General features: G+C 39.6%; 14 protein-coding genes, 2 long non-coding RNA genes and 1 pseudogene across 28 annotated transcripts; 8 read left to right on the top strand and 9 right to left on the bottom strand.

Annotated features, from left to right (window-relative positions):
* Nucleotides 1-26,708: 26,708 nt before the first annotated feature.
* On the bottom strand, nucleotides 26,709-33,012 carry LOC125488579. 2 transcript variants are annotated; one of them, XM_048623567.1, is made up of 3 exons: nucleotides 32,280-33,012; nucleotides 31,374-31,577; nucleotides 26,709-30,735 (listed from the first exon to the last, which is right to left on the bottom strand). In XM_048623567.1, exon 3 carries the CDS (start codon nucleotides 30,556-30,558, stop codon nucleotides 27,178-27,180), a length of 3,381 nt encoding a protein of 1,126 aa, XP_048479524.1. In that variant the 5' UTR covers nucleotides 30,559-30,735; nucleotides 31,374-31,577; nucleotides 32,280-33,012; the 3' UTR covers nucleotides 26,709-27,177. The 2 variants fall into 2 exon arrangements, with proteins under 2 accessions (XP_048479524.1, XP_048479525.1); XM_048623568.1 differs by lacking the exon at nucleotides 32,280-33,012 and having other exon boundaries at nucleotides 31,374-32,240.
* Nucleotides 33,013-44,527: 11,515 nt separating this feature from the next.
* LOC105394063 (gamma-aminobutyric acid receptor subunit delta) lies at nucleotides 44,528-74,960 on the top strand. 4 transcript variants are annotated; one of them, XM_038117909.2, is made up of 10 exons: nucleotides 44,528-45,343; nucleotides 62,942-63,009; nucleotides 66,240-66,307; nucleotides 67,676-67,896; nucleotides 68,306-68,388; nucleotides 69,013-69,138; nucleotides 70,402-70,600; nucleotides 71,013-71,223; nucleotides 72,257-72,367; nucleotides 72,887-74,960. In XM_038117909.2, the coding sequence occupies exons 1-10, from the start codon at nucleotides 45,225-45,227 to the stop codon at nucleotides 73,097-73,099; spliced, it is 1,419 nt and encodes a 472-aa protein (XP_037973837.2). In that variant the 5' UTR covers nucleotides 44,528-45,224; the 3' UTR covers nucleotides 73,100-74,960. The 4 variants fall into 4 exon arrangements, with proteins under 4 accessions (XP_037973837.2, XP_011564204.3, XP_048479325.1 ...); XM_011565902.3 differs by having other exon boundaries at nucleotides 69,013-69,165; nucleotides 71,013-71,208; XM_038117908.2 differs by having other exon boundaries at nucleotides 44,531-45,343; nucleotides 69,013-69,165.
* Nucleotides 74,949-77,588, bottom strand: LOC105394062 (mitochondrial inner membrane protease ATP23 homolog). The gene is made up of 5 exons (XM_048623370.1): nucleotides 77,141-77,588; nucleotides 76,828-76,873; nucleotides 76,627-76,708; nucleotides 75,892-76,116; nucleotides 74,949-75,477 (listed from the first exon to the last, which is right to left on the bottom strand). The coding sequence occupies exons 1-5, from the start codon at nucleotides 77,373-77,375 to the stop codon at nucleotides 75,283-75,285; spliced, it is 783 nt and encodes a 260-aa protein (XP_048479327.1). The 5' UTR covers nucleotides 77,376-77,588; the 3' UTR covers nucleotides 74,949-75,282.
* Nucleotides 77,589-77,929: 341 nt separating this feature from the next.
* LOC105394061 (putative protein N-methyltransferase FAM86B1) lies at nucleotides 77,930-79,358 on the bottom strand. Its single transcript, XM_011565900.3, has 5 exons — nucleotides 79,211-79,358; nucleotides 78,817-79,131; nucleotides 78,462-78,720; nucleotides 78,155-78,370; nucleotides 77,930-78,046 (listed from the first exon to the last, which is right to left on the bottom strand). Exons 1-5 carry the CDS (start codon nucleotides 79,286-79,288, stop codon nucleotides 77,946-77,948), a joined length of 969 nt encoding a protein of 322 aa, XP_011564202.3. The 5' UTR covers nucleotides 79,289-79,358; the 3' UTR covers nucleotides 77,930-77,945.
* A 186-nt stretch (nucleotides 79,359-79,544) lies between these two features.
* On the top strand, nucleotides 79,545-96,002 carry LOC105394067 (S1 RNA-binding domain-containing protein 1). The gene is made up of 13 exons (XM_048623371.1): nucleotides 79,545-79,997; nucleotides 88,114-88,267; nucleotides 88,700-88,926; nucleotides 89,178-89,270; nucleotides 91,998-92,153; nucleotides 92,507-92,741; nucleotides 92,965-93,083; nucleotides 93,295-93,442; nucleotides 93,538-93,621; nucleotides 93,972-94,114; nucleotides 94,431-94,643; nucleotides 94,985-95,241; nucleotides 95,662-96,002. The coding sequence occupies exons 1-13, from the start codon at nucleotides 79,630-79,632 to the stop codon at nucleotides 95,847-95,849; spliced, it is 2,385 nt and encodes a 794-aa protein (XP_048479328.1). The 5' UTR covers nucleotides 79,545-79,629; the 3' UTR covers nucleotides 95,850-96,002.
* Nucleotides 90,032-91,254, top strand: LOC119692072. The gene is made up of 3 exons (XR_007266686.1): nucleotides 90,032-90,082; nucleotides 90,218-90,365; nucleotides 90,501-91,254. It is a non-coding gene; the product is annotated as an uncharacterized LOC119692072 (long non-coding RNA).
* A 76-nt stretch (nucleotides 96,003-96,078) lies between the features above and the next one.
* Nucleotides 96,079-113,637, bottom strand: LOC105394060 (cilia- and flagella-associated protein 65). Its single transcript, XM_048623688.1, has 26 exons — nucleotides 113,416-113,637; nucleotides 113,018-113,240; nucleotides 112,743-112,897; nucleotides 112,412-112,531; nucleotides 111,970-112,246; nucleotides 111,811-111,892; nucleotides 111,516-111,687; nucleotides 111,090-111,196; nucleotides 110,878-111,010; nucleotides 110,432-110,595; nucleotides 109,970-110,137; nucleotides 109,506-109,572; nucleotides 109,235-109,405; nucleotides 108,827-109,015; nucleotides 108,526-108,602; nucleotides 108,158-108,428; nucleotides 107,831-108,070; nucleotides 107,234-107,401; nucleotides 103,939-104,082; nucleotides 103,280-103,395; nucleotides 100,602-100,721; nucleotides 97,232-97,364; nucleotides 96,933-97,070; nucleotides 96,617-96,741; nucleotides 96,309-96,431; nucleotides 96,079-96,234 (listed from the first exon to the last, which is right to left on the bottom strand). The coding sequence occupies exons 1-26, from the start codon at nucleotides 113,545-113,547 to the stop codon at nucleotides 96,132-96,134; spliced, it is 3,918 nt and encodes a 1,305-aa protein (XP_048479645.1). The 5' UTR covers nucleotides 113,548-113,637; the 3' UTR covers nucleotides 96,079-96,131.
* An 847-nt stretch (nucleotides 113,638-114,484) lies between these two features.
* Nucleotides 114,485-130,261, top strand: LOC105394065 (activated Cdc42 kinase Ack). Its single transcript, XM_048623781.1, has 10 exons — nucleotides 114,485-114,852; nucleotides 114,934-115,178; nucleotides 115,458-115,875; nucleotides 116,306-116,507; nucleotides 117,437-117,632; nucleotides 119,641-119,766; nucleotides 121,363-121,451; nucleotides 122,841-123,044; nucleotides 124,280-124,405; nucleotides 127,363-130,261. The coding sequence occupies exons 1-10, from the start codon at nucleotides 114,766-114,768 to the stop codon at nucleotides 128,610-128,612; spliced, it is 2,943 nt and encodes a 980-aa protein (XP_048479738.1). The 5' UTR covers nucleotides 114,485-114,765; the 3' UTR covers nucleotides 128,613-130,261.
* Nucleotides 130,262-132,704: 2,443 nt separating this feature from the next.
* LOC105394059 (receptor-type tyrosine-protein phosphatase N2) lies at nucleotides 132,705-153,580 on the top strand. 5 transcript variants are annotated; one of them, XM_048623544.1, is made up of 23 exons: nucleotides 132,705-133,019; nucleotides 134,672-134,761; nucleotides 139,074-139,127; nucleotides 139,297-139,360; nucleotides 140,431-140,565; nucleotides 141,607-141,715; nucleotides 141,924-142,053; nucleotides 142,303-142,809; nucleotides 142,882-143,022; nucleotides 143,232-143,450; nucleotides 144,139-144,241; nucleotides 144,635-144,724; nucleotides 145,025-145,104; nucleotides 145,388-145,461; nucleotides 145,826-146,044; nucleotides 146,408-146,556; nucleotides 146,889-146,943; nucleotides 147,113-147,334; nucleotides 147,762-147,959; nucleotides 149,305-149,471; nucleotides 150,369-150,422; nucleotides 151,155-151,332; nucleotides 151,695-153,580. In XM_048623544.1, exons 2-23 carry the CDS (start codon nucleotides 134,677-134,679, stop codon nucleotides 151,809-151,811), a joined length of 3,150 nt encoding a protein of 1,049 aa, XP_048479501.1. In that variant the 5' UTR covers nucleotides 132,705-133,019; nucleotides 134,672-134,676; the 3' UTR covers nucleotides 151,812-153,580. The 5 variants fall into 5 exon arrangements, with proteins under 5 accessions (XP_048479501.1, XP_048479504.1, XP_048479505.1 ...); XM_048623547.1 differs by having other exon boundaries at nucleotides 132,706-133,019; nucleotides 143,301-143,450; XM_048623545.1 differs by lacking the exon at nucleotides 132,705-133,019 and adding an exon at nucleotides 133,092-133,198.
* Nucleotides 153,581-154,761: 1,181 nt separating this feature from the next.
* LOC119693717 (glyoxalase domain-containing protein 4) lies at nucleotides 154,762-158,899 on the top strand. The gene is made up of 5 exons (XM_038117995.2): nucleotides 154,762-155,011; nucleotides 155,384-155,433; nucleotides 155,748-156,013; nucleotides 157,477-157,632; nucleotides 157,803-158,899. Exons 1-5 carry the CDS (start codon nucleotides 154,922-154,924, stop codon nucleotides 158,096-158,098), a joined length of 858 nt encoding a protein of 285 aa, XP_037973923.2. The 5' UTR covers nucleotides 154,762-154,921; the 3' UTR covers nucleotides 158,099-158,899.
* Nucleotides 158,900-179,975: 21,076 nt separating this feature from the next.
* LOC105397485 lies at nucleotides 179,976-211,392 on the top strand. 5 transcript variants are annotated; one of them, XM_048623522.1, is made up of 14 exons: nucleotides 185,820-186,193; nucleotides 186,809-186,867; nucleotides 189,225-189,374; nucleotides 196,273-196,369; nucleotides 198,641-198,712; nucleotides 199,195-199,304; nucleotides 200,509-200,727; nucleotides 203,669-203,854; nucleotides 204,923-205,098; nucleotides 205,550-205,753; nucleotides 206,109-206,333; nucleotides 206,685-206,888; nucleotides 208,147-209,271; nucleotides 210,125-211,392. In XM_048623522.1, exons 2-14 carry the CDS (start codon nucleotides 186,820-186,822, stop codon nucleotides 210,183-210,185), a joined length of 2,877 nt encoding a protein of 958 aa, XP_048479479.1. In that variant the 5' UTR covers nucleotides 185,820-186,193; nucleotides 186,809-186,819; the 3' UTR covers nucleotides 210,186-211,392. The 5 variants fall into 5 exon arrangements, with proteins under 5 accessions (XP_048479483.1, XP_048479479.1, XP_048479480.1 ...); XM_048623523.1 differs by having other exon boundaries at nucleotides 186,806-186,867; XM_048623524.1 differs by having other exon boundaries at nucleotides 185,821-186,193; nucleotides 198,641-198,697.
* On the bottom strand, nucleotides 182,805-185,202 carry LOC125489120 (annotated as a pseudogene).
* Nucleotides 211,393-212,205: 813 nt separating the features above from the next.
* On the bottom strand, nucleotides 212,206-214,085 carry LOC125489095. Its single transcript, XR_007266743.1, has 2 exons — nucleotides 213,980-214,085; nucleotides 212,206-212,594 (listed from the first exon to the last, which is right to left on the bottom strand). It is a non-coding gene; the product is annotated as an uncharacterized LOC125489095 (long non-coding RNA).
* Nucleotides 214,086-218,236: 4,151 nt separating this feature from the next.
* On the top strand, nucleotides 218,237-232,409 carry LOC105380460. The gene is made up of 27 exons (XM_048623642.1): nucleotides 218,237-218,438; nucleotides 218,703-218,761; nucleotides 219,001-219,134; nucleotides 219,548-219,677; nucleotides 220,017-220,121; nucleotides 220,606-220,699; nucleotides 221,114-221,230; nucleotides 221,373-221,599; nucleotides 221,888-222,005; nucleotides 222,261-222,512; nucleotides 222,676-222,788; nucleotides 223,071-223,280; nucleotides 223,794-223,905; nucleotides 224,165-224,279; nucleotides 224,608-224,747; nucleotides 225,262-225,390; nucleotides 225,597-225,677; nucleotides 225,773-225,904; nucleotides 226,202-226,278; nucleotides 226,477-226,626; nucleotides 226,967-227,125; nucleotides 228,164-228,264; nucleotides 228,929-229,115; nucleotides 229,775-229,966; nucleotides 231,154-231,259; nucleotides 231,646-231,781; nucleotides 232,165-232,409. Exons 1-27 carry the CDS (start codon nucleotides 218,412-218,414, stop codon nucleotides 232,311-232,313), a joined length of 3,552 nt encoding a protein of 1,183 aa, XP_048479599.1. The 5' UTR covers nucleotides 218,237-218,411; the 3' UTR covers nucleotides 232,314-232,409.
* A 5,395-nt stretch (nucleotides 232,410-237,804) lies between these two features.
* Nucleotides 237,805-238,911, bottom strand: LOC105380434. Its single transcript, XM_011550001.3, has one exon. It carries the CDS (start codon nucleotides 238,764-238,766, stop codon nucleotides 237,858-237,860), a length of 909 nt encoding a protein of 302 aa, XP_011548303.3. The 5' UTR covers nucleotides 238,767-238,911; the 3' UTR covers nucleotides 237,805-237,857.
* A 256-nt stretch (nucleotides 238,912-239,167) lies between these two features.
* On the bottom strand, nucleotides 239,168-246,276 carry LOC105380459. The gene is made up of 3 exons (XM_048623779.1): nucleotides 245,580-246,276; nucleotides 243,307-243,508; nucleotides 239,168-241,902 (listed from the first exon to the last, which is right to left on the bottom strand). Exons 1-3 carry the CDS (start codon nucleotides 246,269-246,271, stop codon nucleotides 239,350-239,352), a joined length of 3,447 nt encoding a protein of 1,148 aa, XP_048479736.1. The 5' UTR covers nucleotides 246,272-246,276; the 3' UTR covers nucleotides 239,168-239,349.
* Nucleotides 246,277-247,725: 1,449 nt separating this feature from the next.
* LOC125489116 (RNA-binding protein 14-like) lies at nucleotides 247,726-248,436 on the bottom strand. Its single transcript, XM_048623778.1, has one exon. The coding sequence runs from the start codon at nucleotides 248,434-248,436 to the stop codon at nucleotides 247,726-247,728; it is 711 nt and encodes a 236-aa protein (XP_048479735.1).
* Nucleotides 248,437-255,690: the final 7,254 nt, after the last annotated feature.

Raw genomic sequence — 255,690 nt, 5'->3', positions numbered from 1 at the left:
ATATTATTAATTCAGTGTTAAACAGAAATTCACAATTCGAGTTTCACTATGACGCTTGCAAGCCTCTTGTAAACTGAAAGTTTCATATATAAATTCGGGGGTTATTTTCCTTCCCTTTTCTGTATGATTTTTGCAATACCTGTATAATAAAGTAATGTATTTATACCTAAAATCATGTAGACTGAGTGTTTTATGAGTTATTTTTCTTATTTATTTTTGGCCAACTTATTGTGTAACCTTTAATAAAACTACTATTATAGATATTCTGAAGCAACCAAATTTCATTATTTCTAAACTGGAATACAATTTAATTCATCTAAGCGATGATCGCATGGATTTTTAACAATATTTTAGTACTACGTTGATTGCTTCACAATCACTCACTATATTGTTAAGGTTGTTCAATTATCGCTATAATTATAATTCAATCAGTTTCAAAAACATAATTAAGGAAAATTGGGAATAATTATATCCCAGATATAATTATCATAACAAATTGTTTATACCTACCTAGTTGTGCTCATAAAGTTAACGATTTAATAAAACAGAATCGATGTATAATATAAAATATTAATATGCAATCATTCCAGTGTCGTCCTTAGTACATAATTAAATAATTACCAATATTCATTTATACCGTGTTAGTTTTACCCCTTAAATTCATATTTTGTAAATACCTACATACGTTTCACATATTTTTCCTACAGCGGATAGAAATATATTCGCTTTAGGAAAATAATATACTTACTAAATAAAAGTGGAATTTGAATATTTTTTTGCTAGTAATCCAATTTAAACTACTCATAAACTTTTAATACAGGTAAAACTTTATACATTATGTAACAAGATGTATCTTGTAATAAACATAATTAAGAATACATTTTTCATTATTTTTACTATCCCCCTCGAGATAATTTCTTTATCAGCAAAATGAACTCGAATCTAAAAACCACTAAAAACTTTAAAAAGTAATTTTTCATCAAAGAAAAAAAACTTGCTCCGAAAGAGTATCCCGCCAAAATGTTAATCTGACTCAAAGGAGTTCCCGTCACTCGCCTGCCAGTATTGAATGTTCTGAGCGTTACTTGTTGCGCAGCGCGCGCGATCGATACCGGGCCGCCCCACGCACCGCCGGATCCTTGCACCGCCACGGGAAAAAAGTTAACGAGCATAGACTAAAAAAAGGCGGGAACGTATTTTGACGTTTCAGATTTGCAGCAAGGATTTTCGATGTCTTTCTTTCTTACTCTCAGATATTTGTATACACGTGTGTTTTCGTAATAATAGTGAATAGGCGTTTTATAATAAACATAGGTAACTATATTTTAAAATTTTGATGTTAGATATAAAAAAAGTTTGGTTCAGTAGGTAATAAATGAAAAACATATTTTTACTGAACTGCCTGCTATCAGCAAAGATAAAATACTTAAGTTTTTTTTAATCCTTATAAACGTCGCTCCCGATCTCAACGATATCTATTTGCCCATTTGCCTAAAGTTGAAAAGAAACCTTAAATTTCATAATAATATAATTTTCTTAATAAATAAACCGTGTGCTAAAATTTAATAAGGCCACAACACAATAGAATTGGTCGAAGAAAGTGCTACATTGCATGACTTATATTGGTCTTACAGACGCTTCTATTGGCTGAGCTTCACTTTATACTCGAATCTCCGATATTAAATTATGTTTCAGCACATCTTCGTTATACCGAACTTCAGAAATACAATTGTCAGAAATGTTCTGACGGGCTCTCGACTGCTCTACAAACTTAAGCCTATCAGTCAAATTGAGCGTGACAGTTTACAAACCACAATTTAATTACGAATCATCCATTTGGTGTGAAATAATGACTCGTTTACACGGCTCCATTAATGAATAATGGGCTAGTAATGCATCACAGGTTCTTATTCATCAGCATGTGTAATGAATATGCGGTCTAAAATAGCTATTATTCCTATGACAATGACGGCTAACTCCTGTCACAGTTAATTGAGAATGAACATGTTTTGTACGTCATGAAACCCCAACAACGGACATGTTTATTAATTTATGAGTATACCTAATACCTATATTGGTGTGGGTAATAGAAAAATAGATAAGTAATTTTTTTACTTATTTACTACGTATAAATATTGTATAACAATATATTTTTGTAAAAAGAAAATTTCATTTTAGTAAAAAACATGCAGTAAATTTAATGCTAACAAGAAGGTTGCCTCCATTTACGTGTAAAACCTTATCTCTGTATAATGTTTGGTGAGAGGAGGCGCTGGCGGTGAATTAATGCCTGCATAAATCACGCCAAGTTTTACTCAAGGGCTTTCTACTCTTAGAACAAAATTGATAAACCTTTGATTGAGGATCGAGGACGTTCTTGACTGTATCATTCTGAGAAAATTGCGCTTTTTTTCAATATGTTTTAGGATTATAGGTGTAGGTAGTATAATGCCTTTTAGGTGTTAAGGATATCTGCTTACAGCTTTATTTTATACAGCCACAGCATCGAGATACCTACATATGTAATAGAGCCAATGCTTTGACGTAATCATGGTAGGTACGTAATATTATCTGCAACCCTGATGGCAGACTTGATCGTGAGTGGGATCCCTACATACAGAGTCATCCCTCATTTTCATATCAGTGCACTTTTACCATTGAGGTCTTATTTGGAGTTTGTTCAGTTATAAGATTTGTGACTTTATTCATTGGTACAATGATTGTCATACCTTGAACTTAAAACGGTTTGACGGTTAACAAAATGCGAATAGTTTATTGATTTGTTTTTGTATGTGACACTCCATCATGTTAGTATATTTTTAATCTAAGTACCTAGTGATAAACTTTAGCATACTCGCAGCTATGCAGGTGAGCCACGATGTTTGGTTTAAATTACCCGCTCTGCTGGGAACATGCTAATTGTTGGTTAACAATGTTGCCTAGGTATTGCCACAAATAATAATTGTTATCTCCAACTAATGACAAAAATAGGGGTCTTATTCGTTAGAGCTTTCAAAAGCCAAGAAGTTTAACGATTGAATTTATTTGTTATCATAAAAGATGGAAACTTACTATTCTATGAATATCATCATAGCAATCTAGAAAAAAACATCTCTTTTTTAATAGACAGTGCTTACAAAAATCACATTTTAAAACCAAAATTTAGTAATTGGATGCATTTTACTCACTACAATTATTTTTTATACTTACGGAAATTTTGATTTGTGGGGATATCCTTACTAATATTATAAATGCGAAAGTAACTGTGTCTGTCTGTCTGTCTGTCTGTCTGTCTGTTACTCTTTCACGCCAAAACTACTGAACGGATTTGAATGAAATTTGGTATACATACGGTCTAGACCCTGGGAAAGAACATAGGATACTTTTTATCCCGGAATTCCAACGGAAAAACTTTTTAAGGCGAAGCGAAGCGCGCGGGAACAGCTAGTAGTAAATAAGTGAGTATTAGGTTCAATATTTTTACGAATGTGTTAGCCAGAAGAGGAAAAAACTGTCAGCCATTAGCAAACGGAATGACAAATGACTGTACTAAAAACACAATGTATTAGGTAAGTACTTTGTATTTTCATCTCATTTGATTGATCATCTTCAGATTACTGAAACATACCTTCTTACATGAATATAATAGTATAAGTATTACCTTAAGTATATTGAGTTCTACTCCTAGATGGAACCTATTCTATTTATTCTATTCTCTCTGGGGGTGTAAGTACCTGCACCTGACTCTCTTGAATGGAACCTTGCTCTTGAATGGCATATATCCCCAAGGTCTGCAAACTGCCTTCCAAAGCTTTGACCATTTCCCACCACGCTGGTCCACTGCGGGTTGGTGGGTTCACATCTAGATGTGCTAAATCTAAATATGCAGGTTTCCTCACGATGTTTTCCTTCACCGTAAGAGCTATGGTATACATTGTACTTAAATTTAAAAAACTCATTGGTACATGTCAGCGCTGGGATTCGAACCCGCATCTCTGGCGTGAGAAGCGGGCGCTTACCCGACTGATCTACCACCGCTCATGGATGGAACCATCTTCTACTAAGCGTGTCAGTGAAGAGCACTAAAACAGTACTAGAGTCCGCGCCACCACTGAAGTCTTACTGCGAAAGCGGGAACTAGACTACTTACTCATGCGATAGGACACTAATGTGAAACTTAGCCCTGTGTCTGTCGGACTTCAGTGGTGGCATGGATTCTAGGTTTGTCACCGTGGTGAAATAAAAAGCATTTTGGTGTCAATCGCTGAACGTTGAGAGTGCACCACCGTATTGTATAGAATTATGTATACATAATTTATTGTATATATATATTTCCTGTAACATTTAGGTACACTGAGAGAAATGGAACGAAATTTCCCCCTGTAAAATAACAAAGTTTATCCGATCTACAACAATTTGCGCTTTTTATTATAAAAAGCACCGGAATCACAACCTCTCTAATGAGAATCTGATACTACACCTTGTTCCCTTTGTGCATTTCATTTCCTACTATAAATAATATAGCAGGTAGGTACGTATATTCCTAGCGACTGAAATATCAAGTCTTTAATAACCGACCTTTATAGTGCGCTAGGAAACATAAAAGTGTTGATTAAAAAGCATAAAAATCTTGACCGGCTTTTAGCTCTGAAAGGTGATTGTTGCTCTCAGAGCTGCTATTGTTTTACAAAAAAAAACTATAAAACGTTATGCAAACTACGCTATTGTTTTGAGAGCTTTATAAAGCATATAACTTTATTTATTCTTCAGTAAGAGGATAAACGATCAATAAAATTGCAAATATTGAAGTTTTCAGTTTGATGTACAAACTATTTTAAATTCCATATACCTACACCAGCCAATAGCCTCCAGCCTCCCTATCTAATTATATGATAGAGAGATAATAAATAAAATATGATAATAAATTTGGTAAACTCAGTATGCCAATAGAATTTTCTAGAGCGGGCCATTTCGTTACGATCACCTTCAAGTATTGTATAAATCACAATGAGATTCATTTCCCCCACCCCCTCGTGGTATCAAGTTGGGGGGATAGTGTAGGCTGACTTGTAGGTGGGTCTCTGAGAGGTGATATGAAATTTTCAGGGAAATAAGTTCTATTGGCGTCACTCATGCGTGGGTCGGAATTTATCCGTAGTTGGAGTATATTGTATATTTTTGTGTTATTTTATTTCAATTTAGTGATGACTTCATAAGTCATCCAGCATGAAAATACAGGTGACCTATATCTGATGCAAAAGTAATTTACATGTACGTTCATTCATTATTCGGAAATATGGTCATCAACATTTAATAGGTAGAATATAAAAAAGTCACAATTAATAAATACTTAATCATGGTATACACACTGCCACTGCGATGTTTAGGTGTTTTTTTATGATTTTGACTATTCATTTGATTCTAAACTATCACTGGCGAAGGGTCAAGGTCTTGGGCAGAGACGCCACCCACAACTTCTGATGTTTGAAATAATAATATAATAGGTATTTTGATAAATTACGGAAATAATGTAGATATATAATATCGTATTCTTCTTATGAGCAATAAATATAAATTTATTAAATTATAATATATATAGCTGGATTACCACTCACTCACTAACTGACATGATTGTTCTCCCAGAAGGAGCCATTTTTTGATATAATAATGTTTTAAATAGGGAAATGTACAGAATGCTCGGGTGAGTAGAGAAAAACCTCGACGTAAAAAATATATTTGTGTTTTCGCTCTGACGAACGTGACAAGGCAAAATTAAAAGCAATATTAATTAGCAACATCCCCTCTGTATTATTAATGTGCTCTGACCCGTGTTATGCTTTTGTAAACACAAAGCCAAATTAGGACATAATATTCAAAATTATGTTGAGCGGATAAACAACAAACAACCACATTTTGTACAATGTGGACCAGCACGTAGATATGCCACTCTAATAGAATCCTGAGACAGATTACAGTATGTATACAGTAATAGAACATGTCTGTTAGTCCAAAACTGAAAAAATAATACCTACTCTTTCGACGAAAGGTAACTTTAACTTTCAATACCCTTTTTGAATCCCACTGTATAAAATATGAATGTATAATAGGTATACATTTATATATAAAAAAATAAAAATATACATATAAAAATAAAAATATATATAATAGGTATGAATTTTAACTGAGTGTCAAAAGGCCAGATTTGCTGAGTCGCCAGGTATGATCGCCTTTTCTTTAGGAGAGTCGAAGAATAATACCTTCTATAAAATAAAAGGGCGAGTCGCTATTATACAGGTTTAGCTACATGAGTAAATTAAACAGATATAAAGTGTTAAATAAAACTATTTAACTTGTAGCATCAGGTCCATTTACACATTACCTACGTACGAAAAAAAATGGTTTCTGCGGTATGACAGGATATTTATAGGCGATATACCTAATTTCAAAATTTACAAAAAAAGATTCCGTACAGATACCGTACAGATTCAGCAAGATAAGCTCTCGCAGCGACTATGTTTGTAAGTAAATTACTGTAAAATTCTTTCCACGGGGATTTGTAATAATTGAACGAGGAATTCTAAAATGAACGACATTGAGAGATACAACGAGGGAGAGAATGAAAAGGCGAGTCATTCAGAGTGACAAATGATCCGGAACGGGTCAACATTCATGTAAATGGGCCTTTAACAATGAAAGGGGATACTGTAGAAATGTTAAGATAGGTTTTATTGAAGAAGTAATTTTATATCCTTACAAAAGTAAAAATCTCCGACAATAATACATATAAAATCGATGCGTAAGTTGTAAACAGCTAAGATAACATTTTGACGGTCGAATGGCGTAGTGTTTAGTTCCCCTGACTGCTACGCCGAAGGTCCCGGGTTCGTCCCGGCTGGGGCAGATCAAATATCTGCCCTTTAGGTGTTGATATTTATATTTAATATTTATCTATGTATGTATTTGTGTAGATATATCAGCTGTCCGATACCACACACAGGCTCTGCCTAGCTTGGGGTTGGATTGCCGTGTGTGAGATGTCCCCACATATTATTATTATATTATTATTATTATAATCTTGATGAAATAACATGAACCTCGTTAAAATCACTTCCCGCTTCTTGAAGCGTGTCTGTGGTTGTAGTCATCACAATGTTTTGTCGTAAGAACGATGGTACCTATACATACTGACGTGCGTACTTTGATTGTCTTACTATACTAAGAACTCATTAAAGGTACAGTGTGTTAGGGCGGGATTTCAACCCACATCACTGTTGTAGTGAGAAGCGGCGCTTACCCGATTTAGCTACTATTTATGTACATATTGCGTACTCACGTGATCGGTCGCCAGCCGTATTACACTCACGGGCAATGAAAAAGTTCCATTCCGAAAATCACCAAATTACACCTATACGGAAAAAAAACTAACTTAATGACGCCTTTTGCAATATTTAAGTACATTTAATGGCGCATCAGAATATAAGCAACTAAAAAATAAACATTTTGTTCAAATATCTAATAAAATATATTTAAAAAAATTGAGGCTATTAATTTGGTGTCTGCATTTTGTAAGTGGAACTGTTTCTTTGCCCGTGACTGTAAAATACTTAGTGACTACAAATGCGATAGGCAACAGGCTATTGAAAAACTTACGCCTGACTTTTTTGGGTGTTATACAAGAGGCTCGTATTTATTCCAACAGTCTGGATCTAATCGAGTATAAATCAAAGTTCCAATTTATGCTAATCCCTCGACCCTCGAAAAGATTGGAATGTTATCCGTCAAGCAACATGGGAAAGTAAATATGAGGATATCTGGGTCAGCATTCTGCCAAGTAACCCTAATATGCCTACGTTGCATATTTGTCTGGTATACCTAAGACCCGATATGCCCACCCACGACATGTCTAGTTTTTACGCACATTATCAATCCATTGTTTTAAAGGCCAAGGAAACTGATGAGTTTTTGTTGGTAGGGGACTTCAACACTCCAAATATAACATGGTCACATTCTTTAAATAGTTCAGAACTTTCGCCTAATAATCCATCGGACATAAAAGCCACTCTACTAATTGATAATGCTAAAATTTGTAACCTATCCCAGTTCAATAATATTTCTAATGAAAACAACCGCTACCTCGATTTGGTGTTCTCTACGGTGAATATGATCAAAGTTTACGGTGCTGATCCTATGTCTCGTATGGATAAGCATCACCCTGCGTTGGCGATAGAGATGCCAAATATATGTAAGCCCACCGCTTTAAAACCTAATCAAGGAAAGAAACGTTATAACTTCTACAAAAGCAACTTTGATAAAATAAAAGAGGAGCTGTGTAATCTCGACTGGCTATGTATTTTAAGCTCAGACGATGTCAATATTTGCCTCGATCTCTTCTACCGGCATCTTTATGATATAATAAAGAAACATACTCCACTAATAAGGGACGACTCTCATAAGTATCCCATCTGGTACAGCTATGGTCTGAAGAGGTGCCTGAAAGAGAAGAATAAATTCCATAGACGATATAAAAAGTTCGGCAATCCGAGAGATTATGATGTTTTTTCATTGTTAAGGTCAAGGTGTAAATCTTTAACAGAGTCTTGTTACAAAGAGTTTGTATCTTCTGTCGAGGATTCACTTGAAGGAGATATTCGGTCATTCTGGCGATTCGTACATAACAAAAAAGGCTTCTCATCCATACCCCAAACCATGACTTATGGTTCACAAACCGCATCTGACGGATTAGGAGTTTGTGAACTCTTTTCCGCTTATTTCAGCTCCGTATTTGAGACTCAAACAAATTTCCCTCATGGCACATTACCTTCACCTGTTCAAAGTCAAAATATTTTATCCGGCATAGAAATTTCTCCAGGGGAAATAGAGTTCAAAATAAAGCAGTTAGACTCTAATAAAGGCGCTGGCCCTGATGAAATTCCACCATTATTTGTTAAAGCTTGTGGCAAGGAATTATGTTATCCACTTAGTATAATTTTCAATAAATCTTTGAAGTCTGGTATTTTTCCACACAGTTGGAAACTGGCACATATCATTCCAATTCACAAGTCCGGTGACAAAAGCAACTGTGAAAACTATCGACCCATTAGTATATTGTCCTGCATGGCTAAACTCTTTGAATCTCTGGTTTACAAATATTTATTTAATCATCTGCAACCTCTTATTTCTGACAAACAGCATGGTTTTGTAAAGGGTAAGTCTACCATAAGTAACCTACTAGAATATAAAAACTACCTGTGTCAATCTTTTGCCGTAAGAGGCCAGGTGGATAGTATATACACTGACTTTAGCAAGGCCTTTGACAAAGTGAGCCATTCTCTGTTAGTACATAAAGTAATGGAATACGGAATACACGGGAGCCTGCATAGGTGGATAACCTCTTACCTTGGCCAAAGAAGTCAATTAGTTGCTGTGAAGGGCTATACATCAAAGCCATTATTTGTAAGTTCTGGTGTACCCCAGGGATCACATTTGGGGCCATTACTTTTTATTCTGTTTATTAACGACCTTGCGGAATGTCTTGAAAATCCTTGTCTTTTATACGCCGATGACTTAAAAGTCTTTCGCAAGGTAAAAGATGTAAATGATTGCCTTTCCATACAAAACGACATCAATAAAATAGCTAACTGGTGTTCAAACAATATGATGTCTCTTAACGTTAAAAAATGTTTTGTGGTGTCTTTCACAAATAAAAAAACCAAATTAATGTATAGTTACCAGTTATCGGGTCATTTGCTACAAAGACAGTCGGTTGTACGGGACTTGGGAATATATTTTGATGAGCAATTGACCTTCCGCTATCATTATGAAAATATTACTGGTAAGGCGAATAAATTACTAGGTTTCATTATAAGAGCCTCCAAACACTTTAAAAAGTACAGAAGTTCCATATATTTATTTCAAAGCCTGGTTCGTCCTATATTGGAATATGGATCTGTGATATGGTCGCCATACTATGTGGTACATATAGATAATATTGAGCGAATACAGCGCAAATTCACAAGATTCTTAAGTTATAAGTGTAAAGCTGGTCGGTCAAGAAGTAGTTATGAGGAAAGGTTAGAAAAGTTTAACATGGTGTCATTAAAATATCGTCGTAATCAAAGTGACTTACTATATCTTTATAAAATCATACACAATGGTATTGACTCCAGCTATCTTTTGTCACTACTGTCTTTCAACACAAATAATAGAACTCGAGCTTTTAAACCGTTTGCCCTTAGATCCTATATTAACAACACCTCGTTTTACAACCCTATTGTGCGAATGTGCAGACTCTACAACAGCATTGTGTCAATAGACTCTAATATAGATATTTATGTTGCGAACTATATTAAATTTAAGGGATCCTTGGCAGATGCGCTCAGACGCATAGACTAAATAGAAACAAATACCTTTAATTTTATTATTATTTTCTTCTTTTTTTTTTCTCCATTTCTGGTTTCGTTCAACCATTTTTGTTATTTAGTGTTAGTCTTTTAGTTGCTTAGTTATACTATAGGTTAAGCATAAGCACGATTTGTTTAAATTAATTATGCTGTAAACACATATTTTGGATTTCAATTCAGATCTAAATTTATAGTACGTAATCATATTATTGTGATGTATTAATTGTAATCCGTTTTGTGTTTTAATAAATAAAATAAAATAAAATAAAATAGACCCATTCGGTTCTAGAGGGTTACTCTTTACTGACGAAAAACTAACTAACGAGAACTGTCGTGCAATCGGAAAGTTTCTTACAACGAATACAGTTCGTGGCTCGAGCAGCAGCACTCCGAAACTTCGCTTTTCGTCATATACAGTGACCCCCCTAAACCTCTTCGCGGCGGATAGAGGGGCTGATCGTGAAAGAAAAGTCTCAGTATCTTAATCTGTCTTTTCATAGTATATACAGGATGGAAAAATTAGTCGAGCGGTGAATTGAATTTAAAAATACCATAAATCTTTATGGATTCCTATTATACTACAGGTCCTTTAAAAAAATGTATAGGAAATATTTAAAAAAAATCAAAGTTAATACCCTGTAATAATGGTTTTGGTGAACGAGCTCTAATGAACTTTGAAGTATATACAAATATAAGCTATGACTAAAACGTACAGGTACATTAATATCTGTCACAACCAGATCAGACCTCTAACCAATAAACATTTCCATAATATTCTGTTCAGTAGACAGTGTGATCGGCAAATTATAATAATAATCATATCTTGCATTAATGAAATGTGGCGTAGAGGCAAACACCCACTGTATCTCACCTGACGTATTGCTATATTGTGCGCCAATTTTTGTCATCCTTCGTGAATCGTAGAATACAGAGCGAGAACAAAAGACATGGCAACACTCAGATGAACGATATACTAACGGGATGGTATTTCACATACAAAAACAAACTGTCCGCGTTTTGTTTACTGTTAAACCGTTTTAAGTTCAATCTAATGACAAACATTGTACCAATTTATAAAGTCACAAATCTTAGAGCGGTGGTAGCTCAGTCGGGTAAGCGCCCGCTTCTCACGCCAGAGATGCGGGTTCGATCCCGGCGCTGACATGTACCAATGAGTTCTTTTAACTTAAGTACAATGTATACCATCGCTCTTACGGTGAAGGAAAACATCGTGAGGAAACCTGCATATCTAGATCTAGCACATCTAGATATGTGAACCCGCATGGTGTGGACCAGCATGGTGTGGAAATGGTCCAAGCTTAGGAAGGCAGTTTAGACCTTGGGGATATGCACAAAGGTTCCATTCGAGAGAGCCAGGTGCAGGTACTTTCCCCCCCACAGAGAATAGAATAGAATAGAATAGAAAGTCACAAATCTTTTAACCGAACCGAACTAATTCAAAATGAGAGCTTACGGGTGTTATTTGTCGAGGCGTTTCTTACGCACTTCATCTAGTTTCCATTAAGAGTAAGATATCGTTGGCGATATAGAACAAAGACATGGCAACATGATACGTACGCCTCTGCTCGACCTCACCTGATAAAAACACGTCATTAATAATGGGTATTGAATTAACCCGCCATGACGTCCATTGTAAGCTATGAAAGAAGAAACTATTATAAAAACAATATTACTTTAATGGAGACGCTTCTTGGAAGCTTTCAATGGATCATAAAATTATTAAGTATCTATTAATTATTCGTAAAAGTTGTTATATTAGAAATCGAATCACCCATGAATGATCAACTTTCACTGATGGCAAGCTCCTTTTTACCGAAACCGAAACAAACGGTTAATCACTGATTTTATTTATTTATTTGATACTTTTTTGCATACATATGAAATACATATTACACGGATATTTTACACCTTATGACACACGTATTTTTTTCAATACTAGTAAAAAAATGTAAAAGTAAGTAAAATAAATTGAGTAAGATAAAAGCGCCTATACTCTGTCCATTATATTATTGGTTTTTAGACATTCGAAATCCCATACATATTTGACGACTGCAAAGGAAAACCAACTTTACTTACTAGACATAAGGAAACGTCAATAATACAACAACATAGTGGAAGCTCTATAGTTGAAATATTGTGTGACTTCAGTCCTTCGAACCGAATTCAAGAAGTTTTTTTTGGTTGCAGTCCTATGGCACCCCAGAGGTGCAGAGGGTCTCCACTAACGTCCGCCACTTCCGCCTGCCTATCTTTGGCTGTACTTTTGGCCTCGCTCCAGCTTAGTCCAGCGGCTCGCAGCTCGTTTTCAACGCTTGTGCCATGTTTGGACAGGGCGTCCACGGGAGCGCTTGCCATTTGGTGGCCTCCAGTCAAAAGCTATATTTGCGGCATTCGTAGCTCCTCTTCGTACAGTGAAGATGGTTCGGGCACAATTCAAGAAGTGCCAATAGCTATTTCGTTTCTACGCCATTACGTAGCCTGTATCAAATCTCGTAGCAATGTCGTAGCAGTCGTAGCAAAGCACCACGACTGCGGTTGTGAGCGAAAGATTTCTTTATAATTTTCATCACACAGCGCTTGATTTCGCTCATACACTTTTTCTTCTTACAGTCCCTTACAATTCTGTCTCCAGAGAGCATCATTCTCTTAGCAGGACAATAAGCGTGGGACACCCTCGGCGGTCCCGGCAGACGCCCATTCCGTCGCGAGCGAGGTAAGACCCATTTCTAAATTCAATAAATTTAGCCTCCTAATGTGTCGGTAGAGTATAAATTATGCGACAGATGGAATTGAAATATTAAAGCATATACATAGTATGTATAAGCATAAAATATCAAATACCATAAATTTAATAAACTCGAATAATGGTAAAACTTTCCAACAAAAATCTTCTGGGCTAGGGTTGCGTCCCGTACGTGACATGTTCTTTTTCAATTTGACATACCTATAGCTACCTACCATGTGATTTGCCATGAAAAAGTGAGCATGCCTGCACAACTGGAGTATGATTCAGTATAAGCGGCGTGCACAGTGGGTCTAATTACAGAGAGGTCTCGACTCTGCACGCACTTGATAGCGAGCGTGCTACAAGTAATGACGAATGTGAACTAGCCTTTATCCATGCTTCCTGAAAGAAGTACATAATCATTGCAATACCTATATGAATTCAGATTTATGTTTAGGTATTAAAAGCTTATACATAACTAAATATTTTTAGACACATACATACTATTATTATGGTCACGACAAATTCCCGAAGGGGTAGTCAGAGGTGAGGTTTCCTCACGATGTTTTCCATCACCGTAAAAGCATGTGGTATCATTGTACCTATTATATATTGTATATGGTATATTGTTCCAAATTTCTAAATATTCATTTGTACACGGCGGGATTCGAACCAACGATTCTAAAGTCGAGATCTTATCCGTAACGGCACCACTCTCGGCGTTTTTTAATGCTTCGGTAGTAAAAAGTTTATAACTGAGAGCATTAGCGGCTTCCATTGGCGTTTATTGTTATTAGCTGGGTTCTGCTAGGTATTTGAATATTAATGTTAGTATTTGCATGTAAACAGACGTACAGATTGGATTGTATTTTGCATTAAAACAATCAATCCAAATGTGTGTGCCGAATAATACTTAACTATGTGAGTACTATACTTACATAGTTAACTGCCTCTGTGGTCTAGTGGTAGAAGCTTCGCTTCATGGCCCGGAGGTCCCGGGTTCGATTCCCGGGTGGGACCATCAATTTGTGTTTCTAAATTGTGGTTCTAAGTTTGGTTAGGACATAGAAGGCTGATCACCTGATGTCCGAAACAGTGAAACGATCCATGCTGTCGGATGGGCATGTAAAGCAGTCGGTCCTGCGCCTAGCTCTCTCCAGTCGTGTCGGTCAATCCGACCCATTGGGCTATGAGAGTGATGGAACAGAGAGTGCTCCTGTGTACTGCGCACACACTTGGGCACTATAATCTACTCCTGCGTAGATGGCTGATCTCAATTGAGATTGGCCGCCGTGGTCGAAATTCGACTAGGAGGACATTATTATTATTATTATTACTATACTTACAAATCAAATTTTAATATTTACTTTTGACTATTGCATGTAAACAGCGTCGGTTGGTTAAAATAGAATACAGTTGTTTGTGATTAATGTATCTTTAATAATATTTAACTTTAATAATTACTAATTCATAATAATCAGCTCTGAATGTAAAACTAGGGTAAACTCATATTTTTTTCTCAATTCAGTGCGAGGGCAAGTCCCCAAAGGTATCGTAACTGTGATAAAAATAGAATCCGCAAATAGTGACTATTGTCAATGTAATTTATAGTTTGTAGCCGCTAGGGGGCGCTAAGAAGAGAACCATTTTTACGTGAGTTGCGGTGCCTTTTTCTGTGGAACATCGGCCCTTGGCCACCTGGGAAGCTTTTTCCGATTTCATATAGGTAGGTATAATAATATACAGGTTGTTGCAAAAAAGGTATACTAAGCCTAAACCTACATAATATATGTGCAGCAAATTAAATCTGAATTTAAAAATGCGTAAAAAAAATTATTCATTTTCTATAGAAACTTTGATGGTCACGTGACTTTTTACTATGGAGAATTACTTCTTTTCGCGAATTTTGAAATTCTGATTTCATTTTCGGGCTTATATAACATATTGCACATGTCGGTTTCGGCTTAGTATACCCCTTTTGCAACAGCCTGTATACATATTGTCTAGAAAGATTTGGGCGCAATGACTTGTAACTTTAGTTATCGGATCAAACTGTGATATGACGAAAAAAACAGCAGCTTCACACAATACGTTTGAGTGGGTATATATTGTGGGTGTATGTATATAATCATCACCTTCAGCCTGTCAATAATGCACAAAGGGATATATACCCAGAACTGTACAGACGGAGATTAACTTATCGAATTTAGGAAAAATACTTTCATACGGATGTTTTATTTTTTTTCAATTGGCGGCGCTAGTTCTGGTTTAATCTACTACTAATATGAGTTTATATTGGTTTATTCTGCTTTATGTTCCGTAAATGGCATGCATGGGTGGCACATTGGCATTTTACAATATATACTTCTTAGCTTGTGTCAAAGCGCCAGTGCAATATCGTGGCTTCCTTTTTGTAAAGTCGCTTTGTCAGATAATGTCGCTAAGCGTATAAGCCTTTAATCTCTGCTTTGATCATAATGTGCAGCTTCATATTTTTAAAATGATTGAGACCTGAGAGAGCTTATTCTTGTCCTAAAAGACATAATGCCAAACTGTCATTTACCTTTTAGGTAGACTACAAACATATGAGAGCTAGTATGCTTTTAAAAACAGGCATTATGTTATACTGTATTCATTCTTATTTGGCGAAAAAGCTAAACAATCTTTGTGTGTCTTTTTAATTAAAATACTTTTAAACAAATAAACTACGGCCAAAATAAATGGTTTAATTACGAAATCAATAACTTTGCTGTATGTTTTTCATATGTCATAATGTTTTATTTTATAACTTAGTTTAAAAATTACTTAATTCAAATAAAACGACATTCCAAGATTGCTCAAAAAATACATTATAGATGGTAATGGAAGCAAATCCTGAAATGAAATACCTTGGTCAGATGTAGTCTTGAAAAAAGATTATTGTAACAAAGTATTTTCTCTGTTTGACCGAATTGAAATAAAAAAAACAAAGTTTTAATCGCCAAAGTACGCATTCTGGCTGGAGTCGGCTGGACTAATGACTTTGCCAACTTCATCGGGTAAGGGAGCAAAAAAGATTTCTTCTAAAACTTTGTCAGACAAAAAAAAGTGGTTTTAGTTATCGGAAGTACTCTTTTATCTGTATGTTTTCACGAACAGATGTAACTGTATGTTTTCACGAACATATAAATGGGTAAGTACGAGCAAATCTTCAGGGACCGAATTTTTGGTTTGGAGTATATTTCTGTAACCAACGACATAACGACACGTATTTTTACCATCATAAATGTATACCTAAATAACAAATTAATACTTAATTAATTTAAAGCGAAGTAAACGTAAACAATTACAACCTGTCGCAATCACGAAAACAATGAGTTTGTGAGATTAGATTGTTTTCATGTTGAGTGCTGTTGCTGCACTGCTCTCTTCCTGTTGCTGTCTCCTTCCTGCTTAAGTAGTTCGGTCGTAAAGGCCCTAGTACACGGTGGCCCATGCTGGCCAATTATCCATCGCAACAGGCTTGTTTCCCAAATTTTAATTTCAAGTTCGCTTTGTAAAGAAGATAAAAAATTGCGTCACATGTCATATTGTGTTATTATTAATCGTAGTGAAAAGTAACAACGTTAAACTGGGCCAAATGCCATTGTGTAAACACCAAGTGATAGTGGCCTTTACTTGTGAATTTAACACGACGTTTCTCCATGCATTTATGAAAAACCCTTTGTTCCGATACACAGGATACCGATAGGCCTATGCTTACAAATTGATCGTGGCCTGTAGGCTGTTGTGCACTGTCATCATCAGCCTATAGCAGTCCACTGCAGGACGTAGGCCTCTCCCAAAGCACGCCACTGGATGCGATCTTTAGCTTTCCGCATCCAATCATATCCAGCCTTTCGCAATTCGTCACCCCACATAGCCGGAGGGCGTCCCACTCTACGTTTGCCTCCACTCCAGAACACGCACTGCGTTGTAAACATTTTTTTTAAACATTTTTATTTATAAAAACCAATTACAAATGTACATAATTTTATGAGCACTGTCCTCTGAACTAGAAAACTCTGTATTTCAGAGATCCCTCGCCAGTGTGTACGGGGGCCTTAAGTTCGTAATTAATCATGTGCACATCGACGATGTCTGTTTACCTGCGGTTGATGGATTACCGAATACCGAATCTACCACTTGAAAATTTTAACGTTTACGGCAATTAAGAACATTACGGAAGTTCTTAATTACGCATAATTCTTTTGAGACATTTGCGGAATTTGCGGACATACTAAGGAATTGAAATAAACATATTAATAATAATTTTAAAATATTTTTTTACCGTTTCTTATTTAATAAAACATGAATGAAAGCACGTGTAAAGTGCATCTGAGAGGACAAGAAAGTTTTCAACATAAAATGTAGCCACTATTTTATGCAACAGATGTCAGTGACAGTCTTGCAAAGGTTTTTCTGAGCGTTTTTTTTTTAGTTCTCGAGCTTAAATTATAATTTGAACTCTGCTCGGAACTGTTCTAAACGCTGAACTGGGGTCACTCTAGCTATATCAAATATACACTTTAAGTAAATAAATAAAATAAATAAATGGAGAATGGCTATTTCTCTATGGCGCGATGACCCGCCAGAACAGCCATTGATGAAACATATACTGAGGTGTAGCCCATGACTACAATATATTTTGTTGTAATCTTTACTATTATGAGGCATGGGAGAACGACGATATAGGTGCTGAAAGATCAAACCTGTGTACTGAATACTAGATGTTTCCCTCAAGCAAAGTTTTTTTTTTAATTTAGATTTTTTTGCGGGTCAGATTTGGCCATTCTCTTTCATGGACTATAGGGACTGGGTACGACCGTCGTACCCTTCGTACGAAGTCGCACGTCGTACTACGACGTGCGACTTAAGGGATACTGAAAAAGGTAAGGATTCGAGGTAAGACTGTTGTTTGGCGAAGACTCGAAGATCAGGGTGACGTGCGGGTGATGATGAAGATTGAAGATAATGATAAATAAGAGATTCTTGTCTTGTAGTAATTAAGTATTATATTAACAGAGCGTTATTTACAATAAGAAATTAGAGTTATGAATTATGTATTAAAATGGTAGTGACTTCGAGTTGGTTGTTATTTTGTAATTGGCACTGATAATTATTCTTCAAAAAAGGTAAAAAAGTAAAGCGCCGGGCATAGAGCCCGATAAAGCGGCGTGAACAACTGTAAAAGGGATAATTAAATAGGCATTTTAAAAAGTAATGATTCGATATTTGAATCGACAGTTTTGTGATAACGGTCACAAATCAGCTCAGTCTGTAAAATCAATCTGTAAAATCTGCAATTACTCTTGATAAAGTCTAAAATGTAATATTGTACTTTTACATATATTTTACATATATTTTACTTAATAATATTCACATGAAATATATCGTATATCGAAGTCATAATGAAGGCCAGACCCAGGCGTCCAATCGACGCGACGGCTCCAAACGACTTGTCGATGTGGTTCGAAATACTTTGTGAGCAGTTTCATTTAGAAAGTTCCAGAACTATCCAGAGTATGGACTTCAACTTGACTTCGGACGGAAATTAATCCTTTGCTCTTGAAGTGTGCTCGGTAACTATTTAACGTATAGGAAGATCGCTGAAATTCACGAAGTTCACAATGCATTGCAGTTTTGTAGTTGACAATTCATTTATTTTATGAAATGTATGCTTTTGTCAACCCTTTCATTTTATTCTGAAGTTAGAAACTGTTGGTTGTCTTTGTGTCTTTGTCGTAGCAAAATGTTGGTTATAATATACGGAGCTTTGATGTTGCTGTGTAGGTTATATTTCCATGTTCTAGGAACCGCACAAAAATTCATTGGAATAAAACTTGTTGTCTGTGGTTGCCTGCAAAGCATAATGATCATCTTCGATCGATGTATAATTTTGAAATGTGAATATTTATTAACAAAAGGTAATTTGTTACTTTAGTAAAAACTTTATTTTATAAGTACTTCATTATCTTTTACTCATAATCTTTGAAAAATACTCGTCAAAAGAATATTCTTTCAATATTTTGATGAACATATTTTTTTTTTGTGTTTAAAAGGGCGGTAACGTTTAGAAGCTAATACTAACACTGTAAATAATTATGTAACTAAGGGTTTATTGCCTGAAATAAAGAATTTTTATTTTATTTTATTTTATTTAATACTCGACCAGTGATTATATAGGCCGCGACTAAAAAGGGTGTTATATGTAAGTGCCTTTCTACTATAGCACTGTAGGTGCAATATCGAAAGAACTGTTTGAGTTTAACATGTCGATTATTTTGTTTGTATAGCAATTAATTTAATTTAAAAAAATTGGCTGCGAAAGTTAAGTCTACAATTCGAATATACATAAATACTGAAGAGCAATGACGACCGAATGGCGTAGTGGTTAGTGACCCTGACTACTGAGCCGATGGTCCCGGGTTCGATTCCCGGCTGGGGCAGATATTTGTTTAAACACAGATATTTGTTCTCAGGTCTTGGATGTGCCCGTAAAATGGCAATAGGCCCACCCCCTATTACATTGGGACTAACATAACACTCTGGCGAAAAGTGGGTGCAGCAATGCACCTCTGCCTACCCCGCAACCATTAGTACAAGGCGTGAGTGTGTGTGTGTGTGTGTGTGTGTGTGTGTGTGAAGAGCAATATAAACGAATTTCCGGATCCTTGTGTCAAAAGAACCTCGATGTATTATTATAGTGAACTGAATCAGAAGCCACTAATTCTACCTAGTGTCTATTCTGTAGTTAACCCATGTTCTGTAGTTTAAACAAAGAAGTACTTAGAAGATTTAATTCTTTGTAAAAAATACTTTTATTTGCATTTCAACAACTGAGCTGAGAGAGAAAGACTTTTCTAAGATTATAATTAAGTACGACTTAATTAGGATGATTTAATTCATTATAAAATGTCTTTTTGTATTTTTATATATAATAATAAAAGTTATAAATATCAGAATGTACGTAGGCTTAGCTGTATTATTTGTTGAATTAGTTGTTGTTCTTATTTTATGTTAGTATCCTAATTCTACACACATTAACAGCTACATCTTATAGGTAAAAGTGTACGTTTTCTCGCATACAAAGTGGCGCCTCTAGCGGAAACTATCATGAAACTTTTGACAGATAATGCATGCTGATGACTGGAGGAAATATAAACTTATTTCGTTTTCCTAAAAGTTACTGGACGCTTTAGCTATTTAACTGTTATGTTACTCTCTGACAGAGAACAATTTGTTCTTTGACAGAGAGGGACAAAAGAGTTCAACAGCTAAAGCGTCCAGTAACTTTTTCATGCATTCATTATGAATAAGGGGGTATGTATAGATAACGGTACGGCCACCGGGCGACGCGACCGCTGTGACTAGCGACTTATCGATTGTGGCAACAGGTGACACCGAGTCTCGAGCATCTAGCTATGTGTGCAGTCAACAAAAGAGATATTTGAGTCGCTGAGTATCAAACTCGGTAAATCCCGCTTTAGGGCAGATTATTCAATAGTCAGGTAAATAATGTGAGGAATAAAATGGTGGCTGTCACTATCTTATGCCGCTGTATTATGTGGATTTACTAACAAGCGCATAAGTGCATTGGCGAATGCCTCAATTCGTCTGTATGTCTTTTTTGTCTGTGTCAAAACAACAGACCAACTGACAGGCAAGGCCGGGCGCGACTGACAGCTCGAATTGTCCATTTTAGTATTTTAGTTGGATTCCAGTTTTTACCAATTTTTTACACAAAGATTAGACAGGATGTTCCAAAAAACATGAAAACATTGATATCAATTGTTTTTCCAGATAAAAAAGTAATAATAAGTAACTTTCGTAAGTATTTAAAGCGTCTTCAAATCAAACTTAACTTTTCACCTTATATAAATTGTACAGAAGTATGTATCAGTTGAGTGACTTGCGGGTTGCAACACCCTGTATACCAGCCTTCACAGTCAGCGCGCTAGTGATTAGTTACAGGGGAGGCGAGGTGCGGTGTGGAGGGAGGGGGGGGGGGCACCAGCCGCAGCCGATAAATGAACATCGGGGGATATTCTGGACATTGTGGTCGTGGACTACCCTTTATTCTGTCTGGTCTGAGAACATCGGTACGGTCAGATGCATAAGAAGTCTCACACTTTTGGTCACACCCGACTGAAAAAGAGGGGTGTTTAATGGTATAAGTATTAAGTGTCTTTGTCTTATCTATGTGTGCATGTAGCTCTCAAACGTAACTCGTATATACATACGTTTGTATATCGTGAAACGTTATTACTCAAAGAATCATGGTACATTATAGTTACTTACTTATATTTCTTTTATGAATATTTTCACTTATTTTATTTTCACTATTAATTAATAAATTATCTCTACCTACTATATTTTAGATTTTCAGAATAGCCAGATATGCACACATAGGTACACTATATTATGCATTGCAACATTTTATTATTCGATTCCATTCGGCCGGCCATTTAACTAGGCACGCAGTCAGAATCGAGTTGTATTACATTCATATCTCAATTAACCTATAGGTGTTGTGAAAGTTGACATTCTGACAATTATTTCAATGGGAAGGATAGGCTCGTCAGAACATTGACAAGAAAATGTCACCCGCACTCTGGCCCCAATTAAAAAAAAACAGATATATGAGATTTTAGGGCCAGCGCGATTTTCGAACCACCATTTTCTTGGGCCTGTCCTCACGCTAGTAATATATAGGTAAGTCAGTTATTATGAACCTTTTTCAAAAGTCGTAGGTATATCATATTGATATTTTTTATTTATCAAGAATTTCAATTTCTTGTATGCCATCGAAATGAATTCATGCAAACAAATGAAAGCCATTCATTTCCACTTGATTGTACCAATTAGCGTGCTCGTTACAGTTCCAGGGGGTTACTCTATACTGACGAAAAACGAACGAACGAGAGCTGTCGTGCAATCGGCACGTTTGATACAAAGCGTCAATTCACACGTACCACAACCACACCACGTCGCCGCGACATAATGTGGTCAAGCTGTGGTTACGTGTGAATAGTGTGACAGCGGCTTTTTGCAGTTGCGTTGTGGCAGCGACAAAATGTCGATGTGGTTGTGTTGTCGCTGTCGTTGCGATGTGGTAACTACGTGGTCGTATGCATTTAATAGGGAGAGGAGGTGGCCGCGGTGCCGCCGCAGCGTGGCGGCGTTGCCGACGCGATGTGGTTGCGATGTGGTTGCGATGTGGTCGTATTACACAGGTGGTCGATGACAACGGCAAAATGTGGCACGTGTGAATTGGATTATAAATTTTCAATACAAAATATACGCCCGACCACACGGCGTGGTTGTGGCTGTGGTGTGGTTGTGGTACGTCTGAATTGACCCAAAGAGATAGTGTCGTGGCTCGCGCAGCAGCCTACCGAAACATAGTTTTTCCTCATATAGAGTGACCCCCAGGGTGGGTTGAGAGAATAATGACTGGGTCCGGTGGATACAAACAGACAACTCTTACAGACATTTACTGTAACTATGTAAATAATTGATCACTCTGATCATTACAACAAAAATTGCTCAAACTTCCTTTTTATTCAAACCGTAGAGCTATCCGCTAAAGGTGCAATACACTAAGGTCCCACTATTTGTATGTCCCCCTTATTATAAAACGAAGACTTAAGTCAGTTCTGGTTTAGAACCGGTTATAGTCCAGAGGTTTCATTTAAATCAGTACCTAGTCTAAAGCCAGGTTTAAACCAGAACTATCTTTAGTCTTCATTTTATATTTTAATAAAGGGTGTACATTTTCCCGCTACCCACGGTGGTATATCCTTGCATGCTCAAACAATTTCTAAGTATAATATTTTTCTTATTCAGCCCATCTTCCACTTTCTTTACCTTCCAATATCCGTCTCGACGTGATCTCGACGACATCGGACAAAGGACGCCTCAACCATCCTGAACTGAACCCAATTAAATTAATACAGATATAACTATTCATCTCTCTGTCTGGTAGTAATCCAAACGAAGAGTAAAAGAGATGGAACATTTTCCAAATGAAGATGGAATCTGTCAATTTGATAGTGACTGGATTTTAAATGGCAGCTTCTGTTTTTGTTTTTGAACATCTTGGTCGAAATTGATTTTAGCACAAACAATAGAGTTGGTTTTATCTTCATCACCCTGCTCGAATAAACAGTTTGTGTTCGCAATTGTTTTGTGAAATTTACGTTTTGAGAGGTGGCTCAAGTTATCTAATAAATTTGAATAAATGGCAACAATGTTACCAAATGTAAAATAACCAAGTTTACGGCCGTCTCAAAATTTATATAAAATATACTATATAATTTGAGTCGTGATGGCGTGGATAAGTCTCGGCTCTCTTTCGTGAGGCCGTGGGTTCGAAGCCTGCCAATGAAAGATAATATAACTTTATTGCAAAGGACCCAAAAAATGCTTTTGAGGTAATTTTAGATGGAATTTCTCTCTTTAAGTTCCTAGTTTGTTTTTATTTTTATATTATATTCTATCGTGTTTATTTTTAAATAGTAAGTAATGCAAACTTCTCGTAGCGATATGCAACGCGACCAAGGAGCATAAGTACTTCTTGAACGCGCCTGAAGACAGGAACAGAGACCAGCAGATGGAGCCACGTGTTGCGTAGATGCCGTGTGGCCTCAGATACCCGAGGTGGCATCGATGGGCACATTAGAGCTGAACAAACAGCCGCCAGCGATGTTCAATTTACAGCCGGCTCGTTTACCGCCGACCCAATATTTGCACAGCCACCAGCGCCGGCCGCGCCCAGCGCACTTTGTGCCCGGCTGTATGAGAGGACACTATAATATTATCGTGTTTATTCACTAATTAGTAGGTAATCAGAGAGTATATACGTTATCGGTAGCTCGTTTAGGTAAACGAAAGGAGCCTTAATGAAGTATCAAATTGTACATTATACTTATACTTATTGATGTGTCCGGCGCAACAGACAACGGCTCACAAAGAATCCAACTGGTTGACAAACTCTAGTCCAGCTCTAATATTTACCACTGTAATATTAATTAGAAGCTATTGATAGCAATACCTACCGGAGGGAAAAGAAACAAACACAGGATGGGACGTTGTAGGTTACATTACTAGGAGTAGCGCCTCATCATTCTACTTAATTTTCCCAAAATTTGTTTTAAAGTTTGCGTGAAAACAAGTTTTTTTTGCAATATTCCTTTCTGGATCACTAATAACATCTACCCCCTGTATACCTCAACTAAATAATAATACTCAACCAAAGTATACACTCGTTTGTGTTGGCCTGTCTGCCAGCTCTACTAAACTCGGCCGCTGCAAAATTAAATTTAACTTAATTCGATTTTCCACAAGACTCGGCCCAGCTACTGCAATGTACTTGTCGTATTTACGTAGTCCTTTAATTCCTCTCCATTAGACCCTCAGTAATAACATAAATAAAATATACCGAAACATTTAGAAAAAGCATATCGTTTCTGTAGAAAAACTCAATTTGAATGTAAAAATATTTATGCTTACTCAAAGTTCAAAGATGAAATAATAATTAACCATTAAGTCCGCTCTACTTCACTGAGCATTTACGTTCTTATTCTGCTATTTGAGTATAACTTGTGGGTTCTATTCGCTATTGAAAACAAGAAATGAGTATCTGTGGGATGGTGGTAGTAGGTAGGGGTATATTTTTAGCCTCCCCTGTTACATTATGGAACATTAGGTACGTATAAAAACCGATGACAGATCTGCCTTTTTTTATCAAACCACAATATACCCTGTCCACATAATCCCCTGCCTTACTACATATACTCCATTTAAAATCTAATTTTATAATATACTAAACATAATATATATTATTATCCTTATTTAGCAGAACATAGCATGCCACTACTGTATAATACATGGACAAACAGTGGAGCCATTTCAGTTAGATTGCAATTAGATTGCTGTTGACTATTGTAACAAGACATTATAAAGAGAATAAATAATGATTTCTCTACTCGCGTCCGAGACAACTGACTCTAAACCAAATTGATTGTAAATTATACCAGTTGTTTCAGATAAAGGATAAAGGTTATTTGTGGTATAAAAGTTATTATCTGTCTAACTAATTATGGTAGGAACATAAAAGCACACTTTTAAATTTTATCAATGTCGCATTTTAGGCTGACCACAGACGGACTGCATCGTAGCGACTGCGGTCGGTTGTTGATGCGACTGCATGCAGTTGTTGTGGTGCAGTCCGTTTGATTTTAGCCTTAAGTGCCAAATTCACGGGCAGATTTTTCCTTCAGTTCTAGCTGAACGGATAAAAACGCGTCGTAGCATCAAGATTTGCTACGCGCTACGTCGTAGCAATCGTAGCATTAAGTTTTGGTACGCGTACTAGACCTTATTATTTAAATTTATGGCACGGTATATATAGTTTTTAATTTTTATAGGTACTTACGTGCGTCTTCAATGCTGGTTACAACCAAACACACAAAATGAAAATTAACAGTTTGGCCGCCATAGAACCACGCGGACTCGGGCGTACCCTCGTTGGCCGCGAAACATAATCCACTCGCGATTAAATGGGTATTATGATAATCTTCAGCTGCGTACAGACTCTGTACTACTGAGCACAGCGTTAGTAGGTAATAATTTGGGACTCAAATACTTGTCTGTCTAAGCGTTGTTGTTCAAAACTCATGTTTTTAAATAGACTTAGTTTGTAAAATTTAGATTTCAGGATCAGACTAAATAGGTAGTAAATTTAAAGGTAGATGATCAAGGGGATTATGTACCGTGAAGACAATTTTGTCTTTGTTTGAATCAAAAAGCCAAGTTTGATCGGCGGGCGAAGAAAGCGGTCTGGCTAATGGTTTTAATGAACTTGTGTCGAGACTCGTTTCTCGATACGAACAGCTGATGGGAAATACAAGCAGAAAGAATTTATGATATAAAATGTTGTTTTCCTGCTTGATATTCACGAGTAAAAGATTTGTCTTTTGTTGGTTTCACAAACTTTAGGTTCAGAAATAATTGATGATATAAATACCTAATTGGTACTAGTAAGACTAAACCTGAAATTTCCTACATCATATTATTTATATTTATTATTTTCAAATTGTTTACCTCTTTTTAGCTATCATTTCTTATAAGTTTAGGTATTTTGTTCAAAGACAGACGACTGAATAAAGTTTCAAGCGTCAAATTGGTTTCGTTGCAAAATAAATGGAAGAAGGACCCTAAAGTTTTCCCATCTCCCGGCAACTGCCGAATTGATCAAATTCTTTTCGGAATATGCTAGTTTTAGTGCAAATCCGAGCTAGTATTTCAATCGGTAGTACAGTACAGCGGAGCGGTGGTGGCGTAATGGATAAGGTCTCGTCCTCTCAATCGAGAGGCCGTGGGTTCAAATCCTGGCCTGTACCAATAAATTCTTTCAATTGTGTTTTCAATTAAGGAGTTTAAGTACAATAATACCACGTGTGGAGCGGAGTGGACTGTATGTGGTTGGTTTGTAGGCCCTGGGGGTGCTTGAAGCTCGTGGGAGTAATAATAAACGGGAATTGTGATTGATTCGTGTATTTTCGTGTGAAGAGCAGAAACGGAAGAGGAAGTTGAACATAGACAATGATATGAAATATAGAAAACATAGATAATCATAGACAATTAATGTTGCTAGCCAACATGCTGCGGCCTCACAAGATGAGAAAACAAATAACATTTTTCTTAATATATGTATGAAATATAACTATGTGCCTATGTACTTAACACTTTTAGGTATCAATTTACTTTTATACAATAATGGTTTTCTAATAATATACCTATACGTATTTGGAAATAACATTCAAAACACAACATTAAGTATATTAACAACTGATGTTATACTATATTAACAACAAAGGGAAATTACACATGTAGTTATCTAATAAAACACAATAATAACAATGGTGTTAACAAAACAGTTTAACAATAACATCAAAGTTAGGTTGAATTACAACTACATCAACAAGTACTTAAAAAATTAATCACTTACTAAATATTATCCTCAATAGGTAATATGCAAATTTTATTTATAGCCCTAATGTGAGACTTATTATTAGGAGTTCTCACTTCTACAGCTCTAACCTTGCTGTCATGCCCGGGGAAGAGTTTTACAATCCTGGCCATGGGCCACATCATTGGAGGTGCGTTGTCCTCTTTTAAAATAACTAGACTACCTAGTTTAACATTACATACATCAAATTTCCACTTAGGTCTATTTTGTAATACATTTAAATAGTTTTTGTGCCAGACTTTCCAAAATGATTGTTTGATTTGAGTACAAATTTGCCAAAACTTTAATCTATTTTGTGGGATATTAGTGATATCGCTTTCAGGGTACATCATTAAGGCGTTACCAATTAAAAAATGACCTGGTGTAAGGTAAGAGTAGTCAGTTGGGTCAGCGGTCAAGGGTAGCAACGGTCTAGAGTTGAGGACTGCTTCGATTTCACACAGCACAGTACTTAACTGTTCGTAGGTTAACACATTTTTACCTATCACCCTTTTCAGGTGGTACTTTGTACTTTTCACGGACGATTCCCATATGCCTCCGTACGTCGGTGAATAACATGGTATGTAATGGAATTGAATACCCTGTTGAGAAGCGAAATTATAAACTTGCTGACGGTGATTTTGTGAGCTTTGCAACTTATAGAGTTCGTTTAATTGATTATTGGCACCTTTGAATGTGCTAGCATTGTCACAATGTATTTCAGTCATGAGACCTCTCCTCGAAATTTGTCTTCGCAGGCAAGCGAGAAACGTGTCGGTGGTTAAATCTGAAGCTAGCTCGAGGTGAATAGCTTTTGTTGTAAAACATACAAAAACGCAGATGTAACCTTTTCCAATTACTGAGCGTCTTACGCGTGACAATTTAACATCGATAGGTCCAGCGAAGTCTACACCTACTCGCACGAAAGCTCTATTGGTAGAGGTTACTCTACTAGCCGGTAATGAACCCATGAGTTGTTTGGCTACCGTAGCCTTTTGTCTGAAACATGTAATACATTTGTGAGTTATTTTTTTAACTTCTGATAATCCATTACAAATCCAAAATCTTTGATTTAAACTAGATAATAATAGCTTAGGGCCTGCGTGCAGTAGTCTTTCATGCTCACTTCTAATAAGCAGTGTAGTAATGTGAGATTCTCTTGGTAATATAACTGGATGTTTTTGGTTGTAAGTTATATCAGCATGGTCAAGTCTACCACCTACGCGCAGGAGGCCTTCGTTATCTATAAAAGGATGTAAATTTGACAAGTTTCCTTTTAGATTGTAATTTTTGCACAAAGAATCTATCTCTGTTTCGAAATATTTATGTTGTTCGTACTTTATTATAAGCATTAAAGCGGAATTTAATTCAGCACTGGACAAATAGTCGTGATTTATTTTAGTTTTATTTTTATTCATATTGTTTAGAAATCGCAATATGTATGCTAAGAGTCTAACCATCTTTCTAAGATCAGAACAATTGCTGACTAAGCGCTCCAACACATACTCGAGCGGGCCTGTGTGAGACCCGTGGTCGCTGGAGAGCACCAAGCAGTGCTTCACTTCTGGTAAATCAGATGAAGTGTTCGTTTCAGTAATAGGAAAGTTATACTCACTGTCATTCAGGAAACGTGGGCCGTGCCACCATTGCTCGCAACTTGACAGCTCATGCGGCCTGACGCCTCTGCTTACGAGGTCAGCTGGGTTATTATCAGTACTAATATACAACCATTGCCAGCTGACGGTGTGCTGACGGATTACATTTACTCTGTTTGCGACATATGCTTGTAAATTCGTTAATTCCATTTTGAGCCATGCTAGGACAATCTGTGAGTCACTAAATAAGTAAACTTTGCTCACATTAACTTTTAATTTTAATGTGTCGTATGTTTTCGACATTAATTTAGATAACAATAGTGCGGCATTCAATTCGAGCCTTGGCACTGTCATCCCCTTTTTTTGTATAGGGTTTATTCTAGACTTAGAACAGAGTAGATGTAACGTGGTATTACCTGTTGGGGTGGTTACTCGCAGATAGATGCAACAACCGTGTGCCGTGGAACTGGATGCATCTGCAAACCCGATCAACTCCACTGTGTCTTCGTCTGAAAACCTTACATTTCTATTGATTTGAATTGGTTCCATGACTCTTAAGTCTTCGGTGAATTGGATCCATTCCCTTTCTACATCAGTTGGAGGGCATGAATTCCAATCTGTGTTGTTGATCCATAACTTCTGCATTATTGATTTTGCTACTACTATTATCGGATTTATGAAACCGATCGGATCGTAGCACCTACCTATATAACTAAGTATGCTTCTTTTTGTGAGTAGATTTGTATCGAACGTTCCTGGTGAAGTTATGATAAAATTATCCTCTTTAGTATTAATCTGAAGACCTAGGGTTTTCATATTGTAGTTGTCTTTTTGCAAATCAATACTGTCAAAGTGTTGATCCTCCAATGGTATATCTGACAAAACCAACTCGTTGTTGGAGGACCACTTATGAGTGTTAAAACTGCCTAAACTCAATAACGAGCATAATTGTTGTTTAGCTTCACATACTGTGGCTAAATCATTGTGAGAATACAACACGTCGTCGACATAAGTGTTGTTCCTTAGTATGAATGCAGCTAAGGGATATTCATTCTCATACCTGTTAGCTAGTTCTATTAAACATCTAGTAGCTAAATAACTCGAACTCTTGAGACCATAGGTTACCCTATCTAGTCTAATGCATTTTATAGGTTGACTGGGATCGTCCCTCCAGAGAATGTTTTGCAGCGATGTGAACGCTGGATCTACCAGGATGTTCCTGAACATGCGCTTGATGTCTGAGGTAATGGTATACCTACCTAATCTGAACAACAGCATAATATCAAATAGATCTCTCTGAACCACAGGACCATTCAACTGTAAGTCATTCAATGATACTTTTTTGTTTGTTTTCATGCTCGCATCAAACACCGAGCGTACTTTTGTTGTTTTACTCTCTGGCTTAATTATTGCATGGTGAGGCATGTAGTAAGCTGCCTGTTTATTGATGTCATACATCTCAATGTCGACATAGTGACCATGACCAAGAGATAAAAATTCATGTATGAATTGTTTATATTGCATGAATAGCTCTGGGTTTGCCATTAATTTCTTTTCTAAGTTATGAAATCTTTTCAGAGCCAAATTAAATGAATCACCTAGTGTCTCTTTTACTTCAGACAGAGGTAATTTCAAGGGCAATGGAACTTGAAACTGTTTATCTTTGAGTTCTACTGAATTTTGGAATATTTGCTCACAGAGCTCATGTTCTGGAGACTTCTCTGAAAATATTTCAGGTACTTTTTCATTTGTCCAAAATTGGCCTAGTGTTTCATTGAGATCCATTTCACATTTTAGCACTACCTTATTACATAATATTTGACCCTTAATGGAACCTGTCGGCAGACTCCCTCCGATGATGTGGCCGAAGTGTGTGTTAAAGATGTGCAGATCATTCTCAGCTGGCGACTGCTTCCCGCTGTTGTTGGCAGGAGTCACACTGCTCTTCTCCGGCAATAGCACCTGAAACATTATGTTGGCACCCATTAACATGTGAATGTCACTTGGCACATTGAATTGCTCGTCTGCCCATTCAATGTTAGATGGAAGCTGTAACTCATCTAAATTGATTTTAGATTGGGGCAGTTGAGAGGTAATCTGATCGGTGACGTGACAGGTTACTGTGGTCTTGAAGGCTGATTTCAGTGAATGAATCTCCAACGGGACGCAGTATTTCAAATGGTTCTTTGCATTTGATATGCCTATTATATTTGTGGCACTTTGTTTGGGAGTTAAACCCAAGAGCTGGACTAGTTTTGAGGTGACTATTGAAACTTGAGATCCACTGTCCAGTAGTGCTTTGAAATGAACCTCTGTACCATCCTTTGCAATAGCCTTCACTCTAGCTGTGGGTAAAAGTACATTACTGTTATTATTGCCTGTTAAAGTAACAGGAGGTGCGAGGGCAGGCTCATTGTAATGCACCAGAGTGTTGTGGGGTCCTTTGCACTCAGCACATCTGAAGTGAAACCTACACTTTGAAAAATGCGCACCAAGACAGACATTGCACAGCTTATTTTGTTTAACAAAATCTATCCTCTCCTTGCTCGCCATCAACTGAAACTGTTTGCAATTAAATAGCTTATGATTTGTCGACTTACAATTTAAGCAGGTTGGCGGCTTGTCAGCTGCGGCTGCGTGTGCTGCTACCTTCCCGTATCTTGCTTGGGGTTGTTGTTGGTGAAGACCCTGGTCGGTGCCCTCCAGCGCCAGAGCCCTTTTGTCCAGATAGCAGAGTAAATCCTCCAGGCTGGGTTCGGCGTCCAGGTCCCGCTCGAGTTGATATGCCCGAGACGTATAACCATCTAATTTGCGCAGAATTATACATGTTAGTATGTGATCCCAGTATATGATGTTTGGATTGTGATTTTTTATGGCGGCTACTTGTTGCCTAATAGCTGATACAAACTCTCTTAAGTTGCCTGCTGTTGATTTTCCTACTGTCCTCAAATCTAGAAGGTTGCATATATGTTCATTGACAATTCTGTTCTTATTTTCATATCTATTTTTAAGGAGTTTAAGAGCTTCCTGATAGCTTTCACCTACCAATGGCAGGTTCTTGATGAGATCAAAAGGCTCTTCTCTCACAAATGATCTGAGATAATACAGTTTTTGGATGTTATCTAGACTATTGTTGTTGTCAATTAGTGACATGAATATGTTTATAAATGGTACATAATCTATGAATTTACCTGTGAAAGTTTGTATATCTATAGGAGGTAACTTTATTGCACTTGTAGCTGGAGTTGAACGTACAGTTGCCGCTGGAATCTGAGGTGGTGACCGTGAATTTATCTCTTTGTTTAAAATGGTGGCAATCGTACAAAACTGGTCTTCTACAATTGCGAAATCCTCAGAATCTTCGTGATCTATGCACAAGATTTCTTTGCTGAGGGATTCGTACTCCAGAAATGCACTATTTACTTTATCCAATTTAATTTTCAAAGTTTCTAGCGGCAACTGTGACAACTCATTTCTAACGAAGCTATATAAACGTGTAATGGTACCTTTTACGAAGCCCCTTGCGGATTTAAGTTTTTTTAAATCCATTTTTGGTTGTAAATACAATTGCACCACTTAACTTTTAGCACTTATAGTCACTAATACTAAAATATTGTTCGATGTCAACCGAAAAATGGCGGCGTGAGTTGAATTTTTTCTGCTTTGCACTTTTGTTTGCGACTTTGACGGCTGCGGCGGCTCGGCTGACAGTCGGCGGTATCTTCGTGCGCCGGATGCTCTCGGCCCGCAGAATCGCGCGCGCCGATTGGTCGATGGCACCGTTCTTAGCGCAGACTCGCTGATTCGCGCTCGCTGATTGGTTGTTGGTGGCGCTGATCTCAGCGCAGTCTTGCCAACCTCGACGATCGAAATTGCACCTTCCGCTGCGTTCTTGTTGCACACCACGATGGATAATTTGCGTGGAGCTGCAAGATGGCGCCCTTTTTGAACTTGTATGGCGCGAAGCTCGAAAATAGTTCGCACGGATTTTGCGTTTGTCGTACTTCCCAGCTTACCCCTCGATCCGAGAAGGACCATGGAGCGGAGTGGACTGTATGTGGTTGGTTTGTAGGCCCTGGGGGTGCTTGAAGCTCGTGGGAGTAATAATAAACGGGAATTGTGATTGATCCGTGTATTTTCGTGTGAAGAGCAGAAACGGAAGAGGAAGTTGAACATAGACAATGATATGAAATATAGAAAACATAGATAATCATAGACAATTAATGTTGCTAGCCAACAACGTGCTCTTACGGAGATGGAAAACATCGTGAGGAAACCTGCCCATCTAGATTCTAGATGTGTATCCTAAGTGCATTGTACTTATCCCAAAACGGCGATATGGTTCGCAACCTATCACGTTAGTTCAAATATGCTGCGAAAAGTGGGTGGCTCGCTTGTGAGCCACCTCTGACTACCCCTTCGGGGATTACAGTGGTGAGTGCATATGTATGTATCTATATGTATATGTAGTACAGTACAGTCTTGGTCGCCGGAACCCGACCCCTTTCATGTAGAATTGTCATTCTCTCTGTACCTACAGATGAAAAGTAACCTAAAAATCTTCGGAAAAACTTATTACAACAACCTAATGCCGTTTTTGTTGTATTATACACTGATTATTGATTACTTATACATTACTGATTACCACGCGCATTGAATACACACGTACCCCAATCAAAATAGTATAGTTTATCATAATGAAGACCTCTGGAGGCCATGACAGGGTCAGAGATATTGGTTGAATACTGTGCGAGGAGTAATTAATGTGATCTGGAGATGCCGCCCCCATGCCGGCCCGGCCGGGGGTTACTCTATCTATACTGGCGAAAAACTAGATCTGACGTACAATCGGCACATTGAATACAGCGATATAGACTAGCTCGCGCCGCATCGCTAAGATACTACGTTTTACGTCATATACAGGGTGTGGCAAAAAGGGTATACATACTATATACATAAAAATATTCCTTCTCCATAGTAAATAGTCACGTGACCAACAAACTTTCTATGCAAAATGAAATGTTGTTTTCGTGAATTTTCAAAACTCGTAGAACAAAAGTTGATCAGAATGATCCCCTGAGTCACCACTTTTTGGGTTAGTATACGATTTTTGCAACACCCTGTAGAGTGACCCCAGCTTCATGCCACCCGGCCGTCGCAGCCGCCACATGATGTGGGTTCAATTTATGGCTTGAAGATGAGAATGGCGAATTTTCTTGTCTATGTTGGTACATTATAGTAGGCTCTTTGGCTAAAATACACTCGACATAAATTAGCAAGCAAAACTGATAAAATGCGACCTATTGCTTCCTCGAATGCCATATAACATGAATATTACTCATTCTAATAATTAGGTACAAAATGTTCAAACGCTATTAACCCATACGAGCTCGATTCAGTTCATATCACACCAGTAAATATAACGTGAATCAAGGGATTTTCCACAATCTTGCGCGAATCTTGAGTGCGTTGAGTAGCCAGACCCAGGGGGGTAACTTTAGCTTAATAAAAACAAATAAATGCTGCGATGAAACCAGCACGCTTAGTACAACAAGATAGACCGCTCCAAAACATAGGCAAAACGAAGTTTAGAACCGCTGCTGCCTAAACCACGACTCTATCTTGTTGCAGTAAACGCGCGGATTGCTCGACGGCTCTCGTTCATTGGTTGTTTGTAAGCTATAGTGACCTCCCACAATATCACACGATGAAGTATAATACCAACAATTGAAGTAAGTTTTCCTTATTTGGCTTTTTCCTTAGCTTTGTCAACCATAAGCTCATGAAATGTAACAATCGTTTGTATCCACTACTAAGACCGATATAAAATTGTAGGCTAGTAAGGAGATGTTTGAAAGAATACTGTACAAGTTTATTAAATTCACTTGAAAAAATGAAAAATGAAAAAAATGAAAAAATGTTTATTTAACCAAAAAATTTACACAGGTTATCTTAATAAATATTATGAATATAAAACAGTTATAAATTATTTGGACCAGATTAAAAAAAAACTATGATAGCTGGGGTTCTCACACTAGGCTAAGCCTGTGCCGTGAGTAACCAGTTGGCAGACTGTAACATTTGAGAACAGGTGGCTTGTTGTCAACATTTTGAGTAAGATTAGGGTGAAAGTAGTATATTTGGTTAGCATTTAAGATACAAATCATACGGTAGAAAATGTATAGTAAGTAAAAACCAAACTAAATTAACTTAAATAACTAAGTAAAATAAAATTTAAAATTTAAACATAACATAAAATCCGTCAATGGTTAACAAAAACAATGTAATTTTATATAATAGTATAAAATACCCATACGTAGATCCCATGAAATTGGTAGAATATAAAGTTCTTTGTATAATAGTATAATAGTGTAGTGTTGAAATATATACTAAGTAGAAAAATTAAAATATACATAAATATCAGTATATATAATATTAACAAATAAGTTGAAAATGTACAAATATTTAAATATAATAATATATTCTTATGTAGGTAACTATTTAGGGATGCATAGAATTTTTTCTGTTTCTTCGTAATCAAAGTAAGTAGCCAGAGTAAGTAGCCAGTTAAAAATAGTTATTTTTGCTTCTTTCTTATTGAGGTCTTTCAGGTTGCACTGTTTATATATTTTGTTGTATATATAGGGATGTAGGAAAGGTGCGAATCTTTGAGCGAAGACTGTTCTAGCGGTGATAGGAACTAATCTAAATACTCTTTGGCTTGTCATCTGGCTGTAGGTTGGCAAGTTCATAATTTGTTGGTGTTGGGAAAGTGATACTTGGAAGATAAATAGTTTTCTGATAGTTAGGACATTGATTTATTTGTAAAGGGCTGTGGTAGGGTATCGAAAAGGTTTCTTAAGCATTACTTTTAAAATTGATCTTTGCACTCTTTCTAACGCAATCATGTTAGTTTTATGTGAACCTCCCCAGCATCTAATGCAATATGAGAGTATTGATTGGCATAAACTGGTATATACTAGCTGCAAGGTATCTTTAGTCGCCGAATTCCGAAGTAAGCGCATGATGTTTATAAGTCTGTGTCCTCTGCCAGAGAGACTTTGAATGTTAGCTCGTAGGGTTGCCTGGAAGAGAAGGGATCGCTTTTAGCGATTTACGTACAATAAAGTTATACTGCCACTACTACTACTATTAACGAAATTACTACCCAAACTGGTATATCAAAAGCTTTTACTTATAATTAAATACATTTATACTAAGAAGATAATTAAAATAGACTAGCTTTTCAGGACGCCTACAATTTGACAATTAAGAAATTAAGGCTAGACCAATCTAGAAACGAACATCGATAATTACCATAAAGTTTATATGTATAATTCGTCTGATAAAATCAACCTTTGTTAGTTGTTAATAGACTATATACCCCCCTCATTAATAAAAAAGTTCCCTCTCTGTCAAAGATCAATTGTTCTCTGTCAGAGAGTGACAAAACAGTTCAATAGCTAAAGCGTCCAGTAAGTTTTTTAAAGGAGTCTACACACCAAACCCGCCGACCCGCCGACACAGCCCGGCGGCTTGGTGTCGGCGATCCAAACCCGCCAACCCGCCAACATGTGACATGGGGCTGTGTCGGTGAGTTAGTCGGCGGCAAGAAATCAGTACAACTTTTTTAGTTAGTGATTGCAGTGTGTACGAACGTGGAGTGTCGGCGGGCAACTAGGCGTGCGCCTACGCAAGTCGCCGGCCATGCCGCCGACTTGCACGCGCGGGTACGAGTCGCCGACATGATTCTTGAAACAAAGTCGCCGACACCAAGCCGCCGGGCTGTGTCGGCGGGTCGGCGGGTTTGGTGTGTAGACTCCTTAATACATACATAATTACAGCAACAACTACAGATCATTGAACCACAGAATCAAGCTACAATCAAAACGAATGGCTACAAGCAGTGTCTTTAAGCTGCTGCTATCTGGGTCACAGCCAGCGCAAAAACAACTGTGTCCCGTGGAGGGAGCGTGACAAATAACAACAACACTAATACAAATTACGGCAACAAATCTCTATTGAAATCTCTAGGGCCTGAATGAAACTTTCCGCGCCGGAGCGGCATCGATTAGACGCCTGTGGTCCAGGGTTCGAGTCCCGGGAGAACAATCGGACCGACATTTGTATCTGTTTTATTCCCTACTTTGTACTGTAATTAATTGGAAGGCAAGTGTTTCGCTTTTGTTTCTGGATTGAAGTCATTTGTTTTCGTATAATAAGAATACTTACATAGGTGGGTACTTTTATTGTAAAAACCAAATGTAAATAGGTGGGAATGATCTTATCATAACACTCTCCTTTAAGAGAAGCAGCTCTATACATGATTATTAAATGATTTTGTTATCATATTATGTATATGATTTTGTTCTGGTAATAAAACTCTTTGTGTACTTATGAAGTTAATTTATTTATTTTTAATCCTAAAATATACACAAAAGTACGAAGGAAGTAAACTAATACTGTATGCATTCAAAAGCCAACCTACACCGACTGGTGCAGAGAGTAGGATCACACTGTCTTAGATAAGAACAGGATTGAATCTAGCCAGCTCTTTCCTTCCACTTCAATAGGCTTTGCTGCTAGTGAAGATTTATTTACGCAATAAATAAACAATAGTGGTAGATGGTGGCGTTACGGAAAAGATCTCGGCTCCCTCTGGAGAGGCCGTGGGTTTAAATCCTGGCACGTAATAATTAATTCAATAGAAATCATACCTAAATTTTAGTAAAAAAATATACCTACCTCATGTTGTTACAGTGAAGAAAAATATAATGTAAAATTCTAGAGATGATACGGCTCGCGATCTACCCATCTCGTGTATACAGCGAAAAGCAGGTGGCTCGCTTGCGAGTCACTCCAGCCCACCCCTTCAGGCATCACAACGGAATGAAACACAACCTACCTAGACAATCAATACTGAACAAATTTGATTATAAATTGCCACACAAACCCATCACGAACCCTTTAGGATTCGCTCCTTTGACGTTCTGTTTCAGTTTGAGTCCTCTCTGCCTAGCCAACTTGAATAATTGAAAAACTTTTTCCATCAAACAATTGTTTTTACAGAGTTTTGTCGACGTCATTAAATTAATGAGTCTATCTATACAATAATTAATAAATAAAAAAATAATGATACCTATCAGTGACACCGTGATTAATTTATCATAATCTTCGTTCATCGTAGTCATCAATTTGGTATAGCTACTTACCGTAATTGTCCATACACTAGACATAGGTATCTCACTGTTTTAAAATGTTTTTATCCACTTTGTTTTATGTAGTTTAAAAATTCAACCGAGCAAATTTTAATCATGAAAATGAATAATATACTATTTTATTTACGTATCCAGTTTCCTTTTACAATGCATGCTTGCTATTTACTATTTACTATTATTTATTATGTATGTTTCATTCGAAATATCGCCTTTTCATGCTGACTTTCAGACATGGAATGACATGGATAATATTAACTCTACTATATGAAAAAACATAAGCAATATCATATATATTTTATTATTTATGTACAAGAGAGGTAGATACGAGCACAAAGGAAAAGAGTGTATATGGGTAAGTTATATTTGAAATCAAGTTTTTTTTATAATTTACTAGCTGTTCCCGCGAGCTTTGCTTCGCCTTAAAAATTTCCCGTGGGAATTCCCCGATAAAAAGCCTATTTGTTAATCCAGGGTGTCAGATAACTTCATACCAAATCGGTTCAGCCTTTTTGACGTGAAGAAGTAACTAACATTCATACACACACACATTACTCACAAACTTAGGATGAGTAAGTTCCTGATATTCTAGGTAATTTTAAAAGTAGGTATTTGTACATTTCTGGTGTAAAGAAAACTGACCCCTTTCAGGTAGAATTATCACTCTTGGAGAGGTCAGGTTTTTCTTGACCAGTCTGTACATGTACTATTGTACGTACAAGCCGTATCCTAAGAAAGTATTTATAAGATTAATAATAGGCATTTGTATACAGAGGTGAAATTTCTTCAGTACTAGAAATATGTAAATTTGAGTAAAATGCCATCTATATCCATACTAAATTGAACAAGAACTTTAAAGTAGCCTAGAAGTTTACTACGGCTGAAATAAACTGAAAGAAGTTTGTTTCACGAGAACGCGTAGAACTTCAGAAATACAACACAAGATGGCGCTCGCCGCCATTAAACGTTTTGTTAAAATACTGTCTGTAAATTATTTATTTTTAAAATTAACTGTATACTATGCTATCTTCATATTGTTTTTTTTAGATGCAACCTAAGAAAGCTTGCATTTTTTTAAACAAACCTTCAGAGTGTAAGTAAGTACCTAATAATTTTTTCTTCATAATACAATTCCAATTCAACGTTACCTACTCGGGTATTCAATATAATTTTGACCTGCAAAAGTAAATATACACGTATATATATACTATACATACATCATCAGCCTGAACAAATCCCACGTCATTAGACTTGTCAGAGCTCCTCACAGAAACCTTAAATTTTAAATTCCTAATTCCAAATAAAATCGATCTTAGGAAATCAACGGAAAGGTATGGTCTGCACCAAATCCCTTGTTCTTAACCCTTTTAAAATAAGGGTCTATTTTTAAGGTACGATTTTCATCGTTGGTACCTGTTTATTCAGAATGTCAGTTTTGTGCTAGACATGAAATGCACCGAATTCATTACCCATCTACGAAGTATGAGAAACACGACGCATTTCATGATTCTATGTAGCATTGTTTAATTGGACCAATGCTGCTTTCATGTGGTAAAAACGGTGTTATTCTAACCTCAACGGAAAAAGGGATGTTATGAGTAATAGCGTATCTGTCAGGTGAGACTCTTGTTTGAAAAGCCAAATCATGTTTTACTCATGTTTATGTTTTACTTTAAAATGATTTAGTAGAAAACTGACTTGGAGGAGAATAGAATCTCAGGCCCTAATTCTTCTTCTCTCAACCAATCGGCCATTTATAGAAGTTACTAAAACCTACAGCTACACTATAAAACCGTACTGGAAGTAGTGGTTAGTTCTATTTGTATCAATAGATCGAAAAAATAGTACAATCATATTTTTTTATTATTTGATACGTCTGGCTATCGACCTCGATCTCAATTTTTGGCTCATCTATCTTCAGCTCAACCGTGCTCAGTTGTAAATTATACACTTAATTATTTCTCAGTTTCTCTTTGTAGTCTTAACAAGTAAGTTAATGGTTGTTCATTCCTGTAAACTCGACACTTAAGTAATTACCGTTTTTTATTTCGTCTAGACTATTGTTTGCAGACATATTTGATAATTGCGAATTTATTCAAAAATCTTTACCTTCCATTATGTTGTCATATCAAACAATTTAATTTCATGTTGAATTTAATGACTTTCAGCTGGTGCATATAATTAAGTGAAAGAAATTGATTCAGTGAAATTTCTTACATGCAAGACTTAAATTAACCTTGCATTGTCCTTTAACTAGAAAACTTTGTTTCATAGAGTCGTTTGTTTCGCTCATATGCTTGATTTTTTAAACCTTGCAGTTATTTTTATTATCTTACATGCCATGTAGAACTAAACATAGATATTGACTTGTGTATTTCCTACTAAGAACAGTCAGGTAAGTACCTATTTTGTTGGTCTTCTGACTGTTGCTTGTTGTTATATACTTGCGCGGTATAGGATGGTGCGGTTGACGTCTTTCAGATAGGAATACCTACAATAACCATTGAATAACACTATAATAATTTTAGCTGACAGATGTCACCCGCCCCATCCAACGACGCGAAAAGGCGAATAGTATAGTTTAGTACAGTATTTACAATAATCACCATTACATTCGCAATCCGAGACCTTTCTGCCAAGGACCAGATTCCTCGTCGTCACCGCTACAGACATGCATTACCAACTGTTTTTTTTTTTCACAAACTATTTCGTAAGCAACTGCAACCTTCGCCGCTACTTCAGCGTCTTCAGACACGACACTGCGCCCTGCGGGGTCACTCTAGATTATAGAGCGCTGCTGCTCTTAGCACGACTCTATCTTGATCTATTAAACTTACTGATGGCATGACGATAGCCAACGAAGGCGTCGGAGGAGGTCCAAACATATAAGTTATTTGTACCTATTCAGTGAGTAGTTCCATCGTTCATCATAGAGCTACTAGTTGCAAAAAAATAGTTTTCTTTTGCTTTCGCCTGGGTTGGAATTTATACTGAATCAACCAACATCGCCCGTTCTTTCATTTTTGTCAAGTTAAAAGAACCCTCCTGCATGCTCATTGCTCAGTAATTAATGCTGTGCTAACCGCCAAATGTCCTTGCTAAGGAAACGACTTTCCTTCTGCACCAAATACGGCATTCTACTTCCTAAATTCATTAACAGAAAAAAAGAAAGGTTTTGCATAAAATCTGGCTGCTTATTTTCTAATGAGTTTGAGTAAACTGAGCACGCACGGTTCATAATGCATTAGCATAATACACTTACAATGTCATGTAGTTGAACCTGGGCAAGACCTACACATATGTTTTACGTTTACCCTGTATTAGATAATAGATAAATACTTCACATTGATGACGTTTTCCAATAACTATCAGATTATACTTGTTACGTCAGTAGCCGGTATAAGTTGTTCTTTAGTTAGGTTGAAAACAAAAAAATACCAATGTTAATAGCTACTTCCGAAGACAAACAAATTCACCAAGTTATAAAAGTTATAAATACTGTGGTATTGGCAAGGTTGTAAAAGTAACTTTGCATGATGGCAATCGGCGCTTAGGGAAAGTAAAGTAACAATTAAAATTATGCCGCTCGTAACCTTTTGTAATAATGCCTACATTAAAAAAATCGTTGCCTTCGTTCTACTTTGATAAGAAACTTATGACTAAGTAGTAATTAATATAAAATAATACTTTTAACATGCTTGAGATTTTGTAGAGTAATAACTTAGGTTTAGTAAAACTGTAAGGACGCGTTCCAAGTAGGCAACCTGCGTAAAGTACGAACACTAGAGCTGAACTAGCGCCAGGTGAGAAGAAGAGGAAGATCGTTACTTTTTTTTAGCTCTATCGGCCGACTAAAAGTCTGCAGTCTGCGGGGGGTCGAAGCCTATTTTACATTCATCTGCGTTTTGGGGTCACTACCGAACGAACAAGAATTGTTACCCAGAGTCTACGTTACCGCTGCAGTTTAATTTTTCCGAAGCTTTGGAGCTTGCCGATTGCGTGAAAATTCTTGTTTGTTCGTTGGTTGACTTAGAGAGTGACCCTCTTGTACCTCGTAGTATGAACTTGCCCAGTTGGCAGCGAGAGCGGTGGCGGCGGCGGGGGCGCGGGGGCCGAGGGCGGCGGCGGCGGGGGGGACGGGGGGGGGGGAGGTGCTGTCTCTCGCTGCGAGTATTTTGGCTACGCCGGCGCAGATCGTCATTACCACATTCCGAAAAACTTTTATCAGTTTGTAAAGAATCTAGTAGAGGTGATAAACAATTTCACTGCCACTGGAAAATATATTGACTTAAAAATCATGGTTGTAAAATTCCTGCAATTAAAACTGTACTTAAAACTATAATATTTGAAATTTATGATTCGAAAACCCCTCATGAATGGTACTTATCATGATGTATGCATACAATTGTACCGACCTACATCTACCAAACACCTTGCACCAAGTGACCTGCAATGTAAAGTAGAGTCCGCCAGGCCATGGGACGTGATGGAACACTTCCCGCCACACACGAAGAAGAAACAAGGCCCCACTCACATCCGTAAATCAAAGGGCAGGCCCGACGCCAGCCTCGCTAGACGCGACGAGAGGTATTAATAAATCCAACATTGACAAAGACCGCCAAAACATTTGGCCATCGGCCAGACGAGAAAAAAATCGGCCTACGCACCTTCACGCGAACAATATGAAACAATCGGGAGACGTCACGAGCGACCCAGACCGACCCGTCGCAACCGATATTAAACTCCCAAAATAACAACAGAATAGATATTGCGCCGGAGAATGTAACGATTCGGAGCACCTCGAGACAAATGACACGGCTTTTAAATTTAGCCGACTGAAAATGTTTTAATTTCAGGACACGCAACGGCTACTGCAGCCGTGCGTGAAAACTATGTAAGTACTCGAGATATACCTAGCTAGACGTACATGTGTAATTAAATGGGGCAATGGCGAGTAGGCGCAGAAGTAAATTTAGTATGTTGTGAAGGACAGTGCATCCTCAGCGTGCGTGCGACGCGCGTGACGTCACGGGTCGTATTTGCAGCTACGAAGCGCCGGGTCCAGCCACGGTCCTCCTACAACAATATTGAGGATATTTATCGAACAATTATCGCCTCTCCGTCTAATGAGGCAGTGAGCAATACCCTCCGCATAAACAACTCTGCGTTTACAACCTAACCGCAACCGTAAACATTAGATTCGGTACATTTTACGACTCGTGTTTAGTCTTCGAGTTTTTGCGGGTCGATTGTAGTAAACAAAACTTGAGGATTTAATGTCATCGTTGTTTTATTGCTTATCAAAGCGGCACGACATCATAATACGAGGTTTTTATAAGGTTAAGTCTGTGAATAGGTTTGTATTACGTGCTAGGGTTAAATATAGGCAGGCAAAGACGGTAATTGTTGTGAATGTTTACTGGTGTGTTACGGCGTGTGTTTAATAGGCGTGTGTAAATGTGGATACTGCGAGCTCAGCACTGCATAGCGCATGTATGTGACATGTCGGGGGAAGCCAGACAAGTTCTAAGTGCAAGTTCACCGGGGGACAGCTGTATACTAAACCAGTGGATATACACTAGTCTCTACGTACACGCACCAATTATAGACAAGAAATAACAATCTCAATTTTTGAAGAAACCAATTGGACTAACACAAAATACAAAACAAATAACAACGTCTTTACCACATAAAAATCTAATTACATTACAATTAATTTATAAGTCTAGTACCAAGAGTCGAGCATCGGTATCTTTGGAGAAGATCCAAATACTGATACACGATGCAAGTGTGTGAATCTGGGTAGACGGCCAGCACGTTCATCTCATCACAAATCCTCATCTCTGAACGCACTCCATGACTACTTCACGCTAATATTAGACTGTTACAGACAAATACATCTCTCGGCAACGTTTTAGACGCAAAACTCGTAAACAACTTTGTAATTAACGTAGTTAGGATTCTGATGGTCTTTCCAGGATAACATTGGATTGCCTCTGATATTGATTGCACCTTAGCCTTCAATTCAACATCGGCTAAGATACGTCTACTGCTGGACATAGACTTAGGCTAAGCAGAAATTCATTCCAATGTTAGAAAGCCTACCTTGCATGTATCATGCTTTTAAAATAATAATCATTATTTCCATATTCTTTTAGTTCGCACTAATACACTGGTTTATGGAATGATGGTGAACATAAGTTGCACGAAGGCGTAATTATTTCATTCCAATCCAGTGCTGGACATAGGCCTCTGCCAAGGAGCGCCACAACACTCTGTCCTCGGCCTTCCTCATTCAGGCACTACTGGCTACTTGGTGACAATTACTAAGGTATACAATTACTAATACAAATTATTATGTGAACGGAATCAATAAACCCAACATCGAGCCTACAAATATGGCAGTCATTTGCCAACGTCACGCCGAAAACGTAGCCGTAGGGCAAAATATTAGCGAGTGAGCCGCGGGGTGAACGCACGGGCCGCCGCCGTTTATTTATTATACAAAATATTAGCCCAAAGTTGCGTATTTGTCGTGAAAGAGTTGAGTTGCCGCGTAATGCGCGGGTGGCACGGAGTTCTCGTATCAGAATCAATGCCGCCGGCCGCGGCGCGCGTTCTCTCGGTAACTCATTCTATTTCTGGTCCCCGAGCCCAAACTGCGGCTACCGTTTCGGTGAAATTAAATTTTCACAAGCCCAAAATTCACGGGCTTATCACGCAAATCGCGACCTTGCGGTGATAGCGGGTGAAAGAATTTCGGCGGCGGCGGCAGATTCTTACAGTTTACCTAGTCTTTCGTGTGAACTCTTGTCCGTGTGCAACTTAAAATGTATCGTTTAAAGATGGATAAAAAAACTGTAAATCCAAATATGTGTTAATATATAAAATATTACATAAACCAACCTATTCGGTACCTACCCATTCTGCGACCTAAACTCAAAACTATTAGCGAAGTAATAGTCTTTGTTTCAAAACTAAATAAAGGCAGACTTGCGAAAAGCTAAACGGTCTTCGGCGGATGGGCACGGCATGGGCGTCACGCGACAGACGCCGGCGGCGGCCGCCTTGTTGTGATTCCGAAAAAAAAACGCAGTGTAACCTGCCAGTGTGTTCTGTGACAGCAAAGAGTGCGGAGCGGAGGAGTGTGTGTTTAAAAAGTTAAGTGTGTTTTCTCGCTCTCGAGATGTGTCGGTGTGGTGCAGTGATGCGTGAGTGAGGGGGGGTGGGGGCAGCATGTGGCAGGTGCTGCGGGGCGGGGGGGACATGTGGCGGCTGCTCCCGCTGCTGGGGGCGCTGGCGCTGGCCGGGGGCGCCACCTTCGCGCCCAACAAGGAGCTGCTCGAGTGCGCAAGGTTCGTCAGAAGTCAGAACACACCTCTGAACATTCACTTATATTACTAGCGTAAAGACAGGGCCCACCGCTCTAGAAAATGACACACTCGCGCTGGACCCAAAATCTCATGTATGTGTCATAATTTGTTTGAATGGTTTGAATAGTGGCCAGCGCACGGACGACTTTTTATTGGCAAAATGTTCTGACGAGTGCATCCTTCTTTTTGAAATCATTTCCCTGTAGTTTCGATCACCACCTCTTTACACTGTAGGGTCATATCATGTTCAGTTTCACGGAATTTGGCAACCAAAAGGTCACAAAGTTTAACATACCAGCTAAATCTGTAGATAGAGGCAGGGTTGATAGCATTTATTCCGTACATTCATTAGCAAATCGCGAGAGCCCCGAATGAGGTACTAAAATAATACTGATAGACACGCAACCGGCTGTTACCGGTATTACCTACTCTATATTTGCGAGAATCGTTCGCAATATTTGAATCATGAATAAAATATACAGGGTATGATTTTCACATTAAATGCGATTCATTATTTATTTGCTATTTCAAGATATTTATGAGGATTTATTGCTAGACGGCAGACGGTTCGGTGACTAAGATCAGTCACAGACACTGGTCGTTATTCATCTCGACACAATTATTGTTACCAAATTATAATTAAGTAGACAGAACAGCGTCATGACTTGCATAATTTACTGTATTATTTACTTAAGACGCAAACCTGAAAAAACATATTATAAGTGCCTACTTAATGGCATGTATTTAGATAGGTAACTAGATTGTGGTAGAGAGAGAACACAGGCTATAAATGTAGAGAAAACAGTTCCGGATAATTTCAAGAACCTTAACAGTTTATATTACGTATTATTTATAAACATTTGATATTAGCGGTATTTTTCTAAACTTAAATGTACGCAACGAAACGTACACAGTACACGTCACATCGAAACCAAACCTTATTGACACGATTGACACACAATACTCTATACTACGCACATCAATCAAAATATCACAGCCAATAGCCATTGTGGCATGGTGTTTACAAAGTAATTAATGCAATAATCAATGACACTCTCTGTGACTTGGCAGCCGTGGCCGGTGGTCACTACAGCTTACAAAAAAACAAGTTTCGAAGTGGCTATATAACCACGACTCCGAATCTTTGTTATTGAACGAACAGACTGCATGGTAGATCTAGATGTTTTCGTTACTTTATAAACCCCCGGTCGACATGCTTGTGTATCTGTCTGTGGTATCGTAGCTACCGAACGGCGCTAATGTTACCTCGAGTGTTCTTAGCCATATTTCATCAAAATCGGCTTATCCGTTCAAAAGTTATGCTACTTTCAGTGTTAAATGTCGACGTTTTTTAACGTTGCATAGGTTATTTGTTTATTTACACTTCATCACACACACAATACACAAATTACACAACACTTTATTTACAAACATAAGTACTTAAATTATTCGCATACAAAGGCGGCCTTACGGCCTATAAGCAATTTCTTCCATTGTTGTGAATCATTAGTCCACCAACCCGCACTAGGCCATCGTGGTGGACTAGGCCTAACCCCTTCCTACATTGGAAGGAGACCCGTGCCCCAACAGTGGGGACGTGATGGGTCGTGATGATGATGATGATGATTGTGAAGCTAGACTGGCCCTCGGGGGAGTATTCTGAGCCGCCGGCGTGTCGCCCGCGAGTCGTCCCCGTGTCGTCGCGAACCGGCGAGATCCGGCGCGCAAGGTTGACTCTATGCACTTGTACGAGTTTCTTTACGTGTGCTGAAATAGAAAGTTACACTAATTACGTGTCTTTACGCGTGGAGATTGGAGAGGGATGGATTATGTCCAACTGCGATAGCTGAAGGTGAAGCTGAAAACTGGTGATTGCCTTCAGTAACAAATAAGTTTAAATCCGAAGGGATTTATCTATAGTTTATTGTTCGTTTGTTTGTCGATCTCTACCTGTGGATAAAACAAAACACATTTTCTCTCTGTGCTGTATACCTAACCGGAATTTATCGTTACGGGAATAGGGTATGTTGTCATTGACATGACTTCACAACACCACATTGTGGTGTTGTGAAGTCGCTACCATTGCTAGAACCTTACCCGAGCGCACTGACTGCAGTCACGTACTTCGACCTCTAGTAAAAGCTCGTTCCTCAAACTGCCTTTTGTAACGAAACATTTGATTACCACATCAGCCTTACCTTCGACTATATGAGATCATAGCATAAGAGCTGCTTCACTTTTTCGTACGAGTACCACCATCATATTCATCAGCCGCTGGACATATGGCTTTCCCAAGAACGCCACAATACTCTGTGCTTCTTCCACATCCAGCCACCTCCGGCTACCTGTACTAGGGGGTTGGTCCAGGGAAAGGGAGGGCGTCCCACGCTACGATTGTCCAATTCGTGGTCTCCATTCGAGAACACCCTTCCTTTTCCCTTTTTAGCCATCGATTTCGATGGCATGCCAAACTTGCCTATAATGAAAAATGGCCACTACCACTTCAGCTTGAAGATTTTATTTATCTCGGCTACTATGATTTTCTTATACCTAAATAAAAATAACATTTTTTTATGAGATCCTTAGATGCGACACATGTATATGTTTATCTGTGGCAATGGCACGCAAGTTCTCTAATTAGTTTTTATTCATACATTTCTTGTAAGTATTTAATAATAAAAATATATTATTATGCGCCAAAGCCCCCGTTTGGAAAATCCTTTGATCGTAGAATATTTAAGTTTCTCTTGGAATGACAACAATTTCAATGGTAAACAATGTGTAAACAAGTCCAGAAGGTCCAGGAAACATTGACCAACAGACGACAATAGCCGTAGAAACATTTCTCGCTAATTATAGCGCCGTCTATGGCATCTATTTACGTCACAAATCGTCCGAATATAACCCAACCGTTCAACCGTTGGCCTCCACTAACTGCGACATCGAAAATAAACCCCTGCCCCAAATAACTTTGGTCCACAATTGCATTACAACGCCAGGTTGTAGGTACATCTATGTTTTGTTGTTATCATTCATCTTCTTCTTACGTTTCGTTGACAAACCCTTGAGCTGGTATAGCATTTCCCCCTGGCGGAAGGATTAGCGAGTCAGTTACGTTGTCAGACGCTGAATGTCCAGGGTGCGCCGGAAGTTCATTATCAGGTGCAGTCGAGTGACCTATCAGCTGTTGGAACCGGGTAGGTTCCTGTGGTTTTGCATTCGTCAAAATTGTGTAAAATCAATTGAGCAATTCCGCTTAGAATGAAATGGAAACATTTAATAAATACCTATCTATACATATTATCTTAGACAAGTTGACATAATTATATCTGATAAATATATGTATACATAATATACATACTTACCGACAGTATAAATAATTAGAAAGTTGGGTCAGTGTGAGGTATTATAACTAGTAATAGGGCGGCGCTTAGGTTTCAGAAGAATTCAAACGACATAAATAATTAACCTTTGTAAATAGTAATGGAATAGGTTGGTAACCTAATTAGGGTTAAACTATTGCAAGTTAGTACCTAACTTATACAGTAAAACTGGGCGGGATAGGTTAAAATTATTTCAGGAGATCCTCTAATTTAGAAACTCTTTATACGTATTTTGAAATTAGTTCTGAAGGCAATTAAAGTAACCTATGTGTTACAACTATGTAGGAAATGAATTACTAAAATTTACCTTTTTTACCATCCTATAATAATACGACGAACGGACATGACTCGAAAGAATACTTAATGATATGTAATACATGCTAATAACGACAGTTTATACTACTTTGAGATATCTACCTAGATTTTTATAGGTTCAGAGACGTATACATACATGTCCGTACCATTTTGTGCATATGCATACATTCAGTACTTAAATTATTGAAAAAAATATGAATGAACTGATTTTGAATAATAAAGTAAACATAACCATAGGAACTATTGTCTGGACTTCGGCGTGAGCAATGACGAAATTCCGCTCCATGCAACAATACTAACACGGATAACGTATAATATAATGTAATTATGTATGTCTGGCGTCCATCCAACCTAACCAGCTGAAGTGGTCCCCCCGCGTTTAGAAAACAATAAATTACGAGAACTTACGGATGCTTTGGGTAAGCATCTATCGGACCAAAAATATTTTCATAAATTTATGGAGAAACAGCTTCGGCAATACCTTGTGCAAATTATTTCTTTACGAAGAATACTGAATGCGAAGCGACTGTGATGCTGAAAAGTGGACGCTTACCTTAAATACACGGAGAACTGATTAAAAGTACAGTGGTAGGTAAGTATCTTTTTTCATTTCGTTTTTATTTAGGGCAGAAAAAATCTTAAAGGGTTAACTTTCCCTATTTATTTACAAGCTTGTTTCTAATTAAACATAATTTCGCGGCAGGTTTCAATTTCCGCGCACGGAAACTAAATCAAAATCCGCGGTACATTGTGGAAATGTGAAAAATAACTATGTGGCCAAGTTAATCGAGTTTTCCGTACCATTGCGTGCCCAACTTTAGCCATGTTATTATTTCATTTGCTTTGTTTACAGGACAAACGATGCACAAAGAACTGTTTTGATACGTAGGTTACCATAATGCAAATACGTATTTCTTTGTTAAACGTTCTCTATCTATTTTGAGCTACCTAAACCTAAAATAGAATTAAGCGTGGGACACCGGAGCAACGACTGAAGACCCCAATCCTGGTGGAAAGTTGGCTGAGGATAGGTTCCTGTAGGGTAACCAAAACTGGATAGGTATTGGATATTATATAAATTAACGTTATGTAACGTAGCACTCACGCCTTCATCTTATGGACGTGCCCCCTTTCGGCATAAACACAATTACTTACACAACATACAAAGGTGCATTGCTACTGTATCCAGGTTCGCCAGTATTACCTTAGCCAAAGGCCAGTGAAAACAAAAACATTTATGATAAACTAAATAAATAAAGAAATACAGAGCTTGTACCATATGAATGCTTGCCTTGCGCGGTATTCGAACCCGCACCTAAGCAAGTTTAGTTACTACGATGTCGTCAATGAAACAATAATAGCCTTCAAACTTACACGTGGTTATAAATGTTCAGTACTGAAAAAGCATATTTATTCATAAATGTGCCAGGAAGTTAAATGACATGCCATTTCAGAAGTGGTAGGCTTCCGTAGGTCGCAGCCTTCATGTTTGTTCGTAAATTCCTCCCATTACCTACTGCACTGAAATAAATTAGTTGAAAGTTTCAGTAAAGCTGAGCTGGTACCTTTTTGACGCTCTGGACAGCAACCTTGTTTGTTTGTATTGTATTATTTTCTGTTTTTTTTAACCGACTTCAAAAAAAGGAGGAGGTTCTCAATTCGTCGGGATCTTTTTTTTTTTTTTTATATTTTTTTTTATGTATGTTCACCGATTACTCCGCCGTTTATGAACCGATTTTGAAAATTCTTTTTTTGTTGTATTGGGTTGAGCTTCCAGGTGGTCCCATTTTTTTTTCAGAATTTTATCTCACCCCCAAGGGTGGGTAAAGGGGTAAAAACAGGGTATGAATTTCAATTTTGGGCACATATTAACCGATTCTAATGAAATTAAGAACGTAAATATAGTTCTTATAACAAAAAAATATGATGGTGACCTTGAGCTGATCTGATGATGGAAACGGAAGGCAGTCAGGGGAACTCCTCAACGGTATATAGCAACTACTTCGTGTTTAGGCTTGAATGATTCGTATTGATTAGTAGGACATTTTGGTATCATTTGCACCTTACTTTTGATTGAAAATTATTACAAATAAACTAAAAACTATTAAATAAAATAATAATTAAAAAAATTAAAAAACCGACTTCAAAAAACCACTAAAATGTAAGAAATAATTTAAGGTTTACACAAATTCTACTCGTATGAGACAGTACAAATATACCTAAGCAGGAACTGTTCTTTTTTGAAGTTGGTGCCATATTTCTTCAGATTACTTTGTCACCGCACCAACATCAAAAAAGAACAGTTCCTGCTTAGGTATATTTGTACGTCTCATACGAGTAGAATTTGTGTAAACCTTAAATTATTTCTTACATTTTAGTGGTTTTTTGAAGTCGGTTTTTTACGTCCCTCGAGCTATAATCCTCCAAAATTTAAACTCAATAGAAACTATTTCTGATGATGCCAAAAATTAGTCGTGAAATAGTCATAAATAGTCGTGTTTTCCAAAAAAATAGTCGTATCATACTTTCGGGGTTAGAGCTATACTTTATGGAGGATTATAGCTGGAGGTCTCCAGCTATAATCCTCCAGCCTCTGCAGAACAAACGGTAAGGCCTATCGACTTGGTTAAGGTCTCAAAAAATAGTCGTGAAATAGTCGTAATGACATGCCAAATTTCAGAAATAGTCGTCCAAAGATAGCAGAGATATAAAGGTACTTTGCTGCAGCCCTGGTGGAGGATTATAGCTGGAGGTTTTGAAAATATCGAATATCTTTGGAACTACTATGACTATCGGTTTGAATTATGTCTCAAAAAATAGTCGTGAAATAGTCGCTTCTATTTATTATAATTTTAAGCTTGATAAAAGCTGTTAAATAATGATATCAAATTCTTCATACAAATCAAAGTGGACGAGAATGCCAAAGCGAGCCAGTACACAAAAATAATAGCACCGTAGCATTGAAGTACTCATGCCGAATTTATCTATAAATCATTTATTTCGTCATACTTTGCATCAATAGTATCTAAACTAATCTTTCGTATGACATTTTATTGCTTTTGCCTTTACCTTACTGTGTACAGAGAAAACGTATGCCTATACACGCACACATTTATCTCTGTTATCTTGACAAACGATAGCGATGACGACTACGGCGATGTAGTACCTAGGTCAGTTATTGTCATCCCTTACTATCCCGTAATCAGACAAATATTGCTATCCTTGTCTCCTTTCTAACCGGCATGCATCGCACGCATAGAACGCGTGAGCGAACGTTTCACCGGTTGCATCTTCACAAGCGATAGCAAAGCGGTATTTATTACGTCCTTTATTATCCCGGGATAACACAAATAGTGCTGTTCTTGTTTTTTTATTAGCGTTGATGTGGCCGCCACCTCCGCCGGTGAAATTGGGATTAGTTTTATTGAAGACGCAGTACAGGGTAGCACTCAAGCGATAAGAACAAAATACGGTGTTTGAAATATTAATTACAATCACAGGCCGAAAGTACTTTTATTTATACTTAAGTTATTCATTAAACAATCTTTAGGTAGATTAGATTTCATACAATTATCTCAGTATTATTTGATAGATAGATAGATAGATAGATAATTCTTTATTGCACACACAAACATAAATTACACAAGGAAATGTACAATATAGACGGTACAAATGGCGACCTTATTACTAAGAGTAATTACTATTTGACTATTAGCTATAAACATATTTAGTTTAATTTAAAATAATCACAGTTGGTTTATTGCTAAGAAATAATATAATATTGACGTAGTTCAATAAAAAAAACATGGTATGAACTTAAATATGTAGTTATTTCAATATTTAAAAATAATTATTTTCTAGCCCTATATCATAAAAAGCTTAAGTTAAAGTAATCACAGATTGTTCATTAGTAGGTTTAGGTAAGTATAATCACGGTTATTGTCATAAGGAAATATAACTCATTTAATTACCATCACAGGCCGAAAGTACTTTTATTTATACTTAAGTTATTCATTCCTTCATTCATCTTTAGGTAGTTTAGGATTTAATTATTTTTATTCTCCATAGTAAATAGTAACGTGACCAAAGTTTCTATGAAAAATGATATATTTTTTTCTAAATTCTGATTTCAGTTTCAGGCTTAGATATACCATGCTGCACATGTAGCATTCGGCTTAGTATACCCTTTTTGCAACACCTTGTATAATGGTTTTAATAAATATACCTAAATAACTTCGTAGGTGATAATAGGGTATCTATAATGCCCAGATAACTGAATCCTGTAGGTGTAGAACTTGCAAAAATTATGAACAGCCACTGTAGCTTGCGACGTTATTAAAGAACACACGTAAGCTGCGCTGAAAAAAAAATAAGGCAAATTAACGTCTTATTAATAAAAATATTTGTTTTTTTTTTAAATATTATATACATATATATATGATATAAAAAAAAATAAAAAAAAAATAACGTTATTTCACCTAGACTATTTGTTTGGTAATTTATTGTCATTTGGAGACCACAGCAAACAGTGGAGTAAAATTTCTTATCAGTAACTTATTGCAACAATAACTTGAAACTGCGAACTTTTGTGCGAAAAGGGTAGAGTAGAAATACTGTTCATTAGTGTATTCGCTTTTTTCAATATATATGTCCCATAACCGACCTCTATTGTTTTTGAGCGAAAGAGATAGCTGAGTAAACAATTTGGCTATTGTCCAAAACCGGTTTGGTCGGACGGTGCGTTTGAAACTTGTATGAAATTTCACAGGGTGTGAATTAATTACATACATAGAATCTGAACTAAATACAATTCAGAAACACGTTTTTGTCGCTTGTAACTGATAGGTACAAATGAGTTTTGTAAATTGGCTGTTATAACTTTATCAACTTCAGCACCACAACACTGTATCCTAGCATAAGCACAATACCATAATATATGAAAATAGTGATAAATTCTTACCTAGGATTTGTTAATCATTTATTCGGAGCCATTGCAGTTTTTTAGCTCATTACATCAATGCAGTCATGTAAGTTTATCGGCGCATTACATCGATAGGCTGTGTTTTCACCTGAAATAATAATGGGTAGGCTTATAGGTAGGTTACACATAAATTTTTTTATACATATATTTATTTGCCTAGTTTCATTCAGAAATACAAACAATAACGCCTTTTTTTGCTATTGAGGGGTAAATATCCACATTTAACCAGGACTACCATTTGTAGGTAATCGATGATACCCACATATTTTCGTATCTACTAAGATATGTACATGAATGCCTTGATTGCATGTATGCACAATTTACTAGCTCATAGTGTAAAATTGCTAATTGAATAACAATCCCCATACATATTAAGCATAGATATTCAAAAATAATTTGGCTACGATACTTCAATAAAAAATCATGTTAATAAATAAGCTGAGCATAACAAAATGGGATGGCTTGCTTTGATATTGAGTATTAAAAAGGATACTTACTTGCAAATATTCAAACATAGCACTCTCTAAACACTCTTATCTGCATCCACTAATATCTTTTAGAATATAACATCTTGAATATTCATTTGCATATAGAGCACTCACAATATTTTAACAACCAACAATAACACCGATCGTGACCATAGTTTGCACTAAACTGTAAACAAATTATCAAACAAAACATGCAAAATACTAACCCCAACTTCACCGGTGGCGGCGCGCGGCGGCGGTCACATAAGGGACGTAATAAATACCGGTTTGCTATAGCTTGTCAAGATGTTACCGGTGACGCAGTCGCTCACGCGTTCTATGCGTGCGATGCATGCCAGTTAGAAAGGAGACAAGGATAGCAATATTTGTCTGATCACGGGATAGTAAGGGATGACAATAACTGACCTAGGTACTACATCGCCGTAGTCGTCATCGTCGCTATCGTTTGTCAAGATAACAGAGATAAATGTGTGCGTGTATTGGCATACGTTTTCTCTGTACACAGTAAGGTAAATGCTAAGAGCAAAAGCAATAAAATGTCATACCAAAGATTCGTTTAGATACTATTGATGCAAAGTATGACGAAATAAATGATTTATAGATAAATTCGACATGAGTAATTCAATGCTATTGCTTTAATTTTTGTATTCAGTGCTATTATTTTTGTGTACTGGCTCGCTTTGGCATTCTCGTCCACTTTGATTTGTATGAAGAATTTGATATCATTATTTAACAGCTTTTATCAAGCTTAAAAATATAATAAATAGAAGCGACTATTTCACGACTATTTTTTGAGACATAATTCAAACCGATAGTCATAGTAGTTCCAAAGATATTCGATATTTTCAAAACCTCCAGCTATAATCCTCCACCAGGGCTGCAGCAAAGTACCTTTATATCTCTGCTATCTTTGGTCGACTATTTCTGAAATTTGGCATGTCATTACGACTATTTCACGACTATTTTTTGAGACCTTAACCAAGTCGATAGGCCTTACCGTTTGTTCTGCAGAGGCTGGAGGATTATAGCTGGAGACCTCCAGCTATAATCCTCCATAAAGTATAGCTCTAACCCCGAAAGTATGATACGACTATTTTTTTGGAAAACACGACTATTTATGACTATTTCACGACTAATTTTTGGCATCATCAGAAATAGTTTCTATTGAGTTTAAATTTTGGAGGATTATAGCTGGAGGCACGTGGTTTTTTAATTTTTTTATCATATATATTTTTTGTAGTATTCTTTTTCTTTTTTGTTTCTGTTTTTATTGTTCAGTGGGTCAAATAAATGTTTCTTTCTTTCTTTTCTTTCTTTCTAAATCCATACATCGCAATGGCCATATTAGACGCATTTTTCCTGAAATAAAAATGACATATTATGTATCTAGCCTATCTGAAACCTAGTTAAACATTGTGAGATATGGCGTTTCGACTTTCTCCGTGTTCGGCATCATAAGGGTCACAGTGACAGTTAAATAAAGTCCATTTTTCTCTCCACCTTTAATTTGCAAGGTGCGGGTGCCTATATAAATAGAGTGAGTCGCCCGCGCGCCTCAGTTGTAATATCACCATGCAGAAATGACTAGGTTTCAGATAGGCTAGATACATAATATGTCATTTTTATTTCAGGAAAAATGCGTCTATTATGTAGTCTGAGCCTATCTGAAACCTAGTTAAACATTGTGAGATGTGTTTATTATCGCATGGTGGAGAGAAAACCAACTGTGACCCATAAGCTACTGATGAGTATATCAGTAGATAAATATTTGAATCTATAAATTTATAATGCATAGATTTCTAGGTAATAGATATACTAAAAAGAAAGGTATAAGTATACATAAGACTTAAGTACTTCCTTATTATTCCTGACTTGTCAGAAAGTTATGGAAGGTATGTACCTATACATATAGGTAGGTATTTATACATATGGATACACACAGTGCCTCTTCGAAAGCAATACTTATAAGTAATTATTGATCAAAATCTTGTTATTGTCAAGACAATATTTTTAACATACACTAGCCGAATGGATGGAACCAGTGAAATACTTTGCAACAATATTTAAAAGCTGTAAAATGTAGAATATCGATCCAGGCCGCTGGGGCTCAGGTCAGCACATGCTGACTAGGGTATGTAATTCTGGACTGACCTCAGAAATGCAGCAGCCGACCCTGGAGCCTCGAGGACCTGCTTAGTCAGCCCTGTACGACGACACGGCCTGCAACAACTGGCGCGGCATCTAGTCCTTGGAACGAGGAGTGGTGCTTGAAGGGAAGATAATTTTACTAAATATCTCAGCCTCATCAGCTACTGGAAAAGATTAGATGAAGGCTGTGACACTGGCGGATAACTAAGTATTCAGTTTTTCAAAACATGATGCAGGTCACTATATTCATATTCTAGATTGACAAGTAACACACAGTCTAATTTTGTATTCTAACTAACTCGGCGGTTAACGAGTTCCTGTGCAGTCCTACTAGGAAGGAAAGTTATTTTATAAGCCTTTGCACCGATTTTGTGGGCTACTATCATTCTGTATCATCATGTGTGAATATTATGAGCTCTGGCAGCATTCCTTGGTAGATGACATCAATTAATAAAGATTGATTAACACAACAACAACAATTGTAATAGTTGATAAATGAAACCCGGCTAACATGTCTTAGCTGGGTAAGTAAATGATCAGTCATGCCACCAGGATAAGTAAAATGTTCAGTACTTCATATGAAAAACATTAACAAGGTCACCTTTAGGTATGTTCGTCAACACTAAGGGCAGGTCTCGGCCAAAACCTTAAGGCTTCGCCTTATTGCAACTTCAAAGGTACGTAGGTAGGTACCTACCTACATTGTTGTAGGTTCGATTTTGAAACCATTAAGTCAACCTAGATAAAACAAAATAAAATAGCTCGATTAAATAAAGATGGTACGTAAAGATGTTAGTTGTACCTGATCAGACCTGATGCAACGACAGCCAACATAGACTCTCTAATCTGTGGAAGCAACAATCATGGTGGCGGGAACATGGACAGTTGGACGAGCCACCTCGAGCCTGACTTATCAATCAGAACTGACAGTTCGCCAACAGCAGATAGCTTGCGGCTATCTATAGGTAAACTTAGGTAGTTAGCTATACTTACCCAAGAAAAAGTTTCTTGGACATCGATACGACAGTGGAACGGCGAATAACTGTGACACTCTTTAAAACAAAAAGGCTTGTTGTTGTCCAGCTAAGGAAGGTTACCTACTTCAGCGACCTGGTATTGCATTCTGAAAGAACTGCGTTAAGAGTTAATATTATGACTAATAATTATTACTTATTTAGAAAGTTTTCAGCAAACTCTAATAAATCAAGCAGCTACCACGTCACCGCTGCCCGGTTATAACTCTGTACTAGCTTAGTAGATATATATACCAGTTTTAGCCTTCAGCTAGAGGCCAGAGAGCTCCTAAATGAGATGCGAGTACGAGCATGACACAAGTAATTTTTTACTTGGTAACTATATAGTTACGTAACTAACTGAAAGATCCATAAAACAGTTGAGGATTACTCAAAATGGAATTGTGAAAACGGCACGTCTGCATCTTAACCAGTCAGTCTAAGTAGTTTCAGCAGATACAGTGTTGAAAAATAGTTATGAAACGTTTGCGCCAGAATCGAATTAAAAATACATTTTCATTAGAGAAGCCGTTTAGGCATGAATAGGTACTTTCACCCTTTGGATTGTGCTCCAAATGATGACCTTCGAAATTCATAGAAATTTAATGACGACTGCCATTGTTTATTATCTAGCCCCGTACATTGAGTAGGGCTGCGGCTACACGTGATGTGATACACAGTACACAGTATGTATATGCATGTTCCCAGAATAGTGGAAGTTATAATTTTACCAAAAGGTAGTCGTCTCGTGCAAGAGCACCGTTACTCGATTTATTCGATACACAACTAGTAGACAGCTGCTGCGTAGGAGGTTCACGCATTTTTCAACAAAGAGCTCGGATACACACTCACAATCCACTGGGACATAAGGAAGACAGCTAATATGGTGCCACTCAGAAACCGCGATGACACTCCGATCATGATCACCCGACAGTAGGATCATAATAAATTCGGTAACTTGTGAAGCGGTATGGTATAGCAACAGCGACTTTCACGAAATCAGGAATTAGCTCAGTGCTTTTAGGTTGAACACTCGCCGGTGGGATTCACTTTGCTCACAGCCGAGAAAAGAAAAGACTCAAATCTGGAATCTGCCGATGTGTCATGACAATTAAGATAGTGTCTGGGGGGTCACTTTATATGACGAAAAACGAACTTTCAGTGCACTGCGGCGCGAGCCGCTCTATCTGTTTGTATGTATTAAACGTGCCGATTGCACGACAGCTCTCGTTCGTTCGTTTCTCATCAGTATAGAGTAACGCTCCTGTACTTACCGTGCGTCACCATTCCCATGAGCAGTCCAATGATCTTAAGGCAGTTTAGAACAAAAGCTGCATTAGACAGTTTCTTCAGCAGAGACATCGAAATAAAAAATTGATTGCACAACTATCCCCAGGAGCAGTCTACAGGTCACTTTGGGCAGTTCAGAAGAAAGCTGCTTTAATAGAATACCCTACCTCAGCGGAGGCATCAAATTGAAGTGCTATAACACTTTTAGAAGCGGTGCACGTTACCCGATTTGTCGTCATCCATGCCGATGCGGCTACGGCGACTGCAGGTGGTTACTCAGGCTTCCTTGGTGTGCCCTTGTATGGCTAACATGACCAACCTTGGCAGTAAACAGTGAATAGCGCACGTTACTCGATACCTTCTAAATAAGTCACTCATAATGATGGCTGATGATGATGATGACCGTGCTAGCAATAGTGCAGGCGGTTCCGCTGAGCATAAAATCTCTTCCCAGACAGGGGGCGTTTGGATCTGGCAACCAGAACAGGAGTGCCAGGTGTGCGCAGCGATGCAGGTGTGACAACACAGCCACCAGGGCAGGAGTGCATGGCTGGGTCTATGCAGCGATGCAGGTAGCACAAACCGGTGGCCAGGGCCAGGACCGGGTGTACGCTGCGATGCAGGTGGCACAAAACGGTGGCCAGGGCCAGGACCGGGTGTACAGCCGCCAGGGCAGGAGTGCATGGCTGGGTCTATGCAGCGATGCAGGTACCACTAACCGGTGGCCAGGGCCAGGACCGGGTGTACGCTGCGATGCAGGTGGCACGAGACGGCGGCCCGCGCAGGAGCACAGGGCCGGGTGTATGCTGCGATGCAGGTGGCACGAACCGGTGGCCAGGGCAGGAGCGCAGGGCCGGGTGCAGGTTACACGAAACTTCAATTTCACCGAATCGGCCTGCCTACCCTCAGCGGGTAGGTACCGGCGGATCACATTACTCGCCGCACATGCCACAATGTCCCAACATACTGAAACTCGGAGCCACGTGCTTGCTGTAAAAAATCCTATGACGGTCCTGGAAAGCTCCTGTTTGTAAAGCCTTACATAAGCTATAATCAAGTGCATTATTGTAATAGCAAAGTTTTTATCAACTGTTTTCTAAAAATATTAGAAATTGAGGGTAGAAAAATATATTTTTATTATTTTTTTCCTGTATAAAATTAACATATGCTTTACTTAAAGCGGTCATTAATGTAAGTATCTAGCTCAAGCGCCACTAGTAGGACCGGAATATGTGATCAATCATCACCACGACTATTGAATCGGACCCTACTGCGTGGGATAAAAACCCCAAGCGCCGGAGCACCAGTGGCTGAGCTTTTAAAAGCAGTAAATAATAGAATTTTACTCACGGCTTATCAACTCAAACCTTCGTTGCGAAATCCTCAGCAATGGCTGCGTGCGCAGCAGCCGGCAGGCCCCGCGCCGCCTGGTCCGCATCACGCTACAGCTCCCGGTAGCGAGGACTCCGCAAATTCAATATTATATTTTTCCCCGTCGGAGCGAAGCCGACGAGAACCGTGGCTACATTGAGCCATTTTGCCGAAGTGTTCACTTCAAAAATCAAAAACCAACTGAGGCGCGCGGGCGACTCACTCTATTTATATAGGCACCCGCACCTTGCAAATTAAAGGTGGAGAGAAAAATGGACTTTATTTAACTGTCACTGTGACCCTTATGATGCCGAACACGGAGAAAGTCGAAACGCCATATCTCACAATGTTTAACTAGGTTTCAGATAGGCTCAGACTACATAATACAGACATTTTAATAAGAAAGTAAGTAGGTATGTTTGTTTATTTTTTTCAGTTATCTACTCACAATAACTATACTTGTATAAGTATAGTTATTGCCATCTTTGTTTATTGAAGTGTTTACAAGTGTATGTAGGTAGCTAATAAGAAAATTCGCCAAAATTCTCATAAATACCCTTTTCACCTTGATTCTTTTACACAAAAATCACAAGAAATCTGTAGTTTCAAACTATACAGCAATATTTCCCCATAAGTCCCCATTAATTAGCTTACATTCTAAGAAAACGGCCGTCTGCGCATGTCGCCATGCAAAACGTAAAAACTGCATCATTACCAGCCGATGACCTAGACCGATAAACGACTTCCGACTTTAATAATAATATGTATAGTTAAATCGTCTTTCACTTGAGTGACTTTTAATTACAGTTATAAAGTTACCGACATGCAACTGCTGGTTATAATCAGGACTCGCTGCACTTAGGGCCAGTTTTTTGATCCGTAGTTAAATCAAAATATTGGTGTACGAAAGGAGCCTTCCCGAGTGATTCAACAGAGCCAAGTGTAGGTTATTCGTAACCGATTGAGCAGTAGAAATCGACGATCGATTTTGTGAATAAAACGTGGTAGGTAGAAGTAGGTACCTACACAACTCTTTCGTACTAAGTCCTAGATATATCTATATCTACGTTTGATAGGTTTACTGTAATTCTATTAGCTTACGCATCTTTGCTTACGAGGACAATGTCAATTATAACGAACCTTCCTACTTTTTTTTTACTTTCGACGACCGAATGGCGTAGTGGTTAGTGACCCTGACTACTGAGCCGAAGGTCCCGGGTTCGATTCCCGGCTGGGGCAGATATTTGTTTAAAGACAGATATTTGTACTCGGGTCTTGGGTGTGATATTTATATTTAGTATCTATCTATCTATGTATTTGTGTAGATATATCAGCTGTCCGACACCCATAACACAGGTTCTGCCTAGCTTGGGGTCGGATGGCCGTGTGTGAGATGTCCCCTCATATTTATATTATTATTTATTTATTTTGGTGTAACGTTTACTTTCTCAGGTAAAACCTATTATAAATAATATAATAATAATAATGGTAATAATATACCTACTAATCGTGTGCTGATTACCTAGGCCTATAGCGTCAATTTCTCTCTCCATACTGACAAATTAAATTTTAACATCTGCGATTAAAGTGACGTACTTATTACTTATCGGTCTATTGAGGGCCCATCAACTGTTGAAGAACCGTTAAGAATCAGTCAATTTAGTATCTGAGATTAAAAAGCAGACTTTAGGTACCTACTTTGTCACTGTTAGTTATATAACTCTAGATAGGTACTTGTTGCTGTAGGGTTACTCTACACTGACGAAAAACGACCGAACGAGAGCGGTCGTACAATCGGCACATTTAATACAAAGAGATAGAGTCGTGGCTCTCGCATCAGCGCTTCGAAACTTTGTTTCTCGTTATATAGAGTGACCCCCCTGTACTAATTTCGTATGTTTGTTGCCGACCACCGCGCCTCTACTAAGGCTTGTCTACGAAGAGCAAGGTGCGGGTCTGTGGAACAATTAGAGCTGATTAAAAGATAAAGCTCGTCTAAGAAGCGAGCCACACCCCACCCCCCACACAATGAACCCCACTCCAATACCCCACGTGTCCACGTGGATAGGTACTTTATGTGTTAAGTAGATAAACAAATTAAATACTTATGCATTATTTATGTAAGTAGGTACCATAAGTAATAATATGCACGTGTTTTTCTGGCATAATCCTACAAAAATGTACAGCAAAAGCTGGTGGTTCACATGCGAGTCATCTCTGACTGTATGTTTTTTTGTGTAGGTACCTACCTAAGTAAAGAATGTAAAGATTAATAGTCTATACTGATAATAGAAGTACTGTTCGATACGGCAAAAGTTTCTAAGTTTGTAAAACGGCTAAATCTGTTTAGTAGTTTTATTTAGGGCGTCTTGCACAACAAAGTTAAATAAAATTAAATAGTTTGTCTCTTGCTCTGACAGTATAATGTCAGAGCAAGAGGTCATAGATTTAATTTTATTTAACTTTGTTGTGCAAGACTCCCTTAGAGTATCAAAAAATTTCTTCTGAATCACTAGATAAGCACTTATGTGTATCCAATTATTCTATAAGCGGTAAAGATCCAGTTGACTTCAAACCTTCCTTTTTTCCAGCCAGATCCTGTATATGGACCAGCAGTCCTACCAGATCCCGACCAACTACAACAGAAACATTCCACCCGGTGAGTGCACCCGCCAAAGATACTTAATAACGAACTAGATGGAGTGTCAGTGCAAAAGAAATGTCTCACTTCTAACACTGAGCTCTTAGGGCGCCTTCAAATTAGTCGCTAATTGTCGCGCTAATTGTCGCGCTGCAGCCGCGCTGCTGTCTAAATTCCATATAAATTATTGACGCGCGACTGCAGCGCTGCTGCGGCGCTGCAGTCGTGCATCTTTTAAATTACAAAATTTATATGGATTTTGACAGAAGCGCGGCTGCAGCGCTGCAGCAGCGCTGCAGCCGCGCGACAATTAGCGACTAATTTGAAGGCGCCCTTATTTTGAGTTAGTTCAGTTAGGGTCACTTTTACCAAACACTAAACGTATTTAAAATTATGTTTAAATCAAATTTTAAATACATTTTGTACTGACAGACGTTTGACAGGCTAAATACGTTTAGTGTTTGGTGAAATTCCACCTTAGAGTTTTGTGATTTTATTCATGGGTACAATCGTTGTCATTAGGTTGAACTTAAAAGAGTTTGACAGTAAACAAAATGCGGACAGTTTTTTGCTGTGTTTTTGTATGTGACAGACCATCTTGTTCGTATATTTAATCTAAGGCACCCACCACCACACACAGTCTGCCGCGGAGATATCTGACCTCCAGACAGTCTATTTTTTAATGCTAGCATAATGTAAAGCAAGCGACCAATAGATTTAATTTCGATTAAATGTTTGGTGCTCGTCACTAGCACATTTGTAATCTTGTATCAGATGGTCATTTTTATCAGCGTGGCATACTGTCGTCCGGTTCCTTAGCTTAATGCCTAGTTTAACCATAGCATGTAAGATCGTTAAATTACACACAAAAACACCCCTGTTACATTGTAATGTCACCAATTTATGTCATCTCCATATTAAATTATTGACAGATGTGTCAAAAGTCAACAACTAATCCCCTGTTATGATGTAACCGAGTATGGTAAAACGCGGGATAAAGCTTAGAAGCACATGAAGCCAGCTCTCCTTATAATACAAACATCAAACCATGTTTAACACGGGACATTGTTTTGATCAGTTTGAAATCATGCAACCATAGATTTACCCACGATCGATAGTCTTAAACCAACGAGGTAACTTTTACTATTCAAAATATATGAATAATAGCTAGCCCAGCTAATATTACAGTAGGTGTTCTACTGAAGTCCATCCACTTTAGGCCGGATATCGGATATGACTCGGCACTGACCAAGGGGGCTACTCTGGGTTGATAAACTACGAGAATATATCGGAGAGCTGTCTTGCAATAGAAAGTTTGTATTTCGTAAAGCAAGAGTAACTCTCTGAACTTTTAAACCTGATAAGTATCGTGAAGTTGATAGTAAAGGATGTTTCGTAACAATAACACTTTATATCTCAGTGAAAAAAAATACCTACTTATCTCATTGAAAGAAATAAATTGCTTGATAAAGTTTATATTCATATAGTTAGACTTAGAACAACTGGATGCACCTAAATATTTGTATTTAATGGATTTGATAGATCTAATAAGAACGAAATCACTTTTCTTTTATTAGCTAAGTCATGTTATGATTTTATTTGTATATAATCTCAATTATTTGTTTATACTTAACTGTTAAAGGCAAGTCATAAATAATATTATGTTGAAGTTTAAACCGGGAATCTGAAATTTATATGCTTTCGTTCCTTACGGTATTTTTATGATTTTCCTGCACGAAGCAGTAAAATTGTTGAACTTTATCACATTAATACCGAGTCATTTGCACGAAAAACTCGCCTATCTCAAATGCGTTACAAGTTAGAAATTTTCTTAAGCATTTTTCCTAGTGACGTCAAGATATCGCGAATTTAAGTCGCTGTCGGCTTACTTACCACCTTTGCAACACCCTGTATAAAATAGAGATGATAAGTGGACCTATTCTATGTACACAAATTAAATTATGATTGATTTCAAACGCATCCATAGAATTCCACTCCACACCCACTTCTCTAGTGGAAAACACATGTATAGGTATTGACCAAAATGTTACACATTTACGGACAGGAGTCGAGTGAGAGTACGCACAGACAACCCATGGTTAGTGAGAACACAGCCTAACATAAATAAAAATCATATAAAAATCCACCTATCCCGATTCCCGACATAATGCGGTTTAGCGTGTCAAAACCTAGTCTTTCATATTATTCAAATACAAACATGGAAACAAATAAAGGAAGTTCGAAGAGCCCGCAAACATGTAAATGAATGAAGTTGTTTGTATTGTAGGGTAGCGTCGCGGTAGTGAACACCAGAAACAAGCTAAAAATAGGATAACTTAAGTACTAACATAATATAGGTATTATGTATTTACACAAAGACAGAAAAAACAAATGCAAGAGAATACCGAGAGCTCAATTCCGGAGGTTCGTGATACCTCAGAACTCGAGATAGGTACCTATATCACTATTTAAAGTCTTCCCTAACATTTCCGCATCAAATCCAGGTGGTGGTACCCAGGCCGTAGAAGAACTTACTAGCTACAGAACCTCACCAAATGGTTCAATATTATAGTTTAATATGTTTCTATAAGAAGCAATGTATTTGTCGTCACCCTCTTTCGGCTTACTGCTTTGACCCTTTCTGCAACAGTCTGTATGTAAGATAGTCAAACGGAGTACCATCTAAATACTTTTCTTCTAGCAGTCCAGAATCGGTTAAAATGTCATAAATCGTCATAATAAACAACATAAATAATTCAAATGATATAGCAACATGATTTGTCTAGAGCTTTTACCAAAACAAAAGCTTTCGTGTCGATAGCGATACCTCCCGTGGTTTGCACTATATCGTTATCTTATCGTAACGCTAATACCTACTACGTTAAAAAGTTTACTTGCAATCATCGCCCCTAATGCTACGTAATAATAGAGTAGATGTTAGCATGGCAGGCTGCCTGCTGCTAAAGGGGGCAACTCTTGCTTGACGAAATATTAATATATTTTATGAAGTTTCGAAGCGCTTCAGGGGATCACTCAAGTTTCGTTTCGTTCTAACCTAACTGTGCAGCATGTTTTGTCTAAGCCCAAAAATGAAATCAAAATTTCAAAATTCGCAAAAAAATAAATCATTTTCACTTCGACTTTAGTAGTACTTTCGTAACGGCGCTCGTGAGTGCAAGTGAACAAGCGCCCTAGTACTTAGTCTATTACAGGTTATTTAGTTAATGTGGATGATGTCTCTGTTGCAGCCAAGAATACGACGGTCCACATCGGGCTGAACGTGATCCGAGTGTCGGGAGTCGACGAGAACAAAGAGGTACCTGTCACCATCACCTGTCACCGGCCTGTCACCCCACTCTGTCACCGGTCTGTCACCGAATCATACCCAACTCATTAATGGACATCTGATATCGTGTAACTGTTCATATTCAAGCTCACTGGCTCATCTATCGGTATTGCGATGAAATTTTAGTAAAATCATGGTACAAACAAACAGTTTATGGCTAAATTTCTTCACTACTTCGTTTCCACCAGAGACTTATACCACGAATAAAAAGGATGACTTTGACCATGAGATGAGTGCACTAAACGTTGTGTGTGGAGTGCATAAGAGCAACCAAAGCCCTATCACCACTATAACAAAACGGAACAAAATTACAACCCCTATATCAGTGTTTTTCAACCTGTGGGTCGCGACCCCCTGGGGGGTCGCGAAGCTTCTGTAGGGGGGTCGCCAGAGGTCGAAAAAACTGGGTAATTAAGTGAAAAAAACCCTAAAGATAATTAATTTAATTAATATTTCTATATTATGAGTCTACTCTTATATTTCATCTTGCCTCCCACCATAAATTATTAAATTAGAGAAGGTTTTTTTAAAAAAAATCGGGTCATGTTTGCTTCCAATGAGTGTAGAAAAATAATGATATTAACTTTATTAAAATATAAAGGTTTTCAAAATTAAGTCTAAATTAACAACTCCTTTCAGATTTTTCAAAGTGAATCCAGAGGCTGTTAATAATAACAGAATTGAATTATACAGTATGTATATGCACTCACGACTGTAATCCCTGAAGGGGTAGTCAGAGGTGGCTCATAAGTGAGCCACTCACTTTTCGCAGCACATTTGTACTATTTTGTACAAATGTGCTGGGTTGTTGCGAAAAGGGTATTTTTTCGCGAGTTTTGAAATTCTGATTTCATTTTCGGGCTTTATTAGATATGATGCACATAAGACCAAGATGCACATGTAGATTTCGGCTCAGCCTTTTGCAACACTTTGTATTTAACAAAACTAATAAGAAACTTTGACAATATTTAGGACCTTTTATATGGTAGCCAAACAAAACCCAAAAGTTTTTTTTGGCCCCTTTGTACATACCTACATTACCTACATGTTAAAAGAACCGAAGGGTCAAGGGGGTCGCGAAATATTTTTTAATACCAGGGGGGTCGCGTCATGAAAAAGGTTGAAAAACACTGCCCTATATTATTAAGAACTCATCTAGCTACCTACCAGCAGCCGCAGCACGGGACTCTTATCGACGTCGATAAACTCCTTGACAGTCACAGCGTCGTATCTACGACGAATAGCGATATAATGACTTTTATCTACGTCGATAACAAACCTGTGTAGCGCCACCACACCCAAAACCCCCCGAATAACCAATCTATTCTGTTGTCCAAGGAGATAACCTTAGACGTTTTCCTGCAAGTGTCGTGGACGGAACCCCGGCTCCACATGCCTCCGGGGCTGGCCTTCCTGGACCTGCCCTGGGAGTTCCGCCAGCTGATCTGGACGCCAGACCTGTACATCTGGCAGCTGCAGACGATGAAGCTACAGTCGGTGCTGCAGGAGATGGCGAGCTTGAGGCTCTATAGCAACGGCACCGTCTCTGTCAGTATTGGGTTCGTCCACATTTTTTTTATTTTCTTGGTAAGATTCGTAACTATAATAATACAAACGTAGAGCCCGGTGGTGGGTAGAGTTTGCAGATAAATTTAAAATTACCTAAATACTTAGGTTCGCCCATTATTGGCATCGGCAGGCATCAGGATTGTTGATGATAAATAGCATTATACATTAAAACATCGTGTAATAAAGTAGAAATTTCCATTATTCATGCTGAAGCGGTATTTTTGTTAGTGTCCGTATTATCATAGAAAAATCAACTTTATTTCCATGAAGTTAATGTATTATGATATTTCCTGATGCCTGTCGATGCCGAAAGTAGGCGTTGACCAATACTTGAACTTTTAAAAAACTCTATTTTTAATGTTGACTATGGCTAAAGCGTTTGTTTATCTTTAATTTCAGGGCCACCATTACAATAAAATGTGAGATGGACTTCGTTTTGTATCCTTTAGATGTACAAAACTGTGCCATAGATTTTAGTAGTTGTGAGTATTCTCTTCTAATTGTTTTTCTTTAAAAATACACTTAAGTACCTAGATAAGAAATTTAGATAGAAGTTACTTGAATTACACCTTACACCCCACTTACCTGTTCCATTCCACAATAATTTACTGTAACTACCAATTTGAACGTTTTTCGACGTATAAATTATAATGATGACTGTAACTTATTTTATAACATTAATTAATATTAGCTAAAAATAGCTACAGAGTACAATGATTTGCATTTTTCGTACAGCCTATACATTAGTTAGCACTTAACAAACATGATTAATTAACCCAAAGTGTCTACATGCGGAAGCTAACTTGTCGATAGCTAACCCGAAAAGTCTCGCCACATTCTACTAATAATAATGATATAAACGCGAAAGTTTGTAAGCATGGACGGGTGTTGTTTGTCACTAGTTTTTAACGGGACAACAATTTGGGCGATAAGAAGCTTGACATACTACCTAGTTTGACATAGTTAATCTCAAGTTAATGCTGAAGTTCGTAGCCCATGTTCAGTTTCACTTCCTGCACTCAAACAGAAGGCTTTGCCTATCATTGACATTTTGGTCCCGTGTGCAATAAAGTTAACGTACTGACTTATAATCTCCAATATTCCAGACAAATACACCCTCCAAGACGTGCGTTTCGAGTGGCGCGAGGTGGAGACGTGGCACGGGCTCGCCGGCAGCCAGCGCAACGAGTTCCGCCTGCCCAAATACGTGGTCACCTTCGTCACGGACAAAAGTAATCATTATCACAATTTTGGTGAAGGTAAATGTATATTTATTGCTTTGCGCTTGTGTTTGCGCCTGTACTTGACTTGACTGACCCCCTCGATCCTTGCGCGGCTAACGCTACGAGCTACGAACGATTCTCTATTCTTTCTAGTGTTAGGTGGTTCTCATAGTTGCACGCATCATCTTGCGTTTTTCCTAAATTTCTATGATCGCATGAAAGCACGGAGATCTATATGTTTTCTGTGTATTTGACTCTAAGATCATGAACCCGAAATTACAAACAGAGTGATGCGTGGCAGTGTGAGAACCTCATTAAGGTATCTTAAAAGCTACCTTCTGTTATAATTAATGATCGTTACTTCTGAACTACAACGGCTGAAGTATAATTTCATAAAAAGCAACGTCAGAGCTTCAGCCAAAATCAAACCTATTTTCTACCTAAAAGCGACCGAAGACTTACTGCTTGGAAAATATTGAAATTGATTTATCTTGCCATTTTGTCACTATTTAGTCAGGATAATGGTATCCTCATGCGAGGATCTGCTCTGAAGTATGTCTCTTGCCATTCTCATTCTCTGTAGAATGCCCTCACGCTTATTTTTGTTTAAAATGCTCTTTTGTTTACATCGTTAACTGCAGTGTAATTGTAGATAGTTTACCTGTTGTGGATGCCTAACAAAGTAACAAACTGTATGTAGCGAATGGTATTGATAGAGTGTAACTACTATAGTTGTTTAATTTATTAATAAATAAGTAAGTGTATTGAATGCTTATAGTAAGTGTACCGTATAGTTATATGCGTTTATGTCGTCATGTGCTGGATATGTTGTGTGTGTCAGTAAATGTTTGTCTAGAAGTTATAGGTACTTTATAGATAAGTAGTACATAATATAAATAAGTTAAGACCTTAGACAAATACTTAATCTCTGGTTAAGAATTAAGACCCTTTTCTATACCAACTCTTCCTTATGATATGGTTGTCAAGTCGACACCGCGGCTGCTTAATAAGATCCGAACGGGATGATTAATACCTATCTGGCCACAAAAGCTGAAGATTTGGTATAGAGGTAGTATTGTCGATTTGAATATTAGAGGTGCCTATGGATACCTGCTACTAGTAGATAATTATTATGATCAGAAGGTACATTCATTTTAATAAAGGATTGGTAGAGTAAGCAATCCAAAACCCCAAAATCCGACCAGATTAACCAAGGTAAGTGATCCACCTACCAACCAATCACAGCCGTCCACTCACCCGTCTCCCCCGCAGGCCAGCATTCGGCCGCGCGCCTGCGCATCAAGCTGTCGCGAGAGCTGCGCAGCTATCTGCTGGAGAGCTACCTGCCGTCGTCGCTCTTCGTCATCATCAGCTGGGGCAGCTTCTGCGTGATCCCGGAGATCGTGCCGGGACGGATGGTGCTGTTAGTCACGACGCTGCTGTCGCTGATCACCATGTTTGATACTGTCAGGTGAGGGGGTTGTTTAATGTTTTTTACTGAGACTTTAAAAAAAAATTGGTATAATAAGTAGGTAATTATGTTTCAGGTGCCATATAGTCTTCAGCTAATACTTTGTCAAACTCCAAATCCTACCTGATTGAGTTACCTTTATTGTGATCATCTGAGGTTGTAGGTGAAGTTGGCGCTGGTAAACATCGTCCTTTAGAAAAGACCTGCAAATGAGCTACAGCCATTGCTGATTACCGTATAGCATTCGGTATTGGTTTCGAGCACTAGTCTCTTGACCTACTCCCTTAGCCATTTATATGAGAAATTAAATCTTTATCAACTAAGTTAATCATTATTATTATGCTACCAATCAATCAACTTACCTATTATAGTAGCAGTAGCCAGACTAACAAAACATTCACCCAACTTCCAGCACAAACTCGCCCGACGCGCTCGAGCTCAAATGCATCGAGGTGTGGCTGATCTCGTGCACCATCTTCGTGTTCCTCGCTCTCCTGGAATACTTCGTGGTGCTGTTCGGCATCCGCTACGACAAGAGCTGGTGCACGCGGCGCGCGGAGCTGAGGAGAGCACACTCCACGGCGCAGCTCGCGCCGCCCGCGCTGCATGTAAACCATGCTCAGGTGTTTGTTTGACTCGACCTCATTTTGATCCTTTTAATGCTAGCTTAGTACGGGGCGCAATAAACAGATGTCAAGACGTGACAAAAGTTGGGTGAAAGATGCCGTACGATGTGAGTGAGCGCGATGCAATCTTTTGTTACGTCTTGGTGTGAGCTTTTTGCGCCCCGTGCTGGCCCTTCTGCAGTCACTCTAGCTTTACGAAAACGGTTCCACAGAGCGGTTGGAGTAGTGGTTGTATGAAATGAATGCATGAAATGTGAAAATGTAAATTGCAATAAGTAGAGTTCTCCAATAAACATATAACTAAGTAGGTACCGTTTTAGTAATGCTAGTGTGACTCCACTGCAATCGTAGCATGGTGCTACAAGCTGATATAAGAGTTGTATCGCGCCATGCTACTTTCTACTATACTCGTACCTGTAGATAGTTGAAGCTTTAAAAATATGTAGTTAGAACTTACTGTAATTCAGGGGGTTCCCTAGACATCTAAAGTATACCCAGGAGTTTACCTCCAATGTCTGAGGGAATATCTTGAATTATCTTTTAATCGACACCTAATGAGACTATGAGGTGGTTTTTATCCCTTTACATACTTATCTAACTCTATCGCCGCTCCATTTTCCCCATGCTTGTGCCTCTAATCTCTAACGCATGAAGATTCCTGAAAATTATACCGAACTGATTATGACCTGTTCGGTGATTTTTATTCTTTTTGAGCCTAGTTTTATCGACGGTATTGAGGAATGTGGTGTCTGCTGAATGACACGATAATATAATTCTTTTTTTAAAGCATCTACCAATAGATAAGCATAAAATACTTACCGAAAGAAGGGATATTTATTTAGGAAAACAGACAAGAAGTCACTGCTTCTAGTAGGTTCTTGATTTAAAAACCCCGAGCTATGGGAGTATTGATTTTATTGTTTGTAACTTTACCCAATTTGTGAAAGAGGTGAAAGTGATTAAAGTAGCTCCATTTATGATTGGAATTAGTGGCTTTAGGAGTGGCACTGTATCGTCTTGTTCTCCACAGCATCTGGGTAGCCCGGCCGCGGGCGGCGCGCAGGGCCCCGTCTTCACTCCCCAGCTCAGCGCTGAAGACGAGGGCTTCAAACAGCAGTTCTCACACCAAACCATTCAGAGGGTAAATTACCACCTCGTTATAACCCCCACCACCAAATTAACCCCAAAAACTTTAACAAAACCAGCATAAAAGCTAACTTACATCGCAATTTTTATAGTCTTCCCACTCGGGAAACAGAAATTGGAAACAAAATAAGATTGGATGTGAAACAAGATCCGTGAGTCAGGTAAAGCGAGACCGCCATTACAGAACCACGTATATATAACTGCACCGTGTGGCTAGCTGAACAGTATTGGTAGAGTAAACTTGTCTAGTCACCAGCAATGTACAGGTTCAATACATGTGTAAGTAATCGATGTATATGTGTACCTAGGTAGATAGGTTAATTAACCCTAAACATTTAAGTAAGTCAAACCTTTTTCGTATATCTCCTTATGTAGCTCGAAAGTGTAAAATTTGTGTGCACAGCTTTCAGCGCATGTGGCATCATGTGTCTTTTCCTAACCTTTATTCCTGCGTCATCAACCTCTTTTTATCCCTCATCATAATCATGATAATAATTTCCTTATTATTCCATAGGACTCCCCGATCTTGGAAGCTCCAGGCGCGCGGCCCAGCAACCCGATGGCGCGGTTCGCCGCTTTCGTGGACAACTTCATTATGTACTGTGGCGCCCAACACGGGGCCGTGGACCGGTACGCCCTGATGCTGTTTCCCTTCAGCTTCCTGCTCTTCACCGTCATCTACTGGACCACGTACCTCACCGAGGCGCACCGGGCGTCCAGGAACTGACCGGCAGACGTCTGTGTCGTCTACACCACTCAGTGACTTTTAAACGTGGACTTTTATGTGGAACTTTCGAAGACCCATACCGTTTAGACAAATGCTAGTCGAATTTAAAAGTGAAGTAATATCGCGGGCTATGGCTTGTTTTAACGTAAGTGTTGAATATTTTAACGTAGAAACGAACGGTTGCCGTCCAATCTGTAAAGGTCGTGCCTTAAATATTTTTATCGACTAAGAACTCGTTGAGTCGTGTTAGTTGTAAAGGGACCACCACTTGAGCTCATGTTAGGTATCTAGAAATTAAAGGCCCTTCAGCCATTCGCTTTGATTCTTAAAAACCTCACATATCTAACTGAAACGAATTAGTAAATAGTTACGCTATGTACCTAGGTACCTAAGTATCAAATCTTATTCGTTAAAGTGACTAAAGTTAACGATTTTGGTTTACCTAAATCGAATTTTCTGGCATTACCTACAGTTCATCAAAAGCTTATTTACTTACATTGTAAACTAAACTTTGAAAGTTGGTTAGTCCTTCAACTCCTACACTACTAACTTCAGAATCATAAGAAGGTAACATAATACATAGGCCTGCATTATATTTTCTATCTATCGGCCCATACCTACTGTAAACTATACTGGAACTATCAAATATCGAAGTCTCTAGCCCTTGGCAATGTTATTCAATACATAAAGACAAAAGGTACTTAAGTAGGTAGTTAAAGAAACATAGTTTTCTCAAAAAAATATTCAATATTAGTGATTTTAAATTATTTAAGTACATTGTTTAAAACATAGGAATATTTATTTTTGTAAATAAAGTTTTATTTGTTGTTAAATATTTTAAAGTTTAAGTTTTCGTGTTCTAGTCAGTTAGGTAAATTAAGAAAAATATATTTATTTCTAAAACGATAATAATAATAATATATTACTTAGTTAGTAAGAACTTATGAAAATAAGAAGTTTGAATCATACCTACCTACTTACTTATTTATTTTATTAATAGAGGCACAAAATCATAGTAGCACAAAATATGGTCTCATTTTAGGTACTTTATGTAGATTATACATTAGGTACCCAATTAGCCCAAGAACTTAACAATTATCGTCCATATCTAGGTTACCTGTTTTACTTGTTTTAAAACAGTAATACACATATGCCTTAAAAAAATATATGTTATGTTGTGATGTATCGTAGGCACCGTTTTAAATGGATAACATCTTGTAACTATGAATACTTACATTACCTATTTTATTAATACGGAACCCTTTGCAAGACATACTCCAACTTGGCTATATCTTACATTAGTGCAGTTGTTCATAAGTATCATGTGCATAATTATCATTAAATAAGTAGAACCAAACAACGTGCCTTTATCAGCTTTGCCTTTGTAAATAAATAGCTAATTTAACATATTTTTTCTTAACTAAAGAGTGCTTGTGCAATGATTGCACAATTTGCGGATACGCAAATCGTGGATAGTTTGAGTACAAGTTGTAATAGCAAGGTGCGTTCACACATCATTAACTTTTTGACAAACAAAATAAGAGAGCAGACAGAATTTCAGATAAATTGATGTTGAAATAAAAAGGTTCTGATTGTGTAGATGCACCTTTACACTCAGTTTCCGAAAAGCTATCTTGAAATTTAATCTTCAATTTTAAAAAAAGATCGTTGAAATTGGAAAATTAAATAAGTTTTAAAAAACATATAAAAATAATAATAAATATTTCTAATTAGCATTTAGTTTAATTGAAAAATAGTTTTTCGGGAACTGGAAATTAGCTAATTAAAAAAAAGTAATTTTAAAGTATATTTAAGTTAATCACCTAAAAGAATGAAATAAAAGACATTATTTGAAATCATTCAATTGTGGTTTAATTTTGTATAACTTATTATGTCCTATAACTACTTTAACAATGCGGTACTTGTACATAACAACAACCATCTAATACAGTAAAAAAAACATGGTATTTCCCACATTTTGTAACAGAAAACTGACATACCAAATGGTACAAAAGCAGTATCAATCAAGTTTTCTGACAGCTCATTAAAAAAATAAGTAGGATTGAATGAACGAACCTATCGTGTGTCTCACACTTCTACTATCACCACCATAACGCCATCTTTGTACCACTTCTTTTTTTAATCAGCCCTCAGAAAACTACCCACGACCACAACATACCATATCAATCATACCCGTAATAAGATGCCTCTTTGAAAGCTCTGGTCATGTCTTCAGAGTTCCTTCGTATCCTCCGGCCTATGGGCTCCAGGTCTGCATAGCATTTGGGGAACACCTTTTCGATTATGTCAATGGCTTCCGGTTTACTGATCTGCCTGACTGCTAGTACTGAGTACAATGCTTTCGTTTTTACGCAGTCCTGGAAAACAAATACCACATTTCATTTTATAGTATGAGAAATTACGTCTTCAATATCTCGTATATGACTACCTAGATCTTTGGGGTTTATTTAAATGATTTATTTTGTCTGTTCTGTGATAGTTGTCCATGGGAATACGGCTTTATTAGTTGAATACGGCTTTATTAGTTTGTTGTCGACACGCCAAGAAGAGCTACCGCTCTTAGGTAGGTACTACCTACCTAAAATACAAATCTTTTTCTTCTCCCTAGCCTTCCTTATTTACGGTCTGCTCTGTGCGTTATGTCACATCATCCTACCCTATCGTCTTTCATAGCCTCCAATAAAAAGCGTCGCCCTGCGACCAGGCGTTCATAAACGAGCGGTAGGACACAAAACCGCTCCAATCTAACAACGAAATCAACCGTCACAAACCTGATGAGCCTTCTTGATCCTCGTATAAGACGCGTCTCCCTGCGACCAGGCGCTCATGAACGAGCAGTGGGTGAGGTTGGCGGCGCGGATCTCGGTGCAGGCCAGGTGCTCCATGTTCTTGAAGTCGAGCTGGTTGCGGCAGTAGTCGAACATGTGGATCATCTCGTGCGCGAGCACTCCTTGCACCATGCCTTGCCGGGTGGACACGTTCTGGCAGACTACTATCTGGAAGGTGGGTAGTTTTGGTGAGTGGGGAAGAACAGTTTTTTTTTAGCAGGGCAGTAAAGTTTTAAAACAATACATTTGGCATGTATGACTTTGCTGAGTTGCACAAAGTAACTATAAGCTAATGGCAATCTTAAATATACTGCTGCCTTGCTTAGACAGTTTACAGACTCAAAAAGACAGACATAGATTCAATATTGAAGTTCCTTTCTTTAGAGTAATGTCTCTTTAGAAGACTCTTATTAGTGAATGTTTTAATGCTTTACAACTTGGTCAATTTATAAGTATAGCTTTTAATTTTATTTTTATTAGCTATAGGTACTATGCATGTTGTAGTATTTTGGTGACCATCAAAGATAAATTCAATTCTATTCTATGATTTATATAATTTAACTAAAACTGCACAAACTTAAAACCATCTTAAAACAGATGTTTAGTGATGTCAAATTATCTTATGCAACCTTCAAATACTGTTAAACCAGTTATAAACTATTTTGTGGCTATACACACCTGGTTCAATTCAGGATCATAGCCACCGCTGACGGAATAATCACATACTTCACAAGATATATGTCTTCTCAGGTCAACTGCACTGAAATAGTAAATAATGAAGATAATTATTGTACAATAATAATAGGACTAGCTAGATCTATTTTTGTACTAAATTAATGAATATAAAGATATTTTTTAAGAAAGTAAGATTTTACTCACCAGCCAGAACTCTTCAAGGCTCTCATCATAATTTTTACAATTGGACCTGGAAATTACACTAACATTAGCAATGTGAAAGGAAGTAGGTATTCTAAATATAGATAGGCCAATTCCTATTAAGTGGGATACATTGTAGGTAGTTATGGTTACTTGCAGCTTAGTATTCAACGAGTGAGGCCAGACAGAAAATAATTAAACTGCAGCTACCGCTGACACACAGGATAGTGGCTTGACCTGAGGTCCCCTTCCAGAGCTGTACTTATTACAATGTGCCTTTTAAGAAAAGCACGCAGTATTAAGATGAAGAACTTACTGTTTTTAACACACTCGTAAACATTTTTTTCGCATTTCATCTTCTCAATGCCCTCTTTCCCCTCTTTGCCAATTAGAACATTTGTAAGTTTGGGAGAAAAGGTTCCTCTTCTTTCTGGGTACAGGTCGTACCCCCATGGCTCAGCCTTTTTGTCTTCTTTGCTTTTCGTTGAACCCTCTTCGGGTTTCACTTCAGCACTTTTGGGAACTTCGCTTGCTTTAGCATTTTGTTCCATTTCAAGTAATTTAGAGGTTATGTTGTGTAATTTTCATTAACACATGAAAATCGACGATTTATGACTTAGAAGATAGCACTTGTTCGGCGTATTTATCTTTTTCGAGTCATTTAACTGAGAGAAAAATAGTTTAATACATTAAATTGTGAATTACAAATAACTTTCAATAACAACAAAAGTCGGCTGATTTTGACATTTGGTATAATCTGTGTACAGATATGTTCTGTCAAATAAATCACAGAGCATTTTTCTAGTGCAGACTGACCTCGGAACAAACATTTCTTTTATAATTTAATATGAGTACCTACTCTGAAGACATTCATCCAAATGTAAGAGACTAGGAAGAGAATCCTCAAACTGTAAGTTCACGCACCAGTGGCACAGTCTCTTGCGCCTTCAGACATTGGTATAGTTCATCTCGTCACCATCCTTGACCTTCTACAGAATCGTGCACCATGGGAATTTTACATGGAAATTCAGACTTTGCAGTGACCCTAGTCCAGCCGTAGCATTTGTCACCGGCATCCTAGAAGAAGAAATAGTTAAAAAACTTGTCAAGGTGGTAATTTTCTATTTTGTTATTTTCAGTAAACATCTTTCATTAAAATTATCCCAATGTATGTGGACTGGCAGTGGTTGTGGCAGGCTTTCGCATTTATATCCTGAATGTTCTGTAACAACAAAATTTTATTATAAATTTCTTATACCTAAGGTTTACTAGAATATACCTACCTATACCTATGTACCTACACAAAATCTTATATTATTTCAATACTGACCTAATAATTGCACAAACATTTTAAATGTATCTGGGTTTCTGATAACACTTTCAATATAAATCTCCAGTTGACTGTTTTTCTTGAAGTATGTTTGGAAGACATTGCATAGGGGCTGTAATATGGATGGATCATACACTATATCAGCTCCAATTATCACATCTGGTGTTAAATCAGTCACATCATCATCAATATACTCCCAATCCAATAATAATGTTTCTGAAATTCAAAAAATAAACATTTAAATAGAATATCAATATAAAAAATAAGTAAAATTATGATATTTCTAATTAATAAAAAAACAACATACTTATTGTCACATTATTAGTTTTGTAAATTGTGACTAATTCATTAGTTTCCTTGCCAATATTTGGTAAATTAATTTCAATATTTCTACATATAATATCCAGGACTGTTCGGTGATGGTCGGTCAGGCACAAGGCAGACGGCTCACAGAACTTGGCTATGGCAATACCGGTGAACCCCACCCCTGAACCCAATTCCAAAATGTTTTTTCTTTTAAAAACTTGCGGGTTGCATAAGGCCCAATCAGCTAACATCAAAGCAGCCTGAAATAAATAAATGATTTTGTGAGGAATTACTAATTTTATATATTTTATACTTATATTAATGCTGTATAAATAAATACATATAATTGACTTTACCTCCCAAGTTTTAAGTCCAGTAGTTCCATTTACAACCATACTATTGGTCTGCCTGATTATGATTGTCTTCGTAATATCATTGTCTACCACATAATGGACAAAAGAAAATGCATCCTTAGGATCTGACATCACAGAACACAAAAATGTATAGAAATCATCATGGATTTCCTCAGTCTTCAAGAAAGCTATTAGTTTCTTACAAAATAATCTATTGAAATTTTTATTGACGGGATATTGCAGTAATTTGCTGTTGTAGACTGTCATGCTCAGAAATTGCTCCTGAATGGCCCATGACATCGGTGGGACGTCGTCAGCCTGAAACATACAACGACAGTGCAGGTAAATAAGGGACCGCAACTAAATTTATACAGGTTCACAAGTTTCTTTTACTTACCGTAAATTCCAGAGATCCCCTGTAGTATTTTATAACTAATGAAATAAGTTTGGCGCGGACAGAATAATCTTCTGACATTGTAAGGACACGTAGAGATAAAGATTTATTTTCGCAATAACTTTACCAACTATTCACACATAAAAACAAGAAATACTTTCGAGAATAAACACGAGAAAATAATAAACACAAAATCACAATAGATTAAGTTACGCCTGTCAGTTGCCGTACCACAGATAACAAAAATAGAATATGGTATTTGTCCCCCAGACTACTTAAATGATATTCTGTCTCTGCCTTAACTTCCGGTTCCGTTCTGTCGTTAATTGACGTTTTTTGAGTTTTTGACTTTTCTGTGATTCTCTCGCGTTTGTTTGTTTACCACAATAATATTTCAAAGACTAGCCCAAATCACTTTCAAGATGGACAGTGTAAAAAGAACAAGTAAACGTAAATTACCAGACTCAAGTGATGTTCCTAAAAAGTTAGTCAGTAAATCAAAGAAACCCAAAGTTGACGACAAGGAGCAAGGTGAAGCGAAAAAACAAAGCAAGATAACTAAAAAAGCTGCTTTGTTAGACAAAAATGATGCCGGTACTTCAGCTGTAGATGTTGTCGAGGGTGGCTTCGATTTTGCAAGCTCTTGGGATGAAGCTGAGCTACTCTCCAACGTCGAAAAAGTTCCAAGAAAGTTGGCGCAAAACTTTGTAAAACTCCTGACTGACGGTTGCACTCTGCCTTTCATTGCGAGGTATCGGAAAAGTGCAGTGGATAATTTGATGCCCGACAGGTTAGTAAAATTGCCACCAAGTTAACCATCAACATAGGTTTAGGTTTAAACGTTTATTCTCATAAGAACATAATATACATTTGTTCACTTAAAATGAGATGTTAATTAATTAACTTAAGTATCTATGTTAGTCCTTAAATAATAATATTTACATTTTTTGCGCATGCAAGTTGAAGAAGTCCAAATCAAACCACTATTTGCTGACAGAAGTAACGTATATTAATAACAACCACAAAGTCATTGTATCACAAGAAATCTCAATACCGCGATGTAGACAATTGCATAGTGGCATCTGTTAGCGGGCATATGAACTACACTAAGACAATATATGACGATTCTACATACCGCCCACCAAGAACATATAGTTCTTAACTACCGCCCACCGTCAAGGGGTTGTCACAAGATGCATTGATAGAAACAAAAGGTTGATAAAAATTGCATGAGTATGCATCTTGCGCGATCTTAAAACTATTTGGTAGAAAATACATGCCTTGGTCGAGACAGATTGGTACTCGGTTATAAGAAGAATTTGCATTAGAGCTGACATAAATAGGTACAAAATATCTTAAATGATGAACGATAACAGTTGATGACAGGCGAAATTTTAACATACTACGACCCAAGTGACATTGTTTCGAAAATTTGCGTAATCAATCTACCTAATAACTACCGACCTGGGGATGATGATGATTATTAGAAATCCAAGTTCGTCTCCAACTGGACTGGACTTCAGAGCTGTGACTGAATGGATCGGTAGGACATGCAGATGAGTGATTGATGGATGGGTCGTGAGCGTGGGACTGTGTGCTGAATGATTTCCTCGAACATTTTGATATTCGACTTCTTTTGAATGATGACCAATGGCTTGAGTGACGTGACCAAGCTGAATGTGTGTTGGCCTTGTCGATTCTCAATTTGTGGCCGCCTTCAGTATTTTGCTTACCGGTGTCACCTGATGTTATTTTTGAATGCATGCTGTTGATATGATTGGAACAGTGGACTGTATGTGATGGTGAAGCAATTTGATGTGACCGGTGGACTGTATTCGATGGTAATGAACCAGGGTTATCCGATGCTGCTTTGGCATTGGCACCTGTTGCCTTGACTTCTACGGCCAGTGATGATTTGGATCCACCCACATGCGACCCCGAAGGATGAAGCAATGAGTGGTGATAATGATAACAGATTAACAGATGCGGCATGTGTTGATGGAGCGGCAGCTATTGGCAGAGTGATTACGGCCTATGCAATTATAGCATAGCCTGTTGGTTATAACAAACTTGTGTCGTGCTTCATATTGTAGCTTACAGAATTCCTTGCAGTGGATGATTTTGTGGCCACGTTTGTTGCAGTAGGCACACCCTATGGCTCCTGCATGGACACTGGTGGCAGTTGCGTGCATGACATGTGCATGTGTTGGGTTTGGTTCGGTGTCTAAGAATTCAAGGGATCTGTATCGAGCTTCTAGATACTGCATTAATTCATTCAAGGTTGGCAGTTCGTTTGATGTACTTATTTTAACTTCCCAACTTTTTCGGGATTCAGAGTCCAACCTTGAGCAAACCACGTGAATGATGAACACATCCCAAGACTCGGTTAGTACACCTAGATTCTTCAAACCGTTCAAAGTATCATTCACTAAATCTAGCACGTTTTTTATTGCACCAGCTGTTACATTTACAATGTAAGATTGATCCATAAATCGTTGCATTAGACAATTGACCAAGTACTTCTTATTATTGTACCTATTATTTAACGTCACCCAGGCCTCGTCGTAAGTTGCAGCTGTGATTGGTACATGCCGTAAGAGCTGCTCAGCTTCCCCAGAGAGGTGCGCCTTTAAATAATGCATTTTTTGTACATTGTCTAATGCATCGTTGTTGTGGACCAATGATAAGAATAAGTCTCTAAATGATATCCATTCTACATATGTGCCAGAAAACACCGGAATTATAAGTTTAGGCAAGTGAACATGAGATCCCCCCTTGGTATTTGCTTGTTTGTTTATCTTATCAGAAGCAGCCGATGCAATAGACACGACGCGGGATAGAGCTTCCTTTAGGTCTGACTTGTACATAATGTACGTTTCTTCTACCTCCGAGTACATGTCGCTTGAGAAATATTCGTGGTTATCTAGTATTTCATCGGATGCTTCAGACAGTATCTTTGTATGAGTATCAGTAACAATTTTGAATTGAGCCTCTAATGCCTCTAGTCTGGTTTGTAAGTACGATTCTTTAGTTAACCGGTCATTTGGTGCCCTTTTATAGTTTTCATACGCTCTTGCAATATTAGAAATTAATCTGAGTTGACCTTTTACACCAAAAGACATTTTGAAAGACGTAGACAATGTTTGGAACTTTGATAAGTCAAGGAAATTTTGAAAATCTTACAAGTTTTTAAATTAGTTTTTTTTTTACAAATCCAAAATTGGGCATAGGTTCCCCGTCTGACTAATGTTTGTAAAATTATTCTAAGTCTTGACTAAATAATTATTCTAACTACCTACCTACTGTCTACCAAAGAGAAGAGAGCGTTTCAACTACAGATTATTTCTATTTTCTTACTGTCCATACTGACACTGTCACTTCAATTAATTATTCTAAGATTCACTGATCACTGATGACACTGACACCTTTGAGGGACTCTCTGAGCTGATAATGTCAAAATGTACTCACATTTGGTTCACTTGTGGTTACCGGGTTTCTGTGATTCCTTTGATGCACTTTCTCTCTTGCTCGTCCTTTGGCCGCTGCGTGGACCGACGTGGTGACGCTGCTCGCGGCGCCACTGCTGTCGTCAGTCGCTGGGCACTCAGGAACTCTGCCGACGCTGGAGATGTCCGCGCTGCACTGGCTGCTCTCGCTGGCCGACGCCCTGGCCAACCACCCGAAGCACCTTCAGGGACTCCTTGTTCCCCGATACTTGCGTCGGATCAAAATTTGACTTTCTGATTCCGCAATCCGGCTAACGAAGGACCATGAAGAAGTCCAAATCAAACCACTATTTGCTGACAGAAGTAACGTATATTAATAACAACCACAAAGTCATTGTATCACAAGAAATCTCAATACCATAATAATGTCCTCCTAGCCGAATTTCGACCACGGCGGCCAATCTCATATGAGATCAGCCATCTACGCAGGAGTAGATTATAGTGCCCAAGTGTGTGCGCAGTACACAGGAGCACTCTCTGTTCCATCACTCTCATGGCCCAATGGGACGGATTGACCGACACGACTGGAGAGAGCTAGGCGCAGGACCGACTGCTTTACATGCCCATCCGACAGCATGGATCGTTTCACTGTTTCGGACATCAGGTGATCAGCCTTCTATGTCCTAACCAAACTTAGAACCACAATTTAGAAACACAAATTGATGGTCCCACCCGGGAATCGAACCCGAGACCTCTGGGTCATGAAGCGAAGCTTCTACCACTAGACCACAGAGGCAGTTAATGTAGACAATTGCATAGTGGCATCTGTTAGCGGGCATATGAACTACACTAAGACAATATATGACGATTCTACACAAGTTGTTGAAAGTTATACAATAGTTGTAGTTATAGTTAAATATTTTTGTATTATATTGTGTAGGTTACGTAGCTAAACAAATAATTAGTACTTAGCAGCTATATTACTATTTTATAACAGTGACATTTTTATAAATATAACCCTTTAGCAATTTTTTAAATATAAATGGCGATTTTACATTTTTGATGTCTTTAGGTAATTTGTTGTATAGCTGTGCTCCCTCATAAGCTATACCACAGAATAATAACTAGTACCAGGTACAGAAGTCCGTCTTCGCAATGGCTATCAAAGAAATATGACTCCATCCCATAAGCAATAAGATCTAATTTAGATCGCGCTCCAGCCCCACAAGTTTTTATTTACTTACCTACCAATTTTTTTTTGAGGGAATATGCGCCTTATTTCACTGGACTACGGTGCATAATAAGTTATACGTGGTTATACGCATTGAAAAAGAAGCCACCTTAGGGTTGCCTCAGCACCACAGACTACAACGTTTACTAAGAACGGACTGAGTTTGTAAAAAGAATGTCATGATATTAAGGCCGGCTCCATACGTTGGCCCCAACGCTCGTACCAACGTTGAACTGCAAATTGGGTGAGGCGTACATACGTTGGCTAATAAACTAGTTGTGTCCCGGCAGGGCCAACGTAAAGATGTCCGATACAGAAATCTTAACTGCTCTGAGGCGATAAATATGTGCTCATTAATGATTCCCGCTTTTTTGAATCTTCAATTGAGAAGATCATGCCCATCTTCTGTTGAATGCTGCGCCATGCATCAGCTAATACATTTTGATTTTTATGTTCCTTTCGAGTTTCATCTCATATTATTGGATGTGCTTGTTGTTAAGTTCAATAAAATCTGTAAATTTTTAATTTTTCCATAAAGGTGATGATTTTGTGGATGAGAAATCCATTCTCGCTTGACGTCCGCACTCGTTGCATGTTGCAAGAGCACTGAGCAAAGCGCCAACGTGTGGGCGTGACTGCCAGCGTTGGCGCAGATTCCTTTGATAAAACCGACACAAGACGGCCAACTACCAACGCTCGCCCCAACGTTGGGGCCAATGCAATTTTCTAGATCCATACGTTGGACGAGTAGCGTTGGGACCTGCGTTGGGGCCAACGTATGGAGCCGGCGTTAAACAAAATAATTTGAATTTAGAATACAAAGCTATTCCAAACTTATTTTCTATTGGAAATGACTAGTTGAAGCTACGGCAATTTCATAGTTAAAGACCTATTCATAGATCTATTATTTGAAGTAAAAGTAAAAGAAAGAGGTTGATAGGTACCTATATCTACCAAAAACATTTACTTCAGTCAAAAAATGATTTTTTTCTTCATAATGTGTGATAATATTGAGATGAAATTGATCATGATGTTCTGTTTTAGTTTAGTTGAGCACGAATCCCACTCACCACTCAGCTCACATTTTATAATCGATTCATTAATACATTTTGAAAATAAGGAACGTAGAAGAAATCAATAAAATACTTAGATTAGTTTTACCTGTCAGCATCTTTTGGTAATCTAAAAAAAAAAATGGATCACGATCCGTATTTAAGCAATTAAACACGGCACAGTATTTTTTGGCTGCTTTTTTTTATTTTTATGTCCATTTTTCTATTCATAAATTTTAATAAATACCTACATACGACATTTATAAACTAGTACAAAATAGGAACAAATAGCGCGCGCGTGTATCGTCTTCCGCTTGCGGCAGCCGACTAGATTTGCCCATTCGAGGCGGCAGGCGCCAGGCCGGCGCCTGCGCCGCCCACGCGCGGAGTGACACAGGCCTGGCTATACTTTTCTTGCCATACAAAGTCCGGTGGGAGATTAACTTTAAATTATTTGCATTTCTTGTATTGTATTTTTGTTGTTTTTTAGTGAAAGATAGTTGTGAATGTGTAGTTTTATTAAGTACTTTATGAATGAAAATGCATGTTTTAAAAGTGTATAGTTGATTAATGTGCATCAATTTAGTTTTTTCGTAGATAATTTGTGTTGCTTCTAAATAATCAAAATTGAACAAAGTTTTGACAAGTTTGTTTTGAGCAATTTGTATTTGTTTAAGATTCGTTCTGGCAGCTGCTCCCCAAATTTCTATCAGGTATTCTAAGTGAGGTTTAACCAAAGAATTGTAGATTGTGTACCGGACACTAGTTGGTAAACACCCCACAATTCCTCGTATAGCCCCTCTTACTGAAGACAGTTTCGTTTTTATTCGGTCTAGATGAGGTTTCCATGTTAGTTTAGGATCTAAAATTAGACCCAAATATTTTTCCTGGTTGGATTTAGTAATGGTTTCCCCGTTGATGGTTAATGGATCATGATCTGGAATTTTCTTATTTTTGGCTGAGAATATCATATAATTCGTTTTGGACGTATTCACAGTTAGAAGGTTGCACTGAAACCATATGGAAAGTTTATCTAAGTCTTCCTGAGCCTCTTTGATAATACTGTCAATAGAACTTCCGAAATAAAAAAGACATGTGTCATCAGCATATAGATAAGTTTGTCCTGTAAGCCCAATATCCTTTATGTTATTTATGTAAATAAGGAAAAGTAAAGGACCCAAAATGGATCCTTGTGGCACTCCACACTTGATGAGTTGAGCATTACTTTCAAAGTTGTCGATCTTAACTATTTGATACCTATTAGTAAGATATGATTGAAACATCTCATAGGCTGTACCAGTGACTCCAATACCTTTTAGTTTTTTTAGAAGAATGCTGTGACTTACTGTATCGAACGCTTTTTTCAGGTCGATAAATATACCCAGAACTATATTTTTACCATCGATGCTCAGTTTTATTTGTGTTGTCAAGTCGATAGTTGCAGATAGTGTATTTGATTTTGGGCGAAATCCATACTGTCGTTCAAATAGGAAATTAGTGGAATCTAAATATGATGCAAGTCTAGTATGAAGTATTCTTTCAAGTATTTTTGATGTCACTGGCAAAACTGAAACTGGGCGATAATCCCCTGGGTTTTCTTTGTTACCAGACTTAAAAATTGGTGTCACTTTCGCGATTTTCATACTATCTGGGAAGTTACCGTTACTAATACATAGGTTAAGGCAATGAGTTAGTTCGTCTTTCACAATGTTTTTAATGCACTTTATGGATTTTGTAGTTATTTTATCTATCCCAGCACTAGTATTTGAGTCTAAATTGTTAATAATTTTTTCAATCTCTTCTACCGTGATAGTTTTAAGTTCTGAGAGTATATCTTTTTCGATCCCTTTACAAGTTGTATGCACATCATTATTTTGATATCTCAAAGGTATTTGGTTAGCCAGTTCAACACCGATTCCAGAGAAAAAATTGTTAAATCTCTCACAAATTTCATTGCCATCAGTTACAGTTATGTTATTTATTTTAAGCATTGAAGGAACACAACTACTCTTTAATTTATTGTTTGTTAATTGATTAATAAGCTCCCACATTTTTTTAGGTTTTCTAGCTGTTTTCTTGAAAGTGTCTATGTAGAATGCACTTTTGGTCTTTTTAATTTTTCTTGCTAACCAGTTTCTTGATCTTGATAGGGTCTCTTTCAGTTTGTTGTCTCGAGGATTGAGTTTATGTTTTCGCCAGAGGTGGTTCCTGTCTTCAATTCCTTTGATGATGTCTCGATTTATCCACTCATCTCTAGGAGGATTGACTATCCGTGTTTTTATCACTGTGCTTTCTTTAATGCATTAGGTTGTAGTTAGCTATGTTAGTCACACATAGCAAAAAGCCACACAACTAAAATTGAATTGTATGTCCATTGCTGTAGAATTTGTTGTGAACTCACTTTCTTCGGTTCGGCACCTCATTTAGACAAGGCGGCCATGGAAGCACATTGTTTCTATATTGGCTAATGGATATCTCAAAATATATGTTTTGTATATTGGTTTGAAGGTAAGCATACTGAGTATTTCATTATAAATGGTATGGTGCCATCAGTAAGAGAAGTTTTCCTTTGAAATTGACCTCATAATGCTCCTTTTTAGGGTTCCGTAGCCAAAATGGCAAAAACGGAACCCTTATAGTTTCGTCATGTCCGTCTGTCCGTCTGTCCGTCTGTCACAGCCGATTTACTCGGAAACTATAAGTACTACAGTGATGAAATTTGATGGGAATATGTGTTGTATGAACCGCTACAAAAATATGACACTAAATAGTAAAAAAAAGAATTGGGGGTGGGGCCCCCCATACATGTAACTGAGGGATGAAATTTTTTTTTTCGATGTACATACCCGTGTGGGGTATCAATGAAAAGGTCTTTTAAAATGATATAAAGTTTTCTAAAAAACATTTTTCTTAAAGTGAACGGTTTTTGAGATATCAGCTCTCAAAGTCGTAAAAAGTATGTCCCCCCCCCTCTATTTTTATAACTACGGGGTATAAAATTCTAAAAAAAATAGAGGTGATGCATGCTAATTAACTCTTTCAACGATTTTTGGTTTGATCAAAGTATCTCTTATAGTTTTTGAGATAGGTTGATTTAACTGTAATTTTGGTTAAGTTATTTGCTACGGAACCCTTTGTGCGCGAGCCCGACTCGCACTTGGCCGGTTTTTTTTTCAGACTGCAGGAGTTATTTGAAAGCTATCAGAATGTTTGTGCTTACAAGAAAAAAGTCAAAACTGTTTTAGAAACATTGAAGAAAACTAAAAAGCTCACACCAGATATTGAGAAAAGTATCCTGAGTGCACAGAATCTAGCTGAATTAGATTTGATAGTAAGTATAATTAACACATTTTGATTGACTGATTTACTCATTACACTGTATAATCAAAACAATAGTTATGTGCTGGCCAACATTATCTATGTTTTTTGGTAAGTACTGCATATGCAGAATGATACACATATTATTATGATGAATTTTATCATAAACTAGCTGTTCCAGCTGTTAGCTTCGCCTTTAAAAGTTTTCCCGTGGGAATTCCGGGATAAAAAGTAGCCTATGTTCTTTCTCAGGGTCTAGACCGTATGTATACCAAATTTCATTCAAATCCATTCAGTAGTTTTGGCGTGAAAGCGTAACAGACGCAGTTACTTTCGCATTTATAATATTAGTTATGATAACATAATAAGTAAAAAAATAATAATTTAAGGAAAAACTAAGCAAAAAACTGCCTTCACAAAATATCAATATCTAAATCTTTTCCAGTATGCACCACTGAAGACAAACTCACTCTCCCTGGCTGAAAGAGCACGGAAGCTAGGGTTAGAGCAGCATGCCATCAAAGCTTTGAACGGAGCGTACCTGGACCCCGGTAGTCTCTGTTCCAACGATGAGGAGCTGGCAACGCCGGACAAGGTGGAGGCTCATGTGACTCACATAGTCGCTGATATCATCTACAAGGATGCCAGGGTGTTGGAGCAGATGCGACTTCTGTGAGTTAGCATGCTTTAATGTGAACTAAGTAGTTTTGTTTCAGCATTTATTTTACTTTTAATTGAATAATATTCACTGTTTACTATGGAAGCTTGAGCATGGATAGTACTGCATTAATATTTTCATCAAAGTGGCTACAACACTCTCTGCTGAACCATCCCCATCTAGTCTCTACCGGCACCTCCAAGCCACTAAGTCTTGATTGATTTTGTATTAATGTTTAATAAAATGCATAATAATATATTAACAGGAAAGATGAAACCAGATTCACACTCCAGAGCACCCGCACAAAGAGCTCTTTGAAACCCAAAGAGAATGCAGACAACAAGAGATATGAAACCAAGTCCGACCCAGGGGGCCTACTCGGTAATGCGAAAATCGAAATAACGTTCAACGTTCGGGCCATTTTCGCACTCTGTAGGGAGAGTTTTACGCACGAACGAACGAAACAACGAAGTTTCGATTTTCTATACAAAATGGTACTCTGAACTGCAATGTCAAACACGTAATATTGAGTTTGACAGCTCATTTACTGTCAGTTTTACTTCAAATTTCACGTCTACACAAGAGGTAACGTTGAGATATTCGTTTTGCTGTAATTGCTGAAAATAACATAAAGAATGGCTAGGTATTTGCTGATGCAAGAAATTCTTCGGGACGAGAGAAGGAAAAGGCGAGAGGCCCTAAGAAGAAACTTCCGCTTGCACACAATTCCCGACTCTGAATTCGTAAATAACTACCATCTGAGTTCCAAACGCTGTGTGAAGAGTTTGTCCCGTTTCTTCCTCCAAGGATACGACACCGGGGTATTGATCCCATAATGAAGGTAAAACTCAACAAGTATCTTATTTTCATATTACCTTTAACCATAAAAATCAGACGATAAATAACGTAAATATCAGACAATGATAAAACATAACTGACTAACATAATTTCCGGATTTATTTCAGATTTTGGTAGTATTAAACTTCTATGCAAGGGGTAGTTATCAAGGTGCCGTAGGCCTCAACAGCGATGTGACTCTGATTGCCTTATATTGAGTATTGATGCATCATACACATCATCATACATTGGGCATATGGGCTCACAATGCTCAATGCTCACAAGCTCACATGGAAGAACTCTCAATACAGGGAGAGACTACATACCTACTGGGTAAATGTTCCAAATATAAATTTATCCATTCTCAACCTAAACTATCTCAAAGCCCAAAGCGAGGTGATGGATGTATTATGTATGTTGGTAACCCAAAATAATAATGTATTAATCATTTCATAACATGTTCTACAGGTGACTCAGGGTATCCTCTCCGGTCATTCATGATGACTCCAGTGGACCATGCAGTAGACGACTCACCTGAAGGGCGCTACAATATAATTCAGAAACGTGCCCGTTCCACTGTAGAGCGCACATTTGGAATACTAAAAGGGAGATGGAGGTAGTACCTATTAAGTATACTTAATCCAATTGCATTTATTCATAAATCAATTAAAACATTAAACTTACCTACACAACATGTCTCATTATTATAATACTTACCAATTAAAAGAGTTTAAATAAAGTTTTTTTTCAGATGCTTATTAGCCGCCAGAGAATTAAATTACACTCCTGAGACCGCTGGCAAAATTGCAATTGCATGCAGTGTATTGCACAACATGTGCATACATGCTCGGCTCGACCATCCTGAATTAACAGAGGAGGACCTCGCAGCTGAGAACGCCCTGCCCATTCCCCAGCAAGCTGCAATTCCACAAGGACGGGCATTGGAGGAAGGAAGAAGAGTATGCAGAGTACTAATACATTTATTAGAGGCATAATATGCCCCTGGCTTTGTATGGATATACTTATATAAGACAAAACAATCCTTATTGTGAGGTTGTAGAAGAGATTACTTTTAGTAATACGGCCACTGATTGTACTATTTCTTTTCTATGTTTGTGAAACTGTTTCTGTTTGTGTGCAATAAAGAGTATTTTATCTTTACCTACCTATATTTTTTTAATTTTCATTGTTTCTGTTATGAATGTGTTTCTATTATATCCATAAAAATATGGTTTTACCGATCCTAAGATACTTACTTTGTGTGGATACATCTATTCATGCTAACACACTTATTTATAAAGAATAAAACAATTTTTCTAAATGAGAGATTTTTATTTTTTGGTTTCAGTCAAATATTGCTACTTATTGCTTAAACACTGATAAAATGCACTGTTTTCGCGCAGCCCCCCAAAGCATTCAGCTTTTGGGCGATTTCCTGCCACAGGCGATTGCTTCGCACTCTCCCATCTACGCTCCTCATACGACCGCGCGCGAGGTCTTGGTGCTCAAATAAGAACTCCAAGTGCTCTTGAGTCGTTGGATCTCTTCTGCGCCCGTTAGGGCGCAGGCTTCGGGTCTTGAGGAGTCCCTCTTTACCCGGGCTTCTGCTCCAGGGCCTACTAGCTCCTGGGTCCGTGGGGCCGCCTGTTCAGTCAGGCGGCGTGTGGTTGGTGTTCAACGTCTCAGTGAGCCGCCGCATCGACTGGTTGCCGACGACAGCAGCTCACGAGGGAAAAGAGCTCTTGAATCTGCTCCGTGCTGCAGTTCCCAGACCCAGCCATGGTAGAAAGAAATTAACTTTGGCGCGTTCAACTCCAACTTAACTTTATTTTGTGTTTGATTTTTTTATGAGCCTCTTTGACAGAAAATCACAGACTACCATAGTGAAAAAAGTAGAGTAAAAATATTTTGATTTTATCAAAAATTTGTAATTTAAACGTCTCTGCGTGAAAAATCATTTAAATAAATCTGTTTAATGTACATAAAAACAAACAGCGCATTTTAACTTTACGTAAAAATGATAATATGCAATGTTTTAATAAAACCGGTAATTTACCGATAAGCCACTTGAAAGCCCAACCAATACATTCATTCATTACACTATTTCGTTCATTCACGTAGTACCTCTATGATTTGTCTATGATTTTCGAAGAACGTAGCGCGGCCGAAGTTGGTACAGAGTACCGATATGCCGTCATTAACGTACGGTTTTCGATTTTCGTATTGAGCGACGGAACGTGTTAGAGAGTAGCCCTCCTGAGACGTACAAGCTATACTTCGAGTGGAAATGTCCCACACACTTTGTGAAGCCACATCAGATGCTAGCTCTGAACCGGGGGGAAGATGAGAAAATTCTGACAGTCAAAGTGGTTGTGCCTGATTGGTATTATAATAAATTGGAAAGGTAATTAATTAAAGGAGTACATTAGTACAAGGCGTGAGTGCGTATAAAAAAAATTTAATTAAATAATGAGTACATTATCAAAGTATTAGAATCTCTGGTGCTGCTTGTGCAATTTTGCAAGTTAGGTATGAGTCTGCCATATAATATTTTATGTTTTGTACATAACAAAATGTGATACTTACTACATATCTATCGTCCATACTAGATTGCCTATTGAATATTTCAGCACAGTGAAAAACCAAGGCAATAAGCTTGTATTAGTCACCAACTTGCTATGAACAATATTTGAAAGAAGTTTGGTAGTTTTCACAGAAACTTAATGAATTCCCTTCACAACTAATTCTAACTACCAGATTCTGCCTATCCCTCTGGAAGAGCAGCCACTGGGTAAAGCGGGGCCTCACCGACGCCTACACCCGGCTCATCAAGCCGTGGCTGTCTCGCCAGGTACGCTCGGAGTTGACCTCCGCGGCCCACAAGGAAGCTGTGAAGACATTCACGAGCAACCTGGAGAAGTATCTGCTGACCGAGCCTGTGAAGGGCAGAAGAATCGCTGGACTGGACCCCGGGTTTAAAGCTGGCTGTAAGGTGGGTTAATGTTTGTAAGGTTCCTTATACTAATATTTTTTTGTCAGGTGACCTAAGTTTTTTACTATTCCGACTCTAGTAGATACTTAACTAGTCTCAGATTTCTGTAATAAAATTGTGCAGGGGTGGTATATATGTTTTGATTCATTGAATGAACTGGTTGACTTACGGTTTGTAAAAATTTAATCAGCTTTTTACAAAATAATGTTTTACTTGTTTACAGGTAGGCATAATAGATACAGATGGACAAAAGTTGGACGCCTGCACAATACACCCTAACTTCAAAAGTAGCCACGAAGACCCGGCATTTAGACAACTCAAACAGTTGCTCGAGAAACATGGGTAAGAATATTTTCTATTCGTCAACCCGTAAATATTAATTCATTTAAATTATTGAGATTCAAAACTTATTCTACGGCGAATTATGAGCTATTTTAATGCATTACAGAATTATATATTTTTATGGGAGTCTCGCAATTTCACTACTTTCTGTCCATGTGGCAGTCAATCAAAATGCTTTGAATACATTTATATATTTTTCTTTTTATTTCAGAGTACAATTAATAGGTCTAGGAAACGGTACAGCATGTAGAGAGACTGAATCATGGCTCAAAAACAACAATATAAGCACAGAAATCCCCATAGTTATTGTGCCAGAGCAGGGAGCGTCTATCTATTCTATAAGCAAGGAAGCACAGAAGGTAAGAAATCACTAGCAAATGTATGCGAAAACGCATTTTAGATACTTTTAATAAGTAATGGGAAGCAGTTACATAAAGTTTTGAATTTATTACAGGAACATCCTGGATTAGATCCAAATCTAATTTCTGCATTGTCCATTGCACGGAGAGTACTCGACCCTTTGGGAGAACTAATCAAGGTACTTAGGTGAAATATACATGCGTTTTTTTCATAACTTATGAATCGTGATATCGTTTTATTGATGTTTTACACAGATTTTTGCTAAAAGAAGATAACTTTTTTTTCAATAGAAAACAGAAATAGCTTCAAAGTCCTTGCGCAGATTTTTTTCTGACTAATGAGTCAAACTTTATACGATTCCAAATTATTACAACATATTTTTTTGTCGAGCTAGGGACGATTGATTACACTACAAACCACGTATATTGGCCAATGCGCTTGTTGGTCGTTTTCTCCTTTCATATTACGATATGGCCTGCACAGATACCTGACCCCTCTTAGAGTGACATTGCTACTAACTATCCCCAGGTAGACCCCAAGCACCTGGGCGTGGGTATGTACCAGCACGACATCCCTCCGAAGCAGCTGGAAGCGGCACTCGCCTGCGTAGTGGAGACCACTGTCAGTTTGGTGGGGGTGGATGTTAATACTGCCTCGCATGCGCTGCTGAGGTAGGCTATTGAGTGAAATTGAGCTACGTCGCGTAAGAAGAAATGCAGGAAGAAGCTAAGTAGCTAGACAGGTCCAAGTTTTAATCATAAATTTGCTCTAGATTTCGTGAAAGACAGACGCGGCTGTCTTTATAGATTTTCGTATAGAGATAGATTTCGGATCTCTGATATACTCTGCACTCTTTCTGCTACGTCCTTATAGATCAAGTTGCTCTATGTATTATGTTCTTGATAGAAAAGTACTTATGTTCCTTTCTCTATATTGGCATGAAGAGCTCCTCCCTCGAACTATATTAAACTTATTATTTACTTACAGGAGAATATCAGGCCTAAACGAGAACAGAGCGAAGAAGATTCTAGAATACCGATCCAAGAACGGGCCACTCCACACTAGAGAGGAGATACTCAAGGTCAGCGGCATCGGCAAGGTCACGTACCAGCAATGCGCGGGGTTCCTCAAGGTCACGGGGGGCAACGAGCCGCTCGATGCCACGGTCATACATCCCGAGAGCTATGCTGTTGCTAAGGCGTGAGTGTTTTGTTGTTTACGTTTGGAGTGTGGTGAAAAGTTATAGGATAGAGAATAGAATAGAACACCCTTCTTTTTCCGTTGGGGGTTAAAAACGACAATGGTCAATCGGTCGGCGAACTAAAGAGGCTCTGAAACTTCTACTAGTGGATGATGGTGAAAATAACTAAAGGTCGTGGTCATAATTATGCATAGGAATATCTCTATTGATAGCGTTCGAACAGCTGCCCTTGGCACTTATTAGGTTTTAATAATATGCTGTATCGATAAGTGAAGAGCACTTATTATTTTCTTCCATACTGCATACAATATTAGCTACCATTTTTTTTTGTATCTTTCAGATTCGCTAAAAAGCTCGAATTGAATCTCAAAGACCTGACCAAACCTGACTTCCCAGCTAAATTTGAGCGCAAACTGTCCAGTTTCGACCTCGAATCATTTAGACAAGAGATGCAAGTAGATGGCCCAGATATGGAGTTGATAGTCAGCGCGTTCAAACAGAAGAGCAATGCTGATGATATGATCTCATTCAGTAAGCCGGTTTACTCCATATCCGTGCAGAATACTGAGCAACTGAAGGATGGAATGTCCTTGACAGGTAATGATTGTTATTTACATATTTATATCTTTGTAATCCATAATATACACTTACTTTTATTATATTAAAGTACCTAGCTAAGAACTTATTTTATTGCCTTTGTAATCCATAATCTCACTTATTACATTCATACTGGTGAAGCCGCCAAAAAATCATTTATTTCTGTCTTTGTAATCCATAATTACACTTATTACATTCATCCGGATAAAGCTGCCAGAAACTCATATGTCTTTGTAATCCATAATTACACTTATTACATTCATCCCTGTAAAGTGGCCAAAAACTCATTTATATGACTTTGTAATCCATAATAACACTTCTTACATTCATCCCAATGAAGACGCAAAAACTCATTTGTATCATTGTAATCCATAATTACACTTATTACATTCATCCCAACCAAAACCTAAACACTTGCAGGTGTGGTCCGAAACGTGGTCCCATTCGGTTGCTTCGTGGACTGCGGCGTCGGAGACAACGGGCTCATCCACACCAGCCAGATGGGAGGGCATCCCACGCCGCGGCTGGGGAACCGAGTGGCAGTGACCGTGGTGGGCGTCCCACGCCCGAAGAAACTGCAGCTCAGGCTGGATAAGATACTCGATTGATGATGGACTGCTTGATGCAGGTATTTGGTTACCAATGGTATATTTTTATGAATGTTTTGATTTTTTATATGAACGTTTTTACTTTTATTCAATTGTAAGTTCTTGTTATTTGAATGAATAATTTGAAATTATTATTAATGATGATTAAGCCTAAAATTGTGATATTGTTATTTAAAAGCGAAATGTGTGATTTTGTTATGCTGTGCATATGAAGGAATTAAAACAAACATTAAATTATGTATGCGCGTTTATTATATGTATATTAAGCTAAACATAACAGTATTATAACTCAACAAATTTCATCTTAGAATCTTCTTTCGGGTGAAGGTTGTAGACGTGAAACAACGCTTTGTTGACGATCGCATCACATATGCCCGAGGTCACACTAAAATAAAAATAAAAACTTAGTTACAGAATAAAGAGTAATACTTAATAGTCTCAGTATGGTTAGTAACGTACCGTCTGCTTAGTCTTGGTTTAACTTCGGACTGTAGTTTTTGCACTAGTTGATGATATGTGGGAATCTCCTCCTTAGCGTAAAAGTTGACTTTATCCCGAAACAGTTTGCTATGAAGCGCGTCCCTGGTAAGAAAATTGTTATTTATTATAATCTGATAATAAACCACTGTTGATATATCCTATAGAAAAGCAGACTATTTACTAAGTGAGCCTGCTCGGAATATTAAATACGATCCGAGAGTTATCAGACAACAATCAGTTACTCAGCACAATGGGCTTTATGCTCCACATAAATAAATGTGACTAACCAAATGATTTGATCCATGATTCTGATGATATCCGTCATTGGTAGGTTGTTTGAGTTGACGTGGCCACCACCGCTGTACGCTGTCATATCATTTATATCCGAAGACAATAAATCATAGGGTGGGGTCTGAAAACATACATTTTTAATAACATAATTTACATAATAATTATATTCTTCAAACTCTAAATACTTTACTATAACTATAAGTTGTAGTGGCTAAAAACCGCCTAAACTGATTATTATTTCCTATGTACTTGTTTTCATATCTGCAAACCGCATTCATATTTAGTACAAAATATAAAAGCAATAAAACTTACCTGTTCCCACATCTGTGCCACTAACATTCTGGTGTATCCGTCCCTTTGTCCCTTAGAGCTAACGGACACACTCAGCGCCAAGTGAAACGGCTGAGGCTTCTCTAAGTCTAGGACGTAAGGTGGACATTCGTTTAAATCCTGTAAGAAATTTTGTAATAATATTTGAAAATGTATTTTTTTATCTGATAAGATCTGTACTTATTGCGTATGTTTGGAGGTGAAATAAAAAAAAAAATTGGAGGTAGGTAACAAGGATCACTTTCAATTTCCTTCAATGACAAGATATAATTTTATCTAACCATATAAAACAATCCTTTCTCAGTAATGATAAATTCCTGGTTGATTTTCTCCATCTTGACCCTCCTCAACGTCTCATTCTGTTGGTACTCGCGTCGCGCTGTCAAATTCAATATTTCGCACGCGACAGTCGTTCTAGAAAAATCGGAGCAAATAGAATTTGCAGTCATTGTTTTACATACGCTGTACCAGCTTTGGAGTGGATGAGTACCTAGCTCAAACTACCAAGTAAGGACAAGATAAATCGACGGGAGTTTAACCTTATGAGTATTTCATCTAGTGATTCTTTTGAAATATGTATGTGCCACGATCCTGGCATACTTATTTCGCTTTCTCTACGTTCTACGTGTCTTCATACACACTTGTAGGGATATAGCCTATTTGAGGTGATAGCGACAATGATGACAATCCTTTGCGTTAGCCACCGACACGATAAGAAGAAGACTATCCATATTTAATTAATAAATAAAGACTACTGAAGGTCTACTACTCGTGCAAATTAGGGCCAAATTCACCGAAGTAATTAAACGTCGTTAGAAGGATCGGAAACGCAGTTTATGCTCTAAACGAGCTTATACGCTCATTTCGATTTTCACCGACCAATATTAACTAAGATTAGAGCAAAACGCAGTTACAGCTGTAACCATGGAAGTAATAATACAACAGGAATCTGCATGATGATGACTCACCAAAATGATGCAAACAAAAATAGACCTAACCAATTCACCTTAAGATTTATATTTAAAGTGAAAGAGGCCGCGAGCCGATAGAGAGGGTTACCACAGAGCCCTTCCTCTCTTTCTAACAATTGCCAGGATTTAGTTGTGTAAACTTTAGTAGATTTTTTACGAAGAGAGCTATGCAAAAAAAATATTAAATTAACTCATAGACTACTGTATATCATACGAGGGCGGGTCAATAAGTCCGTGACTTTTATAATTTCCCGCCACTTAACTGAAAGAACAACATTGCTCCTGTCAACAGGCAACTGTCAGTTGATATCTGTCAATATTTGGACCAGTAACGTCACTTGGTTGGTGTTTTACACCCGTTCTTGGCAACTACCGCGTGATTTAAAAACATAATGGAAAAACCTGAATTTCGTGTGCTCACTAAGCATGATTTTTTGCGGAAAAAAACCATCACTGAAACCAAGGCTAAGCTTGATAAAGATTATGGGGACTCTGCACCATCAATATATATGGTAAAAAGTGGTTTACTGAATTCCGTACTGGCCGTACAAGTACGGAAGATGCCGGACGTCCATGGCACCCAGTTGAGGTCTCTACACCTGAAATGATTGAAAAAATTCACGACATGGTGTTGGCCGATCGGAGATTGAAAGTGAGAGGGATAGTGGAAGCCACAGGGATATCACGTGGCTCAGTGGTTTCAATTTTGAATGATCACTTGGGTATGAAAAAGCTTTCCGCAAGATGGGTGCCGCGTTTGCTCACAAACGCAACCGAATGACAACTTCGCAGAGGAGTCTTTGGCGTAGTTCAACCGAAATTCGGACGAGTTTTTGCGCCGTTTTGTAACCGTGGATGAAACGTGGATCCACCACAACACACCAGAGACCAAACAGCAGTCTAAACAGTGGGTTTCTCGGGGTGAATCGGCGCCAAAGAAGGCCAAGGTGGGTATTTTGATGACCTCGAGAAACCTCATTTTTTGGAAGGCATAAAAAAATTGCAGAAACGTTGGACAAAGTGTATAGTGCTCAAAGGAGACTGCGTTGAAAAATAAAAAATAAAATTATCCAAAAACCAGTATTTTCTTCAAAAAGTCACGGACTTATTGACCTGCCCTCGTATCATTTTCAAAAACAAATTTGTAATAAATCATTATAAACATGTAATTTTTATGAAATATTTGGTATTTGTATGAATAATAATTTCATAAAAAATATTGGTAGTTTTTCTAAATACTTTACGACAAGACCGAAGTTGTCAAGATGACGGATGACGTTTATACTGTTGTGAGAGACGTTATGGTTAGGGTGACCATTCATTCGTACTTTTGAATCACTTTCCATAAATTAGGACCTGTTTCATTCAACTTTTTATTTTATTTTATACCTAAGTATCATTAGGTATTATTGTGGCTGTTATCTTATAAGGCTGGTAAAGAGTTATGAGCTGTTGATTTTTTTGGTGATAGATATGAGTATTATAAGATAATTTATCAAGCTTAAAACCGGCGGAAGCACTTAGGTTGACATATTTTTTTTGAAATCTTATGATTTTCATCAACTAGACTATGTAAACGGAACACCCAAAGAGTAAACACGTTTTAGGTACATAGTTGCGTTTAATGTTAACCTGTTTTGACACTTTCTTGTCAACACTACACCCAACTTAATTTTATTTACTTGTATTATACTTATTATAAAAATGTGTGTTGTTTGATTTCGCTCATCTTATTATTTACGTCAATCCTAACCCTCTTATTAAAACCAGTCCATCTTAGTAGAATTTAGTAAAAAGACAGATTGTTGTTGCTAGTTTAAACCTTGGGAATATCTAATTGATATGGAAAAAAAACATATCAACATTACATTGCAGTTTGCGCTGCAACAACACATCTATACAAATTTCACCTTCACCCCATTTGTTTACTCAATTGTCATATCACCAAAATACATTCGTCCCTACATCGCAATCGAATTATTCGAATAATAGGTGACTTTGAGACCATCGACACCTATTCGCGACATGATAGATTAGAAGTGATGTCTCATGAATTACCTAAAATTATGGTCACCAAAAATAGAAAGAGATGGAGGGCTCCGTGCTGACTATTTCTGTCGGCTCGTTTTTTCGGTGCAGTGCGCATTCCTGTTGTATTATTACTTCCATGGCTGTAACTGCTATAAATTGGCCAGTTAGCGTTGCTAAACGCAGTTATAGAAAGCTGTCATTGTCAAACGTCATAAACGAACCACTGAGCAAATAACAACGCTTTGACAACGACATATATTATTTTTTTGTTTTATAATGTGTCAAAACGTTTTGTTACTCCATTGCTCGAAATCAAAATACGCAAAAAATATGTACGGCGCGACGCAATAACTAAACGCATTTCAGTGTTGCTGGCTCGTCTGTAGCTGAAACACCGGTGACGTAAACGAGATTAAAATATAACCGATGAATTTCAGGTTACTCTAAACGCAGTTAGACGAAATCGGCAATCGTGATTAATGAAATCGTAGTTTAATAAAACTTAGATTTCTATGCAACCCGTGAATTTGGCCCTTAGCTGTGCACCTGACTGTCAAAAACCAGAGGTCATATTAACTAGCTTTGGCGTACCCGGCGTGACCCCTGGTTCTTGTTGGCGAGTTAATTCGCATGAGTAGTAGGTACTAACGTGAAGGTGGCGGGCTCCTGCAGAGTATATACGGTCATGGTGATCCACTCCTTCGCCCGTGGCTGAAGCACGCCCCAGCACGGCGTCATCACTACGTTCACTATGTTGGCTATGCGCTCACTGGAATACCAAATATATCTTATTGATGATTATGACCTGCCCGCAAGATACTTGTAGCCTATGTGCTAATCCGGATTGTCAGCTTCAAGCATTCCAAATTTTGTCAAAATCCGTTATGTAGTTTTTGCGTGAAACAGTAACTATAGATTGGCAAGTTTCTTGGCGACCCTCCTTGCGGGGTGAAAGACGCGGAGGGGACGAGGTACCCAAGACGACAGCGGGTAGCGGGAGGGTAGCGGGGAAGGGCAACGCGTGCACTGCATGTCATTGTTACGGCAGTCTCGGCCGCGCAGCCGAGGCGGCCACATGTCTTATATAGTCTGTCATAATTTGAGTGCGACCCACATGAGATCACTGATCCTGAGACCATTAGTCTTAGGAAGAGTGTTGAGGCCTTTTTAATATTATCATTATATTATTATTAGGTATCTATAATTCGTCAACAAAATAACGTTAAAAACAACAAATCGTATAATGTCTCAATATAGGGGCTTCTTGTAGAACAGCGTACCGGATCAGTCATGCTACGCGGCTAAAGGTTGGTACTGCGCAGTCAGATACAAAAAAGTAAACAACAAAGACGAAGAGTCCATATGACAGTGCGTCAGTTGTCAGTTCTTGTAACTAGGAAAGCAACCAAAATTTATGTGATTTAATGAAAGTAATTAATGAGCAAAACACAGAGAAAAATTACAAAATTGATGAAATTTTGAAAGAAAATGGTCATATCGTGCTTCGCCTATCCCCATACCACCTGGAATTAAATCCTATTGAACTTGTTTGGGGGTACGTGAAAGGCGAGCTCGCAAGAACGTCGATTGACTCTGACTTAGATAAAGAGATAAAAGACTTTGAGTTGCTTTTCTCTAATTATTCGCCTGAAAAGTGGAGAAATTGTGACGACCATGTCATAAAAAATTAAGACGAATATTATAAATCTGATAGAGTATTTGACGATGTATTGGACAGATATGTTATTGTTTATTTATAATTTAATGTAAATTAAACATAAAATATTATAGGTGTACACTGAACTAATATGACTGGCGTACTCTAGTACATTATACTTCAAAGTAGGTATAATGTTTTTTGGTTTTTGTCTTAGATTTATAATTGAAGTTAATGAAAACGATGATGAAGATGAGGATGACGACGACGATGAACAAGTTCAAACAGAGAGTGAACATGAAAGTGACATGGAAATTGATTTATAAAATAAAACACTTTTACATAAATAAATTCAAATTGGTAGATATTCTGAAGGTAAACATCCAAATTTTAATGCTGTCAAACTATAAATTTTAAGCTAAATATGACATTTACGGGAACACTCATAGAATAAAATTTTACTTACAGTTCCCCAAAATTGATAATGCACATAGAAATCTTCGTCATTGTTCGGCAACGGTCGTATTCCCGAGCGTTAGAAAAATTATGTATTTAGAGTGGTTAAGTGCATTTTCTTCATGAAATTTTAGTAGAATTATGTAATTGGTGCTAAAAGAGATAATTGATTTATCAGTAACGAAATTTGATTCGATAATTCATAATATTCCATAATATTAAAATTTAGTTCTAAAATGTTACAGTAGGTACTTTTCAAGTGTCTTACTGAAGCTGATGTAAAGATGGATGAAAGAAGATTTGAATAACACAAGGTTTATATTATAAGGAGAAATGGATTTCAAACACAGGTTTATATAAAAAAATTGAAATCCCAGTTCAAAAGTATTTAAGCACTGATTATTTCACATTAATAAAAATGTTTACATTAAAATCTCAGTTCAAAAGTATTTACAGCGCTGATCATTCACAATAATATTACAATTACAAACTTGGTCTTTTGGGTGTGGCTTTATTGGCAAAGTGAAGTCTATCAATGTGACGCATATTTTATTCTTAAATGTGCCTCATAATATGGCATCGTCAAAAATAATTAAAGTTGAAATTAAATTCACATTTGAAAAAAATAACAAGAACGATGTGTAATTGCAGCTCTTTATAATTCCACAAAAGTAATATTGATCTTGACCTTGAGACCCTTGACTGATCGGTGACAGCCACCGGCCGCCCAAATTGTTTTCGATTATGTGTCACATGATATTGACTACTATTTCTTTCGAACAAGGATCAAAATGCAAGTGCTTTGTTTAAGGCACTGATTCGGGTGTTTCCGGGAATACGACAGTTTGCGAAGATTTGCATGCGCATTATTAATATGGGAGAACTGTACGTCAGAAATAGTTACAAGCTATCGCGAGATCAATCCGGGCACACTTTTCTACGTGTGTAGCATGTCGTGCTACCTCGCCCCCGCCACTTCTTTCACCCCGCAAGGAGGGTCGCCAAGTAACTTGCCACACTATAACTAACTTACAATCTTTCGCGTTTATAATATTAAAAGTAGGATTAAACGGATTATCATCGGATTGCAACAGATAAGTTGGTTCACGATAAACAAAGATTGAACAAATACCGTTAAAGTTTTGGGCAGCATAGTTCGTGGTTTGGTTCTTAGTTAAGGAAGACCAGGGACATGGATGGCTGTTTAAACTTACGGCAACCAGATAAATCTCATAGTGTAATCTGTATCGTTGCAAATAGCTACAATATCTCTGGACAGGCAATGCGTCGGCATTGTCGGCAGGACGAAGCTTTCTTTGGATAAGTATACCTGAAACCAAGTATATTGTTATTTCAAAACTATATATAACTAGCTGTTGCCCGCGAGCTTCGCTTCGCCTTAAAAAGTTTTCCCGTGGGAATTCCGGGATAAAAAGTAGCCTATGTTCTTTCTCAGGGTCTAGACCATATGTATACCAAATTTCATCCAAATCCGTTCAGTAGTTTTGGCGTGAAAGAGTAACAGACAGACAGACAGACACAGTTACTTGCGCATTTATAATATTAAGTAAGGATTATTCCAAGGGGTTACTCTCTATTTACTACCGCATATTTTACCTTGTTATCTTCGACCATAAATTGACCAAAGCAGTAAGCTCAAATCCGATTTAAACCGGCTTATTGCAATCAATTCCGTATACAGAAATAAAGTTGGAAACTTATAAACTCTTACTTTTTCATACTTTACCGAACCAGCGCTGATAAAGCTGGAATAAAGTATGCGCTTATAAGTATACAGCTTTCATTCTCAATACGGCCTTATGTTGTTTTATGAAACGTGCTAGAAATTCTCTATAAACTAAAACATACGTACAACATCGGTCCTCCACGCATTCCTGATGATTTGCGGCGTGAAGCTCGGCAAGTCCAGCCTGGTCTCCAGACAGCCGGGCAGCCCGCCCTGCCCGCGCACCACCATCTGAACTATGTCGTAGCCGAATGAACATGAGAATACTACCTGGAAAAACATGGCTCTTTGAAATTTTCAGAGTGTACTTGATTGATTAGATTGCCGTTAGAAATCTCGGGAAATAATAGGGAATATGCAAGTGGTTCAAATAAAGGTCAAATATTATTTATAATAAACTTTGTTGTTTCATTACTACGACTCCATCATTATTTTTGATTATAATTTATTTTTGAGCAAGTAAATGAAGTTGAAAAGTACAAAAAAACTTCGGTAAATTCTAACTTCCGAGAAACGTCACCCATTTTCTTAGGGCGGATGTGACGTCATAATTCTTTATATATCAATCTCAGAATAATAACTTCTTTGCGTTTGCGTATAGTTAAATAAATGTCAAGTGTAAACAAAGAAATGTTAATGTCACCGAGTATTTGTGATGCTCGTTGTGATCAGATACGATGGATCACATTCTTCCAATACGAGTAGATCCTAGCCTCCTATAACCTCTCCACTTCTTGTTTGATATGCTTGTTTGTTTGCAAAGTTTACTACTATATTACCTACTCTGTGGCAAAGTTTAGGACTTTTTATATTTTTTGTTGGTAGTGTATGGGCTGCCACTAGTTGTTCTATTGTAATGAGGCGTAAACAGCCATTCGCTAGTCAACGAGCCACTCAAATATGCTGCATATTGCAACACAATAAAATTACATTTGTATTGTAAGTATTATGACATGAACATGACACAAGTTGCTCTTTCTACTTTTAGGTTATAATGGCAGTCGTTAGTATATTTCAAAAGTTGTTATTTTTTTCTAAATTAAGTTATGGAAGAATTCTCGTAATCAGAAGAACTGGACACATTAAATTTATTACGCAGTATGAACGAGTAAACTGTGGCCAGCTGCGGAAAAGGACAGCAAAGACTATTGAAAAGTCGAGAGCCGTGTGCCCAAATATTAGGGAATATGCATATGAAAATGAAAAATGAAAATGAAAAATGTTTATTTAACCAAAAAATTTACACAGGTTATCTTAATAAATATTATGAATATAAAACAGTTATAAATTATTTGGACCAGATTAAAAAAACTATGGTAGCTGGGGTTCTCACACTAGGCTAAGCCTGTGCCGTGAGTAACCAGTAGGCAGACAGTAACATTTGAGAACAGGTGGCTTGTTGTCAACATTTTGAGTAAGATTAGGGTGAAAGTAGTATATTTGGTTAGCATTTAAGATACAAATCATACGGTAGAAAATGAATAGTAAGTAAAAACCAAACTAAAATAACTTAAATAACTAAGTTAAATAAAATTTAAACATAACATAAAATCCGTCAATGGTTAACAAAAACAATGTAATTTTATAAAATAGTATAAAATACCTATAAGTATGTAGATCCTATGAAATAGGTAGAATATAAAGTTCTTTGTATAATAGTGTAGTGTTGAAATATATACTAAGAAGAAAAATGAAAAATATACATAAATATCAGTATATATAATATTAATAAATAAGTTGAAAATGTACAAATACTTAAATATAATACTTAATATATTCTTATGTAGGTAACTATTTAGGGATGCATAGAATGTTTTCTGTTTCTTCGTAATCTAGAGTAAGTAGCCAGTTAATAATAGTTATTTTTGCTTCTTTCTTATTGAGGTCTTTCAGGTTGCACTGTTTATATATTTTGTTGTATATATAGGGATGTAGGAAAGGTGCGAATCTTTGAGCGAAGACTGTTCTAGCGGTGATAGGAACTAATCTAAATACTCTTTGGCTTGTCATCTGGCTGTAGGTTGGCAAGTTCATAATTTGTTGGTGTTGGGAAAGTGATACTTGGAAGATAAATAGTTTTCTGATAGTTAGGACATTGATTTCTTTGTAAAGGGCTGTGGTAGGGTATCGAAAAGGTTTCTTAAGCATTACTTTTAAAATTGATCTTTGCGCTCTTTCTAAAGCAATCATGTTAGTTTTATGTGAACCTCCCCAGCATCTAATGCAATATGAGAGTATTGATTGGCATAAACTGGTATATACTAGCTGCAAGGTATCTTTAGTCGCCGAATTCCGAAGTAAGCGCATGATGTATATATTTTTATACTCTTATTCGATAGTTTAGATAAGGGGGTTTAGACCTTTGAGATATGCACAATGGTTCCATTCAAGAGAGCCAGGTGCAGGTTCTTACACCCCCACAGATAATAGAATAGATAGACCCACTAACCCTAGTCTCTCTTACTGAGAACCAAAGTTACAGTAAGTACTTACATACAATACAAATATTACTTTATATTCATATTGCCATAATAGCGTAATATTGTGTACAAAGGTCCTCTGGTTTGCGCGCTTCCATTTCAAAAGAGCTACTAGCAGCTATTTACGAGCTCCCATTACAAAACAGCCACTGGTCACACTTTATTACCATTACAAAACAGCCACTGATCACACTTTATACACTTCCTTTTTCGTTTGTTACCATGACAACATTGGTTTGTTGAAAATACAAAAGTACTCTGTGATTACTTGATTAGGTAAAAAATCTATGCCGACTGACGGGACTCATTATTCTGAGACGTGAAATTAAACGATTATGACGTCACGACAGCCCGCCATCCTGACGGGAATTTCAAAGTGGTCGTGATGGTTGTAATTTTTTAACTTTCTTTAAAATACCTTAAATTACTTATTTTGGCGTTGAATTTTTTTTTACTATAATAAAGTGATGTAAAACTATCCAATAAAAGTATTTTAAAAAAATACGCATATTCCCTATTGCTATATAGTTTTAACATCTCAGCTATTGCGACACCCAGGCTTGCTACTCCAGTTTACTTGGGAGCTAGGCTGGCTGAGCTGAAATCAAGGGGATAAGTACAAAGGTTTCACTCGAGAGAGCCACGTACAGGAACTTCGTCCCCTCTCAGAATAGAATAGAATAAAAATTACATCTCAGCTTTGTAAGCTCGGATCCTCCATATACCAAACTTTTATTAATTTGTCTGATAAAGAAGTTTTTTCTACGTGTCTTTCGTCAAAAACCTACCATTTCAATGTGAATGCGGAAAGTATTTACCTAACCTCGCCTCGGTACGACAGCTCAAAACGGAGATGGTGATACAATAACATAAGTAGGTATACGCTAACGACTATAATCCTCAAAGCGATAGTTAGTGGCGACTCAAAACCTCATATTTACCTCATAATCAATCATCTCAGTAGGAAAGAACGCGAACGGTATGGCCAGCCTCCCCAGCGGCGCCACCTCGGCGAAGTGAAGCATGCAGCGGATGCCCGGCTCGGACGAGTTGCCTCTCAGCAGACGCCATGTTGTGAACACGTCTGTCGGGTTGTAGAGCCAGGCTAGCTGGGAATAATAATAATAATATGTGTGTATTCATTTTAAGGAGACCCGTGCCCAGCAGTGGGGACGTAATGGGTCGTGATGATGACACGGCCATCTGATCTTAACTAGGCAGAGCCTATAATATGGGTATTCTACTGCTGATATAGCTATCTACACAAATACATAGATAGATCAGATCATGTGACTTGACTAAATCGCAGAAGGCATTTTAAAACCCTTTGAAATGCTAGGAATGTAGGCATTGGTATCCATCTATTGCATAAATGCGCAGATGACTAACATTTTGGTCCCTAACTTTACGTCTACGATTGTTAAGTAACATAAGAGCGCACAAAATTTACCGGAACATGGAAATTGTCCTAATTAGTTATACCAGTGGCGAATGAACTTAACTTGCATGGATTTATCAAAACTATTCTCTTCTCTTACCCTCACAACAGGATCCAGGTTATTGACCGGTACTCTGCCACAGTCCAGTATAGTCAGATACTCCGATGTATCGGCAAGTCTCCTCAGTGGAGTCAGTATGCCTTTGGATATTGAGTGCGCAAATATGTTCACGTACAAGTTTATCGTCCTGTCGTTAGGCATTGTTAGTATGTAACAAAGCTTGTGGTTACCCTTTTCTAGATATTTAAATTTCAAGTGTAGCAATCCAGGGTTGTCCACCTGCAATAATAAATAGCAAAAAGTCACGGACGCTTTAAAAACTGAGTAGGTGTCAAAAACCTACTTAGCAAATTTTCAAAAACTTACAGAAACAATCCCAGACATCGGCGACAGCTCAACCATATCCCTGTGAACACAGTTATGTCGTTTCTCGAACGTAGAGATCCCTGTTTGCACCACAACCATCGGGCAGTCACATATCTTCTCCCGTCTCAAGTTCCAAGCGACTGGTACTCGGTACACACAGCCTAACACGAATATTAGATGGACATTCCCCGAGTAGATGCATAGGTCTGGGGCAAAAATGTCTACGTCGAATGGCTGGTGTGGTCTGCAGTCTTCTAGGGCTTGGTTGAAACTGGAAATAGATTTTGGGATTGTAGAAGAAAGAAAGCACGGTAATTTTGGGGGTAGGCAATTGAGAGAGTAGACAGAGAACAAGTAAAGTGACTTACGCTTCCACATTAGTGATGTTCCAAACACAGTGGTTACTTAAAATTATTGGGCACTTCACCGATATGGCTCGTTTAACCTGAAAAAATCAACATTCAATCAAGGGAACTCCATTAAATATCTCAAGTACTAGTATGCAATGAAAGGAGGGACTGTAGCAAGCCGTCTATATCGCGAATCGAGATATAATGATGTCTAGTATGTCTACGTCGATAATGGTGTCGTGCAGCTGGATCTGGTACATACGTTGATTGATTAATATAATAGGTACCTAATTACATAAAAAAATATTTTCACACTTGCCTTGAAGGTTGGATAAATCCCATCATACCAGAGTGTGTGAATCTTCGTAGTGATGGGTTGTATTTCGATGATCTCGTCATTCTCATCTCGACAAAGCACCTTGAACTTTACATCGACCTGTCTCGGGCCCGCACCATTCGGTGTTACTGTTAGCTTTATACGAACATAATTTGATGGCTTCATACTGTTCTGTGGAAGAAAAAGAAGCGCTAAAATTATGATGTCGTTAAAACTGGTGTAGCACAATTTAATAAAATAAAAAAACTATAAATGGAAAACCTTCCCTTAAATACTTAACTCAGATAGATAAGGTAAGGTTTACTATAAATTACCATTCAGGATTTCCACGGTCAAACGTAAAGGCCAACCGACAAAAAGGGCTCTTATAAGTTACTCTGTTTCACTCACAATAGCCGGAACAATCTCAAGTCGATCCTTCGTATGATCATCGCCCAACCCTTTGACTTCAGCATATAACTTCGATGTAAAGAAACATGCAGAACGGTTATATAGAGTGATGGTGACTGACGCTTGCTCTCCCACTACCACGTCGTGTAGGTTAGATGTTTTTGGAAGCACCTAGGAAGAAATAGGACTTTATAATAAATAGATAAATCACGGGTGGAGACTACGAACAGCTTAGTGTAACGGAAGATATAATTTATGTGAAACAATTAACCTTTAGTTCCGGATATTCGGAAAAGCCGCACACTTTAACCAAGTAATCAATGGGTACACCAACAGGCCTGGAAGTTAGTATATTTAAAAATTAAGGTTGAACCTTGTTCAAGGACGTACCCAGGATTTCAGCTAGAGGGGGGGCAGCTCATACCTGATCCGAGATGATGGTCGGTCGGGTTATATTGAAACATTATAGATAAAAGAATATTAAATCAAAATATCTGACTAAAAAGAAAAGATAAGTACTTTGTTTCCAACACTTCATATTGCGCACAGTAAGTAACACGTTTTTAATTCCCACTTGGCAGGAAAATTTACGTTTATTCTATCTTCTAGGGGGGGGCAGCTGCCCCCCCCCTGCTCCTACCTGGGTACGCCCTTGACCTTGTTGTTAAGGTGTGGTTGTTGATGATGATACCTCATTCATGTTTTTTTACAATATTTTTATAAACAGTTTCTTACCTGTTATTAATCAAACACATAGCAGTCATGACGGTGAGAGTGCTGTAGATCATATCGGGTGTTTTGGGGAAGAACCACCAGCGGAAAGGTATGATCTCTCTCGGGCTCAGTATCAAGGAGCCACCCTCGTCCGCGCCCAGCCAATCAACGTGGTTTAGTACTCTGATACTGTAATAAATTTTCTATTATTGTAATAAAGCGAGTGAAAGTGAGCCTCTGTATATTGAACTAGGAGTAGAGTCTTCACCCCTGTGGGAACGGCGTATTCCCTGATACATGGTAACTCCTGACTCTAATGTGGTCTCTTTGATGGCGTTTCGGTAAAAACACTAGAGCTGGTCTGGGGATTGTAACCGCAATGAAATAATAATCCTTTCAGAATAGCTCCAGTGCGCTGACTGCCCAGTGCAGTGTGCGCCGGCTGTCTATAAAGTACATTTGAGGCTATACTTATATACTCACTGTACAAACATCCTGGTCAAGTTGTGTATGTAGGTGCAGCAGTAGTGCACGCAGCCGGTGACGGTCGGCGGGAACTCGCTCATGGCGTCCGCCGCCGGCTCGTAGCCGTGCGACATCACCGCTATAGAGCACGCCTGCGCGGCGCCCACTAGGCGTATGCGGATCTGAGTGGGTGGTGAGAGGATGTCTGATAAATCATCATCGGGAATACATAATGGTCTATACTACTAGTAGTCAAAGAGAATAAATTTAAGTACTGACTAGTAGTATGTTAGGCTTCTAGACTTAGCTAATTCAGTCACTACATATCCTACATCTTTCTGGTTCTTCGGCATTGGCTATATGTTGGAACTAGGCGAAGAGTGAAACGATTCTATTAGTCCGGAAATGACGGCCGTTCATAAGTATAACGAAGTGCCTTATGCTTATTGAGATACATTGCTTACATTTTCGATACCATTAATGACGAGATCCCAGTTCTCATTGTAATCTCCAGCAGTCTTTGCCTCCATGGCTACGGTTATAATTTGCCAACCGCGGCTGTGTACTATTCCACACATCGGCATTATAGCAAAGTTGCTGAAAGTTATTGTTTAATATAATGATCTGTGTAAGATAAACAGTATCTCAACGAAAATGTGTCACAAAAAAGACTCACGTCTCCGCAGGAGCCAAGAACTTGAAATGCATCGGTGATTCCAGTTTGTTTGACAGACTGAAGTTGGCAAAAGACGTTCTGGTAGGAACCGTTGGTGGCAGAACTATCTGGAAGTAATATAAAACTTGTCTTCAGAACCCGCTCACACTAATAGTGATGCTTTCATGGTCTAATGGTGTGGTAGATAATGTTGAAAATCCAGAGCTCTTACACTGCACTAGTCAGTGCAGTATAAGAGCTCTGGATTTTCCTTCTATAAATAATCGGCAGCATAATTTTGTACCGATTTTATTAAGTTTATTGCAATAAATACTCACAGATTTGATTACAGATGTGTGTAAAGAAATGGCGGAAGTTGGCATAAACCCTCTGAAACTCTGTCAGGACAAACAACGACAACTCTTTTACCAAGCAACCAGTCATTACCTCTGTGGGACAATCGCACTGAGTAGGCCAATCAGTGCAACGTGACCAGGTGTTGCCGACACAGGGGATGCGGAACCAGCTGTGTTTGTACTTGACGTCTTCTTCAGACACGACCTTCTGCTGGTAGTCTCCAAACATGATGTAGCCGTATACGTCTTCGGGGACTTTAGGCCTGGAAAAGTGTGGAAGATTACAGAAGACTGCATGTCTTGAGTTAGAAGTTACATCATTCTCATCTGTTCTACTAACTATTATACAAGAGATAACGTAGGTTTGAGAACTTTTAGTTACCTACCTAAATCTTACAGTAAATTGTCTGCATTCTTTTGGCGGTATGATCAATTCTATCGGGTCGACAATGAAAACATTCTCTGGGTCTGTAAATTCAAATAAACTTTATATTTAATTTTTTAACTTTACTGAATGATTGAGATTAGAAATCCCTGGGTCTCACCTGGCATCCACTGCAAGAATCCTTCCTCGTCTTGATGGTTTGTGACACACAAAACCTGCGATCTATTCAGCGTGATATCCGTCACACTGCCTGTGCCAAAGTCAAGATACCTTTCACATACTGAAGCAGCAGGGATGTGGGTTAACCGATTCAAACTGTTCTCCATATAGTGAGCGGATCTACTTCTGTAGCGGGTCTGGAGTATGTGGTCTTCTATTGGGTGGGTTGGATGTCCTTGGAGGATGACCAATGCCATTACGTTCAGGAATAATGGTTCCTGAAAATTTTCGACAAATGGCAAAATCACTGGTGGTAAAGTATTCGTAGTAACTACGTAAGTATACCCAGTTAGTAGGTAGGTACACCTAACCTATGCCCTATGTTAACTAGGTACTATTATTATTGTGTGTGTAGGTAATACTGTGTAAGGCTCGTGTCTTACCTGGTGCAAAACTAGACAGACTAATTCAGCCGTGTAAAGCCCTAGAGCACTTCCGGTGAATATCAACGACGCCACTATACTTTCATTAGCCCTTATGACTCCGCAAGAACCTGTTGATATCTGAAAGAAGAAAGAGTCGATGCCTGAAACCAGCATTTATTATTGTAAGTCATAGGAGTTTATCGACGTCCCGTCGTAGCGGTGCCGTGCAGCGAGGACTAGTAGGAGAAACTCATATTTTCAGGAACCTAATAATTAGCTAGTTAACACTATCATTTTCGTACTAGGTAAGTACTTTAGTTACTTAAATACTACGTGGTCATACTCGTACCTGAAAATAGCCGCGGCCGCTCAGTGGAAGGAGCCACTGATACGTGGTGTCCATAGCTGATTGGTTGACGAGCGTTATCACTTCCATCCGAAGGTCATTGGAATTCTTGTGAATAGTGAAATTCACTTGTTTTTTACTTATCTCCACTTTCGGCCCTGCAGTATGTTTAACAAAATTATATTAAATGAAGAACCTTACATCGACATAGATTTATAAAAGTACCTAGCAAAATTTATAAATAAATTGCAACCGTACCTTTGGTAGTAGGTACTCACCAAAACTAGAGCCAGTAACGGTAAGCCTATAATTATTGCCCTTAGAACAATCAACGGTATAATACTCCGTGTAGCTCTGATTAGGGATCTTGGGACGGAAGACCACGCTGACTCGCGCAGTATCGTCCGGAGCCACCGCGCTCGAGCTCACTAGTGATGTGTCGAATACGTGGTCTACGTCGTTCAACACGTACATCTCTGATACGCGGTATGTTACGGGCTCCTGTTGGTAGGGAAAGATGAATTGCATTAATCATAGGCCTGGTATCGTCCACTGCTGGATCCTGGTGGAATTCTAGGCTAGTCTGTTCGATGTCACCACTGGAGACACAATCATCACAATAATTATATTGCTTAACTTACTTGTGGGGTTCTATAAACAAACCATTTCAACTCACATTTGATACGTTTCGTATAAAAATAGACTTTTCCACAATGGAATCTACCGGAACTAATCCGAAATCTATTGTTTTAAGATCGTTTACATTGTCGTCTATGAAAGGGTTTATATAATTCAAGGCACAATGCATTGTGTGCAGTTAAAGTTGTTTGTTTATTCACAAATCGGCGACAAACAACCTTTATCATTTATCAAATTTAAAAACAACTGCCATATTTTTCACAAGTCGACACCCATAGACAAAGTAAACAATGAGTTAATGCTACTTTACTCTTTGGTTAATGCACTGAATAAACATTCACACTTGTGGCAAGTGATAAAATGTGAGGCCCCGTAGCGGTGTCTGAAATTATATTATACCTTATACATTTAATTTAAATAATGTGTATATTAGGAAACAATGTTAAATAATAGGCTATGTCTGAAAAAATTGAACAACGCTCATAATTTTTCTAATGATAGGAATAACCCTCCGTATCATCCTAAAAAAATCTCAGATTTTTCCTATGCGTCAGTAATTTTATAAAAATAAAAACATTTCAAGTTTCACAAAACGGGGATATGATGGCACTTCAGGACTTTTTCCATCGTCTCTATAAAAATATATGGGCAATAAAAAAGAAAAAAATGACAGGCGTCAGCTTTTACATACTCTTTGGTTACACGTCTATCCATAGACCTACAACGTCCAAACAACGTCACATCAAAACCTGTCATATTTTTTTTAATGCCTATAGAGACGATGGAAAAAGTCCTGAAGTGCCATCATATCCCCGTTTTGTGAAACTTGAAATGTTTTTATTTTTATAAAATTACTGACGCATAGGAAAAATCTGAGATTTTTTTAGGATGATACGGAGGGTTATTCCTATCATCAGAAAAATTATGAGCGTTGTTAAATTTTTTCAGACATAGCCTATTATTGAAAACAAAGCGGACATAATAAAAAAAAAAGTTTTTACAAAATTTTCATTATTCCTAGCTTTACACGGAAAAAACTTAATCGATCGATTTATTTTAGTTAGAACGACCTTAAACGATGAAATCGTTATTAGCACATCACTATAATTTTTGACATTTGCTTTCGTTTTCCGCAGGGGGCTGTTGCTCCTGTTTATTGTGCGTTAGAAATTATAAATAAACCGTTTGTGTCCTGATGAAACTCAGAAATTTTGCAAAAGCATACACATAAATATAAGATCAGGAGTTAAGTTATGAATTTGCAGTGGCTAATACTACTTGTTGTATCGAAACCTTCACGATCTCGCACTTCCTGTTGAGATGATCGAGTCGTTTTCTACCAACTTAGATCTGTTTCAAAGTTAAACAAGTGCTATTAACTTACAAAATGGAACCAGGCACAGACTGGCTCAGTGAGATTCTGCAGCACGTTCAGCTCGAGCAGTTCTACGTGCCGATCCGGGATCAATTACAGGTAAACAAAACAATGGTCGATTTGAAACTTGTGAGAATCCGTTCATGTAACAAGATACTTTCATGTGAGTTTTTGTTTTAGATTACACGATTAGCGCATTTTGACTATGTGCATGCTGATGACTTGGAGAAGCTGGGCATCAGTAAGCCGGGCGTGCGGCGGCTCCTGGACGCCGTCCGGAAACGGAAACTGCAGCAGTGGAACAGAAAATTCTGGAATAAACTATTCGGTTCATCCTCTGGTTCAAGCTCTAAAACTGAAGTTGTCCGGCAACCGGTGCAAACAGAGCCGAGAACTACATGCATTATTTTGGAAAAGGATATTGTGTAAGTGAATGATTCGTTTTACATAATAATTTGTGTAGAGTTAAGGAAGTATAAGGAATGTGAATAATTCAACTTTAATATCTGGTGATATAAGCTGCAATTAAATTTAGGCCAACTTAGTAGAAGCTAGAAGCCATATATCATATAGGTACTATTGCATTACATAAGCAATAGAGTGATGTAGCCAGTGAAGTTGTTAACATTATGCTACTTATTCTTAATCCTTGACTAGGAAGGAAAGAAGGGATTACTTTTATAACATCACACTTTTCTATTCAGGCTACAGAATGAACTGGGAACAGGTTCATTTGGTGTGGTGAAACAAGGAGAATGGCGAGTGCCTGATCAGCCAGGGAAGGTCCTCAAAGTGGCCGTCAAAGTACTGAAGGCAGATGCCTTCTCCCAGCCCGGAGTCTATGATGACTTCCGGAGAGAAGTGGAAGCTATGCACAGTTTGAAACACCCAAACTTAATAAGGCTGCATGGAGTAGTGTTTCATCCTCTAATGATGGTGTGTGAGCTGGCTCCGATGGGTGCATTGCTAGATTACATAAGGCAGCAGGATGGAAAAGTCTCATTAAACTTGATCTGTAAATGGTCAGAGCAGGTGGCGGCCGGCATGGCACACTTAGAGAAGAACCGGTTTCTCCACAGAGACTTGGCATGCAGGAATATATTGCTGTCCACTTTGGATTTGGTAAGTAGTTTATTTTTATTTTCAGAAATGCTTTGGTTTATGAATGGCTAAGCTGAATTCTATCTTTTTTACTCACTACTTATTAGAACTATTGGTATGTCAATTGTTTATTTGTGCAAAGTCTCCCAGCTATTTAATTGTTTCTATAGTGTTAAAACTTTTCAGTCTCAATTATAAAGTTATTTATAAAATAAACCAATTAAGTAGGTATATTAGAAACATCTTGTTATTAAATTAAAGGCCATTCTTAATAAAAACCTATACAAATCTCATGGTTGGTTTAAGATCTGCCAGCTGTGGCCAACAAGATAAAGAGACATATACGCTCACGACCATCAGTCAAACCTGGTAGTAACCATCTAGATTATTCTAGATCTATGCCGCACCAATCACCACCTGACCACCAGCCCCTAACCACCCTCCTCAACAGGTGAAGATCGGAGACTTCGGCCTCATGCGAGCTCTGCCGGACGCGGACGACTGCTACGTGATGTCGGAGCGGCGGCGCGTGCCCTTCCCGTGGTGCGCGCCGGAGTCGCTGCGCAGCCGCCAGTTCTCGCACGCCAGCGATGTGTGGATGTTTGCTGTTGCACTGTGGGAGATGCTGACCTTTGGCGAGGATCCGTGGATGGGTGAGGATGGAATCTTTATTATCTTACTGGAGTAGGATAAAGTAATCGTTTGAAAATGGCGGTTATTCCGAAATTGCCGTTCCATCCATAGGTCACTGATTCATATCCGGCTCGAAGGACCAAATTACAAAATGGCGGTTATTTAATAAGTGGCAGTAGAAATCATTATAGACGATCCCAAGAGCATGAGTGTATCCCTGTTAGACATAAGCCTCTTTCAAGCATTGCCCTTCCCGTGGTGCGCGCCGGAGTCGCTGCGCAGCCGCCAGTTCTCGCACGCCAGCGATGTGTGGATGTTTGCTGTTGCGCTGTGGGAGATGCTGACCTTTGGGGAGGATCCTTGGATGGGTGAGGATGGAATCTACCGTTTATTATGCGTATGCGTGCGTATATAAATAAACTGTTTGAAAATGGCGCTTTTTTCATAATGACGGTCATTTTGAATTCACCATAGGTCGCAGGTTCATATCCGGCTCGGAGGACCAAATGTAGGGTGAAATTCTAATAATAATAATGTCCTCCTAGCCGAATTTCGACCACGGCGGCTAATCTCGATTGAGATCAGCCATCTACGCAGGAGTAGATTATAGTGCCCAAGTGTGTGCGCAGTACACAGGAGCACTCTCTGTTCCAGCACTCTCATAGCCCAATGGGACGGATTGACCGACACGACTGGAGAGAGCTAGGCGCAGGGCCGACTGCTTTACATGCCCATCCGACAGCATGGATCGTTTCACTGTTTCCGATATCAGGTGATCAGCCTTCTATGTCCTAACCAAACTTAGAAACACAAATTGATGGTCCCAACCGGGAATCGAACTCGGGGCCTCTGGGTCATGAAGCGAAGCTTCTACCACTAGACCACAGAGGCAGTTGAAATTCTAAATACTATTGTAATGACGATAATTTCAAAACTCTTTCCCACTCAGGTCTCAACGGCTCCGAGATCCTCCGCCTCATCATGCGCGAGGGCCAGCGGCTGCAGCAGCCCAACGCCTGCCCCCCTGACGTCTACATGCTGATGATGCAGTGCTGGGACCTCAACCCGAAGGAGCGGCCGACGTTTGCGGGTATACTCCGGTATTTGGAGATGAACAAGTTTGAGGCGGCTACGGCGGCGTTGAGGTTTGTGTTGGGTTGTGTTTGTCTTTTTTTTGTTGTTATTTAATTATTTTACAACTATTATGTACATAATGTACACTTCCTACTACAACTGAATTCTTTTTGTTAAATATACTATGCATTGTTGCGCTGTGCGGTCTTCTTGTGTGCTGTCGGTAACAAACATAAGAATTTCCTACACTAGAGTAGATTAGGATTAGCCAGTTAGATTAGTTATCTTTCGCTTACTGCTCAGGGTGCGCCGGACGTACCTATAGTATGTACTTCACTTCAGTAGATACGAGTACTACATGTCACTTGGGGAAGCTACTTTCGTTCACTTGCAAATTTTCGTACATTGCCCTCAACTGTGCTCAAATGTGACTCGAGACTCGAGACAGATGATGATAAGATGAAATATTACGAGATGATATATTATGTAGATATGTCGCAGGCAACTGGTTTAATCTCCTGTTTGATTGAACCACTAGCCCGTTCATTGGATGGCGCTGTTCAGTTGTATGACTAGGCCGAACGTTGATTGTACAAGCATCACAAAACGTCCAACTAGTTAGCTGACTTAAAATCAGTCAGGTGGTGAATAAAACAAATATGGCGTCTAACAGCTAACAGCTGACACAAAAAGCACCTATATTGTTAGTTTTTTGCAAATAAATTAGCTTTAAAGTGCGTTATTTGTGTTAAAATAGTGTGACAACATGGATTTACCTATTATTACGCCGCGGGTGGATAGTTTCAAAGAAAAAAAGTGGCGAAACTGGATAATTATGAACAACAATATGAAGGTACGTTTATTGTTATTGTTTAGTTAATTTGTGAGATAAGAGCTTTGTAACATAGTGTTTTTGTTGACTCTTGTCTGGTGATGTTCACCCTAACCAGACATTACAAAGTTGCTATACTATATCCCATTCAACGACTTCGCTGAATGACGTTCAGTCAAGACGTCGAACGTTACAATCAACGACTTGGCGAGTTGTCCTTTAGTCATACAACTGAATAGCGCCATCCAATGAACGGACTAGTGGTTCAATCAAACAGGAGATTAAACCAGTTGCCTGCGACAGATATAAGCACAAATCTATTGAAATCTAATCAAATCCTTTTCTGTAATCTTGTCTCATTGTTTCCGTTTTAGCGATATTGATTTGAAATTCAAGATAACGTCTGACTAAATAAACAATACCCATAGGTTGTAAATTAAAAAGTTATGTTTTTCGACACGCTAACAATGACAATAATTTTCCAGTATGAGTCATACTACTACATATATCTTAATGGCCCTAAACATTTCCATTCATGATTCTCTATGCCTGTCGTGTTATACCTACTGGAAATCAATCGTAGTGATTATGATAATTAAGACTAACTTATGTACTTATAGAAAATAGGGCCTTATTAAATGTTACAAATTATAACTTTGTAACGCTCTTAATTCGTGTATCATAAATTGATAACATTCATAAGAGCTAAACTGATGCTTCTTTGAAGCTACATTGATCTATACTTTACCGTATCTAAACTAGGATAAACGTCGCGTCTCTTGCAAAAAGTGATAAGTACATCTACTAGATCATCACGTGTTGACAGGGATGCAGGCAATTTACTCTTGTTTGTTCCACTATTACTTAGTATTAAATTATATAGAGGTGGAGTCTGATCGATAGGTATATTATGATCGTAACGTTTTAGTGTTCGTCTAATATGATAATATGTATTACTAACATGCTAAATTACACACCTATCTGGGTTAACGATGTAATACATGACGGAAAAATGTACTATGAAAACTAACCGACATGCATAGGTATTTAAGTTATTAACTATTTACGAATATTTATTTATTGATGTGTTGTGTTTGCCGTACCTATTGGTCAATTGCACTAATCAATCGTGTAAACGAAACTTTAAGGCGAAGATGGACCAGTTATACACTAAACATCAAGTTCCGAATAAATAAGCTTGCACATTTTACACTCATAAGCCTTTAAAACCTACCTTTCTCCTACAGCTACAGAAAAGCGGGTCAGATGACGATCGAGAGCGGCGACTGCATCATATTAGTGGACCGGCGGCCCGAGCTGCACTGGTGGAAGGGGCAGAACCAACGGACCTTGGAGATAGGCCTGTTCCCCAGGTAATAGACACTGCAATACTTATAGCTGTGTATAGTACGACTATGACCATAGACTGACAGGGCCTTTGTGAAATGGTGGTACAATGAGGCGTTTGTTAAAAAAAAAAAGTTCCTTTTTGGAGAAATAGATGGCATTGTCTAGGGTTGTTCCAACTGTCAAACCCCCAGAACACACTCAGATCACATGTTATTCTGTGAGGCTAACGAAATGTGAAAGTGACGTAGGTAGGTAGTATTGTAGTATTATTTTCTCTATGATGATAATATATCATGTTATGTAACAATGGTTAATTTACATTACCGCGAATGATTTAACTTACTTACGTGAATGAAAATCATTTGGTATGAAATGATCCGAACACAACCATGATTCTTTTCGCAGTTTCCAATCAATTTTTCGCACATTTATCCGAGTCGCCTTAATCCATTGTTGCGCCTGGCTTTCATCATTTGGAAATTTATGATGTCCTTTATTTTTACAAGTTGCGACGGCACACATTCTCATCTTGTCTTGTAAGTATTTCTTTGGGATCTTATTTAGGATCATACAATAAATAAAAATAGAAAATCAGTTCTCGCACGCAGCACCCGTTCAAACGGCGCGGGTAGAACTATTCACAGAATACTTAGCACTATCCCAAGCCACATGCAGTCTGAGCCTCGGAAGGATGGCTCGCGCTACCACCCGACATTTAATCACAACTAGTCAGTTCTTATTCTGAGTTTAGTACTCTTTGCTCTCTATGTAATTTTTGACAGTTGGTACACTGCGTTTTCACGCCATCTATCGGCATACCCAAAAGCTCAACTGACAGCTGTCAAGGAAAACGGCTCATAATAATATGACTATCGACAAATATTTGTAAAATTTTACAAATATTTGTCGAAAAAAATAATTTACAATAAATAATTTCATTCATTTCAAGCTGTGTGCGACTACGCTAACTTTGCAATGCTATTCGGGGAATGCCGAACATATCTATGGTGCAAGGTAATTGATACGTCACTCGAGGAGGTTTCTTTTGTTTAACTAAACAATAAACCTAGCTGTTTGGTATACTTATAAGCTCAAATTACTTACCTATCATCTTTATGAGGCATTCATGTATGTATTGTTATTTTATAATTCAGAAGCGAGGATTGTTAGATGTCACTATCACAAATAAAGAATTTGCATTGTATACAACGTATATGGCATTGATATGCGATTTTTATAAGATTTTATCTCAGAGTCAATAACCGTTGACATGCTAATAAAGAGAAAGCACAACAAAACATAACAATTATTCATTTGATGAATTGCTTTGATTGACTGTAGCCATTAAATTTCCATATCTAAAGGTTTTTACTCTCTACGGCAATACGGTCTACATAGGCACAAACATATTTATGTGTCTGCACTTATTTATTTACATGTATGTTTTTTTGAATCCCGAGTAAACTGTTTTGGCTTCAGCTCAACCACTGACAAAATGCCACCGTGTTCTATCACCTCACATCATCGAACCACCACTGCCACACACATAGTCTGTCCAGTCAACAGTGACGAAGGCTCGTTTACTTCCCCATTTCTAATGAGCTCTGTGTTACTTCCAGCACCCTGGTGAACATCAATAAGAGCAAGGCGCCCGCCACCTGCCCGCCCGTGAAGAAATCACAAACACTGTCATCTCCTGTTAGAAAAGGTAATATTGAATTTGGTATCTGTTGAAATTGGAACTAGACTCTTTGGTATTAACTATTCAGGTGCATAGATAAATATTTCGCTTTCCCATTGGGCGTAAAATTTTAATTTGGAACTACTCTCCAAATTTTAACTGAAATAGAATCTAAAATTAGGTCTTGACAGCATAATATTTACATTTTAGTTCAGTTATAAAACTGTTTTTTTTCACGAAACCTTCGTCGATAATTTTGCAAGATTTTTGTTTTTTTTTATGTAAGAATTTTTACTACAGTATTTATAAATTACTAGTACTATGGGACTCTACCATAATATTATGTTACAAATAGAAAGCGAACGTTAACCTTCAAATCGATTATATCATAATAATATGCTAATGAGACTACCATAGACTGACCGTTACGACCGCTCGTATTATTAAATAGCACTCTTGATTTTGTTGAATGAAAGTGAATTTTAGGTCATTCATTCATTCCTTTGCAGTTGAATGCATGTGACTTAAAATATTAATAAAATAATGTATAGAAGATGTACTTCAAAGTACCTATGCATTGTAGGTCAATATTGTGGACAAACATGAATATCTTTTATCCAATCGCTATTAAACCTTATTCCATTCTGTTATGGTGGATATTTTCCTACAGTTACTTCTGTCCCATAGATTATGCTAATCTATGAGTAAGAATTTATCATGACTATGTGACTAATCGAATACCCATGAATGTACAATGTCACACTCCTTAGATAAATATAGCACACCTGCCTTTATGTTGATATAGATATAAAGGAAACTCTGTCATTTATACAAATAAATGAATGAAATGATGGCATTGTGTTCCTCATAAATAAATATGAAATGATATTACTATTGAATATATTATTATCGTACGAGTATACACTGCAAAAATATTTATTGCAACAGCGCAATTTAATTAGAATCATGCGTTGCAACTCCGTTAATACCAGAGTTTTCTACTTTGACACGATGTTATATACTCTACTCTACGTATACATACAATCATCAAACACCAATGTTTGTTACTCTTTCACGGGGAAACAGCGTATCAATTTTATAATTCAGGAAGCTGACACCTTGGATTAACATATAGGCTAGCTTTTATCCCTGAATTCCCTGCCAACTGCACAACTGACCTTCCCTGCTACTGTTTTTGGTGTGACAAAGATAGATAGAATATTCTTTATTCGTACACAAGAACTGAATTTATAAAGCTTATATACAAACACATAGGTACATCATACCACTAAAAGCGATTATTTCAAGACAACCTTTGGGTGGAAGAATATTTATGTTCAAATATGGTCAAGTGTACCTACTAATGCAAGCCTTAAGTATTGCTTACAATAACCATTTCCCCCCCCTCTCTTCCAGCGCAAACCCCAACCCTCACCCGTCGCGACTCGGCCGACGACTCCTCAGTAATCCTGCGCAAGCGCCGCACCATCGAGTCCACGCAAGCGGCCCGCACTCGCGCCGGCGCCGCCGGGAGGCAGTTCCACTACAACAAGCTGGTCAACCAGCGAGTACAGGAGGAGAGGAGCCTGCGAGATAGGCAGGCTAGGAGCTTGAATCAAGGTAACTCATGTTGTAACCTAATCAGAAGGCCTAGCATACCAACCCTCATCCGTCGCGATAAGCACGCTAGAAGCTTCAAGTAAGGTAAAACAATCGTTATAACGTAACCAGAAGGGCTAGCACAGGACGCATTTAGGACGTGACAAAATTATCCATCGCGCTCGCTCTTCAGGCTGCGCAATGTGAATGAACATGCAAAACCTTTGTCACGTCTTAATAGCGCCGCGTGCTAGCCCTCCTGAAGGCCTAGCACGGAGCGCTAGACTCTTTCGTCATCCTGCGCAAGCGCCGCACCATCGAGTCCACGCAAGCGGCCCGCACTCGCGCCGGCGCCGCCGGGAGGCAGTTCCACTACAACAAGCTGGTCAACCAGCGAGTACAAGAGGAGAGGAGCCTGCGAGATAGGCAGGCTAGGAGCTTGAACCAAGGTAACCTAACATAGAAAGGCTATTTAAGACGGCACGGGGCGCTTTAAAGACGTGAAAAAATTATCCGTCGCACTCGCTCTTGAGGCTGCGCGATGAAAAACGGAGCTGCAACCAAGGTAACTACTGTTATAACGTAACCAGAAGGCCTAGCACAGGGCGCATTTAAAACGTGACAAAATTATCCGTCGCGCTCGCTCTCGAAGTTACGCGACGAGAGTAAGCAATGCAAAATTTTTGTCACGTCTTACTTGCGCCCCGTGCTAGCCCTACAGAAAGCCTAGCACGGAGCACGCGATGTTTTTTTTTGTCACGTCTTAATTGCGCTCCGTGCTAGCCCTACTTACGGCCTAGCACGGAGCGCAAGACTCCCCTCTACTTATCCGCAAGCGACGCACCATCGAGTCCTCTCAGGCAGATAAGCAGGCCAGGAGCTGCACCCAAGGTAACAATAGTTTAATAATAATATGTGGGGCCATCTCGCACACGGCTATAAGACTCCAAGCTAAGCAGAGCCTGTAATAAGTATGTACATTGTACAGGTGATACTTATGTTTACACAGATATATAGATAAAATTGTTATACATATTAACAGCCATGACCCGAGTAGAAATCTCTGTCTTATCTGCCCTCTTCCTTTAATACAACTTTTATAACTACCCGGAATATTGGAATAGGTACTCATATTGACACGTTACTCATCACGATGGCTTCAATTTTAGAAGGTAGAATGTTTTTTTTATTTATTTGCATTTATTGCGACAATCTCTACTCTTACTTTAATAACCAGCTACTATTTGATCCAACAGTCCGGGAAGACCTGCTAATAGACCTGGACATGCCGCCGGCGACCCGCCAGAGCACTCCGGTGAAGAAAGCGGACCCACTCAGCAATATGTCTATACTGGACGCGCCCATCGATGTACCTGAACTAAGTGAGTAACTAATAACATAATTTCATAATTATTTATTATTTCAGAGTATGATGTTGAAGTTGAAATGTGATCAATAAAAATAGATAGATAGATAGATAGAATATTATTTATTTGCACACACACATGAAATAAACTTATATAACTTAAATACTAACACATATGTACAAAAATGGCGGTCTTATCGCTTAAAGCGATTTTTTCAAGACAACCTTAGGGTGGAAGGATATTTATGATCAAAGAGGGGTCAAGTGTACTAAAGAATAATAAAATTGAAATAAAGTTAGGTTAGGTTCACTTTTCAGTTCTCATATTTTTGATAAGACGTTATAACTGTTGCGTGTTTTGAAACTATACAAGGCCAGAACGCAGAGGTTGGGACTGCTCGCGTATATTTTAAAATGAAAATGGTGCCATGATTTACTTGAAAGTATACAAGGCCATAACGCACTAATCGCGTATATTTTCAAGTAAGTTGGACCAAAATTATGGCTTGAAAATATACTGCAGCAGTTACCACTGCGTACTAATCGTGTATATTTTCAAGTGCCAAGCGGCAATGCGAGCACTTGAAACTATACGTGATTAGTTACCAGGTAGCCCTTTTTAATTGTTGCTCTCTCTTTCTTTCTTGCAAAATAGTAATAAGTCTATTGCTTTCTAAACATTGCATCATCATTCCGTACTTGGCATTGTTTTCGTAACGTGTTTTTTGTTTACATCGTACAGTAAAAAGCAAATTGATATTAAACTGTAGAACTGTTGTTAATAGTAAAAATTATCTCAGAAGAGGGTGCAGAACAATTCATAAAAGACAATTACGGTCAAATCAAAACTTGATGAAAAAATATGTCTGTAATAGGTCTATAGGGTAATACCTACTACACTCACGAGCAATGAATAAGTACAAGTAGCAAAAAGACAACACCAAATGGCCTCAATTTTTTAAAACATTTAATTTAGAATTTGATCAAAATTTACGTTTTTAGTTGGTTATAATAATATTTTGATGCGCTGTTAAATGCACTTTAATATTGCCGACGGCGTTATTAAATTAGTCTTTTCCGTTCAGGAGTGTAGTAGGTATTACTCTTAATTCATATAAATAATAAGATATTAGTATTCTTACTTGCAAGTATGATTGCTATAAATATCAATTTATCAATCAAATTAGAGCTTGTTCCTCTTTATTTATTAACATTCTATAGGCAGAACAAGTCAATTGTAGTCATTTACGCGTGTTTTGAAACTATACAAGGCCAGAACGCACCCATAGTGTACTAGCACTGTATAGTTTCAAGTGAAAAAAATAAATATTTTACTTGAAAATATACACGATTTGTGCGTACTAATCGCGTATACTTTCAAGTTGGGATTTACTGAATCGTACTTGAAAATATACATTGCTATTACGCATATTGCTTGATTGGCGTACTTGTCGCATATAATTTATACCTACATGCTGATTCAAATTTACTTAACTATTTCGGTAAATGTAAATGACTACAATTGACTTGTTCTGCCTATAAAATGATAATAAATGAAGATGAACAAGCTCTAATTTGATTGATAAATTGATATTTATAGCAATCATACTTGCAAGTAAGCATACCTACTAATATCTTATTATTTAAAGGAATTAAGAGTAATACCTACTACACTCCTGAACGGATAAGACTAGCTTAATGACGCCGTCGGCAATATTAAAGTGCATTTAACAGCGCATCAAAATATTATTATAACCAACTTAAATAGTAAATTTTGATCAAATTTTAAATTTAATGGTTTTAAAAAATTTGGGTCATTTAATGTTGACTTTTTGCTACTTGGACTTATTCATTGCTCGTGAGTGTAGTAGGTAGGTAGGACACACACACACACACACACGCACACATACACACACACACGCGCCCACAGACACCCACACACTGGTTATTTAAATTATTATTTGATTTTGAGTTCTATTTTTGTTTATTTACCAGTAAGGCCCTAATCTGGAAGAGAACTGTCTTCTGAAATACAGATTTATATCTAGTTCGGAAAACAGTGCTCAATATACCTACTTTGTACGTATGTTTTTAATGAAATAAATAAATCTTGAAATCTTTTTTTTTAAATCTTTTTTTAAATAGACATATTTTTCATCAAGTTTTGAATTCACCGTAATTGTCTTTTATGAACTGTTCTACACCCTCTTATGAGATAATTTTTACTATTAACAACATTCCTACAGTTTAATATCAATTTACCTTTTAACTTACGGTGTAAACAAAAAACACGTTACGAAATTAATGCCAAGTGTGGAATGATGATGCAATGTTTAGAAAGCAATAGACTTATTACTATTTCGCATGAAAGAAAGAGAGAGCAACAATTCAAAAGGGCTACCTGGTAACTAATCACGTATAGTTTCAAGTGCTCGCATTGCCGCTTGGCGCTTGAAAATATACACGATTAGTACGCAGTGGTAACTGCTGCAGTATATTTTCAAGCCATAATTTTGGCCCAACTTACTTGAAAATATACGCGATTAGTGCGTAATGGCCTTGTATACTTTCAAGTAAATCATGGCACCATTTTAATTTGAAAATATACGCGAGCAGTCCCAACCTCTGCGTTCTGGCCTTGTATAGTTTCAAAACACGCGTCATTTACATTTACCGAAATAGTTAAGTAAATTAGTATCAGCATGTAGGTATAAATTATATGCGACAAGTATGCCCATCAAGCAATGTGCGTAATAGCAATGTATATTTTCAAGTCAAATATATTTTTTTTTCACTTGAAACTATACAGTGCTAGTACACTATGGGTGCGTTCTGGCCTTGTATAGTTTCAAAACACGCATAACTGTTAGTAAATAGTCAAAATCCAGTAAACCAACTTTCATGTTATAAAATGTCTAATTACTCCTGATTATGTTCAACAATTTATAACCATATTTTTTATCCTCTTTTCAGATTTAGAACCCGACTGGGGAGAACCGAGCTTCGAATCAGAAATCGTCACTAGAAATAAGTTGCCCTCCCACCCCCTACCAGATAAGTACTCACACATATTCGGTGCTAAATCCCTCGACAACCTCTCCTTGTCTATGTCCACCAGTGGACCAACTACGTCCCTGGGTGGACAAATAATGTCCACAAGCGGTCAAACGATGTCCATGGGTGGACCAACAATGTCCACAAACGGACAAACTATATCCATGAGTGGACAAACTATGTCCATGGGTGGACCAACGCAACCGGATCCCTTCGACACATCGCAATGTTGGGCAACCACAAGTCAGAACTCCACCCCTAGACACAACAACTATAACGTAGGTAACACTAGTCTTCTAAATAACGAATCTCATAGGTACTCCGCTAATAATAGTAATTACTCGGCGAGTGCCCTGAATAGCTCCACCGATACGCACATTTACAATAACATGACAAACTCAGCACGAGCTAACGGCTCGCTGTATTCATCGCAGTATGGAACTGCTTCCGGGCTTAATAACTCTGTAGTTGAAACTGCAGAGAGAAATGAGGTATCAAGAAATGAGCCGAGTGTCGCCGCCTTATTGGCAGGAATGTCGCTGGACGACAGAATATCCGAATCCTTGAATCTCAGGTCAAAGAACTCCAATGGCGAAAACATTTACTCAAACGATAGCGCTAGCGAAAACGTTTATTCAAACAGCACACAGAACACATCACGTACAGCCTCTACGTCAGACAACACTAATCTCGCATCACAGACCAGTAGGTACAGCGAAGACTTACCTCTATACGGCAACTTCGAAATGAATCCCACACAACAGCAGTTCGTTCTAGAAACAAAGGACTACTACAACAAACTGTCTACAAAAGAGAGCGCGCGACCGAACAACACATACGAAAAGAACATCTACGTGCCAAAAGACAAGAACAGCAGTGAAAAGCTGAAGAGTTTCAGTGACGCGATAAAGAACTCGAAAAACTACTCGGCAGTGAAGTATCACGATGACGATTACTATCAATACAGCTACACGGGTGCCTACGAGGCGGCTGGCGCGTCGACGTCGCAAGGCGCGTACGATGAGGTTGCCGATACGGCTAGCAACTTCTACAGCGAGATTGGGGAGCAGGCCGTGTATTCGAATGTGCGATTGTATGACGAGGTGTATGAGACGGCGCCGCCGCGCCCGCACCGCCCCGCGCCCCCTTGCCCCACTCAACCCAAGTAGGAAGATAAAAAAGTGTATTTGATTGATTTTGAACTCCAGTTCTCGCATTTGAGAAGCAAAATAACGGTGCGATTTCACCAATGGAGAATAAGACTTTTCCGAGAATAAGTCGTCTAATTACTGCTGAGTAAGCATTGTCATACGTCAAGTAATTCTCGAAATAGCTTTATTCGTCAATGCTAAAATCGGACCTTGGACAAATACCATCGTTGTTGGTCCAGTTCATTAGAATCTATCCAAGTATTTAATGTCAATAATAAGATATGATTGTATAGTATTACGAGTATGACCTGATTCCTAAATTGTGTATTTTCATCTGTATTTCTACCCGACTGCTGTTCAGATTAGAAAGAGGTTTATGTTTGTATTGAAAAGACTATTTATTTAGATTGGAATGTTCTTGGGTGCCATCGAGAGAAATGACGTATTATGATTGAATGTATTTAAAATAATAGCTGTTTTTGTATGAAAATGTATTCAGGTCTCTGACTGTAAGCATCTTTATTTCTTTAGCAAGATGTAAGTAAGACGTAAGTAATAGAAAATTGAGCATAATCAAAATTCGCAATAAGATGAGAAGCTAAATTGGTATTAATAAGTGATATTAATTCAACTAAATGTGATTTTCCTGGATCCAAGGTCCATTATTATGTAATCCACTTACGTTAAATTATGTATGTAATGTAACTAACTCGAATAGAAATAGTCCTCCGTTTTATACATGTTTACAAACTGATCAAAGCATCGCCTTAGGTACCTAATTTTTATTTATATAATTCGGTTTTCATTTACTTCCCGGTAATGAGTAGGCCAAATATTATTTAAGTGTCTCTCCTTTAACATTAGCATATCACATGGTGCCTATTAACTGTACCTGTTAGTTTAGTAAGCCTATTTGATTTAGTATTTCCGTAACAATCATGACTTTATTATTAGTTTTATACAAAGGTTTTATTGGCAGCGGACGTTATGTGGTAGCAACAGACATGACGTAAAGTCACTTGTATGGAAATGATTTGGCAGCTAAGGGCCTGCTTCGTCCAATGGGGCTTCACCCTTATGACGCTCGATTACACGTCGCTTCGTTTGCTGCAACCTCATAACGTCGACCGCCAATTTAAACCTTAAGTAAGTACATTTTTAACGTTATTAAATTTGTTGTACCGCCTCTCTTAAAAACCCTGACATTGGTTAGCACTAATTTATAACGTCCTGGGTTTTGAATTTTGATATTGCTGAATAGAAGTGAAAGAAATCTCTGGAGTTAAGACTCTATGCGACATACAAAAAGTCAAAATTTTTATAACACAACGAAATTTGTAAACCTATTTTAAAGTTACAAAAAAGCTCTGAATTTGGCTATACAATTTTGGAATGTACCAGTGATATACTTATAAAATAAAATGGCAATGTAATCAAAGTTTCAATGTCATATTCAATGAGATTATTAGAAGAACAACATTATTATTTTCTACTTCTTTAAGTCTTATTTTTGTTTGAGAATGCTTTGGCTCATTCGCCTCAAGTATTTATCCATTTATACGTACTCGAAACAGTTTTTTGTGTATATTAATGTGTATTGTAAATAAATGTACACTATGTCCATGTATTTTATTAGGAATAATAAATGAAACACATTGGCAATCCTATTCATTTCACGATTTCCTAAGTCCCTTCACCAAAGTGTTTAAATTATGAAAATGAATGCCTCTGCAATACATAATATGAAATCCATCAGCCGTTGTTTTGTTTAAATATGTATAATTGTACAAATTTCAATATTAAATCAAGCTGAATTATCAAGAAACTATTTTACTAAACTTGAAGTCGAAGTTAGAATGAAACGCTTCTATGGAGTGAAGCAGTATAAATTAATACAAAGTTAAACAAAAGAGCTTGTAAATGTCGTTTTAACTGTTTACCCTCGGTGGGAAATAAGGGTGTTATGAGTTTGAAACTGCAGACGCCGACTACGGACGCTTCGATTATTGACTATAACTATAAAGTGATTTTTCCCTGCATTTTGTGTGTATGTGTAACTTTACAACAACTATCTCTATTCTACACGTCTACACATTTGGAATTTTATTTCCAGAAGGTATTGCATTTCCGAGACGGCAATAACGTCTCATATATCGATATCCTACGTTTAGCGTTTCATAAACAAGCAGGGTGGAAATTCTTCAGTGAATTTGCGTCGCCGGCATTTTAATGTACTAGACATAGTACTAAGCAACTTTCTCAATTGGATCCACTCTAAAATATAATTATGCTGTTGGCAACTTGGCATGAACATGGCTGTTTCACACTCTTGTTGGTTCCATAGATCCTACCTATTTAACTTTAGATAGAATAGAGATAGAATATTCTTTATTTGTACACAAGAATAGATTATACAAAGCTTAAATACAAACACATAGGTACAAAAAACTCGGTCTTATCACTAAAAGCGATTTTTTCAAGACAACCTTAACTATGAAACCGCCGTTTTATTTTCGCAAATGAGACTATTATTCCTGGTAGGTACTTATGTCTAGTACATACGTACATTGACCAGTAGAAAAACGGTAAAAGCACTGACAAAATTGCATACTGTTTTACACAGTATGAAATTTTCTGATTGCATTCCATTGCACGCACGTGAAGCTCCCATACTTATCTCATAAGAATAAATTACGATTCTCTAGTAGGTACTTACCAGCTAGTACTAAGAGTAGGTAATAGGTCTTTTTCTGCTATTATACAATTACCTAAGTACTTATAGTTTCCTAGGTGAACCTGCTATAACCATCAGCAACACGATCCACAAAAACAGGAATAACATGGCGACATTAATCGAAGCAGGACCTCCTATGTACAAGTACAAGTTGTTATCATTCATTACACGCCATTAGCATTCAGCGGGCGACTGATAACAGTCTCGTGGGCGGCAGAAACAGTAAACTCGCTACTTCATAAGTAGTCTTCATACTGTTTATAGTAGTTTACACCGACATTTACTGCCTGAAACGCTGCATCGAAATGCCTAGGTAATAGATGCTGTAAGATCTAAGAATAGGTGAAAACTTCAACGAATAACTTTTATAAAAAACAATAGTAGGGGAGACCGGGGACAAAAGTAACAGTTTGTATATTTTGTCTGATTTCTCGTTATTAATAACATTTACGATAAAATAAATATAGTCACATGAAACTTTCGTATATAGTCTACAAATATTCATTATTACTTTACTTAATGCATCTCGAATTATAGCATTTCTAAAGCCTCAAAAAAAAAAGGGAAATCGTTACTTTCGACCCCATGGTCAGGACGAAAGTAACAAGGCATGGGTCGAAAGTAACAACCCATAAATTCTGCCCAATGTTATAAATACGATTCAAAAGAAAGAACAAAAAAAAACAATCAAATTATTTAGTTAAGAAAACTTCTCAAAAAACTATCGAAACTAAAAAAAACTTATGATTTATTGACAAAACAAAAAAAAACTTCTGAATATAAACTGTAAATGAGATAAATCATTTAAACTGACTAACTGATAAGAAGTTGTTTTATTTGTGCCATAATATTTTATATTATGTCACAAATATCTAAACAAACACCAAAAAAATAAAATTTATAATGTGACATGGCAAACTTACGTAAGTAATTCGTTACTTTTGTCCTGCCGCGAGCTGTTACTTTTGTACCCATCCCCATTTTCGAAATATCAGGCGACATAACTTTAAAACAGCACGTGTTATTCGAAAACAATTAATGACATGCTACAGACAATCTTATAATGAATCAATAAACAAATAGTCATATGGTTCTTGGCATCTTAATTCTACGTAAACACTAAACGAATAAACACCAAAAAACTTACTTTTGGTGTGTAAAATCACGAAATGCTCACTAAAACAACCTTGCACCGCGGCACGGGCACGGAAAATGATTTCATGCGCGGGGGGTATCGCATGCTGACTACCAGCGGTCGCTTGGGACGTTAAGGCTATTGGGGAAGTCCACAGAGTCTTTGTTACTTTCTACCCGCTGTTACTTTTGTCCCCGGTCTCCCCTAAATAGTTACTGCGTCATATCGTGTAATTTATGTGAGGGTGGAGGACTCCACGTATCGCGTTCGTTTATTAGTGTCCGCCTGAAGTGGCTCAAGTATTGGGGCGAGTGGTAATATGGTGTTTATCTAGCGATGATTGGAGTGTGACAGCTACGGAGTGGGCGGCGGCGGCGGCGGCGGCGCGTGGTGGCGGCGATCGATACCGCGGCGCAGGCTCTCGGGCCCAGTCGCAGCTGTGCTCAGTTTTCCCCCACAGGAAAACACCTCCAAACCTGTTTCCTAGAGCTCCCCGTGCTGTGAAGCTTCCATACCCCTCTTGGATATGTTTTGAGGACGTCGGCGACCCTAAACGGTAAATATGAAAGCGACAAACGCTCCAATGCGATCGTTCTGTGTTTTGTGTCGTGTGTTTTCAGCCATGTTTTAGTTTTAGTGGATGCGGTACCTGTTGTTGCTTGTGAATTTTGTGTTAATGGTGTCGGTGGTGGATGGGACGGCTGCTTGTTTTGCTTTGTAAATAGAGGGATGGTGGTAAGTAATTAGTTGAGAGTGCCCGGGGGTCAGGGTCTAAAATGGGCATTGTTATATCTAGTGTTTGCGTGGGCCGCGGGGAAAGGGCAGAGCGCCTACGTCAGAGGACCTAAATCTATAACTATGTACGTATGTTGAGCTATTTTTAAACTTGCACATATGTATTGGGAGATATGTAATGTTTTCTATAATCTTTCATGTTCTCTATTATGTATCAAAAGTTTCAACCACCATGACTGCTTGCACCATTTAGTTTTACATATATGAATAAATATCGGTATTATGATGAACAAATGTGTAAGTAGATAAGTTCCAGTAAGTTTCCAATTTCCGTTATATTATTTTGTTAAGGAATACACACCCATAGAACTTCTTAAATCCTAAATTGCCTTTTCTACAAATATGTGGAATACTTGAGTTAGAACAAACGAATTTAAATCGTATTTACTCGTAGAGCTACAAGTGCCTCTGACGCAGCTCTAATACAGACTACAACTATACCCCGTCTTTTTTGTTAGAGAAGTACTTATGTTCCTTAATCCCGTCTTTTTATTTGAATAGGTATAAATGTAAAAGAATGTCCAATAAATTCTTATTTAATAAACTAGTCACGTCCTCTATGTAAGATATCGACCTTATCAAGCCCGGAAGGCTCTATCTAAATTGAGATTCCTTAGAAGTCTGACCTAAATAAAATATATGCACCCACTTCTGTACGTAGGTAGTAGATTGTAGTTATGATGTTTACCACCTAGCCTAGTTCACCTAGGTCCAGTCTGGGGCTAAGAAAACCTGGAGCCTTAAGAGGCTGCATTGTCACTCTGGGAGGGGTCAGATTTCTTTTCCCCAGATTGTACTTTTGGTACCTGTCATACCTATATATACCAAGCCTCTGTAACTTCATTAGGTACAAAGTTATTATGACTGTAGGTAGGTGTAGATAACAGAACCGTGTAACAGGTGTTGGTATTCATAATTAACCTTTGTGCATGTGTATGCGAAGATGTAAAGTAATGTAAAGGTTAGAGGGTATTAATAGTTTACTGCCAATTATTTTATACTGTTTCAGTCTCGCCGCCCATTATCACAGTAGGCATGTCTATAAATAATTATTAGGTACCATTTTATTGCCACCGCAAAAGAGGTTTCTGTGTGTGGGTGTTTTGAATTGACTTGAGTTAGAGAGGTTAGAGCTGTGACCAATGCCGCGTATGTTTCTCTCTACCAAGTTCCCTACGTGTCTCCAGCTCTCCACTGAATATGGTCTACCTGCAACAATGCGACTTTCCACCATCACAATGTTCTACAGTACATTTCTCTCTACTCTACTAGTTTCAACCCTATCACAATGAGCTACAGTAGGTATATTTCTCTCTACCTTCTTCCCTCGTGTCTCCACTCTGTTCGACCCACTCTCCAAGTCACCACCCTATCACAATGAGCTACACTACAGTACATTTATCTCTCTCACAGATGTGATGTCGGGCCCTCTGCTGCGGCCGGCCCTGTGGGCGCTGGTGCTGGTGAGCTCACTGGCGCCCTCGCTCGCCGATGGAAACATAGGTGAGTCACTGTTAGCCATGCTTTCTAAAATATACTAAAAACCCTGGGACAGCTGTCAAATCCATACATTTTTTCTGTTTTTTTTTGGTTTTCAAGGGAAAATTAATTTTATTCACTAGGCATAAGACGTATCTGTCAATCAAACGTCATAGGACTCTTGCTATGTTTTACAAGGTATAAATATGGGTTCATTTTATACAGTAGTTAAGTTGAAACAGGAGATTTACTCTTGATTTACAATATATACATTCTTAGGTACGAAGAAGCTGTCATGGAAACGTTTAATGCAACGAGATACAGACGTGGTTTGCTCGTTTTTCGTACACTAAAGTGACTCTTCATTGCTGATTATGCAGCGGTTAGACGGTGTAGAGTCTACGCCACTACTGAAATTTGGTAGACACAGCGCTGCACGCCCAGAACTAAATGTTGCTACATAAGTATGCCTGAAAGATGAATACTAAGATTTTTCAGCTATTACCGTAAGACTTATGTGGTGGCACGGAAACTAGGTAGCCTCTATGGTCATTCTACATATTATGGGTACAGTCAGTGGAAAAGAATCCCCCCGGGCCCCTCTCATGTAGCATTGTCCCTCTGAAGGGGTCAGGTTTCTTTGCCCCAGACTGAATAAATGTGCCACGGTCATAACCACGTCATAATATTCTTCTTTGGCTCCCTTTACATACAGCTCCGTTCATGTCAATTCCATTTATTCATTAGCTATATTATTTTAATGTCCCAATTAGCACCCCAGTTTTATTGCGAAGTGCGAGAGGAAAATTTTGGTCTAATTAATACTAATGTTGGGTCGGAAATGGAGTGCTTTCGTAATTAATATAAGTGTAATAACGTCTTGATGTGGTTTGATGATGTACGTCTGTCTCTCTCTGATGTCTGATTAGGTACCTGTGACTCTGTGTAGGTACCTTACTTTCTATGTTGTTTGTTATTAATGCGAAATTTGTAAGTGATGTGAAAATTTACAAATAGCATATACAACGCAGACTCCGATGCACAGTTTTAGTTCTAAAGGTAGACGTTTTGTGTCTTTGAGAAGGAACACCACAAGGAAGTACCTAATGATGTTGCAGCTAGCAAATAATAATGATGATGACACTATCAGTTATATAACTGACCGCCAAGGGTCAACTTTATATGACACCTCCGAAAAATGAGGTTCCATAGTTGTTGACTCTACTCTGACTCGCAACAGTTTCTAGTTAGATTCGTGCAGGGCAGCAATTCCGAGGTCATTTCTCTCCAATCCTTGCTTGTAGAACTTTTAGGTGCCCTATATTCCACAGTCAACGAAAGTGGGTGGGCCAATATTGTTTACTTCCTACAAAGAAACGTAGGTACGATACGTACCTAAAAAAGTGTTCTTTGTCCAAAACTTTTTACTTTTACAGAACTTACAAGGGAGTTGCCAAGCCCCTTAAACGCACTTACGAAATAAGGTAAAGAGAGTAAATATTTTGTGTACTCGTATTTAGGTACATACCTAGTGTAATATACCTACTCAGGAGCAACGAAATAGTGCCAGATGCCATTGCAGTACCATTGTCACTGGAACTTTTTCAGTGCTAATAGATATAACTAGTTACCTGCTGCCTACGGTGGATTGTCCTCTAAATAAAGGGTTAGAGAGGTTTTTTCAGATTTATAATATTTTGACGTATTTATCATTACCTACCATACTACACATTCTTCGCTTTTTTTCAATTAATTGGTGTAAGGTATTAAGAAGTACTGAAGTACTTGGAAAATATAATAGTGAACTCTAAAAAAATATAATATGCAACTAGACTAGCGTTAGTGAACAAACTGTAGCCAGGGTGGGTTTTCAAAGGATTTTCTTTGTAAAGGCTATTTTCACTTACAATAAGTAATGTATTTCATTCACCTACCTCTATTGTAGTGAAGCTTTGTATGGCTTCAGTTCGCGCTAATGCATTGTACTGGGATCTATAACCCAGGAATATCTTGTCTTTGTAGTTTATTCTACGTATCCATTTCAAGCCCCTCGCTTGAGACTATCCTAATCCTAACTAATATTATAAATGCGAAAGTAACTGTGTCTGTCTGTCTGTCTGTCTGTTACTCTTTCACGCCAAAACTACTGATCGGATTTGAATGAAATTTGGTATACATACGGTCTAGACCCTGGGAAAGAACATAGGCTACTTTTTATCCCGGAATCCCCACGGGAAAACATTTTAAGCGCGCGGGAACAGCTAGTTTGCTCATAAATGTTAAGAGTCGTAAGACTATTTACTCGACGCAGAGTTATTTTGTTCCCTTTCTGTAGCTAGTAGTTACCTACGTACCTATTTATAATTTAGATTCTGATGTCTAAATATCGAAAAATATTTGTGTTATCAATATCATAGTAATTAACGCTATTAGTTAGGAGGTACAGCCAGGTACTTATTTGAAACGGGATAATAAATATATTCCTTAAAGGTCCTACAAAATGTCCTATCGATTTAAAAAGGCTACGACACTTTGATATGTAAATACAGTAAAGAAATAGGGTTTGAAGGGATAGATTAGGTATTCAGTAGGTACCCATCTATGGAAATACAGGCCGCTTGTGTGGGCTTGTCGTCTCATACAGGGGGCCTAACTGAAAGAAGTTTACTCAGATGTCCATTGTGAACCCCCTTAACTACCATAATTTTTTTGCAACACCATGTAAGTCTAAGTACATATTATTGGTAGTGTGCTGACTTTCAAATAAAATACTGTATCTTCCTTAGCTGTGGAATCTAAACTTTCAGATGAACTTTTCATGATTCCATCGATGCGTAATAAAATGAGTTTCGATTGATCAAGTTGGATTGGTCTTCCATCCAATATTACTTTCTAACTTTAAAATTGGGTATCTACTGAATGTACTGTACTTGGATTAAGTTCATATTACTTACTGATGGCACATTGAAGATCTTTCCCTGACAAAGGTCTCCCACTGCTTGTAAGAAGTTGGCCACTTAAACTGAATCATCACTATTTTATGGCAGTTTGAGCGTTAACAGCCGGGACCTGCTGGTAACGAGACTCTTTTTATGATCCAATGAACTCGCTTTACGAGCAGAGTAATGCCATCTGAATAACTGAAAATAATTGATAAATAAGCAACAAAATTAAACACCGGAACGGAGTTCTGTCTGTAACTTCAATCTATCTCAGTCGATCTTTTTGCCTCATTTATATTTTAGCAAATTGTTATTATGAAGGTGTAGGTAGGTACTTAAACTTCTCCATAAGTATTACATATCTTTTTGCATTAAGTATAAGGACTAAACTATCAAGCACCGCATTTACACCTGCGATTGCCGATCCATATGTAACTGGAACTTTTTTATAGCTCCCGAGTACAATGGCTATATAAATTTATAAGTAATTAACTACTTATATTTATTTCCAGGCTATTTCTATACTAGAAAACTGTGTAGGTGGACCCTCAGTAACAGAGGTAGCAATAAAATCAATACATTCTACTTCGTCTAGATTGTGAGTAGTTGCTGTGTATCCAAGAGAAATCACGATACTTCTTTTCTTTTCAATCTTGTTAATTTACTTTTATAGGTTCTATGTTTAGTTTTTCTCAGATTTATTGAATTGGATAGGAGTCGATAGCAGTGTACTTAGTGTAGCACTGTTAACGGACTTCGAAAAAGAGATGATGTTCCCAATTCGTTTCTAACTATAATGTGTCCTTGATGTTTTTATGTAATTATGTTCACTGAGATTTTTCTTATGTATTGATTGGTTTTAACTGGGTGGTGCCATTTTAATTTCATAAATAATTTTTCCCGGGTTTGATTCTGGGCAGAGAAGAGCTATGACGCCATGAAGCTACTCCATAAATTACTGAATTTTCCGCAAAGAACCTTGAGATTTTACGGAAACGGCACGGGTATCCCTCACGTTTATTTTCAAAGTTTCAAAATGTTACATTAATTGCGAAAGTTATGGCCCTCAATAATAATATTCCCTATCTCTTACCCACAAATGTTTGCCACGTGTCTATTTGCGTTTAACTAAGTTAATTATGGAAATTATACTCTAGCATTTGATAATAATGGGGTGGTTTTAAGAAAGGATCGACCTCTTTGATTCACCTGCACCTTATATGTACTTATACGTTCGGCCATAGACTAATATTGCCCTGGGCAATCAGGAAATGGTCTTATTCTGATTGGCTAATCCTTTCACCAAAGCCTAGACGCGCGCTAGTGTGTGTCACCCGACACGCTAAGAAGATTATGTTGTTCTGTTTACTTCACAATAAGTTTTCTTGTTCCAGGTTGTCTGTTCAGCACCAGCCTGTGTGTTGAAGGAGTGGAGTGGTGCTATGATGGTGAGCAGCTCTATATTGATACAACAACTATACAAATCTACCTAGAAGCTCTTGATAGTTGCTATGCATAATAATAGTTCGTAGTAATAATTAATTAAAAAGTTTATAACAGTTAATATAAACTTTAATGAAAGCAAATATTTTAATGAGATTTCTACCCCCTTTTCAGATTACGCATTTGGGAAATGCATACCCATTTACGAAGAGGAGCCGGAGGATGGCTCGCTGTACCAGTGAGTTTTAATTTAATAAAATTTAATTTTTATAAACATTTACAGCCTGGCAAGAAAGATTAAAAATAAATAGGGGAACTAATTTTCTTTAGCATAGACATGCCTTAAAAAATGTTCCGCTTCTACACTAACTTACCAGGCTGTACGTAAACTCCATTTTCCTCTGAAACCTTCATGGACATATCACAATAGGTACAAAAACACGTGCAGATTTTCATTAAAATGTGGGAGGTATTGTCGCCTGTCTGTCACTCACAGAAACAAAGGACGACGCTAATTGAAGCTCTGTACAAAGGCTCACATTTCAGGGACTGTTTTCTGTAGATACCTAGAGGATAATAATTATCTACTATGTCATTTTGTATATACTTACCAACTTTGTTTTGCTCAAAACATTTTAAAGCATTTTTGCGCAGTAGGTATCCCAAATTTACAGCAGACTATTTCACTTTCTTATCACTGAACTATAAGGCTGCGTTCCTAGTAGGCAAACTTTTATCCCATTTCGTTACTAGGCGAAAAGCTTATACGCCGATAACTCATTCGGCAGCTTACAGTTTACCTACTGGAGACGCAAAGCTACTGCGAAATTAAGCTACTAAGACGCCTAAGCTATCGCACCGAGAAACCCTAAGGCTGTGTCCGCACAGCGATATTTCACCGCGTGGTTTTTTTCCCGCAATTCTGTAACACATTGAATATTATATGAGTACTTATTCCGTATCGGTGGGTACAGGCGCCGGAATATAATTCGCGAGCATTAATATCGCGCGTTGAATTATCGCTGTGCGGACACAGCCTAACACATACCATCACATCGCACACAACGCTATCCACTGGGCGCTCCCTTCCCCCACTAACCGCCCCACCTCTAGCTGAAAACCAGCGCTATCGTGTGGTGTAGTATACCGTATACCTGCCATAGCATCAAGATGAGCTAGAACCCATTTCGGCACCGAGAAGCAACATTCATGCTCATTTCTCATTACTTTTTAACCTTTTATACACATATAAAGTGTTGTTTCTGTGTGTGCTGCAAATAAATGAATTTTCTTTCTTTCTCTACTTAGATACGACATGAGCAGCGCCGACCTACAGTGGTTCGAGTCGGAGCTGCAGCGGCTGGTGGCGCGCGGGTACCGCTGGGAGCACGCCTACACGCAGTGCGTGCTGCAGGCCATGCTGTACACGCGCAGGCGGGAGCTGTGAGTGTTGTTGTTGTCTCTCTCTGGCGTAGGTGAAGTGAGTCGGAGCTGCAGCGGCTGGTGGCGCGCGGGTACCGCTGGGAGCACGCCTACACGCAGTGCGTGCTGCAGGCCATGCTGTACACGCGCAGGCGGGAGCTGTGAGTGTTGTTGTTGTCTCTCTCTGGCGTAGGTGAAGTGAGTCGGAGCTGCAGCGGCTGGTGGCGCGCGGGTACCGCTGGGAGCACGCCTACACGCAGTGCGTGCTGCAGGCCATGCTGTACACGCGCAGGCGGGAGCTGTGAGTGTTGTTGTTGTCTCTCTCTGGCGTAGGTGAAGTGAGTCGGAGCTGCAGCGGCTGGTGGCGCGCGGGTACCGCTGGGAGCACGCCTACACGCAGTGCGTGCTGCAGGCCATGCTGTACACGCGCAGGCGGGAGCTGTGAGTGTTGTTGTTGTCTCTCTCTGGCGTAGGTGAAGTGAGTCGGAGCTGCAGCGGCTGGTGGCGCGCGGGTACCGCTGGGAGCACGCCTACACGCAGTGCGTGCTGCAGGCCATGCTGTACACGCGCAGGCGGGAGCTGTGAGTGTTGTTGTTGTCTCTCTCTGGCGTAGGTGAAGTGAGTCGGAGCTGCAGCGGCTGGTGGCGCGCGGGTACCGCTGGGAGCACGCCTACACGCAGTGCGTGCTGCAGGCCATGCTGTACACGCGCAGGCGGGAGCTGTGAGTGTTGTTGTTGTCTCTCTCTGGCGTAGGTGAAGTGGGACTTCTTTGGATATTACACCTTGGTGCAGTCTTATGTATAGTCATATAGGGAGTGCTACCTTCATCGAGCGAGTTCAGTAGGGTACTATTGAAACCCTAGTGCCAATACGGTGCCTTACAGACAGCGATATAGATAAAAAATAAATATTGGTGAGGAATTACACAGCAAAGTTGTAGTTGATTACCTAAAGTCATCCAGCTACTGAAAGTGTGGCAAGCGTACCTAAAAGTAAAATATGCCTATCCACAGACGTCTTATCGTTACTATTTTTAAATTTTACATTCTTTTATTTTCGCAGAGACCCTGCGCAAGTGAACAGGAAGATTTGCGACCACTTCGCTGATCCCAAACTGGAGATGACCGCGGTCGATGAACCGGAGGCGTCCGATGAACGCACTGAAACTGAAGTAAGAGAACGTATTTTTATATTCTAATCCATTGGTGCTCTATGACTGCTAAAAATCGGAATGACTATACAATAGTCTAGCATTATTTTATGGAGATGTAAGTAGTTCAGAATGACTGTAAGTTGTGTGTCACTAACACCCTTAAATTTTGTAATTAGCATTAGTCTGTGTTTTAATTATAAATGTATGCTCAACTTTTAATTTTCAGGTTGACCCTGACGCTACTGCTTACATAAGATTCACGCCGAACTCTGCCGTGAGAGAAACTGACTACGCTAACGAGATCTACAACCCCCCTGTCGACGAAGATGATTTGAACAATTACATACCACCACCAGGTAATGTAACAGCTTATAAAGTGACCGATATTGTAAAAAAAAATGCTTGGGACCCCCTCCGGCCCGCTGGATCTTAGATAAGTAGCCAAGTGGATGAGAAAGGCAGAGGACGACGTGTTGTGTGGAGCTTCTTGGGCATGTGTTGATGATAATGATCAATAAAATATGTTACAGTTTCGCTACATTATTCGCATTTTAGATACATTAACTGACTATTTGGTTCAAAAAAAAAATGCTTTCCTTATTCAGATGCACTACTGGAATCAAACGGACTTCTGACTCCCAACGAAGACCCAAGCGACAAACTACGCAACTACATACTGATGAAGGAAGAAAGCGAACCCCCCATGACCTTCGGAGGGTTCCGCGAGCGACTTCAGGAGGAGAAAGAACGGGACTTTGACGACATGATCGAAAACGAAAAGAAATCCTTACCCATTGAAGTACCAATCAACGACGACGGCGAAACAGACGAAGACAGACTTAATGCGCACTTCAGAAAGATGAAAAACAAGATTGTAGTCCCACCGTTTACAGCCGAGTACATAACTGGAAATAGATTCTCGCCTCTTGACGCAGAAGTGAGGTCAAATGCACTCGAGAAGTATAAACAGAGTTTCGCCGAGAAGAACTTTCCGTTTGAATATGAGAATCCCGATAACGAGATCCCGGAACCTCGCGTGTACTTCGAAGATGATGTCGAGAATTATGGAGTGGACACAGGCAGCGGGGAGTTGGATCCTAACCATTATAAAGGTAATGCTAAACCAATCATCACTCGTGTTAATAATTGAAAGAATTGTTACATTATGTATAATGCATTTTCAGATTTGTCATCCAGCGAAAATGCATACCAAAATCAGAATATGCAGTATCTGATTAACTACTGGAAAATGATTGAGTCGAGACTTAAGCCACAAGAGACTCTGTACGCTGAAGGCGGCCCACTCAAAATGGACGATCTTCAAGGTAAGACTATGAAGCTTGGCACTAAATTGCTTCGTTGATTATTTTGCAATCACTACTTACTGCAAAATGTATCATCCATTTCTCCTCCAGAAGAGAAACTGTAAATTCAGCTTCCAGCTCTTTTCTAGACTCATAAACGAATAATTTGGTTAACGTTTTCAGTAGTTTTATTATGTTTTGTTCACTTTTGTTTCACATGTGCCCACTAGATGCGAGGCGTGCGTCGCGAGAGCGTCACTTAGACGCGGGTGTTACAAATGGCGACGATGATGTTTCAGATGAAAATTCCAAATTTTCCTCGGATGAGTTGCAAGATTTACTTTATAATGAGTGGGGCTTTAAGCGTAGGGAACGGGACGATGTTAAAAAGCCCGGGCCACGGCTGGACGCGCAGCATATAAAGTTTTTGTTCAGCAACAATGTGTCAGGTTAGTGTGAGCGGACTGTAGCCGTGCCATCGATGTTCCCCGCGTGACGTCACCGGCCGCTCCGCGCTGCACCTCCTGCAACCCGGCCGAGGTAACTTGGCACCCGTCGTCGTTGCATGGATCCGTTATCTACCTAGATAAACGTCGCTAAACCGCGATTCGCCATACATACTGCCTGTGATTGGTGGAACGCGCATTAAATGAGTTTATCCATGCCGAAAGCGGACCCGTGCCGCGGGATCTCGCCGACAAGAACCAGGGCCCAAGCTGGTTTCCCCGAGCTAGCTAACATCTGGTTTTCGTCAGCGAGCAGGTGTCAACTTAACTCGGCCGGGTTAAACTCTGTATTGTATCGCACTGTGTTTACCTCTTCGCACATCACTATTTTTTGGTTTTTATTTTCACGCAAGCATGCGGCTGTTTTTTTTAAACTCTAGTTTTTATTATGTTTTAATAGATACTGCCGCTCGTTCTATAAAATCGATGTTCTATTCTCTGTCTCGCTCTTTCTCCATGTGTTTTTGTCTACATAAATATGAATTTAGGATAGGAGGGATTTTTCTGTTTCTATCCATTTAATATGCTTATAAATATAACTTATGAATCTATGTGTGATACAATTAATAATTTAAAATATTACGATTGATATAACAGTTTAATATGAGTGTATATTTGATGTTTTTTTCAGGAGATTCAGGTAACGCACAGAAGTTGGCTGCTAAAGGTGGAAACCACGACCATAGTTCTTATGATCACGACCCTTCGTATGCCTTTGTGAAGTTTAACAACAGGTAAAATTATAATTTGTTTTATTAGTTGCTACTTAAGTTTTCTCTTACCTAAATATCAGAATAATTCTTCCATCCCCTTCTAAGATTTCCGAATCCAAGTAAATTTGCCCAAAACCCTTTCAGAACTAAACGATATAATTGTTGGTAAGAGCGTTTGTCATATCAACTCAATATGCCATGCGCGACAGCGATATAGCTCAGGCACCGCGGCACGCATCCGTTATCGACTTCGATAAACTAGTTTAATGCGCGTTCCACCATTCGCAGCGCGTATTTATCGCGAATGACGATACAGTGCCTTTTATCTACGTCGATAACGGACGCGTGCAACGGGGACTGGTCTGAACAGAGCTTTCCAGAATACCTACATATTTTTGCCACTATCTCCCGTAGGTTTGGTACGGATTGGAAAAAGGGTATCGAGTTCATATCCCGCATTGAAGAGTTGTTGGGCCTAGAGAAAAATACTCTGACCAACCCACGGTAACCACTGTTCTTAACTGCACCTCGCATGGCACTCTCATCCGTATTGCACTTGCACTCTTAGGTCACCTATGTTTCCATTTTATGGCACCTAAAAACCTTTATTAGAGCTGGTTGTATCTAGTAACTACGTACATACATAACTAACTACTTATCTTATTGTGGATCTTTCTCTAGGATACTTTATTTCGCATATTTTACATTATGGAATATAGGGATTGTTTTCATTCATTATCGTTTATCACGGTTCGATGTTCCACTGTATGGAAAAGTATTAATTCATAAAAATAATGTTTCCAGAGTCGACCCTAACGAAGTGACGTTCAAAGTAGAGAAGAACAGTAAAGGATTGGAGGCTGCCGATGTGGCTAGACGAGTCTGTAAGCTAATTTCTTCATTATAATTCCTATCTATTAAACACTAGCTAGATTCAAACTTAATAAAATAGAAACAACAATATCTTGAAATAGCTCTACAATTCTTTTTGCAGGACGAATATAGATCGTAGTGATTGCAATAATGCAACGCACAGTTCCCACAAAAAGTCGTTCAGAAATTGTAAAATCATATCAAAGTCGGCATACTTTATGCAGGCATCCTTATTGATAGTTTTGCCTGTTACATGAATGCATACCTATAATAAATCGTATTTATCGATTACAGTGACAGACGAAGTGAGGGAGGAGCTGCGCAGACAGACCGGCGCCGTGGTCAGTGGCTCAGGTGTTGGGGACAGGGTGAGTGACGGATTAGTGTGGCTTCATCCACTACAGGTGTAAAGCCACTGGTTGACTGTTCAGATGAAATTGTAGCTTTTCTGACGTAGGTCATGGATGAAAGACATTATAAAGACTATGAAAAATCTGTTAATTTCTATGGTGACTCTATTGGTGTCATATTTTACTACCTCCTACGTGTAAAACAATTTTATAGCAGAAATAAAAAAAATGTCCTAATTACCAGAATGCTTCTGACCTCTATACCCCCGGCCTCAGTGAAGCAAACTGCAGACGCAACAACTCTTCATCCTAGTCTGTCGCTGTCGACTGCACCTTTTACCACACCAACGCCACATATTAAAAACATCCACCTACCCCACAGAGCAAGCGCCCGATGGTGATCCCAGTGAACCTAGAAGAGCGCAAGATCCTGGGCCTGCAAATCCCGGTGCTCCTCTCCCTGATTGGCTCTCTGACGGTGTTGGCGGCGGCGGGCGTGGTCTTTGCACTGCTGCTTCATAAGGACTCCGCGGCTAAGAGGAAGCTGGCGGGGTTGACGCGCGCCGTGGATGGGGATGCTGAGGCCACCAATGATTATCAGGTAGGTGTTGAATCTGGCAACCTTTGCTTGCTGACTGCCTAAATGTCTGCAGATTTTAGATGCTCAGACTAGTACTGATGAAGAGTAGGTACTTATATTTCCTAAATGTAACCGAATCATTCCTGCAAAATTCTAGTGATTTTTGCGTTATAAAAGCCTTTGAAGTCTTGATGAAAGCCTATAACCATATATTCAAAACCTAACCTAACCAAAGGTTGTCTGGCAGAGATCGCTTTCAGTGATAAGACCGCCTTTTGTACCCTACTAATTAAGTTACAACTTGTTAATTTTATTATTCTTTTTTGGTGTACAAATAAAGTGTATTCTATCCATCTATCTCTAACCACCTGTCATCTGCCCCAGGAGCTATGCCGGGCCCGCATGTCCGGCAAATTCTCCGGACAACAGACGACCACCACCCCACACCCGGCGGAACAGCCGCCGCGCATCGCCTCGCTGACCAAGGAAGCTGAGAACAACTCGCCGTCTACGCGATCCAGCACGTCTTCTTGGTTAGTATGCGCTCCTGGTACCTATTGACTCGAATCGCTCTCCATTATTGCGTCATCTAGTAGACTCAAAACGCTTTGTTATTTTCATAACTATGTCCTATTCTAAAATACGGCTGCTATTACCTGCTAACATACTTGCTACGAATTCTTGGCACCCTGGTAGCTAAAAATAGATACGGAACAGTGAGTGGGTGATCAAACCATGGTATCTTTATGAAACAGTAGGAAACTCTTCATGCATTCGACTTCATATTGATAATGACGCAGATCTATGATCATTACATAACTATGTATAAGAAAACTATTCCTAATTATTTATCTTTTATTTTCAGGAGTGAAGAACCAGCTCTGACCAATATGGACATTTCCACCGGACATATGGTTTTGGTAAGTAATCTCATTTACTTGGATAGTCGGTCACTACTCACTTGCATAGGAATATGCCTCTTTGAAATTAAACTTACCCGAATGTCTACTAAAATTATACCACCTTTCTACCCTACATCTAGTCTCCGACCACTACTAAACACAAAATTAACCACTATTTCCCCCCCAGGCCTACATGGAAGACCACCTACGCAACAAGGACCGTCTAGAACAGGAGTGGCGTGCCCTGTGCGCCTATGAAGCCGAGCCCTGCGCCACCACCGCCGCTCTGAAACCTGAGAACAAGGGCAAGAACAGATACACTGATGTCCTGCCGTATGATCATTCGAGGGTGACCCTGAACACGCTGTCTAACCATCTGGGATCGGATTATATTAATGCTTCGACTATTGTAAGTGGAATTGTATTGTTTTTAAGTAGGTATGTTTACACATAGTTTTGTCTTTTCCGAAGTTGCAGAATCTGAACATAAATTGAGAATAAATCTGCCTGTTTACGGAAACAGCGAGCTGAGTAAAAATTGGCGCATAATTGCAAATCTATTTATGGATTCTTGCCTCACTCGCTGCTTCCTCAACCCACTCCGCTCTAGTGAACAAACAGAAGACAGATTGATACCAACGTAACCTGCGCTTAGACCAATCTTACTCCGTACTTTTCTTAGCGTGTCACTGACAAATCACGTCACTGTGGTCAAATTAGCCAGTCAGATTAGCTTCACTGCGTTGGACGTATATACAGTTGATACAACATTGAAAGATTCTCCTTTCATGCACTTTCGTCTAACCAGTTCATTAACCCCTCCCCATTCCCCGCAGACGGACCACGACCCCCGCAACCCGGCGTACATCGCGTGCGCGGGCCCGCTCGCCGCCACGGCCCCGGACTTCTGGCAGCTGGTGTGGGAGCAAGGGTCGGTAGTCATGGTGATGCTGACGCGGCTCACGGAGAGTGGTGAACAGCTGTGCCACCGCTACTGGCCCGAGGAGGGCTCTGAACTGTATCACATCTACGAGGTATGTTGGAATATCACTTTTTCTCCATATACGTTCACAGGATACCCAGAGTTCAACGTAGCGGAGGCAGTAAAAGAGTAACTGTGCTAATTTGAGAGTCAAAGGTATCTCGTGACACTGACAAATAACTGGGATTTATACTGGTCTTAGAGTAACCGAAATCGGTTCAGTAGATCCAGGGCTTTACATAGGTACAAGAATTTCTGGAATCGGTTCAGTAGGTCCGGGGCTATACGCCAGTAAAAGAACTTCCGAAATCGGTCCAGTAGATCCAGGTTTATGCCTAGCATGGCCTGCAGTAGCCTCCCGGCAGCTGGTGTGGGAGCAGGCTCCGTGGTCATGGTGATGCTGACGCGGCTCACGGAGAGCGGCGAGCAGCTGTGCCACCGCTACTGGCCCGAGGAGGGCTCTGAGCTCTACCACATCTACGAGGTACGTACGTTGGACAATAGTTTTTGTCCATTTACGTTCAGAGGATAACTGGAGCTTAACGTGACGGAGGCACTAAAAGCGTTTCTTTGCGAATTTCAAGGTCAAAAGTTGCTGATACTGGTCTTAGAATAACCGAAATCGGTTCAGTAGATCGAGGGCTTTACATAGGTACAAGAATTTCTGGAATCGGTTCAGTAGATCCGGGGCTATATACATTAGAAAATAAAAGAATTTCCGGAATCAATCCCGTAGATCCAGACTTGTGCCTAGCATTGCCCGGAGTAGCCTCCCGGCAGCTGGTGTGGGAGCAGGTTCCGTCGTCATGGTGATGCTGACGCGACTCACGGAGAGTGGTGAACAGCTGTGCCACCGCTACTGGCCAGAGGAGGGTTCTGAACTGTATCACATCTACGAGGTATGGGGATTCTAATCAAGGACTTCTGCTAAGTTCGTTGAGCTCAATGCAGAGGAGGGGATAAAAGAATTTCGGTTCGAATTTTAAGGTCGAAAGGTGCCAATTACACTGACATAATATTAGAGTGCTTAAGTGCCAATTTCTCCATAGTCGGTTATGTAACCGACCGGGATTGGTTTATCAATTATACGTTATCTCCATATAAAATTCTTGACAGATGTGTTAAAATTCAACCATTAATACCTGGTTATGCTCTAACCGAGTATGGGGAAATTGGCACTTATAGTCGTCATGGTAGATTACTGCTGACTATCGGTCTCCCCCAATGTCAACACTCCCTTTATGTCTAGCCGCCAAGGCCATCGCGCTATTTTACTAAAGTTTTCTTCATTTCATTGCGTTTGGGTTCGTTTAGTGGCTTCTTCCAGTTCAATGTTAAAATTTCGCCTCAAGCCTACGTTTGCTACTTCTTACCACCAAACCATCAATTCCCCACAGGTGCACCTAGTCAGCGAGCACATCTGGTGCGACGACTACCTAGTCCGCAGCTTCTACCTGAAGAACCAGCGCACGGGCGAGACGCGTACTGTGACACAGTTCCACTTCCTGTCCTGGCCCGAGAACGGAGTGCCGTCGTCAACTAAGGCACTGCTGGAGTTTAGGAGGTTAGTTTTGTTTAGGCTTTCAGTATAAGTATTAGCATAGATTAAAGAATACGCTGAAAAAGGCTCGAAAGAAACCAAAATGGCGGCTGTGTGGTTGCAATGATGAGCGAACGACAGGCAAGCAGTCACGGCTGCAAGAGGCCCAATAGAAACCGAGTATGCAGCGCGAAATAATAGTGTCTCTTGATTATGGTATTCCACTTCCGTAATCCGAGGGATCCTTAACAATGCCTTCTGCGGAATGCTCAAGCTAGTAAAGCTGTAGCTTCTACCTGAAGAACCAGCGCACGGGCGAGACGCGTACTGTGACAGAGTTCCACTTCCTGTCCTGGCCCGAGAACGGAGTGCCTTCTTCTACCAAGGCGCTGCTGGAGTTTAGGAGGTTAGTGTGTTTAGGTAACCTTTCAGTATAAAAGAAAAATCTGAAAAAGGCACAAAAGAAGAACAAAATGGCGGCCGCGTGTTTGCAATGATGAGTGAATGATAGGTAAGCAGTCACAGCCGCAAGAGGATCAATAACAACAACAAAAGAATGGTGTCTCTCGATTATGGCATTCCACTTCCTTCGAGGAAACCTTAACAATGCCTTCTTCGGACTGAAAATGGCAGTCGTCTGCGCCAATGCTCAACGAAAGAACACCAAAATGGTGGCCGAATGGTTACATTGATGAGTGAATGATAAGACAGAAAGTCCTAGATAGTCCTCTCCTGGGCGGAGAAAAGTGAATCTAGAGAGATCAGCTAAAACGCCTAAAACAGCTGGTTGCCATTGCCCTATGTAATTTTAACAGATCAACTCCATTATAAACAAGCCATTGAATTATCTTTTATATACGTAACTAGCCTAGGTTAATAAGTTTATTTTCAATCATGGTTAACCCAATTATTTTTCTACAGGAAAGTGAACAAGTCGTACCGCGGAAGATCATGCCCCATCGTGGTCCACTGCAGGTAAGAAGAAGATTGGATTATTTACGCATAAACACAACTTATCTTTATCTCTATTTGCTTTTGCTATAGATTGTTGGCAGTTAATTATACGATTTGATTCCGTTATCGCGATATTAAAGCGGTATCTAATCTTATTGCGACGACGTGCAGACATCCTTAATTGCTTTATCATCTGTTAGCTACTTCAGGTACCTACAGTTTAATGTTTACGTAACTAATGAGAATATTTACGTCCTTTTATGAATAGGTTTGAGTCCAACCTTCCGTCTCTCATTCGATACTTACGTGATGATATAATGTTAGAGGTTTTGCTTTTCACATTAATGAATGATGATATAGTTAGACCATTAGCTTATTGAAGAACTCCTTGAAAGAGGCCCTTGTTCAGCAGTGGACACTTACGGGCTGATGATGATTAACTACTTATAAGTGAATAAAAGGAGAACAGGATTTTCATCCAAACACCGTCCATGCACTTATGGAGACATGCCTCTCCCAACTTATATATCTAAAAGAAACTCTGGATCTAGCCCCTAACCTAGACCCCTCATACTGTGTGTATAGGACCGTCCGGCGCACCCTGGATACTTAAAAGCAGTCTGTCTGATAGCTGATAATCTGACTATATAGCCAATCTATTCATCCCGGATCCAAGCCCTACACTAAATCTAGTGTCTAGTATCTAGATATCGTTAAGAAGTACATACATACTCACCCCCCATCCCCCCACAGCGACGGCGCAGGGCGCACCGGCACGTACTGCCTGATCGACATGGTGCTGAACCGCATGGCGAAGGGCGCCAAGGAGATCGACATCGCCGCCACGTTGGAACACATCCGCGACCAACGCCCCAGGACTGTGGCTACGAAGATGCAGTTCGAGTTTGTGCTGATGGCTGTTGCTGAAGAGGTGCGTAGTATTCTTGTTCCTAGCCTTATTCTTGTTTGAGGTCGGCTTTGTTTGTGTGTACCTACTGTGTAGTCTATTGTTTATGGGCGTTGGCCCTTGCGTCTTATTTTATTATTCAGCTCAGAGACCTAAAGTGTAAAGTCTTCCCATCTTGCAATAGGTACCAATAAAGGTGGCATTCATCTGCTGATCATGTGTAGTCGCCCGCAACTACAAGGCTTGAAACGGGGACGACCTAAGTGTCCATCCGGTCTGTACACTTCAGTCTGTATCTTCTTGGGGTTTAAAATGCGTATATCAGTTTGGAGTTTCCCACAACACTAAACGCATTTTTCATATCTAATTGTATTCCAATCCTTCAGGTCCACGCCATCCTGAAAGCCCTGCCCGCGCACCTGGCCCAGCTGCAAGAGAAGAAAGACAAGGAGAAAGACAAAGAGAAAGAGAAGGAAAAGGACAGCAACGAGAGAGAGAAGTAGAGACCGACCCCACGACGCCGCCCGGCCGCATTGTTCAACGGATTCAAACGATTATATTTAATAAATGTTTATGATTACACATACGGACCTCCTTAGTGGGAATCTCGATTTAACCATAGACGTAGAAGGTTATTACATACTGTATAAGTTAATCTATCTTTACGCATAACATAATACATACCTAATTGTAATATTGTATTGTAAACTTTTCGCCAAATCGAAAAGCTGTAAGATCAACACCACTAACTTAATTTTTACACGAGGGAGAGACATATTTAATGGATTTATATTTAGTCTTCGGTCGAGGTTCTCAACGCGGATGGATTTATTGCGTCTATTTATTTATGTATCTTTAATGTTAATGCTTTCTATGTTTCTGTATACCTACTTAAATTATTGAGTTTTATGGTATAGGTACCCACGAGCTATAGCTGCTTATTTTAGTTTTTGAACGAAACTAAACTACATAATACATATTAATAGAGTAGTCGCCATTTCTGAAGCAGGCATTTATTTTTCTATACGGCTTTATAGTCTACGGATAACTACCTAACTATATTTTCATAAGGCATAAATGCATATTTAATAAGTGTTAATTATTTAATGAGAAATTAGGCATTGGTTAACTGTATTCATCTAGGTACTTAAAAAAAGCTATGGGCATCTTAAAACACTTGACTGTAGGTTACTTTTAGTTTAAAAATATTCGAAAAATTACGCACCATTGCATTTAATTTGAAATTTAATGTATAAGACATTATCATTAACGTATTTACATATTTATATAGAAATGTTAGTCAATTGTTAAGGTGTCTAAATATAATGATTATGGTTTGCTTAACTTCCGTTTATTGTGTCTTAAGTTTTCGTTTTAATTGCTGTTTGGACACACTGAAGATAAATTTATTATTGTATTGTTATCTATATAATAACATCTGGGCACTGTTACTTATACATGACCAAAGTTTTATGTACTTTTAGCTTGTTACATGTATACATACTTACCTTGAAAATATTTATTTCAATTGTTTTTATACAACACAATTGTATTATGCGCATGAAATGTGCATTTGATTCTCTTTCTTCTAGTCAGCCCTGAAATATTTACCTGTAATGTTACACATTAAGTATATTATTCAAGACAAGGCCTATGTAGGCAGAACCTATCAATATATTTGAACCTTTTGAACTAAATTCTTATACATAGGTATTTTACGTTTTGTTGAATGAGTTTGTTATTTCTACCAACATAATTATAATTACTTATAATGAAATTGTAGATATCATCCAGTAACCACTCAAGTACAAACAATCACAGAACCTTACAAAGTCTTAACATAATCACAAATCAGAGGATTGTCTATTCTTATAATAAGGCAGATTTTAGTGTTTCTAATTTTATTAATGCTGTATCTATCTATTTTTAGTTCTTGCACGATAAAATCATGTTAGTCTAACTTTTATAAAGACGATGTCTTCAGCCAGTCATATCCTTCTCAAACGGAATACCTGATAACATTAAATCAAATGGAAATAAATTGTTATACATATTTACAGCATTATAGCAATGTCATCTCCATACGTAAGAATACACTATGTGTGAGGTTTATATAAACGTTACTTATATACTTGACATATTTATTGCATACGGGAAAATGTAAAAAAAATACCCACTAAATTATAAAGTGTAGTCTACCTAGATTAAGAGAAAATATATTTAACCGTATTTCTGTATGAAATTATATGTAGTTTTTATGTGGGTGATTGAATTATTAATTTTGATTACATTAAAATTGTTCTAGGGAACAAGACACCTTTTAAATCCCGATTTTCCATTATGTAGGTAAATTCCTCATCCCCTTAAATGCATCCCAAACGAAAATTCCCAAATAAACGTTAGATTTGAATCATGGAATTAGTTAGGTACTGTATTAGGTATATGTAGGTTCCAGTATTAAATTTAATTGGTAGGAATGAAAAAACTAAACTCTTTAAGTTGTTAGGTAGGTACCTACTTAACTACCTAAACGATAAATATGTCTGCCATTACAACGAGCCAATGAATACCCATGAGAAGAAGTTGTTTGAATAACGATATAAGGTTCCTAGTTTTAATTTGTGGAATTTTTAAAACCTTCAATTTGCTTAGGTGCTTAGCAACTAAGAGCGAAACTTCAAAGCAACTCAATGTAGGTACCCAACATACTGTGAGCAACTTTTGCTATGCTGCCAACTCTAGTCATCAGACTGATAAAAACACCCTGTTTGCTAGAGCTTGCGAACGAGTCATATTACCGTCATCTACATAAGGCCCCCCGCGCACTAGGCAGCAGGCAGCCTGGCTGCTGTAGCTGTAGTGAGTAAAATATAAGTAAGTATAAGAATTCCTGGCTGCCTACTGCCTCTCATACATCGTTTTATACCTACTTAATATGTTTTACTTGGCTACCCGCACCCTGCCTGCCGAGCCAAGTTGGTCCAAGGAGCGGTGGTAGCTCATCGGGTAAGTTCGATGAGTTCTTTGAAATCTCAGGTAGGTACCTACACCACCGCTCTCACTATGCATAAAAGAAAGTGAACTAACCAACCCACAGTGAACCACCGTGGCGGGAAATGGTCCAAGCTTATAAGGGCGTTCAGACCTTGGTCATGCACAAAGATTTCATTCCTTAGAGAGAGATTATCTTACACTCGCCAACCCAAAGTGCGCTGGACGTGGACGTATGAAATAGTACTCTTTGGACGTATGCGTGTTAGGTACGGAGGGGGCATTATCAAAGATTCCTACCTAGTAATACCTACTAACTATGTAGTACTAACGGGAAGTTCTCAGATAAAATTTCACCTGGTTCATCATAATTACCTCAGAATAATAACGCTTATTAACTGTGCTCTGTGTCATGTCCGTTGAGTGTATTCTGTGCATTGCACTGCTTGTGCTTGTTGTCAAATTTGACAGTTCATTTATTTTCGTGGTGCGGTGTAGACGTGAACTCGTTCACAAATCGAAAATAAATGCAATTCATTTAAAATAAGTGTAATATTCCTGATATAATCTTGTTTATCAAATTATCATTTTCTATAATAACCAGTGTAAAAAATACAGCATCATGATTAGCGGGCGTGCGTTGCATTTCGTGTTCAAAGTTGCAGACAGGACCCTAACCGCCAAATTTTACCGGGAAGTCTTAGGAATGCAGGTAAGCCTTCGCTATATTATGCTTAAAAACATACATTAATGATATTCTGTACCTCACAACCTAATTACATATTGAATATTGTGTAATAATCAGAATGATAGTTATCAGAATAGTATCTGAAGCTAAGGCAAAAAAACTAGATTTTTTGCTGTTTCTTTAGCCGCTGCTCAAGGTTAGTGCGAAACCGGTACCATACAATCTCGTCACTGTCTCGAATTACTGTAATTATGTTATTGCCCATTGTATACTTGGTGTTGTATCTCAGCAAATTATATATGTATACCTAATCATAAAGAAAGACTTCTTCATAACTTACTAGAAGATGCTGCAATTTAAGATAAAGTATTATAAATATATTGTATTGTTCTGCAGGTCCTCAGACATGAAGAGTTCAGTGAAGGATGTGAGGCCACATGCAATGGGTAATTATCAGTAAAAAAAATATAAAGCTTTATACGTACTGTGCATTAAGCATGTGTCTGTTCACAAGACTTTATCAATATTTTTTCCTAAATTATTGGTAACTATGGTGTAATTAGCCACAAATTGAGTCATGTGGATTGTGTTTGTGACTCATAAATTGCTAGACATAATTTTCTGCTAAGGATCATCACATAATTCAGACTGTCCACAGCCACTACTATCTACCTAATCTAATGCTATTAGTGCAGAAAATGTCTAGTGTTCCCCTCAATAAAAATATTGTAAACTCTTATGTGCCGTTCCCACATTTCAGACCATACGCAAACAGATGGAGCAAAACCATGGTAGGGTACGGGCCAGAAGACACACACTTTGTTGTCGAGCTCACATACAACTATGGAATCACAGAGTACGAGATGGGAAATGACTTCATGGGCCTCACAATACAGTCCAGCGAGAGTCTCAAACGGGCAGCAGCAATGAACTGGCCAATCAAGGAACAAGCTGGCGTGAAGTACCTGGAGGCACCCGGGGGCTACAGGTTCTATGTCATTGACAAACCACAGCCAGTTGACAAAGGTAAAATTTTAATCAAAATTATTATTATTTTGTAGAACATGGATATAACTAATTCTTGCATGCATGCATGTCTCCACTTCTCTCTCGTCCAATGTAATTTGCAAGGTTATTGATATTTTCTGGGAATATCTAGGCACAAATATCTACCCTGTTCTGAAATAATAAATAGGACCTTTGTGTTTCGCTAGCAAGCTAGCTAAGCTAGCTTGGAGATATTTATTTATGTATCCTTAGAAATCAGTACCTACATAACATTTTAAAATGAATTGCTCTTAAAATGGAATAAATACTTGTGGATAATGTGATGCATACAAAGAATAAGTTAATATGTCCTCTGCTTCAAGTGTGAAATCAAACATTGTTTCACAGTAATAAACAGATTTCATTGTAAAATTATCAACACATCAGATAAGTGGCAACAGTAGGCATGTACTTGTTAGGTATGTACTTGTAAATATCTTATCAATTGATTTAATATCTTTACAAAATTGTGATGTAATATTTTCGTTTCTTGAACTGACTTCATCTGTGTCTAGCACTTAGAAACTGGTCAGTAGTTTCTGGTCTAGTAATAGAATGCTTCGCTTCATGCCCTCTTGGTCAGCCCCATGTATGTTGTAAGATACCCAACAGGTTTCCATGAATGTTAATGAAATTTGCTGATCCCCAAATGAATGTTACTATTAAAGACTGAGTTTAGCTGGAAAATAAATGACTGATAGTAGGTTAATTTCTATCTTTGCTAAGCCATATTATTATACTAATCTAGGTACCTACTAAAACATCATGCTCGTTTGTCACCGAAAACTACTCTCACATCACAAGCACTGACTCACTCTAGTTATTAATCTTATTAGCATAATAAAAATGCTAATAAAATGATAACTAATCTCTTTTGCTAATCAGTAGTGCATCATATTGAAAATCACGCAGGCGGATAGTGTATCTCGGTAAATAGATAGCTCCTGAAAACACACAATGAAAACGCATGGGTGGTCACATGACCGAGGTACTCATAATCTGTCGAGTCCCGAGTGCTATTCATGTTATTATTCAAATGATAGAGAGATAATTTGTAGATAATACCTTTCCAATCTTACACGTTCCTTCAAACACTTTGCACTGATTTATACCTTATATCGTTATATCGCACAATATGTTGTATAATGCTATGAACAAGCATAAAAGCAATTATCATAAAAAATTTAGCCATTACTGACTACCAATTTTATTAGGTACCTACCAACCAGGGTTGAGCCGAGTCTAGCTAAAAAGTAAAACTACTACAGGAAATCCAAAATAGCCTAATCGAGGGGATACCCTGGTTCCTGAGTACCAAGTTTTACCAAAATCGTTCATTTATAATATTTTCAGAATTTTATGCGGCGTCGTTGTCGCTTATTCCAAAAGATACCATTACTCCATTGTCCTGAAAATAACAATTTGTTTCTTGAATATTTCAGATCCCGTGGTGAAAGTCGCGCTGGCGAGCTCAAACCTGGCCAAATCTATTGAATACTGGAATGGTCTCCTTACTCTGAAGATCTTCAACAAGACTGACAAATCTGTGCTTCTCGGATTCAGCGAGGACCAGGCCAAATTGGAGCTCATTGATATTGGTAAGGATATTTATTTTCGCCAACTCTTCAAGTCTTCTTATTGTGTCCTGTCGGTATGCCGTATTTCATAATTTTCACAACTATGATAAGAACTAAGTTTCCTTCTATTCCAATACGCTGTAAAAATAAGATACAAACTTTAAATTTAACTCACAAAACACCCATTCCAGGAGCCCCCGTAAACCGAGCCAAAGCCTACGGCCGCATCGCCTTCTCCGTGCCCTTCGAGCAACAACCCGCCATCGACCAGGCCATCCAGCGCGCCCGGGGCAAGATCCTCACCCCCCTCATTTCCCTGGACACGCCGGGCAAGGCCACCGTCCGCGTCATCATCCTGGCCGATCCAGACGACCACGAGATCTGCTTCGTGGACGACGAGAGCTTCCGCCAGCTGTCTCAGGTGGACCCGAAGAGTGATGCCGATCTGGACAAGTTTATCAAGGCGGACAAGTCGCGCGCTAAGTAAGGATGTTGGGTATGAAAGAGTAAATTTTATTGGTCACATTTGACAGTTAACTATATGCGGAAATATTGAATTTAAAATAGCGTATTTCACGTTTCTGTCAAATGTTACGTATTTTAGACTCTAGGCTAGGTTAGGTACATACTATGTAGTATATTGTTTTTTCCGGTTGGTGCACTGGAGATTTTCTGTAGCTATCACGATTAAACGGCACAAAAGCAACACATAGTGAAAAAATCACGACAAAAACAAAATAGTGCTTCAGGTTCTTACTACTGGTTTTTACACCTACGGTCATCTTCTATTTTCTTAAATCTCTAGTGTCCCAAATATTATAATAATAAAAGTAGTATCTAAGCAATTCCATAGGCTTATGTATGATATGTATATTGAAAGTAATAGAGATGCAATCACTCAGGATAATAACTTAATTTTAAGTATTTTTATTGTAAGCATAATATTAGAAGTACGGATTTATTTAGTTGATAAGAACATTGGTGAAGCTGATATTGTTACAATTTTGATGATTATTATGTGTTTGTTTACATGTTAATTCCATAAAAAGTTTTAAGTATTTATGTATTTTACGTTCAATTATTCTAAGAATTATATAAAAGCAAATGTGATATTATTCGTTTTGAACTTTTGGTTATATTGAAGTAGATCGTGCATTTCAATAAAAATATATACTTATAAGTATAAAATATTTTACAAAATTCCTATAAAAACATAATACCTGTATTAAAATTTAATGCTATCAAAAGTAATCTCTGATTATAATCATGTATTTAGACAAAGTAATTATATTTACCATACAAATAATATTACTATAATTTACATTTTAATAAAACCACTATACAGTAAAAATGTTGTTTGTATTTAGTAAAATTGGTTTAGTTAGAAACTATAATCTTAAGGCACTCGATAGTAGGCGCGCAGACGCACGGTGCAAATTGCATTGGCAAACTGTCTAAACCGAAACGCCGCAAATTCAGTCACGGCTAACAGTTTGCCTACTGGGAACGGAATCAATTCAGCTATTCAAAAGTGATAGGCTACATACAGCCCGTCTAGTAGAGGTTTTGCAATTTTTGAAAACTATAAAAGTTAAAGTTTTCTCATGTCAACTGCATACATTATCTGTCAGAAGTTGCATGATTGTTTCCGCCTGAGGCGCCACTTTGTATGCGAGAAAACGTAAACTTTTATAGTTTCCGACAATCTAACAAACATATACTAGACCCTCAGGCAATGACTTCAAAAAGAAGGATACGCCCTTCAGAACATTTTACTACAACCTTCTTCATACAAGCAAAATAACTGCCATCTGTCATAATTTGTTGGAACTATGTCAGAGCCTCAGAGCCGAGCTACTTATCCTGACGACGCAACCTTGTACGTGCGTTCATATTTTACCGTCACCGGATAGTAGGTACATAATAGACGCATTTTTCCTGAAATAAAAATGACATATTATGTATCTAGCCTATCTGAAACCTAGTTAAACATTGTGAGATATGGCGTTTCGACTTTCTCCGTGTTCGGCATCATAAGGGTCACAGTGACAGTTAAATAAAGTCCATTTTTCTCTCCACCTTTATTTGCAAGGTGCGGGTGCCTATATAAATAGAGTGAGTCGCCCGCGCGCCTCAGTTGTAATATCACCATGCAGAAATGACTAGGTTTCAGATAGGCTAGATACATAATATGTCATTTTTATTTCAGGAAAAATGCGTCTATTATGTAGTCTGAGCCTATCTGAAACCTAGTTAAACATTGTGAGATGTGTTTATTATCGCATGGTGGAGAGAAAACCAACTGTGACCCATAAGCTACTGATGACTATATCAGTGGATAAATATTTGAATCTATAAATTTATAATGCATAGATTTCTAGGTAATAGATATACTAAAAAGAAAGGTATATGTATACATAAGACTTAAGTACTTCCTTATTATTCCTGACTTGTCAGAAAGTTATGGAAGGTATGTACCTATACCTATAGGTAGGTAATTATACATATGGATACACACAGTGCCTCTTCGAAAGCAATACTTATAAGTAGTTATTGATCAATATCTTGTTATTGTCAAGGCTATATTTTTAACATACACTAGCCGAATGGATGGAACCAGTGAAATACTTTGCAACAATATTTAAAAGCTGTAAAATGTAGAATATCGATCCAGGCCGCTGGGGCTCAGGTCAGCACATGCTGACTAGGGTATGTAATTCTGGACTGACCTCAGAAATGCAGCAGCCGACCCTGGAGCCTCGAGGACCTGCTCAGTCAGCCCTGTACGAGGACACGGCCTGCAACACCTGGCGCGGCATCTAGTCCTTGGAACGAGGAGTGGTGCTTGAAGGGAAGATAATTTTACTAAATATCTCAGCCTCATCAGCTACTGGAAAAGATTAGATGAAGGCTGTGATACTGGCGGATAACAAAGTATTCAGTTTTTCAAAACATGATGCAGGTCACTATATTCATATTCTAGATTGACAAGTAACACACAGTCTAATTTTGTATTCTAACTAACTCGGCGGTTAACGAGTTCCTGTGCAGTCCTACTAGGAAGGAAAGTTATTTTATAAGCCTTTGCACCGATTTTGTGGGCTACTATCATTCTGTATCATCATGTGTGAATATTATGAGCTCTGGCAGCATTCCTTGGTAGATGACATCAATTAGTAAAGATTGATTAACACAACAATAACAATTATAATAGTTGATAAATGAAACCCGGCTAACATGTCTTAACTGGGTAAGTAAATGATCAGTTATGCCACCAGGATAAGTAAAATGTTCAGCACTTCATATGAAAAACATTAACAAGGTCACCTTTAGGTATGTTCGTCAACACTAAGGGCAGGTCTCGGCCAAAACCTTAAGGCTTCGCCTTATTGCAACTTCAAAGGTACGTAGGTAGGTACCTACTTACATTGTTGTAGGTTCGATTTTGAAACCATCAAGTCAACCTGGATAAAACAAAATAAAATAGCTCGATTAAATAAAGATGGTACGTAAAGATGTTAGTTGTACCTGATCAGACTTGATGCAACGACAGCCAACATAGACTCTCTAATCTGTGGAAGCAACAATCATGGTGGCGGGAACATGGACAGTTGGACGAGCCACCTCGAGCCTGACTTATCAATCAGAACTGACAGTTCGCCAACAGCAGATAGCTTGCGGCTATCTATAGGTAAACTTAGGTAGTTAGCTATACCCAAGAAACAGTCCTTGGACATCGATATGACAGTGGAACGGCCAATAACTGTGACATTCTTTAAAACAAAAAGGCTTGTTGTTGTCCAGCTAAGGAAGGTTACCTACTTCAGCGACCTGGTATTGCATTCTGAAAGAACTGCGAAGAGTTAATATTATGACTAATAATTATTACTTATTTAGAAAGTTTTCCGCAAACTCTAATAAATCAAGCAGCTACCACGTCACCGCTGCCCGGTTATAACTCTGTACTAGCTTAGTAGATATATATACCAGTTCTAGCCTTCAGCTAGAGGCCAGAGAGCTCCTAAATGAGATGCGAGTACGGGCATGACACAAGTAATTTTTTACTAGGTAACTAGGTACGTAACTAACTGAAAGATCCATAAAACAGTTGAGGATTACTCAAAATGGAATTGTGAAAACGGCACGTCTGCATCTTAACCAGTCAGTCTAAGTAGTTTCAGCAGATACAGTGTTGAAAAATAGTTATGAAACGTTTGCGCCAGAATCGAATTAAAAATACATTTTCATTAGAGAAGCCGTTTAGGCATGAATAGGTACTTTCACCCTTTGGATTGTGCTCCAAATGATGACCTTCGAAATTCATAGAAATTTAATGACGACTGCCATTGTTTATTATCTAGCCCCGTACATTGAGTAGGGCTGCGGCTACACGTGATGTGATACACAGTACACAGTAGGTATATGCATGTTCCCAGAATAGTGGAAGTTATAATTTTACCAAAAGGTAGTCGTCTCGTGCAAGAGCACCGTTACTCGATTTATTCGATAAACAACTAGTAGACAGCTGCTGCGTAGGAGGTTCACGCATTTTTCAACAAAGAGCTCGGATACACACTCACAATCCACTGGGACATAAGGAAGACAGCTAATATGGTGCCACTCAGAAACCGCGATGACACTCCGATCATGATCACCCGACAGTAGGATCATAATAAATTCGGTAACTTGTGAAGCGGTATGGTATAGCAACAGCGACTTTCACGAAATCAGGAATTAGCTCAGTGCTTTTAGGTTGAACACTCGCCGGTGGGGTTCACTTTGCTCACAGCCGAGAAAAGAAAAGACTCAAAGCTGGAATCTGCCGATGTGTCATGACACTTAAGATAGTGTCTGGGGGGTCACTTTATATGACGAAAAACGAACTTTCAGTGCACTGCGGCGCGAGCCGCTCTATCTGTTTGTATGTATTAAACGTGCCGATTGCACGACAGCTCTCGTTCGTTCGTTTCTCATCAGTATAGAGTAACGTTCCTGTACTTACCGTGCGTCACCATTCCCATGAGCAGTCCAATGATCTTTAGGCAGTTTAGAACAAAAGCTGCATTAGACAGTTTCTTCAGCAGAGACATCGAAATAAAAAATTGATTGCACAACTATCCCCAGGAGCAGTCTACAGGTCACTTTGGGGAGTTCAGAAGAAAGCTGCTTTAATAGAATACCCTACCTCAGCGGAGGTATCAAATTGAAGTGCTATAACACTTTTAGAAGCGGTGCACGTTACCCGATTTGTCGTCATCCATGCCGATGCGGCTACGGCGACTGCAGGTGGTTACTCATGCTTCGTTGGTGTGCCCTTGTATGGCTAACATGACCAACCTTGGCAGTAAACGTTCGTCTGCATATGCCATAATCACTGATGAATAGCGCACGTTACTCGATACCTTCTAAATAAGTCACTCATAATGATGGCTGATGATGATGATGACCGTGCTAGCAATAGTGCAGGCGGTTCCGCTGAGCATAAAATCTCTTCCCAGACAGGGGGCGTTTGGATCTGGCAACCAGAACAGGAGTGCCAGGTGTGCGCAGCGATGCAGGTGGGACAACACAGCCGCCAGGGCAGGAGTACATGGCTGGGTCTATGCAGCGATGCAGGTACCACAAACCGGTGGCCAGGGCCAGGACCGGGTGCACAGCCGCCAGGGCAGGAGTGCATGGCTGGGTCTATGCAGCGATGCAGGTACCACAAACCGGTGGCCAGGGCCAGGACCGGGTGTACGCTGCGATGCAGGTGGCACGAGACGGCGGCCAGCGCAGGAGCACAGGGCCGGGTGTATGCTGCGATGCAGGTGGCACGAACCGGTGGCCAGGGCAGGAGCGCAGGGCCGGGTGTACGCTGCGATGCAGGTGCCACGAGACGGCGGCCAGCGCAGGAGCACAGGGCCGGGTGCAGGTTACACGAAACTTCAATTTCACCGAATCGGCCTGCCTACCCTCAGCGGGTAGGTACCGGCGGATCACATTACTCGCCGCACATGCCACAATGTCCCAACATACTGAAACTCGGAGCCACGTACTTCCTGTAAAAAATCCTATGACGGTCCTGGAAAGCTTCTGTTTGTAAAGCCTTACATAAGCTGTAAGTGCATTATTGTAATAGCAAAGTTTTTATCAACTGTTTTCTAAAAATATTAGAAATTGAGGGTAGAAAAATATATTTTTATTATTTTTTCCTGTATAAAATTAACATATGCTTTACTTAAAGCGGTCATTAATGTAAGTATCTAGCTCAAGCGCCACTAGTAGGACCGGAATATGTGATCAATCATCACCACGACTATTGAATCGGACCCTACTGCGTGGGATAAAAACTCCAAGCGCCGGAGCATTATGACCAGTGGCTGAGCTTTTAAAAGCAGTAAATAATAGCATTTTACTCACGGCTTATCAACTCAAACCTTCGTTGCGAAATCCTCAGCAATGGCTGCGTGCGCAGCAGCCGGCAAGCCCCGCGCCGCCTGGTCCGCATCACGCTGCTCCCGGCAGCGAGGACTCCGCAAATTCAATATTATATTTTTCCCCGTCGGAGCGAAGCCGACGAGAACCGTGGCTACATTGAGCCATTTTGCCGAAGTGTTCACTTCAAAAATCAAAAACCAACTGAGGCGCGCGGGCGACTCACTCTATTTATATAGGCACCCGCACCTTGCAAATAAAGGTGGAGAGAAAAATGGACTTTATTTAACTGTCACTGTGACCCTTATGATGCCGAACACGGAGAAAGTCGAAACGCCATATCTCACAATGTTTAACTAGGTTTCAGATAGGCTCAGACTACATAATAATATGAGTGAGTTGCATGCGGACGTCCGTATAAGGTTACGTCGTGCGGCCATTGTAGACTTAGGTAGAAAAATAATTATCGCTTTAAAATGTGTTTATTTATTAATTAAGGATGATACGATATTCCATATTCCTTTTTAACCTTCGTATCATAGTTTTTGTAGCCTTTCACAACAAAAATAGGCATATTTATCACAAGAAACAAAGACTATCTCTCCGTCACAGACAACTGTCGACTGAGGACCGTTGGCCCTAAAATATCTATTTTAGGGCCAACGCGCGGGTGCCATTTTCTTAAGTGGTTTGGCCTGTCCTTACGCAGTAATATATATGTCAATGCCCTCAGGTATGTCTCTGTATTATTTTTGTAACACTGTTTGTAAGAAACTGGTTCCTGACACACAGGTCACCCTAGTTTAGGAACCAGGGCTACCCCACCTTGTATGTTTTTACTTATTACAATAAAGATATGTTTGTTTGTACGTTTGTTTATTTGCAGTTTGCAGATCACAAACGTCGGCACGAATAATTCAGACACTAGCGGACGAGGACGAGGAAATATAGAGTAAGAAACTTGCCCATTATTATTGCTAATTCGTCTTGACGTCTCGTGTCCAGGGGCGTATTTAAAGATTGCGCGCCCTGGGCTCCTGTAGTTTTCCGCCCCATGAAGGAATGAAAGAAAACAGAAAGAGCAGTCAGTGTATAGTCCCTATAAACCAGTGTTTTTCAACCTGTGGGTCGCGACCCCCTGGGGGGTCGCGAAGCTTCTGTAGGGGGGTCGCCAGAGGCCGAAAGTGGGTATTTTAGAACAAAAAACAATTCAATTAATATTCGTATTCGGCGATACGGCTCGCGACCTATCATGTGAGACCCAAAGGGTCAAGGGGGTCGCGAAATATTTTTTTTACACCAGGGGGACCCCCCTGGTGTAAAAAAAATCATGAAAAAGGTTGAAAAACACTGCTATAAACCTACATATGTATAAGAACATTGTGGTGATAGATTCGAATAGATAATGATATCATCCGAACAAAAAAAATATATTTTTCTGGATAGACGAGTACATTTTTGAACGTTTAGATATAAACTTTGGCGCCTGAGTGAGGCAATTTTTTTTTTCTTTAGATTCTACCGGTTCAATAAGAACAAAGGCCGGCTTTCATACTTAAAAAATTCAGCACTGCTCGTCACCAAAATACCTCGGAGTGACCCTGGACGTACAAAACCCACTGCCAAAACACCAAGAAGAAAGTCAGCTCCCGAAACAAACTTCTGCGGCGGCTTTCTTCTACCAGCTGGGGCGCCTCTCCGCAAGTTCTACGAACAAGGAAGACTTTGTCTTCTGGCCAGTTCTTCTTCTTCTGACCAGTGCGTCCTGCCAGTGATGACGTATGGTGCAGAGACGTGGATACTGACGGTAGGACTGGTCCACCGATTTAAAGTCGCTCAGCGTGCTATGGAGAGAGCTATGCTTGGGGTTTCTCTGATGAATCGTATCAGAAATGAGGTAATCCGTCAGAAGACTAAGGTTACCGATATAGCTGTCAAAATATGCAAGCTGAAGTGGTAGTGGGCTGGTCATATCTGCCGTAGAACCGATAACCGTTAGGGTAGACGAGTTCTCCAGTGGAGACCACGACCAGGCAAACGCAGCGTGGGACGCCCTTCTGCCCGCTGGACTGACGACGTTAGGCGGGTAGAGCCGGTAGTGGTTGGACGAGAAAGGCCGAGGACCGAGTGTTGTGGCGCTCCTTGGGAGAGGCCTATGTCCAGCAGTGGATGATTATTGGCTGATGATGATATGGGCAAGGTCCGCGCATGCTAGAGAAGTAGATTTTGCTCTTAACGACACAGTTCGTATAGTAACGGGATGCCTCAAACCGACACCGCTCTACAAAGTCTACTCTCTGGCTGGGATAGCACCCCCTAGCATACGGCGAAAAGTGGCAAGTTCTGTTGAGAAAGGCAAACAAGAATGCAACTCCAGACATACATTTTACTCACATACTGCCACACCTTCCCGCGTTAAGAGCTGCAAAGCGTTATTAAATAGTGAGGTGTCCTTAACGGATGAAAACCAACAAAACGCAAGGCTAAGGCTCTCTCTGGCTGGGATAGCACCCCCTAGCATACGGTGAAAAGTGGCATGTTCTGTTGAGAAAGGCAAACAAGAATGCGACTCCAGACATACATTTTACTCACATACTGCCGCACCTTCCCGCGTTAAGAGCTGCAAAGCGTTATTAAATAGTGAGATGTCCTTAACGGATGAAAACCCACAAAACGCAAGGCTAAGGCTCTGGTCGGAAAAGCAGCCCCAGGATCCTTTCCTACCTCTTGAGGAAAAACTTGCTCCCGGTATCAGTCTCCCCTGGCACATTTAGAAGACTCTAAATCGGTTGCGAGCAGAGGTAGGCTGCTGCAAGTACAATCTCTGCAAGTGGGGCTATACTGTTGGCACCAACCTACCTATGCGACTGTGATACCGCCCCCTGACTATGGAGCATGTACTCTCCTGCCCCCTGTGCCCTTCCACCTACACTCCGGAGGACTTACTCCAGGCCAACCAGAATGCTATCAAAGTTGCTCCGTTTTGGTCTGGACAAATTTAAAAATTCGCATGTTCACTGACACGAAAGAAGAAGTGTAGAGTACCTACCGACCTACATAATTATGTATCAGAACATTGTGGTGATAGATTGGCCTACAACTACATAATGATATCTTCCGAAGAAAAAAAATGATTTTTCTAGATAGACGAATACATTTTAGAACATTTAGAAATAAATAAATAAATAATAAAATAAATATGTGGGGACATCTCACACACGGCCATCCGACCCCAAGCTAGGCAGAACCTGTGTTATGGGTGTCGGACAGCTGATATATCTACACAAATACATAGATAGATAGATACTAAATATAAATATCAACACCCAAGACCCGAGTACAAATATCTGTCTTTAAACAAATATCTGCCCCAGCCGGGAATCGAACCCGGGACCTTCGGCTCAGTAGTCAGGGTCACTAACCACTACGCCATTCGGTCGTCAAAATAAACGTCGAAATAAACTTGTGCGGGGAGGGCGGGCGCTGAGTTAGGCAAAAAAAACTTTAGATTTCCTTCAAGAAAATACCTAAAAAGGCTGAAAAAAAATAGACTATTCCAACGGTTCAGAAAAGAACAAAGGCGGCTTTCATACTTTAAATCATATTTCTTAAGACATGAAATCAACATTTGGAAAGATGGCTCAGGGCCGTTATAGGCTTACGTCCTAAAATATTGTTCTGTACTTTCTTCCTCCAACCTAAAGCACAGAATAATAACTAGTACCAGGTACAGAAGTCCATCTTCGCAATGGCTATCAAAGAAATATGACTCCATCCCATAAGCAATAAGATCTAATTTAGATCGCGCTCCAGCCGCACACGTTTTTATTTACTTACCTACCAATTTATTTTTGAGGGAATATGCGCCTTATTTCACTGGACTACGGTGCATAATAAGTTATACGTGGTTATACGCATTGAAAAAGAAGCCACCTTAGGGTTGCCTCAGCACCCCAGACTACAACGTTTACTAAGCAACGGACTGAGTTTGTAAAAAGAATGTCATGATATTAAAACAAAATAATTTGAATTTAGAATACAAAGCTATTCCAAACTTTTTTTCTATTGGAAATAACCAGTAAAAACAATGACAATTTCATAGTTAAGATATTTTGAAGTACATAAAATATGTATGAATCTAAGTACCTAAAACATTTAATTTTGTGAAAACATGTTTTTTTTCGTTATAATTTATATTATGGATATAATTTATATTATGATACAGAACGTGTTAGTTTCGTTAAGCACTAATCCCACTCAGCGCACATTTTATAATCGATTCATTAATACATTTTGAAGGTAGTTGTGTCTGTAAATTTAATAATTTAACGAAAAAAATATTGGAATAGACTTTGTTCAACATGGAGAAAAAAAGGGTTTGTAGTTCGGATTAATTTCATTTCAAATAAGGAACGTAGAAGAAATCAATAAAATACTTAGATTAGTTTTACCTGTCAGCATCTTTTGGTAATGTAAAAAAATTTAAATTTGGATCACGATCCGTATTTAAGCAATTAAATACGGCACAATATCTTTTTGCTGCTTTTTTTCTTTTTATGTCCATTTTTCTATTCATAATTCGCGCGCGCGTGTATCGTCTTCCGCTTGCGGCAGCCGACTAGATTTGCCCACTCGAAGCGGCAGGCGCCAGGCTGGCGCCAGCGCCGCCCACGCGCGGAGTGACACAGGCCTGCCTAAAGTGCAAGGGCGGCCTGCCGGCCGCCCCTGGGCCGCCCTTCGCCGCCTGCCGCCCCGGGCTGTAGCCCTTTTAGCCCTAGGGTAAATACGCCCCTGTCGTGTCTAACCGTGGCGAAAGGATTTGCCAGTTAGATTACAATAATTAGCATATTTATGTCGTGTTGCAGACTGCAGAATACAGTTGATATACGTGCGATGACCTCGAACTTGATGCGCGTATTGTTTTGGGCGCGATAACAGATTTAGCTTCCACTATTCTGGAACGCAGCATACCCACCCAAGTAGTAGTCTAGTAGAAGGGTAGTTAGTACTAAGTCATAGTTAGCTTGATTAGAAATTAAGGCCCTGTTACCATGTTTGGTTAGTGGCTACCTGTGAGATAAAATACATGCTGTCACTCTCAGAGTGACCGCATGTTTTTATCCCGCAGGTAGCTACTAATCAAACATTGTAACAGGGCCTTATTAATATACATATATTGAAGTAGGTAGTATGAAGACAGGTAAGCAGATTGCTGGTTGTAAAACGATTTGAGGCTATCGATCTAGCACTTGCAATTCAGAAGCGGGTCAGGATTTACATATGCATGCATAGTATAACCTAGGTACGTATCTACTAAGGTTTAAAATTGTATTTTTTTCGCTAAATATGGTAGGTTGTAGAGTCTTCTCAAGACAATTTTTCAAAGAATAGACTTTAGGACTCAAATTAAACGGCACGACTGCTGTGCTTAAATAGGTTCATAAGTAGGAATCTTTTACTTTAAAATTTTGTTCAAATAGTTTCCAATCTGTCCCCAAATCTTCATACTTATTCGTTCTAGCAGGCGCTGACATTTAAAGCCAATCCCATGAAAGTTTAGTCAACCTGTAGTCCGTAGTTATATCCGTAGCCATTCGGCAGTGGAGATCGCGTGTCGTCCCGAACCACAGCCGGGGCCGTGCCTTCCCGACTCGGTATAGTGAGGGACACACGCTGATTAGGTGCACAATTAGCCATTGACGGCTTTCTCATAAATACTACATATTTTATAATGTAAGGCGACGAGTACCTACATATTTGGGTCTACATAAATACCTTGTCGACCACAAATAGTTAGGTGTTGAATCTTCGATCATTCATGATATTATCTGACCATGATATTAGTTACCTACCTACTGTCTTTGACTCACTCGGAGTTTTCTAAAAAAGTATTCTAAAGAGGACTAGGTACTTATGACATTGCGTTCAATAGTGACTACGCTGAATTTCATACCTAGGGACTCACTTGGGTAGAGCGCGTGGCACCTCAGTGTGCCGTTAACTGAAAACTTACCTAGGGCGCCCTGGTCAACGGCCCACGCTGAAAGACATTTTATCAAAATGCAATGTTACATAAAGTAGTGGCTTCCACTGTACCTACTCAGTTATTACGTAAATCTTGGTTTACTTAAATAAGTGCTTATTTGCAATTTATGTGGCACGAAACCGAATCGCGGTTGTGCAGACAATTTGGACGAAACTCGCGTGAGCTGAGAATATAGGAGCAGTTATTCTTCTCGCTCGCTATACAGGCTGTTGCAAAAGCTCATTCAGAACTTTTGTTCTACGGCATAAAAATCTCAAAAAAGCCTTTCCATGCACACTTTTTTGGAGGGTTTTTTTTTGTTTTGAAAAGTGCAGTACTTACTTAGTTACAAAAGTTGTAGTTATAGTTACCTCATCATTAATTACAGATTTCTATCTGAAATGGATTGGCTTACTATACCTACCACTTTTTCTACACCCTGTATGAAGCAGCCCTTGTTTTAGATAGAGATAGGGCCAGATCCAGATAGTGGTTAAACTAATCCGTCTTATCAAATCACCGAAATGGCCGAGTGACCAGTCAACCGTCGAAGATCAAACAAGCAAATACGAGATACGGCGCACTTGCAATCTGCAATCACTTGACTAACTAAACAACCATCGTCAAAGATCATAGTTGGTACAACTACCTATATAAATACCTGTTTACCTCCGTGGGTGTAGATACACATTCGGTTACCTGATTATGTTTGTCTAAGTAGTCTAGGTTGAGAAACATCTACACTGCGCCACGCCGTAGATAGAAATTATTAGATGATCAAACGAACTTGCAAAGTGAAGTTCGATCTGAATTATCCTGTTTTCGCCGCAGAGATTTAATTTTTATATACCATGTAGTACCCTTAGTACGTCTAGCCAATTCGCACACAGTGTTCAGCGTGGGTAGCAAGATAAAAAACGAAGTCGGCCCGCTGTGCAGCCCCACGCTGCCTCCCGCCCGGCTCGCCAGCCGGCTAGCTCATGATTTAGAGATATGTAACAATATTACCTAACAACATTGATTCATCATAGGGTTGAAGAATGGGTTGGGAGGGTTCTTAAATCTCTGCGGCGAAAACAGGATAATTCAGATCGAACTTCACTTTGCAAGTTCGTTTGATCATCTAATTATCCTGTTTTCGCCTTCGAGATTTAATTTTTATATACCATGTAGATGTTTAGAGGAAAATTTCATAAGTGTATATCAATGTTGTTAGTAGGTATTCAATAAATAAATAACAACTGTTAAGTGTAATACTTAAAGTTTTATTTAACCATTTTGATCAGAAAATAACTCCATTTTCAGGTAATTTATTATTCACAACAATTAACTAGATCGTTCATGGGTATATATATACATCTGTAATTATTATATAATTTTAATCAGAATAGGTACTGTAATAACAATTTTAATCATTTGACAAAAGGTTCATAGGCTCATTAACGACAGGTCTATTGTAGAAGTTAGCAAAGACCGTGGAGTGTCCCGTCCAGCCGGCGCAGCGGCGGATGGTGTCCAAACTGAGGCCGGCGCGCAGGGCGGCCGACGTGGCCGCGTGGCGCGTGCTGTGTGCACTGAACACGCTCGTGTCCACACCGCTCGCCTCTAAAGTCAGCTTTATCCATCGACCTATGGTCTGCGATGAAGCAGCTTTATGAGGTTTTTTAAAAGTTAATAACAATCTAGTCTCAGTTGAACTTCTAATTGTTGCAGTAACTGATAAGTATGCTTTGACGGTGGCGGCAGGGCAAATGCTCGGTTTATCCAAAAAGAAGGGAAGGTCCAGTACCGGTTGCGCACGACCTACACCTGATGTTTTTATAAGATCGGTTATTGTTATGATAATTCTATTGTCGTACATTTTTATATTGGGCAATTTAATCAGAAAAAGCGTCTGAGTTCTTTGCCCTGTCGCCAGAGCTAACAAGGTTGTACATTTATGTGTAAGCTTTTCTAAACTTAGTGTTTCATTAGGATATAGATTAGAAAGGTATTCTAAAACTATGTTGGGATTCCAAGTTACATTATAACGGGGGAAGACAGGTTTTAATTTAAATGCCCCTTTGAAAAATCTTTTCACCCTCGTATCATTGCCTACAGAATTTGTTGAAATTAGAGAAATTGCTGAGCGGTGATTATTTAGTGTACCGTAAGATGCACCTGATTTAAGACATTGAGTAAGAAAATCAAGTAATGGACTAATTTGTACATCATAGAAATCGACTTCATTATTTATACAGTAATCCCACCATCTTTTAAAACTAGACGAGTACTGAGCTCTAGTATTTATGGATATTGATGCAATCATAACTTCTATAGCTGAGTCTGGCACGCCCCGATTCAGGAAGGCTTGCCGCATACAATGCTCGCTACCAGGGAAAGATGGTGATGCAACGGGTGTGTTGTCCTGAAAACCGACGAGAGGAGTTGTTTATTAGGGGGAAACGTAATAGTCTCACCTATGCATAGTGATCTGAATAAGGGATACCAAGCTTGAGAGGGCCAGAATGGAACTACCAATATACCCGTTGCACCATCATTAACAATTTTGTTGAGTATTTTTAAAATCATCGCGAATGGTGGGAAAGCGTAGAAGAAGAAAGGATGCCAATCCAGTGTAAATGCATCAATATTATATGCGTAAGGATCTCTCCGCCACGACACGTATCTCTCACATTTTGCATTTATGCGAGATGCGAAGAGATCGATGTCAGGTTGACCAAACCGTGTAACTATCTTCAAAAAACTTTGACTGCAGAGTTCCCACTCCGTGTCGATATTAATACGCCTCGATTCACAATCGGCTTCAACGTTGTGTGATGATCGAACGTAAGAAGCAAAGATGAAAATGTTTCTGGTCTCGCACCACTGCCATATCTTTTTAGAAACATTCGTTAAATGAGGGTATTGCACGCCGCCCATTCTGTTTACATAAGAGATGGCGGTTGTGTTATCGACGCGAAGTAGGATCTCACAGTCGTGTTTGTCGTTAGCAAATGACCTTAACCCAAAATATACTGCTAGTAGTTCCAAATAGTTTATATGGTTAGTTTGTTCTTCGGCTGACCAAAGACCATTAGCTCTTTCGCCGTTACACGCGGCACCCCAGCCTGTTGTGGAGGCATCTGAAAATATCTCCATGACATATTTTCCGCGTCGAATAGGATTGTATGAAAGTAATATATTATTTTTCCACCATTGCAAATCACCATAAAAACTATTTGGAATCGACATCATTGCATCATAATCATCGCCGTTCTCAATCAAGGCTAGGTATTTCGCTCTCTCGAATGTTTTTGTGTATACCCAACCATATGATATGGCTGGGCATGCTGCTGTTAGATTACCTAAAAAACGTGCAAAGTCACGAATTTGTATAACTTTATGGGTAGATATATCCTCGATACGCTTTAAAATATTTCGTTTCTTCTGTTCAGGTAACTCTAAAGTCATTTTATCAGAATTTATAATGAAACCTAAAAATTTACAGGATTTGCTCGGAATTAAATTCGATTTTTTATAATTAATTACGAAACCAAGTTTAGTTAAACATTCGATAGTTCGATTCACATTGGTTAGGCATTCTTCATAAGAATTAGCAATACACAGATAATCATCTAGGTACCTAACTGATAGAAGACCTGTAGATCTGAGAAGGGCGGTAGCAGGTTGAAGTATTTTTGTGAAAATATACGGTGCGGGTGAGAGACCAAAGGGAAGGCAAGTAAACTCATAAAGAGTTTTGTTAAAGTGAAATCGTAAATACTTCCTGTGACCTTCATATATCGAGAGTAAAAAATAGGCCTCTTTTAAATCTAGATTAACCATGAATGAGTTTTTGTTAATCAACCTAGTCGCTGTTCTGATATCTTCCATTTTAAAATGGTCGCTTTTAACAAATTTGTTTAACTTTTTTAAATTCAGAATAAACCTATAACCGCCATCTTTTTTGGGTACTAGGAAGATATCAGACACGTACTGATTTTTAACAAAGGAACATTCTTTAATGGCACCTATGTTTAGCAAATGGGCTATTTCTAATTTAACATGAGTTTGTTCTGTCTCTGAAAATGTACGCTTTGGGTACATATCAGGATATTGAACAGGTATTTCAGTAAAAGGTATTTTGTATCCACATAATATGGTACTTAAAATAAAATTATCGTCTGTGATAGAGGACCAAGCTTCAGAAAAAAATTGTAGCCGGCCTGCATGTTGTACCTGTGGCTGTGATTGAGTCGTAGCGGCTAGATGCGCCTCCCGGCCGCTCGGCTCGCCGCCGGGGGCCGCGGGGCGCTGGGGGCGGCATTGGGCGGGCGGCGCGTCGCGGGCTGCGCGTACGCCTGGTGCCGCGCTGGCGGCGCCGGCTGCGGGTAGGGCGCAGCTCGTCGACGGTAGGGCCTCTGTTGTTGACCTCCGCCCCGACTCACGTAGGTTTTCTGCTGATGGCCGCCGCGAGACGAAGGTCCTCTGGTGTTTAAATTATTTGCTGGGTTTGCTTGTATCAGTTGGCCAGTTTTTCTAATTCCTTGTGAATTTTTTACTAAGTCGCCCAGCTTATCGCCAAACAGAAATTCATCGCGTTTGCGGTCTTTGAATGGATTGATAAGTTCTTTATCCACTAATGGTATGATTAATGACCTTCGTGTATCGGTTTCTAAGAAGTGTGAATCCGACAACAGTTTACTAGTGTCGGATAGAATGCTCAAAATGTCTATGATTTTAGGTTCTTTGCACATTAACAGTGACATGGCCTTTGTTATACCACTTAATGTTGACCCCAATTGATTTTGTTTGTCTTGCAGCCGTTTATCCCTGTTACGACTGGATTCACTGAGAACCATGTTGCTAATTTCCGCATTTAGAGTTGGAGCTTTAGCTAAGGTCAAATTTTTTGGAAAAGGATATTTCTTAATAATAGCTTCTTTTTCCTCTTTTTTAAGTCCATTGAGTAAGAGAGGGTTGAGACGCATAGCAATATGCTCGATTATAGGTTCTCCCCAATCCGTAGTTTCTTCTTCATAAGAGCCAAGGGCCTTAAGAAGGTCAGGATTTATGTCTTCGCTGGTAGGGGCAACATCGGTCGAAGTGTCGTCTGGCTCCGCAGCCGTGGCGGGTGCGGTGGACGTGGTGGGCGCGGTGGGCGTGGTGGGCGTGGTGGGCGTGGTGGGCGCGGTGGGCGCGGTGGGCGCGGTGGGCGTGGCGGGCGCGGCGGCGACGGGCGGGCGCACCGCCTCGCTGGTCAATGCAGGGTCATCATGTCCATCGAGTAGCGCCACCGTCTCAAGCGGTGTGAAAGCGCGCGTGGGTGTGGCTTGTTCAGGCGACGGATACCACCCGTCCTCGGGTTCCTGAACTTCTGAAGCAATAAGCAAAAAAAGCCGTTAAGAAAATCGGTGGATAAATAGCTTTGGTTAATATTTCGTATTAACTCGAGCAAAAAAGGCTGGTCAACAACACGTGTTAACTCTAAAGAAAATAGCTATTGGTCAATGTCTCGCATTGACTCGAAGCGTTAAGAAAGCCGGGACACTTTTGGGCACTTATGTTAAAATAAAAAGTACTAACCTTCAATTCGATCTTCCTCGTCATCACTGTATATAACTAATCGCTTTTTATTTAGCCTGGATTCGTATTTTTTCATCTTTCTTCGCCAACGTTCCTCTTTTGATTCTCCATGAGAACGTTTTGGCATTTTGTAGATCGGAATTTATAACGGATACAGAGAAAAAAAATAGACTTGAAATTTATTTGGACTGCGTGCGATCTCGGCGCTTGCGCACAAAGGAATGAGCTAGCCGGCTGGCGAGCCGGGCGGGAGGCAGCGTGGGGCTGCACAGCGGGCCGACTTCGTTTTTTATCTTGCTACCCACGCTGAACACTGTGTGCGAATTGGCTAGACGTACTAAGGGTACTACATGGTATATAAAAATTAAATCTCGAAGGCGAAAACAGGATAATTATATACCTACCTATTACCAGGCCTGTGTCACTCCGCGCGTGGGCGGCGCAGGCGCCAGCCTGGCGCCTGCCGCGTCGAGTGGGCAAATCTAGTCGGCTGCCGCAAGCGGAAGACGATACACGCGCGCGCTATTTGTTCCTATTTCGTACTAGTTTATAAATGTCGTATTTAGGTATTTATTAAAATTTATGAATAGAAAAATGGACATAAAAAGAAAAAAAGCAGCAAAAAAATACTGTGCCGTATTTAATTGCTTAAATACGGATCGTGATCCAAATTTTTTTTTTTTAGATTACCAAAAGATGCTGACAGGTAAAACTAATCTAAGTATTTTATTGATTTCTTCTACGTTCCTTATTTGAAATGAAATTAATACGAACTACAAACCCTTTTTTTCCCCATGTTGAACAAAGTCTATTCCAATTTTTTTTTTAAAGTATTAAATTTACAGACACAACTACCTTCAAAATGTATTAATGAATCGATTATAAAATGTGAGCTGAGTGGGATTCGTGCTCAACTAAACTAAAACAGAACATCATGATCAATTCCATCTCAATATTATCACACATTATGAAGAAAAAAAACATTTTTTGACTGAAGTAAATGTTTTACGTAGATATAGGTACCTATCTACCTCTTTCTTTTACTTTTACTTCAAATAATAGATCTATGAATAGGTCTTTAACTATGAAATTGCCGTAGCTTCAACTAGTCATTTCCAATAGAAAATAAGTTTGGAATAGCTTTGTATTCTAAATTCAAATTATTTTGTTTTAATATCATGACATTCTTTTTAAAAACTCAGTCCGTTGCTTAGTAAACGTTGAAGTCTGTGGTGCTGAGGCAACCCTAAGGTGGCTTCTTTTTCAATGCGTATAACCACGTATAACTTATTATGCACCGTAGTCCAGTGAAATAAGGCGCATATTCCCTCAAAAATAAATTGGTAGGTAAGTAAATAAAAACGTGTGCGGCTGGAGCGCGATCTAAATTAGATCTTATTGCTTATGGGATGGAGTCATATTTCTTTGATAGCCATTGCGAAGATGGACTTCTGTACCTGGTACTAGTTATTATTCTGTGCTATTACCTACTCCTGTTTTGGGGTAGGCAGTGCGAACAGTAGGTCCTATATATTATAATAGGATTACTCAGAACTAGTTACAGTGTTCACCAGGCTAACCTAGGACGCATGCTTTCTAAGATACAGCAACCACCTGCTATCCGGCTCATGGATTATAACATAATAATACTTACGTTACCCTCTTACTAACTAAACTAGTGCTAAGTTTTCGAAGTAAAAAAATGAAAATCATATTTTTTGGACTCCTTATTGATTCCACTAATAGCTATAATACTGTAAGCTAGATAGGTATTTTTTCAAGGGGAATTATAAAACGAGCGAACAAAAAAAAACTTTGCGACTGATGATGACATACTGTTTTAATAACTTGAGCGGTATGAATTTGAGTAAGCGAAAAATTAACTAAACTGACGACGAATATTGATTTATAATAAAATCCAGAAAGAGCTTACAAAAAGTGATTGTGATAAATCCATTTCAGATATTAAAATTTTATCCGAGCGACTTCATTACTAAGTGAGCGACTGGAAATACAGAGAGGGCAACTTCAATATTCTATTCTCTTCTATTCTCTGTGGGGGTGTAAGTACCTGCACCTGGCTCTCTCGAGTGGAACCTTTGTGCATATCCCCAAGGTCTAAACTGCCTTCCTAAGCTTGGACCATTTCCCACCACGCTGGTCCACTGCGGGTTGGTGGGTTCACATATCTAGATGTGCTAAATCTAGATATGCAGGTTTCCTCACGATGTTTTCCTTCACCGTAAGAGCGATGGTATACATTGTACTTAAGTTAAAAGAACTCATTGGTACATGTCAGCGCCGGGATTCGAACCCGCATCTCTTGATTGAGAAGCGGGCGCTTACCCGACTGAGCTACCACCGCTCCTTCAAACTTCAATATTAAGATACATTCGATTTTTCTAAGTGAGGTTATACTTAGCGAACTACTAAAAAGTTCACTTTGGCCAAAGTTTTGTATGCTGCTTTATTAATGATTATTAATTACTGATATTCTATTTGAGGGCTTATGTTTTTTATTTTGATACGCTTTTAAAGCAGTCAGTTGCTTTCCAGAAAACCACATTGCCAAATTTGGACTGGCAAAAAGGATCGTGCGACTGTCCCGAATTTTTCAATAGATATGTATGCTAAAACTAACAACACCACCACTGGAAGCAAAAATGATACCCATTGGACAAAAAAGAAAATGAGGCCGACCCACTAAGTCCAAGGCCGCACTTATTTACCAGTGATGATGAGTAGTAGGGCTCCTCATACCTATCAATGTTTCTTAGTATTAATAAGAAGTTTTTTTTAGTTGACTGAAGCGTCTTATTTTATTTTTTGTTCATTTGATTAAAATAAATGCATGCATATTACTTTATTTTACGGAGTTCATTGTTTTATTTAATTTCCCTTATATTTCAATAATAACATTTCTCAACTAATAGAATTGTGTTTCTTCAAATAGGTAGTTATTTCATATTATTTTTATTTTTTTAATATGAGCTCATTATACTCTGCTCATTAGTGTATTTTTCAAAGTAGTTTTGTATTCGAAACACTTCATTTTAGATAAAATGCCGCTCAGTATAAAAAAAACATTTGCTAAATATTGAAAAAAATGCAGGACGTAACGTTGACACTCAAACAAATATTAGGTCGCTCAAATATAATGAAGCTGCTCATTTTGTATTTTAAGTAACTCAAATTAATGTTTGTAAGTTGCTGTTCTGTTGATTTCTCGTCACTCGTAGTCAGTCGCTCACTTAGTAATTCTATAACCCAAATTAATTAATTTTGACACTTAGAACTGTAATTTACAGTCACTCGTTTTATTGCTACCCTTTTTTCAATCTTTTGCCACTCAAAATCTTTGCCAAAGTGTGCGTACTAGAGCACTTACCATAGGTTTATAGGCGCAAGTAGGTCAGTGGCTGTATGCTTACAGCGGCGTGGTCAAGGAATTCTATCACATCGTGTCGTCACTTGACCCAAATAGATCAGTGAATTGTCAGGCTATTCTCAGGCTATTAGCTAGATTACCTACAAGAGCTTACGGCTCTCTACATAGGCATAAGTAAGTAGTAGGTCTGTATAAGTATCTTGCTGCTGTAGACAAAGCTACGCTTCGTATTGTTTCAGGATGGAATGAGTAGGTCGTGGAGTTGGAGATAAATATTTTTTGGAAGATGAGTTTAAGATTTTAGCGTGTTAGGAGTATGAGCTTAGTAAATATGAAGAATATTCATTTTATTTAATGTTGGTATGGCTTAAATTATAGGTAGTTACATTAAGTATGTATACCTCCACTGTTAAGAGGTACCTACTACAAATTAATCGGACACATTATTATTATATTAGTCTCAGATCTTCTCGGTCAGATACAGACCAAAATTAAAATTTTCAGTAAAAGTACCTAGCTAGTTATAACATAATAGTTCATAGAACTACTAGTAGGTACGTAGTAACTACTAAGTTAAGTACTAGATATTTCCGGCATGTGTGCATGTTTTGGTTTGCATTTACGTAACGCTGAAACTGAAACCTTTTGTTTTCGTTGTTGGGCAACAAACGCATTCGTTGTACTTATCAAAACAGCCAGCATTTGTGGTGTAGCGCGCGAGTAGATGTTCCTGAAATTAACGACCGAGCTATCGTTCAGACGTGCGCTCTGGAAATTAATCCGGAGAAAGTTATTCACGGCGTCCAGCACAATGACTATTATGTCGATAATGGATCCACGAACTGTCATAAATTTCATTGCAATCGAGGATCTGGCTGATCAATTTGGTGGTGGTGGTGCGGTGTGCGGGGCGGGGGCGGGGGCGGGGTGTGCGGGGCGCAGGCGCGGGCCCGGGCGGGCGGCGGGCGCCAGTGCGCGACCCGCCGCCGCCACGGCCGCGCCCGCCGCCGCCGCCCGACCGCGCCCGCCCGCCCCGACTGAGCTCCCGCCGCGCCCGCGCCCGACACCGTCGACCTGTTCATGACGATACATAGGTAAACTTCTTCCGCTTCCACCACTCCATTCCCCAACTTCAGACTGAGTAGATCATTTATTGCTGCTATGGCTGCTGCTGCCGCCCATCCATCTTCCTCGGCTGGTCTCGACCTGAGACGTTAAACTAACCTTCTTTTTAATACCTCATCCATTCCCTTCACAATAGGTGGATAATCTACGTTGCGCTACGGCCCTTGTGTAGATCGATAGATAGTGTAGTTATGTAGTTATCTGCTGCTTAACTGAGTGTTACATAATGGGGTACCTCTGTGCGGCCTACGCAGACAAAGGGGGGACAGGCACAGCCGCTAGCGAGGTGATGGGCGCACTCCGGGAGATGTGTAGTGTGTTCAGAGTGTGTAGTGTGTAGATCACTCACATGTGAATAGGTTCGCGGCGATATTGTTTACGATCGCGATGTTTCGTTTACTATCGACGGTGATCGAAGCATTACAGTTAAATTTATTTTTATGACGTATTACTCACTTCGCACGTCTGCAACTGTTGTGGGGAATGTTTTATTAGGGAATATGTGGGTACCTCTAACTATGTCGATAGAAATTACACCAGTTAGAGCTAATGGTTTGTCACATTCGTTTTCTCCAATTCTTAAACAATTGTCATCTCCCTTCTTACATCATTTTTAAGCATGTACCTACTGAAAGCGAATCAGACCAGATGAGAACGACCTGTCTCAAGCAGCAGAGGTCACGAGAATCATGGGTGCTAATTACACTAACACACTCTAAGTAATAATAATAACAGTCTACCAAATGTCACGATTGTATACCTAGTTGCAAGACTTTCAAGAGAGTTACTTGCCTTATAATGGTCCTCTTTATTGACGGAAATCTCCACCTGTCTTGAGATCCCGTGCGACCGCGTTGACCTCTGAGTGTTCAGGCTCGACTATAGCTGTGCCTATAGGATAGGCTGTAAATATTTGCTCACCGTTACCGTAAAGGCGAATTTTCTTTCATGAGATCCCTGAAAGAAAGATCCCTGTAATGGTTGGAGCATTCCATCGTTGTTTTTACGGAAAACGTTACGTGAATGAAGATTTTCAAGAGTTTCATGCCTACTTCGGTTTAATTATTTATAATTAATATTTTTAAACTAAATAGAGGTACTTATACATTTATTACATGTATATTACAAGACAACTCTTTTCTACTCACATAACGGTCCAATACTCATCTGACTAGGGAGTTAGAACCATTCCAGCTTAGATTCAAACCTCGGCCCGTCAGCGTCAAAGGCCTTCCAATGACCACTGAGCCATGAGGCTTGACAAACGATACATAAATAAGCACTTGGGTGAAGTAGAACGTGGTCAGTACGTCCACTCCACAGTCTATAATCAGCGAATCACGTAGGTAGATAAAGCTATTAATAATGGATAATGCAGTCGGAACGCTTGTGTCAAGTGCCTTGTGGGGACTTGGCCTTGGTGTGGCTGATAAACGGGCCTTTGGTCTAGTCCACACACCAGTGGACCACAAAGTGGATCACAAACACACAGCCAAGGATAGTCCAGCTACCGTACCACCACCAACACATTAGCAATTAAACATTCATTTCGTGTTGATGATACTTATTATTACAGTGGCCTGTACAGAAAAATGATCCCCCTCTCACTCTCAGTGACATCTGTACAATACATAGTTAGTGCTTTTAGGGATTTAATTAGAATAAAAAAATATTAAATTAATATTTTTCAGGAGAAAATATTCAAAAAAAAAATTTAAGTTCTAGGTATTCAAATCTAAGATATCGCTGTCGCGCTCGGCATCGATACCAACATGTTCAGTATCGCGCGACACCGAGAGTACGATATCGTTAATTTCGTTTATTTCTGAATACTCTCGCCCAGTGTTGCATGACAAACGTCCGCAAATTTCTTGCTATAAAAAAGTCTCACTGTGATATTACGGTCTACTTACCGTTTTTTAATAATAAAACAGTAGTCATGCAAACCATGAAGACTTGACATTTAGCGCCTAAATCATGGAAAGTATAATATTAATTTAGGTTCAGTGCTCCGCACCTCAAAACTGTTTCACGGGTGATTCTCAAATGACGCGATTTAGGTATGTCCAAGCCATAAAATACATGAAATTGATAGTTTTATACCAGGATGTATTTTTTTTTAAATAATGTATCTTGTGACCGTTTTTATACATTAGTAATGTAATGCATAAATTTATAAAGAAAGCGACAATGATTTTTTAAAACTCAATATCATAAGGTCTTTGGCGCGTCCTTCACTTGATTTTATTTTTAGGTCAAGAAAAACTCACTTTTTAAAGTAAAATAAGCTTATGATTTATATGTTATCATTATAACAGATACTTATGGTAATTGTAAATTAGGTTTCTATTCACTCTTAGGTTTAGTTTTCAAAAATATAACGCATTAAATTTTGTCCGAGAAAAAAAACTAACTTCGTTGGCGTAACGATACCGTCTTCCTACTCTGCGTTTAAACGATCACCGGACACAATCACCATGCGTCCCTCACCCTTCAGTCCCCCACTATCTTCGACCAGGAGCAGAGGAGCGTAAGTTTACGGGGTATGACGAAAATTTTTTTTTTTTTGCGCCATAACGGCTTTTGGTCAGGTAAGTGCCTAATTTCTTCGATTGTTACTTTCATGCTATTATTTGTTTTTGTTGCATACATATTTTTGTCCACGTATGTCTATTCAAACAGTATGCACGTGTCAATAAGAGGTTCCAATTGTACATCAGCTTTCTGTAAAAATAAATTTTAAGTGATGATTTCTAATTTCGTTGGCAATAATTTCTTTGGATTTCTTTGGCATTCTGCGCCAACGAAATTAGTTTTGATACAAAGAAATTAGTATTGAGTATGAAACACCATTAATAACGCTAACTTTATGCATTCAATGTCTATTATGGTTAATTCTCTCATCATCATCATCAGCCAATAATCATCCACTGGACATAGTCCTCTCCCAATAAGCGCCACAACACTCGGTTCTCGGCCTTCCTCATCCAACTACTACCGGCTACCCGCCTAAGGTCGTCAGTCCAGCGGGCAGGAGGGCGTCCCACGCTGCTGTTGCCTGTTCGTGGTCTCCACTCGAGAACTCGTCTATCCCAGCGGTTATCGGTTCTTCGGCAGATATGACCAGCCCACTGCCACTTCTGGTTGCATTTTGACAGCTAAGTTTGTACCTTAGTCCTCTGACGGATAACCTCATTTCTGATACGATCCATCAGAGAAACCCCAAGCATAACTAGAGAGTTATGCTTGGGGTTTCTATGGAGAGCCATAGCACGCTGAGCTACTTTAAATCGGTGGACCAGTCCTACCGTCAGTGTCCACGTCTCAGCACCATATGTCATCACTAGCAGGACGCACTGGTTGAAGACTTTTGTCTTCGGGCTCTGAGGAATGGACGAGGAGAATATGTGACGAAGTTTCCCGAATGCAGCCCAACCCAGTTGGATGCGCCTTGCAGCCTCCTTGTCCAAGTTGCTTCTGCCTAGCCGAATAGTCTGCCCGAGGTAGACGTATTCATGCACAACTTCGATTGTTGCCTCACCAACGACGACCGGCTCCGGTTTCATGTGAGCATTGTACATGACTTTCGTCTTGTCCAAGTTTATACCGAGGCCTACACGTCAGGAAGCAGCATTTATGCCACTTAGCATCCAGCTAAGTTCCTGCAGAGATTCTGCCATAATAACGATGTCGTCCGCGAAGCGGAGGTGTGACATGTACTCGCCATTTATACATATGCCATGTCGTTTCCACTCTTAAAGACATCCAGTGAATTGGTGAACAGTTTCGGAGATATCACATCCCCCTTTCTCACTCCACGTTTCAGTTGGATAGGTCTTGTCTTGTGGTCCTGTACTTGGACAGTCATAGTAGCGGCATTGTACAGACACCTCAACACCTCGATACAGCGCCAGTCGATTTGGCATCTCTGCAAGGATTCCAAAACTGCTTAGATCTCGATGTAGTCGAAGGCTTTTTCATAGTCCACAAAAGCTAGATACAGAGGCTGATTATACTCTTCGGTCTTCTGTATAATCTACCTTACTGTGTGGATGTGGTCTATTGTACTAAAGCCTTTTTGAAACCCAGCCTGCTCCGGGTGCTGAAACTCGTCTAACTTTTGGGCAAGACCATTCGTGATAACCCTTGAGAACAGCTTGTATACATGGCTTAAAAGCGAGATCGGTCTATAGTTCTTCAGAAGGGTTTGGTCACCCTTCTGAAGAACTGTAGTCCTCTCTAGAAGCTGGTGTTGACAGCTCCAATTTGGTGCAGTGTGGGACGAAGGGTCGACTTCACAAGACATCTCCTCTCCAGCTTGAAGTTGTTATTCAGAGTGCCTCGGAGAAGTCGGTGATCACTCCCAGTTTTAAACCTATTGATCACTGGGACATATCTGAAAATGTGCAGCTTGTCAGTCATAATGAAGTCTTTTTCGTTTTTCGTCCTACCATTGGTGCTTGCCCATGTCCACTTCCTCTGGGGCCGATTCTCAAAGAAAGAATTCATCAGAAAGAAAGCCCCTCCCTTTCGAGGAAGTCTACAAGCATTTGCCCTCTCCGGTTTCTGCTACCAAAGCCATGATATCCTACCCTCGAATCGTCGCATTCTTGTACTCTCACTTTGGCGTTGAAGTCCCCCATCACAACGGTGTATTGGGTCCTAGCAGTACACGTGATGCCCTAGAGATATCCTCGTATACTGCTTCGACTTCTGTGTCAGAGTGTGCCGAGGTTGATGCATATAACTGTACGACCTTCAAGGAATACCTCTCGGTTAGTTTAAATACTAGGTACGCTACCCGATTTGACACACTGTTGATCTCCACTACGTTGTTGACAAGGGTCTTGTTGACGAGGAATCCTACGCCACCTTGGGACAGTTGGTCGCCCTCCTGATGGTAGGACATGTGGCCGGACTCCAGGGACATCGTGTCCTCGTCCTCTTTACACTTTTTTATACCGGTGACGCTGCTGCCCATCGCCGGCCTATGGGATTTAGAGTAGCTGTTTTTGGATGGTTATACTCCCATCATCCGGTCGCCAGAGCCTCGTCTGTTATTTAGCAGAGTGCACGACGGGCAGGTGAGGTTGGCAATTGGTTCATTCGGATGTTTAGAATCCTTGCACCCTTACGTGATCAGGTAATTATGTTAAAAACAAATAAAGATATGCGTGATTTTTAGTTTTGTTGTGTATTATTTGCAATCTACGTATAAAACTAATTTCTTTAAAACAATTTCTAATTTCTTTGTTCTTAAAACTAACTTCTTTGGGACCTTTTATAATTTCTTTGGTGTGTTTTCTAATTTCATTGGTGCCAATCTAATTTCATTGGCCCAAAATTGTTTAAAATCGCTGTAACTTTGAATCGGCTCGATAGATTTCAGGGCCAATAAGAGATAACTAAAGAGGTCTAAAGCCTCTTTATGTAATATGTGGGGTATAATATTCAAACAACATGAAAAAAAAAAATGCGCCAAAGAAATTATGCTTTTGGAGCCATTTTTGGAGAATCACCCTCACATATTTACTTACCTCATCTTCATGACTAACACTACAACAAAACAGAGAATTCCTTGTTGTCAGCGTATAAGTATAATGCAATACCTAGGTACCTAATCCTCTTTGCATTTAATCATAGAGCTAAGCAATCAAGCTGAGAGCGAGCGAGGTACGTCACATTGTTCCGCGCCTCGCGGCCGTCACGTCATGTCGTCGTTCGGCCATCTTTATCTCACTTATCTCAGGTGTTTTAAGCCTCCGAAATTCCCTCGCAAGGCGAAAATTTACGACTCTTAAAGAGATTTTGGCGGACGCGGACTTTATCAGATTTATCAGACGATACAGTGCGGCGGCCGGCCTCTGTCGTTTTTTCCAACAAAAAAACTTTGTTATTGTGTTCAGTCGGTTTAAACGTGCACGCTCTTAATTGGAACAAACGGCCGTAACGGGTAGCTGTTCAGCTGAAAACGTGGGTGGTCGTGAAAATGTGTTGGACGTTCGATTTATAAAAAGTTCCGTGGGTGACGCGCCGAGGTGACTGACACCTCGGTTACGGTGAGATACACATTTGAATTTACAATCGATACTGATGCACAACAATGTGTGCGGCAGTTTTGTTATTTACAGTAGAGTAGGTGTGCAGACAACAAATTAGTTCAGTGAATGCCTCCGTAATACTATCACTACTAAGTACTTACCTTACTTATAAACTATCTGGATTAAAATTTGTATTTATTTACGGGTACGTCACCGTATAATGTCATCTTTTCTTATGGTTTAGCTAGACCATATCATTAAATAAATAAATAAATAAATATGTGGGGACATCTCACACACGGCCATCCGACCCCAAGCTAGGCAGAACCTGTGTTATGGGTGTCGGACAGCTGATATATCTACACATTATGACTGTACTTATTTAGAATTCTGATGATGTTGAGCTACCTATACATGTATAATGTAAACTTATGTATTTAACTACATAGATAGGAAATTAAACATTTATCTGTCGTGTTAATTACTAGTTCTACTAACGACAAAGTAATACTTATATACATATGTATGTATACAATAACCGATGTAAACATTTCTGATATAATTGTATCGGACAGACAGGGGTTAACTAACCTGTTTGCTGATTCAAATGTTCGTATAATTATTTTCCAGCAGATTCTGCCAAAATGACTTCCTTAGACGAATTCGTCGTCTCTACTGCATGGCTTGCAAAGGTATTTCACACGTTATATTGACTACGCCTTAACACTTTTACTAATATATTTCGTAAAACATCTATATTAATCACTAATCTACTAACTAAGTACTACCTACTTAAGTGTGAATATTTAATTAATAATTAATTAACAAAATGCAGTCATGAAATGCCCCATTTTTTTACATTTAATCGGTAATTTGAACAAAATATTTACGTTTTCTAGTTGCTAATACTCTGATGCACCAGTAAATATACTTAAATATTTCAGAAGGCGTCAGCATTTAGTTAGTTTTTTTTCGTTTAGGAGTAATTTGGTGATTTACACCGAGAAAGACTTTTAAATTTTAAAATAAGATAACTCTAATAGAAAAAGTCTACAATAATATTTATGTGGTAGAGATGAGATGAAAAATGTAAGCGTAACCGTAAGGAAGGGTATAAGATAAATATTTTAATAAACAACACCACTATTTATCTTTATAGATATGCATTTTAATTCGAATACTACATGATAGATGCATCTTAGGTGCATGCAACATAATAATAAGTACATATTCATGTTGTATCTTAGCCTACTCATACTCACGTAATGATGCAATAGGTATTGTGAACAAAACGTAGTAGACCGGTCACTTAAATACACTATGATTTAATCTTAGATGTTTATTATGGTCGTGTCTTCCGCTGGAGTCGAAGACAAAGGGAGCTATTTAGTTCCGTCTTTCTTAAAGTGAGCCAGTACTTCAATTAGCTCACTCACTCAGCTCAAGATACGTATCTAGCTCTATCTCTTCATAGTTACAAACTTACGGCTGCGGGTACTTAACCGATTTAGACCCAATTTCACCATTGAAGAATAAGGCTCATCCAACAATAAGTTGTCTATTTACTCGAGAGTAAGCAACTATGACGTTGCTTGTTAGATTATTGTCAGTAAATGTATATTATGTATGTATAAGACAGTAAGTATATTTAGCGTATAGTAGAATTTTTAAATCGTTGAATGCCCTTGATAATTATTGTATCAAACTACAGTTTTAACGTAAGCCTAAACTAGTGCCATGTACCCACTTAATGAGTGACGTGCGAGCGAGAGTAGACGTGGAGTAGACTTTTAATATACAGGGTGTTGCAAAATTGGTATACTAAGCCGAAACCTACATGTGCAGCATGGTATATCTAAGCCCGAAACTGAACTCAGAATTTGGAAATTCGCGAAAAAAATATCATTTTCCATAGTAAAAAGTCACGTAACCAACAAAGTTTGTATGGAAAATGTTTTTTTTTTCGCGAATTTTCAAATTCTGATTTCAGTTTCAGGCTTAGATATACCATGCTGCACATGTAGGTTTCGGCTTAGTATACCCTTTTTGCAACACCCTGTATTAATCAAATAGGGACTAGTTGATATAAATAGCGAATGTTGTTTGCCACCAGTTTCAAAAGTCTACTCATAAAAAATATCATATCATGATTTAATTCTAAACAAACCAATGAGCTTCGCACCTGCTATGTCCTAACAAGGGTGTAAACAATCGTGTGTAGTGGAAGAAAATCGATTATTAGATCTCTAGATGGAACGTGGATGGAATGTGAAGTGTTTTTTTTCTTTCTGTGATCGCTCGCTACCGATACCGACCTGGTATGCGATATTATTAGATGTCATCAGACTCAATATCGCGAGATTTTACGTAATCAATATCACTTAGGTCGGAATCGGCCCTTACGGGTTATGACTTTATGAGTTATGAATCTTAATTAAGAATGTAAGAAAGTACTTAAATAAATAAAAACTTGTTCAGAATCAAGTAATCATTGGGTAGATGAAGAACTGAGGTACAAACACTACAAACGCATCATGCTTCATTTGGTCCGAGTCAGGATATTATGTCTTCTTCATCCAATCACTAACAAATCCGATCATAAACATTATGAGTCTTTTCGTGTACTTAACTAACTACTAATGTTTTAAAATCCAAATCCAATGATAGGATTCCTTACTTCTCCGAAGTGAGCTTATCAGGGGGCTATATGACGAAGAACGAAGATTCTTAGCGCTGCGTGAACCACGACTCTATCTCGCATAGAACTTGCCGATTGCACGACAGCTCTTGTTCGTTCCTTTTTAGCATAGAACAACGCGGAGTCGGGTATGGTTTTTAGTCAGTATAGATAGAGCATATCTATGTACACCCGAGTCCGTGTTGTTCTATGGTAAAGAGTAACCCTCCAGGTCTGCGAGTCGTCCACTGCATCTAGCTCATGTTCTGCTAGTCTGCAAGACCTCCAGAATCTCTCCCTCATATCCATGCTCCAACGAATCCATCTGTCTCATGTTCTGCTGACGATCTAACATCTCCCATCTCATTCCAGGTGTCGGGGGCAGCGCGCGGGCGCGAGCGTAATGCGGCGCCGGCGTCCCACGCCCATGGAGGTCGGCTAGCGGCGCGCGCCCCCCCGCCCCGCCACCCCGCTATGGACCTGGCTGACACCCCGAGACACCGACCCATGGCCTTCGATAAGGTAAGCTGTACCTAGTCTTGTAACTGATCTATGACCCTAGGTAACTGATCTATGACCCTCGTTAGTGAAAAAAAGGGGTATCCAGCGAGCGACAACTAATGTCACTGCTTCCACCTCCTACGACCTGGCTGTCAAGCCCTGACACCGACCCATGACCTTGGATAAGGTGAGGTGTACTTTGTCTATTTGGCAACTGATCTATGTGCCTCGTCAGTAAATGAAGAGAGCAAAAAGTCTGGTGCACCCTGGGTAGCTAGCGACCGACAACTAATCTAACTGCTAATTATTTTGCCACGGTGACTAACGCTAGTCCAGCTCTAGATTTTGTCACTAACACACTAAGGCCCTGTTTCACAATGTCTGAGTAGTGGCTACCTGTGAGATAAAATACTTGCTGTCACTCTCTGTAATTATTTTTTAGACAGTGACAGCATGTAATGACACAAACGTCAAATCTCTTGGCGAGACAGATCAATCTTCAAGAGATTTGACGTTTGTAATAGTTAAAGTTAAATGGTGCAACCCACCCTAAGAAATAGGTAAGAATAGGAAGTGTCACTCATCACATCAGATTGTATTATATATCATGTCTGGCGTTACCAGACCAGACTCAGAAGCTACCAGAGAATCTGTAGAAATTTCTGTTTTTTTTGCCTGCATCAGCATAGTTTGAGTTCAATCGACTGCAAAAGACTTCCTCTACATCCCATTTAAAGGAATACTTACATCGACTGCAATCAAATCTTACTTAATATGCGACTATTATAATTTACCCCGGTCTCCTAAATTTCATTTCCTGAAGGAAATGTCTGATGGTAGATCACTTTAAGTTGGATACTATTCCTGTTTTAGAATCTTGAACGTTTAATTTCCGAATGTGGAGTTGCAATAGCATCGACCGGCGGCGAGCGTGTCAATAAATTATGTAGAGAGAAGGTACCGAAACAGTTCTAGATATTTTTAGCCCGTTTGGGTGGAAATTTATATGAACCTATGATTGATCAGTTCATTTATGAGCTAGTACGATCTTAGAAAGGTATTAGGTAATCATTTACCAGTGTAAAAGTTACGAAAGTTAGGTATTTGCTTAAAAACTAATCTGCCGAAGAATGAGTTCTCGAGAGGAGACCACGACCAGGCAAGCGTGTTGTGGCTCCTGACATGGTGGTTGGTTGTGCCTGGATAAGGAAGGCATAGAGGACAGGATGTTGTGGCGCTACTTAGGATAAGCCATAGACCAGATGTCTAGCAAAGGACGATTACGCACGACAATGAAAACAATAATATACCCAAGTACCTACCCAACGAACTTACGTAGAAATATAACTGTTCTGTGGAAATAAATCCCTGCTGAAAGTCATAATCCTACTGCTACCTTCTCCGTTCTAAGTTCTCCCACAAAACCTTCCACTAAGAGATAAGTATCATAATTATTAATAAGTTGTGCTATAAATACCTGACCGGCGCATGTAGCCGCGCTCGGAGGGTCGGGGTCCGAGGATATTACTGATTCCGCGCAGGCTCGGCCTCCAACCAGCTATATTGGTCTTGCCGGTGGAAACAGAAGCCTGATTGCGGACGTCCAGGCATTTGTAAAGCGATGGCGGTTATGTGTACTGCAATCGGGGGAATAATTTTATGTGAATATCACCCTCTACAGTTCTCTAGTCTACATTGTCGCCATGGTATTCCAATAACTATTGTAATTTGTCCTCTGCTACGCCACGCCATGTTTCCATGTCACATTCAGTTCTCATGAAACTTGGGACTAACCAGGGGTGGTTGACTTGATTAGACCTAAGATCTAACAATGTTCAATGCTCAGCACTTATTAATATGATAGATGACGTGGAATTTACTGAAGTCTCGATCGCCCCTGCTCTGAACTATCCTACTAACTTTACTTGTGGAAAGCGGTGCTGATTGTACGGTTATCATATATTTTATTAAGGTGTTTTTTTACTTTAGAATTAAACATTGTTCAATTGTTTATTTGTCCAAATAAAATAAAATCCCCATCGCTTCGCTGCACAGAATAGCACTCCTATATTCGCAAACCCCGCACGTCCTTACCAGTTTTAAGCTGAACCACTGCCGGATCCGTTACACAACTTTTATTACCAGATACGCCTGGGAAATACGCCGAGATGTGCTATTGGATTTTGAACCTCATATTCTTTTTAAAGTAAAAATAGACTTCCGAGTTCCGATACATATTAATGTGCCCGTATAGTTTCTGAGATTGTTCTTGCTGTGGATATGTCGCAGGCAACTGGTTTAATCTCCTGTTTGATTGAACCACTAGTCCGTTCATTGGATGGCGCTATTCAGTTGTATGACTAAAGGACGACTCGTCAAGTCGTTGATTGTAACGTTCGACGTCTTGACTGAACGTCATTCAGCGAAGTCGTTGAATGGGATATAGTATAGCAACTTTGCAATGTTTGGTTAGGGTGAACATCACCAGACAAGAGTCAACAAAAAGACTATGTTACAAAGCTCTTATCTCACAAATTAACTAAACAATAACAATAAACGTACCTTCATATTGTTGTTCATAATTATCCAGTTTCGCCACTTTTTTTCTTTGAAACTATGCGCCCGCGGCGTAATAATAGGTAAATCCATGTTGTCACACTATTGTAACACAAATAACGCACTTTAAAGCTAATTTATTTGCAAAAAACTAACAATATAGGTGCTTTTTGTATCAGTTGTTAGCTGTTAGACGCCATATTTGTTTTATTCACCACCTGACTGATTTTAAGTCAGCTAACTAGTTGGACGTTTTGTGACGCTTGTACAATCAACGTTCGGCCTAGTCATACAACTGAACAGCGCCATCCAATGAACGGGCTAGTGGTTCAATCAAACAGGACATTAAACCAGTTGCCTGCGACAGATATACAGGGTAGCCTTTAGATCAATATGTAACGTTAATAGACAAAAAAAAATGAAAGGCAATGTAGCAGGAACAATGGGACCTTTAAGCCAGGTGCGATAAGAGGATTATTTCGTTTTTTTTTTATTATTTAGAATTAGGCAAACTTTCGTACCAACTTCTACCAACCTTCCTACTACTTCATACTTATGCCGATACTACAAGGTCACCGGGAAACCCACTGTGTATACAAACAATTAAAAATTAACAAACGTTAAATAGCTAATTTAATTAAGAAACAAACTCCAGCGGAAGAAAGTTGGAAGCCTAAATCAAATATTTGTTTTGTTTATTTGAGTAGAATCAGCAAATGGAACAATAACGTAAACTCCTTAGTTTTACAAAAAGAAACCTTGTAATCAACATGAAACTTGGAACTCCGTCTTGGAAAACACTGGCTTTTAGTAATCCTCAAGGCTAACAACGACTCTGTTACGTTGCATTAGAGTTAGCTATTGCATGGCAACTCTCTGATCCATAACTTATAGGTACTGCACAGCACTGTACATATAATTCCTATCTGATACTTTTTTCAGGTTCATGTTTTCAACTTTTCACGCCAGGGCCGATTTTCACTCTCTCGACATTTCGCATCTAGCAAAAGTAGCAAACTTGTATGACCATGATTTATGTAGAGAGTTCTTGTGTAGAGATAAATGCCGTGTCAGTTATAACTTTTAAATTTTAGGCATGTAGAAGTACCGAGATTAGACCTTCAGCTTCTTTAGAGCAATGTATAGTATGGATACTCTATCATGTACCTCTCACTGCACGGCAAGAAGCGAAAAACAAACGGACATATGTCGGTTCCTGTCTACATACACCGTGAAAGTGAGAACACAGTTTTGGATCGCATCCAAAATGCTAACAAAGAGTGAAAAGCTGAAAAGACAAAGCCATGTGTGACCCATTCAAGTTTGGATCTAGTGAGAGTTACAGTTGCATGCCGCTTCTATATTTATTAATTGTACATACATAGGTAGTGAATATGCTTGAGTTTGACTTATTCCTCGTATGTACTTTCTATATATTCCAGGAGATTTCAAGTTCACTTACGTATCTTGGGTAGAAGACATTTGGAGACTGATATTTATATGTACAGTTTTATCTCAAAGGATGACTAGTTCACTCACTGCAGCAGCAGCAGCAGCCTAGTAGCTTTCAGAACGTTCTATATTGCCGGTAGGTATATAACGTAGCTACGCTTTCAGTTTCAGTAGGTGCTACACCGCCGTAGCTCGTAGCAAGTCCAATAGAACAAAGCAGTACAAGGCTGAAATCTGAAATATCGGACGGGTGTAAATGCCACTAGTACCTAATACCCAACAAATGCCTGAAGGCTGAAATCTGAATTATAGCAACGGCACGCAGTCGCTACGATGCAATTCGTCTGTGGTCAGCCAATTTGGGAAATAATATTTCGGACTCAGAAGGACGGATCAAAATATAGGTGCAAATCAAAATCAAATCGAATATTTCATTGTTGCCATTATTTTCAGCAATTGCTTAACATAACGTCCATTACTACAGCAGGCCCTCATCTTTCCTCATCCAACTACTACCGGCTGAAGGTCTCCAGCGAGCCATGCGGCATCTCACCCTACGACTGTTGCCCGCTCCATGCAAGAACTCTTCTACTTATACCTCTAGCTATAAAACACATCCAAAGGAGTAGTACGAGTATACTATATCAATAGATCGTACAACAATAGTACCGGTGGACCACGCATAGTAAACCATTCATAGTCCATGGTGCACGGGCGGGGGTCCGGGCCCTCATCGATCCGTGACGTCACCACCCCCCCGCGCCCCCCACGGCATCTCCGGACCCGGAGGGATTATAGGTTAGGAGGCGGAGAATGCTGGGGGCTTAAGTTTCAGCTTTTTTTATTTAGAAGAGTTTTTTTTCGTTTGTTTCTACGACTGATCGAGATTTTCGGAAATACCTAGTATCTAGTATACCTACTTTAAAATAATAATCCGATAACACCCATAGTAAACTCACCATGACAAACGGGCTTAGACCATGACGCCTATTGAAAGAAAACTGAATCCAAATTGGTATACCCTTCAGAGGACAAGTGCAGACACATAAATTCATACTTTTAACACCCCCAATTTTGGAACAGAATAAGATAAAAAAGGGTCTTTTATGGATGGATGAAACATAACATATACGATGGAAACGAGCAAATCGTACCCGAACCTCACTGAAAATGTTTTACAGTTACTCGTAATTTCGCGGAATACCTGAATATTCCGTAGCCGTTGCATATATTTTATTTTTTACAATAACTTAATTTTGAGCACATAAATGCCATTGATATTTTGAAGTGCCGATGCCGCCTGATATTTAAAACTTTTAACTATTTTGTTAATCAAAATTAATATGGATTGTTTTATGTTTATGTTATTTTATCTCCAATATCGGATTTTAAGTAAAATGTACTCAAACAATCAATGGTGTTTTACCAGTTTTAACTCTTAACGACTCCGGGATGTTCTATGGTCATCGTAGCAATATCATATAAAATTGTTTTCCTTCATAAAATACATAATTAAGTGCATAATTTTCCTAATTTCCTGAAACATTTTCAGGCACAAAGTGGCTCAGACAATCAGCGGCCGCGGTTGTTCAGTTGTTTGTGCCATTAGTCACTCACAAAGCCAAAGCGCACGATTAGCATTGACTAGCTAATGACCAATCACAATCGCCGCTGACAACGGCAGCTGTGCAATCAACCAATTAGAGCGCTTTGTCCGTGACGTACGATTGTCTATGGGGTAGGCTCGGGCGGGCCGCAGCGCGCCTGATTGCCTACAAGGAAATGCGATTTCAAAGAATTAAAATTATTTAGTAGCGACTGAAAATTACATACTTATTTAATTTTTGCTATAAATAGAGTTCCTACTTATAGTATATGATAACTTATACTTATCGTTCCATATAAATTGTCAACTTAGTCGGTACTTTTCATATAAGAATTAATTGGTTATGTACTTACTTAAAAAAAAGTTATACCTATGTATCAGCCGGACAATTAATTAAACCTTCAAGGGTTCCTTTTAAGCAACGAACGGAAATCCAAAAACCCTAAAATCCAACAAAATTAAAAAGAAACAACAACAAAAAACACTCCTCCTGTACCGTCTCAAAGAGTATCTAAACTGACCGGCAACGAGGCTCCAATCATCTTATCTGCATCTGAACATGGTCGGGTGCTCAGGCCGTGACGTCGGTCTTTGTCTCCCCGAGGCTCTCGATGTGGAGCACCCTCGGGCATCAGTGTGGAGCACCCTCGACCCACATCGGGGCTGACCCGAGGGCCTGTGACGTCATCGTGATTAGATGCTTAGTTTCAAGGAGGTTTTTTTTAGAGTCTCCGTGATGGAAACGGTTTTACAGGGTCCATGTAAGTTCGGTATAATCAACCAATCTTTTTCAAAACCTATATCAAATGTGTCCGAATTTTCAATAACAACAAAATCTCTAAAATTGAAGAAGTATTAAAAGAAATCTCTCGAAACCAACCCACAAAATCTGTATTCAATATTGGCGACGATTCGTATTCGTGCAACCGTAATTTTATTAAAAATTCACTTACCTTAGAGTTTGCATTAACCGGCGAGGTCAGCCGTGGAATATTGGCTGACCGCAGCGTAGGGGGGCTATTCGTTTATCGCGATGGATTTTACTGATATCCTCGAGCCAATTTCTTGCCCCGAAATGGTTATCGAGTTTGCAACTCCGCTATCGGTTTGAGTGCCAAAATGTGAGGCCATTTTTGAACTGTCTTTTTGGTTGGACTTTACATTTCTTGGGTCACTCAGAAAATCGTTATCGATTAGTCAGCAGAATAAGTGATTGTTTCATTTATTGATGTAGCTATAAGGCTAACAATAAATAAATAAACAGTAACTAACTGATAATTAATGTTAATCTTTGTTTGTTTTCAGATGGAAACTCTTATAAAGGAGATGCAAGATCCTGAAACGGGAGTGCCTGTAAGAAGTCAAAAACTCTTCCTCACTTACATCCCTGCTGCCTTTATGGGTAAATAATTTATGAACTTATATACTTAGTCTAAGTACAGAACTTTGCGTAAATGGTATTGATACAAGAAAACCAGCGCTGTGACCTCACTGTCCATAGCATATGCTGAGCTGGTGCCGTTTTGATACTCTGGACAGCAACCTTTATCTGTTTTGTTTGTTCTGTATTAAGTATTCTCTTTATTTTGTTGTTGTTTCTTTTTCTTTTTTTGTCTTATTATTCTGTCTCAGTGTGTCAAATAAATGTATCTTTCTTTCTTTCTTTCTGATATTTCACCTAGGAGTAGGTAAAACAGACAAGTTAGTATTCAATCCATTATACTATACATATTTAAATCAGTAGGTATATGCTCATGACTGTAATCTCCAAAGGGGTAGTCAGAGGTGACTCGCAAGCGAGCCACCCGCTTTTCGCTGTATATTTGTACTCACGTGATAGGTCACCACAAGTTTGGATGAGTACAATGCACTTAGGGTACGTACATATCTAGATATTATAGGATTTCAATAAAAAACTTATGAAACTTAAAAGCTTCACTCAAGCGTCATTAAGGCGCATACCCCCCACATAATAACATGAATACATCGTCGTACAGTACGATAATGCGGGTTTTTCTTCACCTCAAAATATGGCTTTACCCGACTGATTGTAAAATCGATATGGAACAGGGGGGTCACTCTACAAGACGAAAAACTAAGTTTCGGAACGCTACTGCGCGAGCCACGACTCTATCTCGTTGTGTTAAACGTTCCGATTGCACACACGACATCCCTCGTTCGTTTGTCGTCAGTATAGAGTGACCCCAGTGTGGAGCGCGGCGCGGTGGGGCATTCACCGGGTGGTGCTATTATTTTGCACTTGTGCTCCTTCCGACAGCTATTTCATGCTTCGCCGGCGATATTTGATTTAATGCTCGCAGAAGTCGCACCGTATATCGGCCTTTAGCGTTGATTTACTTATCTAGTGTTAAAACCGTTAGGTCATTCAATAAAGTTGTATTGTAACTGTTCAGGCTATATTTCACACAAGATTCCTAATGATATTTGGTTTATTTTATAAATACTTATAGTTTATTTTATACTTAAATAAAATGAAGAGAAAATTCTACAACACTCGTAAACCCATTATTTATACTTATTTTACGGACTAGGTACCAAATTAGAGACGGAGTGGAGTGTATACAAGCAAATTGGATAAGAATGATTTGTAAGATTGAACCTTTTTTACTGTATAAAGTTGACCAGTCAGTTTTTCAGTCGTTATACCTACATTTATTAAAACCTCATTTATCTGTACTTAGTTGTAGTACCTATACATACTTAGATAAATTAAATATACTTACGTAAATACGTATACGCACTGCAATGGACTTATCTATTCGTTCATATCAAAATAACCTTCACATTGTACAGACAGAATAGATTTCGTCTATAAATAGAATTTCAAGAGAATTATTTTTTTACCCAGTTTCAGAATTTCAGTCGAAACAAGCTCCTAGATATCGGAGTGATTTTATTTGAAATGTTATTATTTAGAGAGCAAGAACAACGAGAGTAACTCAAAATTTGATTTGCGTGATGGCGACATGGCAAGACGCCAGCGGAAAATGAAATCCTTTTCAGGCCATGCGCTTTTATTCAGTAACTTTACACAAAATCCACTTCCTTAGTCGGAGTTATTAAAGTTCTTGTGAAAATAAGAAAAAAACGTTCATAGACGGCGACATTATTCATGGAGGACTTTTAGCTTTACGAGGATTTACATAATCGACGGTGGAAAGGAGGATTAAATTAAACGTCATTTTATTTTAACAATTCTTATGGATCACATTTATTTTCCAAATACGTAAATGTACCTTTTCATAACAGTTGAAAAAAGTGTCGGCTAAGTTACCTAATCTTACTTTCCACCTTGAGGAAACCTGCACATCTAAATTTAGCTCAGCTAGATATTATTTGTTGAACCCACCGACCATCAGTGGACCAGCGAGGTAGAGAATGGTCCAAGCATTCAATAAAAAAAATTAAACTCAGTTATTACGTAACTATATAAAGTATTTATTTATTTATTTTTATTTTAATATTGTCGTATCACTAACAACTATTTATTACTTGGTAGCCACTAATATAGTAACAGCGAGTCATTTAGAGTTGGTAATATTCTGATACGCTGTTAAATAAACTTCAATGTTGCAGTTTTTCCGTTTAGGATTAATTTGGGGCTTTTTCATTTATCGCAAGTGTATTTTAAAAACCTAATAACTGTTTTCAGGTTACGATCTTATCGAATGGCTCATGGAACGGTTTAATCTTGATGAAACTAGCAATGGTGAGTTTGATAACTGTAAGTTCATCCTTTCTACCATTTATCTACCTGCCTCGCATTTCTAGCTTGCACCTTGCACCTTCAGTTTCTACTTATGTGTTAATACATGTGTTCCTAAAGTGGCATAATAAGCCGATAGAGGGTGACTCGACTCGTCATTCTAAACAACTTTTGTACAAGATGACGATCAGAATCAATGTTGTTCACGGTTACTACACTTTAGAAACACCTGTATTTTGTTCTGTTTGCGAGTCCAGGAAATAAATGCAGCATTGCGCCATGTCAGTAATTTTTTTTCATTCTGTAACATTATTCTAATAAATTCGGTTTATTTTATGTTCGTATAAAAAGCTCCTACTATTTCACTCTGATAATTTAGTTCGTATCACAAGCACAAGACAATACCTATTCATAATTCATATCCACTTCTTGTAGAATATATTTATATTTCACTATTTTACGTAATGTAGGTATCTTTAATTATGTTTCATTTGTTTCAGTTGAAGCAATAAATTTAGGCAATCAACTTTGCCAATATGGCTACTTCTTTCCTGTCAACGACTCGAAAAACCTTATCTTGAAAGATGATTCTTCTCTTTATAGATTTCAAGTAAGTATGCTATTATGGTTTTCAATGTTATGATTAATCAAGTAGAAGGCGTTAGGTATGTACAGTTCTCCCATATTAATAATGCGCATGCAAATCTTCGCAAACTGTCGTATTCCCGGAAACACCCGAATCATTGAATCGTAAGAGCACTTGCATTTTGATCCTTGTTCGAAAGAAATAGTAGTCAATATCATGTGACACATAATCGAAAACAATTTGGGCGGTCGGTGGCTGTCACCGATCAGTCAAGGGTCAAGGGTCTCAAGGTCAAGATCAATATTACTTTTGTGGAATTATAAAGAGCTGCAATTACACATCGTTCTTGTTATTTTTTTCAAATGTGAATTTAATTTCAACTTTAATTATTTTTGACGATGCCATATTATGAGGCACATTTAAGAATAAAATATACGTCACATTGATAGACTTCACTTTGCCAATAAAATAAAGCCACACCCAAAAGACCAAGTTTGTAATTGTAATATTATTGTGAATGATCAGCGCTGTAAATACTTTTGAACTGAGATTTTAATGTAAACATTTTTATTAATGTGAAATAATCAGTCCTGTAAATACTTTTGAACTGAGATTAAAAAAATTTAATATAAACCTGTGTTTGAAATCCATTTCTCCTTATAATATAAACCTTGTGTTATTCAAACCTTCTTTCATCCATCTTTACATCAGCTTCAGTAAGACACTTGAAAAGTACCTACTGTAACATTTTCGAAGTAAATTTTAATATTATGGAATATTATGAATTATCGAATCAAATTTCGTTACTGATAAATCAATTATCTCTTTTAGCACCAATTACATAATTCTACTAAAATTTCACGAAGAAAATGCACTTAACCACTCTAAATACATAATAGTTTTCTAACGCTCGGGAATACGACCGTTGCCGAACAATGACGAAGATTTCTATGTGCATTATCAATTTTGGGGAACTGTATGTTTGTATATAAAAAAATAGTTTTTGACACTGATTAATGACCTACGTAAGGTAGTTAACTAACCAGACCAATTCAATACGTGCATTGAGCACACCTGTTTATTTTCAATCAAACCAATTAACATCTCCAACTCCCTTGCTCACCGTGGTGGCTACAGCAAGAGCCCTCACCCACCTTCGTACCTCTAACATTTATGGAGTTTTAGTCTGAAATAAATGATTTGAATTAACTACAATGTCTCCTCCCAGAGTCCCTACTACTGGCCGTGGCAAGCGCCCAAGGCGGCGGGCGCGGGCGTGCCGTCCATCGCGCCCGACAACCTAGAGTACGCCATCTACCTGGTGAAGCGCACGCTGCGGAACAAGCAACGCCACGGCCTCGAGGAGTACGAGGCGGAGGCGCTCGCCAACCTCAAGAAGAACCTGGCCGGGAAGTGGGACTTTATCACTATGCAGGCGGAGGAGCAGGTTCGTCTATGAACTTAATATTTAATAACAATAAAACTAATTAATATCTACCGGAGTAAATAGAAGATGTGAGCCAGATCGCTACTTTTGGTTGGTCTATCGTTTACGTTCTATAATCTTTATGCCAAAGTGGCAATGGAGTACTTATCCATATCTGCTTAAGATACCATTTGATTGAGGAAGACGAGTTCTCGGATAAAACCCACGAATATGCAATCGTAGCGTAGGCCAGTCTTCACAGTAGGAGGTTTGATGATCCTGACAGATTTTTGTGGCTTATCTCCAGCAGTAAACTACTTGTCTAAGCATTATGATGGAGACACTGGAAGCATTTTTTCTTCAAAACTATAAGCAAGAATAAGATTATTTTATCTCTCTTTGTAAACCTAAAGTAACTGTCAGTTTGTGCTATAAGAAGGACGAAGAAACACACTTTGTATTTGGATTAGCAATATAGATCTGAGTGTTTTCGATAGTTTGGTGTTATTGGTTAGGTACTTACGCAATGTACTATTAGGTCAATGATCTGCCATAGCGATATCGATATGATATATACGAGTCAGTACCTAATGTTAATGTTTAGACGAAGCGTTTGGAATCAATCCAAATTATATTACGGATGTAATTCTGTGGTGTACATTATGCAGGCGAAGCAAAAACGATGCCTAGAATAGACGCATTACCATCAATGTCATAAAATGTATTTTATGTATACCTAATTACCTACATAGTTAATCCTTGCAGTGTAGTGTATACCAGCATCTCCAAGAACCCTTCAGGTCACATTACAAGGGATTGTTCAAAATATGAGTCTGATGATCTTACGTCTAACTACGTAACGTCTAATTGATGATGCATATAGTAACGTTGTAAATACCAATATAGGCACTGCACAAGGTTCGGTGTTGGGCCAACTACATTATTTAGTATACGTCAATGAGGTAGCTAAAATAGTCAAACACACATCACTGTATCAATATGCGGATGACACTTGCCTTGTTGCAGCCGATAGGAACTTTTCTAGGGCGATGGAAAGGCTACAAAAGGACTTCACAGCTATATGTAAATGGTCACACGATGCAGGACTGGTACTTAATGCTCAAAAAACATTGGCAATGCACATCAGATCCAGTCATACATAACGCTTGTGATCAGTCTATGAAATTGATTGCCCATAGCCATAGTTGTATGCATGACAACAATCATAAATGTACTAACTGCGATGTAATACAGCAGGTGGACACTGCAAAGTATCTTGGGGTCACAATAGATCACAGATTTAATTGGGGTCCACACATTATAAATGTCTGTGACAAGCTTCGAGCGATAATGTCGAAACTATATATAATTAAAAATAAAGTTCCCTTCAGGATTCTTCTTAACCTATATACGGCACTTGCAGAATCTACTATCTTCTACGGCATAACTAGTTATGACAGAACCTTCAAAACTTACTTAGAAAAAATTTATAACATCCAACTGCGGCTCCTAAAGACCATTGTGCCAAAAAAAGTTAAATTCCAAAATCGAGAAAATATTCAAGAACTTTTCAAATATTGCAAAATTATGCCTGTCTATAACAAGTTAGAATATGCTCTGCTGGTAGAACAACACAACCGGACTGACTGGCAGCCGGTACAACATAAAATACAAACTAGACAAATTACTAATAAAAAATTACGTACTTTTCAAGCCAACAACTTCTACGGACGAAGAACAATAAGCTATATAATTCCTCGATTACTTAATAACCTACCAAATTCCTTAAAAGTCAACATGAATAAAAATAATATAAAATATAAACTAAAAGAACATTATTTACACTTAGCAAACTAAAAAATAAATAAATAATTATAATAATAATAATAAAAAAAAAACAACACATATGGTATACATATCTATTTGTTTACACTATCTATTTACACCGCTAATAGTTAGTAAATAACCTACTTGCCACGTAATATAAGAACATATATACCTACATTTAATAACTCATTACTTATACATATTTATATTGTTTATATTATCACTGCTCATATCATACTAATGATCCTAGAACACCATGTACACCGGTAATTATCTGAGCGAGACGGAAGATCGCACCTCCCTGGTCACTGATAACGAAACTGGTTCGTCGCTTCTGCATGCGAGTCGTGCGAGCGGCCAAATACCTGAGCCGTGGATTGTAAATGTAATATGTGTGTTGGGTGGTTAGGCGAATTACCGTATAAGTAATAATATAGGATACAATAATCTACCTAACTGTACTTTTACTACGTAAATTAATGTATAAACTTAAGATATACTTAAATTAATTTCAATTACAGATTCAAGTGTCAAGACAAACCTATCTGGTTTAATGGCACTTTTATATAGCTAATCAATAAATGTATTGTATTATAAATAAATTAAAAAAAAAAAAAAAAAAAAAAAAAACTGCCAGTTTTTATAACTCTATCTACGGATGACTTTATGACGATGACTACAGTGCCACAAACTTATCTGTTCCGGCGAGAGCTCACGTAAATGTCTAATATTTCTTCATTCTATAAGATTTTAAGTTTGCCAGTAGTTTAAATTCGCTCTTGTGGTTTTAATAAAAACATCTAATCTATATTATCAATATATAATTCATAAGCAAGTAATGGGATATGGATCAATTTAGTTCGCTCTCACCGGAACAGATAAGTTTGTCTCACTGTAGTTACTTTCATGCTACAACCTGTCAAAATAGTATGAAACTAACTACCAGTCATCGGTAGATAGAGTTATTTAAACTGGCAGTAAGGCACCATCGATCTTGGTGAAAGGATATAGGATTACTGAACTCCCTAACCACTAAGGTGTATCAGATGATAACTATGTTACATAGCTATTGAGATTGGCTCGATCCACTCAACCCTTTTTAGGCGCTATAATAATGATGGTGGTTCGCTTCCAGGTGCGTCTAGCCAAAGAGCGCAAGAAGAACGACAAGGTGGTAGCCGACAGCCAGGAGCGGGCGTATTGGCGCGTGGCGCGGCCGCCGCCCGGCTACACGAGTGCGCTGGAACACTGCCCCGTGCCCGTGCGCGCGCGACACGCCACGCAGGCTAGACGCAAGACGCCGCAGCAGCTCACGCGAGAGGTACGTAAATAAATAAATATGTGGGGACATCTCACACACGGCCATCCGACCCCAAGTTAGGCAGAACCTGTGTTATGGGTGTCGGACAGCTGATATATCTACACAAATACATAGATAGATAGATACTAAATATAAATATCAACACCGAAGACCCGAGTACAAATATCTGTCTTTAAACAAATATCTGTCCCAGCCGGCAGATATAAGGCAGAGTAATCAGACCCCTCTCAGAAGCATTGTTACTATGAGAGGGGGGTCAGGTTTCTCTGCACATGACCGTACGTGACTCACAAGCGACTAGGTACAACCGTGGCCAGCAAGCTGAAAAACTATGCCCTAAAATACTTTGAATGTTGAGGACAAGCACGAGGCCGTTATTATTTTTTGGGTGAAGAATGTTGGTTCCATCGTCAGTCGTGGAGCTCGTGTTGTAAAACTCAACTTCAAAAAATAATAATTTAGGTTGTCGATGATTTGCTTACGATCGTTCGCTTTCGCGTTTGCCGACCGCGGAGTTTATGGGTTAGCCAGTAAGTTAGTTCCTAACTTATCATCCAACGTAGACATACTTACATACATCATACATACATTATGCTCACGACTATAATCCCCGAAGAAGTAGTCAGAGAGGTGACTCGCAAGCGAGTCACCCGCTTTATGCAATACATTTGTAGTCACGTGAAAGGTCGCGAGCCGTATCGCCGTTTTTGAGGTTGTCGGGTAAGTGGGCAACCCGACTGTCAGATGTTTTCAAGCTGCCCGAAGGCCTCTGACTAGGCTTAACGACTGCTGCCTAAGCAGCAACCGGGTCCCACGCCTTAACGTGCCGTCCGAAGCACGGAAGCGTCCAGAAAAGAACCACTTGAAATCGGTCACCCATCCAATGGCTGACCGTGCCAGTTGTTGCTTAACCTCAGTGATCAGTTGCGATCACTGAAGCCAGTACCGCCAGCCAATATCGCCAGACATAGCAGTAGTCGACTACGGACGCTACTAGACAGTAGATATACTTACCTTCTGCAAACACAGCATCCAGTACCACCTCATCTCACTTATACTCTCTTCTAGATCGAGCACCTGAAGGCGAGCCTGGACCGCACGCGGGTGAAGACCTCCATTGCCCTGGAGGCGCTTCTTGCCTACTCGGAGACCTTCGCCCCCTACGACCCGTGGCTCACGCCGCCGCTGCCCTCCAACCCCTGGGTCAGCGATGACACGCTGTTCTGGCAGATCAACAGTCCTCTGTGAGTTGCGCTCCTTTTCTATGTGTATCTTGGAAATAGAAATTGAACGTTAGAACAGCATTTCTACCTACAACTATTTAGACGCATGGTAAACATGATGTAGGTATTTGGATCTTTATTGGAATTAAGGTATAAACGTGTAGGTATTCCTCTAATATGGAAAACTACCCCTTTGAATACTAATAAGTATTTGCCCTGTAGATTGAAAACTGTCTACTGTATAGTTTTCCGGTTAACAATTGAACAAATATTTGTGCATTGCTGATCTTTGCTCCCCATAATACAAAAACATCATGCTGCCCGGCTAATCCCTTCACCACGGTGATAGTCCCTAGAAATAATCCCGGAGACCATAAAAACATAACTATGACGTTTTCCTACTACTTAACACTATTATAAATTTGTTGACCACCAAATCTACACTACCAATAACCCGCCATCCACCTTACAGCGTGGACGTGCCAAGCGAGAAGCGCGTGCAACGCTGGGCGCTCTCCATCGAGGAGCTGGTGGCGGACCCCACGGGGCTGCAGGAGTTCACCAGCTTCCTGCGCAAGGAGTACTCTCATGAGAACATACGGTTCTGGCTGGCGGTCATGGATTTGAGGAGGAGCAGCACGAAACAGATACCGGTTAAGCTGCAGGAGATCTATCAGTGAGTATACTTCCTTGGTTATAAGTGTTATGTTCAAAATGGCTACCTGATATTCTGATCTCGGCTACTACCTCCTTATCTTAAGAGCGTTCATGCTGAGTGAATCCTTGAACCGAATGCTTTATGATCCCGAAAAATTGAATAGAAAAACATTTCCACAAGGAAATCTTTTAATAAATAACAGTTTTTTCTTTCTACTGCACTAATAAATTTCCCTACCATAGCAATATTTTCACACAATCCACCCTAGCTTATTATTATATTACCACCCTTCCACCAAAAACATAACCAAGAAATCCTTTCCACCACCAGTAAGTTCTTATTAACTACCATTTAAACCTCTCCCCACCACCAGAGAGTTCCTAAAACCCGGCGCGCCGTGCGAGATCAACATCGACGGCGCGACAGCGGAGCGAGTGGCCGAGGGGCTGCGGACCGGCTCGCGGTACGCACTGGACCACGCCGCCGACCATGTCTATGGACTACTGTTGAAGAAGGACTGCTACCCGCGGTTCATACGCTCCGACCACTTCCAGAGGCTGTTGGCTGAAGGACGGAACGTGCATCAGAAGAAGGCCAAGTAAGAGTTTAGAGAGTTTTAATTTATACGCAGGTAAATGCTGGAATAAGCTGCCTCCGCCGAAAAATTGGTTCCGTTAATTGTCTGGCATCTAAGAAATGAGTGTTATATCCGCTGCACGGAAATACGGCTTTTCCAACATGGAAAATCTGGATATCTCTTAATCGACCACTGCTGGTCAAATACTTCTCCCAAGGACCGATCGTTAGTACCTATATCGCAACTTCACAACGTTATGTTTGCCTAGACAGTCTGGCCGGACAGATATAATTTACGGGGTCGCGAGTCGCGAATGCTTAACAACGCAACCTTTTTTGTTACTATATTCATCAATTCCCAACCACCCAACAGATTCTTCAACTTCGGCGGGCAAGTCAAGAAGAAGCCCATCGGGCCGGCCACAGTCTCCGCCCCGGGGCTGGCCCGGAGACGCGGCTCCGAGCGCTCGCTGTCCGGCTCGGCCCACGAGCTGGCGGTGGCCGCCGCCGCGCCGCCCCGCGCGCCGCCGCCGCCCCCCCACTCGCATTCGCAGGCTGACCTGCATCAGATACCCAGGTGAGTAGGATTAGCGTTGTATTGACTATTGTTGGGTATGGGACCTCTCCAGACGGGCCACTGCCTTCCAATAGCAACGCTTCAGCCTTCTACATAATTATTGCTCACTGTTGGGTATATAGGTAACTAGCTGTTCCCGCGAGCTTCGCTTTAAAAAGTTTTCCCGTGGGAATTCCGGGATAAAAGTAGACTATGTTCTTTCCCAGGATCTAGACCGTATGTATACCAAATTTCATTCTAATCCGTTTAGTAGTTTTTGCGTGAAAGAGTAACAGACATGGTTTTGACTGTTATCAGCTCTTACGAGCTCATCTGAAGGAGCAGACAGACCTGCATCAGATACCCAGGTGATAGCGTCAACGTTGTATTGATGGGGACCTCGGACTATAGGGTTACTTCTCCGGACCTACGCTGCTCTGAGCCTTCCAATAGCAACGTTTCAGCCTTCTACATATTGGCTCACGGTTGGGTTAGTCTTAGTCTTAGTTGAATATATTATTGCTATATGTAGTGTAATGTACATAACATGTATTATTCTAGTTAAGTATTATTCTGTGTAGGTATATGTATATATATAGTATTATATAGGTATATATATATATATATATATATTATATGGTCCCGCGCGCTTCGCTTCGCCTTAAAAAGTTTTCCCGTGGAAATTCCGGGATAAAAAGTAGCCTATGTTCTTTCTTAGGATCTAGACCGTATGTATACTAAATTTCATTCAAATCCGTTCAGTAGTTTTGGCGTGAAAGAGTAACAGACAGACAGACAGACAGAAAGACAGACAGACACAGTTAGGATTAGGATTGTTGGGCTTATATATAAATAGCTGTTCCCGCGCGCTTCGCTACGCCTTAAAAAGTTTTCCCGTGGGAATTCCGGGATAAAAAGTAGCCTATGTTTTTTCCCAGGGTCTAGACCGTATGTATACCAAATTTCATTCAAACCGTTCAGTAGTTTTGGCGTGAAAGAGTAACAGACAGACAGACAGACAGACAGACAGACACAGTTACTTTCGCATTTATAATATTAAGTAAGGATTGGGACCTCTCCAGACGAGCCACTGCCTTCCAATAGCAAACGCTTCAGCATTCTACATAATTATTGCTCACTGTTGGGTATATGGGTAATATGGGTATAAATAGGTCCCTTTGAGTGCGCCAAATAGTCCCCCCGCAACGCTATGACAGTACAGTTCTATGACATTGAAATGCAGATGGACCACCAATAACCTTAGTTGCATGGTTTGCAGGGAAGGCGAGGACGACAGTGCGGACGTGATGCCGTGGGAGGTGGGGGCCCGCGAGGCGGGGGGGGCGGGGCGGCGGCGCCAGGACTCCGCCGCGGACTCCGGCAGCTCCTCGTCCGACCTGAGCGCCGTGGCGGGGGCCGCGGGGGCGGGCGCGGGGGGCGCGGGGGAGCGGCGCCGCCTGCCGCAGCAGAGCACGCTGGACGGCGGGCTGCGGGGCGCGCCGCCGCCGCTGCGCCGCCTGTCCGCCGTGGAGCCGCGCCACCTCGCGCCGCTCGCCTCGCCGCCCGCCTCCCCGCGCGCCGCCCCCCCTGCCGCGCCCGCGCCCGCCCCCGCGCCGCTGCGCCCCACGCCCACCATCAGCGTGAGCTCGGCGCCCGCGTCCCCGCCCGCCTCGCCGCCCGCCTCGCCCCCGCACTCGCCCGCCGTGTCCGACGAGCCGTCGTCCGTGTTCGCGTCGGCCGCCGCCACGCCCACGCACCCCGCGGAGCCGCCCGGGGCAGGGCCAGTGACAGAGACAGTGCCGCGGCCCCCGTCCGTGGACGAGCCGCCCGGGCCCGCCCCAGTGCTGGCCCGACAAGCATCAACGATTAAAGAAATAAGTCCGGCCTCAAGTACGCTAACTAGTAGCGAAATCGGTGATCTTCCAGAGAGTTCTCGTGAGACTGAGGACGTCGCGTCGACGTCGTCGGCGCAGCGCACGCCGCTGGGGGCGGAGAGTGCGCCAGCGGAGGCCCCCGCGGCCTCCCCCGCGGTGCCCCCGCCCCCGGCGCCTGTGTCCCCGGCCCCCGCGCCCCCCGCGCCGGCGCTCGTCGTGTCCGCGGCCGAGGCGGCGCCTGCGGCGGAGAGCGGCCCGCTGCAGAGCCCGCAGCCGGCCGCCCCCGCCCCTGCGCCCGCGCCCGCCCCCGTGGCGCCTCTAGCCGAGTGCGAGGACACGGTGGAAGACGAGCCCGTGGAGAGAGTGCTGACGCCGACGATGCTGCGGCACCCGTCCGCTCAGTCGGCCGAGCCCCGGCCGCGGCCGCCGCCCGCGCGCACGCCGGTGGCTCTCGTGCGGCCCACCGTCGCCGTGCCCCTGCCTCGTGAGGGAGACGGGCCGCGTAACGACGTCTGTCCCTGGGAGGACGAGTAAGTATTGTCCTTGAAATGGTTCTAAAGGCAACAATGGTCAGGTTAGAGATTCTAGTTTGACAGGATCCAATATCGCTAAAAGTTACAATACAATTTGTCTCAGACTTAAATGAGGTAATAAGTATAGTACCTATACCTCGCACCTTCGGCAGGCAATTTAATCCACATTTCACTGATAAAATTTCACCTGCATCAAAACCCCAGATGTGACTGCCTACTCTCATAACACTTTTTATGATATGACCCTTTAACCATTATGACCTTTAGAAGATGTACAGATGATGTACAGTAAGTTTTATTCTCTAGAATAATATTGTACAGTACAATACTATTATACGCCATTATTCATACATTTGTAAAGAGAGCATTCCCTTCGCAAATAGACAGTCATATTTTGTCATTGTATGTAGAAATATTTTTATGTTTATGTTTTGTGTTAAAAATATATTCAAGTTATCAATGCATTTTTTGTTTGTTTCTTTTTTTCCCGCTTTTATTTTGGTTTACGCTGAAAGTTCGTAGATCTTTGTTTTACGGAGTTGCATTTTTTTTTGTTTGATGCATGTTGAAAACAATTCAATAAGGTAAGTACCTGCTTATTTTATACTTTATTTTTTATTTCGCTAAATACTTTTTACAAATATTAGCGTGGAACACCACTGGCATTGACTGACTGTTTTGTCCCAATGTTTATAAAAAGCCTATGTCCAACGAACGACTGAATACTCCCAATTTACTTCCGTTGACTGATGAATTCGATGCATGATCAACGAACCTGTTCTTACTTATATACCCATAAAGTACATAAAAATACATAAGTATACTAAATGAATTATTCTGTTTGTTTCAGGAACTCTTGTGAGAGTGAAGCTCCATTTGTTAAAACTTATGCAACGCTGGGTTACTTATAATTTACGTATTACTAGGTGAATATCAATGATATTTACACGATTTGCAGGTATTTACCTACACGTGATTTAGTTTAGTGGCTCGCTTCATATGCTCGTCCGGGTAGCACGGTGACCTAGATAGGTACCGAAATGACGGATAGACGATGCTTTGAAGATATTGAAAGTTATAGGGTCGTCAGTATTTGGTTCTTCAGCGATTCTGAACTGATATTTCACAATATAAGTATTTAACGTCACAATCGTGATTGACGAACGAATAGAGCAGCGGTTAGTAAGTCGGTTTGAATCCCAACCGGGTCAAATATTTGTATATACACATAATATTTGCATGTCGTGGATATTTTGTCGTGGGTGATGCAACCCACCTGCCAATACGCTTAAGATTATGGCAATAACCCTCCAACTTTGAAGGAGGCCCATATCCCTCTGTGCCTATAGTGGAGTTAAGAGCTATGTATGTGTGTGTGTGTTTGAGTGTATGCGCGTATTTACCCACCCTGGTGTTGTTCACAAAAATATATTTTTGGTGATAACACCGCTGCCGAATTGTGCTGTGTTACGGATAGTAAAAATAACAAATTATTTTTATCGTTAATAGTTGTTACAGTTGTTAGGTAAGTAAATACAAGTTCAAACAGTTGAGCAGATGTTGCAGTTAGCTTCTGACAGTCCACGTTGGTTGATCAACAGCTCCGGCACTTGTCAGCTCATCAGGTATTTGCGTGACTGAGATTATACAATACATTTTTATTTTCGTTTTGGGGTTTATGCGGGAGACATTAATATTAGTTTGTATCTTTGCCCAACCCCATATTGTATGGTGTTCTTTGAGATTCGCGTTTAGGTTGAGTGGTGGTGGTGGATTCGAAGAAATGCACTTCCTATCGACCACCGCAAAAGAGATAAAATATAGCTGGTAAAATAACTATTAACTCGCCAGGTGGCACCCCTTAGCTAAATCACGTGTAAGTCGTCTTGCTAAACTTAAATTTCAACGATATTTACGTGGCTACTAGAAAAAATATCTGCGATATTTACATAGATAGATAGGTAAATATCAACGATATTTTCAGACACAAATATAGAAAAACAGATAAATAATTTAATTTTGTAATTAGTACTGTGTTTAATTAATACAGATTTAGTGTTTATTATTGTAATTATATGAATATTTTAAAGTAAATAATGACCGTTAATTATTAGAAAATGAGATGCTTTTATTTACTACCCGTGTTCTCCTACGAATTGGAAGCTCATAGTTATAATGCTACCCAAGTAAATGCTAAAAAATTACCTACGTAAGTTTAGAAAGTTGTCCCTGTTTCACCATAGTTGCACAACTTTCACACCCTGTACTTATACCTAACCTGGTATAACATAATATACCTATGTAGGTAATCTGTACTTACATTATATATAATACCTAACAGCTAAGTAGTGCTGTTTAGTTTCAGATCTGTTTTCCTTATTTTATCTTCAAGCACTTATCGATCTTATCATGAAAATAATCGAACACATTAAAGCTCCTATCAGTTTCCAGGAAGTTTTGCTTAGCGCATAATGAAAACGCCATGAATACTTAGTGTATATTCTATTCTATTCTATTCTCTGCGGGGGTGTAAGTACCTGCACCTGGCTCTCTCGAATGGAACCATTGTGCATATGCCCAAGGTCTAAACTGCCTTCCTAAGCTTGGACCATTTCCCACCACGCTGGTCCACTGCGGGTTGGTGGGTTCACATATCTAGATGTGCTAGATCATATCTAGATCTAGCTCATCTAGATATGTGAGCAGGTTTCCTCACGATGTTTTCTTTCACCGTAAGAGCGATGGTATACATTGTACTTAAGTTAAAAGAACTCATTGGTACATGTCAGCGCCGGGATTCGAACCCGCATCTCTGGCGTGAGAAGCGAGCGCTTACCCGACTGAGCTACCACCGCTCCAGTGTATATTCATATGCCTACCTACTGCAATGCGCCTAAGCAGGGGTAACTCTAACTTTATGAAAAATAACACTAAAGAAGAATTACATTTTATGTAAAATAAACATTAGTTCAATAAATATTTACAATTTCAATCTTAAGTAAGTTAGTACGAATAAGCCTTAGTTTAATAATTATATACCGAAATTTCTGAGAGCAACCGAATGACCTTGTCATCTACATACACTAGAGTTAGAAGACCTCCCGGCACTTCCCCTCAGCATCCATCATGTACCCGGGCGGGCAGTTCCCGGGCGCCTGGATCATGTTCCTCATGGCTATCTGCGGGAGCCCAGCGGGCCGGCTCTGTTCCACCACCACGATCTTGCTGTCTTCAGCATCAGGGGCCGGCTCCTCCACCAAGTTCGACTTAACTTCTTTCACCTCCTCTGGGAACTCGATTCGGTCCTTTTCGGCCATTTTCTGGAAATTTTATATTGATTTATTGAAAGGTGATTGGTAGCCGAAAAGCTGTGGAAACTGTGGAAAGTAGGACTGAACTGGAAAAGTTTAGGAGGCCTATTAACGCCCAATATACAGTGGGCGATAGAGGGCTGATTGTCAAAGATACAGTAAACACCATGCTGCCATGCCGACCTAATCATATCATTTAATTAAAAAAAGCTTGTTAGTATATTGATTTTATACCTGCTATCCTAAAAAAGTTAACCACTTTTTGTGAATTTGTAATGTCTTTATTATAAAATATTATGTAGATATTCTTAAACAGATTTTTATAGAAGACATGTTTATGTAATGTTCACTTAGTTAATCTACCAGATGTGCAGGATGCAATAAATATAGCTCAGACCACACAGCCATGGTTGACGGAGCGCTAAATTAAGGAAACTGAATGCAATTTAGATATATTCTGTATAGTACTTATATCTTGGTATTAGATGGACATCAACCGTAACACCAAAATCAGGATCTTTAACTCCAACGTAAAAACTGTCCTCTTATACGGGTGCGAGACTTGGTTTGTGCGTAAAGATATTTCCCACAAGCTTCAAGTTTTTATAAACAAGTGCTTGCGACAAATTCTGGGAATATTTTGGCCACGAACCATCAGAAATGAAGACCTTTGGACTCTCACAAACCAGAGACCTACGCATTTAGAGATCCTCGATCGAAAATGGCGCTGGATAGGTCATTCGTTGCGGCAGGAGGACTCTCGCCTCACAAAGCAGGCCCTAGTGTTTGCCCCGCAAGGAAAAAGAAGGATAGGGCGCCCAAGAATAACTTGGATAAGGACATTAGCCCAGGAGATCAAGTCGATCAACATGAGCTGGCCAGAAGTTGTGGCTGCTGCCTCTGATCGTCAGAAGTGGAAAGCTGTAGTTGCGGCCCTATGCTCCACTAGGAGTTAAAGGACTTAAGAAGAAGAAGAAGAAGATGGACTATATGAGTAGGTAATTAAAATATTTATTTGTTTCACCTTCTTTTATGTCTTCATGTGGGACATCTATATTTGACACAGAAAAACTATAATTTAAACGCATGAAACATCATTACAATTTACTGTTATCTGAGTATATATTTGACTGTTGTAGTTAGGTACTTATGTTAATTAGGCAGGTTAGTTTATATTTGTACATCATTAAATTTGATACATCATCATCATCAGCCCGTAATCGTCCACCGCTGGAAATATTCCTCTCCGAAGCAGCGCCACAACACTCTGTCTTCGGCCTTCCATATCCACATCCAGCCACTACCGGCTTATTATTTGTGATTCGGGCCAGAAAATTAAGTTACTGAGTCGGTTTTAATTTAGTAATAACTAAAAAATATAAAGCTCCACTGACCTGCGCAAAAGCTTGTATTATGTTGAGAAAGTAAATAAACAAAACTATTCAGATCTCCTCAGTCCTCACTGCTCTCTCACGGCACACACACCATAGACTGCAGCGATCCGGCCGGCTCCTACCTATACTTATATGTACGTACTTGTACACTACAAGTACAACAAGCCTCTCCAATATGCAGGCACCAGACACAAACTATTCATCACCATGGTGCCAAGCCATTTTGAAAGCTACAGGTATGAATATAAGAGTTTGAGACTGGCACACGTTGCTATGTCAATAATTTGACTCATTGATACCGCGATTCGCTTATCGGCGAAATCTCTGAGTGCTTTGCAAATAAAATAGTGTATTCCTCATATGGAGAACGATCTAGAGGTAGGTACATACCTACTGCGATTCAGGAAATTATGTCCAAAAATAGCGAGGCATCATTTTGGGTCTCGTGAAAGCACGATTCCAATAAGCCATTGTGAACGTGTGAAGTGTGAATGCACGCGAGTTTCGATTAATTGTGCCATATTTTCCATAATTAACTTCTGCTTTTTCTACGATTCAGGTATCTTCCTCTAAACACGAGTAGGATTCAACATAATCAATCAATTCCTATAGTTCACGTCGTCTTATCAAGTTCCTATTCAATAAGACCTATGACTAATGGAATATCAAGAACGTGATACCGAGAAGACGTCAACCAAACAGTTGATGGTGGCTGGATGGGGAAGCACACACACCGCGGCCTTCCTCTGGACTGGAGAGAGCTGAGGTACTTTTGACGAGTCTAGCGAGCTATGCACGTGTATTAGAGGTTGATAATGATGTACACGAAAACTATTGGTAAGATATTTATTTATTAGTAACGCGAAATATTTAGATAAACTTGGGTAGGTAAGTAAGTAAATACTAAACAGCTGTAACTATGCTAACAGGATGTCCACGTCGTCGTGTCGTAAGTCGTGACGTAAAGGGCCTACCCAAAACCGGGTTTACTCTTGTGAACTAAAAAATGAGCTACTTACATATATAGGTGAGTACTAAAGGTATTTGAAATGTAAATATTGCATTTGGCGTGACGCACTAGCTAATTCCAAGATTTGCCAGAACTTGTTATAATCCAGACCCACTTTACTGGTATACTCTACATACGTATACTTACCAGTAGTTTTTACCTTAGATAGTAACTGCATGTTTAGCTATCTGTTCCTAGGTAGGTAGGTACTTATTAGGTACATCAATAGGTAACAATATTTAATGAAAATTATAGTTCCGAAAATAATATTTTTACTTATAGGTACTACTAATGTATTACTTAAGTTTACTAAACTATCTTTTATTATAGAATTAATGACTCTACATAATGATTATACTAGTTAAATAGAACCTATGACTACTACTAATGTGTTACTTAAGTTTACTAAACTATCTTTTATTATAGAATTAATGACTCTACATAATGATTATACTAGTTAAATAGAACCTATGACTACCCCTTCGGGGATTACAGTCGTGAGCATAATAGTATTATTATATTATGTACTTATGTATGTATGTAGGACCCCCAGTATTGCTACTCGTCACCCCAGGGTTCCCTACAGACGCCCTCAGCGTCAGGCTGGCGGCCCGCGGGGCAGCTGTCGCGAGGCGCCTGCACCATGTTGCCTACTCCTGCCACCCTCTTCACCATGATCTCAGGTTCTACCGCGCACTGCTGAGGTTCCCTTGGTTGCTTTTGTTCGATATTTGTTGGGTGCTGTGGTGATTTAGGGCTGGTGGTAGTTGGTGAAGGTTGCGTTGTTGACATTGTCCTGAAAAAATATTATAAAGAATACTTAATAAGTAAGTACTACTTTTATCTTTATCCAGCGTTAAGTAAATAATGGTAACTAAGTATACTTACAATGGTGTGGAGTTGGAGATTCAGCCGGAGAAACAGCAGGCGTACTAAACACCTTAGCCGTATACTTCGTAAAAAAACAGCTTTTACGATTTGTAGCTTCTTTTTACACTAAAGTTCAACAGACGGAGCCCCAGAGGTAACAGCTGTCAATAACTATAATAGTCCATAAGTAACACGCAAGGACTTTACAAAGTCCTTGGTAACACGTAACTGAAAGTTTTAAATTTTTTAACTTTTGGAAACTGATGTAGTAACAAGATGTTTCTCGAGCTACATTTGAGCTCACACTGGTATACTTACTGATAAAGGTAAGCGCAGATTTTCACAGTTCGACACGACTCAAAGATTCCATTGTGAAAAGGCCAAGGGCGACTGTTATACAGATGAAAAGCCTATGTTCACGCTCTGTTGGTCACGAGATTAGGCGTTTTTTTTCATTCGATGCCGTGGCAAAACTTTTAGCTTTTAGCACCTGTTTTTGTAGAAGATTTTTGATCTTATTGAAGTTTACGGATGATTTCTAGTGGAAGCTCACAGTCTCGTCGCACTGTACTATTTACTAGAAGTTATTTACTTCGTAGCTTATGATAGTGTAATGTATTCTGCAAGTACACATTGTCCATAGGTTATAGGCAAATGTGTTAACACTCAGCATAAATACTTTAGCACGTATTGTAAATACCTATGTGTTCGACAGTAAATAAAGAGCTAAAATCAACGATAACCTCATAATTAAGTAAGAACCACGGGTACAGTATAAGCTAATCTGTCTATATAGCTTTAAAGCTCATTGCAGGATACATGCATAGGTACTTAATAGGCACAACGGATCCGATTTATTAGTAAACCTCTGGACACAAATATTGTGTAGCTGTGAACTCATTGGCTATTACATCAGCCACCCCAACCCAACATCGACACTAAGTAGACAAGTAGGTAGGGGAACCCGGGGTAAGACGGGGTCGCGGGGTAAGACGGGCCCCCCCACATATATGCAAAACTATACACCTTATGAATCTGAGTTATGAGCCAATAGATAGGCTTAAATGATTGACCTTTAGTGCGCCAGTGACAGCAGGTGTGAGCGCGTGCTTTTTTTGTGTTAGCGCAATTGTTTGTTTTTGCGTAGTGTCCATGTTAGGGCGCCTTCAAATTAGTCGCTAATTGTCGCGCGGCTGCAGCGCTGCTGCAGCGCTGCAGCCGCGCTGCTGTCTAAATTGCATATAAATTATTGACGCGCGACTGCAGCGCTGCTGCGGCGCTGCAGTCGCGCATCTTTTAAATTACAAAATTTATATGGATTTTGACAGCAGCGCGGCTGCAGCGCTGCAGCCGCGCGACAATTAGCGACTAATTTGAAGGCGCCCTTATTTTTGACCGGTAGGAACAACGTCACAACACATTAAGTAAAACAGTGGCATTTTTGGTAATTGTGTGTTTTTATTTAAGGTTTGGTACGCTTTGTTTAGATATGGGCAAAATGACTTTAACATTGTAAGTTTTTTTTTAATGAATTATTTTTATAAAAAATATAACGTGAGGCAAGATGGGGTAATTTTGGAGGGGCAAGACGGTGTATGGATCAAGCTTGGTGAAGTTTTTTTTTTCTCCAACCCGATATTTGACATTGAAGAAGGGCTCTAAAAGGGCTACAGGGAAGTTGACTAAAAACACAAAGCAGATACTGCCTACGAAGAAGAATAACAACGAAGATGACTGTGTCTACCTCTGCTGTGAGGATATCAACAGTCCTACTTTAAATCTAAGGAAAACTGGGTTGATTGTCAAAGGTGCAGGCGTTGGGCTCACACTGCAGGTGCTGGTGTTGACGATAAAAACACAGAAGAAGTGTTGTTTGTATGTTTTGTGCCCCACATAGTATACTTACCCCATCTTACCCCGTACACGGGGCAAGATGGTTTATTTCCCTTTTTTTACATTTCTTAAAATAAGTCAATAGTAAGGATTACTTTTTTAGAAAAAGCTGTTCCAAAGTGTTCGTTATTAAGTTCCTAATGAGCCATAAATAATTGATAACGTTGTGGTTATAAATACCTGTTGCTTTTTCATTTTCCCTTAGCGACCCCGTCTTACCCCGGGTTCCCCTAAGTATAAGTAGTAAGTTCCTGCCAAGCCTGCAGTAATATGCATTGGTGAGTAAAGTGATCTGATCAGCATCGTGCGAATCGTGCCTGACCCAGGACCATAGAATAACGGTAAGTTGTTATTCTATGCCCAGGATATTCCTCCATTCCTCCTCACAACCGAACCGACCCAGCCACGGGCCACCACACTCCGGCCCGCCAGTAAAATAAGTTTGAGAGGTAACCTTTTTCTAAAAACTCGCGGTCTTTGGTCACTGAACGTCATATTTTGAAAGTTTTTATTCTTGTCAAATTTCGCAAAACACAAATTTTATCTGCCGTCGTGTTGCAGCCCATATTTATTGGATTTTGGACATTTCTGATTACCTTAAAAGCTGTTTTATGTGCGATATGGTGGCCGGAAGCTCATAACGCGTTTGATGACACTGCGATGAAAATTGCTGGACGAGAGAGAAAAGTGAGTTGAAGTGGGTGACTCAGTCAATTTGCTATTCCTTGCTTCCTGCTGTTATTATATAAATTCGCACATCGGCATCGTTGCTGCAAACTGCTGCTTAGCACGTTTCTGGTGGAAAGGCACTTTAAGGTTAATTTAGAACCCCCAATTAGCAGCACGAAAATCCTCATAAAAATATAAAGCCCAAAAAGGCCCACTAACCGGCGTGGCGGTTTATTGGTAACGAAACTTAATCAGAATGTGCAATATTTTGTGTATCCTCAGGTCAATAGGGAAGAAGACTCATACGCAAGACGGATAGAAGCATCTCGCCACAACTCTGAGTATGTTTAATTTAAAATGTATCTTACCTATAATAAGTAATGCTTACAGTTTATGGACCGAACCTAGATAACACTCACAAGATGACCCACTAACCCACTTCCTCTTTTTCCGACTTTCTTTCAGTAATATCAGAATTCCTATTTAGGTACTCTCTATAGGCTAGCGATTGCCAGGAAACTAAAATAAACCTTTAAACTTTTGATCGACCCAATTACCCTGAAAGTTACCATATTTTCAGACTTTCACAGGTGTTTCAGCAGCGCGGGTCGACCACTCTACGGAACATCCATGACAACTACCAAGTTCTGATCAAGCCTAAATTACACCGAAGCAACTCTCTCTCTGATCTTACCACCAACCCTAGCGATTACAGTGAGATTTTTAATAACTATTAGTACCTACGACCTACCTATTATGAGTACTTCGGTACATATTACACACTTGTTTGACCGATTGTAGGACTGTATTTGACGGAGAAATTATCATGAAGGTTTCGTGATAAACAAGGTTGCACGATGCAACCTTAAATATAGGTCCGTCCAGTTTTATTGGCCAAATAGTTTTTCGTCCTTTATTTATTTATTTATTTAAAACGTACTATGTAAAACGCTCAATCCCAGGAGGAGGCATTACGCTAGAGGCTAGTCTTGCTCAATGAAATCAGATCAATCTGAAATCTGTTGCATTAATCGTACCAATACCGTGATAGCTCCCCAAAACTTTAAATTTCGTCAAGCAAGACTTACGTTTCAGAGGCTACTAACCAAACTGTATCTATTTCCCAGACTTCCCAGCATTCGTCCTGTTCAAGCACAGCGGTCGGGGCTCGTGGGGCGAGCGCTCCGGAGACAGCGCGGCTACTCCCCGGGAGCGCCGGGACCAGCACCCACACATGTCGTGGAATGTCAAGTCTAAGTACGAACACTGTGATGCTTCAGAATAGGATGTTTATAATATGTTGGAGCAAAGCCAATAAAGCGTCTCATTATCTAAGGTGCACTGCCAGTGCAATCACTTCACCATGTTGCGTGCCATCATGCTGATGCTGCTCTTATAGAAGTTTACTCTTGACTGTCTCCCTCTCTATAAGTAGTACAAGAAATAATCACAGAAACTAATCATACATTCAGTCTACCTCGTCAGCCTTATTTCCTTCCTTGAATCCCGTTATGTGTTGCTATGACACGACATGTAACCGTAAACTATTTCTGAAAACCTTAATTTACTATTTATTGAAATGTTCGTTTCCTTCAGAAAAGAAAAAAAGAAGAGTGTAACATCAGGGACGGCCGGGGCTAAATTTGCTAATGAGTACATGAGGGCGGACACACACATCTCCTCGTGCGCTGAAAACTCCAGGCAAGTACCTACTAAATCTGTATATACATATATGTAAATTAAGGACGAAGATCAGTAGTTTTAGACAACACTTCCATACAAATATCCGTTTGTATAGTTTACTGAAAAGGACTTGAATTTTAGAAGAATCTATTTTTTTCCGCAGCAAACGTAAAGAAAAATCTAGGCTTTTTTCCACGTTTTAAGTATTTTAATGAGAACCCTTGTAAAGTACTAGCGGTGACCTAGGTCTGGCCTGGATTCGAGTGATGTACTTCATAACGGGCTCTTGAATTCTCCTCATGTAGACGTTAGCATTAGCAAGCTTGGAAAAACACGTACTTAAATGGGAAGATGATATTTTGAATTTTACTTGTATCTTAGACATTTATTTAACTGCTACCTGAATTATAATTTTAGGTACCTAAATGCATCGTGATGGTTACCTACTTTGTATTTGTTTTCTTTTCATGATTAATTATAAGATTTTTCTATGTTTCGGCAGTGAGTGCAGTATCGACCACCTGGCTAGCAGGCACGGGGCTGCGTTTCCATTTCAATCTACGCCTAGTGGAAATTTAAAAGTGCAATCAAATCAGGTAAACACTAATCCGATACCTATAATAAAACGGTAGTTTAAACTTGTTCACTACAAAGATTTACGGATGTGAAGGTAGCATTTTCCATTTAAGCCCAGGAAATGAAAATCCATTAATGATTCTACAAATACGATGAACCTGCTAACATCTAATGTCTAGTTTCACCATAGTCTGTTAGATCATTAACACCCCTGGCCCTGTTACATTAATGTCATACTTAAATTATACGTTATCCCTTGACAGAAGTGTCAAAAGTCAAAAACTAATCCCTTGTTATGATCTAACAGAGTATGGTGAAACTTGGGCTGAATCTTAGAAAGATGTGAGCTTTGCAGTTTCTGAGAGGCCTGGGTCGACAGCCTGATGACGTCAGACCTTTAGCTGCAGATGACACCATAACGTCTCGTACTCCAGGTGGTGTTCCAGTCGTCGACGGTGGGCGTGCTGCTGGCGGACCCCTCGCAGGCGCAGGTGCAGGTCAAGTTCCAGGGGAACTCCGGCGTGGAGCCCGGGGACCTGGGGCAGAACTTGGTGAGTGTTGACCTTACTTTACCGACAGGTTTACAGTCTTGTCGCTTGTCACTTATTACTTTTTAACACTTTGCTTATTTTGAATTAGAACCTTCACTAAAATTCCACTCTCACACCATAAGTGAACCATCTTCCCTTACAGAATGACTTAAACATGGAAAGCCAGATGATCTACGGCAGCCGGGACCTGTCGAGCCAGGTGTACCACCTCAAGACCACGGTGGAGCGACCGGCGCGGCCCCCCGGCAAAGACCGGGACCTGGAGAGCCTGGGGTATGGCGCCGGCGCCGCAGTCGACTGGCGACACGTCACGCTGCCGAAGAAACAGGATCTGGTGCAAGAGTTTATCAGGAGGATTCATAATTATGTGTAAGAGTTTTTGTGTGTGTTGTAGATAGGGGATACTGAACCAGCTGGGGATACTGAACCTGGTGCCGTGGTAGGGGAATTACCAGAGAGCGAATGTAACGTTCTATATATTAAACAGTAGTGGTCCTAGTATTGAGCCCTGTGGACCTCCTGTAGCCAGCAGCAGACTTGTTGTGGAGAGTTGGTTGCCATTTCAAACTCCTTAACACCAAAGTTTCAACTCCTATTTCATTGGCCATTTCGCTTAAAATACGATGAGAGTCACATAAAAATTACTTTATTTTCCAGTAACACGGACACGGTGGTGCACATCGGCGACGAGCAGTTCCACTGCCACCACGTGGTGCTGGAGGTGTACTCCACCTTTTTCCACATGAACCCGCACCGCGAGGTCGAGCTGCCTCTTGTTAGTACCTTCTGTAAATATCTGTTTATTATTTTTATGAACCAAAATTAGAGCTATTTCCCTATTCTGTGCATAATACATATTATATTATCTATAGAGCGGTTTGAAATCTCATCGTAATGTGTTTGATTCCCGGAAGCGCCAATTGGATTTGATAGATAACAAAAGGCTCGCTCAACTGCAAGTTACCTGTGCAAGAGATTACGATTTATGCGTTCTTGTAAATCATGTCATTTTCATTTGCCCTAATTTCAGAACAGCGTATCTCCTGAAGCCTTCCAAACTCTATACGAATGGATGATCTTCAGCGGGCAGGACAGCAACAAGACTTTGAAGCGAGAGAACGTTATCTCTCTCTTCTGTGCCGCCCAGTACCTGTCGGTCAAAGATCTTGAGGAGCAATGTTGGGCGTTCATCGTCAATGAGGATATTTTCACAGAAGACACCGCTTTCAATCTGTACAGGGAGGCCAAGACTCGAGGGCTGAGCTCTATTGTGGATTTAATGGTTAATATCGATCATGTTAGTGTAGGTTGAAACGCCTTTCTTAAAGGATTCCGTGTTTGTATCACGTACCCTGAGACCTTACCAATGGTTCACAATTCATCTTCATACTTTTAATGTTATTGTACAGTATGATGACACCATAGAAGTTTGAAATTTCCTCCAGGTTCCTCGGATCATGCGGTTCTTCCTGCCGCTGGTGGCGTCCACTGACTTCCTCAGCTTGGAGCTCGAGGAACTCATGACCTTCCTCAAGTCTAACTACATCTGTGTTACCAGGTGAGATGTATGTAAATATTGTAAATGAAAACTCTGCGATGAAAAGATGTCTGATGATTTGACGAGTATTGTCCACTTTCAAAGAGCAATAAGTATTTTGCAAAATCCCGTACACGTTACTATTGCAAGAACTTAACTACATGAACTACTTAACATGTTTGAAGACTTCCTGCACTTCACCTAGCAATTTGTTTATGATTTTTAATGTTTAAGCATCCGTCAAGTTGTTTTACCACCTCTTCATCTTTCACATTCCTTTTCTGTCTTCCCACAACCCTCCAGTGAGATCGAAGTCCTGATGGCTGGGGTCCGCTGGCTGCACGGCGACTGGGCGGAGCGGCGCGCGCTGGCCGTGGACGTGATGCGGTGCGTGCGCTTCGGACTCATCTCCCCGTGGCAGCTGGTGGACATCAAGAGGAACCCTGACAATGCGGAGATACTGGAGATTGTGAACGACCCGGAGGTGCAGCATATGGTTGATGATGGGTTGGCGTGAGTGTCATTTTCGTGTACATAGTGTACCTTCGAGACGGTCGAATGGCGTAGTGGTTAGTGGCCCTGACTGCTATGCCGAAGGTCCCGGGTTCGATTCCCGGCTGGGGCAGATATTTGTTTAAACACAGATATTTGTACTCGGGTCTTGGGTGTTGATATTTATATTTAATATGTATCTATCTATGTATTTGTGTAGATATATCAGCTGTCCGATACCCATAACACAGGCTCTGCCTAGCTTGGGGTCGGATAGCCGTGTGTGAGATGTCCCCACATATTATTATTATATATTATTATTATCTTGTCATAGTTTTTTTTTAACTATAAGCACATTTTTTTATCAATAGCCTGCATTTTGTAAGTTGTAGCTTCCTCTAAGAAATATACAACTTGCTGACCTCTGCATTATCAAGTCTATGGTCCTGTGGCAGTTATTCCCTTCGCTTGTTAAATATGATTTCCAATCCAGAACTAACTTCAACCAGATCAGTTATTTCTTTTTATTTTCAGCTATGTGATAATAAAATACTGGTACGGAAACAACTCGAAGAATTACTACCACTGGATCGATGTCTTGGGACTATCAGAGCCGGCAGAAAGGAATTGGATTGGTGAAGAGAAGGTATACATTAATTAATTTATTTTTATGTAATCCGACTGCTCTTTCTTCTGCATCATGAACTAAATTTACATGGTAGTGCATTGCTTGAACTGTTATCTTGTACATAATATCGTTACCCGTTGCTGTTTTCCCACCGGGATCATCCACCAGGTTACAAAGAATTGCTATCGCGATTCCCTCCAGATTTGGAGTAGGCTCTTGAGCTTGACTGCCAGTCACCTGACGACAATGATTGATGAGTTCTCCTCGTTTCCTTCAGAATCACGTGACGTACAAAGACTTCCTGAAATACTTGGATCAGTTCCTGGTGCCGAAGGAGCAGATGTTTGAGTACATGGCGTCCATGCCGCTCTCCAGGAGAGACGATATACCAGGTACCCCCTGAAACTCATGTCTCATCATCATCATCAGCCAATAATCATCCACCGAGACCACGAATAGGCAAACGCAGCATCTACCCCAACGGTTATCGGTTTTTCGGCAGATATGACCAGCCCACTGCCACTTTAGCTTGCATAAACACATGTCTATAGAAATGTAACACGGGTTTGGTATTAGCACTATCTTATCATAAATAGGTAATTGAAAAAGATGTGTTACGGGACGATTACGGATTCATACAACGATGGCGGGTGCATATTGATGCTATCTGAATAGCTAGTCTAGAATGATGTGCACGCTACAAAGTGAAATATATTCCAGGTACAATGCGCGGCACAGACGACAACACTGACTCCAGAAGGTCGAAGTTCGACTTCCCGCTGCCACAGACCCTCAGAGCCTTCACCGGAGACGGCAAGGGACTGCCCAATATGAACGAGTTCTTTGAATGTAAACCAAAGGTATCTAAGTCCATATTCCACGGGAATAATTCAAGATTAGGATTTCGTTTTCCAAGAAAAAATATCCAGAATGAACAGTTGTGGTTGTGACCCCATTTTGGCATAGCATATCCTGTTTCCATTTCTCATACACCTTACACATTTGTGTAGTTAAAAAACTTTTTTTCAAGTCTCTTGGAGTCGATCAACCTTTATCTAAGAGTAATAAAAACCTTATGATGAGTGTTCTGTTTATCACGTCGTATATCGCGTTGAAGGACTTTCTCAAACACCTATAATCAGGTATTCTTGCCGGCGGCTTTGCTAAAAGCTATCTTTTAATTTTTCAGAAGAATTAAAACGTACCTACTTCTTTTTTTTCCTATGTTGCAGTTGGTTACTACAAAGTCACACTACTACGCACGAATTAGATCTACACGATAAAGTCTTACTTACAGAAGCTATACCACAACTCTGTCCTTAACCTCCGAAGGGATTTCAACTATACGGTTTCCTCCATCTCTGTTCTCTCCAGTCTCGCGACCCTGGCGCGGGGTCCCCAAGCGCGGGGTCCCCCGAGCTGACGGGTATACCGGAGCTGAACCTGCAGGGCGGGAGGCCGCGCAGCCCAGACCGAGACACGCTCAAGGATGCCGCCATGGAGGTAACATAATGATGCAGGCAGGGCCGGCTCAGGGACAGTTTTGGGGTGGAGCGAGATCTGAGTTTAGCTCCCCTTGTGTTGGGCAGGTGTAACAAAAGAACCTAAAATAAAATACCGACATGTATCTCACAATATTTACTTACTAAGATGTTATATCACCTACTCGTACGTTGTACCTAAGTTCTTTAATAATTTTCTTTATACAGGAACGCCAAAAGTCTGCAGAACATCAAAGGTCATCAAACCCCGAACAACGAAGACAAACATTCCAAATAGCACACTGCACGGTACTTACAATTTCAATTATTATATTTTATTAGTGGTATCGCTTCCAAAATCCAATGCTTGCTATAGCTACCTACATCGGTAACGGTATTTTCAGGAGGGTCCTTCAAAGAAGCTGAACATGCAGATATTCAAAAACTCGCAGCTGCACGACCCTCCAGAGAGGGACTCTGAGGAAGCTCGCACCACCAACAGCGAGACTAGCACGGATACTGGCGACCGACGGATGGCACGTATTCTATGCTATTCTGAGACGGGACAAATTGAGAACGTCCTCCTTTTTTGAAGTCCTTTGAATACCTTTAAATTGCTTGAGGTGCACGAAAGGAGCCTTGTCGAGTGACAATTGACAAATCCGTTGTTGACGATATACGTCCAGCGCACCCTGGGAGGCAGCGACTGAGACTAATCTGATTTTTAGTCTAGCTCTAGTTTTGTCAATCAGATAAGATGAAGATTTACTTTTGGGGTTGACCGGAATACAATATCAATAAACAGAAATCCTCATCCGTATTTTCGTTTGCAGGAGTACGGTCAGGAGCGGCGACACAGCGTGGCCGCGTCGTACCTGGCCGCCGCCACCGCCGCGCTCGCTGGCACTAAGTACATAATAACTATTTACTAATTCAAGCATTTGACGTATTAACACCGGTCCGAAAAAGTAAACACAAATAATGTAATTACTTGGGTATCTCTACATCTACAGCCTGTAGTAGTGACGCGGAGGTTCGTGACCGCAGATTGAGTTACACCAGGAGATGTCAAATAAACTGATAATGTTATAAATATTTCTTATCCCAGAGCAACAAGCAACGCGCCCATATCGCCCACGAAGCCGCACACGTACCCGTCTCGGCAGGAGCACGCCAAGCCCGGCCCCGAGGGGCGCCTGCAGAGCCCCTCCATCTCGCTGTTTCACGAGAGCAAGGACTCGGTTTATAGGAATAACTGGTATAATAGCTTTTTATTTACATTCATCATATACCTCTACATAAACTTTCAGTTTTATAAAAGATTGATGTTCTTCAATCTTCAATACGCCTAAAAAACGTGAAGATAATTGAAACAACCCTCCAGCCTTGGCAGGCTGATAACATGCAGTGGATTAATTACGGGCTAAAATAATTTAAGTCTTTTTACCCGACTACGGCAAAGCAAAAAGGAGGGTTATGGTTTTCTATTTTACGTGCGCAAAATATAAAAATACGGCACTATTGGGCACTATACTTTTTTATTTATACTGCATTGAATAAAAACCTTTTCCCTCTCTCCTTCTCCCACAAACTGCCAGCAACAAGCTCTCAACCTCAGCACTGGGTCCTCCGAACAAGAACTACGTGACGCCGGGCTCGCTGTTCCACTGGGACCGCGAGACCGTGCTCGTGTTCGGTGGCATCGACCCGCACACCACGTACGGGACTGGACGGAACACCGGCAAGGACATCTTTAGGTAAGCAACCCTATGTAAACAGTTACCAAAATAGCGGCCAAATAATAGATGAATAGCGACAGAGTGCTTCATACAGCCCACCAATGGCGAGCAGGCTAGCTCATCACGTATTCGTCCGCACCAATGCCTTCTGGACTGCGGACCGTACTCCATTTAAAATCAACGGCCAATCCATTGAAGATGTTGACACCTTCACCTACCTGGGAAGCAAAATCACACCAAATGGTGGAACTGACGAGGATATCGGCAACCGCATCAACAAAGCCCGTGGAGCTTTTGCCATGTTAAGCCCAGTGTGGAGGTCTTCCGCATTCCGTCTCCAAACCAAGATCCGCCTGTTCAACGCGTGCGTAAAGACCGTTCTCCTCTACGGTTGCGAAACTTGGAAGAAAACGGTTCAAACCACGAACAAGCTACAGGTTTTCGTAAACAGATGCTTACGCAGTATCCTAGGGATCCGTTGGTTTGACTTTGTCTCCAACGAGGAACTTTGGCGCAGAACACATAAAAAACCTGTAGCAGAAACCGTAAAAGAACGCAAATGGAGATGGATAGGACACGTTCTAAGGCGTACTGAAGACGTCCCAAAGGAAGCGCTGACATGGCACCCCGAGGGCGGTAAACGAAGACTCGGCAGACCGCGAGAGACATGGCAGCGCTCTGTGAAAAAGGAAATGGGCCAGGCGGGGATGTCTTGGACGGATGTCTCTGAGCTGGCCCAAGATCGTAAAGAATGGCGGCGCTTCACTTCGGCCCTTTGCTCCCCAGCGGAGATTGGGAATAAGTAAGTAAGTAAGTAATGCCTTCTAGATATCTAATAGGTAGGCTTATTCTTGTTTACGAGTACTTATATGGTAACACTAAAGTCGGGAGCGCAGTCAGTCTAAATACGTAACTAGTAAAGATACAGTTTACTGAGTTTACTGTTGGAATTGATTTCCTAAATATCCTTTCACATAGCAAGAAAAACTTTCGTTAAATCTTATTATTGTTAGTTTTTTTCTGTTAATTTATTTACTCGTCACTCGTTGGTCCCAGGTTCGACCCCGTCACGAACGTGTGGGACTGCGTGGGCGAGCTGCCGGAGCCGCGCCACCACCACTCCGTCGCCTTCCTCCGGGGGCGAGTCTATCTTGTGGGCAAGTTACATTACTGTATCTCAAGCTTCATATTCGTGTTCCATGTATGGACAGTATATTTGCCAAACTTTTTGCTGTATTTGACTATAAAATGCCTATTTAACCAATATAGCCAATGGAAGTTTTGTCAACTGCGCAAATAAGAGTAATAAGTAGGGTTGCAGCAGCATTAGATCAATTCCAACGTTACGATTAATTTACTTGCTACGAATAGTCGTAGCGACTACGGACGGGCGAGTCCTGGCTACGAATATTCGTAGCGGCTATGAGTCCTGGCTAGGAATGTTTGTAGCGGCTACGGGCGGGTCAGTCCTGGCTACGAATATACGTAGCAGCTACAAACTGACGGGTCCTTCTAGATTCAAGACTTGAATGAAATAGAATGGTTGGTTGTAGGTTCTGAAATAAGATACAATCGCCATGATTACATGTGTCAGTGACATTATATTTGCATAGAGGCTGAAATTTTACTTAACTCACCTGAAAACTTTCACTAAACCGATAAAATTCTCCACTATTGTATTAACAAGACTTTTCTTTTACGGCTGGCTGGCCTGGGGGCCTCACTCTATATAACGAAAAACTAAGTTTAGGAGGGCTGCTGCGCGAGCCCCGTCTCTAACCCTCCTGGACCTCTTCGCATAACTCCCCAACCCCCCGCCAGGCGGCGCTGACCCGCGCGACGACGACGTGCGCGGCAAGTCGGCGGTGGTGGCGACGGCGTGGAGCCTGGAGCCGGCGTCGCGCGCGTGGTACAGCGAGGCCGGGCTCGCCACGCCGAGGAAGACCTTCGCGCTCGTCGCACACAAGATGGCGCTGTACGCTATAGGCGGACAGGATAAGAAGGGCAGGTTTGTGCAGTTCCATAGACTGTAATTAAAAAACTGTGCTACTGTGTCTTTATATGCCACACAATTCAAATATTTAGACAGTTTTTATAGAGTGAAATTGTGAGAAAACTGTGCTAAAGCATCTTAATCTGCAAAACTCATACTGAAAAAAAAAAATTAACTCACAAAAGTGTCATGGCGGCGCAATTCTTGCGCAAATTTCCCAATATTCATAGAACAACAGTAGCATAGTCTGAGCTAGTGCGCGGCAAGTCGGCGGTGGTGGCGACGGCGTGGAGCCTGGAGCCGGCGTCGCGCGCGTGGTACAGCGAGGCCGGGCTCGCCACGCCGAGGAAGACCTTCGCGCTCGTCGCACACAAGATGGCGCTGTACGCTATAGGCGGCCAGGACAAGAAGGGCAGGTTTGTTGTGCTGTACCCTACAGTCCTTCAATGGGTTTTCTACAGGATAGTCCGAAAGGTTTGCTAGTGTCGATTATACAAATTATTTTGTATTACAAGTGCTGATGTTTGTATTATAAAAGTCATCCGCAATGGCGTGACAGATTTTCTCAAGCTATTAACAAGCTCTGCCGAAGTTCCGATCAGATAGCAGTGTGCGTGTCCCCTTGTGCTAGTTATGCTATTATTATTTAGACACACTCTTTTTGTCTCTCGCAGAGTCCTCCGCTCAGTGGAACGCTTCGACCCGAAGGCGGGCGCGTGGTCGCCCGTGCGCTCGATGCAGACGGCGCGCATGGCGGCCGCGGCCACCAAGTACCGCGACTACATCTGGGTCGCCGGCGGCATGACCGGGGAGAAGAAAAGGCCGCTTTGTAGTGTGGTGGAGTGCTACAACTCTAATACTAACGAGTGAGTACTTGAGTAGGTAGTGTGAGGACGCGCGCAATCAAACCCAATTAAAGTATTAAGTAAGAAATTATACTAATGTGAATGTTTCTTAAATACTAATTTAAAAAAACATTCCCTGCGTCTGCGCAACGAATATGGCAATTTCTCGAAAATTACGGTATTAGAGCCATCTAGTGGCACGAAAGTGGAACTTCTTGGTCCACTGTTGCAATAGAAGCGATGTGTGCACGACGCAGACGGCACGCATGGCGGCCGCGGCCACCAAGTACCGCGACTACATCTGGGTCGCCGGCGGCATGACCGGAGAGAAGAAGAGGCCGCTTTGTAGTGTGGTGGAGTGCTACAACTCTAATACTAACGAGTGAGTACTTACTAAAGAAATTATTTTCCTGCGCCTGCGCAACAAATACACAATATTTAATATAATTTTAAAAAAAATGGGTTAAAGAGCCATCTAGCGGTGAAAAGAGGAACTATTTGCACCACTGTTGCACTAGTAGCTGTGCGTGGTCGCCCGTGCGCTCAATGCAGACGGCGCGCATGGCGGCCGCGGCCACCAAGTACCGCGACTACATCTGGGTCGCCGGCGGCATGACTGGGGAGAAGAAGAGGCCGCTGTGCAGTGTTGTGGAGTGCTATAACTCTAATACTAACGAGTGAGTACTTGAGACTTGAGTAGGTAGTATAATTTAAACATTCCCTGCGCCTGCGCAATTAATATGGCAATTTCTCGAAAATAACGGTAATATAGCCGTCTATTGGTGGCAATGTGGAACTACTTGGTCTACCTTTGTATTAGAAGATGTCAAATCAAAATCAATCAAATTTCTTTATTTCAATGTGATTGGATTTCGATGTGGTCCGTGGTGCACGGTTAGATAAATGATTGTAGAAATAATTCCTGCGCCTGCGCAACAAAAATAACGGTAATACAACCATCTAGTGGTAGGAGAGTGGAACTGCTTGGTCCACTGCTGTACTATAAGGTCGGCTGAAGTGTGATAGAAACCGCTGTGTAAATTAGATAAACATATACTGTGCTACCACAAAAAACTTTAACACTGTTTAACTAGTGCTTAAAGCGAAATTTGACAGATTTTGAAGGCATTTGACAGCGCTAAACATTTGTTAAATACTGTCTAAGTTTTTGTGGTAAGGCCCATATTATTTATATGTTCTATTTTCAGGTGGACCGAAATCCACCATCTACGGTTTCCGAGATGCTTCGCCACGCTGTTCTCCATGAATGACAAACTTTATCTTGTCGGTGGAGCTGGCAGACTATCAGAAAAGGTAAATTGTTTACACCTTTTATAGAGCTCAAACAGAGCGTAGGACAATCGTCCAGCCGCTGGACTTACGTCTTGGCCAGTCAGCCTAGCGTCAGTCGCTCATTGCCTAGGGTGTGCCGGACGTATAATGGCGGTTTTGTTCAAGCAGGGCAAGACAAGACAAGTTGAGGATTGAATTGAAAGGACATCGTTTTTGCCCCGCTTTTATGCAAAGTCGCGAACATAAACCAAATTACTTTTAAATCATAGTGTTACCGACCACATTTAATATTCTGTAGTTATTTTAATTCAAAACAATCGGAAAACGTAAATAATAAGAAAAATTGCCATTCAAAACGCCCAATGTCCTTTGATAAACTGACAGTAACACGTAGTGTATGTCTCCAGGAGAAGTCGGCGAGCAGCGTGGGCGCGGTGGACGCGTGGGACTGGGCGGCGCGCGAGTGGCGCCCGCACACGGAGCTGTCCATCCCGCGCCACGGACACGCGCTGGCGTACCTCGGCACGCAACTTATTGTTATTGGTTAGTGATCTGAATAGTGACGTATAACTTATCGTGATTGGTTAGTTTCTGGATGTAGCTGATCATTATTGGTTAGTCGTCTGGATATGCAACTCATCGTGATTGCTTATATTCACCTTCTACCATATCACCATCTATTCTATCTATTCTATCCTTTCGATCCTTTCCTTGGAAAATATATCCACCATCAGCTCAGCCAGCCTAGCTCCTGTGTAAATAGGAGCAGCAAGCCTGGGAGTACCTGAGCTGAAATACATCATTCATGGTTGATTTTATTATTATTGCTGTCTATGTCATATAAAGTTTTTATCTATCTATCTATTCATAATATTGACATATATGTATAGAAAACATCGTTATTCCTCTCGGCTTTCCCCTTTCAGGTGGAGTAACAACAATATACATGAGAGCCCTAAACAACGTGGAGTCGTACTGCTGCGAGCGTGGCGCGTGGATCCGCGGCGTGGCGGCGCTGCCGTCGCCGCTGTCGGGCCACGGCGCCGTGACCCTGCCGCCCGCCTCGCTCATGTGACCTGCCGGTATTAGGTACCTTCACCCTACTGTTTCGATGCCTGCAAATTGACGGATGAGGGGGACGTCACCCTACCACCCGCCTGCCTCGCTCATGTGACCTGCCGGTATTCGGTAACTTCACCCTACTCTTTCGGTATTAACCTGCAAAATTTCCGTGTTAATTTTGATGGCGTGTTTTGTAAATTCTGACGTAAGTATTCATTTGTTGGTGGTTGTTTCGTTGGTATATTGTTGTGTTGTGTGTTTATTTATTGTCAATGTGTTATTTATGGACGTGATGTTTATAAAAACTTTAATGAATCTATTTCATGTTTTTGTTTTTGGAGTAGTTAGTTTAAGTCAATATCTTAGATTACAAAAAACCATCATGACATTGCATGGATGTGCTCTGCTGCTGACTTGCGCAAAAAACGTAATTAAACTTTAATCCTTGGAAAAGTTTCAGAAATATCAGGTGTGAAGAAATTTTCTACTTTATCCGTAGAACACGGTGTATAAGTAGCTAGGATAGGGTTAGGGTGAAATTAAACATGAAACATCTTTAATTGTTTACTGAAATAATCTACCAATAGAATTAGTTAGAAATAATCTATCGTTAGAGTATCTTCAATGTCGAACGTCTATCATAATAATCTATTGTGCTTATCTTCGTGCTGAGTGCGTAAACAAAACAGATTTGTAAGGTTTTGTCATGTTTATTGCATTTATTTATTTATCTAATATACTTAATTTTTACTTACCACTAATATCACAAGTTAAACATAGTTAAGTATAAGTTAATTCTAAATGAACATAAGATTACTTCAGTAAATACATGAAACATTCGTATTCTAATCAAATACACAATCTAATGTTTAATACTTCTTCGGAATACTATAAATACCTACCAGGTAGGTAACTTAACTAACATTGCACTTAGGTACTTACAAAAAATATATATTTGATACAAAATTTTTCCTCACTTGGGGTTACAATAAGTACCCCAGCAATTACTTAGATTCTAAAATCTAATTAAATTAACAAACCAAATGGGCTACATCTCTAATCCCACACTTCCCGACAGATGCCCAGGATGTCCCTCCGGAAGCCGTCGTCGCAGGGCTCCCGGGACCGCGCCGACCTGTAGGGCACGTACCACGGCTTGTTAGGGTCTTCCAGAAGTTTCTGGAAAAAGGAGATAACGAGTTAATAGGAGGTCGGAACTTTTGCAATAGTAGGCCGGTTGTAGAGCTAAGCACTCCATGGTCAAAAAAACACTTATTTGTAGCTAGGATTTTTTTACAATAGTAGGCTGGTTGTAGACTTTGTAAAGCTTAGGTTAGTATACTGCTGCTAGGTGATTCTGAAGGGGTTGTATGGGTTTCTTTGTCTACGTAGATTCATAAGTTTAATGCATGTTATGGTGAAGTTTATCTATCAATAAAAGAGCCGTGCATGCACTGAAACACAGTGATTATGTAGAATGCACTAACATCATACTAAAACCTTCCTTCTCAAGTTCGCTATTACCTCTATGAGTTTATTATTGAACAATAACTTACCACTTTAAACTCTTCTCTATCATGATAAAATTCAAGTAATTCTTCCAGTCTTTTGACGTCGTGTGCCGTCAGTTCTATATCATTCTTCGGACGAATATGTCTCGCTTCAGCACAAGTTGACAATACCAGCAGTATCATCACAACTATTGTTATCTGCTTCATTCTGGTTTATTTATTTTTACGTTTGGTTATTTAAACTTACTTATTAAACTCAGACACACTCGATAGTTTGGCATCAAAATGTCTACTATCTTTTAAAGTGTCGGTGGATCCTTATAAATGTTTTCCAATGTTATCGGAGGGGTCACTCTGGCATACTTACCAAAAACGGCTGCATTAGCCACTCAACTCTATCTCGTTGTATTAAAAGTACTGTTTACATGATAGCGGTTTTTTCCAAGCTAAAGTGACCTTCCTTTGGCGGTTTTTAATAGTTGTTATTGCGTCAGAAGTGGGTTCCCTATTCTTGGTAAGGAAATGTTGGTTCCCTGCAGACTGTGTGTTTGTTTGTGAACTACCTACGTCATGATGTGGTGAGGGTGAGTCAGCTTGTGTAGGTAATCAATGTTTTGCGTTGGATGTGTGATTGTGATTTTTATCGACTTTGTAGGTATTAAGTAAGGTAAGATTTTAATAGAAAATATAAGTACGTATTACATATTAGCAATTTTTTTACACTAGCTGATGCTCGCAAGCTTCATTTTGCTTTAAAAAGCTTTCCCGTGGGGATACGGGATAAAAAGTGGCCTGTATGTTAGCAGGGTGTTAGCGTCCTAAATGCCAAATTTCACCAAAATGCCCTTCCTTGGAGTAACAAACATCCATACACCTATCCAGACTTACAAACTTTATAATATTAGTATGATTATATACGAAGACATGATTCTACAAGCGCATTACCAATATTGAGACAATTTTTTATGCGTTTGATACTACAAGGAGTGGTTTATTTACGAGATTCATTGTTATTTACAGTGATTTTACGCTTTTCGATAAAATACTACGCAATAGTTACATAGTAAAAGCGGTTTCTTGGAAAATATCACGCCATGCCGATATATATGCGAATGCCCATTCATGCAACAGATAACGAAGTGCGATTTTGTGATAAAAAAGGTATATGGGTAGATAGGTATTATTTATTTTGTACATTGATAAAAAAAATATGGAGGAAAAAGGGGAATTAATAACAAAAAAATTGAGTTCCAAAACGATTGATATATTTTTACGGAAGATTTTGTTGACTTAATATTCTGCTGATTGATAACACCCTACGTAGAGTCTGCGGGGTCACTCTCTAAATAGATTAAGACCCTGTTTCACAATGCCTGGTTAGTGGCTACCTGTGAGATAAAATACATGCTATCACTGTCGAAGAAATACTAACAAAGTGACAGCACATTGTGAAACAGGGCCTAAGAAATATTTAGCTTATAAGTCTCAGATATTTAGCTTTAGTGTTGGTTGTCGACATTCAACGCATACACAGTGTTATTTCCGAGCGATGAGACGACTTTGATCTGGTCGAAGGATGTGGCGGTGCACTGCAGGTCGAGGTCCAGCGCCTGGCCTGGAGGACACTCGTGATGGGCTGAAACGAGTAACAATCAGGGTTTATTAAATACATAGTATACTTACATGTTTCATGAGTACTCGTACCTCGTACGGCTCTATCTCGTAAACGTTTTCCTAGTGCAGCGCGTATGCCGCTAGGTGGCGACTCTCCCGACCCATTCAAATGGACAACTTTTCAAAAGACTAAAGCTGCTATAAATCGAAAACCATTTCGAGATTTAGCTCTAAAGGCCACAAAAAAAATGTTTTTGTATTTTTTGGATGTATCATTTTCGAGAAAATCATAAAATAGTAAAAAAGTGCTGATGACGTCATGCATCAGGTGCGATGCATTTTGATGATCAAAGCCTATAGATTTAAAAACAAAGTAACTGTCACTTTCATTTTTGATTGACGTTGAAGTTTTATCGTGACGTTGTTGTTTATTTGGGTCATTTTCATTAATTCTGTTCTGACACTTTCTGACTTTTTTTTTTATTTATTATTAAGAGATGACCTCTGTATTATATGTCCCAGAGCATGCCACCGCCTACACAGCTGAAAAAATGCTTCTGCTTATTTTTTTACATGATAAGTACCTACTTTCCATCATCAGAAATATCAAGGTCATTTGAAAATGACCCATTTGTTGGTTGGCATGTAAACAAAGTTTAAATGTCACTTGTCAGTGTCATTTATGTTTTTTTTCGAGACTCAGGCAATAGACAAAAATAAAATGTGTGACTTCACTTCCGGTTTTAAAATAATTAACTTTAAAGTTATAAATAACATGCAAAAATTTATGTATATACAAAATTAAAAAATACGGGTCCACTAATTTTGTATAAACTTTCCGAATAACTAATAAAAATATAGCGTAAAGAAAATGAAATGTTGTCCATTCGCGTTTACATGCCACTACTTGAACGGTGTAAAAACTAGCACTCCTTTCAGGAATGTCAATGTCCGATAACTATGACCTCCATAATTTTATCATCCTTTCACGACGCACCTCGGTTGCAACTCCTACAATATGCATACTCCTATAAGTCCAGCTTAGGCAAGGCGAAAGATTTTGAAATCCTCTTCCGTAATGCAGATAACCATCTATTGTTTACAACAAAACCTTTATTTCGGTAATAAACTTAAGATTTTGGAAATTTAAAGCCATTTTTATAATCATTTTTAAATACTGCGCGAAAACAGCTCGCCGTGTCATGGCGTCGTGTGTGACGTCACACTTACGTACGTCAAATTTGTTTACCACAGCAAAGTAAACAAACACTGCGTATTTTTTGTGTTAAAAATGAATTCTAAAGTTTATAAGTGGTGTGCAGTGCCTCAGTGCAAAAATACATCAATAACGACACCCAACAAGGTGTTTGTACATGTCCCATACAAGAAAATAATAAGAGATAAATGGTTAAAGCTTGCACGGCGAAAGAAACTTTTACGAAACAAACTTCTTCGGCGAAATAAACTTAACGAGTAAACGAGTTTAAAACGAGTTTGATTGCTACTTAGTCATATTTATATCTAGTGTTAAAGATAACGTAGCTAGTCACGTAGCCCGCAGAGCCGACGACCGCTGGAGTACAAAGGTTCTGGAGTGGAGACCCCGTGTCGGCAAACGGCGTGTCGGTCGCCCCCCAACCCGTTGGTCTGATGATCTGCGGAAGGTAGCGGGAAGCCGCTGGATGCAGATGGCGGGTGACCGTTTGGGGTGGCGATCGTTAGGAGAGGCCTATGTCCAACAGTGGACTACAGAAGGCTGAGAGAGAGAGAGAGAGAGAGTTAAAGATAAATACTAATAAAATAAACTTACAAAGAGGTTTTCACGTTTCTAAATTCGGAAGAGCAAAATTCTTTATTTGTTGCAAGGAACTCGCCCAACATCAATAAATCGATCCTGGGCAAATTTGCACTGTTTGCCTTAACAAAACCTGGTTCCATTGTTAAAGATAGATTCGTGTTATAAAGTCGATCATCAAAACACAGTGAAGCGTACATAAGTATGACGTCATGCGCTGTGATTGGCGTTTCAGTCAATATGGCCGATTGCAGTATTTTACTCTTTTATTTTATTGAAAATCTTATTGATCTCATTTTTTTTAATAAAACTAAATCAGTTTTTTAAATCATTTGAATGTGTATTTTCCTCTAAAGTCATTAAATCTTTGATAATGTAATACTGTCGACACGCCTATTATGTTACCAACACGCTATGTGGCATATTATAATAAAATATTTACCCTAATCTACAATACAGTCTGATTACCCTTACTTCTTATTGTAATATAGAAGGTTTATTGTATAGGTCCTGTAATATAATGTCCTATGTTGCCAAGGAAAAGAAGAAAACAAAATATAATAAAATTTATAAATGTTTATTCAATAACACATACTCATAATAACAATAACAACCAAGCTTATCAAATTTCCTGTACCTAGAACTGAATGCTGTTATCAATGTCATCATGCATGTGTGGTGCTTGCGGCTCCGGCTGTCTGTAGGAGTGTGGAGCCACGTGCCTCGCCAGAACTCCTCGCGTGACCTGCGGAGAGCAGCTGAAGAGTATGGGCTGGGCGCAGCCCCCGGCCCGGCCCGGGTACACGGCGTACGGAGACCCGTAGTGGGGCAGGTGACCGGCGTCCCGCACGTACGACATCGTCGGCAGAATGTTCGGCATCACCGCGTCAGCCTCCAACTGAGCCAGATACGGATCCACATAGTCTCCATCTCTTGGTGCAACTTCTTCCGTCAATCTGGACATCCTCTGCTGGCGCGGGTTGCTAGGCAACGCTTCGGGCTCGGCGTCCGTGACGTCATACCTGGTTTGCTCGAGCCGCTCGTCCAATGGCGTCAGTCCGAGGATGCGGGTCGCGTGCACGCGGGGCAGCGCGCTGATTGGCCGCAGTCGGCTGAAGGAGTTGAACACTCGGGGGAACACGAAGGGATTCATGATCCTGTACTTCCTGTAGCCGGCGTGAATATGGGGCTGTGGGAGGTAGCTCACGACCGGGGGCTGCACCTGGTGGTCCGGGAGGGTCTCGATGTCCACTGCCTCCTGCAGCGGGGGCGCGCTGTCGTCACGATAGGTGAAGTAGTCAGTGTGCTCCACTGACTCGCTGCTCGATGAGTCCGACTCCTGGATGGGAAGGCGATAGCCTGCCTCGTGGCTGCTGATGCACTGGGTGTCGTCCGTGTCCTGGCATGATGGTGTCCATGACGCTTCCTTGTCTGCTACTGGATCCGAAGTGCTCAACGGCAACGGTGTGAACTCCTGCCCAATCGGAAGGCTATGTACGATTCCGAACAGGAATATGGCACGAAATAAAATTATTTCCCGTCTCATTTTGATAATGATTTGCCAGTACACCGGTTGGTGAATGAAATTAAAAGCACTAAAATGTGTTGTAAGTAATGAATTCCCTTCATTATTTTGTCGTAGTCAGCAAATGTTTGAGTCAACGAACTAACTGTAGGTACGGTCACCTGATTCAAATTTCATGCTTACCTAAATATAACTACCTATGTATCAGTAATCTAATCACTTAGCTAAATGCATTTATATGTTTCAAATTACCTATACTTACTTACGTATAAATCATATTATACATATACCCTACGTAAGTTACTCCTTCCTAAATCACTCGAGAATCTGAATGAATAAAGTTACAAAGGGTACCTACCTACATACCTACATCGTTTTATAAATAAGTAGTTAGACAATAAAAAAATAAACGAAGTACATAATTAATTGTTAAAATGCTTTATTAATTGTGATTGTGATGTATTTCAATAAATTATACAATTTTAAGTAAAAAAGTAATATAAAAAATAAATAATTAGCTAAGTTACATTCTAGAATATCTTATAGTCAGTTGCACATTTCCATATTTTCATTGATCATTCTTCAACCCTCTTCGGGATTAGAATCAGTAGTTACTTGAGAGTGCCTTCTGGGAGCGCCTCACTTTAGGCACCATCTTCTTGACGTCCCTCTTGTTGTGGAAGTTGAAGTCAGTCAAGTCTTCATTGGACCTGTAGGGGCTGTAGGAGAGCGGGGCGGGGGCGAGCGCGGGGGCCGGGGCGAGCGCGGGGGCGGGGGCGCCGTAGCCGGCGGGGGCGGCGTGGGCAGCGGGGGCGCCGTAGCCAGCGGGGGAAGCGTGGGCCGGGGCGCCGTATCCTGCCGAGCTGACAGCCGCAGCGGCGTGCGAGCTACCGCCGTACCCTCCAGCACTAGAACCGTAGCCCGCGTGGTGGGCCTTGGCCAGATGGCCGGAGACCACGTTAGGGGAGCAGCTGAGCAGCAGCGGCACGGCGCAGTTGCTGACGTGTGCGTTGGGGAACACGCCGACAGCGCCGCCGGACGCGCCGCCGCCGTACCCCGCCGGGGCCGCCGCCACGCTGGGGCCGTACGCGTTCCTCGACGACTCGTGCTTGCGCCACCCTCCCGATGACTTCTCGCTCAAGCTCCTCAACTTCTCCGCTGGCTCGGCTTTCATCTGGTCGGCATGTCCATGGAAATGGTCGAAAGAGCTCATTCCAGTGGCCCTCTGGTGGAAGTCGATGTTTCTGTTCAGCTCTTGTTTTTGGCTATTCTTGATCGGGGTCATCTCGTGGGTCGGTGCCATTCCTGAGCTGGCAGCCTTCATGTTCATCGACATGTCCATGTCGTCGGCGAACCTGCCGTGGGGCACGTCCGAGCTTGCAGCCTTCATCGACAGTGGTTTCAGGTCTTCAGATAATTTGGTGTGCTTCATTTCATGGTCTAATGAAAGAAGACCATGCATGGACGCTACTTCAGCATTCTTACCATGAGGCAAAACTGCGTGAGTGTTCTCAATCTTGTCGGTGTTGGAGAGCGTCGCTTGGACATTCAGCTTCGAAGGAGTCTCATCAGCGACGGCAGCTTTCATTGAAATGATGTTGGTTTTGCTTTCGTGATGTTCCATATCGTTGTGTGCTTCATTATTCTTGATATTCTTAGTAGGTGCCTTCTTTTCGGATGCAATGTTTTCTCGTGCCAAAGCAGTTGATCCGTGGTTCATGTTGTGAATGTCGTCCTTCTTTTCAATGTGGGTGATGTGCTCATCATTATGAGATCTGAGGAAATCAATAGATACATCTTCTCTTGGCAAGTTCGATGTTTTGTGCTGGTCATTCAATAACTTAGCATCTTCGTTTTCTTTCAATTCCGCGTCTTTTACTTTCATCAGTTGAAGGTGCTTCGTATTTTCTCTCGCAAGCGTGGTGTGGTCAAGAGTGTCATCTAATTTCTTTTCAGCAACTACTTCAGCTTCTTTTTCTTTTATAAGGTGTAGGTTTCCATCGTTGTGTACTAACGTTGACTCTTCTTTGGTGATTTCTGATGATTTTGCAAGCGGCAGCTTAGCTTCCGTGTCGATTGCTTCAGTGTTGATTTTGTCTGACTTAATAGCCGGAGAAATTGAAGTGCGTTCTTCAGTCACCTTTGATACCAAACTTTCAGGCTTGAGGGTGAGGGTAGGTTTGTGTTCCACAGTCTTCATTGATCTTACTTCAGAAGTTTCAGATGCAGACATTTCCATTTCTTTGCCTTTGTTGTTCTTGTCTTGGTGAGACTCAATATTTTCGGATTCCTTCATCATTACTGACTTTTGGTGGTCATTTATAGTTTTTCTATTATCCGATGCGAAGCTTTTCTTGATGTTGTCTGCAATTTCAACATTTCTTTCGATCGTCTCAATTGCTTCTTTCCATTGCGCCATTCGTTCCTCTTCCGTCATCTTTTCAAACTCCGAAGTCTCAATATCAGCTTCTCTAAGTGCAACTGAAGCAACTGTATCTTCGTTTATGTTGTGTAATTCGTCGATGTTTTTCTGAACATTTGCTAGAGCAGATCTAGCAGACTCAATATCGGCGTGCAGGCTCAAATCTGACTTTGAATCGGCGTGTTTCCATTGTAGTTTCGGGCTGGCAGCAGATCTCTCCATCTCTTCTAAGTTCTGTTGCATCTTGTCAAGTGCTAGTCTGGCGGCTTGGATGTTTGTGTGGATGCCGGTGTCCAAGGTCCTTTCGTGTTCTTCGATCATGCGCATTTGTTTTTCTTCAGCTGAAGTGAGGATGAGGGCTTCCTTTTCGCTGGCAGCTTCCTTCTGTCCGCACTTGGCGGCGACTTCCTTGGCGCAGGTGGTCTTGGTGTCCTCGGTGGCCTTCTCGTCCTCCCGGAAGAGGTGGTGTCCGTGTCCGTAGCCGTGGTGCACGGGCACGGGGTGCAGGGCGAGGTGGTGCTGCGGCACGTGGTGGTGGTGGTACTCCGGCTCGTGGTGGTGGTGGTGGTACTCGGTCTCGTGGTGGCCCTTGAGCTTCCCGAAGGTGGGTGACTTCTTCTCCCGGGGCCAGCTGCACAGGCTGGACGTCCTGTCGCCCGGGGTGGAGGGCGCGGCGATGGTGACTGCCGCCAGGGCAGCTAGCACTACGATTGTCTTCATCGTGTGCTGGTGATACTGTTTGTGATGATTAGATCTCGGAATCTGTGCATTTTATACTGAGAGTAAACTCTAAAACGAGAGGGGCGGAAACAACGAAACGTGCCTAAAGTTAATGACAATGAAATTCGTGCTGATGAGGCGTTTTACGTTCAGATGCGGTGTGATTTTAGGTAGAAATTACATGATAGAATATTTTTAACAGAATTGTAATGCTTGATTATCTAGCCCTCGTCTATCTTAATTTATTACAATATCTAAAAGATACCTAGGTACCTACTAATGCATTTTAGAGTATTTTGACTATGCCAGCTTGCACTATAAAAGTGCCTACAAAAACTATCAAGCAACCTTACAATCAAGTTTGTAAGTACACTTACACCCGTACACATGTGTTAGACGAACGGGTTGGATTTTTATCAGTGGATCTGAATTCACACAATGCATTTACTTACATCTATCTGTTTTTATCCTAATAAAGCTGAAGGCAAGGTCAATAGTCTTGTAGCTAACGAGACTATTAGCCGGTTTTAATATTTGAATAACGCTAACTAACATCTATCTTTTTTTAAAGTATGTACCCCCCAAAGGGGGTGATTTAGGAGGTTATTCGAAATGACGAGCCGAGTCTGAGCAGTCATTGCCTTTCCGCTTCCTACTCCGTCCACATACCACTTTTGCAACACTCTGTATTTTAAAGTATCCTCGCACATCCGAAGTGGTAAATGGCTATCTATAGCGACCACTGCTATCCCAGCTTGTAAAACTTGCCTTGTAAGTACCTACTTATATCCTATCAAGAAGGGCTAGTACGGGGCGCATTTAAGACGTGACAAGAGTTTTGCATCGCACTCACTCACACACATCGCGCAGCCTCAAGAGCGAGCGCGACGGAGAATTTTTGTCACGTCTTAATGGAGCCCCGTGCTACAGGGCCAGAACGGCTCTTCTCAGAGGTACACTTCGATATTCCTAACTTTTGTGTTTGGATGATGGATACTTTTAATAGATAAAAACATACATATTACATAATTATATGTATACTTGGGTATATTTACATTAGTACCATGTTTAAATAAGTACTTATAACTTACTTAACTTAAAATATTTTTCTCCTATTTTTGATAAAAAGTTGATAATTAATTCTGTATATTTAAGTAAATTTAAATAAATGAAGAATACTTATAAATATAATAACTTAATGAATTAAATTTTTGCTAAACTACAAAATAAAAGTAACTAACTAGATGATAATGGCTCGGAAATATTCTACCTTTAATATACAGAGGTCAGGCAGAGGTTTATTAAAGGTAGAATATTTTTTTTAGTTCGCTGCCGTCGCGTCGCCCGGGATGGTTCCGAGGAGGCTGGCAGCACTCCCTCTCTATATAGCCAGGCTGATGCGCTAGCTGAGGTAGCTACCAGCCCTCCGGTCCTGTCCCTCTTCCCGTCGTCCCTCGCCAGGCCGGTTGGCTCTAGGATGGCAGGGATTCCAGCGCTTGCAATGGCCCGACATATGACGTCGTTGAGCTGACAGGAGAGGCCGTGGTGGCCGAGCTGGTCGACGGGTTCCCGCAACGGCAGCAATGGGGCGCATTCGTCTTTCAGCCCAATCTCAAACAGACTGAAACGTTTAAAGTATTTCGGTCTATTAGAGTACTCACACTCAGATGGGAGCGCCCTCAACCAATGTCGTGACTCCGGTTCACCGGAGGCCATAAGGCGGGCGCGGCCTGCAAGTCTGCTGGCAGTTTCTAAGAGATTTTCCTGAACCTGCCTGCAGATCGGCTCGTCCCACAGCCTCTGGGATCCCGGTAGTCGAGGGACATCTTGTTGTGGGCCAGCGATATCTGACCAGGCGCTCCTGGCCTCGGCCAAGTAGGTGACCTCTGTATCGCTAAGCGATGGGTAAATTATCTTTCCGTAGAGGCCAGGCGTACTGTGTGCCGAGGACAGGAACGCCGGGAGGGCCACACTGGACGCCGAGCGGATGCCCAGGCCACCGAATCGTATCGGCAGCGATGCCTGGGCCCAGCTGCGGCTATCCAGTTGGCAATTTAAAATTTCAGTTAAAACAAAAAGTTATATTCTTATTGTAAGAGTCTATCAAGGAAATAAAGATTATCACGTACAACTATTATTAGGAAGTTGCAATGTAGCCAATAATGTCACGTATGGACTCTGTTTGCGATGTAACTAAGAGATCAAGTATTTATTGTTACTTATAAAAAAAAATATAATAAGGTAAAAAGTATTCAACATCATCAGCCCATATTTCCCAACGTTCGGAAATAGGCCTGTGGAAAAGAGCACCCACCTCTGTCCTCAGCCATCCTCATGCAACCACTATCGGCCACCTGTATAGGTCGACGGTCCAGAGGGACGGTGTGGTGGGCGATCCACACTATGCCCAATGGTTATTAGTAACATCGATATCCATGGGAAACCCCGTGATGGACCTATAAGTACATAAATAGATGGAATATATCCGTTGTTGCCGTTCTTCGTTACGTAATTTACTGTTTTATTTTTTTATTTTAGTATTGGAACGCATATTTTTTTAAGAAGGTTACTTAATCATCTCTTATAGCTTACAAAACCTTTTTGAGGTTCGGTTTTAAAATGGAATAAAACTCAATCCTTACAGATTCGTTATACTGTCTGTCTGTCCGATCACATTTACTAAATTCTGAAACTCTTAACTAACTCTCAAACTCTACTTGAAGGCCTATATAGTTTCTCACTTGAGTAAACCTACCTAAGTGTGAACTTAAGACCTACTTAACATAACGAATTCAGCCAATGATAGCGAGGTCTGCTTAACTAGACGTTTTCAGTATTGTGAAACTGACTGTAAGAACATATAGATAGGTACTGTTGAAATGTATAAATTAATATAAACTTGGTAAGTAAGTACCTCGAATTATTCGGTGAACAAAGTAAAAAAAAATCACACAAAAATTTAAAAAATTAACATAATTCCAATAAAGGTCAAATATATAAAAAAATATTAGGTACTTACTTTTTTTGGCGTTAAATTTGTTTTTTAACTATAATAAAGCAATGTAAATCTATCCAATAAGAATATAAAAAATACATGCATATATAATATTCCCTATTGTGCGAGTTTCCCAAACTTAAAACTGAAAATCGATTTCATTCAAAACATCCACAGCATATGGCTGCCCATGGAAGTAATAAGTACTTACGAAGTACTTAGTGAACCAACGAAAATGGAGGTGACTCAAATTTTGTTCTATGAGTTTTGAAAATACGCGAAAAAAAGCTTCTCCGTAGTAAAAAGTCACGTGAATAGAATAAGCGTCAATGGGAGAAGCTATATTTTTTCGCGTATTTTAAAAAATCATAGAACAAAATTTATTTAATTTAACTCTCTATTTACATAAATATAAATAACCTTGCTATAATATTCAAAACTTCTTACTAAGATATTTAACCATTTCCAATTTATTGAAACAAGTTATTCCTACAAAATTATGTAAAAGTCTCTAGAAACTAGAAAAGATCGGGCCTTATAAATATGCCCTAAAATAAAGAATTCATGATCAAGAAAATTAAAATACAAAATACATTTTCAATCTTTTATTATCGTTTCGTATAAATCGTACAAAAAATAAATAAGCGTTCGCTAAGATAATTTACACGAAGACAACCCCGTCACAGCCGCAGCTCACTGGTGGTGGCTGGTGACCTTCTGGTGGGGCATGGAGGCGGGGTGCAGGTGGTGCGGGGCGGCGGCGGGGGCGGCCAGGTGCTGGTGCTGCTCAGCGTCGTGGTGGGCGGCCAGGTGCTGGTGCTCGTGTTGGGCGGGCTGGTGGTGGGCGGCGCGCTCGGACTCCACCCAGGTCTTCTGCTCAGTGCCGGCAGCCTCCTTCATCTCGCTCATGTTTTCAGCATCCCTGTAGGCCGGGGCTGCGTATGCCGGCGCGGCGTACCCGTGGTGCTTCACCAGCTGTCCTGACACCACGTTAGGGGCGCAGCTCAGCAGCAGCGGGACCGCGCAGCCGCCGACCTTCGCGTTGGGGAAGACTCCGACAGCCGGGCCACTGGCGGCTTGACCACCCACGTTCAGGGCTGACACAGATGCGGCCACAGCGCTGGGCTCGTAGTAGGAGCGAGCTGATGGATGCTCGTGCTCAGCCTCGTGGGTCTCCTCTTCTCTGTAGTGCTGAGCGCCGCCGTAGCCTTGCTGGGGCTGGGGCGAGAGATACAGGGCGATGGGCGCGAGCGGCGCGCTGCCGGCGCAGGGCGCTCCGTAGGCGGACTTCTTGCTCCGGCGCACCCCGTAGACCAAGGTCTGGCCAGGGTCGGTAGGGGCTGCGAGCGCGACGGCGGCGGCGGCGGCGAGGATCACGAGTACCTTCATTGTGATATTGGAAGTGATGTGTGGAGAGCCGCGGGTTGCTGCGGTATTTATAGTGCTTGGCACGTGCCGATTGCCGACGAGATGTTGGGAGATGCGATGGAAAGGTTTGTAGTCAGCAGTTTCTATGATCGAAGGTGATAATTAGTTTTCTAAGAAAACGAATAGCGAGCAGTTAATATCGAATGATTGAAGGTTGGCTTTCCGCAACGACGACAAAAAAAAACATAATATACTCGTACATGTTTGTATCTAACTTGGTGTCTTGTTATAACAGGTACAGTCAGCAAAAGAGATATGTGTGTCACCCCTGTGCAACCATCAGTTTGATCCTAAGACTCATGGGTGGAAGACAGGGATGTGTCAGGTGGAAGGTAGATGAATCGAATAATATTTTATCGATAAGTACATACAAGGATGTTCAACCTTTGATTTCACGTATCACCATTTCAGTGGTTCCTAAAAATAAAGTTTTTGAGGGGTGTTCTACATATCTCTTTTGCTGACTGTACCTTTTGTAACTTATATTGTAATGTCCATGTGTAATTTTTAACCAATTATGTACTTACTTATTATGTCCCTGATACTTACAGATCTTATTTTACCTGAAGTCTGTTTTTTAATCTCAGATAAGTACTTGCTAAATTGACAGATTCTGAACGGTTCATCAACAGTCGATTGTCCCGCGATTAAATGACGTATCGTTCTATTGGCAGGACAATCGTCTGCTGATGAACCGTACAGAATCTCTCAATTTAGTATCTCAGATTAAAAAACAGACTTTAACATATTCATTACTATGATTTCAGGCAGGTACTTTTAGCCCTTATGAGCCTTTTAATCGCTGGACCAAAGACCTTCGGCAGACAACCGGTAGTGTAATTATTATGACGATATTGTAATGTATGTGGTGTATTTGTGATGTCTTTCTTTTGTCTCTACATGTACCTAGTTACCTATTTTATGCAAAGTTTTAAGTGCAAATAAATACTAACCCCCTTATTCATAGAAAAGTTACAATACGTTTTAACTAATAAACTGTTTTGTCCCTCTCTGTCAAAGAACAAATTGTACTTTGTCGGAGAGGGACAAAACAGTTTATTAGTTAAAACGTTTTGTAACTTCTCTATGAATAAGGGGGTTAATCATTAAGTAATTTTATTATTAATACTAACTACTTATATCTATTAATCTGACTAGCTCAGCTCTATGCAATTTATTTACGTGTAAGTATATAGGTACTTTTACGTACATATTCAATAATAATGCAGGCTAGATATTTCAAATACTAACTATAATGAATTAATGAACCTAACACCTACAGGATTCGATGGATAAAAAAATAATGCATAATGTTTAATTTTGTTTAATAATTTATTCAACATGAATCAATTTCTCTTACGACTAACTTAAACCATCTCAAACAACAACTTAAACCTACAAACTACATATCGTCACTAGGATTGTACGCCGTGCTGGGCCTCGTGCTTCTCATGGGAGGCGTCGTGCAGGGGCTCGCTGTGCTCCCCGGAGTGGGGTGCCTCAGGGTGTCCCTCCGCGCGGTACCCCGCCCCCACCACCGGGGCGTAGCTGGTGGCCACTGCCGGGGTCGCCACGTACTGCGGCTGCGGCTGATGCGACTGCTGGTGGTGCACCATCCTGCCCTGCACCACGCGCGGTGAGCAGCTCAGCAGCAGCGGTACCGCGCAGCCGCCCACGTTGGCATTCGGGAACAGACCGACAGCCCCCGGACCAGCCCCGTATTGCGGCGCCGCGTACCCGTAGCTGCGAGCCATCGACATGTGATCCATATCCGGGAAGCTCATCATCTCTTCCTCCTCCATGCTGCCGTCGCGGTAGTGCTGTCCGTAGCCGTGGCTGTAGGCAGGTGCACCGTAGGAGCTGTAGGCGGGCGCGTGGTGCGGCTGGTAGCCATAGGAGCCGTGGGTTGGTACGTTGATGGCGTAGGTGGAGGGCGCGGCCACGGCGATGGGTGCGGAGCCGCACGGCGCCTGCGCGTAGCTGACAGGGGCTGCTCCGTAGCCGCCGTAGCTGGATCGCTTCTCCCGCACCGGCTGAGGGCTGGCAGCGGGGGTTGCGGAGGGCGCGGGGGGCGCGGGCGCGGCCAGGGCTTGAGCAACCACGGCGATCAGAAATACGACCTTCATGGTGACGGGATGATTGCGGCTATGGTCGTCCACAAAAATGCACTTATATTTATACAGTTGGCATTATTTGGAGTTCATTATTCCCCGAGCTTGCAGTTCTTGTTGCCAAACCCGTCATTTGGCACAGTAAAATTTGCTAATGCAGACAAACTTAGGTGGCAATGGTATTCAGGTGCATATGTGTCTAGTACCTACTGTTTTCTTACACAAGTTGATAATACAATAAATATATAGTAAGTAACTACTTCAGTACAATTTCAGCGTATCCAACCCCTACCAAAACATACAGTTAAATTAAAAGCATACAAAATAATCATATCGTCTTGCATGCCTCACTAGAGAGTTCAAGTATGATTTCAACCATAAAAACACCTACAAAGATTTAACTGATGTACGTACATATCTGAACACGTTTCATTATATTACACTTTCATAACTCCACGTAATCACGTTAATTTGTAAAGTTAAGATATATTTACCTAAAATCATGCGTACCTAACATAGAACAATGGGGACTCGGGTGTACGGTGTTCCCATGGGGTGGCAAGTTTACTAAAACAATACATTATCAGGATTTTTCCAAAATGAAATAGGAACACCCCATGTACTTCCCATAGTGAAGTCACGTGACAAAATGTACCTAATCTCTAATCTTTTATCTCACGGAATTCTGACAGTTATCAATTTTTGACATGTCAGAGATCACAAACCTTTTTTGGCTGGGTACTTTTTTCAATACGAGTCTGAATATCAGTATTATCCGGACAATTTTCTATATTATATTTTTAAATATTTAGAATGATGGTCTTTACGTTAGGCGCTAAAGAACCACGAGGACGCTTCATACTGGGAGAGAGAAAGTCTGACTCTTGTGCTCTGTCAGATGGAGCCGCTTCCTGGGAAGGGCCAGGTTGTGGCTCCATAACGTTTATAAAAATCAACAAACTATCACAACGCGAAAGGTCAACGATAAGAAACCGGCCAAGTGCCAGTTGGACTCGCGCACTGAGGGTTCCATACAAGTCTACTTACCTGACATATTTTTCCTTTTAATTTCATCATTATGTACATCTATATGAAATATTAGCTTGATATCTTTAACCGTTTCTGAGAAAAAGGGTGGTGACAGACAGACGGACAACAATAAGGGTTCCCTTTTTCCTTTTCAGGTACGGAACTCTAAAAAAGAATAGTAACAATCGGATCAATCGTTTCCGAGATATTCGTGGACAAACATACATACCAACAAACATATAAACATACTAATACAATAAAAAATTTCATATTTGTTTATTAGGCTTAATAATAATACACAATCTAAGATAGTTTTTATTAATGAGAAATGTCGTGTGAGTGCCAGTGTGCGGTAAAACCTAAACTGGTTTTTGTCACACTGTTAGTATTTAAGTCTTTATTGTAAAAATATGTTTGATTAATAAATAATAATAAATAAAATAAATCCATTAATAATAAATAATTAATGGATTGTCATATGTTAATATGCTGCAGTTCCAATAATCTTACATAGGTACCTATTTACCGAACATATTATGTACTTAGCGAATTGAGAATCTTTTATTTGAAATCGATTAAAAAGGTTTGTTATCCCTGAATTTAGTAGCAAGTGATGCCATGCTAAAGAATAAAATAAAGTAATTAAAATTAATTCGATACAATGGTCGTGAGTCGTGATTTTACTTAATATTATAAATGCGAAAGTTTGTGAGTATGTGTGTATGTATGTGTGTACCATTGTTACTTCTTCACGTCAAAACAACTGAACCGATTTTAATGAAATTTGGAATGGAGTTAGCTTACACCCTGGATTAACACATAATAGCTTATGGGTTAATCCAGGGAATTCCGCGATAAAACGTAGCCTTTTTATCGCTGAATTCCCACGGGAAAACTAATAAAGGTGAAGCGAAGCTCGTGGCAACAGCTAGTATTGAAATATTTGTTATTTTTGTATTACCTACTTCACTTGAGCAAGTAAATATTCAGATTTATGTTTTTCTATGAAAACATTAAAAAAAATATTGCCTTTAAATGGATCCAAATTTTACCTTTTTTCGGTGAAGAGCTTTTTTAGTGGTATCACTAATGAAATGTCAGAATTCCGCGGAATTAAAAATTAGAGTGTATGTAGAGAAGCTACCTATACAGGGTGGCCCAAAGAGTGACGTCCAAAGGAAAATGTTTGATTCCTTAGGTCAAGGGGTAGCCAAATCACCCCCATGTATGTTCAGCAATTTTTAGTAGTTTAGGAGTTATGTTTTTTTTCCTAATTTTCTACGAAAATCGACCTCAGTGGATTAATTATGTTTTATTATTTTTTGGATAACTTTTTTAAAGCATTTTTTATTTTTGTGTCATCCTCTTAAGTTGTTCTTTTAACCATAAAAGTTTCAGCTTCCTAGCTGTAATGTAAGTTAGTATTTTTTTTATCGAAAGTTCGAACTATATCATCGAGCTAGACTGCTCTGAATTTTCTACTTGAAATTAAAAATTGAAAAAGATATTCTCATGGTGCCTTATTAATTTTAAAAACTCCGCAAGGTTCCAAAATTACATAAAAATAAAAATAAACTATTGCTTAATAGGGTATTATTTGCAGAAAAATGCCTTCAAAGGTACCTGGGTGGAAATTACCTAATTAGTAAATTGTTTCAGAAAGTGGAAATATTCCTGTTATGTCATTACTAAGGACTAATTAAGTTAGAAAATGTATCAAATTAAAGGGAAAATTAAATTATTTACTTTTTTTAAAATTTAAGTAACATTTTTGAATGTAAATACAATTTTGAATGTACAGCTAGGAAGCTGAAACTTTTATGGTTAAAAGAACAACTTAAGAGGATGACACAAAAATAAAAAATGCTTTAAAAAAGTTATCCAAAAAATAATAAAACATAATTAATCCACTGAGGTCGATTTTCGTAGAAAATTACGAAAAAAAGTCATAACTCCTAAACTACTAAAAATTGCTGAACATACATGGGGGTGATTTGGCTACCCCTTGACCTAAGGAATCAAACATTTTCCTTTGGACGTCACTCTTTGGGCCACCCTGTATAATAAATATTTTTTTGCTGAGCTGCTATGATTGGGATTCTATGTACCTATAGGACATCAGAAATTTTATTATTTTTCTGCGAGGAAATAACTCAATTTTCTATTCATTTCTGTAACTTTTGCGTAGAGTTTCTAAAACACATGTGAAAAGGTCAATCACACAAACAGATACACAAGTCAAACTTTATATTCTTCATCCTGTCAGCTGAAGCGTACCCGTGTTATGGTACATTTACCGGTTACTTAATGTACCTTAGTGCATTCATTGCACGCGTGACCCAGTGCACCACTACATGTTGTGTCTGCAGATACTAGATAGCCGCTTTACCTATCGGCCCACTTCCTGCAATTTCAGCTTGCATATTTTAAAACAAACTTACAATACCCATCTTCTTTTCTGATGTGGTTGAAAATGAAACGTTATATATATACATATATACATAGTACATGTAGAAAAGATACAGTAAGCAACAGATATATGTGTGCCACCCCAGTGCAAACAGTTTGATCTTGAGACATAAAATTTAAGTGTTTGTGCAGGGGTAGCCCATGTAGCTCTTTTGCTGAATGTACTTAGGTAATGCATAAAATGTGCATAAAATTTATAACATACAATAAAAACTGCTGACGTACTTAGGTATTTTGAGAGCGGTAGGTGGCATGGCATACATTTATTTTGTAATTTCACATTTGAGGGAATCAAAGAATCCAGTGTCAGCAAATATGTACAAACTTAACGAGCTAATTCGGCTAATAACTTAATATTGCAAATATGGAAGTTAGATTTTACTTTGCGTAAGTTTCATGCTAATAGATAGATAGATAGATAGAGTACTCTTTATTTGTACACCAAGAAATAATTATCAATTTTACATAGACACTTAACTAGGGTACAAAAGGCGGTCTCATCGCTTATAGCGATCTCTTCCAGACAACCTTTGGATGGATGGACTAGAGATATAAAAGGGGTTCAGTGTAGGTACTTATTCAAGTTATTATTATCTAACTACACTAAATAAGTTAATAATCTAAATAAGTTTTTCATGCTAAGGCCTTGTTCCACAATGTCTGGTTAGTGGCTACCTATGAGATAAAATACATGCTGTCACTGTCTGTTCGGGCCACTGTGTGTCACCGAACACCCAACTTGTCAAAAAAATAATAACAGAAAGTGACAGCATGTATTTTATCTCATAGGTAGCCACTAACCAGACATTGTGGAACAAGGCCTAAATATATTTGGAAGATATTACCTATTTAATATTAGTTTTACAGCGTGTAAAAAAGGGTAAGGTCATTCGTAGAACAAAAGTTGTTCAGCATGACCCCCAGTCACTCACACATTTTGGCCTACTATTCCACTTTTGCAACACCCTGTATAAGGTAAATGAGTTATGAGATACTTTAGGTAGGTACCTTAACAGATAATAACAACTTTCTTAAGGCGTCTCACCCGAGCAGTCCTCGATCCTGACGCATTTTTGCTGCCACTCGTCGCGCAGGTACCCGGCGGCGCAGCGGCAGCCCACGCGGCAGCTGAACCTGCAGAGGTCAAGATCAAGGTTGAACGGTCTTGGTGTTGACAGATAACGTCATCGCGAGCACTGTCCGCTGCTGGCTAGGTTGGCTTCGTTAGAGCGTACATTATACTCTGTTCTCGGCCTTCCCCATCCAACCACTGCTTATACATATGGGCTAAACATGATCTTATAAATAAGTCCGGGCAAGCCATATTTTATTTATAGAAAAACAAGCAAGTAAGTACAACCTGCGCGGACACAGCTTCCCTCCTGCCGTCCTCATGTGGTGCACGTTCACACACGTGGGGGGGCACCTCCAGGCGCACAGGCTGAACTCCTCGAGCTGCTTCACGCACCGCGACCAGCGGCGGCACCGCGCCCGGGACCAGGGAGAATATGAGGAGAGCCCATAGACCAGCTATACTCAAACTGCGGCCCGCGGGCCGCATGTGGCCCGCCGGGCCTTTATCAGTGGCCCGCGTGCCATGAGAGATAATAGAAAATGTACATTCTGTGTAAAAAGTATCGGGATTTTATCCATAAAACAAAAAATGATTGTTATTCATCCTAATTTATTTTATCACCTTCAAAGTTTGCTCTAATAATGGTAATTTGAATTTAGGAAAACAAAAAGAAGCTAGAGCAGTGAGCTGCAGCTATATCTGGTTAATATAGTGAATGGTCGATGGTATTTGTTGAGTGTTTGCTCAACATAATATCGTGGTGCAAAATCTTTCTCGAATTTTTTTCCACAAGTCTGGCCTTTTTCGTCGAATTTGCTCTATTAAATTCTACACAACCCGCATATAATATAATTTTCCTACCGTTTGACTTTCTATCAAGAATTCCGAGTGCACAACACCACGATAGTCAAAGAAAACAGTCAACATGACTTTAACAATCGATAGAAGACAAAAAGGAAAAATTCGCCGCGAGTACTAAACACAACTCTGAAAACAGCGTTTAAAAAAATGTTGTGATGGCGTATGTGTATCGTTTCTGAAGGAGCATACTTTAAAGGTGATAAAATAAATTTGGATGAATAATAATCATTTTTTGTTTTATTGATCCAATCCCGCTACTTTTTACAGAGAGTAGTATATATATGCATGTGTTTTTTATATATTATTATTCGATGGTTTACATCGCTTTTTATAATAGTTAAAAAAAATTGCTTGCGGCCCGCGATACCATGATTTAAACGTGTTTGTGGCCCTTATATAAAAAAGGTTGAGTACCAATGCCATAGACTATACGCATAGTGTGTCTATGGTAGAGTCACGAGTATATCGAGAGTTTTGTGGCACTGATAACGAGCTCTATTGCTACTTACAACGATTGTCGGTTCTTGGCTCGATTATAAATGCCTCATGCTACCTTAGCTTTGAATTTAGACACTTGTTAAACAGTGTTTTAAGTTACAGACACCCCTTTCTCATATGCTTCGCATATGAATTTAGACACTTGTAAACAGTGTTTTAAGTTACAGACACCCCGTTCTCTACGTCCAATATGTGCCCTTATGAATAGATTGGCATAATATGGCATATAGGCCCACTTTTATAGATAAACAAGCAAGTAAGTACAACCTGCGCGGACACAGCTTCCCTCGCGCCGTCCTCATGTGGTGCACGTTCACACACGTGGGGGGGCACCTCCAGGCGCACAGGCTGAACTCCTCGAGCTGCTTCACGCACCGCGACCAGCGGCGGCACCGCAGGCCCGGGACCAGGGAGAATATGAGGAGAGCCCATAGACTGTACAGTGTACATAACTAGTGTGTTTATGGTAGAGCCACTGAGTATATCGAGAGTTTTGTGGCACTGATAACGAGCTCTATTGCTACTTATAACGATTGCCGGTTCTTGGGTCGATTATAAATGCCTCATGCTACCTTACCTTTGAATTTAGACACTTGTTAAACAGTGTTTTAAGTTACAGACACCCCTTTCTCATATGCTTCGCATATGAATTTACTCGTAGACACTTGTAAACAGTGTTTTAAGTTACAGACACCCCTTTCTCATATGCTTCGCATATGAATTTAGACACTTGTTAAACAGTGTTTTAAGTTACAGACACCCCTTTCTCATATGCTTCGCATATGAATTTAGACACTTGTTAAACAGTGTTTTAAGTTACAGACAACCCTTTCTCATATGCTTCGCATATGAATTTAGACACTTGTTAAACAGGTGTCTGTAACTTAAAACAGTTACAGACACCCCTTTTTCTACGTTCAATATGTGCCCTTCTGTTAACCTTAGAATAGATTGGCATAATATGGCATATAGGCCCACTTGTATAGAAAAACAAGCAAGTAAGTACAACCTGCGCGGACACAGCTTCCCTCGCGCCGTCCTCATGTGGTGCACGTTCACACACGTGGGGGGGCACCTCCAGGCGCACAGGCTGAACTCCTCGAGCTGCTTCACGCACCGCGACCAGCGGTGGCACCGCAGGGCAGGGAATATACACGGGAATATGAGGAGAGCCCATAGACTGCACATCTCTATGGTAGAGCAACTACAGTCAAACTATAAAGTCACGAAAACGGAAGTGGATCCTAACTAATTGTTAAAGGCCGTATTTATCCGATCTATTACATTTATTAAAAGACAAATCCGTTAAAAAGTCATTATGAATCGATATTTTATTT

Source organism: Plutella xylostella, chromosome 10, assembly GCF_932276165.1.
Source record: "Plutella xylostella chromosome 10, ilPluXylo3.1, whole genome shotgun sequence".
In the NCBI taxonomy this organism is placed as follows: Eukaryota; Metazoa; Arthropoda; class Insecta; order Lepidoptera; family Plutellidae; genus Plutella; species Plutella xylostella.
This window is presented reverse-complemented; position numbering and strand designations above follow the sequence as displayed.

Excerpts from the sequence above, each read along its gene's own strand:
- LOC105394067 (XM_048623371.1), top strand. The coding sequence starts at position 79,630 with ATGGACAGTGTAAAAAGAACAAGTAAACGTAAATTACCAGACTCAAGT. Across the intron at positions 89,271-91,997 it reads AACAAGAGATATGAAACCAA|TAGCCCTCCTGAGACGTACA; the intron begins GTCCGACCCAGG and ends CGTGTTAGAGAG. Across the intron at positions 94,115-94,430 it reads GCCTCGCATGCGCTGCTGAG|GAGAATATCAGGCCTAAACG; the intron begins GTAGGCTATTGA and ends ATTTACTTACAG.
- LOC105394059 (XM_048623544.1), top strand. The coding sequence starts at position 134,677 with ATGTCGGGCCCTCTGCTGCGGCCGGCCCTGTGGGCGCTGGTGCTGGTG. Across the intron at positions 139,128-139,296 it reads AGTGGAGTGGTGCTATGATG|ATTACGCATTTGGGAAATGC; the intron begins GTGAGCAGCTCT and ends CCCCCTTTTCAG. Across the intron at positions 141,716-141,923 it reads ATGAACGCACTGAAACTGAA|GTTGACCCTGACGCTACTGC; the intron begins GTAAGAGAACGT and ends TTTAATTTTCAG.
- LOC105394063 (XM_038117908.2), top strand. The coding sequence starts at position 45,225 with ATGTGGCAGGTGCTGCGGGGCGGGGGGGACATGTGGCGGCTGCTCCCG. Across the intron at positions 63,010-66,239 it reads CAACAGAAACATTCCACCCG|CCAAGAATACGACGGTCCAC; the intron begins GTGAGTGCACCC and ends TCTCTGTTGCAG. Across the intron at positions 70,601-71,012 it reads ACCATGTTTGATACTGTCAG|CACAAACTCGCCCGACGCGC; the intron begins GTGAGGGGGTTG and ends CCCAACTTCCAG.
- LOC105380459 (XM_048623779.1), bottom strand. The coding sequence starts at position 246,271 with ATGAAGGTACTCGTGATCCTCGCCGCCGCCGCCGCCGTCGCGCTCGCA. Across the intron at positions 243,509-245,579 it reads AAGGTCACCAGCCACCACCA|TCTGTTTGAGATTGGGCTGA; the intron begins GTGAGCTGCGGC and ends TAAACGTTTCAG. Across the intron at positions 241,903-243,306 it reads GGGACAGGACCGGAGGGCTG|TATCACCAGCACACGATGAA; the intron begins GTAGCTACCTCA and ends CATCACAAACAG.
- LOC125488579 (XM_048623567.1), bottom strand. The coding sequence starts at position 30,558 with ATGGATCTCAATGAAACACTAGGCCAATTTTGGACAAATGAAAAAGTA.
- LOC125489116 (XM_048623778.1), bottom strand. The coding sequence starts at position 248,436 with ATGAAGGTCGTATTTCTGATCGCCGTGGTTGCTCAAGCCCTGGCCGCG.
- LOC119693717 (XM_038117995.2), top strand. The coding sequence starts at position 154,922 with ATGATTAGCGGGCGTGCGTTGCATTTCGTGTTCAAAGTTGCAGACAGG. Across the intron at positions 155,012-155,383 it reads GGGAAGTCTTAGGAATGCAG|GTCCTCAGACATGAAGAGTT; the intron begins GTAAGCCTTCGC and ends ATTGTTCTGCAG. Across the intron at positions 156,014-157,476 it reads ACCACAGCCAGTTGACAAAG|ATCCCGTGGTGAAAGTCGCG; the intron begins GTAAAATTTTAA and ends TGAATATTTCAG.
- LOC105394061 (XM_011565900.3), bottom strand. The coding sequence starts at position 79,288 with ATGTCAGAAGATTATTCTGTCCGCGCCAAACTTATTTCATTAGTTATA. Across the intron at positions 79,132-79,210 it reads GGGGATCTCTGGAATTTACG|GCTGACGACGTCCCACCGAT; the intron begins GTAAGTAAAAGA and ends TGTATGTTTCAG. Across the intron at positions 78,721-78,816 it reads CTGGACTTAAAACTTGGGAG|GCTGCTTTGATGTTAGCTGA; the intron begins GTAAAGTCAATT and ends TATTTATTTCAG.
- LOC105394062 (XM_048623370.1), bottom strand. The coding sequence starts at position 77,375 with ATGGAACAAAATGCTAAAGCAAGCGAAGTTCCCAAAAGTGCTGAAGTG. Across the intron at positions 76,874-77,140 it reads TTACGAGTGTGTTAAAAACA|GTCCAATTGTAAAAATTATG; the intron begins GTAAGTTCTTCA and ends TGTAATTTCCAG. Across the intron at positions 75,478-75,891 it reads GGATCAAGAAGGCTCATCAG|GACTGCGTAAAAACGAAAGC; the intron begins GTTTGTGACGGT and ends TTTGTTTTCCAG.
- LOC105380460 (XM_048623642.1), top strand. The coding sequence starts at position 218,412 with ATGAAAATTGCTGGACGAGAGAGAAAA. Across the intron at positions 222,513-222,675 it reads GCTCTATTGTGGATTTAATG|GTTCCTCGGATCATGCGGTT; the intron begins GTTAATATCGAT and ends AATTTCCTCCAG. Across the intron at positions 231,782-232,164 it reads CACGCAACTTATTGTTATTG|GTGGAGTAACAACAATATAC; the intron begins GTTAGTGATCTG and ends TTCCCCTTTCAG.
- LOC105380434 (XM_011550001.3), bottom strand. The coding sequence starts at position 238,766 with ATGAGACGGGAAATAATTTTATTTCGTGCCATATTCCTGTTCGGAATC.
- LOC105394065 (XM_048623781.1), top strand. The coding sequence starts at position 114,766 with ATGGAACCAGGCACAGACTGGCTCAGTGAGATTCTGCAGCACGTTCAG. Across the intron at positions 115,876-116,305 it reads TGCTGTCCACTTTGGATTTG|GTGAAGATCGGAGACTTCGG; the intron begins GTAAGTAGTTTA and ends CCTCCTCAACAG. Across the intron at positions 119,767-121,362 it reads GAGATAGGCCTGTTCCCCAG|CACCCTGGTGAACATCAATA; the intron begins GTAATAGACACT and ends TGTTACTTCCAG.
- LOC105394060 (XM_048623688.1), bottom strand. The coding sequence starts at position 113,547 with ATGCATTGTGCCTTGAATTATATAAACCCTTTCATAGACGACAATGTA. Across the intron at positions 109,016-109,234 it reads TTGAGATTGTTCCGGCTATT|AACAGTATGAAGCCATCAAA; the intron begins GTGAGTGAAACA and ends TTTCTTCCACAG. Across the intron at positions 96,742-96,932 it reads TGGCACAGATGTGGGAACAG|ACCCCACCCTATGATTTATT; the intron begins GTAAGTTTTATT and ends GTATGTTTTCAG.
- LOC105397485 (XM_048623522.1), top strand. The coding sequence starts at position 186,820 with ATGACTTCCTTAGACGAATTCGTCGTCTCTACTGCATGGCTTGCAAAG. Across the intron at positions 186,868-189,224 it reads CTACTGCATGGCTTGCAAAG|GTGTCGGGGGCAGCGCGCGG; the intron begins GTATTTCACACG and ends ATCTCATTCCAG. Across the intron at positions 198,713-199,194 it reads CAATGGTGAGTTTGATAACT|TTGAAGCAATAAATTTAGGC; the intron begins GTAAGTTCATCC and ends CATTTGTTTCAG.